Here is a 288,358-nt window from a genome sequence, read left to right on the forward strand (position 1 = left end):
GCTGGAAGCATTCCTCAGAGATTTTGGACCATATTGACATGATGGCATCACACAGTTGGCGCAGATTTGTCGGCTGCACATCCCTGATGCGAATCTCCCGTTCCACCACATCCCAAAGATGCTCTATTGGATTGAGATCTGGTGACTGAGGAGGCCATTTGAGTACAGTGAACTCATTGTCATGTTCAAGAAACCAATCTGAGATGATTCGAGCTTTATGACATGGCGCATTATCCTGCTGAAAGTAGCCATCAGATGCCTGTTCTTAGCTGAGAGGAGTGGTACCCAGTGTGGTCTTCTGCTGCTGTAGCCCATCTGCCTCAAAGTTCGACGCACTGTGCGTTCAGAGATGCTCTTCTGCCTACCTTGGTTGTAACGGGTGGCAATTTGAGTCACTGTTGCCTTTCTATCAGCTCGAACCAGTATGCCCATTCTCCTCTGACCTCTGGCATCAACAAGGCATTTCCGGCCACAGAACTGCCGCTCACTGGATTTTTTTTCTTTTTCGGACCATTCTCTGTAAACCCTAGAGATGGTTGTGCGTGAAAATCCCAGTAGATCAGCAGTTTCTGAAATACTCAGACCAGCCCTTCTGGCACCAACAAGCTTGCCACGTTCAAAGGCACTCAAATCACCTTTCTTCCCCATACTGATGCTCGGTTTGAACTGCAGGAGATTGTCTTGACCATGTCTACATGCCTAAATGCACTGAGTTGCCGCCATGTGATTGGCTGATTAGAAATTAAGTCTTAACACACAGTTGGACAGGTGTACCTAATAAAGTGGCCAGTGAGTGTATGTTGTATGTATGTTGTATGTATGTAGCATGTTGTATGTATGTTGTATGAATGTAGTATATATGTAGTATGTATGTAGTATGTATGTAGTATGTAGTATGTATGTATGTATGTTGTATGAATGTAGTATACAGTATATGTAGTATGTATGTATGGTGTATGAATGTAGTATATATGTAGTATGTATGTAGTATGTAGTATGTATGTATGTATGTATGAATGTAGTATGTATGTAGTATGTATGTGTGTTGTATGAATGTAGTATATATGAAGTATGTATGTAGTATGTATGTTGTATGAATGCAGTATATATGTAGTATGTATGTATGTTGTATGAATGTAGTATATATGAAGTATGTATGTAGCATGTAGTATGTATGTATGTTGTATGAATGTAGTATATATGTAGTATGTACGTATGTTGTATGAATGTAGTATGTATGTAGTATGTATGTATGTATGTTGTATGAATGTAGTATATATGAAGTATGCATGTAGTATGTAGTATGTATGTTGTATGAATGTAGTATATATGTAGTATGTATGTATGTTGTATGAATGTAGTATATATGAAGTATGTATGTAGTATGTATGTATGTATGTATGTTGTATGAATGTAGTATATATGAAGTATGTACGTCGTATGTAGTATGTATGTATGTATGTTTTATGGATGTAGTATATATGTAGTATGTATGTAGTATGTAGTATGTATGTATGTTGTATGAATGTAGTATATATGAAGTATGTATGTAGTATGTATGTATGTTGTATGAATGTAGTATGTATGTAGTATGTATGTATGTTGTATGAATGTAGTATATATGAAGTATGTATGTAGTATGTAGTATGTATGTTGTATGAATGTAGTATATATGTAGTATGTATGTATGTTGTATGAATGTAGTATATACTGTATGTAGTATGTATGTAGTATGTAGTATGTATGTATGTATGTATGAATGTAGTATGTATGTAGTATGTATGTGTGTTGTATGAATGTAGTATATATGAAGTATGTATGTAGTATGTATGTTGTATGAATGCAGTATATATGTAGTATGTATGTATGTTGTATGAATGTAGTATATAAGAAGTATGTATGTAGCATGTAGTATGTATGTATGCTGTATGAATGTAGTATATATGAAGTATGTATGTAGTATGTATGTATGTTGTATGAATGTAGTATGTATGTAGTATGTATGTATGTTGTATGAATGTAGTATATATGAAGTATGTATGTAGTATGTATGTTGTATGAATGTAGTATATATGTAGTATGTATGTAGTATGTATGTATGTATGTTGTATGAATGTAGTATATATGAAGTATGTATGTAGTATGTATGTATGTATGTTGTATGAATGTAGTATATATGAAGTATGTACGTCATATGTGGTATGTATGTTTTATGAATGTAGCATATATGAAGTATGTATGTAGTATGTATGTATGTTGTATGAATGTAGTATATATGAAGTATGTATATAGTATGTATGTTGTATGAATGTAGTATGCATGTAGTATGTAGTATGTATGTAGTATGTATGTATGTAGTATGTATGTTTTTTTTTTTACATTCAACACATTAGCCGGATGATGGGACTACTACTGTCCCATCATTGGCTAATGTGTCAATCACTGTCATTGTAGCAGGCATCGCCCGATGGGACTTGTAGTCCCATCGGACGATGCCTGCACACACACAAGACCCCCGGCAGGCCCGCATAGACCCCTGAGAGGTCCGTACAGGCCCCGGCAGGCCCGCACAGGGCCCCAGCAGGCCCGCATAGACCCCCAAGAGGCCCGTACAGGCCCCCGACAGCCGGCACAGGCCCGTACAGACCCCCCCCGCAGTCGGCACAGACCGCGCATCATGATGCGCACAGACCGCGCATCATGATGTCATCATTTCATTTCAGTTATTTTTTTCCACAAGAGTGGCTCATTGCATTATGGGGACTTCCAATTCCGGTATCCGATATTGAAAAAATATCGGTACTCGGTATCGGAATTCCGATACAGCGAATATCGGCCGATACCCTATATTTGCAGTATCGGAATGCTCAATCATCACACATTCCTAGACTTGTTCACGACCCCTCCCATAATGACCTCTCACATAGACACTTCTCTTTATACTAAGGCATGAGCTTCCAGACTCCTGATGTGTGGCTTCCACTCGCCCCTCAGGGTCAGTTATCTTTTTCTTTTTATTCTCTTAATAATGATGGCTCTGTCTTGCACAGGTAAGCTGGTCTTCTCCACGTAGAACAGACCTGACATTTACAGCTCAGGATAAAGTTGTGTTTTGCTCCTCTGAGACCCTATTAGATGTTTGATTGTGCTCCATAATAGTAAGTAGTTCTTTTTACCCCCCAATACCTACCTGTGTTTTTCACCACAACATCCTACTGTACTTAAGCTAAGTACACATTTGTGTATGGATGCGTCTGCGTGCATCGTTTTGACGTGCCCGCTGACTTTAAGGGAACTCAACATTTTGCATTCCCGTGCGGTCGGCGAGCACGTCAAAACAACACATGCGGATGTATCTGCAGACAACGCATGTCCCTGTGTACTCAATGTTAAAGATAGGTACGCAGGACGCATGCGCAGCTGTGCGGATATAAACTGTGTTCCAAATTATTATGCAAAAAGAGTTTAGGAGTGATAAGGTTAGAATTTTTTTGTTTGTCATTTAAACTCATTGATGGTGATGTGTGTCAGGGCTCTTTATATCACTGAAAGCAATTGCAGATACCTGTGCAAATTAGTTTGGCAGGTGTGTCCAAATAAAGGCAAGACTACTTAAGAAGGCTGTTCCACATTATTAAGCAGCCTACATTTTTTGCCAAAATGGGAAAGAAAAAGGATGTGTCGGCTGCTGAGAAGCAACAAATTGTGGAGTATTTAGGTCAAGGCATGACTACAATCAACATTGCCAAGACACTTCATCGTGATCATCGCACAATCAAGAAGTATGTAGCTGATTCCCAGCACACACGTGTGCGTGCTGATAAGGAAAAATTGAGGACTCTTTCCAACAGGCAATTGCGTCAGGTTAAATGAGCAGCTGCAAAAATGCCTTGTCATAGCAGCAGACAAGTTTTTGAAGCTGCTGGTGCCTCCAACGTCCCCCGAACAACAAGATGCAGGGTCCTTCAGAGGTTTGCAGCTGTGGGTAAGCCATCCTGTCGACCACCTCTATCCACTGCACACAAGCAGAAACACATCCAGTGGGCCAAACGATACATGAAGACTGACTTCCGAACTGTTTTGTTCACCGATGAGTAGAGTTGAGCGACTTTTGGTTTTTTAGTGTCGCGTTTCGTTTCGTGAAACCCGACTTTTCCAAAAGTCGGGTCGAGCAAGATTGTCCGATTATAGGGAAAAGTCGGGGTCGTCCCGAAACACGAAACCCAATGTAAGTCAATGGGGAATAAAAGTCGGCAGTGAGAGGAGGACAGGAAACACACCTACAGTGCCCATTTGAATGCCAAAAGCATCAATTCTTCTTACTTAAGCTTGTCAACCTTAATTAACTTCATAATACAAGTTACGCACTGAAAAATGGGGGTTATTTCGCTAAAGTTGTGGGGGGGGAAGGCTGGCTGCAGGTTTTCATGTGCCCTGGGCGAAAGAGCGCCCCTTTAACACATGCCACAACTCATCATGCTCCGATACGGCAGAGAAATAGCGGTATAGTACAATGAAAAATACCTCACTTTTTACATCTCATGACGAGGCCCATCTATTTCTCCATACAGAATCATTGGTCCCATATAATGTTTGAAACAGTATATGATGAGCTCCACATAATGCTACAGTATATGTTGGTCCCCATGGATGAAGCTCCACTGTCTTATGGGCCCAAATAATGCTCCAAACATAATGGGCCCCATTTCTAATGCTCTAGTGTATAATGGGCCCTGTAAATGCTGCTCCAGTGTCTGATGTCCACCTTTGGAATGTTCCAGTGTATGGTGGGCCCCATCTATCATTCTCCAGAGTATAGTGCTCCCCAAAAATTGCTGTCCCAACATTGAAAACAATCAAATAAGTCTCCTCGCTAGGGAATCCCTGTACTTGTCTGGATTCCTCGTCGTCCCCATCTTCCATCTCACTGCACAGTATTTCAACTTTGCAAGTGCTGTGATCCTGAGCAAGCAGGGGGGGCCCACTCATTGGCGACGGCACTGGCACAGGGCCCCTGATAGTACGGTGGTGTGTCTGATGGCGGGTGGGCCGAACCTGCACTTTCATCTGCAGCTTCCTCTTTGTCACTGTGTAAGATGGAACTGTATATGGGAAGGGTAACCTGAGTTTCATCAGGGTCAGATTCAGGTCGTGTAGTGTGCGAGGGGAATGTAGTGGTCTGGGTCAATGTACCAGCAGATTCATCGAGCAGTGGCTGGGCATCAGTGCACTTGTGTCGCCCCCAGGAGTACGGTCCCCACAGTGGCATTACCTTCTTCCTAGGGAGTGTGATGTCATGCTTGGGAGCAACGAACGATCTCTCTAGCAGGTTAACTGATTGGGCGGCGTTATTCCCACGAGTCATGACCCTCCAAACAGCGTTCATGAAGTCAAAGTGTTTGTTTTACGTGGGCAGTATGGTTGCAAAGCTGAACCTTAAAGGAATGTCCAGAAGGGCACCACCAGGAGTGGAGCCTACGGTTAAATTCGACTCCACCTGGGAAACCTCAACCATGCCAGCTACAGAACAGATGCACACATTGCAAGCTTAATTCCGTTAACGAACGAGACTCCGTCATGCCCCGCGGTCCGAGTCCGGCTTACTAGAGGGACACGTGAGGCTCTGGCACATGAGATTGGCCAATAACTGGTGTGTCATGCCCTTACATGTCCGTGGCTGCATGTGCGCTACACTGAAAAGGCCAGCGTTTGTCGCTTACAGGTGCAGATAACCCGCTGAACAACGTTAGTGATGGGGATCACTGATTACAATTATTACCCGCGAACAATGATTTCCCAGTAAGTGCAGGTCAACCGCAGTTCCGGAATTAGGCCTAACCGTCATTCCTGAAAAAATGAAAAACTTACGTGTGCAAACCACAGGTGCTGTAGCTTGCTTAACAGCTCGCCAGCCGTTCTCACGCCCAGTATGGATTACACGTGATTGCACAAAGGTGAGAAAGGGTACCGTATCCACAGATAACATGTATGGATAGCGTACACATTCAAAATATATGTCTATACATCAGGAGGCAGGCTCAGATGGTGTTAGGCCCAGTATGGATTGCACGTGATTGCACAAAGGTTAGAAAGGGTACCATATCCCCGGATAACATGTATGGATAGCGTACACATTCAAAATATATGTCTATACATCAGGAGGCAGGCTCAGACGGTGTTAGGCCCAGTATGGATTGCACGTGATTGCACAAAGGTTAGAAAGGGTACCGTATCCCCGGATAACATGTATGGATAGCGTACACATTCAAAATATATGTCTATACATCAGGAGGCAGGCTCAGACGGTGTTAGGCCCAGTATGGATTGCACGTGATTGCACAAAGGTTAGAAAGGGTACCGTTTCCCCGGATAACATGTATGGATAGCGTACACATTCAAAATATATGTCTATACATCAGGAGGCAGGCTCAGACGGTGTTAGGCCCAGTATGGATTGCACGTGATTGCACAAAGGTTAGAAAGGGTACCGTATCCCCAGATAACATGTATGGATAGCGTACACATTCAAAATATATGTCTATACATCAGGAGGCAGACTCAGACGGTGTCAGGCACAGTATGGATTTGACGGCCCAGACTACACAGCGGAGGAGCAGGGAGAGGAAAAGATTGCAAATGCTGGGGCCCTGCCCAAGCAAGGGGGGCCCACTCGTGGGCGTCGGTACTGGCACTGGGCCCCTCATAGTACGGCGGTGTGTCTGACGGCGGGTGTGCACCACCACCGTCAGAGACACTTGATTGCACTATGAAGGACCCTGTACCAGTGCCCGCGCCCAAGAGTCGGCCTACCCACCTGTTCAGGGCAACGGCACTCGCACGGTGTCGTGCGCTAGGTGGTGACCCCGGCCATGGTGGGGGAGGCAGCACAGTTAGGGAGTTTTAGAAAGTGGCATATGTTGATGTTGGACATTCAGCTGATGCAAAAGGTGAAATAGGTCAAGTCCCAGGAAGAGGTGGACCAAAGCAAGCCATTTTTCTGTCACCCTATGTGTCATCAGGGGAAGGTGGGACAAAATCCTTGGAAACCCATGCGTGGTTCATTTTAATGAAGGTTAGATCATCCACATTTTGGGTTGACAGACGGGTCCTTTTTTCTGTCAGGATTGATCCAGCTGCACTGAAGACTCTTTCCGATAGCACACTTGCAGCAGGGCAAGCGAGCTCCTGTAAGGCATATTGTGCCAATTCAGGCCAGGTGTCCAGTTTAGCGGCCCAATAGTCAAAGGGGAATGACCTGTGTGGGAGAACATCGATATGGGAGGAAAAGTAGTTTGTAACCATAGTTGACAACTGCTGTCTCCTGTCACTTTCCATCGATGCAGTATTACCAGTTGTGTGAGCGGTACTTGAAAAATCAGTCCACAACATTGTCATGAAACCCCTGTCTCCAACGCCACTTCTGCTGTGTGCACCACGAACACCTCTGCCAAGCTGCCCCCGGCCCATACGGCTCGTGTGAGAACCATCACCGCTGCTGTGTGCTGGGAATGCCTCAAGCAACCGATTTACCAGAGTTGCTTGTTTATTAGCCAATATTAGGTCAAGGTTCTCCTGTGGCATGATGTTTTGTAATTTGCCTTTATAGCGTGGATCCAGGATGCTGGCCAACCAGTAGTCGTCATTGTTCATCATTTTGGCAATGCGTGGGTCCCTTTTTAGGATCTGCAAGGCATAATCTGACATGTGGGCCAATGTTCCCGGTGTCAATGATGCACTGCGAGTGCTGGTTGGAGGAGCACTTTCTGGCAAATCCACATCCCTCCAGTCACGCACAAACCCTGTACCAGACCTTGCCACGCCAACATTTTCACTTGCCCCACGAGATGCATCCTCCTCCCCTAAGTAATCATCCCCATCATCCTCCTCCTCCTCCTCCTCTTCTTCCTCCACCTCGTCCAGGAGAGGTCCCTGAGCAGACAATGGCTGAATGTCATCAAGGATTCCCTCCTCCTCTTCCTCCTCATCAACATTGGCTGCAGACGCCTGCTCCTTAAGGTGCGTCAAAGTTTGCATGAGCAGACGCATAAGTGGGATGCTCATGCTTAGGATGGCGTCGTCTGCGCTTACCAGCCGTGTGCATTCCTCAAAACACTGAAGGACTTTACAGAGGTCTTTCAGCTTCGACCACTGCACACCTGTCAACTCCATGTCTGCTCTCAAAGTGCCTGGCCGTGTATCCTCCCACAAATGCATTATGGCCTGCCTCTGCTCGCACAGCCGCTCCACCATGTGCAAGGTGGAGTTCCACCTTGTTGCAATGTCGATAATGAGGCGGTGGTTGGGAAGCTGGAGCAATCGCTGCAGCTTCTGCATATGAACGGAGTGAACAGGCGACCGGCGGATGTGCGCGCACAGTCTTCGCACCTTCTGGAGCAGGGCTGTTAACTCCGGATAATTTTTGAGGAAGCACTGCACCACCAGGTTCAAGGTGTGAGCCAAGCAAGGTATATGGCTGAGTTTTGAAAGGGCTATGGCTGCCACAAAATTACGGCCGTTATCACTAACTACCTTGCCTGCCTCAAGATGTACACTGCCCAGCCATGACTCAGTTTGTCGCTTCAAGTACTCGGCCAGCACCTCGGCGGTGTGTCTGTTGCCCAAACACATCATCTGCAACACAGCCTGCTGACGCTTTCCACTAGCTGCTCGATAGGGGGACACATCGTGTGCAACAGTGGCAGCTGCAGATGGAGTGCTCGTACGACTGCGCTCTGTGGACGAGCTTTCGCTTCTGGAGGAGGAGGAGGAGGGTCGAACGCCTACAGCCAACTGTTTCCTATACCGTGGGCTAGGCAGCACTGTCCCACCACCGCTGTCCCCTGTGGACCCTGCATCCACCACATTAACCCAGTGCGCATTGATGGACACGTAACGGCCCTGGCCATGCCGACTGGACCATGCATCAGTTGTGAGGTGCACCTTTCTGCTCACTGACTGCTTGAGTGCATGGACAATGCGGTCTTTCACATGATGGTGGAGGGCTGGGATGGCTTTGCGAGAGAAGAAGTGGCGACTGGGTAGGTCATAGCGTGGTATTGCATAGGCCATGAGTTCGCGGAAAGCTGTGCTTTCCACCAACCGAAAGGGCATCATCTCAAACAAGATTAGTTTGGCAATGTGGGCGTTCAAACCCAGTGCACGCGGATGAGAGACTGAGTACTTTCTTGACCTACTCATAGTGTCTGGGAGGGTGAGCTGGACTTGAGAGCTGCATATGGTGGAAGTAGCGGTGGACAGGGCGGACTGAGAGAGGGTTGATGATGGTGATGGAGTTGGTGTTCTTTCTGATGGCCTAGAATCAGTCTTTCGTTGATATAACAGTGGGATTCCCTGACTGCTGTGGCCTTGCAACGACACCTCAACATTTGCTGCTGTGCTAACCGGTGGGCTTACAGTGGGGGAAACAATGTAGCGTTGCTGACTACCTTCGTTGTGATCAGTTGCACATGTGGCACTTGAGGTTTGGTGTTGTGTCCACGCTTGCAAGTGCATGCTGGTTAAATGTCTAAGCATGCAACTGGTATTCAAATTTTTCAGATTTTTCCCTCGGCTAAAGGTCTTTGCGCACTTCTTACAGATAACCTTAGCCTGATCATGAGGATTTTGGTCAAAAAAGTGCCACACTGCACTCTTCCTACTTTGGCAGACATTTTGCGGCCTAGCACGCTGTGATCTTTTGACCCTCTGGACAAGCTGTCCAGCAACTCTTTTGATGTTTGGAACCTGTCTTTGGAGTGCACGGGCCTGCCAGATAACAGCTGTTGCGATGTCGATGTCTGCTGTGGATGCTCCTCATCTGAGCTATTGGAAGCAGCACCCTCTTCCCCCAATGGATGCCAATCTGGGTCAACAACTGGGTCATCCATCACCTCCTCTTCTATGTCATGTGCACCTTCCTCTGTGTCACCGTGTATGGTGGTATAGTGTGCGGGAAGGGGCACCTGAGTCTCATCAGGGTCAGAATCTGGCTCTGTACACTGCGAGGACAATGTAGTGCTCTGAGTGAATGTACCAGCAGAATCATCCATCAGCGGCTGTGCATCAGTGCACTCCATGTCAGATTCATCTTGGCCTGGGTAATTCACCATTTGACTTGATAATCCAGGCATGGTATGTGAAAACAGCTCCATGGAGTAATCAGTAGTATGGCCTGCGTCATCCTTCAATATTGGTTGGGGTGAAGGACACAAGGAAAGGTGTGGTTCATGAACATGAGCCTCCAATGACGACTGAGTGCTTTTACTTTTTACAACTGAAGAAGAGGAGGCGATAGAGCTGGAGGCTGAGTCAGCAATGTAAGACAAAACTTTTTCCTGATGCTCTGGCTTTAAAAGCGGTTTGCCAACTCCTAGAAAACTAAGCGTTCGAGGCCTTATGTAGCCAGACGATGACGCAGGCTCAACACCTCCTACATTCGGTCCTATTTTGCTCTTGCCACTACCATCAGATCCACCACCAACACCATCATTACCAGCTGCCAACCCCCGCCCAATTCCACGGCCTCTTCCACCAGCCTTCCTCATTTTTGGTAGAAATGTAGACAAAATCCAACAAACTATATAGTAATGTAAAACAAGGTACAAGGTGTCTATAGGACAGGGGAGATTTTGAATTTCTGCAGACACTTGTGGACACTGGACACTTTTGGATTGTGTGAGGCCCACTGATATCTGAGCGCTATGTCACAGGCTCGATGGCACAGCTGTGACAAAAGTGACGAGAGGATAAGGGAGATTTTGAATTTCTGCAGACACTTGTGGACACTGGACACTTTTGGATTGTGTGAGGGCCACTGATATCTGAGCGCTATGTCACAGGCTCGATGGCACAGCTGTGACAAAAGTGACGAGAGGATAAGGGAGATTTTGAATTTCTGCACACACTTGTGGACACTGGACACTTTTGGATTGTGTGAGACCCAATGAATATCTGAGCACTATGTGACAGGCTCGATGGCACAGCTGTGACCAAAGTGACTAGAGGATAAGGGAGATTTTGAATTTCTGCACACACTTGTGGACACTGGACACTTTTGGATTGTGTGAGGCCCAATGAATATCTGAGCGCTATGTGACAGGCTCGATGGCACAGCTGTGACCAAAGTGACTAGAGGATAAGGGAGATTTTGAATTTCGGCACACACTTGTGGACACTGGACACTTTTGGATTGTGTGAGGCCCAATGAATATCTGAGCGCTATGTGACAGGCTCGATGGCACAGCTGTGACCAAAGTGACTAGAGGATAAGGGAGATTTTGAATTTCTGCACACACTTGTGGACACTGGACACTTTTGGATTGTGTGAGGCCCAATGAATATCTGAGCGCTATGTGACAGGCTCGATGGCACAGCTGTGACCAAAGTGACTAGAGGATAAGGGAGATTTTGAATTTCTGCACACACTTGTGGACACTGGACACTTTTGGATTGTGTGAGGCCCAATGAATATCTGAGTGCTATGTGACAGGCTCGATGGCACAGCTGTGACCAAAGCGATGAGAGTATAAGGGAGATTTTGAATTTCTGCAGACACTTGTGGACACTGGACACTTTTGGATTGTGTGAGGCCCACTGATATCTGAGCGCTATGTCACAGGCTCGATGGCACAGCTGTGACAAAAGTGACGAGAGGATAAGGGAGATTTTGAATTTCTGCACACACTTGTGGACACTGGACACTTTTGGATTGTGTGAGACCCAATGAATATCTGAGCGCTATGTGACAGGCTCGATGGCACAGCTGTGACCAAAGTGACTAGAGGATAAGGGAGATTTTGAATTTCTACACACACTTGTGGACACTGGACACTTTTGGATTGTGTGAGGCCCAATGAATATCTGAGCGCTATGTGACAGGCTCGATGGCACAGCTGTGACCAAAGTGACTAGAGGATAAGGGAGATTTTGAATTTCTGCACACACTTGTGGACACTGGACACTTTTGGATTGTGTGAGGCCCAATGAATATCTGAGCGCTATGTGACAGGCTCGATGGCACAGCTGTGACCAAAGTGACTAGAGGATAAGGGAGATTTTGAATTTCTGCAGACACTTGTGGACACTGGACACTTTTGGATTGTGTGAGGGCCACTGATATCTGAGCGCTATGTCACAGGCTCGATGGCACAGCTGTGACAAAAGTGACGAGAGGATAAGGGAGATTTTGAATTTCTGCAGACACTTGTGGACACTGGACACTTTTGGATTGTGTGTGGCCCACTGATATCTGAGCGCTATGTCACAGGCTCGATGGCACAGCTGTGACAAAAGTGACTAGAGGATAAGGGAGATTGGATTGCTTTTAAAAAAGCAGTTTGCAGAGCAGTGGGTAAACAGCAATGCCAGCCTGTCAGGAAGCCTTAAAAGGCAGCCCAACAACCAACACCACTGATACACCACAATATAGCCTCCCCTTGCACTGCACACACAGTGACTGGTGTGTTGTGCAGGCCAAATCGCTAGCAGCAGAAGCAGTTTTTTTTTCTTCTCAGCAGGACAAAAAAAAAAATTGGGATTGCTTTTAAAAAAGCAGTTTGCGGAGCAGTGGGTAAACAGCAATGCAGGAATGTCAGGAAGCCTTAGAAGGCAGCCCAACAACCAACACCACTGATACACCACTATATAGCCTCCCCTTGCACTGCACACACAGTGACTGGTGTGTTGTACAGGCCAAATCGCTAGCAGCAGAAGCAGTTTTTTTTTCTTCTCAGCAGGACAAAAAAAAAAATTGGGATTGCTTTTAAAAAAGCAGTTTGCGGAGCAGTGGGTAAACAGCAATGCAGGAATGTCAGGAAGCCTTAGAAGGCAGCCCAACAACCAACACCACTGATACACCACTATATAGCCTCCCCTTGCACTGCACACAGAGTGACTGGTGTGTTGTGCAGGCCAAATCGCTAGCAGCAGAAGCAGTTTTTTTGTCTTCTTCCCTGCCTAACGCTCTCCCTACAGAATCAGCAGCAACCTCTCCCTATACTGAGATCGGCAGATGTAAGATGGCGGTCGGTGTGCACGCCCTTTTATACCCCCTGTGACGCCCACCAAAGCAAGCCAATCACTTGCATGCCCTTCTGAAAGATGCTGGTGACCCCTGCCTATGTCATCACGTTGCCCACAGTGTCCGTGGATCCTGATTGGCTGAAAAAGAGCGCAAAACAAACTTTTGAAACGCGACTTTGGCGCGTAAGTCGCCGACCTCGTGGCCGACCTCATCCTAGGGTCGGGTTTCGTTTCATGAAACCCGACTTTGCCAAAAGTCGGCGACTTTTGAAATTTTTCGACCCGTTTCGCTCAACTCTACCGATGAGTGCCGTGCAATGCTCGATGGTCCAGATGGATGGAGTGGAGGATGGCTGGTTGATGGACACCCCATGAAAACACGGCTAAGGCGCCTACAAGGAGGAAGAGGAGTAATGTTTTGGGCTGGAATCATGGGGAGAGAGATTGCCGACCCTTTAGGATCCCTGACGGGGTAATGATGAACTCCATAATCTATGTGGAGTTTCTAAAACAGCACTTCCTGCCATGGTTCAAGAGGAAGAACCGTGCTTTCCGCAGCAAGATCATTTTCATGCATGATAATGCACCGTCTCTTGCTGCAAATAACACATCTGCATCTCTGGCTGCTATGGGCATAAAAGAGGACAAACTTATGGTGTGGCCACCATCTTCCCCTGACCTCAACCCCATTGAGAACCTCTGGAGCATCATCAAAAGGAGTGTCTATGATGGCGGGAGGCAGTTCACATCTAAGCAACAGCTCTGGGAGGGTATTCTGTCCACATGCAAAACAATTGAAGCACAAACTATCCAAAAACTGACAAATTCAATGGACGAGAGAGTTCAGAAGCTTCTTTCGAACAAGGGGTCCTATGTGCAAATGTAACATCACCTAGAATAAAGTTTTGACTTGAAAACTGTTTGATTTTATTTTGTAATAAGCTGATAATGCTTATAATTTCACAATTGACCATTTTTTTGTTCAAAATAAAAATAAAAAGGTTGAAAATTCTACTGTGCATAATAATTTGGAACATGCATTTTGAGTGTTTATTATTTTTAAAAATATACTGTTTTCATAGGCAGTTTGTTCAAAAACATTGCAATTATACTAGAATAGTAGATGACTGGAAAATAACAATATAGTATAATGAAAACCTGGCACTCAACTTAACCCCTTAGCGACAGAGCCAGTTTGCAGCTTAATGACCAGGCCAATTTTTACAATTCTGACCACTGTCCCTTTATGAGGTTATAACTCTGGAACGCTTTAATGAATCCTGCTGATTCTGAGACTGTTTTTTCGTGACATATTGTACTTCATGTTAGTGGTAAAATTTCTTCGATAAGTCTTGTGTTCATTTATGAAAAAAACAGAAATATGGCAAAAAATTTTAAAATTTTGCAATTTTAAAACTTTAAATTTTTATGCCCTTAAATCAGAGAGATGTGTCACATAAATTTCTTAATAAATAACATTTCCCACATGTCTACTTTACATCAGCACAATTTTGGATGCAAAATTTTTTTTTGTTAGGAAGTTATAAGGGTTAAAAGTTGACCAGCGATTTCTCATTTTTACAACAAAATTTACAAAGCCATTTTTTTTAGGGACCACATCATATTTAAAGTCATTTTGAGGGGTGTACATGACAGAAAATACCAAAAAGTGGCACCATTCTAAAAACTAGACCCCTCAAGGTGCTCAAAACCACATTCAAGAAGTTTATTAACCCTTTAAGTGCTTCACAGGAACGAAAGCAATGTGGATGGAAAAAATTAACATTTAACTTTTTTTTGGAAAAAAATTACTTCAGAACCAATTTTTTTTATTTTCACAAGTGTTAAAAGAGAAAATCAACCACAAAATTTGTTGTACAATTTCTCCTGAATATGCCGATACCCCATATGTGGGGGTAAACCCCTTTTTCAGCACACAGCAGAGCTCGCAAGGGATGGAGCACCGTTTGACTTTTTCAACGCAGAATTGGCTGGAATTAAGATCGGATGCCATGTTGCGTTCGGAGAGCCCTTAATGTGCCTAAACAGTGGAAAACTCCAACAAGTGACCCCATTTTGGAAACTAGACCCATTAAGGAACTTATCTAGATGTGTGGTGAGCACTTTGAACCTTCAAGTGCTTCACAGAAGTTTATAACGTAGAGCCGTGAAAATAAGAAATCCATTTTTTTTTCCACAAAAATGATCTTTTCGCGCCCAAATTTTTATTTTTACAAGGGTAACAGGAGAAATCATACCCCCACAGTTATTATGCGATTTGTCCTGAGTACGCTGATACCCCATATGTGGGGAGGAACCACTGTTTGGGTGCATGGGAGAGCTTGGAAGGGAAGGAGTGCCATTTTGGAATGCAGACTTTGATGGAATGGTCTGCGGGCATCATGTTGCGTTTGCAGAGCCCCTGATGGGCCTAAACAGTGGAAACCCCCAACAAGTGACTCCATTTTGGAAACTAGACCCATGAAGGAGCTTATCTAGATGTGTGGTGAGCACTTTGAACCCCCCAGTGCTTCACAGAAGTTTATAACGTAGAGCCGTGAAAATAAGAAATCCATTTTTTTTCCACAAAAATGATCTTTTCACCCCCAAATTTTTATTTTTACAAGGGTAACAGGAGAAATCATACCCCCACAGTTATTATGCGATTTGTCCTGAGTACGCTGATACCCCAAATGTGGGGAGGAACCACTGTTTGGGTGCATGGGAGAGCTTGGAAGGGAAGGAGTGCCATTTTGGAATGCAGACTTTGATGGAATGGTCTGCGGGCATCATGTTGCGTTTGCAGAGCCCCTGATGGGCCTAAACAGTGGAAACCCCCAACAAGTGACTCCATTTTGGAAACTAGACCCATGAAGGAGCTTATCTAGATGTGTGGTGAGCACTTTGAACCTTCAAGTGCTTCAAAGAAGTTTATAACGTAGAGCCGTGAAAATAAGAAATCCATTTTTTTTTCCACAAAAATGATCTTTTCACCCCCAAATTTTTATTTTTACAAGGGTAACAGGAGAAATCATACCCCCACAGTTATTATGTGATTTGTCCTGAGTACGCTGATACCCCAAATGTGGGGAGGAACCACTGTTTGGGTGCATGGGAGAGCTTGGAAGGGAAGGAGTGCCATTTTGGAATGCAGACTTTGATGGAATGGTCTGCGGGCATCATGTTGCGTTTGCAGAGCCCCTGATGGGCCTAAACAGTGGAAACCCCCAACAAGTGACTCCATTTTGGAAACTAGACCCATGAAGGAACTTATCTAGATGTGTGGTGAGCACTTTGAACCTTCAAGTGCTTCACAGAAGTTTATAACGTAGAGCCGTGGAAATAAGAAATCCATTTTTTTTTCCACAAAAATGATCTTTTCACCCCCAAATTTTTATTTTTATAAGGGTAACAGGAGAAATCATACCCCCACAGTTATTATGCGATTTGTCCTGAGTACGCTGATACCCGATATGTGGGGAGGAACCACTGTTTGGGCGCATGGGAGAGCTCGGAAGGGAAGGAGTGCCATTTTGGAATGCAGACTTTGATGGAATGGTCTGCGGGCATCATGTTGCGTTTGCAGAGCCCCTGATGGGCCTAAACAGTGGAAACCCCCCACAAGTGACCCCATTTTGGAAATTAGACCCCCTAAGGAACTTATCTAGATGTGTGGTGAGCACTTTGAACTCCCAAGCGCGTCACAGAAGTTTATAAACGCAGAGCTGTGAAAATAAAAAGTCTTTTTTATTTCCGCAAAAGTGATTTTTTAGACCCCAATTTTTAGACCCCCAAAGTTGGTAAATAGTGGAAACCCCTCAATTCTTGCTCCAACCCTAACCCCAACACACCCCTAACCCTAATCCCAACCCTAATCCTAGTTCGCCCTAACCCTAGCCCAACTCTAGCCCAACCCTAGCCCTAACCCTAGCCCAACCCTAACCCTTAACCCTAGCCCAACCCTAACCCTAGCCTAACCCTAACCCTAGCCTAACCCTAACCCTAGCCTAACCCTAACCCTAGCCTAACCCTAACCCTAGCCTAACCCTAGCCTAACCCTAACCCTAGCCTAACCCTAGCCTAACCCTAGCCTAACCCTAGCCTAACCCTAGCCTAACCCTAACCCTAGCCTAACCCTAACCCTAGCCTAACCCTAACCCTAACCCTAGCCTAACCCTAACCCTAGCCTAACCCTAACCCTAACCCTAGCCTAACCCTAACCCTAGCCTAACCCTAACCCTAACCCTTATGGAAAACTGAAAAAAAAACATTTTTTTTATTTCATTATGTGTGCCTATATAAGGGGGTGATAAACGGGGGGGTTATGTACTATTTTTATTATATTGATCACTATGATCGTTTATCATAGTGATCAAAATAATGAATGGAATCTGCCAGCCGGAGCCAGCAGATTCCCGGCGGGCGCATTTTGGAAATTAGACCCCCTAAGGAACTTATCTAGATGTGTGGTGAGCACTTTGAACCCCCAAGCACGTCACAGAAGTTTATAAACGCAGAGCTGTGAAAATAAAAAGTCTTTTTTATTTCCACAAAAGTGATTTTTTAGACCCCAATTTTTAGACCCCCAAAGTTGGTAAATAGTGGAAACCCCTCAATCCTTGCTCCAACCCTAACCCCAACACACCCCTAACCCTAATACCAACCCTAATCCTAGTTTGCCCTAACCCTAGCCCAACCCTAGCCCAACCCTAGCCCTAACCCTAGCCCAACACTAACCCTTAACCCTAGCCCAACCCTAACCCTAGCCCAACCCTAACCCTTAACCCTAGCCCAACCCTAACCCTAGCCCTAACCCTAGCCTAACCCTAACCCTAGCCTAACCCTAACCCTAGCCTAACCCTAACCCTAGTCTAACCCTAGCCTAACCCTAACCCTAGCCTAACCCTAACCCTAGCCTAACCCTAGCCTAACCCTAGCCTAACCCTAACCCTAGCCTAACCCTAACCCTAGCCTAACCCTAACCCTAGCCTAACCCTAACCCTAACCCTAGCCTAACCCTAACCCTAACCCTAGCCTAACCCTAACCCTAGCCTAACCCTAACCCTAACCCTTATGGAAAACTGAAAAAAAAAAAAAAATTTTTATTTCATTATGTGTGCCTATATAAGGGGGTGATAAACGGGGGGGTTATGTACTATTTTTATTATTTTGATCACTATGATCGTTTATCATAGTGATCAAAATAATGAATGGAATCTGCCAGCCGGAGCCAGCAGATTCCCGGCGGGCGCACTACGCATGCGCCCGCCATTTTCAAGATGGCGGCGCCCATCGGATGACGCCGGCGGGCGCAGGACCACCGGGAGGGGACGGAGGACAAGGGAGAGGTACCGGGAGGGGACCGGGGGGATCGGGGACCCTATTTCTCTATCCTCTGATGTGCGATCACATCAGAGGAAAGAGAAATTAAATGTAAAATCGCTGCTTTTTTTTTTTTGCGGTCGCCGTTATAGGGTTAATAACGGCGATCGCAAAAGCGGGGGTCGGTAAAAACCGACCGATTCATGTTCTCTGGGGTCTCGGCTACCCCTGGCAGCCGAGACCCCGGAGAAAATCCGACACTGGGGGGCGCTATTCACTTAAATCGCAGCGCCGTGAATTAACGGCGCTGTGGTTTAAGTACCCTTAATTACCGCCGTTAAAAGGCGTATCGGCGGTCGTTAAGGGGTTAAATGCTTAAATGGAACAGTTTATTTGTAGTACTAAACGAAACGTTTCGGTCAGTGCAGACCTTCATCAGTTACGTGCTCAAAGATTGTCTGTACTTAGATTGGAGGGCGCTTTTTGTATGTCCCTGTAAAGCCAAATGTCAGTGTGCTGCTGGAGCGCAGTTATGTCTTATCTGTCTGGCAGGGAAAGCGCAAGCATGGTCCTCCTGGACGCTGTGTTCCACAAGCTGACATACAAAAAGTGCCCTCCAATCTAAGTACAGACAATCTTTGAGCACGTAACTGATGAAGGTCTGCACTGACTGAAACAATTTGTTTGGTATTACAAATAAACTGTTCCATTTAAGCATTTAAGTTGAGTGCCAGGTTTTCATTATACTATATATGGTTTGGGAACCTACCTCGGCTCCACCACAGTTGTGCACACGGTGTTTTTTCCTGGAAAATAACAATGACTGCAATTCATATAGGTAATTTAGAGAAAATATGAGGAAATATTTTTTGCATAATACTTTGGAACACAGTGTAAAGGGAAAAAGTATGCAGCCCTACACAGGGCTGCCAAATGCAAATGTGTACTTAGCCTAAAGGGGGCTTTACACATAGCGATATCGCTAGCAATATCGTTAAAGCGTAACCGATTTTGTGACGCATCAGCGATGTTGCTAGCGATATGGCTACATGTGATACTTACCTCCGACCGGCTCCCCCGCTGGCTATCGCTGATCACGCGAGATTGTCCAGGTCCATTTCTCATCGGCTGCTTCCTGCTGGCGCCGACGAGTGATGCGTGGACGCGGGCGGAGGATGTCATCATCGCTGCGTCTGAAAGGTAAGTGTGGCACCCCTGAGGCTCAGTCGCCACAGAGGTACTGCACCTCCTCCTGAGGTGTGGTGCCCCACCTTCCTGGTAAGGTGGAGACACCTAACCACACTCCAACACCTGCACCCCACATCATAAAGTAGTGTAGCAAAGAACCTTCGGCGGCTCCCTGCTTGGAGTATAGCAAAGCACCCATTGGTAGCTCCCTGCTTGGAACACGAAACGTGCTGGGAGGTGGGTGGAGTTAGTTTACATTACAAAGAGAGGGAAGAGATGAGGAGAGAAGTCAGTAGTTGTTGGAGAGAGAAGAAGATCCCCGGAGAGAGGGATAGATGGTTGGAAGTGCTACAGAGGATCCCAGTGACCTGGGTCTGCTGGCACAGGAAAGGGAGAGAGAGCAACATAGACTGAAAGCCTGACTCTCCATAGAGAGGAAGATCAGTACAGAACGTGAGGAGTAAAAGAGAACAGAGGTTGTGGGTTAGAATAGAACCCTTCCTAGAAGTTCTAAGCGCAAGGCTGGGGCCCGGTCCCCTAGGTTGTAGGGATACTAATGGTTCTGCAGCAGACACCAGAGGAATAGAAGTAGTGACCACTTTATTCCCACACAAGACTTGGGGGCACAACAGCAACTGGATAGTGAGCTGGGACTTAGTGGCAAGGAGTCCCCGAAGCAGGCTACAGCTGTCTGCCATACAAGTAGAGTTCATAGGAACATCGGACAGGAGTACTTCATTTAAAGGCGCTATAAGAGGAGACGTTCAGAAAGGCACATGTTGGCGGAGTGTTGGAAAGGAGTATTCTATCTGGCCTGGAGGTTGACTGAGTCCCTGACCCGGAGGACATGGCACGGAGGCAGGCACCTGTTTGTACAACAGACTGTGAGTAAAGCTTTAGAACTACATGCCCTGGTGTCCTCCACTTATTCCCTGCGCCAACCTGCCCAGCACTGCTACCCCCTTTGCACCTGACACTACACCATCTACGGGTCACTTCACCTACACTGCCCTGGGACTACAGCCCTGCCTGTGGAGGGCTATAACATCATTGCTGCACCACACCATCTGTCCCAGAGGATCTGTCTGCAGCGTCAGCTTACATCTCTATTGCCGAACACCACAGGTGGCGTCACGAATCACTTATAAACTTTTACCACCACAAGCATACTGAAACAACTCCCTTTTACAATGGGCGCCCAGGGCCACGGGTCCCAGCTCCCGTGACATCTCCCATTGAAGCTCACTGGGCCCGGTACCGAGTACCCCACAGCCCTGGGAGGGCGACCCAACTTGGCGTCACGAACAGGATGACGAGACTCGATGCCATCGGGTTCTGTGTGCCTAAGACTCAAATCTTTTGAAAATGTGCGGAAGACCCAATTTAATAGACTGTAAAATGAACGCTAAAATGGCTGCTGGTGCGGTGAAGAAGGGCGTGACAACAGGGGTGGTCCTAAGAAAAGACCGCGAACTGTCCTGGGCCTCCCCTGTCTGAACTTCTATGTGACAGCAACATGGCCCACCCCCCGAGGGGTTCGTATACTGGCTTGGTATGGAGGAGTGGGAAGAAGACACCACCCCCGGAAGGAGGAGCAAAAGCCGGTGGTGGGAAAAGAGCCCAGGAAGGAGGAAGAATGCCATGATGGAAGGGAGGAGGCCTGCGGAGCGCGAGGAGGTCGAGCTGAATCTCCTCAGCGCAATGGCTGAAGGCTCCGACCCCACTTCCGAGATGAACTGCCAACAGCTGGAGGAGGAGATTACCCGGCTAACACACCAGCTGCGGCTGAGGCAGGAGGCATTATGGAGGATGAACTGGCAGCATGCCCCGGAGGGGCCTACACCTGCGGTACCTGCAGTCACTATACCGGGTCCTCTCCAGGCAGACCCTGTGGAGCCTGCGGCCACTGCCGTACCATCGGCAGCATCTATAGTCCCCTCTCTGCCGTCACCACCGGAGGAGTTGTCTGAGACCATGGGAGCTGAAGCGGGGGAAGAGGAGCTCCCGCCTGGACCTGACGTGGCCGCGTAGGTCCCACCGGAGGCCCCCGCGGGCCTGGAGCCGCTATCCATTCCACTGCCGCCTCCGATATTCACCCGGTCAGTCGCAACCACCACCGCTGCCGCCAAGCCCGCACCAGAGCCGGGACTGCACCACCGGGAGGCACCAGGTATAGATGCGGGCCCTCCTAATGGGCTACCCCCTGAATTCTCACTGTCGGAGGCTGGCCTGCTAGAGCTTGAAATAGGGGTGTTGGACGAGTCATCCACGGGCCCTAGGCTGATGGAGATGGGGAAATAGAAGAAATCCCTGCTGAGGAGGGTGCGATTGGAACAGGCGTGCACCATACGACACCTGCAGGGCTTGGAAGAGTCTAGGCCGCTTTGGGACATTGAAACGCATCATGGGATCCCTTGGCCACAAAGCCCCCGCGTGGCCTCCTACCAACGCCAACAGGCCGCGGCCTCACCAGATGTTAGACCAAGGATCAGAGCGACAGCACCACCCACTAATGAGGAACGGTATCCCTTAGTACCAGCTACTACTCCTACTGAATTATTGGTAGCCGAGACACCACCAGCAACTGTTGAAGTCACCGCCCCTGCTGTACCTCAGGCAGCATCTTCAACCACTGCAATCGCATCTGGTGGACACCCAGAGCATCTCCCCTGGAAGCAGCCCAAGAAACCAGCTTCCAGTAACCCAGAAGGGGATCACTAGCCATACCCTTGATTTAAACTAACTTTTGTTGCCCAGGAGGGTATTAGCAAGTTTCCAGTTTTTTTATTTTTTCTATTTTTGATTATGATGATTATTTGTTGATCCAGTTGTTGCCCAGTTTGATTGGCAGCGTTTTTCATACTTGAACTGTGGAGATCACGGACGCTGAGTGATCCAGAACTGTCAATGTAAATAGTTTGCACCTCTTTAGGTGCTTTCTCTTGGTTTTAGATAGGAACCTCACCTTGGAACAAGGACTACCTCATTATAAGGACATTTTCAGACATGATGGCTAGTCCAATGGCTACTCTTTGCACTTATGAATAATGCTTAGTATTTTTGAACAAGAAACTAGAAAGTGATAATGTGTAGTAAAAGTATTAATGACAGGTTTTATAGGGTCCAATTGAGAAAGAAGTATAGCAAATGTTTTACCGTATTTGAATAACGATGTGAGAATTGAGTAAAAATATGCAGATGATGAATATGACACCAGCAGTTGTCACTTAATGGTAAGAAGAAGAAAAGTAGAAAATGTGAAAGATAACAGAAAAGCAATGTGTTGCTAGAAAATGTGTTCTGATAGTGAATTTGCTTCCATAGCACTTTGAATTAGATAGCATAACTTTAAATATAAATAGACAGTTAAATTGTTTATAATGTTCAAGAAACAGTGCCTCCCACATTGGGACATTTAGTATAGGACATGTTTATTATGCAATATAAAAATTTTGTATGTTCCTGTATTGTCAACTGTGTTTATCTTGCAGCCCGAGGACTTGCTGTGTTTAACAGTGGGGTATGTGGCACCCCTGAGGCTCAGTCGCCACAGAGGTACTGCACATCCTCCTGAGGTGTGGTGCACCACTGTCCAGGTAAGGTGGAGACTCCTGACCACACTCCAACACCTGCACCCCACACCACAAAGAAGTGTAGCAAAGCACCTTCGGCAGCTCCCTGCTTGGAGTATAGCAAAGCACCCATTGGTAGCTCCCTGCTTGGAACACAAAACATGCTGGGAGGTGGGTGGAGTTAGTTTACATTAGAAAGAGAGGGAAGAGTTGAGGAGAGAAGTCAGTAGTTGTTGGAGAGAGAAGAAGATCCCCGGAGAGAGAGATAAATGGATGGAAGTGCTGCAGCAGATCCCAGTGACCTGGGTCTGCTGGCACAGGAAAGGGAGAGAGAGCAACATAGACTGAAAGCCTGACTCTCCATAGAGAGGAAGATCAATACGGAACGTGAGGAGTAAAAGAGAACAGAGGACGTGGGTTAGAGGAGAACCCTTCCTAGAAGTTCTAAGCGCAAGGCCGGGACCCGGTCCCCGAGGTTGTATGGATACTAATGGTCCTGCAGCAGACACCGGAGGAATAGAAGTAGTGACCACTTTATTCCCACACAAGACTTGGGGGCACAACAGCAACTGGATAGTGAGCCGGGACTTAGTGGCAAGGAGTCCCCGAAACAGGCTACAGCTGTCTGCCGTACAAGTAGAGTTCATAGGAGCATCGGACAGGAGGAACTCCAGTGTAACTCAGTACTAGGAGTACTTCATTTAAAGGCGCTATAAGAGGAGACGTTCAGAAAGGCACATGTTGGCGGATTGTTGGAAAGGAGTATTCTATCTGGCCTGGAGGTTGACTGAGTCCCTGACCCGGAGGACACGGCACGGAGGCAGGCACCTGTTTGTACAACAGACTGTGAGTAAAGCTTTGGAACTACATGCCCTGGTGTCCTCTACTTATTCCCTGCGCCAACCTGCCCAGCACTGCTACCCCCTTTGCGCCTGACACTACACCATCTACGGGTCACTTCACCTACACTGCCCTGGGACTACAGCCCTGCCTGTGGAAGGCTATAACATCATTGCTGCACCACACCATCTGTCCCAGAGGATCTGTCTGCAGTGTCGGCTTACATCTCTATTGCCGAACACCACAGGTGGCATCATGAATCACTTATAAACTTTCACCACCACAAGCACACTGAAACAACTCCCTTTTACAATGGGCGCCCAGGGCCACGGGCCGGGTCCCAGCTGCCGTGACATCTCCCATTGAAGCTGATTGGGCCCGGTACCGAGTACCCCACTGCCCTGGGAGGGCGACTCAACTGTAACGACCGCTGCTGCGTTGCTGCATCGCTGGTGAGATCTGCCTGTTTGGCCGCTCACTAGCGACCATTTAGCGATGCACCAGCGATCGCTGGTACATCGCTAAATGTAAAGGGGCCTAAGGGCCCCGTCATACTTAGCGATTTTGTGACACAACAGCGATCTCACCAGCGAGATCGCTGCGTGTGACAGCGATCAGCGACCGGCCCCCCTGCCGATATCGCTGATCGCTCTTGGAAAGCCCTGGACATTTCTTTGATCGCTGGTCTCCCGCTGGCCAGCACGCATCGCTGCGTGTGACAGGCGGGAGACCAGCGATCAGCTGGTAACTTACGTACACATCGGGTATCTACGGGACGTGCGTCCCTTAGATACCCGATGTGTACCTTAGTTTCCAGCGCGCTGATGCAGGGAGCTGGTAACTAAGGTACACATCGGGTTTCTAAGTGACGCACGTCCCTTAGATACGCGATGTGTACCTTAGTTACCAGCTCCCTGCATCAGCGCGCTGGTAACTAAGGTACACAGCGACACCGCGCGCTTGGCGTCGCTGGTGCTGATCGCTGGTGAAGCTGCCTGTTTGACAGCTCGCCAGCGATCATGTAGTGACTCACCAGCAATCCTGACATGTTGATATCGTTGTCAGGATCGCTGGTGAGTCGCTATGTGTGACAGGGCTTTAAGTCTCACTGTGAGTCTGACCTCCACTATTGGGAAAGACCCTCCTTTTGTGCTCTCTGAGATGTTTCAAGGACTTGATGCCTTCTGTGCTGACTCATGACCTAGCTACCTCACCTGCAGACCTGTTCACAATAACTCAACACATACATTTGCATCCAGAAACCCAGCATGACGGACTCCTTGGTCCAAAGGGTTGATAAATGGCATCAGTGATAAACACACCAGACTACAAGCGCTACCTACCTATGAACCTTACTTGCTTTGTACAGCACATTATAGCGTGGAATAGCATCACATGACATAATATTCTTAGGCATATATATAACATTATAATGACATTTGCACAGCAATAATATTGTCTCAGAAACATGACCCCTTTCAGTGAATGGGATCCCATGATGCAGCTGTGGTATGCACCCATCAGTCATCCAAATCTACGGTCACCAATGATGGCATGAGCTTGCAGTAACACTAAGGCATTTCCTGCAAATTTGTTATTTTATTTGCCCCCACAGGCTAGAGTGACTATACTAGCGCGTATGGTAGTTCAGTGTGTGAGCACAGGCTTAGGGGAAACTGTCAGTAGGACTGTCCCTCACATAAGCCATCTATATGGGCATGTAGGTCACAGGAAGCTGAGTACAATGATCCCTTGATAGCTGAGATCCAATGTCTTATTCCAGAGATATCAGCATTTTTCTTAATATGTAAATGATCTGTAAAGATCTATGGGCAGGACATAGATCTCCCTGAGTATCTGTCTCTGTGCATAGAGAGCGGCGGCTGTAACCGATCCCCTGGTACTGACTGACAGTAAGTTCATCATTAGGTTTAACTGTCAGTGGCGGGACATGGTTACAGCCGCCCGTCTCTATGCACAGAGCGGTGACCGAAACAGCTCCGGTGCCACCCCTGTGACTGAGCACTGAACGCTGCTGGGAGAAATAATGTTCATTTCCTTCTGGAAGCAGGGGCCGACCGGTGACAGAACTCTATTAGCCTGCAGATTAACCCCATATCTGCAGGTTAATAGTGTTATTTTGCATGACAGTTTCCTTTAAGTATTTTTCCAGCATTTTGGCTTGCAAAAACACAGGCGGTTTTTTAATTGTTGAATGAAGTTAAAAAATAGTCTGGAAAATGGCAGTAAAAAAGACACCACAAAAAAAACTGTAAAGATGTTAAATATTGTTTCCTCCTGAAAAGTTTGTGTGATTCATCCTCAGGAAAAAAGGCATCGTGTGCACATAGCCTAAAGACTACATAAATAGCACAAATGCACTTGGCCATATGATGGTGCTCGGTGGGACAATATGCACCTTGGCATTGTCATGTACATAGTAAGGCCAAGTACACAAAGTCTCAGTGATTAAAGGAACACGAACAGCAAGCTATATCTAAGCATGAATTAATCATGTCCCAGCATAGTCTTCACCATGAGCAGAATATTTACCATTCATTTTACCATTTTTGTCCTGGAGGAGCTCACAGATTGACATGGTCTACACCTGATAAGTCCCCATCTGTCATTTTTGCACGGAGTCATTGTTTCAGTTGCTACGGCAATCGGTTGATGACTTGTTCATTGTGACCTTGAGAAAGTCATTATATCCCATCTATTTGTGGCGTAAAGCTGTAAATGGAGGTTGGCTTCTTTTTCCATACTACGCTTGTTATATGATGCAGCAGTTTTAATACACCATGACGCTAAATCATTCAACAATGGAGTAACAAAGCATCACACAGGACGCTACAGCACCAGATCCCAAACAGAAGCAGATTCCAGCTCCCCTACTGAAAATCAATGCCATGTGTGAATGCGGCTGTTTCTGCAGCATGTGCATGGCTCCCTGTCATCCCCATTCAGATGAAGGGGACTATCGAAGAAATATCTGCCACGAATCTTGTAAACAGTCTCAAAAGGTGCCGAGACACATCGAAGGCAATCTGTCCGCATGCTTTTACATAGCAATCTGGTGATGTGATTGTATAGGTTTTTGCCCCCCAATAAAATGCAACTTTTTTGTAGAGATCTGATTTGTCAGTCATGAGAAATCTAGTGTATAAACCATATGCAAATCAGGCTGGGAGAGCAAAGGGGCGTGTCAATGCACTGACACACCCACAGCACACTGCCAGCCTGATTTCATATGCATTATACACTAGATTTCTCATGACTGACACATCGGATAGCTACCAAAAATATAGCAGTTTTATTGGTGGACACAGCCATACCGCTTCTTCCTTATGTAAAAGCAGGTTCACTTTAAAGTCAAATAAAATTGACAATTTTGGGCAGAAATAGACTAAACTCTAAAAGACACATGCACATTTGTCATTAGTGCAGAACGTTGAGAGGAATAGGTTTATGTGACTGAACATTTTTACAACAGCTAGAGAAAAGTGTATGAGCGCCTTTAGGGTTCACTCACTTTTGCGTCTAAAAAAACGGTCCCATTCTCGTCCAGGAGAGGGGAACGATTTTTTCCTCACTTGTCATACATGTGCTGCCCATGTGCTCTCCGTGTGCTGCTCATGTGAAGTGCTGTCCGTTTGCTGTTTGTGTGCTGTCCGTGTGCTGTCTGTGTGCTGTCCGTGTGCTGTCCGAGTGTTGTTCGTGTGCTGTCCGTGTGCTGTCTGTGTGCTTTCCTTCTGCTGTCCGAATGCTGTCTGTGTGCTGTCCGTGTGCGGTCCAAGTGCTGTTCGTGTGCTGTCCGTGTGCTGTCTGAGTGCCGCCGTGTGCTGTCCGTGTGCTGTTCCTGTGCTGTCCATGTGCTGTCCAAGTGCTGTTCGTGTGCTGTCCGTGTGCTGTTTGTGTGCTGTCTGTGGGCAGTCCATGTGCTGTTGTAAGGAGGTCAAGGGCCTCGCCCTGTAAATGGTATCATTATTGGGTATTATCTGGGTGTTGCATGTTTGTTGTGTGTGTGTGTTTGCGTCCACACATTAGCTAGTTAGTTGTAGTACTAGAAAAGGGCCACTAGATGGGGGCACTAAGCTCAACTAGTGAGAAGGCTGTTAGGAGGGAACCAGAGAGGAGTGGCTAGTGAGAGACAAAAAAGGAGATGTTTTTTCCCTCATGAGTTAGTTGAGCCGGGGGTAGCTATACTGGACAGAAGTGAAGAACAGCGAATGCCTACAGCAGTAGCCAGTACTCTGTGGTACTGGAGGTCCTGCAGTTAGAGACTGGGAACTGTAGGACTAAGGAGTCGTAAGAAGGAGTCTCAGTGGTCAAGTCAGCTAGCAAGGAAGAGCTGAAGTGACAATCCAAGCCAGTCTATTGAGTCCATGTCACGATCCATGTTGGATTGTGACAGATTTAGAACAGATAACCTTTTTTTTCCTTTAAGCCTTTGGCTTAAGGTTAGTTTTGCCCCCAGTGGCCGCTGGGGTTATTGCACTGTAGTTGCTTTAGTTCTGGTTTTGCCCCCGGTGGCCGCTGGAGTTATTACATGTAAATTACCAAGCAGGTGTGATTACCCTGGCTCCTACCTATAAAGGAGTATCAGGTGTTCTCAATCACTGTTGGTGATATTGTTCACTCCCAACCAACCATGGTGGAGAAAGGAGCTATTGAGGGGAGTTCCTTGCAGCTCAGCCAGAGCTTGGAACTAACAGCTATTCGGGTGAAGCTGTATCCGGGTGCCGTAATCTGTTGCTGGGAGCAATTGCAGCAGAGCAAAGCTAAGTTGTGTGTTTTTCCTGTTTTGTTGCATTTTCCTTGTGTGTATTAGTACAGTGGTGGGACTAGTGTCTGCACCATCCAGTTCACTAGTAAGGGTTAGGTGCAGGGCGAGTTAGGAATTGAGGTATCCTGCTCGGCGACAGGTGAGGAGCCTGTATAGGGAACATTATGAGTGTTCAGGGACACAGCCTCAGGGGAGTGCAGGAGGTCTCAACGTCCCAGTTCCGTATTGCAGGGCCCACCGCTGTAACTGTTTCCCCGGTGTTCAGCTTGTTTGTCCTGGTTTTACAGTCGTCCTGCGGGTAGCGGCACAGAGGACAAGTCACTCCGTGACATTATCACCAACCCTTACCAAATTTTTCTGGTGAGCCATGACCCACATACAGGTCTCTGCCCAGCTGCTTCAGCCCCTCATTGATGAGATTAGGGTGCTGCGTGGCGAGGTAGTGCATCAGCTGCAGCAGTTGGTGGGGTTTGGGGCCTTGGTTCATGTGCAGGTTCAGCCAGAACCCAAGATATCCCTCCCTGACAGGTTTTCTGGAGGGAGAGATAAATTCTTGGTGTTTCAGCAAGCCTGCAAGTTATACTTCAGGCTTCGCCCTCGTTCATCAGGGAGTGAAGAGCAAGGGTGGGAATCATTATGTCCCTTCTTAAGGGGGATCCCCAATCCTGGGCCTTCTCCCTGCCGGTCGATTCACCATCCTTACGATCTGTGGACGAGTTCTTTGCGGCATTGGCGCTAGTGTATAGGGATCCTGATGGCGTCTCCCTGGCGGAAACCCGACTCCGTAGGATTATACAGGGAGCCCGGCTTGCTGAGGAGTACTGCTGAGAGTTCAGGAGGTGGGCCACTGACACGCAGTGGAATGACCCTGCACTTAGGAGTCATTTTGTGCAGGGCCTGTCTCCAAAGTTGCAGGATTCTCTGGTGCAGTACGCCGCCCCCAGGTCGCTGGAGGCCGCCATATCCCTTGCCATCTGGGTGGATCGACGCCTCAGGGAGAGACATACACCTAATGTGCCCTCCCTGGAGAGGAGGACACACCAGTGCGGACTGGGGAACCAAGGCAGCTTGGAGTTGTTGGTACTAAAAAGGGGTTGCCTGTGGGTCACCGCGGTGTGGGGGTATGTTTTTCCTGTGTGAAGCCTGGCCATTTCATAAGAGCCTGCCCAGTGCGTGCCAAACCTCCAGACGAACCCATGCAAGTAGGAGGAATTAGTTTTCTTACAGTGTTGCCTATGGTTCGTGGAGTGGTGGGGGCATGTTTTCACTGTGGGCAGACTGATCATGTCCTAAAGGCTTGCCCAATGCGCACCAAATTATCTGTTGCAGCTAAGAAGCCGCATCCCCCTGGTCGTGTGGAGGAAGACGACCTGGGAGTGTATATTTCCTCCATTTTGCCCTCTCAAGGTACTATGTCAGTAGAAGTGGTGGTTGGCGGGGTACCTGAGGGCATACCGGTGCTTGTGGACAGTGGAGCAGAAGTCAGTCTGGTGGATGCTCATTTTGTCCAGACTCATGGCCTAAGGTGTAAGACGCTGAGCAAACCCCTAAGTGTCCAGGCCATTAAGTCTGTCCCACTTAGCCAGGGGAGGTTGACCAAAGTCGTAAAAGACATTTAGCTGCGTATAGGACGTCATGAGGAGTCCCTGTCATGCTACGTCTTGGAGGGAATGCCAGTACCTATCGTTTTAGGCCTACCTTGGTTGAAAAAACACAACCCGGTCTTAGATTGGCGGACTAGGGAAGTTGTCAGCTGGGGGCAGTAGTGTGAGGGCTGCTGCCTGGGGGATACTGTCTCTGCCGTCTCTCTACAACCATCCCCTTCCTCCCCAGTGGGGGCAGCAGAGGTGCTGCCGGGGAGTAGGGGCAAGTCTCAACCCTCGCCTTTAGTCAACCCAAAGAGGCGCAGGCTACGTAATAGGAGGGGTCAGAGGGTGGTGGTTCCCTCTGTGAATTGCGAGGTTGTGAGTGTGTTGACACAAAGGGATGCCTCTGTTGTCAGTTCCATAAAGAGTTCACCGACTTGTGGCAAACGAATGTGTGGCAATAAACGTTCAGGTCCGGACCTGTGTGTGAATGAGTATGTATGGGTGGCCACCAAAAACATCCAGTGGAATTGTGTTGCGGGGGCCTGGAGTTCTCAGGTGATCGAGCCGTATAGGGTATCGGCCATCCTCGGCCCGGAGACTTACCAGCTGGAGTTACCCCCTAATATGCCCATACACAACTCATTCCCTAGGTCGGCGCTTTGGAGATTTGTGGTGCCTCCGGAGCATACATTGCCACTAACAGCTGTGCACATTTGTCATAAACCTGAGAATCAGGTAGTTGCTGGGGTGAACTCTGGACCTGGGCATTCCCACTGTAGGTGGTTTTCTGGTGAGGAGCGGTCTTGCCGTGCTCTGTTGCTGGGAGCAATTTCAGCAGAGCAAAGCTAAGTTGTGTGTTTTCCCTATTTTGTTGTATTTTCCTTGTGTGTATTAGTACAGCGGTGGGACTAGTATCTGCACCATCCAGTTCACTAGTAAGGGTTAGGTGCAGGGTGAGTTAGGGATTGAGGTATCCTGCTCGGCGACAGGTGAGGAGCCTGTATACGGAATCTTAGGAGTGTTCAGGGACACAGCCTCAGTTGAGTGCAGGAGGTCTCCACGTCCCCGTTCCTTATTGCAGGGCCCACTGCTGTAACTGTTTCCCCGGTGTTCCCCTTGTTTGTCCTAGTGTTAGTGCTGTCCTGCGGGTCGTGGCACAGAGGGCAAGTCACTCCGTGACAGTCCAGCCCGTGACTGGAGTATTGCAAGCCAGGGAGGTCCGTGGGTGAGCCCCCTGTGGAAGTAGCAGCTGGAGTACGGGAGCTTTGTGGAGAGTCTAGTGAGCTGTGAACCTAGGACATGAACAGGAGCAGCAGTGCCGTAAAGGGGTGAGCTGTAAAGGATAAGTCAGGTACCTTCATGGGCTGAAGTCGGGCTCTGGAAGAAGGGAAGTGTTTCGTATTCATCGTGCTCTGTGTGATGTGTCAGCTTGTCTGTGTGGTTCATATTTTGAAGTGAAGGAAGAAGTGACGTACTGCTGTAGATGAAGATGTATTGCTGTTACCGAGTAGAGTCCTGTAGCCGTTGTAGACGTGCTGTGCCCTGAAGAGAATAAAGCTGAGTTGTTAAAGTTGTTTCCAGACTCTGTCTGCAGTCAATTGTGTCCCCAAAGTGAACAGCATATGGGTGATGAAACAGCCTCCAGCACAGTGAGTACTGGAACGACCGCAGAAGCTACCCCCCGGCGGCCGTGGTATTACATTTGGAGTAGTCGGCAGGATCTCACTGCCCAAAATGGTGGCGAGACCGCAGCGGAAGTGAAGAAAGTGACAGTGACTGCAGTGCCCTGTAAAGTGCAAATTGAAGAGAGCAGTGATGGGCAAGTGAAGATGTTAAAGATACCGATTGTGACTGAAAAAATGCTAAAAAGTGAGGCAAGGAGACTGATTGTGACCAAAGAAGAAGATCTGCAAAGTGACCCTGTGAAATCTAAAACGGCGGCCACCAAGATGGAGAATTCTGGAGCCAAAATGGACTGTCCTTGTCAACAAGCTGCGCTTTGTGGGCGTGACAGCGTCTGGATGGTGCCAAATGTGAGCTGTCAGCCATGTCGGGTCTGCCCCTGGAAGGAGAGGTATGTGCAGCGCCCTTTCCCCCTGAATGCTGAGAAGTGGGTGGAGAGGCTGGAGAGAGATCCACCCTGGAACGAGAGTGGCCCTGCAGAATGTGCAGAGTGGCGATGGCGACGGGAGGAGGAGGCCAGATGTGTCATCCAGAGCTGGGAGCAACTACGAGAATGCCGAGTTCTTACCTGTTCCGAAGCCCCGCTGTCAGTGGAGCCCCCGACACCTGGAATCGCTGCACCGGAGATGCATCCGCACTCACTGCAGGCCGCGACTCAGGAGACAATGCGAGAGGAGGAACCCGCTCCTCATCCTGAGGAACTAGAAGACCCGGAGGATGTTGCTGCAGGACGGCAGGAGGAGGAAGGACCCTGGTACACCGCGGAGGACCAGTCTGGCAGCGACGTTGCGATAGAGGAGATAACAGAGCCGGAAAAGACCCCGGTTTCCCACTGGCACAAGTACATGAAGGAGCTGCGAGCTGGCCTGAGCGGAGCTGCGGCATAGAAACAGGTGAGTGCTACTCAGCCTCCACCAGTGGCGGCTTACTTGGCCCCAACACTGTCCCACTGCGGGGACACACGGCCCAAGTTCCACCCCACTGAGCACCCACACTCTCGCCAGGCACTCCCCGAGGCCCCAGAGCCTCCATTTTTTGGCCAGCCCTCCCGTGGAGGCACCGGTCCCCTGCCACCTGCGTGCCCGTCCGTGTGGATCACGGACATCATAGCCAGGAAGAAGGCTAAGGAGAGGGAGATCTGGGCCCTTTTGCGCCATGGAGACTCTGCGGTTGGAGAGTCCTTTTTAGCCCGCGTCCGGGGCCGGGCAACAAGTGGAAAAATTGTGCAGAATGCGTGCTGCTGAACTTACTGTGCTTAACCCTTTAAGTGCCTGTTGCACAATTTGGGACTGTTCCGCGTCCCCTCAGGGTAAAGGGAACCCCACAACGCTCTTATGGAGAGGCTATGACGGTCTACAGGACCTTTTTTGTGAAAATTTTTTTTTGCTTTGTTTGTGTTTTTCTATGGCGCCTGCTGCACTCACGTTATAGGATTTGCCTTTTGTGGGGCCATAGGACTTTTGGACCAAGTGCGGCTGAAGCAACAGACTGCATTTTATTACCTAGCAGCCCGCACATGTAGCACCGGACTGTGCTGTACACCAGGAAGGGGGTGTACCCCTTTAAGGTTTGCTAAAGTGAAGATATTTTGTAAAGAAGGACTGACGGTGTGCTTAGGAGGACTGTTTCAGCACACCAGTGTGTGGTAAGAAAATAAGTGGTGCTCCCCTCACAGGAAGGGGGGGAAAGGACACTTTTGTTTTTCTCTGAAGAAGTTTTATATATGGACACGTGCGTCATCGTGTTACAAAGAAAAATAGACATTAATGTTTTTTCTCGTGTGACATACTTTTGTAGAAGTGATAAGAGTTTTGATGTGAAAAACTGTATACTGCATTTTTACAAGACGTGATGAGAATTTTGATAGTTGTAACATGTACGGTGTAGCTGTGTTCTCTAAAAGAAAAGAAGTTTGATATATTTTATGGGGAAAAATACATAGAAACATATATATATATATATATATATATATATGCTAGGAAAAGTGTTTATGCTGGAGCAAGTTCAGAAAAGAGCGACCAGAATGGTGACCGGTCTGCAAACCCTGTCTTATAAGGAGAGGTTGCAGGATTTGGGAAAGTTTAGCTTGCAGAAGAGAAGACTAAGAGGAGACTTAATAGCTGTCTACAAATATCTCAAGGGCTGTCACATTGTAGAAGGATCATCTTTATTCTCATTTGCAAAAGGAAAGACTAGAAGCAATAGGATGAAACTGAATAGGAGGAGACACAGATTAGATATTAGAAAAAACCTTTTGACAGGTAGAGTGATCAATGAGTGGAACAGGCTGCCATGAGAGCTGGTGAGTTCTCCTTCAATAGAAGTCTTCAAACAGAGGCTGGACAGACATCTGTTTGGGATGATTTAGCGAATCCTGCTTTGAGCAGTGGGTTGGACCAGATGGCCCAGGAGGTCCCTTCCAACTCTACAATTCTATGATTCTAGTGGGAGCGTTTAAGAAAAAATGTGTAAAAAAAACAAAAAGAGAGAGAAAAAAAATTCTTAAGAAAGGTATAGAAGTGTACATATTGTATAGTTTAAAATGTGTGATTTGTTTTGGTAAACTTCTGCCTTGCCGGGGACGGCAAAGATTACAGGAAGGGGGAGTGTAAGGAGGTCAAGGGCCTCACCCTGTAAATGGTAACATTATTGGGTATTATCTGTGTGTTGTATGTTGTGTGTGTGTGTTTGCGTACACACAACATTAGTTAGTTAGTTGTAGTACTAGAAAAGGGCCACTAGATGGGGGCACTGAGCTTAACTAGTGAGAAGGCTGTTAGGAGGGAAGCAGAGAGGAGTTGCTAGTGAGAGACAAAAAAGGAGATGTTTTTCCCTCATGATTTAGTTGAGCTGTGGGTAGCTATACTGGACAGAAGTGAAGAACAGTGAATGCCTACAGCAGTAGCCAGTATGTTGTGATACTGGAGGTCCTGCAGTCAGAGACTGGGAACTGTAGGACTAAGGAGACGTAAGAAGGAGACTCAGTGGTCAAGTCAGCTAGCAAGGAAGAGCTGAAGTGACAATCCAAGGCATTCTATTGAATACAGCCCGTGTCTGGAGTAGTGCAAGCCAGGGAGGTCCATGGGTGAGCCCCCTGTGGAAGCAGCAGCTGGAGTACGGGAGCTTTGTGGAGAGTCTAGTGAGCTGCGAATCAAGGACACGAACAGGAGCAACGTTGCCGTAAAGGGGTGAGCTGTAACGGATAAGTCAGGTAGGTACCTTCATGGGCTGAAGTCCGGCTCTGGAAGAAGGGAAGTGTTCCGTGTTCATCGTGCTCCGTGTGACTTGTCAGCTTGTCTGTGTGGTTCATACATGTGAAGTGAAGGAAGAAGTGACGTACTGCTGTAGGTGAAAATGTATTGCTGTTACCGAGTAAAGAGTCCTGTAGCCGTTGTGGACATGCTGTGCCTTGAAGAGAATAAAGCTGAGTTGTTAAAGTTGTTTCCAGACTCTGTCTGCAGTCATTTGGGTCCCCAAAGTGAACAGCATATGGGTGATGAAACAGCCTTCAGCACAGTGAGTACTGGAACGACCACAGAAGCTACCCCACGGCGGCCGTGGTATTACACTGTCCGAGTGCTGTCCATGTGCTGTCCGTGTGCTGTTCGTGTGCTGTCCGAGTGCTGTTCATGTGCCGTCCATGTGCTGTCCGTGTGCTGTTCATGCGGTGTCCGTGTGCTGTTCATCTGCTGTCCTTATGCTGTTCATGTACTGTCCATGTGCTGTCCGAGTGCTGTTCGTGTGCTGTCCATGTGCAGTCCGTGTGCTGTTCGTGTGCTGTCCGTGTGCTATCCGTGTGCTGTTTATGTGCTGTCCGTGTGTTGTCCATGAGCTGTCAGTGTGCTGTCTGTGAGCTGTTCGTGTGCTGTCCATGTGCTGTTCATGTGCTGTCGTTGTGCTGTTTGTGTGCTGTCCGTATAATGTTCATATGCTGTACATATGCTGTCCGTGTGCTGTCTGTGTGCTGTCCATGTATAATCTATTTTTTTTACTCACCAGCTATTAATCTTTTACAGAACCATTCACAGTTTCCTATATTACAGAACTGTAATGTACAGTTGTGGCCAAAAGTATTGACACCCCTGCAATTTTGTCAGATAATACTGAGTTTCTTCCTGAAAATGATTGCAAACACAAATTCTTTGGTATTATTATCTTCTTTTAATTTGTCTTAAATGAAAAAACACAAAAGAGAATGAAGCAAAAAGCAAAGCATTGACCATTTCACACATAACTCCAAAAATGGGCCAGACAAAAGTATTGGCACCCTCAGCCTAATACTTGGTTGCACAACCTTTAGCCAAAATAACTGCGACCAACCGCTTCCGGTAACCATCAATGAGTTTCTTACAATGCTCTGCTGGAATTTTAGACCATTCTTCTTTGGCAAACTGCTCCAGGTCCCTGATATTTGAAGGGTGCCTTCTCCAAACTGCCATTTTTAGATCTCTCCACAGGTGTTCTATGGGATTCAGGTCTGGACTCATTGCTGGCCACCTTAGAAGTCTCCAGTTCTTTCTCTCAAACCATTTTCTAGTGCTTTTTGAAGTGTGTTTTGGGTCATTGTCCTGCTGGAAGACCCATGACCTCTGAGGGAGACCCAGCTTTCTCACACTGGGCCCTACATTATGCTGCAAAATTTGTTGGTAGTCTTCAGACTTCACAATGCCATGCACACGGTCAAGCAGTCCAGTGCCAGAGGCAGCAAAGCAACCCCAAAACATCAGGGAACCTCCGCCATGTTTGACTCTAGGGGCCGTGCTTTTTTCTTTAAATGCCTCTTTTTTTCTCCTGTAAACTCTATGTTGATGTCTTTGCCCAAAAAGCTCTACTTTTGTCTCATGTGACCAGGACAGTGTCCATTTTAGGACATGATCATATATCAAAATCTAAAATGGACACTGTAGACCAGAGAACATTCTTCCCAAAAACGTTTTAGGCTTTTTCAGGTAAGTTTTGGCAAACTCCAGCCTGGCTTTTTTATGTCTCGGGGTAAGAAGTGGGGTCTTCCTGGGTCTCCTACCATACAGTCCCTTTTCATTCAGACGCCGACGGATAGTACGGGTTGACACTGTTGTACCCTCGGACTGCAGGGCAGCTTGAACTTGTTTGGATGTTAGTCGAGGTTCTTTATCCAACATCCGCACAATCTTGTGTTGAAATCTCTTGTCAATTTTTTTTTTCTGTCCACATCTAGGGAGGTTAGCCACAGTGCCATGGGCTTTAAACTTCTTGATGACACTGCGCATGGTAGACACAGGAACATTCAGGTCTTTGGAGATGGACTTGTAGCCTTGAGATTGCTCATGCTTCCTCACAATTTGGTTGCTCAAGTCCTCAGACAGTTCTTTGGTCTTCTTTCTTTTCTCCATGCTCAATGTGGTACACACAAGGAAACAGGACAGCGGTTGAGTCAACTTTAATCCATGTCAACTGGCTGCAAGTGTGATTTACTTATTGCCAACACCTGTTAGGTGCCACAGGTAAGTTACAGGTGCTGTTAATTACACAAATTAGAGAAGCATCACATGATTTTTCGAACAGTGCCAATACTTTTGTCCACCCTCTTTGTTATGTTTGGTGTGGAATTATATCCAATTTTGCTTTAGGACAATTCTTTTTGTGTTTTTTCATTTAAGACAAATTAAATGAAGATAATAATACCAAAGAATTTGTGTTTGCAATCATTTTCAGGAAGAAACTGAGTATTATCGGACAAAATTGCAGGGGTGTCAATACTTTTGGCCACAACTGTATTTGTAAAAATCAGATGCCACTGATGGCCTGTGCGGCATGCGATTTTCTTTCTTGCACTGATTTTGGAGTGATATTGCAGCATTCTACATTTTTTCATGCCAAATACAGCTGAGAAAAAATGCTCAGATCTGCACTGCCTCGTTGAATAATATTGGTCCAAGTGCAATCCGATTTTTTTATTGCACTCCTCCAATTTATACGCTGGTGTGAGCGTATCCTTAGGTCGGGTCTCTCGAGCATATGTTTTCTCGTGCAAGAGAATTGCAAATGCAAATGATACTCAGCTCAAACTCTTCTGTGAGCAAAAGCCTAGTGTCAGTGCACTAGTAATTTTTCCATCTCCTCCATTGCCGATGTCTTTGGTAATCGGACCGCACTCAGAGGACATCTGAGTGCAGTCCGATGTTTTACACACACCCATAGGCTTGTATGGGTGTGCAAGGTCTGATTCTCTGATGCACTCGCACCATGCTGTGATTGTTTTCTCATGCCGAAACGGCACTTAGAAACCCGATGTTTACCTTGGTTACCAGCTCCCTGCACCAGCACGCTGGTATCTTAATGTACACTGCGGGTAACTAAGCGATGTGCGTCGCTTGTTACCCGCGTGTCGCTGTCCTGATCGCTGCTGAGATCTGCCTGTTTGGCAGCTCACCAGTGATCATGTAGCAACACACCAGCGATCCTGACAAGGTCATATCGTTGTCAGGATCGATGGTGAGTCGCTATGTGTGACGGGGCCCTAATGTGATATGCAAACGTATTCTGATCTGGCAAAGTAAAAAAACACTCTTTTGGCCTCTGTTGGTTGAATGTAGCCATGTTGGTCCTCCTAATGTATACTCCTGGAGCTTCTCTGCCATACATAATAGGAGGAAGACCATAGCGAGATGTCTAACCACCAGAATTCCTCTACTGTCCTCCTAATTACCCGACGACGGCGAGGTCCAGTAATATTTAGTGAGGCGGGGGGATGTGTTGTGAATTCTCTTGCTCTGAGTTCTGAGCCGAAGCTCCCTCTGCTCCCTCTGGTGGTTGCTCAGAGTAGTGGAACTGGCCAGGTGGATGAAAGTTCTCCACCTGACGACGATAATTGGAAACCTGAGATTACTGGCTGGGAGCATATAATTGAGCTGGCTGCTCTTGGAGGTTTCTGGTGATTTCCTCAGTGTGCATTTGGAGCTCTTTTGTCCCCTGCCTGATCTGCGTGGTTCAGCTAAGTGATTCTTTTGCTAATCCTTTGCATCTAATCTGGCTGTGTCTTTTTGGGCCCTGCTTCATATGTTGCAACTCGTTCAGTCCCCTGTTATATTGGTATCTTTTTGCTTGCTGCCAGTTTATACCAGAGTGCTGATCTAACGGGGGTGAGATTGTGTGATCTCAGGTTTTTGTATATCAGTAGTGTTGGACTTTTTCAGGGTTTTGTGCATGATTGCAGACAGTATTTTTTCTATCCTGTCCTGTCTAGACAGCTTGGGCCCCACCATTTGCTCAGTCTGTTCTCTGCCTTTGTTTGTGTCTCATCTTGTCTCACCGACAATATATGTTTGGGGGCTGTCTATTCCTTTTGGGGATCTGCTGCGGGGCAGTTTAGATTTCATGTTTATATCTTTAGGCTTAGTTAGTCCTTCGGCTGTGACGAGGCATCTAGGGCATCATAGGAACGCTCAACGGCTTCTGCTAGTTGTGCGGATAGGATCAGGGGTCTGCAATCCGCTTAGTTACCAACCTCTCTGGTCTTCTGGTGGCTTAGCCTGTTCCTGCCATCCTCCTCGGTGACCCATTCATAACAGAATCCCCAGCCTAACCACAGACTCGAGGGTACTCAAAAGAAGGAAAGAATTGTAAAAAAAAAAAAAAAAAGGTGTGAGAATTTTTTTATATGTTTTTTCCTCTTTTTCTCTGGGGCCGTAGGAGGATTTTTTCTTTAATGGAGACTAAGCAATTATCCGATCGTGTTGAGCAGCTCACTGCTGAAGTGCGGGGAATTTCTGCCTATCTCGCTCAATCATCTGCTGTAGAACCACGGATCCCTACTCCTGATGTGTTTTCTGGGGATCGGTCTAAATTTTTGAATTTCAAGAATACCTGTAAACTATTTCTTGCCATGAAGCCCAATTCATCGGGGAGCTCGGTGCAGCAGGTTAAAATTGTTATCTCCCTGCTGCCCGGTGATCCCCAGGATTGGGCTTTTTCTCTGACACCTGGAGATCTTATTCTGGCTAATGTGGATGCATTTTTTCAGGTCCTGGGGTTGTTGTATGATGAACCTAATGCTATTGATCAAGCTGAGAAGACCTTATTGGCGTTGAACCAGGGTCAGGATGCTGCTGAGTTATACTGCCACAAGTTCCAAAAGTGGGCGGTCCTTACTAAATGGAATGATGATGCCCTAGCAGCTCTCTTTCGGAAAGGTCTGGCAGAAACTGTAAAAGATGTTATGGTGGGATTTCCTGTCCCCTCTGGTCTTAACGACTCTATGTCATTAGCCATTCAAATTGATCGACGTTTACGTGAATGTAAAAGTACGCGAGAGGCGGTGCTGCCTTTTGAACAAACTTCGGAACCCATGCAATGTGATAGGGCTTTATCTAGGATGCAACGTCAAGAGTTTAGAAGGCATAATAAGTTATGCTTCTTTTGTGGGGATGCCTCTCATGTTATTTCTGGCTGCCCTAAACGAGAAAAACGTTTTGCTCACGCATTTGCGGTGGGCAGTGTACAGCCTAAGTTCCTGTTGGCAGTTACCTTGATCTGCTCCTTGGCTACTTTTTCTGCTAAGGCATTTGTTGATTTAGGAGCAGTTTTGAATCTGATGGATCTTGACTTTGCCAAGAGTTGTGGTTTCCCCATGGTGCCCCTGAGTACCCCTATTCCCTTGAGGGGGATTGATGCTACCCCTTTGGCGGAGAATAAACCCCAGTTTTGGACCCAGGTGGTAATGCGGGTCACCCCGGACCATCAAGAGAATTGTAAATTTTTGGTGTTGCACAATTTACATGATACTATTGTACTGGGTTTTCCTCAGTTGCAAACCCATAATCCGGTTTTAGATTGGAAATCTGTGTCTGTGGTGAGTTGGGGTTGTCAGTGTGTTCTTGGCGACACTCCTGTTTTCTCCACCTCTCCCCAGTATCAAGATGTTCCTGACTATTTGGCTGATTTTTCTGATGTACTTAGTGAGAGTTAGTCCGCGTCTTTGCCTCCTCATAAGAGTTATGACTGCGCAATTGAGTTAATGCCCGGTTGTAAATTTCCCAAGGGTCAGCTTTTCAACTTATCTATACCTGAACATGATGCTATGCGATCTTATATCAAGGAATCATTGGAGAAGGGTTATATCAGACCATCCTCTTCGCCTTTGGGTGCTGGTTTTTTCTTTGTGGCCAAAAAAGATGGCTCATTAAGGCCTTGTATTGACTATCGTTCCCTTAACAAAATCACTGTTAAATATCAGTACCCGTTACCCCTGATTTCTGATTTATTTTCCAGAGTTAAAAGTGCTTGTTGGTTTACCAAGCTTGACCTCAGGGGGGCATATAATCTAATTCGCATCAAGCACGGGGATGAATGGAAGACGGCGTTTAATACTCCGGAGGGACATTTTGAATACCTGGTGATGCCTTTTGGGCTCACTAATGCCCCTTCCGTCTTCCAATCTTTTATGAACTATATTTTCCAGCACCTTGTGGATAAGGTTTTGATCATTTATCTGGATGATATTTTGATTTTTTCCAGTGATTGGGATTCTCATGTGGAACATGTCCGGACTGTGTTCTGGATTTTGAGGGAAAAATACTCTGTATGTTAAGGGATCGAAATGTCTTTTTGGTGTACAGAGGATTTCGTTTTTGGGATTCATTTTGTCCCCATCTGCTATTGAAATGGACCCGGCCAAGGTACAGGCCATTTATGATTGGGTTCAGCCCACTTCTCTGAAGGCTCTTCAGAAGTTTTTGGGTTTTGCTAATTTCTACCGTAAATTTATAAGTAATTTTTCTGGTATTGTTAAACCTCTGACCGATTTGACCAAAAAGGGCACTGATGTGGTAAATTGGTCTCCAGAGGCAGTTTCAGCATTTCAGGAGCTTAAGCAGAGATTCACTTCTGCTCCGGTTCTATGGCAACCTGATGTTTCACTCCCATTTCAGGTGGAGATTGATGCTTCTGAGATTGGTGCAGGAGCCGTTTTGTCTCAAAGAGATCCGGCAACCTCTAAGATGAATCCCTGTGCCTTCTTTTCTCAAAAATTTTCTCCATCTGAACATAACTATGACGTGGGGAATCGGGAATTATTGGCCATGAAGTGGGCATTTGAAGAGTGGAGACATTGGTTGGAGGGAGCTAGACATCGAGTTTTGGTCCTCACCGATCACCAGAATTTGATTTATCTTGAATCAGCCAAACGCTTGAATCCTAGATAGGCTAGGTGAGCCTTGTTTTTCACGCGTTTTAGTTTTGTAGTCTCCTTTCTTCCGGGCACTAAGAATGTTAAGGCGGACGCCCTTTCTATGAGTTTCTTTGCGGATTCTCTTGACGTGACCGAGCCTAAGACCATTCTAAATGAGGGTGTAGTTCTTTCTGCCATCTCTCCTGAATTGAGACATGCACTGGAGGAATTTCAGGAGGATAAACCTGAACAATGCCCTATGGGAAAATTGTATGTCCCTGACCAGTGGAGGAAAAGAGTAATGTCTGAGATTCATTGCCCCATGTTGGCTGGTCATCCAGGTATCTTTGGTACCAGAGATTTGATGAGTCTGTCTTTTTGGTGGCCTGCCTTTTCTCGTGATGTCAGGAATTTTGTGCAGTCCTGTGGGACGTGTTCTCGGTCTAAGTCCTGTTCTCGTGCTAGTGGTTTGTTGATGCCTCTGCCAGTGCCCAGGAGGCCATGGATCCATATCTCATTGGATTTTATCTCTGGTCTCCCTGTCTCTCAGAGAATGACTGTTATTTGGGTGATCTGTGATAGATTTTCTAAGATGGTCCATCTTGTACCACTCCCAAAGTTGCCATCTTCTTCTGAGTTGGTGCCCTTGTTTTTACAACAAGTGGTTCGTTTGCACGGGATTCCTGAGAACATTGTGTCGGACAGAGGGGTCCAGTTTGTTTCCAGATTTTGGAGGGCTTTTTGTTCCAAACTGGGAATTCAGTTGTCTTTCTCCTCTGCATTTCATCCTCAGATCAATGGGCAGACTGAGAGAACAAACCAGACGTTGGAGTCCTATTTGAGATGTTTGATATCTGCTGATCAGGATGATTGGGTCTCATTTTTGCACTTGGCCAAATTTGAGCTAAACAATAGGACTAGCTCTGCAACTTTGATGTCTCCTTTCTTTTGTAACTTTGGGTTTCATCCTCGATTTTCTTCGGGGCAGGTAGAAGCTTCTGCCTGCCCAGGTGTGGATTCTGTGGTAGAGAGAATGCAGCAGATTTGGGACCAAGTAGTGGATAAGTTGTCCCACTCTCAGGAAAAGGCCCAACGGTTTTCCAACCGGCATAGGACCATTGGTTCCCGGTTTAAAGTGGGGGATATGGTTTGGTTGTCATCAAAAAATATTCCCATGAAGGTTGCATCTCCAAAATATAAGCCAAGGTTTATTGGACCTTATAAGATTTTGGAAATCCTTAACCCTGTTTCTTTTTGTTTGGCTCTTGCAGCTATGTTTAAGAGTCATAACGTCTTTCATAAATCTTTGCGGAAAAGGTTTGTGGAGCCAGTCGTTCCCATGGCAGCGCCCCCTGACCCTGTACTGGTTAAGGGTAATTTGAAGTATGAGGTAGAGAAGATATTGGATTCTCGTCTGGCTAGACAGAGGCTTCAGTACTTGGTCAAGTGGAAGGGTTATGGCCAGGAGGATAATTCTTGGGTCTCTGCTTCTGACATCCATGTCAAGAGATTGATTTGTGCCTTTCATAGGGCCCATCCTGATCAGCCTGGTGGTGTGGATGAGGGTTCGGTGACCCCTCCTCAAGGGGGGGTACTGTTGTGAACTTTCTTAATCCGACTTTTGAGGCAAGACTCCCTCTGGTGGATACTGCTGGTAGTGGAGCTGGTCAACATGATGTTAACCCAACAGCTGCAGAAGATAATTGGAGGAGTGTGGGTAGTGACTGGGACTACATAAGCTAGCAGACTTCTCTCAGTGGCTGCCGGTGATACTCCTTTCTTTTCTTATTGTCCTGGTGGCGTGAACGAGGGTTTGGTGACCCCTCCTCAAGGGGGGGTACTGTTGTGAATTCTCTTGCTCGGAGTTCTGAGCCGAAGCTCCCTCTGCTCCCTCTGGTGGTTGCTCAGAGTAGTGGAGCTGGCCATGTGGATGAAAGTTCCCCACCTGATGATGATAAATGGAAACCTGGGATTACTGGCTGGGAGCATATAATTGAGCTGGCTGCTCTTGGAGGTTGCTGGTGGTTTCCTCAGTGTGCATTTGGAGCTCTTTTGTCCCCTGCCTGATCTGCATGGTTCAGCTAAGTGATTCTTTTGCTAATCCTTTGCATCTAATCTGGTTGTGTCTTTTTTTTGCTTTCTGTTATGCTGCTAAGGTTCAGCGTGCTCCCTGCTGGGGGCAGCGCTGGGCCCTGCTTCATATGTTGCAGCTTGTTCTGTCCCCTGTTATGTTGGTATCTTTTGCTTGCTGCCAGTTTATACCAGAGTGCTGATCTAGCGCAGGTGAGGTCGTGTGATCGCAGGTTTTTTGTACATCAGTCGTGATGGACTTTTTCAGGGTTTTGTGCGTGATTGCAGACAGTATCTTTTCTATCCTGTCCTGTCTAGACAGCTTGGGCCCCACCATTAGGCTCAGTCTGTTCTCTGCCTTTGTTTGTGTCTCATCTTGTCTCGCCGACAATATACAGTTGTGGCCAAAAGTATTGACACCCCTGCAATTCTGTCAGATAATACTCAGTTTCTTCCTGAAAATGATTGCAAACACAAATTCTTTGGTATTATTATCTTCATTTAATTTGTCTTAAATGAAAAAACACAAAAAGAGTTATCCTAAAACCAAATTGGATATAATTCCACACCAAACATAAAAAAGAGGGTGGAAAAAAGTATTGGCACTGTTCAAAAAATCATGTGATGCTTCTCTAATTTGTGTAATTAACAGCACCTGTAACTTACCTGTGGCACCTAACAGGTGTTGGCAATAAGTAAATCACGCTTGCAGCCAGTTGACATGGATTAAAGTTGACTCAACCTCTGTCCTGTGTCCTTGTGTGTACCACATTGAGCATGGAGAAAAGAAAAAAGACCAAAGAACTGTCTGAGGACTTGATCAACCAAATTGTGAGGAAGCATGAGCAATCTCAAGGCTAAAAGTCCATCTCCAAAGACCTGAATGCTCCTGTGTCTATCGTGCACAGTGTCATCAAGAAGTTTAAAGCCCATGGCACTGTGGCTAGCCTCCCTAGATGTGGACGGAAAAGAAAAATTGACAAGAGATTTCAACACAAGATTGTGCGGATGTTGGATAAAGAACCTCGACTAACATCCAAACAAGTTCAAGCTGCCCTGCAGTCCGAGGGTACAACAGTGTCAACCCGTACTATCCGTCGGCATCTGAATGAAAAGGGACTGTATGGTAGGAGACCCAGGAAGACCCCACTTCTTACCCCGAAACATAAAAAAGCCAGGCTGGAGTTTGCCAAAACTTACCTGAAAAAGTCTAAAACGTTTTGGAAGAATGTTCTCTGGTCAGATGAGACAAAAGTAGAGCTTTTTGGGCAAAGACATCAACATAGAGTTTACAGGAGAAAAAAAGAGGCATTCAAAGAAAAGAACACTGTCCCTACAGTCAAACATGGAGGAGGTTTCCTGATGTTTTGGGGTTGCTTTGCTGCCTCTGGCACTGGACTGCTTGACCGTGTGCATGGCATTATGAAGTCAGAAGACTACCAACAAATTTTGCAGCATAATGTAGGGTCTAGTGTGAGAAAGCTGGGTTTCCCTCAGAGGTCATGGGTCTTCCAGCAAGACAATGACCCAAAACACACTTCAAAAAGCACTAGAAAATGGTTTGAGAGAAAGCACTGGAAACTTCTAAGGTGGCCAGCAATGAGTCCAGACCTGAATCCCATAGAACACCTGTAGAGAGATCTAAAAATGGCAGTTTGGAGAAGGCACCCTTCAAATACCAGGGACCTGGAGCAGTTTGCCAAAGAAGAATGGTCTAAAATTCCAGCAGAGCATTGTAAGAAACTCATTGATGGTTACCGGAAGCGGTTGGTCGCAGTTATTTTGGCTAAAGGTTGTGCAACCAAGTATTAGGCTGAGGGTGCCAATACTTTTGTATGGCCCATTTTTGGAGTTTTGTGTGAAATGATCAATGTTTTGCTTTTTGCTTCATTCTCTTTTGTGTTTTTTCATTTAAGACAAATTAAATGAAGATAATAATACCAAAGAATTTGTGTTTGCAATCATTTTCAGGAAGAAACTGAGTATTATCTGACAGAATTGCAGGGGTGACAATACTTTTGGCCACAACTGTATGTTTGGAGGCTGTCTATTCCTTTGGGGATCTGCTCTGGGGCAGTTTAGATTTCATCTTTCTGTCTTTAGGGTTAGTTAGTCCTCTGGCTGTGACAAAGCATCTAGGGCATCGTAGGTACGCTCCACGGCTACTGCTAGTTGTGCGGTTAGGATTAGGGGTCTGCAGTCCGCTTAGTTACCAACCTCTCTGGTCTTCTGGTGGCTTAGCATGTTCCTGCCATCCTCCTCGGTGACCCATTCATAACAAGCATGTATCTGCCATACCAGGCTTCATCAAATATCTTAACTGTAATAGTCTGAATCTTAGAATCACGCATGTAATCAATAACTACCAAATTTCCTTTTTGGATGTAAAACTTGTCGGTGTACACGATCAAAAGATTTTGGCACAAACCAATTCTAAACCAATATTTGGTAACACGATTCTGCATGCTAGTAGCAGTCACCCCAAGCACACAGTCAGGTCAATACCCATAGGGGAATTTACTAGAATCAAAAGAAATTGCAGTGACAATACAGATATGGATGAGGAATTGAAACAATCATGCAGAAAACATAAAAACAGAAATGATTTCAATTGGAAGTTGAGGGCGTTAAATATGGTGTCATTAAAAAATCACGAAGAATTGATCTCTCCCCAGTGTGATCACCGTTCTAGAAAAAAGGGAATTCCTTGAATAACAAACCCTTTTTGTGTCTCCAATATAGCCCTGAAGTTTATCAAATCAGGCGTGTTATTAATGAATTTTTACCAATACTTCATGTAGATCCCATCCTGGCTTCTATATTGGAATCTGGGGAATGTGCCGTCTCCTAGCATGTTCCTATCTAAAACTTCACAGGAAACATGGCTGGATATTAAAAGCAGCTACAAACGCGGCACTACAAATTGTAAACCTGTACACAAACTACTAATACTAAGTTCTTGAATAATCATGATAATAATACTCACAAATTCAATATAAAAGAATTCATTAACTGTAACACAAATCAGGTTATTTACAGAATTGACTGTATTGCATGTAATTTAGCATATTTATTTATTTATTTTACTCATTTATATGGCGCCATTAATTCCACAGCATTTACAGACATTATCATCACTGTCCCCGATGGGGCTAACAATCTAGATTCCCTATCAGTATGTCTTTGAAGTGTGGGAGGAATCCGGCGTACCCGGAGGCTATATAGGATGCACATCGAGGAAATTCAAACCTCGCATTGCTGAATACCTAAATGACATATGCAATACCGCAAGTACTAACAGTAATTGGAAGATTTCTTCAGTGGCCAAACATTTTATATACCAACAGTCATGTAGCATTTTTTACAGGTTTGTGGATTAGAACGGCTTAATAAACCATGGTGATCTTAGACTCGTGAATAGAGTTGAGCGAAACGAGTCAGTCAAATTCAAAAGCCGGCGACTTTCGCAAAAGTTGGGTTTCATGAAATGAAACCAGACCATAGCGTGAGGTCAGCCAGGATGTCGGCGACCAGAGCGCCAAAGTTGCGTTTCAAAAGATGCTTCCAGCGCCCTTTTTCAGCCAGTGATGGAGGACGCACACTGTGGCCAACGCGATGACATAGGCAGCGGTCACCACCATCTTTGAGAAGGGCATGCAAGTGATTGGCTTGCTTTGTGTGGCGTCACTGGGGCTATAAAAGGGCGTGCACGCCAACCGCCATCTTACTTCTGCTGATCTCAGAATAGGGAGAGCTGCTGCTGATTCTGTAGGGAGAGCGTTAGGCAGGGAAGAAGATACAAAAAACTGCTTCTGCTGCTAGCGATTTTGCCTGTACAACACACCAGTTAGTGTGCAGTGCAAGGGGAGGCTATATTTTGGTGCATTCAGCTCTGTTGGTGATTAGGCTGCCTTATAAGGCTCCCTGATAGCTGCATTGCTGTTTTCACACTGCTGTGCAAACTGCTTTTTTAAAAGCAAAAATACTTTTCATCCTCTTTTTTGTGCAGTTACCAAGCGTTCATTTTTCCACACTTTTGTGTGCAGCAGTCCTGCTTATTAGGCTGCCTGCTGCCATACTTGGGACTGAGAGCATCGTTGTCAGCTTGCTAAAATCTCTAGGAAGATTCAAATTCTCCCCAGTCCTATATAGACATTTTATGCACCATCCAATTTCAGCCTGTTATATTGAGGTGTAATCTACACTGGACCTGAGATATTAGTTCAGTGTCCTCAAGTCTGTAGGGAGATTCAAATTCTCCCCAGTCCTATATAGACATTTTATACACTGTCCAATTTCAGCCCGTTATATTGAGGTGCAATCTGCACTGGGCCTGAGATATTAGTTCAGTGTCCTCAAGTCTGTAGGGAGATTCAAATTCTCCCCAGTCCTATACAGACATTTTATACACCATCCAATTTCAGCCTGTTATATTGAGGTGTAATCTACACTGGGCCTGAGATATTAGTTCAGTGTCCTCAAGTCTGTAGGGAGATTCAAATTCTCCCCAGTCCTATATAGACATTTTATACACCATCCAATTTCAGCCTGTTATATTGAGGTGTAATCTACACTGGGCCTGAGATAATAGTTCAGTGTCCTCAAGTCTGTAGGGAGATTCAAATTCTTCCCAGTCCTATATAAACATTTTATACACTATCCAATTTCAGCATGTTATACTGATGTGTAATCTACACTGGGCCTGAGATATTAGTTCAGTGTCCTCAAGTCTGTAGGGAGATTCAAATTCTCCCCAGTCCTATATAGACATTATATACACCATCCAATTTCAGCCTGTTATATTGAGGTGTAATCTACACTGGGCCTGAGATAATAGTTCAGTGTCCTCAAGTCTGTAGGGAGATTCAAATTCTCCCCAGTCCTATATAGACATTTTTTACACCATCCAATTTCAGCCTGTTATATTGAGGTGTAATCTACACTGGGCCTGAGATAATAGTTCAGTGTCCTCAAGTCTGTAGGGAGATTCAAGTTCTCCCCAGTCCTATATAGACATTATATACACCATCCAATTTCAGCCTGTTATATTGAGGTGTAATCTACACTGGGCCTGAGATAATAGTTCAGTGTCCTCAAGTCTGTAGGGAGATTCAAATTCTCCCCAGTCCTATATAGACATTTTTTACACCATCCAATTTCAGCCTGTTATATTGAGGTGTAATCTACACTGGGCCTGAGATAATAGTTCAGTGTCCTCAAGTCTGTAGGGAGATTCAAGTTCTCCCCAGTCCTATATAGACATTATATACACCATCCAATTTCAGCCTGTTATATTGAGGTGTAATCTACACTGGGCCTGAGATAATAGTTCAGTGTCCTCAAGTCTGTAGGGAGATTCAAATTCTCCCCAGTCCTATATAGACATTTTTTACACCATCCAATTTCAGTCTGTTATATTGAGGTGTAATCTACACTGGGCCTGAGATATTAGTTCAGTGTCCTCAAGTCTGTAGGGAGATTCAAATTCTCTCCAATACTATATACACCTTGTACCTTGTTTTACAGTACCATATTGCTGGTGGTATTTTGGGTACATTTTCCCAAAAATGAGGAAGTGTGTTGGAAAAGGCCGTAGAAGTGGGCGGGGGTTGCCAGCTGGTAATGATGTTGGTGGTGGTGGTGGATCTGCTGGTAGTGGCAAAAGCACAATAGCACCTAAAGCAGGAGGTGTTGAGCCTGCGTCATCGTCTGGCTCCACAAGGCCTCGAAGGCTCCCTTTTCTGGGAGTAGGTAAACCGCTTTTAAAGCCGGAGCTTCAGGAACAAGTTTTGGCTTACATTGCTGACACAGCCTCCAGCTCTATCGCCTCCTCTTCTGAACTTTCAAAAAATAAAAGCACTGAGTCGTCATTGGAGGCTCATAGTCAGGAATCACACCTTTCCTTGTGTCCTTCACCCCTACCAAAAGTAAAGGATGCGGCAGGCCACACTGCAGATTACTCCATGGAGCTCTTTTCACAAACCATGCCAGGGTTATCAAGTCAAATCGTGAATTACCCAGTCCAAGAAGAACCTGACATAGAGTGCACTGATGCACAGCCACTGCTAGATTTATCTGCTGGTACATTTACTCAGAGCACTACATTGTCCTCGCAGTGTACTGAGCCAGAATCTGACCCTGATGAAACTCAGGTGCCCCTTCCCGCATACTATACCACCTTACATGGTGACACAGAGTAAGGTGCACATGGCATTGAAGAGGAGGTGATGGATGACCCAGTTGTTGACCCAGATTGGCATCTATTGGGGGAAGAGGGTGCCGCTGCCAATAGCTCAGAAGAGGAGGAGGAGCATCTGCAACAGGCATCGACATCGCAACAGCTGTTATCTGGCTGGCCCGGAGCTGTCCAAAAATGGGTTACAAAAACCAAAAGAGTTGCAGGACAGCTAGGCCAGACGGTCAATTTAGCACAGCGTGCAAGGCCTCAAAATGTCTTCCATAGTAGGAAGAGTGCAGTGTGGCACTTTTTTGAACAAAATCCTAATGATCAGGCAAAGGTTATCTGTAAGAAGTGCGCAAAGACCTTTAGCCAAGGGAAAATCTGAGAAATTTGAATACCAGTTGCATGCTTAGACATTTAACCACCATGCACTTGCAAGCATGGACAGACTACCAAACCTCACGTACTACATGTGCAACTGCTCCCAATGAAGGTAGTCAGCAACGCTACATCATTTCCCCCACTGTAAGCCCACCGGTTAGCACACCACCAGCAGCAAATGTTGAGGTGTCGTCGCAAGGCCAAAGCAGTCAGGGAATCACAATGTTATTGCTATGAAAGACTGAATCTAGGACATCAGAAAGAACACCAACTCCATCACCATCATCAACCGTCTCTCAGTCCGCCATGTCCACCGCTAGTTCCACCATATGCAGCTCTCAAGTCCAGCTCACCCTACCAGAGACTATGAGTAGGACAAGAAAGTACTCATCCTCTCATCCGCGTACACTGGTTTGAACGCCCACATTGCCAAACTAATCTCGTTAGAGATGATGCCCTACCGGTTGGTTGAATGCGAAGCTTTCCGTGAACTCATGGCCTACGCAGTACCATGCTATGACCTACCCAGTCGGCACTTCTTTTCTCGCAAAGCCATCCCAGCCCTCCACCTTCATGTGAAAGACCGCATTGTCCATGCACTCAAGCAATCAGTGAGTGGAAAGGTGCACCTCACAACAGATGCATGGTCCAGTAGGCATGGCCAGGGCCATTACATGTCCATCACTGCGCACTGGGTTAATGTGGTGGATGCAGGGTCCACAGGGGACAGCGGCGGTGGAAAAAACATAGGAAACAGTTGGAAACAGTTGGCTGTAGGCGTTCAACCCTCCTCCTCCAGAAGTGAAAGCTCGTCCACAGAGCGCAGTCGCACGAGCACTCCATCCGCAACTGCCAGTGTTGCACACTCGGCGTCCCAGTATCGAACAGCTAGTGGTAAGCGTCAGCAGGCTGTGTTGAAGATGATGTGTTTGGGCGACGGACACACCGCGGAGGTACTGGCCGACTACTTGCAGCGACAAACTGAGTCATGGCTGGGCAGTCTACATCTTGAGGCAGGCAAGGTAGTTAGTGATAACAGCCGGAATTTTGTGGCAGCCATAGCCCTTTCAAAACTCCGACACATACCTTGCCTGGCTCACACCTTGAACCTGGTGGTGCAGTGCTTCCTCAATAATTATCCGGAGTTAACAGGCCTGCTCCAGAAGGTTCGAAGACTGTGCTCGCACATCCGCCGGTCGCCCGTACACTCCAGTCGTATGCAGAAGCTACAGCGATTGCTCCAACTTCCCAAGCACCGCCTAATTATCGACGTTGCAACAAGGTGGATCTCCACCCTGCACATGGTTGAGAGGCTGTGCGAACAGAGGCAGGCTGTAATGCATTTGTGGGAGGATATACGTCCAGGCACTTTGAGGGCAGACATGGAGCTGTCGGGTGTGCAGTGGTCGAAGATGAAAGACCTCTGTAAAGTCCTTCAGTGTTTTGAGGAATGCACACGACTGGTAAGCGCAGACGAAGCCATCATAAGCATGAGCATCCCACTTATGCGTCTGCTCATGCAAACTTTGACGCACATCAAGGAGCAGGTGTCTGCAGCAGAGGAAGAAGAGGAGAAGGGAAGCCTTGATGACAGTCAGCCATTGTCTGCTCCGGGACCTCTCCTGGACGCGGTGGAGGAAGAAGAGGAAGAGGAGGATGATGATGGGGATGATTATTTAGGGGAGGAGGATGCTTCTCATGGGGCAAGAGAAAATGTTGGCGTGGCAAGGTCTGGTACAGGGTTTGTGCGTGACTGGAGGGATGTGAATTTGCCAGAAAGTGCTCCTCCACCCAACACTCGCAGTGCATCATTGACACCTGGCACATTTGCCCTCATGTCAGATTATGCCTTGCAGATCCTAAAAAGGGACCCCCGCATTGCCAAAATGATGAACGATGACGACTACTGGTTGGCCAGCATCCTGGATGTACGCTATAAAGGCAAATTCCAAAACATCATGCCACAGGAGAACTTTGACCTAATATTGGCTAGCAAGCAAGCAACTCTGGTAAACCATTTGTTTGAGGCATTCCCAGCACACAGCAGCGGTGATGGTTCTCCAACGTGCCGGAGGGGGCAACATGGAAGAGGTGTTCGTGGTGCACACATCAGAAGTGGCGTTGGAGACAGGGGTTTCATGGCCATGTTGTGGACTGATTTTTCAAGTCCCGCTTACACGACTGGTAATACTGCATCGATTGAAAGTGACAGGAGACAGCAGTTGTCAACTATGGTTACAAACTACTTCTCGTCCCATATCGATGTTCTCCCTCACAGGTCATTCCTCTTTGACTATTGGGCCTCTAAACTGGACGCCTGGCCTGAATTGGCACAATATGCCTTACAGGAGCTCGCTTGCCCTGCTGCTAGTGTGCTATCAGAAAGAGTCTTCAGTGCTGCTGGCTCAATACTGACAGAAAAAAGGACCCGTCTTTCGACCCAAAATGTTGATGATCTAACCTTCATTAAAATGAACCATTGTAGAGCCAGGAGAAACAAAAGAGCATGCAATATTTTAGATATAAAAATATCAAAATTCTTTATTAAATCACAATATTACAACATAGATAATAATGAGGTGCTCATAAAAAGTGTGGGCAATAAATCCCAGGAATCTCCCAAACCTCCCCGAGATGGAAAACCTGGTAAGTAGAAAAATGGGAGTATAGCACAAGTCTTGTCACATATAGAGATACCATTACAACATCCAGGAACTAAATCACTAAAGCTCAGTGGCTAAGTACAATTCCAGTGCTGCCTGCTAAAGGGGTATGGTGAAGTGCAACCATAAAAAAAAATTCTCACAGAAGATTGCAGGAAACCCATGTGACGTCTTGCCAGGGAGGAGAGGAAGGGGAGCGCCCAGCTGTGGAACCCCCGACGCGCATTTTGCGACGTCCCCAGCCGCTTTATCAGGGAGGAGATAGCTCAGGATGTCCCGATAGGGCCTTAAAATAGCCCTTGACTGCAAGCCATGTTCCCGGGTCCCTGAGTGATACTGAAAGGGAGGCAACCCGTGACTTGGAGGATTTGCTCGCCGAACAGAATGGCCCGCCTGTAAGTAAGTTTCCATCTTCAATTTGGCCCAAATCCACTAGATTCCCACCCTTGGCTATCAGTCCCTCTGTAGACATTTTTACTAAATTAGTAAGTGAGGACTTTAAGAAATTGTTCGGATAACCTAACTCATAAACAACGTCTGGCGATCTCCCAATTACAGTCTATGGAGGATGTGGTGTTTAAGCCAGCTGACAAGGGGGGAATATAGTGGTATGGCCCAATTGTAAATATGAGAGGGAAGCGTTTCGCCAACTGAGGGACCCGGCAACATATCAAAAATTATCCTCAGACCCTAGGGTCAGCTTTGCACATGAACTTCGAGTTATTTTGGAGAGGGCTTTTGAAAACGATACCATCACCAAAAAGGTCTTGGATGGGCTGGTGGTTAAATCCCCCAGAACCCCCACATTCTATCTCCTACCCAAGGTCCACAAAGATGCCCTCGACCCCCCGGGGCGCCCTATTGTGTCGGGGATTGGAGGTATATGTGAGCCTGTATGTCGATTTATCGACTTCTACTTAAAACCATTGGTGGAGACACTCCCATCCTATATCCGTGACACAACGGACGTCCTGGCGCGGGTCGACGGCATCTTTGTGGAACCCTCCACCCTTCTTGTTACTGCCGACGTAGAAAGTCTCTACACCTGCATCGACCATCGGTTGGGAGCAGATGCTGTTCGCTTGTTTTTGGGGACCTCCGACTTGGATGGCCCTCTGTGTGGACTGGCCCTAGAGCTGGTCGACTTTATCTTAATCCACAACTTTTTTGTATTTAAGGACCATTTTTATCTACAGAAGCGGGGCACAGTCATGGGGGCGGCCTGTGCGCCTTCGTACACCATCCTCTTCCTGGGCGCGTGGGAGAGGAGGTTGTTTGGTGACGAGGGCCCGCGGGAGGCTTCCCATGTGCTGTGCTGGTACCGCTTCATAGATGATATTTTGTTTTTGTGGGACGGTACTGTCGACCAGCTCGGGGATTTCATGAGGTCTCTGAACGATAATAGCCATAACATTCGCTTGACATATAAGTATGATGATAGGAGTGTGGATTTCCTGGACGTTCGTCTGGAGGTCGATTCTCGTCGGCACATCCAGACGGACGTTTTCAGGAAACCCACCTCCGTAAACTCTTTATTACAGGCATCATCGGCCCCTGATCCGGCCACGGTGAGGGCCATCCCTGTCGGACAATTCCTCCGCATGCGGCGCATCGGCTCCACTGATGACCGATTTGAGAGACAAGCCCACGATCTAAGTGACCGTTTTCTGAAGAGAGGTTATAGTCGCAGGTGTGTTAAGATGGGCTATAATATGGCAAGACACACCCCGCGTAGTGGTCTTTTACAATCTACCAAGAAAAGTGTTATGCCGAATGGAGATGGACCTATACGATTCATCTCTACATTCAATCACGAATGGCGCAATATGCGCGCCATCTTACAAAAACATTGGCTCATTTTGGAGACGGATTCATCCCTGAGGTCTGTCCTGGGGCATTTCCCATCCATGTCGCCACGTCGCTCTAAGAATTTGGGCGACTTTTTGGTACGAAGCCATTATGTACCTACCCCTAAAAATTTCTTTGGATCCAGTGGTCCGTTATGTGGATCCTTCTCATGTGGACATTGCCTGGCTTGCGCCAATGTCCTACGCTGCTCCACCTTCAGCTCCTCGGTTGGTGGGAGGGAATTTAAGATCAAGAAACGGATATTGTGTGGCACGACAAATGTTATATATTATGCCACATGTCCGTGTCCTAAAATTTATATTGGACTTACAACCAGGGAGCTGAGGGTGCGAGTACGGGAACATGTGCGGGACATTGGCGCAGCCAGGACTGTATCTGACCCCTCAGAGCTTAAAACTATCCCGCGACATTTTCGGGCACATCACAACTGTGATGCGGGATTGTTGAAGGTTAGGGGGATTGATGTCCTACACATGGGAATAAGGGGAGGTGATTACAAAAAGGTCCTCGGGCAAATGGAGGTCAAGTGGATTGTCCAGCTTGACACCATGAGCCTGAGGAAGGAGCAGCACGCTCCGAAACGCGCGTCGGGGTCCGGTCGCTGTATGGTTCACCCTCACTCTGTCCAGGTAACATTGTAGACCCCTCTTAGGTCTAGTCATTATGAACATTTGTTCCAGATTAGATATTTTTTACTATCAGTAAGTTCTTTGAGTCCCGGTTCACTATGTAGATGTACATCATATTTACCAAATTATGTGTGACTCTTATATGAACTTTTTTGCGATATGACCATATGGGGTTGTTTTCCTGGTAGATGTGGGTGACATACTAGGCCTCTTTTTTCAGCCATGTGTGAGTCCACTCCCCCCTTTTTCATGTACCTATGTCTCATTATATATTATTAATAAAGTATTGAATTTTCTGTGACATTTTGACTGCTGGCCTTCCTTTTCCTTTATTTTGATCGTTGTGATTGCAGTTGTCTTTACCAATTGTCCTTCATGTATATGTGCACTGGCTCATTCTATCTGCCATGTGACTAATTGAGGCCTTTGTTTGGTCCCATGCACATTATGTATACCACAATTTCTATTTATTTTTATAATTATTATGCCAATTGATATCTGACCCATGCTTCCCTCTCCCCTGTTTTTCGCAAAATTTCTTCCTTGATATGTTTGGAATTGATATGAGGGGATACATGCTTACATACTAGTATGTCCCCTCTTCTTTTCCTTTTTTCCTTGGTGTATTCGCATGACTGTATATCTCCCATGCTGCTTGGCAGTGGTTGTTTTTATTTCTTTGTTTTTATTCTGTATTTACTGGTTTTTATTTTTCTTTATTTCTTTAGTTATCACACAGTGTGTCCCTGTATGGCCTTGGATTTGCATTACATTGGGGACCCGAGATACCCTCTACTACAATCAAGCGTCTTATGGAACTTATTATATATTCCATTAATGGCCATTATGCTTTATTGATGTTTTATATATATATGTGGGGATATAGTCTCCTCTATTATTGGTGTACTTTGATTAGCATGCTTCATTGAACTAATTATACGCTCATTTGATGTACTCATTGTTGTTTATACCTATTGTATTGCTACTTATTGAGGTGATTTATACTATACCTCTGACTTTATTGCATATATATATATGTATTCTCTATTGAGATGGGTTTTTTTTACCCATGCATTGTTCCACATGATGTTAGAAGGGTTAATTTATACATTTGCATTACTCCTATTAAGGTGGTCCTCTATTTTTATTTTTATGCATATTCATATATGACCTCAGAGAGCTATTATACATATTGCCCTGGCCCGTAGTTTAGAACTTTGGCTTTATGTTGATGCTACTTTGATCCACTGCTTTACGGCCGTGCACATCGCCTTGCCATCTGTGGCTCCAAGCTGCGGTCGACGTCTGTATGCATGGTGCGCTCTGCCCCAGGTTTCCAGGCGCGTGCGCACTGTGTTAGACGCCTTTCTGCGGTGAAGGACCTGCAGATGCCATGGCGCATGCGCCACAAGTGCCGATGCCATTGGTGGATATCGGTCACATGACCGGGGTCAAGGGCTATTTTAAGGCCCTATCGGGACATCCTGAGCTATCTCCTCCTTGACAAAGCGGCGGGGGACGTCGCGAAATGCGCGTCGGGGGTTCCACAGCTGGGCGCTCCCCTTCCTCTCCTCCCTGGTAAGTCGTCACATGGGTTTCCTGCAATCTTCTGTGGGCATTTTTTTTTTTTTTTTTTTTTTATGGCTGCACTTCACCATACCCCTTTAGCAGGCAGCACTGGAATTGTACTTAGCCACTGAGCCTTAGTGATTTAGTTCCTGGATGTTGTAATGGTATCTCTATATGTGACAAGACATGTGCTATACTCCCATTTTTCTACTTACCGGGTTTTCCATCTCGGGGAGGTTTGGGAGATTCCTGGAATTTATTGGCCACACTTTTTATGAGCACCTCATTATTATCTATGTTGTAATATTGTGATTTAATAAAGAATTTTAATATTTTTATATCTAAAATATTGCATGCTCTTTTGTTTCTCCTGGCTCTACATTAGTTTTTTGAGCTTTTGCATTTGGTGTTGGAGCAGGGTTCTCCCCTGTCTCCATTTCACCTTTAATTTATGGGACCTTTGTTGTCATTAAAATGAACCATGCCTGGGTTTCAAAGGATTTTGTCCCACCTTCCCCTGATGACACACAGGTTGCCAGAAAAATGGCTCACTTTTGTCCTCCTCTTCCTCGGACGTCTCCATCTCCTCCATTTGCAGCTGCTGAATGTCCAACATCAACATATGCCATTTTTTAAACCTCCATAACTGTGCTGCCTCCTCCCCCCCATGGCCAGGGTCACCACCTAGCGCATGCAACCGTGTGAGTGCCATTGCCCTGGACAGGTGTGTGGGCCGACTCTTGGGCGCCGGCACTGGCACAGGGTCCCTCATAGTGCAATCAAGTGTCTCTGACGGTGGGGGTGCACACCCGCCGTCAGACACACCGGCGTACTATGAGGGGCCCAGTGCCAGTACCGACGCCCACGAGTGGGCCCCCCTTGCTTGGGCAGGGCCCCAGCATTTGCAATATTTACCTCTCCCTGCTCCTCCGCTGTGTAGTCTGGGCTGTCAAATCCTTCCCTGGGACTGCCACTACAAATTTGGTTAACTGATAGATGATGGTTAAGGCCTCTTTCACACTTCCGTTTTTTACAATCAGTCACAATCCGCCAGATTTTGAAAAAAAACGGATCCTCAATTTTTTTTTTGAGGATCCGTTTTTTTCCCCATTGACTTGCATTAATGGCGGATTGTGACGGATTGCTGTCTGTTGAATCCGTTTTTTGTGAAGATCCGCCAAAAGTTGCTGTCCGTCACCATCCTCAAAAATTTCAAAACGGAGCTTGTAACGTTTTTTTCTCTGGCGGATCCTGCAAACACTGATTTAACCCGAATTTCTTTCTGGGTGCCGGACAAAACAAGAAAAAAATTCTCTCTCTCTCTCTCTCTCTCTCTCTCTCCCCGGCCAGCGATTCCTTTAAATTTCTTCATTTTCAGGATCCGTCTGAAAACGGATCCTGTGACATCCGTTCACATCAGTTGAGAACGGATCCGCTTGTCCGCCTTTTTGGCGGATTATAACTGATGCAAAAAAACTGAAGTGTGAAAGAGGCCTAAGACGTAGCTATGCTCTGTCCTGCTGGCCGGGCTCTAGCTTCAGATGATCAATGGCTTCCATTTCTTATGGACGTCGATTCACAATGAGATGCAGTGGTGGTTTATCATCAGCCTTCACAGTTTTCCTACCCACAGACGTGTGACATTCCTGCCCACATTTTTAAATGTGCCCTCTCATGCCAATCCAATAGAATCGCCTACAGCCTGTGGCTTCTGTCTTTTGCACTCCAAAGTTACCTGACAGATCATGATAGGCAGTGAGGGCCATGTCTACATCTCTCCCTGTGATCACAATTTGATGGAGATGAGTAACGGTGATGGAATCAACGGTACTGCGATACAGCAACCCTTTCTTCACAAAGAACTGTTTTCGCTGTCTCCACACACAAAGTAATTGAGGGTCAGCATCGCCTCTGAGAATTCTCCAGGGAGTTTTTCCCCTGATTAGTAATTCCTAAATTTCTGCAATCACTGGACTTTATGTCTGTACTTTTATCCATCTGTTTCCTCCTGCGGAGAGTCTGGACTGTCTTACTGAGACAGAAATAAATATGAAGATTTAAAAATACCCCAACAGTGTATACTGGTGTACCTTCAAAAACATTTCCTTTTTTCTACTTTTTAGATTGTTGTCTAATCCATACTGAGGCTGTGAGTGTCTTTGTCGGACTCTGGAAATAAACACGGAGATTTTAAATGTTTAAACTATGCTATATATACCTGTTACCCGGTGATACTGTACCCTTTCTCAACTTTCTGCAATCTTGTCGAATCCATATGGTGCCTGAGACCGTCTGAGTCTGCCTCCTGATTACAGATGTGTGGTGTTTGAGTGAAACTGTTGGTCAAGTTCAAATTCTAGCTGTTTTGGGCGGTGTTAGATCCGTTCGTCGAACTACAACACTTTGATTAAAATTCGGCTGTTCGAGTTTCCGTTCGAGAACGTTTCGTTAAACAAAAGCGTATCTTTTTATTCACATTAATAATGGTTTTCAATGATAATAGACAGTTTTAGGCCATAGTAGCGGTGTCTGGTAGCCAGCGGTGTAGTACACCTGTGAAGGAGCTACACCGTGTGTGTTTCTAATAATTTTTTACCGCATATTGTCCTGAAAATCCTTTTGGGCCTAGTAACTGTGTCTGCTACTCAGAAGACGAGCCCACCCGTAAACCGAGCTATGCCGCCTGTTTATGAAAGAACCAGTTTTTGACTGCATTTACACCACTTAATACTTTGGGCCTAGTAACTGTGTATGCTGCTCAGCAGAGTTGGCCACCCGTGAACCAAGCTATGCCGCCTGTTTATGTAAGAACTGTGTGCTACTCAGCAGAGGAGCCCAGCTGTTAAGCAAGCTACAGTAACTGTGGTTTGGACACTTAATTTTTGCACATTCTTTCTGGAATGCCGTTTAGGCCTAATTCCGGAATTACGGTTGACCTGCACTTACTGAGAAATGCTTATTTGCGGGGAAGAATTGTAATCCCAGATCCCCATCACTAACGGGGTTCAGCGTGTTATCTGCACCTGTAAGCGATACACGCTGGTCCTTTCATTGTAGCACGCGTGCAGCCCCGGACATGTAAGGGCATGACAGAGCTGTTATTGGCCGATCTCGCGTGCCAGAGCCTCACGTGTCCCTCTAGTAAGCTGGACGCGGACCGCGGGGGCATGCCAGAGTCTCGTTCGTTAACGGAATTAAGCTTGCAATCTGTGCAACTTTTTTGTGGATGGCATGGTTGAGGTTGCCCGTGTTGAGTCCAATTAAGCTGCAGGCTGCACTCCTGGTGGTGCCCTTCTGGACATTCCTTTAAGGTTCAGCTTTGCAACCATACTGCCTCCGGAAACCAAATACTTTTCCTAACGGTGACATTCTGGTAAAAGAGCGCGATGACATCATGTCTGTACGCCCTCTGCCTAAACAGTCCAAGTGCAGAGAGATGGAAGATGGGGATCAGGAGGAGTCCAGAGTACAGGGATTCCCTAGCGAGGAGACTTATTTAATTGTTTTAATGGTTGGGAGCAATTTTTGGGGAGCACTATACGCTGGTGAATCATATCTGGGGCCCACCATACACTGGAGCAGTCCAAAGGTGGACATCAGACACTGGAGCAGCATTTACAGGGCCCATTATACACTGGAGCATTAGAAATGGGGCCCATTATATATAGAGCATTATTTGGGCCCATAAGACAGTGGAGCTTCATCCATGGGGACCAACATATACTGTAGCATTATGTGGAGCTCATCATATACTGTATCAAACATTATATGGGACCAATGATTCTGTATGGAGAAATATATGGGCCTCATTACTCTGTATAGCGCACTATGCGGTGGCCATAATACTGTATGGAGTAATATACAGTCCGTTTTTGGAGCTATTGGAGAATTTAAAATGGATATCAGTCATGAGATGTAAGAAGTGAAGTATTTTTCATTGTACTATACCGCTATTTCTCTGCCGTATCAGAGGATCATGAATTGTGATTGTGTTAAAGGAGCCCATTGACACTCTTTCGCCCAGGGCACATGAAAACCTGCAGCCAGCCCTCCCCCCCCCACTACTTTAGCCAAATAACCCCCAGTTTTCAATGCCTAACTATTATTATAAAGTAAATTATGGTTGACAAGCTTATGTAATAAGAATTGATGTTGTTGGCATTGAAATGGGCACTGTAGGTGTGTTTCCTGTCCTCCGCTCACTGCCGGCTTTGCTTCCCCATTGACTTGCATTGGGTTTCGTGTTTCAGTCGGCCTTCGACTTTTAACGATATTCGGCCGATTTCGTTCGACCCGACTTTTGCGAAAGCGGGTTTCATGAAACCCAACTCGACCCGAAAAAAGGCAAAGTCACTCATCTCTACTCGTGAAGCCTATTGGATTTCCAACTTAGGCACCAGGTATCCAAATGGGCTGAGCAGACGCAATGAAATGGTGTTTCACTATTAATAGCGTGGGACCATTATGTTTTAGTAATAGTATCACGCACATATATTGGTTTGTTAGATTCTTACCCATTGATGGGTTTTTCTGTTTTTATGTCTGTTTTTCATGAACGTCACTGTCGGGACCTTCATACATTGGGTGACATTTCAGTTGTTTAATTTTAGTTTTCCTATAAAAATGTGTGTGTGTCCTAAGGATAGCAGCTTTGATAAAAATCGCCCTTGCGATGGAAACGCGTCGCTGCGTCCCAGTGTGCACCACGGTGCGGTCCAGGAGCATGTCATGTTTTAAATTGTTTGAATAAATTTGAAGACATTTTTATTCAGTAGGAGCTGGAACAAAAGTTTTTCTTTCTTCTCAGTAATATTTAGTACATAGTTATTATCATTATTTTATAATAAATCTGATTATATGTGTATGGTGTGTAGCGTAGTGTTGGTATACTCCACTACACCCTCCTTCTCTGGGATCCGGCCCCGTTGTGCTCCACCTCTCAGCGCACTTCAGCCTGTCCGGATCACTCTTTGCGCCATGCGTGAGTCGGAATATCTTTTACAATATAAGATATAGATTGAGTCTCGTTCTGACGTTCCATAAGCTTATACTGTAAATGCCACTACCGGGTCACGCAGAGCGCGGCTTGGGCCGGAGCATCTGCAGAGCAGTGACGTCACTGGGAAGTAGAGCCGAGTGACGCCGGATCCCAGAGAACACGGCGGTAGGTGAATATATTAACACGTATACAGTACACTACATACACATATAGGCTAGGGTCACACGAGCATATATTCTCTCATCCAAGAGAATCGGGTCAATTACGCAAGTGATCATATAGTGTGAATTGATTCTCTTGGATAAGAGAAAATACAGAAAAAAATGTCTACATCTTCTCCATTCTGTCAATCCCTGGAAATCTGACTGCCCTCAGATGTCACCTGAGTGCAGTCCGATGATTTCCTCATTGACTTGCATGGCTGGGTGTGATCCATATATGAGAACAAACTTTGACATACAGCGATTTTTTTTCCCAGATGGGCTCTGTATAAGGAAAAAATCGGACGTGTGCAGGGTCCAGTAGATAACAATGGTCTGGGTGAGATCCAATGTATTGTCGGATCGCACTTGGACCAATAATATGGCCATGTACACGAGCCCAGACACAGATACATTTACAAAATCTTCATGGGGGGCTTCTTTAATGACACGTGCCTCTACCGCCCAATCCCTCTAATCCACAGTGACATTTCGTTCAAGCTTGTAGTGGCACGTAGGGGAACCGGTGAATCCCCCGGTGGGCCCCTGTGACGGAGTGGGCGACCCACACCTGCATGAGCCGTGCGTCTAATCCCGCATCAGGCAACCCCCGTGTGTACTAGGGTCAAGAACAATATTGGGGCCCAGTCCCGTGCTGACTTCGACCACAGTGACGTAGCATCCCAGTGCAGCAGCTGAATGGAAAGGCATGTGTCTCATCGGTGACAGCTGTGACATTGTGGAGAGCGGGGGTTATAGCCCGTGGACCACACCGATCCCACAAATGAGCCGCCGGACCCTCAGTGTCACAGTCGCCCCACACATCCCACCGAACGTCAGACATCTGCTGAGGAGAGGAGCCAGACCTCAGGGGTCTGCACAGGTGCACGTGCCCCCAAGATGTAAGGTGGTCTATCCGGGGACCCCACAATCGGTGCTGTGAATAATGTATGAGGGCAGCACCGATCAGTGACGCTCTAGTGAGCGCGGACTGTCTCATCAGCACCAGCTGCCAGGCTGTCACTGTGGGTGACGTGTGGCCATCAGCCTGCAGATCCGCAGTTAGAAAACTGGGTCAGCAGAAGAAGCAATGGAGTCCGTGCTCATCTCTGCAAGGCAGCGCCAGGCTGGAAGGTGTAACCTGTTCGGTGCCGCTCCAGCCCCCCCATGATGCAGAGTAGCTGCAGACCCTGCGATTTAGGATGCAGCGCAGGTAACAGAGCCCGTGGGCGGGGCTTGGTGACGTGCGGGGGGAGTGGGCGGGGCCAGTGCAGGACTAATGCTGCGGCAGCCAGTGGCCTCCATGTGAGCTGCAGCGCTCCGGCCCCTCCCCCAGAGCCGCCCTCCCCCCTCTTTGTGAGGGCTGCAGATAAGAGACAGGAGCGTAGGACCGGACGGCAGGCGATCAGTGCGATATCACTGCACCACAAGGAGGGAGGACGCGGCATGCACGGACGGGGGCTGCCAGGAAGGATGCCCGTGCACATCTGTAGGGGGCGCCAGGGAGCGATGCCCGTGTAATTCAGGGGAAGGGGCTGTGTGTCAGCTATGCCAGCTGGGATCTGAGCCGGTGACTGAGTGCTCCGTCTCCGCGCACAGCCATCAGCAGTCTCACATTGTGCAGCATTGGAAAATGGCCACACTGCTGCGGAAAATAGGACTGATCCGTCTTCACGACAGAGATACGGAGGACCCCAAGCATCACCACCATCATCATCACCACCGCAGCCAGCAGGGATCGCTGAAGAAGGGCAAGAACAGCAGCAACAAACAGCAGGGAGGCTCCGCGGGGGGCGGTGGCGGCGGCGCGGGGTGCTGCAGCGCGGAGGGCATCCTCAGCCAGGCCGACCTCAAGGGCAAGAAGAATGAGCAGTGCCATAAGGACAAGCACGACAAGAACAGTGCCAAAGAGACCAGCACCCCCACTATCACCAAGGAACCCAAGCAGCAAGGGGGTGGCAGTGCAGGAGGGGGCAACAAGCCCAACGGGGGCTCCTCACTGCAACCCCTCCTGCCCCCCAACCGGCAGCACTGCACCCAGGTGAGGAGCAGGCGGCTGATGAAGGAACTCCAAGACATCCGCAAACTCAGCGACCACTTCATCTCGGTGGAGCTGGTGGATGACAGCCTGTTTGACTGGAACGTCAAGCTGCACCAGGTGGACAAGGACTCCACCCTGTGGCAGGACATGAAGGAGACCAACACAGAGTTCATCCTGCTCAACCTGACCTTCCCGGACAACTTTCCCTTCTCCCCACCTTTCATGAGGGTGCTGAGCCCCAGGTTGGAGAATGGCTATGTTCTGGATGGTGGCGCTATATGCATGGAGCTTCTCACCCCCAGGGGATGGTCCAGTGCCTACACGGTTGAAGCAGTTATGAGACAGTTTGCAGCCAGCCTAGTTAAAGGGCAGGTAAGTTTTGAGGATCACGTCTTCCACAATCTGTCATGGGCAATGGTGGTGCAAGCCTTCTCCTAAGTCTTCCCGAAATGTTCCACCATTGCTTATCCATATGTTTCATATTCTGTCCTGGGCAGATCAGATTTAGGGAACTGGTAATGTAGTAGTAGCCTCATGATCCTACACAGGTCCAGCTCTACCAGACCTACAGTGAGGTGTCATCCCTAGTGCAGCTCATTGTACAATCTGGCACCCTTGACAGGTGAGATCTGAGCCTGTAGAGCAATGACCACCTATCTGCTGCATATCTAGTAAGGTTTTATCATCATCCTCCTTTATGTTTTATTGTGCCCGATCTGCCAGTGCAAGCCGGTGGGACCACATGGAGAACAATTCCCGAGCCCTAGGTGCTAATGTGATATTGGGCCCGGGGCATTGTTCTCAGCTCATCAGTGAGCTTCACAAGATTGGAATGAGCCAGTGACCATTTGCTGGCCTCAGATTTTAATTCATTGTCTAGCCTTTGTCACTTATTTTCACATCACATCTGCTTGTGAGATTGAGGTTACGGCGCCCAGAGGAATATTATGTAGAGCGAGGTTTGAGGTTTGCTTTCCTCAGGCGCTTCCACCACCGGTGATTGCAGAATCCAAAGTGCTGGTTTAACCCATACTGGTTTTGTGTCACATATGTCATATTTGCATGGTGTTCAGAAAATGGAAGTTTTGTTTTTGTGATGATGAGATAGACCAAGAACCGCTGATCGTAAAGTCCATGCTTGTTATCACCATTGATACATGTCTTCCTTGCTACACGACTGGTGATTTAGGGCTGGTGATGCTATGTCTAGTGGAATTGATACATTTTAATGGCCTTTTCTTCATTGAGCAGACAGTCCATGTAATGGGTGGTGTTACAAAGGACGCAGCCGAAAGAAAGAGCACTCGACCGTAATTGATGGTCTCTGCGTTACGGAGACATTTCCAGGGGCTAACCCTCATTTTCTTCCCTAGTGCTTCCGAAATTGCTCCAAATCTCTAACTTTGCCTATAGCCGATCCAAATGTTTGATACTAAACCTAAGCTGGAATGGTAAAATATCTTAGGAATTACATTTTTTTTTTTCAATGGGTCATTGTGTTCCAGTATAATACTTTATTATATATCTGCACATATTCCAATAGGTAGTAGCCACGTCACCTAACGCCATAGTCGGGTGTACAGAATACGTCGTGTTTGTATGTACTGCCCTATCACACCACCGTCAGCTCTTCTGTTCCTGCAGATCGATTTCCGAGTTACATGACATCGCCCAGAATTATCTCTAGAAAGGTGATTTTTTTTTTTAGATCAGGACAGAGTTGAGATGACATTTCTAGGTTGATAAATTGGAAATATAAATATTGGCTTGGGGTTCTTAGATGATGAGTGTAGTGAATGGAGAAGCTTTTATGATAAAGGTTATATTCAGTGTAAAAATGTCTGATGGAAAACGCATAGAGGAACATACGGTCATATATGGGAAAATGACCCAAAGTCCATATTGGGAGCCAAGCAATAAATGATGAATCTGTGCACTGAGCGTACTCTGTCTTCCGCCTGGGCACCCTAGAATCACTCTGAAGACGTTCTAGAATGTATAGGAAAGTATCAGATACATAATATACAGTGGTATGGAAATGCACAGGGAAATCCTATCCCAACATCCCTATTTTGCATAAGGAGCCCCCTAAATGGACAGCTGTTATTACCGGGGGGCTCCAATGTGTGTGTGCTAATGCTGCAGTAAAAAAGAAGCGTATGACAAAGCAATGAAATCAATAGATGTGCATGGTTATCTATGACTGGTGACCTCTCCTAGGCAAGAGCTGAGGAAGGGGATCGTTCCTGATGGCAGAAGCCGCCTCAATGACCCACCAAGAACACATCCGATTATCTTAATAAAAAGGATCTTGTACAGAAAGAAAGGGTTAGGCTGTGTACACCCTGCATCACCGACCCCCAGTAGTCACTGAGCTATGCCCTTGTCGTTAACGTCGTGCTCTGCCTACAGGGCCGCTAGCCGATCCCATTGGCGTTTATTTTCTTGGCATCCATCATTAGCTCTTTATACATGATGCCATTCTTGGTCTACCAGGACCGTAAGGGAAGTCATCTGTCACAGTCTCCATTGTCTTTTAGGGGAGGGGGGGTTACTAAATTAGTGCTGGAGGCTGCACCTTTTATATGTTTATTTCCCATCCTTCAGATTTGCCCTATTTTTTGGTTGTTGTCAAAATGCTTCTTTACATAGGAGAATTGAAAGGTCTGCGCTACGTTTCATTACGGATGCGTCTTTTGTCAGCGCAAAGGGGGGAGTGGTTTCGGGCTATGTGCACATGTAGATTTTGGTCCTGCGGATTTTTCCACGCGGATTTGTAATAATCCGCAGGTAAATTCTCAGGTCAAGATACCTGCGGTTTGCCTGCGGTTTCACACCTCTACAATGGAGAAGGTGTGAAACCGCAACGGATTTCGCACAAAGAATTGACATGCTGCCGATTTGAACCCGCAGCAAATCCGCGCGGAATAATCCGCAGCATGTGCACAGCGTTTTTCAGATTACCATTGAAAACAATGGTACTGTACAACGCACCTAAATCTGCTGCAGACTCGCAGGGCCTGAAACGCTGCTGATCCGCAGCAGAATCCGCAACCTGTGCACATAGCCTCAGTGTAAGAAAGATTCTGACATTTGCATATTAGCGGGGTATCTAAAAGGAAACTGTCCATTTTTTATTTTACACCACAAGCACGCTTTTATAGAACTGAAAAAAACTCCTTCAAGATGTAAGTGAGCCTTAAAGGGGCGCCCACCCCAGGGAAAACCTTCCGCAAGCTTACTGAATACCAACCGTGTGTACCATGCACAGTGTTGGGATTTGGCTCTCCTGGCCGGTTTTAGTGGCCGTCACGTGTCCACAAGTGTGCGATTTTCTTGCTTGCGGTCACGTGCGCTTCTCGCCCTCTCCATTCCTTGTGAGATCTTTTGAATGGAGCAGATGAGAAGCTAGTTGGCATGTGACTGCAAGTATGCGAATCGGCACTGCTCACCAAAAAGATTCCCCTGCTGTGGCCTTTGAAGCAATTTTCGGTAACAAAAGTATAGCAAGTAGTTGCACAAATTGCAATTCCATAAAATGCATGCATATATTGAATGAATCAAAAAGTGACTTTATTATGAGTGTTCTCATATTTCCTGTGTGTGTTTCCATATAAATATATCTAATAATCAAGTGACTTCTTCCCTAACATGTAATAGAGCCGGGATTTTGAGGTGTTTATTTCTTCATTGTTGGCAGATCCCAGTGTCTTTCGATTTCCAGCAATTATCGGTTACGGTTTGGCTCTGGTCCTGGTGCTCTGTTACAATCACTGGAGCATGTTACCCCAATTTCTCATCAGTCTGAGATCAGGTTAAACATCTGATCTCCAGCAACGTTCCCCTTCATAATTGCGATCATTTGCACAATAGTTGTGATAAAATAGCATTTCTACATTAGGGTAAAGCTTCATTGTCAATGTCCTGAAATCCTGATAAAGTGGAAATGGGCCTCTGGTTTCTATTGGCCTTTGTGAAGCTTTTATGCCCGTGTTTTAGGTATTCATGGCTATGTATGAGGGCTGTCGTGTGGGTGTTCAGCAGAAATGAAAAATAATTATTTTCCAGAGACTAGTCATACTGGTAAAAGAGGTCTTTGAAGGCATGCCGGCTTTTATAGATGCATTCTTCAGTAGAAAATAGAAAGCTAAAAAACAACATATTTTTCTATATTTTGTGCCATCCCTCTTAAAGGATACATACAGCCAGAAATCTGGATTACTCCAGCCTTGAAGTTCAGCCTTCGGATTCTAGAGGAAGCAGTTGTTCGTCATTGTAGCTCTCATGGGGCTAATTTTGTTGTCACCCGGTCACATAGAGGGTCACCCACCTTCCATATCTGCTCACCCGAGCTGGAGATCTCCAAACTCTTACTCGATACCTGCTGTATGGACTCTCTGCCTATGGGGCGTGATCTGGTATTAGAGACCACCGTCACCCGGTCACATAGAGGGTCACCCACCTTCCATATCCGCTCGCCCGAGCTGGAGATCTCAAACTCTTTACTCGATACCTGCTGTATGGACTCTCTGACTATGGGGCGTGATCTGGTATTAGAGACCACCATCACCCGGTCACATAGAGGGTCACCCACCTTCCATATCTGCTCACCCGAGCTGGAGATCTCCAAACTTTTACTCGATTCCTGCTGTATGGACTCTCTGACTATGGGGCGTGATCTGGTATTAGAGACCACCATCACCCGGTCACATAGAGGGTCACCCACCTTCCATATCTGCTCACCCGAGCTGGAGATCTCCAAACTTTTACTCGATTCCTGCTGTATGGACTCTCTGCCTATGGGGCTTGATCTGGTATTAGAGACCACCGTCACCCGGTCACATAGAGGGTCACCCACCTTCCATATCTGCTCACCCGAGCTGGAGATCTCAAACTCTTTACTCGATACCTGCTGTATGGACTCTCTGCCTATGGGGCGTGATCTGGTATTAGAGACCACCGTCACCCACCTTCCGTATCTGCTCCCCTGAGATGTAAATCTCCAAACTCTTACTCAATACCTGCTGTATTATTGAGTGATTGTGCATTTGTCTACTAGGGATGTCTCCAACAAACCAAAACCTTTAACCTTATTTATTGCCTCTAAGGTTACAAGAAAAAGTAGTAAAAGTATAAAATGCAAATAGGATGCACCATTAAAACCTTATGTCGATAATACAGGTTCGCTCGTTTACTAAGTAAAAGTTACCAAGAACAAAAAACATAGTAAAATAAAAAACTATTTTACTGAAACTTTAATAACCCCTTACCACCATTTTGAGTTTTGACCTTTAATTTTTTTAATCGATCTTTTGACCATAACTTTAATTCTTCCATTGAGCCACATGAGGGCTTGTGTTTTTTAACAAGACGAAGTTGTATTTTTTAATGGCGCCAGTTTTGTATTGCTAAAACACTACTATTTTTTTTAAAGAGGGGTAAAGGGTAATAGAAGAAGTCAGCACTTCCTCAGTTCTTTGAGATTTGTCTTTTGGGTTCTGTTTTTTCGTCAGTCGCATATTTTGACAAGCAAAATAGTAACAAATATGGAAATACCACAATAAAACTATTTTTGTTTTATTTTTTGTTGTTTTTTTTTACAAAATAACTTTTTTTGAGTTGTCAGACTTGCCTCATTGAGGGATTAGATATTGTTTTCATTTTGGAGTGTGACCTTTTAATCTATGTTTATTCCATGTTTTTTGGGAGGAGGTACGAACAAAAAAAAGTTGTTTTTTTTGTTCTTCACAAGGTCTTGATCCCCAATGTTAAAAAAAAACATACGTTTATAGTTTAGATCAGCATGAACTCAACAATAATAATTATGTGTACATTTTTAACGTAATAATGCATTTTTTAATGTTTTCTGTTGATTTTTGTAAAACAATTTATTAAGCATTTTTTGTTTTTTAGCAGCGCCAGGAGCGGATGGTTATGTGACCCCCAAATAAGGGATCTGCTTGCTTCCAGTCACATTCAGACTAGACTGTCACTTCTATTGAGTGAGTCCGCCCCTTCTAGTCGGCATGTGACCGTATGTATGCAAATCGCATACTTGCTGTCTCTCGCCTGCTGCTCCTGGCCCTGGCACCAGAGAATTCTCACAGCCCACAGTCCGTGCGATGTGAGAATTCACAAGTCTGCAGTAACATAAAGTGACAATGGACTTGTAGCCTAAGACAGGACTACCCCTCTAACATACATGTAACGTCTGCAGCAAAGGGGAAGGGCAGCCATCGTATCACTGTACATGTATGACCAATGTCAATAGGAGATTGAAAAAAATTCATATCATTGTATACATTTAATGTACTGTAAAATTGCTTTTTCCAGGCATGTGGAAATCCGTGAGTAATCTGCACCATTTTTTTTCCAACTTCAGTATAATGAGGAAATTTCACAAAACTAAAAGCAAAAAACTGAGCAGATAGAACAAAATAGGAAATGACTTTGAAGATAAAGTCGTTTCATTCTGGGATGTCTTTCTGAAGGTTTTCCATTCCTGAAAGTGAGTTTTATCTACTTGTCAATAACTATCCAATAATCCAAAATATCCAATAAGCTGTCACCTGCCATGCCCCTTTTCTGTTTTCCTGTTTAGATGCTGGAATTGTCTTTCCTCCACACATAATGAATGTCCACTGATCCTTTGTAAAGTCATTCGAAGGAATAATTCATGCCCCAGTCCTTGGATATTGACCACACATGTATAAATACATATAAATGAGATTGCATCTGAGACGAAGCCCAACGTTTTCAACTTCTCATTATAGGAGAGGCTTTCCATCCGATGTAATAATTTACTTGCCCGCATTTGAACCATTCATAACTTTGGAATTTCCTTTTAAAAACCTGGCACCTAGATCACATATTCTAGATGTGGCCTTGCAAGTGATTTACAGAGGGATTATATTGGCATCACAAGATTTTATCTCTTTTTAAACACTGTAAAATTTTATTTGCTCTTGCAGCTGCTGCCTGACATTGAGTACTCCTGCTCAGCTTACTTGTAATCAGAATACCCAAGTCCTTCTCCTGTTCTGTAGTCCCAAGTATATTTTAATTTCATGTAAATTCAGCATATTACTCCATCCTAGGTGCATTACTTTACATTTACCAACATAAAAGATCATCTGCTATTTTTGTACCATGATTCCAGCTTATCTAGGCCTTTCTCTACTCTTTTACGTTTAATTCCATACATAAGGTCACTATTATAGATATTAAAAATGATTTTGGCATAAAACAGATCCTTTAGGTCCCCTCTGCTGACTTTATCCTATTTAAAGAATGTGTACCGTTTACAACTCTTTTTATTTATTTATTTTTTCCTGTCCCTTAACCATTTTTGTACCTACCGTTTATACTTGAGTATAAGCCGACCCGAGTATAAGCAGAGGCACCTAATTTTGCCACAAAAAACTGCGTAAGTTTATTGACTTGAGTATGAGCCGAGTATGCATTGTCCCCTCATCCTTGTCCTGGTACGCATGGCTCCCCTGTCCCTGTCCTTGTATGCGTGGCTCCTTATCCCCTATCCTTGTTTGCATGGGTCCCCCATCGCTGTTCTGGTATGCATGGCTACCCTGTCCTTGTATGCATGGCTCCTGTCATGGGGCAGTAGGGAAAAACAGGAGACTTGGAACCTGGGCCCCTGAACTGCCCCTCAGGCTAAGGGGCTACCCTGACTTTCCTTAACTTTGGGGTACACTGGATGGTAGTGAGGCCCAAGTCCCCGACCTGTCCCTATCTCCTGTTTAGCCCTGAGCTAAACCCCAAACCACCTCCCCAGGAGGTGAGACAGGGAATAAAGTAAACTGCACCAATAACATGAAAGGAAAGATAAAACAGACACCACAGGGTTAAAGCAACTAAAAAACAAAACATAGCTTTTGCTCTGCTGCAATGCTCCTGGACAACAGAGTTAGCTACTTGACAACATACAGCTGAAGCACCACTGCTCCTGATAGCGCCTCTCTTCAGCAGCAACATCACTGCTCCAGATAAGCTGAACTGTTATGAACTCCTTTGCTCGGATTTCTGAGCCGAAGCTCCCTCTGCTCTCTCATGTGGTTACTGAGAGTAGTGGAGCTGGCCAGGTGTATGGAGGTTCTCCACCTGACAATGATAACTGGGAATCTGGGATTGCTGGCTGGGAGCATATAATGGAGCTGGCTGCTCTTGAAGGTTGGTGATTTTTTTCCTCTGTGTGCAGTTGGAGCTCTTTTTTGTCCCCTGCCTGATCTGCATGTTCAGCTATGTGATTCTTTTGCTAATCCTTTGCATCTAATCTGGTTGTGTCTTTTTTTTGCTTCGCTACTAGGTTTCAGCGTGCTCCCTGCTGGGGGCAGCTCTGGGCCCTGCTTCATATGTTGCAGCTTGTTCAGTCCCCTGTTATGTTAGTATCTTTTTGCTTGCTGCCAGTTTATACCAGAGTGCTGATCTAGCGGGGGTGAGATCGTGTGATCTCAGGTTTTTTTGTATATCAGAAGTGTTGGAGTTTTTCAGGGTTTTGTGCGTGATTGCAGACAGTATCTTTTTATGTCCTGTCCTGTCTAGACAGCTTGGGCTCCACAGTTTGCTCAGTCTGTTCTCTGCCTGTGTTTGTATCTCATCTTGTCTCACCGACAATATATGTTTGGGAGCTGTCTATTCCTTTGGGGATCTGCTCCGGGGCAGTTTAGATTTCATCTTTCTGTCTTTAGGCTTAGTTAGTCCTCCGGCTGTGACGAAGCGTCTAGGGCATCGTAGGAATGCTCCACGGCTACTGCTAGTTGTGCGGATAGGATCAGGGGTCTGCAATCCACTTAGTTACCAACCTCTCTGGTCTTCTGGTGGCTTAGCCTGTTCCTGCCATCCTCCTCGGTGACCCATTCATAACACTGAACCCCCTCTGCACCAGGTAGGTCCAGTCTTCACCACGGTTGGTTCCAAATGAACAGTATTACCAAAAGCTAGCTGGTGAACCAGGTGACCTTATATAGGAAGGTGGGAGTGGTCTCCAGCAGACTAATTAAACATGCAGTAACACATTCGGCCACCGGAGGGGGGAACCCAGCAGCTGACCAACTACAGTTGTAGTAACACCAGCGGCCACCGGGGGCAAAAACCCATATTAACCCCCGACGGCCAGAAAGGAAAAAGGTTTATATAAGAGAGTCCAGACTCTGACACAGATCCAAAAATGGATCGTGACAGTAACCCTCTTTCAATGAGGGGCCTTTGGACCCTCAACACTGCACCTCACCAGAAAAACACCTACGGTGAGGACGCCTAGGTCCACCAGAGTTCACCTCAGCGACCACCTGACTCTCTGGTTCATGGCAAACGTGGGCTGATGGAGGTGACAAAGTATGCTCCGGAGGCGCCACGAATCTCCAGAGCACCGACCTGGGGAATGAGTTGTGTATGGACATTACTGGGGCAACTCCAGCTGGTAAGTCCCTGGGCCGGGAATAGCCGACACCCAATACGGCCCAATCACCCGAGAACTCCAGACCCTTGCAGCACACTTCCACCGGATATTTTTGGTGGACACCCATACGTACTCGTTCACACACAGGTCCGGACCTGAATGTTTATTGCCACACACACGTTTGCCACAAGACAGTGAACTCTTCCAGGAACTGACAACAAAGGCGTCCCCCTGTGTCACCACACTCACACGCCCGCAATTCACAGAGGGAACCACCACCCTCCTTCGACCCCTCCTGCTGCGAGGACTCCACCTCCTCTCAGGGTTGGCTAATGGTGAGGGTTGAGACTTGCCCCTACTCCCTGGCAGCACCTCTGCTGCCCCCACTGGAGAAGAAGGGGACGGTTGTAGTATGACGGCAGAGACAGTAGCCCCCAGGCAGCAGCCCTCACACGACTGATCCCAGCTGACTACTTCCCTGGACCGCCAATCTATGAGCGGGTTGTGTTTTTCCAACCAAGGGAGGCCTAAAACGATAGGTGATGGCATTCCCCCCAAGTCATAGCATGACAGGGACTGTACATGATGAGTCCGTTAACGCAGATGTATATTTTCCGCAACTTGGGTCAACCTCCCCTGGTTTAGTGGGACAGAGGCAATGGCCTGGACGCTTAGGGGTTTGGCCAGCGTTCTACACCTCAGGCCATGGGTCTGGACAAAGTGAGCGTCCACCAGATTGACTCCCGCTCCACTGTCCACAAACACTAGCATGCCCTCAGGTACCCCACCAACCACCACTTCTGCTGACCAAGTACACAGAGAGGACAAAATGGAGGAAATATACACTCCCTGGTCGCCTCCCTCCACACGACCAGGGGGACGTGGCTTCTTGGGTGGTACAGAAGTTTTGGCGCGAGCCGGGCAGACCCTGATAAAATGACTAGTCTGCCCACAGCGAAAACATGCCCCCAAACAATGACGAACCGCAGGCAACACTATTGGGGAACCAACTCCTCCCACCTGCCTGGGCTCGTCTGACTGCACCAATGAGTCTTCTTCCCTAGCAAGGACTACAGAGGGGGCATATTCGCCAAAGCCGCAAAAAACTTGTCCACCGACCGTAGAGATGGTGAATCGGCCGGCAGGGAGAAGGCCCAGAATTGGGGATCACCATTAAGGAGGGATATGATGAATCCCACCCACTCTTCCTCGCTCCCTAATGAACGAGGGCGGAGCCTGAAGTGTAGCTTGCAGGCCTCCTGAAAAACCAAAAAAATTATCTCTCCCTCCAAAAAATCTGTCTGGAAGAGATAACTCGGGTTCTGGTTGAGCCTGCAACTGAGCTGAGGCCCTGAACCCCACCAACTGCTGCAGGTGCTGCTCCATCACACCACGCAGCACCCCATGCTCCTCAGTGAGGGTCTGCAGCAATTGGACAAAGGTCTGCATTTGGGCCATGGCTCACAAGAAAAAAAAAATGGGTGGTTGGTAATAATGTCACAGGGCAGTAGGGAAAAACAGGAGACTTGGAACCTGGGCCCCTGAACTGCCCCTTGGGCTAAGGGGGTGCCCTGACTTTCCTTAACTTGGGGGTACACTTGATGGTAGTGAGGCCCAAGTCCCCAACCTGTCCCTATCTCCTGTTTAGCCCTGAGCTAAACCCCAAACCCCCTCCCCAGGAGGCGAGACAGGGAATAAAGTAAACTGCACCAATAACACAAAAGGAAAGATAAAACAGACACCACAGGGTTGAAGCAACTAAAAAACAAAACTTAGCTTTGGCTCTGCTGCAATGCTCCTGGACAGCAGAGTTAGCCACTTGACAACATTCAGCTGAAGTACCACTGCTCCTGATAGCTCCTCTCTTCAGCAGCAACACCACTGCTCCAGATAAGCTGAACCCCCTCTGCACCAGGTAGGTCCAGTCTTCACCACTGTTGGTTTCCAAATGAACAGTATTACCAACAGCTAGCTGGTGAACCAGGTGACCTTATACAGGAAGGTGGGAGTGGTTTCCAGCAGACTAATTAAACATGCAGTAACACCAGCGGCCACCGGGGGGGGATGCCCAGCAGCCGACCAACTACAGTTGTAGTAACACCAGCGGCCACCGGGGGGCAAAAACCCATATTAAACCCCAAGGGCCAGAAAGGAAAGAGGTTTATATAAGATAGTCCAGACTCTGACACAGATCCAAAAATGGATCGTGACAGCTCCCCCATCGCTGTCCTTGTATGCATGGCTCCTTCTCCCCTATCCTGGTATGCATGGCTCCCAGGTCCCTTTCCTTGTATGCATGGCTCCCCCATCACTGTCCTGGTATGCAAGGCACCTTATCCCCTATCCTTGTATGCATGTCTCCTATTAAAAAAAAACACCTTCCAGCTCACCCGATCTGCATCTCGTTCCTGCACCAGCAGCTCGTCCTGCAGCGCGACTCCTGGCCCCATTCATTAAGGTAATGAATATTCACTCCACGTCTATAGGAGTGGAGAAACGTGTATATTCATTACCTTGAGCGGGGCCACTTGATCGCATGGCCAGAAGTGCTGCTGATGCCAGAACCAACGAGATTCAGCGAGGGCGCGCAGGAAGTTGAATAGGATGTCTTCTGGAAGCCGGCAGGCTGCGGGTGTCACTATGCGCGCTATAAGAGAAATGAATATTAATTTCTTGTTAGCAGCGGGCACAGTTACAGCTGCAACTGCCGGCTCCTGCGACCTGCTGCTTCGCCGCTCCCCCTGCCCCGCCGGCCCTCTGGGACAATGACTCGTGTATTAGCCGAAGGCGCGTGTTTTCAGCAAAAAAAATGTGCTGAAATACTTGGCTTATACACAAGTATATACGTTATGCGCATATAGTGTCCCCAAGACCCTGCTTTTAACTTCAGTATAAGGCTGTTGTGTGGTACAGTATCAAATGCCTTTCCAAACTTCAGATACATTTCAGGTGTATGACCAACATCCAGATTTGCAGTTACCTTCTCATAGCAACCAAGCATGTTGGTTAAAAAATTATCTTTGAAGAAACCATGCCGGTTAGTATATATTCTCTTCTATATCTTTGTTAGGTCATCTCTTTTAATACCTTCAAAAATTCTGTACACCCCTCATGTCAAACTTACTGAATGGTAGTAACCTGGAACCACCTTCTTGCCACATCAGCCATCCTTCCATTCATGTGGCACTGACTGCGTTACAAGAAAGTCTAAAGATGAGATACAGTGGTCTGTCAATTACTAAGCTCAACTCCCCCAATATCCGTGAATGAATGCCTTCTTGCCGGAGGATTTGTCAATATTTCATTTACTCAGATGCAGGCAAAATCCTTGTGGTGCTCAACCTTGATTCCACCTTTGATGAATAATACAGTGCCTTGCGAAAGTATTCGGCTCCCTGGAACTTTTCAACCTTTTCCCACATATCATGCTTCAAACATAAAGATACCAAATGTAAATTTTTGGTGAAGAATGGGACCATAATTGTGAAGGTGAACGAAATTTATTGGCTATTTTAAATTTTTGTGGAAATTCAAAAACTGAAAAGTGGGGCGTGCAATATTATTCGGCCCCTTTACTTTCAGTGCAGCAAACTCACTCCAGAAGTTCATTGTGGATCTCTGAATGATCCAATGTTGTCCTAAATGACTAATGATGATAATTATAATCCACCTGTGTGTAATCAAGTCTCCGTATAAATACACCTGCTCTGTGATAGTCTCAGGGATCTGTTTGAAGCACAGAGAGCATCATGAAGACCAAGAAACACAACAGGCATGTCAGTGATACTGTTGTGGAAAAGTTTAAAACTGGATTTGGATACAAAATGATTTCCAAAACTTTAAACATCCCAAGGAGCACTGTACAAGCGATCATAGTGAAATGGAATGAGGATCATACCACTGCCAATCTACCAAGACCCAGCCGTCCCTCTAAACTTTCATCTCAAACAAGGAGAAAACTGATCAGAGATGCATCCAAGAGGCCCATGATCACTCTGGATGAACTGCAGAGATCTACAGCTGAGGTGGGACAGTCTGTCCATAGGACAACAATCAGTTGTACACTGCACAAATCTGGCCTTTATGGAAGAGTGGCAAGAAGAAAGCCATTTCTCAAAGATATCCATAAAAAGTGTTGTTTAAAGTTTGCAACAAGCCACCTGGCATACACACCAAACATGTGAAAGAAGGTGCTTTGGTCAGATGAAACCAAAATCAAACTTTTTGGCAACAATGCCAAACAATATGTTTGGCGTAAAGGCAACACAGCTCATCACCCTGAACACGCCATCCCTACTGTCAAACATGGGGGTGGCAGCATCATGGTTTGGGCCTGCTTTTCTTCAGCAGGGACAGGGAAGATGGTTAAAATTGATAGGAAGATGGAAGGAGCCAAATACAGGACCATTCTTGAAGAAAACCTGTTGGAGTCTGCAAAAGACCTGTGACTGGGACGGAGATTTTTCTTCCAGCAAGATAATGATCCCAAATATAAAGCAGAATCTACAATGGAATGGTTCACAAATAAATGTATCCAGGTGTTAGAATGGCCAAGTCAAAGTCCCAGACCTGAATCCAATCGAGAATCTGTGGAAAGAGCTGAAAACTGCTGTTCACAAACGATCTCCATCAAACCTCATTGAGCTCGAGCTGTTTGCCAAGGAAGAATGGGCAAGAATTTCAGTCTCTCGATGTATAAAACTGATAGAGACATACCCCAAGCGACTTGCAGCTGTAATCACAGCAAAAGGTGGTGCAACAAAGTATTACATTAAAGGGGCCGAATAATATTGCATGCCTCACTTTTCAGTTTTTGAATTTCCACAAAATTGTAAAATAACCAATACATTTCGTTCAATTTCACAATTGTGTCCCACTTGTTGTTGATTCTTCACCAAAAATTTAGTTGGTATCTTTGTTTGAAGCATGATATGTGGGAAAAGGTTGAAAGGTTCCAGGGAGCCGAATACTTTTGCAGCACACTGTATATGCCACTGTCTGCTCATTGGCCAGTACAGATGTGAAGTACACGTTTAACCCCTTCATTAAAGGGCGGCTTTTCATTTTAGTGCTTTGATATTTTTCCTATATTTCCTCCCCTTTATCAAGAGCCATATTTTTTTTATTTTTCCAATGTCATAGCCAAATGAGCGCTTGTTTTTTACTGGATGAGTTGTAGTTTTGAATGATCATTGAATTGACATTGACAATTTGAAGTGTGTTGAAATGGTAAAAACAAAAATATTCAACCATTGTTTTTTGGGGTTTTGTTATTATGATTTTCATTTTTCATCAAAAAACAGGCAACATGGTGCTCAATGTCCGCACCATTACGGTGAAACCAAACATCTAGAGTTTTACTTTTTTATTATGCTTTTTCAAGTGGTGAAAAAAATTCAGAAATTTTTAAAAATAATAAAAAAAAAGAGGGTGCTTGTGTTATCGTTCTCTGAGACCCATAACTTTGCTAATTTTCCATTGATGGAACTACCGCTATGGAAATATACTGGCTGTGTATCAGCCAGCCAGCATCTCCCAGATATGTATGGTTCAGGCTCAGGACCTGAACACGCTTCATACACTTATTACTTTCCATTACATGTGACATGTCGGGAATGAGTTAATACTATCAGACTTGTCTTTGTTCTCTAGAATTATATTCCTGTGGTTATCTTTTAGTGGGCTTATATGGTCTTTTTTTTTCTTTCTGACATTTATGCAATTATATAGTCAGTACAGTTGAAAAAAGACAAATATCTATTGCGTTCAACCGAGGGATGTTAAAGTACATAGGGAAAGGGGTATAAGTGCATCCATAATGCATGACCTAGTCTGCACTAAAGAGCACATTCTTTCCTCCTGATCCCAAGTGTTTTTCAACATTCAGAACAAGAATTGTATTCATTTACATATTCATTTAAAACTATTGATGGCTGCTGCTGTGACTAAATTTTTGCCAGAGCTGTATATATAAAGAGACCACCACATCAAAACCCTGTCATGGGCAGCCCTTTCTCCAGACCTGAACCCCATTGAAAACCTCTGGAATGTAATCAAGAGGATGATGGATAGTCACAAGCCATCAAACAAAGAAGATCTGCTTACATTTTTGCACCAGAAGCAATGTGAAAGACTGGTGGCAAGCAAGATTTATGAAAGCTGTTTTTAAAAATCATGGTTATGCCACAAAATATTGAATTCTGAACTCTTCCTGAGTTAAAACATTAGTATTGTTTCTAAATGATTATGAACTTGTCTTCTTTGCATTATTTGAGGTCTGAAAGCACTGTTTCGTTTTGTTTTTAATTTTGACCATTTCTCCCTTTCAGAAAAAAACTAAATTTATTGCTTGGAAAGTCAGAGGCATGTTGTCAGAAGTTTGTAGACTAAAAGAACAATTTATATTTTACTCAAAAATATACCTATAAAGAGAAAAATCAGACAAACAACATTTGGAAGTGGTCTCTTAATTTTTGTCAGATCTGTGTGTGTGTGTATATATATATATATATATATACACACACACAGATCTGACAAAAATTGAGACCACTGCACAGTTCTATAAAAATCAGGCTCTCTATATATCTTGACAGCTCCGATAGCCATTCCATTCCAGTGTCAGTTAAATTCCAACCAGATTATACCTCATTCTACTTAATGTGCTTCTGATTAGGTGATCACCTGAACCAAATCTTATTTAGCTAAAGAAAGTATAAAAAACCCTGCTGCGGTGTTAACAATTCTCTTACAATAGGACAAGCTGGATGGCAAAACAAGTGCTAGTAATATCCCAAAAGTAATAGGAATGAAAACATAACTTTCAACCATGCCAAAGGAGTTGAATAGAAAAGTCTTGAGACTTTGGGGACAACAAAGCTATAGACCAGCAGAGGGCGAAAATGACTCTCCACTGACCGAGATGACCATCATCTTATTCGAATGTCACTCAGAAACCGCAGGATGACATCAAGTGACCTACAAAAAGAATGGCAAATGACAGCTGAGGTGAAGTTCACGGCAAGAACAGTTCATAACAGGCTCCAAGAGACAGGGATCAAGTCATGTAAAGGTAGAAAAAAGCCTTTCATCAATAAGAAGCAAAGGAGAGCCAGGCTGAAGATTGCCAAAGACCATAAAGATTGGACCATAGAGGACTGGAGTAAAGTAATCTTCTCTGATGAGTCTATTTTTCAGCTTTGCCCAACACCTGGTCGTCTGATGGTTAGACTGAGACCTGTAGAGGCGTACAAGCCACAGTGTTGTGCACCCACAGTGAAATTTGGTGGAGGATCGGTGATGATCTGGGGATGCTTCAGCAAGGCTGGAATTGGGCAGGTTAATCTTTGCGAAGGATGTATGAATCATGCTGCATACAAGGTTATCCTGGAAAAACAGTTGATTCCTTCTGCTCAGGCAATGTTCCCCAACTGTGAGGACTGTTTTTTTCCAGCAGGACAATGAGTCATGCCACACAGCTAGGTCAATCAATGTGTGGATGTAGGTCCACCACATCAAATCCCTGTCATGGTCAGTCCAATCTCCAGACCTGAACCCCTTTGAAAACCATGGAATGTAATCAAGAGGAAGATGGATAGTCACAAGCAATCAAAGAAGAACTGCTTAAATATTTGTACCAGGAGTGGCATAAGGTCACCCAAAAGCAGTGTGAAATACTGATGGAAAGCATGCCAAGATGCATGAAAGCTATGATTAAAAATCATGGTTATTACAGAAAATATTGATTTCTGAACTTTTCCTGAGTTAAAACATTAGTATTGTTGTTTCTAAGTGAATATGAACTTGTTTTCTTAGCATTATTTGAGGTCTGTAAGCACTGCATTTTTTTGTTACTTTGACCATTTCTCATTTTTTGAAAATAAATACAAAATTTAGTGCTTGGAAATTCGAAGACATGTTGTCAGTAGTTTATAGAATAAAAGAGCAATTTACATTTTACTCAAATATACGGTACCTATAAAGAGAAAAACCAGACAAACTGAAAATTATGTAGTGGTCTCTCAATTTTTGCCAGAGCTGTGTGTGTATGTAAATATATATATATATATATATATATGTAAAATCTGTAAAGCGCTGTAGAATTGTCAGGATCCTGTCAGCGCCGATGTGCAGCCTCCGCTGAGCAGGGACTCACCGGCACTGCAGGGGGGACCGGGGTCAGGTACAGCCGGAAAGTACAGATACACAGGACCTGTGGACGCTGAAGTTTAGCAAGCAGTCACAGGACCTACGGTCCTGTGACTGCAAGGGGGCGGGGCTTAGTGTCCTGCTATCAGAGATGGCAGGGCACTATACAGAAATAGTCAGAGTCAGGCAAAACGGAGGTCATACACAGAGATATCAGTAAAGTACCAGGGATGAGACAGGACGGATAGTCAGGGCCAAGCAGAAGTCAAAACCAAACAGACATAGAAGATACCAAGCAGAATCCAAAGCAATATCCAGAGAACAGACCGAGTCGTACACAGAGAATCAAGCAACCAGAACACAGCACAAACACACTCAGGGGTCACCACACAATGCCAAGGGCGAAAGTATAACTGACGGGGATGGCAGCGTCCTGAGGCTATAAGAAGCCTCTCCCAGAACCAGGGAGAGACCACAATCATATCCCCCAGGTGTGCAGGTAAGCCTGCACTGGGATCACAAACTTTAACCCCAGAAATGCCAGTCATCAGCACTGGTTCCAGACATTAACCCCACGTGTGCGAGTCAAACCCGCACTGAGATCATGACAGTACCCCCCTCTCCACGGGGGACCTCTGGACCCCCAGGCTTGCCCGGGTACTTAGCATGGAAAGCCCGCACCAGGCGATCAGCATGCATCTGCAGGGCCGGTACCCAGGACCTGTCTTCCGGTCCATACCCCTTCCAATGAACCAGGTACTGTACCGACCGCCGTACCAACCAGGAATCTACGATATGACCCACCTCGTACTCCACCTGCCCCTCGACCAAAACAGGAGGAGCAGCGGACTCGGAGTCTCCCCGGACTGCTTCAAAAGGTTTCAGTAGAGATTTGGGGAAGACGTTAGGGATCTTGAAAGAGGGTGGAAGGCACAGCCTATACGCCACTGGATTGATTTTTTCCACAATCTTGTATGGGCCAATGAATTTGGGCCCCAACTTGGCTGAAGGAACCTTCAACTTAATATTTTGCGTGGAGAGCCAAACCTTATCTCCAACCTGAAACGTGGGCCCTGGTGTTCGTTTCCTGTCCGCGAAAAACTTATACCTGCCCTGAGACCTAGATATACCCCGCTGAACTTCTGCCCACATATTCTGTAATCGCTGAACAGAGCCCTCAGCCCCGGGACACCCCGAGTCCAGACGAGAAAACTCACCAAAATGAGGACTGAACCCATAATTGATCGAAAAAGGAGTCATACCCGTGGATTGACTCACCCGACTATTGAAGGCAAATTCAGCCAACGGCAGTGCATCGCACCAGTCATTCTGTCTAGCAGAGGTTAGACACCTGGGGATCTGTTCCAGGGACTGGTTAGTGCGCTCCGTCTGACCATTGCTCTCAGGATGATATGCAGACGAAAAGGACAGAGACTTCCCTAATTTTTTGCAGAAAGCACGCCAAAACTTTGCCACAAACTGCACACCACGATCAGACACCACATTCAGGGGTACCCCATGCAACCGGACCACATGCTGCACAAACAACCTGGACAACGTCTCAGCTGACGGTAGTGTGGACAGGGCTACAAAATGAGCCTGCTTAGAAAACCTGTCCACCACTACCCATACCCTTAGATGGAGGGAGATTGGTAACAAAATCCATGGATAAGTGAGTCCATGGTCTTTCGGGCACTGCCAAGGGCATCAGCTCCCCTGCCGGCCGGCTATGAGAGCTTTTAGGACGAGCGCAGACCCCACAACCAGCAATTAATTTTTTTATGTCCGAACCAAGGGTAGGCCACCAAAAGATCCTAGCCACCGCCAGACGCGTGGCTGAAATACCAGGGTGAGCACTCAGCTTGGATTCATGGAACTCCTGCAAGAGTTTCAGGCGAAGTTGCTCTGGGACAAACAACTTCCCCTCCGGCTTGTCCGCCGGGGCCCGCGACTGGGCCCCCTGAATCTCACGTTCCAATTCAGACGAGACCTCTGCTATCACAACCCCAGGGTGAAGAATGGAGGACGGTGGCTCAGGGAGCGACACCGGCTGAAAACTGTGCGATAAGGCATCAGCCTTGACATTCTTACACCCTGGACGAATTGTAATCGTAAACTGAAAATGGGAAAAAAAAAGTGACCAACGGGCCTGTCTGGGCATTAGTCTTTTAGCAGACTCAATGTATGACAAATTTTTGTGATCCGTGATCACCGTAACCGGGTGACTGGCCCCCTCCAAAAAGTGCCTCCATTCTTCAAATGCCAATTTGACCGCAAGAAGCTCTCTATTGCCTACGTTGTAATTTCTTTCCGCAGCAGAGAACTTCTTGGAAAAGAAAGCACATGGCTTGAGGTTGGTTAGAGTGGCAGGCCCTTGGGACAACACCGCCCCCACCCCCACCTCAGAGGCGTCCACTTCCACTACAAATGGATTGGACGGACCTGGCTGTACTAACACGGGAGCAGACATAAAGCTTCTTTTCAGGGTCGCAAAGGCTTTGTTATAACTTTATATACTCTGTGTAATGGAGGTCAGTGACGTGGATCAGAAAAGAGGCCTGAGCTCATAGGTTTTCAGTTCTGTAGTATTTATCAGAATCAAGCAGGTTTACAGATAAGACACAGCAGGGTAAAAGCAGATGAAGATAATAACGCAGTGAGCAAACGTACAGACCGTGGAGACGTATGAAGTCCAAGTTGCCAGATCCAGAGACCTGGAGAGCAGGCCAGGCCTGCTAGCATGAAACAGTCCTTGAAGTGGAGGTGGGTGCAGAGCTGATCCTGAAGAAACAAGTCTTTACAATGAGACCAAGATTCACAGGCAGGCGGGGTATCCCGAGGTAACGAAGAGACGAGCTAGGTAGCAGTCCTTCCAGCTTGATAACAAGTCCAAGAACAAGTATACTCAAGCAATGAGTAATCATACAGAGCCTCCTTATATACAGAGCAGACAGGAACAAGAGAGATCAATACAGGAAATAAGATGGCCCCCGTTGAGGCTCGTGACTCCATCTTGGATGAGGGCAAAAATGAACTAAACTAAGGGCAAAGCAGAAACTGAGCGACAGACATAAGGCAAGGATTTCAGAGAAACGGATATGCAGGCCAAGTCCTTACAGGCTTCTTTTGCGAGCGAGGACCAGTTTCTCACATCCGCACCTTTACAAGTAAGATCTGTGAGTGGTTTGACCACCTGTGAAAACCCCCGAATAAATTTGCGGTAATAATTGGCGAACCCCAAGAAGCACTGAAGACCCTTAAGGTCTCGGAGTTGCACCCAATCCGCAATGGCCTGCACCTTCTTGGGGTCCATGCAAAAACCCTCACAGGACACAATCCCAAAAAAGACAATTCTTGAACAAAAAACACACATTTCTCCAATTTGGCATACAGATGATTTTCCCTCAGTCTTTGGAGAACGGTTCGTGCATGATTCAGATGAGATTGACTGTCGGGAGAGTATATCAGAATATCGTCTAAGTAAATAACAACAAAACGACCAATGAGATCTGAGAGTACCACGTTGATGAAATTCTGAAATATGGCTGGGGCATTGGTAAGACCAAACGGCATGACTAAATTTTCAAACAGTCCCTCGGTCGTGAGGAACGCGGTTTTCCATTCATCCCCCTCCCGGAGCCTTATCAAATTATATGCCCCCCGAAGATCCAGTTTGGAGAACCATTTTGCCCCTGAAAGTTGGTTACACAAATCGGGAATCAACGGAAGGGGGTACGTATTCCGTACAATAATCTTGTTGAGCTCTCGACAATCAAGGCAGGGACGTAAACCACCATCTTTTTTCTTTACAAATAAAAACCCTGCCGCCACAGGTGAGACTGAGGGACGTACAGTGGGGCAAAAAAGTATTTAGTCAGTCAGCAATAGTGCAAGTTCCACCACTTAAAAAGATGAGAGGCGTCTGTAATTTACATCATAGGTAGACCTCAACTATGGGAGACAAACTGAGAAAAAAAAATCCAGAAAATCACATTGTCTGTTTTTTTTTCCTTTTATTTGCATATTATGGTGGAAAATAAGTATTTGGTCAGAAACAAAATTTCATCTCAATACTTTGTGATATATCCTTTGTTGGCAATGACAGAGGTCAAACGTTTTCTGTAAGTCTTCACAAGGTTGCCACACACTGTTGTTGGTATGTTGGCCCATTCCTCCATGCAGATCTCCTCTAGAGCAGTGATGTTTTTGGCTTTTCGCTTGGCAACACGGACTTTCAACTCCCTCCAAAGGTTTTCTATAGGGTTGAGATCTGGAGACTGGCTAGGCCACTCCAGGACCTTGAAATGCTTCTTACGAAGCCACTCCTTCGTTGCCCTGGCGGTGTGCTTTGGATCATTGTCATGTTGAAAGACCCAGCCACGTTTCATCATCAATGCCCTTGCTGATGGAAGGAGGTTTGCACTCAAAATCTCACGATACATGGCCCCATTCATTCTTTCATGTACCCGGATCAGTCGTCCTGGCCCCTTTGCAGAGAAACAGCCCCAAAGCATGATGTTTCCACCACCATGCTTTACAGTAGGTATGGTGTTTGATGGATGCAACTCAGTATTCGTTTTCCTCCAAACACGACAAGTTGTGTTTCTACCAAACAGTTCCAGTTTGGTTTCATCAGACCATAGGACATTCTCCCAAAACTCCTCTGGATCATCCAAATGCTCTCTAGCAAACTTCAGACGGGCCCGGACATGTACAGGCTTAAGCAGTGGGACACGACTGGCACTGCAGGATCTGAGTCCATGGTGGCGTAGTGTGTTACTTATGGTAGGCCTTGTTACATTGGTCCCAGCTCTCTGCAGTTCATTCACTAGGTCCCCCCGCGTGGTTCTGGGATTTTTGCTCACCGTTCTTGTGATCTTTCTGACCCCACGGGGTGGGATTTTGCGTGGAGCACCAGATCGAGGGAGATTATCAGTGGTCTTGTATGTCTTCCATTTTCTAATTATTGCTCCCACAGTTGATTTCTTCACTCCAAGCTGGTTGGCTATTGCAGATTCAGTCTTCCCAGCCTGGTGCAGGGCTACAATTTTGTTTCTGGTGTCCTTTGACAGCTCTTTGGTCTTCACCATAGTGGAGTTTGGAGTCAGACTGTTTGAGGGTGTGCACAGGTGTCTTTTTATACTGATAACAAGTTTAAACAGGTGCCATTACTACAGGTAATGAGTGGAGGAAAGAGGAGACTCTTAAAGAAGAAGTTACAGGTCTGTGAGAGCCAGAAATCTTGATTGCTTGTTTCTGACCAAATACTTATTTTCCACCATAATATGCAAATAAAATGAAAAAAAAACAGACAATGTGATTTTTCTGGATTTTTTTTTAGCAGTTTGTCTCCCATAGTTGAGGTCTACCTATGATGTAAATTACAGACGCCTCTCATCTTTTTAAGTGGTGGAACTTGCACTATTGCTGACTGACTAAATACTTTTTTGCCCCACTGTATGTGTCCTTTGCGAAGACTCTCAGCAATGTAATCTTTCATGGCCAAGCGCTCAGGGCCAGACAGGCTTTAGGCAATTTAGCCCCCGGGACTAACTCGATAGCGCAGTCAAAGGGTCTATGTGGCGGCAACGTCTCGGCCTCGCTTTCAGAGAACACATCTTCGAATTCTTTCAGGTACTCCGGAATACCTTCCAGCTCGACAGATGACACAAATACAGATTTAACAGGTTCAACCAATAGTGCAGACTTATCACATAACATCGAATCATTAAACCCCCACTGAACAATCTCCCCCGTTTTCCAGTTAATGACTGGGTTATGGCGTTGTAACCAGGGCATGCCCAACACCAATCCTGCTGGTAGATTGTCCAGAACCAAACAACTTAAGTTTTCCACATGGGTAGCGCCCACTTTGAGCAAAAACAAGTCAGAAATAAACAGAATTCCCTCTTTAGTGGGGGGGAGGAGTCAATGGCCACCACTTTGATTGGAACCTTAAGTCTAACTGTCCCTATCTTACAGCGTGTGACCAATTGGGAGTCAATGAGATTGATGGATGATCTGCAGTCCATGAAAGCTGTAGAGGGAAAACAATCGTCCACTAACAGTTCCACATGAAGCAACACCTTAGAAAACGAGGAAAAGGGTACCTGAGGGTCTGAGTAGTCTCCCCGCTGACTACCCAGACCTAGTCATTTCCCGTCGACCGGGTTGAGGATGGACAGTCAGGACACTCCCTTTTCCAATGTCCCGTTTTACCACAGTAGAAGCATAACTGCTTTTCTCTCCGGCGTTGTCTCTCCTTTTCCTTCAGGGAGAGAGCCCCTATGTCCATGGGCACAGAAACAGTCTCTTTTCCACTAGGGAACAATGGAGTCTCCGCCTGCATCACCCCCTGGCCCGCAGCCTGCGGTCCATCCGGACGGCCTGGGTCATGGCCTCCTCGAGTGAGTTAGGTGGGGGATGTAATGCCAAGGCATCCTGTAACCGCTCGGACAAGCCTCTGCGAAAGAGTCTTCGGAGTGCGGCATCGTCCCAAGAGACCTCTGCGGCCCAGCGGCGGAATTCTGTACAAAAGCACTCATCCGAGTGTTTCCCCTGACAGACACTCATCACCATGTCCTCTGCCAATCGCACTCGGTCCGGCTCATCATATATGTGTCAGAGGGCCTCAAAAAATGCATTCACAGACACTCTCAGGGGCAGTGGGAGGAAGGGAGAAAGCCCAAGCTTGTGGGGACCCTCTTAACAGAGACATAATGACCCCAACCTTCTGACTTATGTCCCCAGACGAACGTGGCCTCAAACTAAAGAAGAGTTTGCACCCCTCCATGAAGACCCTGAACTCCTTTTTGTTCCCAGAAAAGAAATAAGGCAGTTTAACAGGTGGTTCTGGAGACACCAAAACAACATCACTCGCCCCAGCCCCCAGAGACCCAGCAGCTAAAGCCCCACGCACTGTCTCAGAAACCTGCTGCTGAGAACGAGCCAGAGCTTGCTGCTCCAGAGATTAACCCTGAAACATCTGACTCAGATTTTTCATTTGCTCAGCAAGAGATTGTATGGGGTCCATATTTCTCAGAGAAAGAAAAAAAAAAAAAACCCAAAAACGTTACGGTCAGTCATAATGTCAGGATCCTGTCAGTGCCGGCGTGCAGCCTCCGCTGAGCAGGGATTCACCCGCACTGTAGGGGGGCCCGGGGTCAGGTACAGACGGAAAGTACAGATACACAGGACCTGTGGACGCTGAAGTTTAGCAAGCTGTCACAGGACCTACGGTCATGTGACTGCAAGGGGGCAGGACTTAGCGTCCTGCTTTCAGAGATGGCAGGACACTATACAGAAATACTCAGAGTCAGGCAAAATGGAGGTCATGCACAGAGATATCAGTAAAGTACCAGGGATGAGACAGGACGGATAGTCAGGGCCAAGCAGAAGTCAAAACCAAACAGACATAGAAGGTACCAAGCAGAATCCAAAGCAATATCCAGAGAACAGACCGAGTCGTACACAGAGAATCAAGAAACCAGAACACAGCACAAACACACTCAGGGGTCACCACACAATGCCAAGGGCGAAAGTATAACTGACGGGGATGGGAGCGTCCTGAGGCTATAAGAAGCCTCTCCCAGAACCAGGGAGAGACCACAATCATATCCCCAGGTGTGCAGGTAAGCCTGCACTAGGATCACAACCATCCCAGAAATGCCAGTCATCAGCACTGGTTCCAGACATTAACCCCACGTGTGCGAGTCAAACCCGCACTGAGATCATGACAGGAATTAATAGTGTTGTATAAGTGAGTAAAATAAATAAGTAAAATATATATATATATATATATATACAGGTGCATCTCACAAAATTAGAATATCATCAAAAGCTTAATTTATTTCAGTTCTTCAATACAAAAAGTGAAACTAATATATTATATAGAGTCATTACAAACAGAGTGATCTATTTCAAGTGTTTATTTCTGTTAATGATTATAGCATGCAGTCAATGAAAACCCAAAAGTCATTATCTAAGTAAATTACAATACTTTATAACACCAGCTTGAAAAAATGATTTTAAAATCCGAAATGTTGGCCTACTGAAATGCATGATCAGTAAATGCACTCAATACTTGGTCGGGGCTTCTTTGGCATCAATTACAGCCTCCATGCGGCGTGGCATGGAGGCGATCAGTCTGTGGCACTGCTGAGGTGTTATGGAAGCCCAGGTTGCTTTGATTGCAGTCTTCAGCTCGTCTGCATTGTTGGGTCTGGTGTCTCATTTTCCTCTTGACAATACCCCATAAATTCTCTATGGGGTTAAGGTCAGGCGAGCTTGATGGCCAATCAAGCTCAGTGATACTGTTGTTTTTAAAACAGGAATTGGTACTTTTGGCAGTGTGGACAGGTGCCAAGTCCTGCTGGAGAATGAAATTTCCATCTCCAAAAAGCTTGTCGTCAGAGGTAAGCATGAAGTGCTCTAAAATTTCCTGGTAGACTTTGGCCTTGATAAAACTCAGTGAACCTACACCAGCAGATGATATGGCTCCCGAAACCATCACTGATTGTGGATACGTCACACTAGACCTTGGTAATCAAGGTCCGAGTTTCTGGGGGAAGAGTGGAGAGGCACACAAGCCAAGCTGCTTGAGGTCTAGTGTGAAGTTTCCACAATCAGTGATGGTTTCGGGAGTCATGTCATCTGCTGGTGTAGGTCCACTGTGTTTTATCAAGACCAAAGTCAGCGCATCCATCTACCAAGAAATTTTAGAGCACTTCATGCTTCCTTCCTTCAGCTTGAAAATATTTTTTTCAAGCTGGTTTCATAAAGTATTCTAATTTATTGAGATAATGACTTTTGGGTTTTCATTAGCTGTAAGCCATAATCATCAACATTAACAGAAATAAACACATGAAATAGATCACTCTGTTATTAATGACTCTATGTAATATGAGTTTCACTTTTTGTATTGAAGAACTGAAATAAATTAACTTTTTGATGATATTCTAATTTTGTGAGGTGCACCTGTATATACCTTATATATAACTTTTTTTCACTTGAGTAAGTTTCATACTTCAGTACCAAAACATTGCCAATACTTCCTGCTCTTGCTTTTCCACATACAGTATGTATTATTTTTTTTCCATCAATTTATTTTAATGTATTAGCGATTTGTTTTACTATGACTAAACTTTGCTACCTTAATTTCTTTTTTTTTTTCACTTTTCCTGTTGAGGTTTTTGAAAACCTAGAATGCTGTTTCTGGACCCTCAGGTCTCTGATTTGCTCTTGCTTGACCTGTAAATCTTTAATTTGATCTGGTCTGTTTTGACAAGACCAGATTCAGCAAATTATCTCCTCTGGTTCTTTCATCGACCACCTGAGAGAAATTGTGGTTTTGAATTTTGGATAAAAACAGCTTTTAGCACAGCTAGCAGGCTCATGTCTAAGTAAAGGGAGAATTAAAACGCCTCATAATTAGGACTTATTGTTTGCCATCTTTTCCATTTCTTTCAGAATTTCATGCTTTACCTGTTCAGCTATGTCTGGAGGCTTATATTAAACCAGTAGCTTTCCAATAATGTCAGCCCCATGGATATCTACTCGTAACGACTGCACACTGTCACAGCTCTTTGATGATATTGGCAATCAGCACAGATTTTTAGTTGGATTTTACAAAAAAAGACCTCCATCTTTTCATTTTTTTCCTAACTTGTCCTCAAGCTACCCCATTCTTTCCAAAGAAGGTTCTCTCACTGGCAGTATTTCTGAAAACAGCACCTTGGAGTTCCTGGACTTCAGAGTCTCTTATGGTTTCTTAAAATCATTTTAAAGTGCAATTCATCTCCCTGTAGCCTTATCATTAGTACTAGAGATGAATACACAAGACTGCAGTTCATCCAGTAGTCTCTTGCTGCTGGACAGAAGTCTCGCAAATATCTTTCCCTGGCTAGCTTATCATAAGACGTTCGTTGGGATCCGCAAAGCTTCCATCCAGCGGTCACAGAGCATGGACCAGAGTCGCATCTCTATTTGGTGCCAATGTGTACCATTACTGCTGGGTCCTCATTAGCCTCAATTAGCAATCTTCCTATACAATCCCCAATAAGTCGATCCCAAGCACCCATTTTTTTTGAACTGACAGGTACTGTATCATTATACTAACAAAATGAATTCTGCAACTTGAGATTTATACATACAGTCATGGCCAAAAGTATTGACACCCCTGCAATTCTGTCAGATAATACTCAGTTTCTTCCTGAAAATGATTGCAAACACAAATTCTTTGGTATTATTATCTTCATTTAATTTGTCTTAAATGAAAAAACACAAAAGAGAATGAAGCAAAAAGCAAAACATTGATCATTTCACACAAAACTCCCAAAATGGGCCAGACAAAAGTATTGGCACCCTCAACCTAATACTTGGTTGCACAACCTTTAGCCAAAATAACTGTGTCCAACCGCTTCCATTAACCATCAATGAGTTTCTTACAATGCTCTGCTGGAATTTTAGACCATTCTTCTTTGGCAAACTACTCCAGGTCCCTGATATTTGAAGGGTGCCTTCTCCAAACTGCCATTTTTAGATCTCTCCACAGGTGTTCTATGGGATTCAGGTCTGGACTCATTGCTGGCCACCTTAGAAGTCTCCAGTGCTTTCTCTCAAACCATTTTCTAGTGCTTTTTGAAGTGTGTTTTGGGTCATTGTCCTGCTGGAAGACCCATGACCTCTGAGGGAGACCCAGCTTTCTCACACTGGGCCCTACATTAAGATGCAAAATTTGTTGGTAGTCTTCAGACTTCATAATGCCATGCACACGGTCAAGCAGTCCAGTGTCAGAGGCAGCAAAGCAACCCCAAAACATCAGGGAACCTCTGCCATGTTTGACTGTAGGGACCGTGTTCTTTTCTTTGAATGCCTCTTTTTTCTCCTGTAAACTCTATGTTGATGCCTTTGCCCAAAAAGCTCTACTTTTGTCTCATCTGACCAGAGAACATTCTTCCAAAATGTTTTAGGCTTTTCCAGGTAAGTTTTGGCAAACTCCAGCCTGGCTTTTTTATGTCTCGGGATAAGAAGTGGGATCTTCCTGGGTCTCCTACCATACAGTCCCTTTTCAGTCAGACACCGACGGATAGTACGGGTTGACACTGTTGTACCCTCGGACTGCAGGGCAGCTTGAACTTGTTCGGATGTTAGTCGAGGTTCTTTATCCAACATCTGCACAATCTTGCATTGAAATCTCTTGTCAATTTTTCTTTTCCGTCCACATCTAGGGAGGTTAGCCACAGTGCCATGGGCTTTAAATTCTTGATGACACTGCACACGGTAGACACAGGAACATTCTGGTCTTTGGAGATGGACTTGTAGCCTTGAGATTGCTCATGCTTCCTCACAATTTGGTTTCTCAAGACCTCAGACAGTTCTTTGGTCTTCTTTCTTTTCTCCATGCTCAATGTGGTACACACAAGGACACAGGACAGAAGTTGAGTCAACTTTAATCCATGTCAACTGGCTGCAAGTGTGATTTAGTTATTGCCAACACCTGTTAGGTGCCACAGGTAAGTTACAGGTGCTGTTAATTACACAAATTAGAGAAGTATCACATGATTTTTCGAACAGTGCCAATACTTTTGTCCACCCTCTTTTTTATGTTTGGTGTGGAATTATATCCAATTTGGCTTTAGGACAATTCTTTTTGTGTTTTTTCATTTAAGACAAATTAAATGAAGATAATAATACCAAAGAATTTGTGATTGCAATCATTTTCAGGAAGAAACTGAGTATTATCTGACAGAATTGCAGGGGTGTCAATACTTTTGGCCATGACTGTATGTACAGGGTGGGCCATTTATATGGATACACCTGGGTGGGCCATTTATATGGACACACCAGGGTGGGCCGACTTCAAAATGGCTGCCATGGTCACCACCCATCTTGAAAAGTTTTCCCCTTCCATATACTAATGTGCCACAAACAGGAAGTTGATATCAACAACCATTCCCATTTTATTTAGGTGTATCCATATATATGACCCACCCAGTTCTAACCTTATAAATGGCCCACCCTGTATTAATAGATCATCAATCTAATAATCAGAAATTTATCCGTTATGCTTTGTTAACATCATATCATGATTTTATTGGAACTACAGCTACTGTATTAGAATCTTACAAAGAAATTATAGGTCTCCACAAATAATTTTTGTATATGTGATGTACTTGAATTTGGCTGATTTTTTCTACTGATTTCTAATAATACATTTTCCATGTAAAAAAAATGGCTGAAGAGCTTTACAAATATGGCATTCTGCCTAAACATCATATTTCTCTATGTATTTTCTTTGGAAAACAGCATAAATACAGATGACTCTTTCCTAATTGCATACTTCTGTTCACACTGTAAATAAGAAAGCTGTTTCTGACTCTAAAATAAACTAGGGTGAGCTTAATGCATATACAAAAGATACATTATTTATAGCTACTATTGAGCTGTAAAAATCTGTATGACATTGTAGTGACCCCGTCCAGACTGTGTATGACCCTTTAAGTAACCCTGGGCCGTGAGTAGCTTCTGTACACTGCAACTCACCCCTAAGTTATCCTCTTTCTGTTATGTGGCTTGAATGAATCAAAAACTCACTAATCTCATATATTCCTCAGGTAGTTGTTTCAGTATTCTATTAAGTGCACTTTTCATTTGGTCTCTTCCAGCACTATATGCTGGTGAAATGCACGATTTATAAATTATTCTCACAATGTGAAGTCTGACACAAGAATTGAGTTATCCTATTGGTCAGTGACCCTGTCACCAAGGTTCAATGGGAGGAGCTACCTCCAGTCTCTGTCTAGACAGGACAGGGTTCTGGAAAATTCCCCGAGAAGGTCTGGTACAAGATGTGACCCAGATCAGACCTCATGTTAGGGGTCTCCTGACCTCCTCCAGGCTCCAAGCCTGGAGGTTCATCCTTCTCTTCATCTCAAGACTTACAGCCAGGCCTAATTCCCTGGATCTTCCTCTGACTTCTACAGCCAAGAGGGTTAAAGACTTTTAAACCTTTTTAAATTTGATCCCCGCTATCCGGTTTAAGGTGATCTTCTCCAGCATTAGGTCACACTAATTGTGTACAGAAAAACCTATTGCTCTGCGTGTTGAGGAAATCGAGGGTCCCCCGCCTCGCCGCAAATTATACGTTATTTACTTCAGGTATATTTCTGCACGTACCGTGACCAACTGAGGAAATGAATATGGGATTTCAGGCCTGTACATATTGCCATATATTCCCTCTTCTGCCTTTATGCCACTAAGAGACTTTGAACTCTCTTATAATTACCTGCAAGTACTGCTCCTAACTAATACAGGTTCTTAAAGCTCCAGAACCTCAATTTTGTGTCAGAATCCAATACTGAACTGTATTGGCCATGGATTTCCCATGTGAACTGTTAGGGCCCCGTCACGCATCGGTGCGTGTGGCAGCGAGGGACCAGCGATCAGCGGTGCTGGACGCTGGTTTCTAATGTAAATGTCGGGTATCCAGGAGCCGCGGCTCCTGGATACCCGCTGTTTACCCTGGAAACCGGTGTACATGCTGGTTTCCAAGGTAAACAGCGGGTATCCAGGAGTCGTGCGGCTCCTAGATACCCGATGTTTACCTTGGAAACCAGTGTGTACGCCGGTTTCCAAGGAAAACCACAGGGTATCCAGGAGCCGCAGCTCCTGGATACCCGACGTTTACATTAGAAACCAGCGTCCAGCATCGCTGGTCCTGATCGCTGGGGCTGTCTATGTGACAGCACACCAGGGATCAGCCTAACGATGTCCCAGCGATCCCATCCATGTCGGATCTTTGGTGGGATCGCTGGGACATCGTTATGTGTGACGGGGGGCTTTACCATTTCTCCATGTCATATCTCCTCGTTCTGCTGAAGAAAAGCAGCTGTTATCTCCGAGACCAGTTGTCTGTGGTTATTCAATCGGCTGTGGACACTGCCTGAGGGTGGATAACAGTTAATGGAAATATCCCCATACCAGGGCTATTACACTATGATAAATGTTTGATTTGGGTTTCTGCCATTGGGAGCGAGAGTCTCCTGCCCTCTCTTTTGAACAGGTGGGTGGTCACACATGCAGTATTCTTTCATCCATTTGCCTACAGGACCGACCTAGATAGTTGAGTTCACAGCTCGGTTTTCTCCATCAGTCACATACTGCTTAATGCCTCATCAAATGTGCCTGATCTTTCACGTCTACAAAAAAATGTGGCGACACATGGTCAATTGGTGCTCTCCTCCATTGGCCTGGCTGTCTTTATAATGACTGCACGGGCGAGGGCTCGTCATTCTGAACACCCATACTCCTTCCCCATGGGCAGAAAACTACTCAGACAACACAGGGTGAGGGTAACACACAGCGGTAATACTTTATTGGATCACCAACAGTCAATAACATATAGTACATTCCCAGCAAGTACACAAGCTGGTGCAAATGACAGTCTCACCCTTCCGCTAGCTCACTGAGGATTAGAACTTCTTTGACTTCAGGGCATCCAGGGCCAAATACCTCAACCAGTAGCACCCCACTTTTGATGGGTACCCACAGAGAGGAGGGAGCTGCAAGCTTAGGAAGCTCATCAAGCCAAATGAGGTATGTGGCCAGGTGACCTGATTTTCCCAACCTTCATTCTCCAAACTTCTTCATGGGTTCAGAGATGAGCAGTGGAGCAGATCTGTATTTCACCAACTCCACAAACGGTCCAAGAGTCTAAACTAAATAAATAAACTGTAAACAGAAATAACTATACCTGTAAGCTTTCAGAGCACAGAGTTAATAGCACAATATTTAAGAGATGTTACAACAGGGCATCTGTGCATGGGTTGGGTGGGGTGATGCCTCCTAAACATAAGCCAAGATAATCAAATGAAGATTTTTTTTTTACAAATGGAGAGGTACTGGGAGTGATGGCTAAGGAGTTTGGTGTGAAGTGTGTCTTATCTACTGAGTCATAAATCCAGGTGTGGATTGAGTCCTATTGTAAAGGGCCTGAACATCCTTATCAGCTTGAATTCTCAAGATTTTTCTTTCTGCATTTCTTAAAACAAGATTTCAGGGTTGTGACTTTTAAATTTGTCATATTGTGTCAGGTCCAGAAAAATGTTTCCAGCTCATTCCTGCTTGTGTGCCTGTGGAGATTAATCCTCATTTGTAGTTTTTGCATAGTTTCCCCAATCTAGGTTGGTTCAGGGCAGCCTCTACATGGTAACACAAAACCCATAAATATATATGAAATAGAACACAGAATTGTGGAAGAATAAAGGCCGTGGTGTTTATTTAGGGTAATCAGAATATACTTTATGACATTTTAATAAATTAATACCCAAAATAGCAATATACTAATAAGTTAATCCTATAATAAACCGATCCACCCAGAGAGCTAAGCGATTTTGTCTCAAATAAAACATCACAACAAAAAAGGAAACATTAAAAAAGGGGAGGGTGGGACCTTCTTTCTTCTGATGAGATGAATGGAATAAATGGCAAAAAGTGGGCTTTTTATACCTAAAATCTTCCCGGTCTTTTATGAAACAGCCAATCACATTCCACAAAAAGTGCACCAAAAATAGCTGGACAAAACTGGAATGAACCTCTCGTGACTCCACAGCTTACCAGAATGACCTTTTGACCTCAGTTTGAACACAAGGAAACCAGTTTAAACGCATATTAAAAATAACCCAAAATGGCGGAATAATTAGAATAGGCTCTGTGCTCCCATGACACCCCCCCTACTTTTATATTTCGGGGGGGGGGGTTGCTACCATTGTATCATGAACACCACTTTGGAGAATGTTCATGAGAAGACATCTAGGATTTTATAGTCCAGTTTTGTGTTGACTATGTGGACTGTGTTGGAAAAATGTAGGCACTGGTCCAGGGGAATATGCCAAGCTCTGGTGGTGATTAGGGAACACTCCTGACAAGGAGATTCCTTAAGTTTGGTTGTTAGTAGGGAAGAAGTGGTAGATCTTGGAATATTTATTTCAGTCTGCAGTCTGTGGAATAAGGGTTGAAGATCAGTACCAATTTTCCTTAGGATGCTCATGTGGAGTTGTATATGACCACCAGATCCCTAGCAATGTTAAAGGGAACCTGTCAGCAGGATTGGGCTCAGTAACCTACAGATAGTGTCAGGTCAGCTCCGTTATACTGATTACAATGATACCTTGGTTTATGAAATCCCTCTTGTGGTTGTTGTGCAATCTTTATTTTCCGTTTTTAGCTAATGATATTCTCGTGCTCTGGGGCGGCCTGTGGGGGGTCTTCATGTGGAGCTCTGATTAGGTACTGACCAGTATGGCTTCAGACAGGTTACTGATCCCTCATTGACCTTCACTCCTGCGCTGCAGCATGATCGCATTTATAATGTATATTTAATTCTTTTCTTTGGTATCCATAAATTAATTTTAGAAAATCAAATGCCTGCACAGTAGCAGGCACCGATGGCGCCATCCTGCGAGAAAAAAAAAATTGCCTCCTCCAAGATGGCGGCACCTGCAAAGTAGCATTTTTCAGATTGCTGATAGATGCTACTGCTAGCAAGTTGGAGGGGCCTGTGCAGTAGCATCTGTATATGATCCGATAGATGCTACTGTGCAGGCGCCGACAGCGCCATCTTGGAGGAGGCAATTTTTTTTCCTATAGCAGCTACTGTGCTGGAGCAGCCGACGCTTTTTTAAAACTGATTTTTTTTGTTTTTTATGAATTTATGGGATGTCATCCAAGTAAAGAATTCAATACACATTATAGATGTGATCATGCTGCAGTGCAGGCGCCGTCGCCTGCTTGCAGAAGGGAATTTTTTTCCAATATATATAATATTCATTATGTAAACTAGGGGGGAAGTCACTGAGAGAAGCCATACAGATAAATACCTAATCAGAGCACCATATGGAAACCCCTCCACAGGCCGCCCCAGAGCACGAGCGTATCATTCACTCAAAACTGAAAATAAAGATTAAACAACAACCACAAGACGGATTTCATCACCCAAGGTATCATTGTAATCAGTATAACGGCGCCGCCCTGACACTGTCTGAAGGTTAGTGTGCACAATCAAGCTGACGGGTTCACTTTAACCATGGGCAGCACACTGACTACACAGTAATGCTATCCATGTGATGTCCACGATCCATAGACTTGAATGGGTGATTTTTATCCGTGACACTAATAAAAAAATGTCTCTATGATTAATTTTTTTTATTTGCGGAAACACGGTGTATGAAACACATGGACGTGTCCATTACCATATATTATAAGGGATATGTGTTATGTCGATGAAATCACTGATGGAACATGTATGTAGAAATTGGAATGGGGCCTAATTGAAGTGTTAATACACATGCATGCCCCATTTAACGGAGTGGCCTCGGATCTTCTAATCATATATTTATCGCTATTTTGTAGCGCTTCTTCTCTAGTGCCTCACCAGCTAGTGCAGGAAGGGACATAGTCTGACACAATATTGTGGCTGATGGCTTCCGTGCAGTACTAAACCCATGAACAACACTGATAATGTTTATGAGAATAATTTAGTAAAACGCCTTTAAGTAAAACTTTCTTAAAAAATATATATTTTTTTTATTTTTCTTGGCACTATGTAATATTTATATATCATGTGATATTAATAAAAAGATCAGCACATTTGAGCATTGTACTGTACACACCCAGACATACCTCAGACATATTTTGTTAAAATCCCTGTCAATCTGTTTTAAATGAGACCTTTCATTGATTTCACACCACCCAAATAGCTTGTTAGCACTTGATAAATTTTGACTTAGTATTTGTTCAGTTTGCCAAGCTGCTATAGGGTGAAATTGGAATAAACATTTCAGTCCGCTTTGGCTTTGCCAAGACATGGTGCTAATCTCTGGAAACAGAATTTTGTATATGTCAACGTATTAAATCGTTGGCTGTCACTCTTTGATGCTGGTTAGTACTAGACCTTTAAGTTTAGCTCCACTTAGTTTTGAAAGTATTGACATATTTTCAGTTGTAAAAAATGTTCCATTGCGTAAAATGGCGGTACTAACGATGTTTGCATCCTGTAGAGGCATCGTACTTTTTCTGACTCCTGTTTGCTATTGACAGAAGTCTTTTGTGATGAAAAAATGGGCAGCCGAGGAATATTGAGAACTTTTATGGACAGGTCAACATAGTCCGGGCATCACGTGACAATTTCAGCTGAAGCTAACTAATGGCACTAGTAAAATATAATTCTTTAAAGAGTAACCATTTTTTTAATTTGTATTTCATAAATGTATAGTACACATGAAAATCAGCAACTTTGTAATAGAGTGCTAAGCATAAATGAGTACACCCCCTTTGAAAAGTAAGATTTTAAGCAATACCTCACTGAATACAGAACCATTTCCAAATTTTTGTACAATACAAAAGATTCATAGAACATTTTTAACCTATAATATGAAAGTAATGTTAATAATATAACTTTCTTAACAGAATCTTCAGTTAAACACAAATTAGGTAATGCGAAAATGAATATATTCTACATCAAAAACAATTACAGCTAGTATTTTGTATGACCTCCATGATTTTTAAGGACAGCACCAAGTCTTCTAGGCATGCAGTGAACAAGTTGGTGACATGTTGCAACATGAATCTTTTTCCATTCTCCAAGAACAGCCTGTTATATAGCCTGGATGCTGGATGGAGAGTGATGCTCAACTTGTCTCTTCAGGATTCCCCATAGGTGTCTGCCTCCCAAAAATCGGAAAATAAAGTGATCGAAAGATGTTGTGTCGAAAGATGTTGTGTCGAAAAATGTGTCTGAAAATGGCACCAATAAAAACATCAACTCGTCTCTCCAAAAACAAGCAATCATATGACTCTGACGGCAGAAATATAAAAAAAATTATAGCTTTCAAAATATGGCGATGCAAAAGTTTGTTTTTGCAAAAAAAGTGTCTTTTTGTGTGTGACAGCAGCCAGACAAAAAATCGCGATATAAATCTGCTATTGCTGTAATCTCACCAACCTGAAAAATAGTCATCTAATCACGTTACCGCACGAGGAACGGTGTAAAAATAAACAAAACTAATTCTTCACCTATTGTTGATTTGTTCATTCTGCCTCCGAAAGATCGCAGTAAGGCTCACATTTATCCTGCACTCTACGCTGAACTCTTACACCGGAGTTTCCATGTAAATCCCTGAAATACGTGATTCAAACGCAATCCCTGAAGGAAGATTCCGTATAATGAGGCAGATTGAGACACTGTGGACGCCGTTTGAACTGTGATCCGGCAGTGTTCATCTTTTTAAGCATACTGTCGGCCACGGTTTTGCGCATTTCTGAAAAGAAGGACACTGCTGAACAGAGGCGAGACAGAGTCCAATTTAACTGCTGCCTCATTATAGTAAATGGATCTTTTGGGGGTTTCATCTGAATCGCATCACTTGGAAGATTTAGATGGAAAACCTATAGTAAGTGCTCAGCATAGAGAGCTGGATAAATGTGATCATAAATGTTACATAAAATGTTGCTCAGCGTAGAGCGCTGGATAAATGTGATCATAACTGTTAAGTAAAATGTAAAAAAGATGCTGTTAACTGTGTGATTTTTGTTTTTATTAAAAAACAATGCAATGAAAAAATACGTTCGTAACCTCATTTACAGAATTGGAACAAAAATACTACAAAAGCTCTATCAAAAACTCACGGTGAGAACGTAACCTTAATATCACCGTTGGTCACATGTAAATCATAAGCAGATGCACATGTTGTTTGTTGCAATTTGTTGTGTTTGCTGTGTACCTGCTGATCACATATTCCACTGTAGATGTTCAATGATTCACCTTCAGGCCACCTTCGTTGAATGCATTATTAATCTTACTGCCTACCTCCTGTGTTCAGTAAGGCAGCTCATTTTCATGTCTTCCGACAGAGTATAAACAAATTCACTGCATTGTAAAAATACTACACTGGTAGGTGAACCAGAAATCCAAGGAGAGGAGGGTTTTTTTTAAGGTAAAACATAAAAGCGTGGCCAGGCATTTATAATAGAAGTGGAAAAGCCACAGAACCGTAACGGCAGGGTTGTACGATTATTTTACTGAAATGAAGGTGATATATTTGTGCAGCTCTAGCTATTGAAAAAGTGAAAATATAAAGCTCTAATTTTAGTTTTCTAAGCATTTCTGCATCACAAATATTTGTTGCAATCTTTATGGATATAATCTTCCACAGCTTTCATCTATCTATGTAGGAAAATCCAGACGGCTTAGATTTATTTACCCTCGTGTGTAATGGCAATATTTTGGCTCATATAAGTAACTAGCTGAAGAGCCCGGCGCTGCTCGGGCATAGTAACTAACTACAGTTATAACAAATTATAATGAATTTATATATATATATATATATATATATATATATATATATATATATAAAGCAGAGTGTATAGCCCTGCCCACTCCGCATAGCCACATTCACTATAATATCCCACATCATCTCGTCAGCCAGAGCTACCGGACTACTACTCCTAATATCCAACTTTATCCCGTCAGCCAGAGCCACTGGACAACTACCACTAATATCCCACATCATCTCGTCACAGCCGCCGGGCTGCTACCCCTAATATCCCACATCATCCCGTCAGCCAGAGCCATCGGACTACTACCCCTAATATCCCACATCATCCCATCAGCCTGGGGACAGAACCAGAGCGCTGAGTGGAACGGTCCTAACTTCCATACCGGGGATCCCTTTAATAGAAGCCTGGGGTGAGAATCAGAGCGCAGAATGGATTTGCCCTAACTTCCATACCGGAGATCCCTTTAAGAGAGGCCTGGGGTCAGTACCAAAGCGCAGAGTGGATTTGCTCTCACTTCCATACCAATGATCCCTTTAAGAGGGGCCTTGGGTCAGAACCAGAGCGCTGAGTGGATTTGCCCTGACTTGCGTACCAATGATCCCTTAAATAGAACCCTGGGGTCAGAATCAAAGCGCTGAGGGATTTGCCCTAACTTCCATGCAGGAGATCCCTTTAAGAGAGCCTGGGGTCAGTACCACAGCGCAGAGTGGATTTTCCCTAACTTCCATACCAATGATCCCTTTAAGAGACCCTGGGGTCAGAACCACAGATCTGAGTGGAACAGTCCTAACTTCCATACCGGGGATCCCTTTAAGAGAGTCCTAGGGTCAAAACCAAAGCGCTGGATGGATTTGTTCTGACTTCCATACCAATGATCCCTTTAAGAGGGAAGATGTGCCTATAGGATAGAGGATGTGTACATGGGCATGGGAGGGGGGATTCATTTCTGTCATGTCCTCTCTGCTCCTTTCTGGGGGGCAGACAATGGCTGGGAGCTTATGTTCCCAGGGATGCTAGATTTCTCCCACCATGTCAGTGTCTGCTGAGGTGTTGTCAAGTGGGAAAACTTGCTCATAGCAACCAATCACAGCTCAGCTTCTTTTAACCAGCTCTGGTGAAATGAGAGATGCTTAATGATTGGTTGCAAGGAAAACTGTTGCTCATCGCAATCAATCACAGCTCAGCTTCTTTTGAACAGCTCTGGTGAAATGGAAGATGCTTCGTGATTGGTTGGTGATACACACATACATACATTCAGTTTTATATATATAGATTGAGCTTTTGTCAAGGTGCAGTGCCATATAATGGGAAGTGCTGCTGAGTCATAACCTCCTCCCAATTATTTTTTTATTATTTATTTTGATTTCAAGGTTCTGTACATGAGAAGGGGTTACATACAAAATACAGATAGAAATAAGAGTAAACTGTCATGTTCGCCATGTTTGTCATGTCTGCCATGTCTGTTTTGTCTCAAGAACTCCTGGAGCGATGTGCATGCGCATATCTTGTCTGCTGTCCTGCATGTTCACTAGAGCAGTGTGCACACTCACCTCATGTCTGAGCTGCAGGATGCCTGCGTTTCTGCTCTGCCTTCTGTGATCTTCTCGTCTTGTCTAGAGTCCCTGATCATGTGTCCCTGCCTGGATCCTGCACTGTCTGGTTCTGCAATCATCTCGTCATGTCTGGAACGCTGATCATGTGACGTTTCCTAAAGATCCTGCACTGTCTGGTTCGGTAATCATCTCGTCATGTCTGGAACTCTGATCATGTGACCTGTCTAGGTTTCAGCACTGGATCTGCAGTCGTCTCGTCATGTCTGGAACTCTGATCATGTGACTGTGCTCTGTTATCCTGTGGATCTGAACCCGGAAGTGCTCCCCCTGGTCCTGACCTGGAAGAGGAGGTGCTATGCCCTATATCAGGCCGCCCCTTCCTTTGCTCAGGGCCTGAGTATTGTGTGGTGTCCCTGCATGGCTGCTTGGTCTGTGGGGCGCTCCCTCTATTCTGTGCCCTTGCACTCTGCCCTTTCGTGCGTCTCTGCACACGCTCCGTGCTCGTACTCCATCTCTTGTCCCGTGCCTTGTCTTATGTTTGTCTCTTGTGCCATGTTCGTCTTTGTCCTGCTTGGACTTGTAGTCCTTCTGTTTCTCTGCCTTGCCTGTTTTTGCTATGCCTTGTTTCGTACCTTGCCTTGCTCTGCCTTGTTCCTCCCTATGGTCTTTGCTTGCTCTGCCTCGCTCTCTCCTATGGTGCTCTGTTGTGCTCCCTGGCACACGCACCCTTCCTCCTCTCTTTTCCATGTCTAGTCCCAAGGTGCTCCCTTGGCCCGGCTCTGGGCTTCGCCTACGCTCCGCTGCTAGACTCTTTCCTATTATGCTCTCTTGCACGTTTCTAGGCTAGTCCCAAGGTTCTCCCTTGGCCCGGCTCTGGGCTTCGGCCTACGCTCCGCTGCTAACTCTGTTCTTGCTCTGATCTGATTCCGTGTTTCTGCCTATGCTTCCGTTCCTGGTTCTTTACTCTGCATAAGCTCTGCCTTGTTTCTCATCTTGTCTTCCCTTGCTCTTTCTTCGTATGCTCTTGCATGCTCCTGGCCTTCCTAGCCTCCTGTCTGTGCCTCAGCCGTGCCCGCCCTAGTCGTGCCCGCCTGCTTGTGCCTCAGCCATGCTCGTCGGTCAGTGACAGCTGTGTCGCCTGCCATGCCTCAGCCGGGTTCGCTGGAGTCTTGCCCGTCTGTCAGTGCCGCAGCCCGATCAGCTAGCCAGTGCCCCAGCCGTGCTCTCTGTGCTCCCTTGCACCTCACGCTGTTTCCACACTGTGCTCTGCGTGCTCTCTAAAGCACGCGCAGGCCCTTGCCTGCTCATGGCATACCTCCCCGTGCTTCTATTATAGTACGCGCAGGTTTGGCCATGTACCCTGTCGTGCCCTCTTGCACGCACAGGTCCTAACCTGGTCCTTGAACCCTGTCCCTGGCGTGCCTCTCTGCACGCGCAGGCCTCTGTCTCGCCTGACCCTGGCGTGCCCTTTGCACGCTCAGGACTCTGTCTCGTACCTTGTGCCTTGGCGTGTCTCTACACACGCACTCTGTCTCGTGCCTTGGCGTGTCTCTACACACGCACTCTGTCTCATACCTTGTGCCTTGGCGTGTGTCTTCACTCACGCTCTGTCTTATGCTTTGGCGTGGCTCTACACACGCACCCTGTCTCGTTTGTGAACCCTGGCGTGTCCCATACACACGCACCTAGCCTTGGACCCTGGCGTGTCCCCTACACACGCACCTAGCCTTGGACCTTGGCGTGTTCCCTAAACACGCACCCTGCTTGGATATCTGTCGTGCCTCCTTGCCTGAACCCTGGTTTGCCTGCCGGATGCCCGGAACCTGCCGACCGTTGCCAGAGGTCCGGAACCAGATGACTGCGGCCTGATGTCCGGAGCTGACGTCCGCAGCCTGATCTCTGGACCCTGTCGGTTTGCCAGCAGTCCGGAGTCCGATGCCATCATGCCATTACCTGTGCCTAGGCGTGCCATCTGGCACGTACCATGTTATGGACCTTGGCGTGCCCACGCGCGCACCTTGCACGTTTTGCTTGTTTACTCTGTATGTGATCCTGTGTTATTCTAATGAAGATACCTTGCACCTACGTCTAGTCTCGTCTTGCTTCCTGCTCGTCCTTGTCGTCAGACACTCGTCTAGTGTCCCCTGAGCCGGCCGTCTGGTCCCAGCAGTCGTGGTGGCTCACCCCCTTGGTCTTGCCCCTGACACTCCCTGTATAGGGGGTGGATTCTCACAAGGTCAGCTCGCCCTCGGTGGGTGGGTGCCACAACCCAGAGGGTCCACTCAAAAAATGGGCTCAGCAGGAGCTGAGTCCGTCACATAACCAAACTAACAATGACAGCCTGGTACAGAGGAGAGAGGGACCTGCCCTTGCGGGCTTATAATCTACAAATAGTCACAATCTCCTCCCACCTAAATTAGTGATCATTGGCAAAATTGGAAAAGGGGGGGAATGTCCAGGGAGTCCAGAAGGCAGACTTTCATGTCAAGGGGATGTGGCTTCAGAAATAAAGTAATACATAACTTGTGGAGACTACATTACTAGGTTGACTATATCCCATTATCAACTCTTCTGTACTGATTAAATGTTGTCAACCTCTAAATGATATATTACGTACATATCAGTTATGATGACCCTAGTTTGTGCTTTGTGATGGGTGTGTACTTTATATTGATCATATGGCAAAGCTTCAGAGATGGTGCAATCAGCTGCAGGATCTGATATACAGAGCCAGGCTTGCTCATAACTGATATGCGATATCTAGCAATTTAACCTCTCATTCGCAACTGTGAATAGCTGCACATGAGTTTGACAGTTGGAAAACTCTCTGCCAACCCATTTATACCCCCGCAGTGTGATTAATGGGATACAATGAGTTTCTATGGAAACAGGAGGCTTCGCAATGGCCTCCGGGTTTGCCACACACCACAGCATATGATCCTTCTGACAGTGGGGTCTTCTAGGTTACCTGTCAGTCAAGTACTTAGACTAGGTAATGCACTGCACTACAAAAAAGGGCAGTGTATTACATATACAATGTCTTGTCAAAGTTTGGGCACCCCTAGTCAAAATAACCGTTATTGTGAACAGTTTAGCAAATTGAAGATGAAATGATCTCTAAAAGGCCTAACGTTAAAGATGGCACGTTTCATTTGATTTATATTTTAGGCAATCAAATAGATTGTCATTTTTTGCATTTTTAAAATTACAAAAAGGAACATGGCCCCCTTGGAGTTTTGTGTGCTCAGATAACGTTTACCAAAGTTTCAGACCTTAATTAGCCTGTTAGGGTTATGGCTTGTTCGCTATCATCATTAGGAAAGGCCAGGTGATACAAATTTCCCAGCTTTATAAAAACCCAGCCTCCTCTAACCTTGTGCCAAAAAACAGCAGTCATCAGTTCTTCTTAGCAGCTTCATAGCACTCTGAAAATTAAAAGTGGTGGATGCTCACAAAGCAGGAGAAGGGTATATGAAGATGGCAAAGTGTTTTCAAGTTGTCCTTTCATCACATCGAATTGTAATTAAAAAATGGCAGTTAACAGGAACAGTGGAGATCAAGATAAGGTCTGGAAGACCAAGCAAAAATTTAGTGAGAACTGCTCATAGGATTGCTAGAGAGGCAAGTCAGTACCCACGCTTGACTGAAAAAGACCTTCAGAAAGATTAAGCAGACTCTGGTGTTGTGGTACATTGTTTTACTGTTCAGAGTCACCTGCACAAATATGGCCTTCATGGAACAGTCATCAGAAGACAACCTCTCCCCATAGAATTCAACATCAGAAGTATGCAAAGGAACATCTAAACAAGCCTGATGAATTTTGGAAACAAGTCCCATCGACCGATGAGGTTAAATTAGAACTCTTTGACCACAATGATCAAAAGTATGTCTGGAGAAAAAAGGGCACATAATTTTTAGGTAAAAAACATCTCGCCACCCATTAAGCATGGTGGATAAATCATGCTTTGGAGTTGTGTTGCAGCCAATGGCACGGGGAACATTTCACGGGTAGAGGGAAGAATGGAATCAATGAAATTTCAACAAATTGTTGATTCAAACAAAAAGCAGAAGTTGAAAAGAGGATGGCTTCTACAAATGGACAATGATCCTAAACACAGTACCCTGATCTTAACCTTATTCAAAATCTGTGGCTAGGACTCAAAATAGCAGTGCATGCAAGACGACACAGGAATCTTCTATGGAAGTACATATTAAAATCCATCAAACAAGAATTGAAAGACACTTGGCTGGCTACAAAAAGGATTTACAAGCTGTGATATTTTCAAAAGGGGGTGCTACAAGGTACTAACCATGCAGGGAGCCCAAACTTTTGCACCAGCCCATTTTAATTTTTGTATTTTTTTTAAATGTAAAAGGTGAAAAAACATATATATAATTTTTTATTTCCCTAGAATACAGGGGAAATGTGTCATCTTTAACTTTAGGCCTTTCAGAGATCATTTCATCTTCAACTTGCTTGACTGTTCACAAAATTACAGTAATTTTGACATGTGGTACACAAACTTTTACATGGGAAACAGACTCCCCCCAAAAAAAATAATAACATAAAAAGTTCTATGTAACCAAAATGGCATCAATTAAAAGTACAGTTTGTGCTGCACAAAATAAAAACTGATACAACTGTGGTGTTTAAAGAAAAATACAAAGTGTTTTGGATCTTGAACCTCAAAGTGATTTAAAAAAAGTGTAAATGTAGTAAAACACACAAAACTTCATAATTTGACATTATCATGTTGAAGTTCAGAATAAGACATGACGATAATCAGAGTGTCCCACAGAATTTAGTTCACTATTTAGTTCTGCCGCACATGTAAAGCGTAAAATTTGCAAAACAGCTTTTTTTTCTATCTTTTTCCTAGAAAGAGTTAATAAGTTATGTATTAGGTTACATGTCAACCAGAATAGTGCTAATTACAGATACAACTGATCCCGCAAAAAAAAGGCATAAAATGTAACCTGTCATAAAACATCAGCAGAATTGCTATTTATTTTCTAGTTTTCCCAATAAAGAGTTAACAAATATTTGGTAATAAGTCATATGTTCCTCAATATGGTGCCACTAATAAATACAACTCATAACTAAAAAGTAAGCCATCCTACAACTACGACAACGAGAAAAATTAAACTATTATGGCTCATGGAATGCGATGATGAAAAATACGAAAAAAATAGGTGGTACTTAAAGAGTTAAAGGAGGTGTAAAAAGTTCTGAAAAAAAATCATAATACACTAATAAGTAAACATTGCCACTATAGACAGAAAGATCGGACAATTTCTACATATAGCTGCTTATGGAATACCGGATTATATGTATATATACCATATGGGAGTATTCTCTTTTAGGCTGTGCTATACGTTATATATCTCTCCTGAGATGGTTTAATTATTTTGTATGCCATTTGTGAGGGAAACATGGGAATTAACACCTTAGCTCATTAGCAGTTGTTATATTACCAAAGGTAACAATTAGGCTACCATTGTGGGACTGTATTAACAGAAAACTAATTGTTTCCAATTATGGATACAATATCACATATGTGACATAATATAAATGTGTACTCTATGGCAAACAGAGCTTTACCAGTTTCTCTTTTCGGCACACTGTATCGTTTTGCTGCTTTACCTTGCTCAAGTTCCTTCATTTTTTTAACTTTATGATTGTGAGGGTCTCAAAGTATCTGCACCAATATTCACTTTAACAATATATACTCCGGTTTCAGTATCTCGTTATATAGCTGGCTTCTGGAATACAAATAATGAGTTACAATAGTCATGGCAAGTTATTTAGGTTTCATTGTATTATGTGATAATTTTATGATGAATTGGAAACTCCATGTAACAGTGGCAGCAGAATGGTATCAAACATTTTCTTTTCTCCTTTTGCTTTTTTTTTTTTTTTGAGGGAAGGGGTAGTTTTTTTTTTTTGTTTGTTTTTTTTAATTATTATTATTATTAATTTCATATCCGATGTGGAGATAATGGCAATTCAACATTTGTTACTTAATGAGTTAAAAATGTTCACTACCCTGATTCAGTTACTGATTTCACTTAAATGCTTGTTGATAAATCCATTAAATTAACCCACTTACCTTTTCTGGCAAGTTTTAAGTTGTTTTATGCCATTCTGTTTCACTACCTGTGCCCTGGCACCAGCTCTGTTTTCATAGTGATCACTTCCTTTTCAGATTCCTCTGCTCCCATTTCCCGTTATTCCTTGTGTTGGGCTGCAAGCCAGCAGTGAGCACAGAGCTGTAACTCTGCCTACATCCCTCTTACTCCTCCCTGATGGCTACACGCAGGCACAGGTCAATCTTCTATTCCCTTCTGTGAATAGAAGTAATGAAACGGCATCATTACACCAGCCCTGACAATAAAAATTTGTATTGAGGCTTGTCTATACAGGTAATCATCTTTGCCTGTTTTTGTTTTTTTCCAAGCCCCCAACCACCAGTTTCTGGAGCACAGAACTGAGGGAGAATCTGATGTGACATCACAGGAAGCCAGGAGATTCTCAGCCAGAGATCATGTGACCAGAAGAGCAGCCTAAGTTACAGCAGGATTTAGCAAAGCGGGGTATTTGGTGAAAAGCTGTTCTATGGCAGTTACTTTAAATGAAAAGAACATATAAAATAGTGCACCACCCGTTTAACTTTAACTATTCTCATGTTATCTCTTGAGCATATAAAAGCAGTGCAATTTCCTTACTTCCTGGTCTTTAGCAGGGCAGGCTCTCCTTGAGTGACAGATAAGGTAAAGAGTAAAACCATAGTATTAGTAAAGCTATAAAGCCCAGCACAAGGTAGGCTGTAACACAATCAGCTACCAGTTCTAAGTCCACATTGCTATGTTTAAAGGAAACCTGTCACCTCTTTTTTCCGCAATAAGCTGCGGCCAATGCCTTTCGGGGCTTATCTACAGTTTTATTATACTCACCGGCGGGCGGTCCTATGGGCGTCGCAGGTCTGGGTGCGGCGCCTCCCATCTTCATGCGATGATGTCCTCTTCCTTGCTTCCTATCGTGACTTCTTCGTAGGCCTACTGATTTGACCTGTTGAAGGCAGAGTCAAGTACTGCAGTGCGCAGGCACTGGGCCTCTCTGACCTTTCCCGGTGCTTGCGCACTGCAGTGCTTGGCTCTTCCCTCAACAGGGCAGATCAGTACACCTGCGCAGGAGCCATGACAGGAAGCAAGGAAGATGACGGTATCGCATGAAGATGGGAGGCACCAGACTTCCGACGCCCATCGGACCGGGCCGCCCCCAGGTGAGTATAATAAAACTTGTGTTTCTTCTTTCAGGTTAAATCGGGGGCTTATCTACAGCATTCTAGAATGCTGTAGATAAGTCCCAAAAGGCAGTGCCCACAGCTTATTGCGGAAAAACGAGGTGACAGATTCCCTTTTAAACATAGAGATAACAAGGCAATTGAACAAACACACAGCTCCATAGGAGAACAGAGAGCCATGTTTAGACCTGCTCTGCAAACAGTGGTCTCTGCAATGGTGATGTTGCAAGAGAGGGAGAGGAAGGAGGGTTGGTGAACTGATAAATCCTGTATAGAAATAAATGAACTGGAGATAAATGGCTGGTATGTTAAGAGTTTACCCCTCTCTTGTAATGCAGCTACTATGCACACTCGGCTTGGCTCTACAGGACAACCTCCATGGATTAAGATCTGCAATATGAAAGATAAAAGGTCTCATTGCAGAATAACAGCAGGTAGAAAAAAGCAAGTCGATAGCATGAACATAACAAAGTTTGCCATCTAACTAGTTTAAGAACTTGAGAACACCCCTTTAAGCCACTTGGGTCAATAGATAGTTTTTCACTGGAGACCATGCAGTTCTGTCCTATGTACTATATCTTCAGTGCTTATTTAGGCTACACACTCCAGTTGGCAGGACCTGTGGACTCGGGTCTTGTGACCCTGATTACATTATCACAGGTCTTTTTGCACATCTGGGTTGCTGCCTGATTATGATTGGTTAAAGTTTTCACTGGGGGCATCTTGAAAGAAAATCAGATATCACCAACTTGACCTTAACTAAAGTTAACTCATTAGGGGACAAATGTTTGATTGCTAATATTTCCACAGCTGAGAGGCAAAAAAAAAAAAACCTTTTTCTATCTCTCTGCAGCCCCTATTGTACTGGGTGACCAGTTCAACATTAATAATTTGGTGAAAGGTCCGCTTTAATATAAGATGTTGTAAGTGGGTGAATGCAACAAAATATGGTAAAAGTAGTAAAGTAAGATGAGAAAAGTGAAAATCAACAACAAATCAGCACACTGGCGCTCCCAAATATATAATAATTAAAGCAGCTGGGAGTTAGGTTCCGGTTCCCTGTAAGCAGCTGTACGGATGTGGATCGCCCTCGCACCCAGGGCAGCGGGGTACTCGGTACCGGGCCCGTGGAGTTCAATGGGAGATGTCACGGTAGCTGTGACCCAGTCCGTGGCCCTGGGCGTCCATTGTAAAAGGGGAATAGAGTGGATGATGATTAAAGTTTATAAGTGAATGATTCGTGACGCCACCTGTGGTGTTCGGCAATGAAGATGTTAAGCCGACGCTGCAGACAGATCCTCTGGGACAGATGGTGTAGTGCAGCAATGATGTTGTGGCCCTCCACAGGTAGGGAAGTAGTCCCAGGGCAGTGTAGGTGAAGAGATAGGGAGGAGACGTAGATGGTGCAGTGTCAGGCACAGCGATGTAGCAGTGCTGAGAGTGTTGGCGCAGGAATAAGTGGAGGACACCAGGGCATGGAGTTCCAAAGCTTTACTCACAGTCTGTTGTGCATACAGGTGCCCGCCTCAGTGCTGTGTCCTCCAGGTCAGGGGCTCAGCCAACCTCCAGGCAAGATGAAGTACTCCGTTCCACCACTCCGCCAACATATGTGCCTTTTCTGAACGTCTCCCTCCTTAGCGCTTGTAGTGAAGTACTCACAGTACTGAGTTACACTGGAGTTCCTCATTTCAGATGTTCTTAGAACTCTACTTGTACGGCAGACAGCTGTAGCCTGCTTCGGGGACTCCTTGCTGCTAAATCCCGGCTCACTCTCGTTGCTGTTGTGCCCCCAAGTCTTGTGTGGGAATAAAGTGGTGACAACTTCTATTCCTCCGATGTCTGTTGCAGGACCATTAGTATCCATACAACCTCGGGGACCGGACCCCGGCCTTGCGCTGAGGAAGGGCTCTGCTCTAACCCTAATCCTTAGTTCACTTCTTCTCCTTACGTTCCGTACAAAACTATCTTTCTTATGGAGAATTAGGCTTTCTAAATATCTCTTTCCTGTGCCAGCAGACCCAAGTCACTGAGGTCTGCTGCAGCACTTCCTTCAATCCATCCCACTCAGGGGATCGTCTCTCACAGACTGACCTAGTCAGACTGACCTAGTCCTAAAGAACTCCCGCTCTCTTTTGCAGACTAAGCTCCACCCACCTCCCAGCACTCTTCGTGTTCCAAGCAGGGAGCCACCAAAGGTGCTTTGCTACACTACTATGTTGTGTGGGATGCAGGTGTTGGAGTGTGGTCAGGTGTCTCTGTGGCGCCCCCAGGGGTATGGTCGCCACAGTGGCATTGCCTTCCTCCAGGGAGGGTGATGTCATGCTTGGCAGCAAGGAAGGCTCTCTCTAGCAGTTAACCATGTCATGCAACACAGTTCCCACTCCAGGCCAGCAGAGGGAGCTCTGAACCAGGATTGGGGGAGGAGCGCGCTCTGAGGGCCAGGAAGGGAAATAGTCAGTTAGTGTGATTTTGGGAAGGCAAAAGGTTGTTCAACATCATATCCCCACTGGAGATCATCCACCCATAAAAGAAAGATACCGGCCTATACCCCCAACATAATACCAATGTGCCAAAGGGATGTTGAGAGAGATGAAGGAAGCAGGGGTCATCAGAGACAGTTGTAGCCCCTGGGCAGCCCCAATAGTTTTTGTAAAGAAAAAGGATGGTACCATGAGAATGTGTGTTGATTACAGAAAAATTAACAGCATTACACATAAAGATGCCTACCCATTACCTAGGATTGAGGAATCATTAGCTGCACTTAAAACTGCTAACTACTTTTCCACCTTGGATCTCACTAGTGGGTATTGGCAGGTTCCCGTGGCAGAGGCAGACAAGGAGAAGACAGCATTTACCACCCCAATGGGTCTTTGTGAGTTCAACTATATGCCATTTGGGCTCTGCACTGACCCAGGAACATTTCAACGGCTGATGGAGTGCTGCCTGGGACACATGAACTTTGAGACAGTCCTGTTGTACCTTGATGATGTCATTGTTTTCTCCAAGACTTATGAAGACCATCTGGAACACCTGGCTGAGGTGTTTGAAGCCTTGTCCAACTTTGGCCTGAAGGTGAAGCCCTCCAAATGCCACCTCCTGAAGCCAAAGGTACAGTACCTCGGACATGTGGTGAGTGCAGCAGGTGTGGCACCAGATCCTGACAAAGTCACAGTCATCCGGGACTGGCCGAAGCCCAGCAACCTCCATGAAGTACGCCAATTCCTCCGGTTGGTAGGCTTCTACTGAAGGTTCATCATAGGCTTCACTGAAATAGCCACTCCTATGCAAAATCTTCTGGTGGGGCAGTCCAAGAAAGCCAAACAGAAGAATTCCACATTTGAATGGACTGAGGAGTTGGAGAGATCCTTCACCCGACTGATGATGGCTCTCACAGGAGATGACGTTCTGGCCTACCCAGATTATGACAAGCCCTTTGTGTTGTATACAGATGCCAGCAACGTGGGACTGGGAGCAGTACTGTCACAGGTACAGAATGGCAAAGAAAGCGTGATCTCCTACGCCAGCAGGAAGCTTCGTCCCACTGAAAGGAACACTGACAACAACAGTTCCTTCAAGCTGGAGTTCCTCGCCATAGTCAGGGCTGTGACTGAAAGATTCAAGCATTACCTAGCTTCAGCCACGTTTACCATCTTCACGGACAACAACCCGTTGACTCACTTGGAAACTGCAAAACTAGGTGCACTGGAGCAGTGATGGATGGCTCGGCTGTCTAACTATGAATTTACCATCAAGTACCGAGCAGGGCACAAGAATGCCAATGCTGATGCGCTGTCCAGAATGCCTAATCTGCCAGATGCAGGAGAAGACCCTGAGGCTCTTGAAGAAATAGTTACCTCCCTTCCACCGGCCACTTGCAGCCCAGCGTGCTCAAGGAGTGAGAAACAGACGGTCTGGCTTCAAAGAGGTCACCCTAAATATAATGACCCCGCAGTCCGCCTGGTGAAGGCAAGCTGACTCATGCCCAGAGTCGGATGCTCCTGAAGAAACCCAGCAGTTGTGGAAGGAAAGAGGTCGGCTGTTCATTTATGAAGGAAAGCTGTGTCAGAGGAGTATCAATGCCCGCACTCATGAGCTGGTCTGGCAGGTGGTAGTCCCAAAAAGAGAGGCATCAATGGTCTTGGAAGCATACCACAATGGAGCTGGACACTTCGGATGGAAGAAGTTGGAAGCATTGCTCCGGGAGAGATTCTACTGGGCTAGTATGAGGAAAGCCATTGAAAAGTGGTGCCGGGAGTGTGGACAATGTAACCTGCGCAGAAAGGATCGAAACAGCCAGAGAGCCCCTCTACAGTCAATAATAACCAAACAGCCACTTGAGTTGGTTGCCCTGGACCATGTGAAGTTGGTCCCAAGCCGGTCAGGCTGCATCTATGCTCTTACCATCGTTGACCACTACTCAAGATTCCTGGTAGTTGTGCCTGTCAAAGATCAAACAGCCAGGACAGCAGCCAGAGCATTCCAACAGCACTTCTGTAGACCACATGGATATCCTGAGCAAGTGCTTACAGATCAAGCTCCCGCCTTTGAGGCAGAAGTGTTCCAGGAATTCTGTAACTTGTATGGTTGTAAGAAGATCCGGACAACACCATACCACCCACAGACCAATGGCATGTGTGAGAAGATGAACCAGGTGGTGATCGACCTGCTGAAGACCTTGCCTTTGGAGGAGAGGAATCTGTGGCCAGAAAAGTTGCCAGATCTGGTAGACCTCTACAACCACATTCCTGTGAATTCCACCAACTGCACTCCAGCCTACCTAATGAGAGCGAGGCCTGGTAAACTGCCTATTGATTTGGACATGGGAGTCCTTACACCTGAGGTGACGTCACCAGATGCTGACTGGGATACAGAGAGGCAGCAAGAGTACAGAAGAGTACAAGAGTGTGTGGAGAAGAGTCTAGCTCAGGCAAGACAAAAACAAGAAAGGCACTAAAATCAGCATGCACCTGCAGTCCCCTTGTCACCAGGAGAACAAGTCCTCAAGAGGAAAAGAATACTGCATAAATTGGATGACCAATGGGAAGCTGAACCCTACACCATTCTACCCTCAAATTTTGACAATACCAAGGTGTGCCTTATTAGTAAAGACAGAGGAGAAACCTCAGCAGCAATATTCAGGGATCATCTGAAACTGTGCTCTGACCAGTTAAAAGAAAGAATGGAAGAACAAGATAACATCCAACCCATAGAAGAAGCAAAGGTCAGCACTATACGTGGAGAATTCCCGGCAAATTGGACTAAAGTAAATGATGCCATAGTGGTGCCAGTGTTGACATTTCCCCAACTGGTAGTACAAGAAGAAGTGACTCATGAGAACTCTGAAAATCAGGAAGTTCAGGTAGCAGATGCCATACCAGCAGTGGAGCCAGAGAACCCTCGCCCTGCCAGTGGTGAATCTGTCATACCCATGGTGAGACTAAGAGTTCATAGGAGAATACTACCTAGTTTACCCACACCAGAGTTACGCAGATCTACCCATACTACACAAGGTATACCGCCCATCAGATATCGTGTATAAGCAAGTAAATGTAAATGTTGAAATATATATATGTAACTGTTTTCAAGTTTGTGCCTACAGATAATCTGTAAGTTTCCTTTGAATTTTCCGGTTTTGTTTTTATGGACATTGAACCATAGGACTTGTGTGGTCAAAATCAACTTGTAAATAATTCACCATTTGCCCAGGAATGGACCATGGACATTGATGCTTGGACTTATCATCATAGGACTATTTTTGGAGCTTTTGGTTTTTGTAAATTTTTCCTTTTTCAAATCTTGTAAACTTCATATTGTTTATTTGTCATTTGTTATATGTGTTTTATGTTTTTCATCAGCCCAGGAGTGCTGACTTGCACTAAGGGGGAATGTGGCACCTCCAGGAGTATGGTCGCCACAGTGGCATTGCCTTCCTCCAGGGAGGGTGATGTCATGCTTGGAAGCAAGGAAGGGTCTCTCTAGCAGTTAACCATGTCATGCAACACAGTTCCCACTCCAGGCCAGCAGAGGGAGCTCTGAACCAGGATTGTGGGAGGAGCACGCTCTGAGAGCCATTAAGGGAAATAGTCAGTTAGTGTGAGGAGGGCAACGTGTGTAGACGCGTGGAGAGAATCTGGAGGTTGAGCTGAGGAAAGAGAGCTCCCTCCCGGTGAAAGCGCATGATCTGGAGCCTGGTCTCCACGGTTGTATGGATACTGAAGGTCCTGCAACAGAAACCAGAGGAATAGGAAGCTGTAAATGCTCAATTCCCAACTAAGACTCGGAGGCACAACTGTGACCGGTGAGCCAAGAGAGATAGAGGGCTACAGCTGTCTGCCATACGAGGTAGTTCTAAGAGAAGATAAGAAGGAGGAACTTCAGTGTAACATAGTACTGGATGTGCCTCAAGCCAGCGCTAGGAAGGAGACTACACAACCCATCTGATAGAGAGATCTCTGAGTTGCTTCCAGGCTAGCCTGCTCCTGTGCCATCTGTAATCAGGACCCTGGACTGCGTTTGCCAAGTAAAGGTAAAGAAACTGCACCCTGTTGTGTCCTTGCCTCCTTCCTGCAACATCCTCCGCACTGCTACATCTCTGTGCCAAATGCTGCACCTTCTCCCTAAACATTACGCTACACTGCCCAGGGACTACAGCCCTGCCTGTGGAGGGCTATAACATAACTGCTGCACCCCACCATCTGTCCCTGAGGATCTGACTGCAGCGTCAGCTTAACATCTTCATTGCCGAACACCACAGGTGGCGTCACAAATCATTCATAAACTTTATTCCCATCACTCAATCCCCTTTTTCATGGGCGCCCAGGGCCACGGACCGGGTCACCGTTGCTGTGACAATCCCCTCTGAGAGACCGGCCCGTACCAAGTACCCCACAGCCCTGGGAGGGCGACCCATCTCCACCTTACCTGAATGGTGGGGCACCACACCTCAGGAGGAGGTGCAGTACCTCTGTGGCGACTGAACCCTCAGGGGCGCCACAGATGCAGTAACGCAGGGAATGCAGAACAAGGTCTAACACAGTGCGATTTAATTTATAACAATAGTGAGATCCTCGCAGGGAGATAACAGTTAATCAACAGAAAAATTATGATATAACACAACAGTCTTATTATTAAACTTCACTTATCTTGACTTCTCTGTCCTTAACTGCATTCAGTCCGATAAGAGTTGTAATACCGGCAACGGCCGGCATGGCGTACTCAACTTGCCAACAAACGGTCCAGCTTCTGGCGGCAACAGGCGGTCACCGGTTTTGCCCATTGAGCCCATAGTTCATCAATCTGTAATGCCGAGATGAGAGGTACCGTAGAAGTCTCTGCCCGGTTCGTGCTCCGCTGCACACCTGCCAAGGAAGAGGAACACACCTCACTATCCTCACCTGGCACTCGTTTCTCAATGTGAGCACAGCATACTGTTTGGCTGAGCGCCCAGCACTCCACGCTCTCACTGACTTTTGGGGGTCCTCACATAACCTGTCTCGAGGAACGGCTCCGCACTCTCTCTCTCTCGATGCGGAGCGCGGTATACCTCTGCTTCCTCTCCCTGCCGGCAGGAATCTGAACCCTTTTCCTGTGCTTCCTGCTCTCTCCCTGGTCTCATCACGCCCCTTCTTACCAGGTCGTGGGCCCTGTCCAGTTCCCCATTCTTTCCCCTTGACAACACTGGACGCAGTCTCGACAGTTCCGGACCTGGCATTGCACAGGTACCCACAGCCCGATCTTCCTCCTTGCATGCCGACCTATCAGAATACTGAAAATAACATGTAAACTGCCACACTTAGCTCCTGATAGTAGCACAAGCACTTTATGTGAAAGCAAAAACATCCTAGAAATGCAGTCCAGTGAGATCAGTGTAAAGAGTAGCACAATATAAAGAATTGCACTATATAAAGATTGTATAAAACATTGTGATTGCTGTTCGTGGACACAGTCAAGTGAGACATAGCAAGTGAAATTAGACTAACCAAGAGTCTCACACCGGATACTAGTTGTAATTAGTGTAGTACCTGCACATATACTCATTTACAGGTACTACATACTCCACGAACAGCAATCACAATGTTTTATACGATCTTTATATTGTGCTATGCTTTACGCTGATTGTTGCTGGACTGCATTTCTAGGATGTTTTAGCTTTCACATATAGGGCTTGTGCTACTATCATTAGCTATAGCGTGGGCGTTTACACGTTATTTCCATATTAAAATTGAAAATCAGTCAATTATAACTGGTGAATCAGTGCACAGCACAATAATAAGTCTTCAGTGTTCAAACCATCAACCCATAAAGAGTTAAGCCCCCGTCTCACATAGCGAGATCGCTAGCGAGATCGCTAAAGCGTCACCGATTTTGTGACGCCTGCAATCTCGCTACATGTGACACATAGCGGCGACCGGCCCCCTCGCTGGATATCGCTGATCGTGCTGGAATGTCCTGGGCCATTTTTTCATCGTTAGCGTCCCGCTGGCCAGCATGCATTGCTGCGTTTGACGCCGACGAGCGACCTAGTTGGCGATGTAGAACTCAGGGATGCAGGCTGGAATCGTTCAGAACAGCTGCTGTGTGACAACGCAACAGCGATCCTTACCAGGTCGTATCGTTGTCGGGATCGCTGGTGCGTGGTTGAGTAGATCTGCCTGTTTGACAGCTTACTAGAGACCATGTAGCGACGCACCAGTGATCCCTACCAGGTCGTATCGTTGTCGGGATCGTTGCTGCGTTGTTGAGTAGATCTGCCTGTTTGACAGCTTACTAGAGACCATGTAGCGACGCACCAGTGATCCCTACCAGGTCGTATCGTTGTCGGGATCGTTGCTGCGTTGTTGAGTAGATCTGCCTGTTTGACAGCTTACTAGCGACCATGTAGTGACGCACCAGCGTTTCCTACCAGGTCGTATCGTTGTCGGGATCGCTATGTGAAACGAGACCTTTACTGTATAACTGCAAAAATATAGATTTATCTTTAAACACAGTGGAGATGTGAATAAAAACATAAAAGAAGGGGAGAAGTCCAGAGCTGTCAAAATACATATATTAGGCTGGTTTCACATTTGCGTTTTTTAGCGCTGGAAAAAAACGCATATGTGCGCATGCGTTTTTTCCCCTATATTTAACATGGGTGCGCATACCTGCGCGCTGGTAAGCGCATGTATGCGATTTTCATGCGCTGCGTTTTTTTGGGGTGTGCGTTTGTATTTTCCAGACGCAGCATGTTGCATTTTTTGGCCCTGCAAAAAAGCGCATGCGCACATATGCGCACGTTTTGCGCTAAAAATGGCCATTATAGCCTATGGATGCGCATATGTGCGCACTGGCATGCTCATGTATGCGTTTTTTTGCACATGCGTTTTTTTTTGTTAACCATGGAATTTAGGGGTTTGGGTTAGAGTTAGGGTTAGTTAAGGGGGTTTAGGGTTAGGGTTAGGGTCAGGGTTAGGGTTGGGGTTTGGGTCAGGGTTAGGGTTAAGTATGGTTTGGTTAAGGGTTAGGGTCAGGGTTAGGGTTAGGGTCAGGGTTAGGGTTAGGGTCAGGGTTAGGGTTAGGGTCAGGGTTAGGGTTAAGTATGGTTTGGTTAAGGGTTAGGGTCAGGGTTAGGGTCAGGGTTAGGGTTAAGTATGGTTTGGTTAAGGGTTAGGGTCAGGGTTAGGGTTAGGGTTAGGGTTAGTAAAGTCATGGTTTGGGTTAGTGTGAGGGGCCACCTAATGTTGGAAAAAAACGCAAACGCGGTAAAAACGCACTAAAAACGCATACAAACGCATAAAAACGCTGCGTTTTTTTCATGCATGCTCATAAAAATGCTTGAAAAAAACGCAGCAGTTGTATGCTTTTGTATGCGTTTTTTCAATGCGTTTTTTTGCGGGAAAAACGCGCTGCAAAAAAAAGCAAGTGTGAAACTAGCCTAACATTGGCAATTAAATTTTCATATTACTGCCTGCATATAGAAAAATACCCAGTAAACATTTTCATTCTTGGAAAAGCATTTATATTCAAAAGACAGATTTTTTTTTTTATTTTGTAAAAGCAGAAAACCGATACATCTACTGTCGGGGTTTACAAGAAGCTACTAGTTTAAATTACAGAGAAATCAGTTGCATAAGAAGTGTAGGTATAGCTGATGCAAAGGTAGCAGTCGCCCCAAACGCTGGCATCTAGGGGACCCAAAGTTGGCATAAATTATAGAAGATAAGTACTCTAGCTCCTAGATCACATGTACAGTGCTGTGCAAATTAATTGGGACAAAGCATTTTTTAAGTAAAATCGTAAGTCGGTTACCAGTCAGTGATTCAAACCAGTTTTAACTGCTTTGAACAGGCACTCACACCTGTTCAAAGCAGTTAAAACTGGTTTGAATCACTGACTGGTAACCAACTTACGATTTTACTTAAAAAAATGCTTTGTCCCAATTAATTTGCACAGCACTGTATGTAACGGTTAATAAATTTGGCTCATGTTAGTCTTACACGTCTCTATAAGACTGGCGGGAGAAATGCTGCTCTTATTAGTACTTTATTCCACTGACGTCTATAGGACAGCGTTGTAGCCATTGACTGCGATCCGTGCAGAAGTCTGGGAAAGAGAGTGTAAGGAGAGCTGTGACATCATGGATGGTAATATCACCTGTGCTTTTAATCAGTCTGTGACGGTAATCAAATGCCTGATGAGAGTGATCTATGCAGAACAGAACGTGTTATGTCTCGTTCAGATGAACACATTAATTGTCCGTGTTCTGCTCATTTGCAGAACTGAGAGGATGCGGATATTGCACTGACGAATGCAAGTCAATGGTTCACATGAACGGTTTTACACGCAGACACATACGGATTACCAACCATATGTCATGTCATGCATTTTTCATTGACATATTACAATTAGAAAGATAAAAAAAATTGAATTTTTTCCTTTTATTAAATTGTTCATGATAAAAACAAATGCCATATGGATGGAAAGAAATAGATTGAATATGAACGCCAAAAAATGGGCACACAGATGGCGATACAGATAAGAAAAATAATCCTATTTTCCAGACATAAAACAGATGATTTTGCATACACTTGTTAGAGCCCAGCTTTAGCCTAAAGGGCCTGTCACACTAAGCGATATCGCTAGCAATATCGCTATAACATCACTGGTTTTGTGACGCAGCAGCGATATTGCTAGCGATATCGCTATGTCTGATACTTACCTCCGACCGCTCCCCCGCTGATTATCGCTGATCGCGCGAGAACGTCATGGACCGTTTCTCGTCGTCAGCTTCCTGTTGGGCTTCCTGTGGCGCCGACGAGCGGACGCGGGAGGGAGGACGTCTTCATCGCCTTGTCTGACAGGTAAGTAGCGACCCCCGAATGCTGCGATGTCGCTGGTGAGATCTGCCTGTTTGGCAGCTCACTAGCGACCACTTAGCGATGCACCAGCGATCCTGACCGCGTCATATCGCTGGTCTGGATCTCTTGTGCATCGCTAAGTGTGACAGTACCTTAACATGAGGATCTGTGTCCGGAGTGAAGGCTGCAAGATTGTATTTCTTTGTAATGTAGATAGGAACATGTAAAAGTTAAATAAAAAATATGGAAATTTCTTAATAGAAAATGTTAACCTAATAATTTAACTTATGCAGGAGCAGCCAGGGCAGATGCCAGCAGTATCATTGGTGGTATAACCCTCTAGATGCCTCCATCAATAGCGACTGCAACATTTAGATGGTTGTGAGAGGGCTGCATGCCTCGTGCGATTGCGTGATGACGATTGTTGTCATGGCAATTGGAGGTCAATACTGACCTCCAGATCTCCCAGGTATGGTGGCCTGTTAGGCTCTGCCAAGAACAGGGGTCCTGTAAGTGTAACATTGGCAGATCTAATACCTTGTAATATACAAATATTAGATCAGAGATTAGACTTTTCAATGTTCATGTAAAAAGACTAAATAAAAAATTATATAAAATTCTTCGTCCTACTTTACAACAATTGGAATAGAAAATGCTCAAAAGATACTCGGAATATGCTCCAAAATGGTTCCAACTAAAACTAGAAGAGTTAGAGGGCAGGAAATGTTGCCATGCAAAAAAATGTTGCTTTTGTTTGTTTTTTCTTCTTAAGTGGTTTTAGGCCACATTCACCAGTATTTGGTCGTCAGTATTTTCCATCAGTATTTGTAGCCAAAACCAGGAGAGGAACAATCAGAGGAAAAGTAGAATAGAAGCACGTCACCACTTCTGGATTTATCACCCACTCCTGGTTTGGCTTTCAGATACTGATGTGAAATGCTGACCAAATTCCGATATAGTGTGACCGTGGACTTAGGGAGTAAAAGTATCAAAACATAAAAATAACTCAATAAATTTGTGTAATCGTACTGACCTGAGGAATAACGTAAAAAAATGATGAAAGCAATTCTTGAATTGCTGCTGTTTGGGACTCCCAAGAATTGCAATAGTCCTAGGTTCACATATCTCCTGTGCTCTACACTGAGAACTTCTATTGGGGTTTCTATATAATTCTAAAAAGAAAAACAGGATTCAGACAAAACCACAGACAGAGCCATTCACTATAGTGGGGCAGATGGAGTCACTGCAGACTCCGAGCTGGCCTCTCGCCAGCAGTGTCTCATTTTAGGCATGTTAAAAAGCATAGTGAACTACATTTTTGTGCTCCTCTATAAAGATTGGATAGAACCAGACAGAAGCATAGGGGGTAATGAAATTTCCATATATCCCGTTCCCTTTGCTGTAACTGGACACTGCGTTTTTTCGAGCATCAAAAATATGCAACCTAAAAAATACTCATTGTGGGAAAATAGCCTAAATCTAATGAGTTGTACTTATGGATATGTATTGAGTTCACTAATGTTGTGAGTGTACATATTTATGTGACTGTATAATGTGTACATGTATGCATGACTGCATTTAGCAAGAGTACATGTGTGTGTCCATGTATATAGCCTGTGCAAATTTTTTTCAGCTTTTGGCAATTTCACTCCATATTCACCCATTTCTAACATAGTGGGGAGAGCTGGGGTGGGTCATGGTCACGGCGACCCCTGCTTGTCAAATTAATGACATGAATTCATAACTCTTGTTGATGAGTAAGATTTGTGGCAAGGCACACGCCACTTTGCCTTTGCACCGCTTAGTGAGTCAGTTCCCTTGTATTGCATTCCGCCCCCTCATCAAGACCGGTGTGAAATATGCCGGTCCTAATAAATTAGGGCTAATGCATTGAACATTAGCTGGCATATTTGCAATTTTCACTCTAACACCAGCTACTTCTTTATTTCTGGAAAATACTTGTGGGATCAAAATAGTCATTACACCTGAAGATTACGGTGATTCTGACAGGAGTGTAATTTCCACTTGAGAAGTTTCTACTATTTTGCCACCTCAGGGGCTCTGCAGATCTAACATGAAACCTGAAAACAATTCCAGCAAAATCTGCACTCTAAAACAGCACTCTTTCCCTTCTGAGTTTTGCAGTGTGTCCTAAATGTAGTTTGTGGACACATAATTGGGGTTTTGGCGTACTCGGGTGAAATTACACATTATGTGGTCCATTTTCTCCTATAACATCTTGTGACAATGAAAAAATTGGAGCATTATTTTAGTGGAAAAAACTTGTAATTTTTTGTTTTCACATTCCTATTTTATAAAAGTCTGAAGCAACTATGGTTCAAAAGGTTCACTACATTTGAGGGATATAGTATCCAAAATGGAGTCTCTTGTGGGGTTGGTGATGTTGTTTTGGCAGCTTAGAGGGACTGCAAAAGTGAATGTGCCCACAATCTATTGCATCCAAAATTTCACTCTAAAAGACAAATAGCGCACCTCCCCTCCCCCTGACGTGCCACATGCCCAAACAGTAATTTCCAACCACATATGGGGTATTGGCATATTTCGGAGAAATTGAATAACAAATTATTTGGGTCATTTTTTTTTCTACTTGCTTTTGTGAAAAATAAAACTTTGGGGCTAAAGCAAGATTTAGTTGAAAAAATAATTTTTCATTTTCACTGCCCACTGCTAAAAACATTTCATGTGAGTTCAAAATGCTTATCACATCTTTAAGATAAGTTGCTTGATGGGTGTAGTTTCTAAAATTTGATTAGTTGTGGGCGTTGATGCTGCTTTGGCTCTTCATGGGTTCTGAAAATGCAGCATGGTGCTGGCAGTTTATTCAAGGCCAGTGTTCCCCAACTCCGGTCCTTAAGAGCCACCAACAAGTCATGTTTTCAGGATTTCCTTAGTATTGCACAAGTGATAATTGCATCACCTGGACAAGCAAGAATTCAAACACCTGTGGAAAACTGAGGAAATCCTGAAAACATGATCTGTTGGTGGCTCTTGAGGACCGGAGTTGGGGAACACTGTTCAAGGCAAATTTGCGCTCCACAAGTCAAATAGTGCTCCTTCTATTCCATACCCTGCTGTGTGCCCACAGATGTTTCCAATCACATTTGGGGTATTGGTGTACTCCAGAGAGATTGCAAAATTAATTTGAGATTCATATTCTCTTGTTACCATTGAAAATTGGGGGCTAAAGCAACATTTTAGTAAAAAAAAAAACATGATTTTTTTGTCATTATTGCATTCCACATTGCATCAATTCATGTGAAGCACCTTCATCATTGACAATTTTCCTCATTGTGTTTTTGAACACCTTGGTGGGTGCGTTTTTGAAATGGGGTCTTGTTTGGGAGTTGTCCAGTATCTTTTTTTCCTCAGTCGCTTTCAAACTGAAGTGGATTATGAAAAAATCCAGGTTTTTTTTCAAATTTCATTGAAAAAAAATGAAAAATTGATGCTAATCTTTTAAAGAGGTTGTCCAGTTCTTTAGCTTTGATGACCTGTCATTAGGATAGGTCATCAATGTCCGATTGGTCAGGGTCGGACACCTGCCGCCCCCACTGATCAGCTGTTATTGGTGTTGATGGCGGACGCCGACCGAAAATACTCCCTTGCGAAGCTACTCCGTCTTCTGATAGTGGCCACTGCAGGGTACTACTATTGATTTGAATAGGAGGTGGGTGTGCAATGCCCCACCTCTGTCATTGTCAGAAGACGGACAGCTCTGCAAGTGAGTATTTCCAGCCGGCGACCGCCGATACCAATAACAGCTGAGCAGCAGAGGTGCCGGGTGTAGGACCCGGGCCGATCAGACATTGATGACCTATCCTAAGCATAGGTCAGCAATGCTAAAGTAGTGGATAACCTCTTTAAGCCTTCGATCATCTTAACAAACAAAAAAAATGTTTCAATAATGATTCTGACATAAAGTAGACAATTGTTATTTATTAACTATTTTGTACTGGATCTGTTTTAAGGGCATAAAAATTCAAAAGTTAGAAAATTGCACATTTTTCTACATTTTCATTACCTTTCTGATATTTTCAGCAATTGTTACAAATCCTATTAGCCTAAATGTACCATTAATAGAATACACACAATGTCATGAAATAACATTCTCAGAATTACTGGGATCCATTGAAGCGCTCCAGATTTATTATCACATAAAGTGACAGTGGTCAGATTTGAAAAAGGTGAAAGCAATCTTTAGCAGGAAGGGGATAAGCAATAGGTAATTTTTGGATGACACATTTTTCTATCATTGTAATTGGTAAGTTTGAGCTTTTTGGTTGTGGGAATGGGCTCCAGGCGATCTGTAATAGAGGTGTGTGTTTTTTTATGCTGCTGTAGATAACATAAAGAAGCTCTGTGTAAACTTGTGAAATAGCATTTCTCCTTTATTCCCCAGTATGAAATTGCTTATGACAAGATTGTGTGTATTAGGCTGGAGTCACACTAACCTGCGCAAAATACGCTCCGTATTTTACATGCGTAATACGGATCAATGACCACTAAATAGTGGTCCGTAGGTCATCCGTAAGCAAGGTGAGGTCGCGTATTTTGCGCATGTGTGTCTCCGTATGCAATCCGTATGCAATCCGTATGGCGAGATTTTCTCGCAGCCTTGCAAAATGGACATTTAACGGTTTTGAGGCCTGCAAACAATTTAAATCATTAGCCTGCACCCTATTTAGACACTCAGAAACAGGTGGCTGCCTACATTCTGTACATTTCTCACCTTGCTTTCACGAGGTGTGTTGGTGTTCTTTGTGCAGCATGTCAGAGGGTCTGACATTCAATACAACCGAGCAGGTTCTCTTTACCTGGCTTTTGTCACGGCGCTTTGGCCAACCATATCCTGTGATAGTGGATCCGCGGAGGAGGAGACGCATGTGGGTACATCCACTTTTGAGGCAACGACTCACAAGAGGGCATTTTCACCGCCTCTATTCGTCTCTGCGGGAGCATCCGGAAAAATTTTACCAGTACTGTCGAATGAGCATTTCCACATTTGATCGCCTCTTGGAGACAGTGCGCCCTGGGATCACATTTCAGGACACTAGGATGCGCCAAGCCATATCTGCAGAGGAGCGACTTCTACTCACAATACGGTATGTACTCCACAACCACATTCTCTATGTTCATAATGTGTGTGTTAATTTATGTTTTTTGGCCTTCTTGGACAATGTTTAATACCCTCATCTTACTCAAAATATGTTTCACCTGACACAGCACAATGTTACATCTAATATGTACTGCATATCACTTAGTCATTGTGCCACCAAATATGTGTGTGTTGTTCTCTCTCATTTCCTATCAAGTTTGGTCGGCATGTAACTGATTTTTTTTTACTTTAGCCATTCTAACCTGGACTATTTCTGTTGTTCTACAGCTTCCTGTCCACTGGCCTGTCTTATGCCGCCCTCCACCATGAGTTTCTCATTGGAAAGTCCACCATTTCAGGCATAGTGAGGTCTACATGTGCACAAATCTGGACAAGACTCCATCAGGTGGTCCTACCTGAGCCCAGGATGTAAGACTGGTTAAGGATTTCAAGGGACTTTGAGGAGGACTGCCAGTTTCCAAATTGTATTGGGGCCCTGGATGGCAAACATATCAGGGTGCGTAAGCCGCCGAACTCAGGGTCCCAATTCTTCAATTATAAGCAATACTTTTCTGTTGTATTGTTGGCTCTGGTAGACCCTCAATACAAGTTTATAATTGTGGACATTGGGGCCTGTGGAAGGACGGGAGACTCTAGAGTCTTCAATACTTCCATAATGGGTCGGCGGCTACGCACCAACCAGTTGGATCTACCACCACCACGCCAGCTACCAGGCTCCCCCGAACAATCAGTCCCTTATGTCCTTGTGGCAGATGAGGCCTTTCAGTTATCACGTAATGTCATGAGGCCATATCCCCGGCGCAACCTTGACCACAGGCGCAGAATTTTTAACTTGCGCCTATCACGTGCTAGGCGACTGGTGGAGTGTTCCTTTGGGATTCTTTGTGCCAAATGGCGGGTACTCCTGTCTGCCATTCAGTTGAGTGAGCAAAATGTGAATGAAGTTGTGAAAGCCTGTGTTGTTCTGCATAACTTCACCAGGATACATGATTGCTCCTCCTCTGATGGTGTTGTGCGTAGGCCGGACAATGTGCGCAGGGTGAGACCACCTATCATCCCTCAACGTAGACCGCTCTCTGGCCTCAAAGTGCGTGATATATTCACTAATTACTTTATCTCACCTGAGGGGGCTACTTCTTGGCAAGAGAATGCTGTGTCTATGTTCTAATTTTTTTTGGTTCAAAGTGTGTCTAAATATATATTACTCAAGCCTTTTTATGATTCTATGAGTGTTTCTTTGCATTGGTTGGTGTCTGTTAGTATGTTGTGAGGGATAGTGAGAAATCACACAGAGACGTTAACTAGAGTAGACAAATTTTTAGTTTTGCCTTTTTGTTTTTTGGGTTTTGATTAAAGGCAAACATTATTTTGCCATAACACAAATTTGGCAATGGCCAAAATGACCCTTTGGGCCTTCGTTAACTTGATGTAACATTAACATAACAGAAAAAAACTGCAACAAACATTATGCAATAACAACATTGCTGCATGCCTACATTAACTTGGATTAGGCAACAAAGGGTGAGCTCCATCACCAAAATAAAGTCAATAAGATAACACTCACATTTCCTCATAATGTTTTCCAAACATAGAAAGATTCCACCATGACAGGCAAGGCTACCTCACATCTTTCACACAGATATTACCTGTCTGTAGAACAGACAATATTTAAGCATGCTATACTGGAAAGGATGAAAATACAAAACTCACTTGTTAAGACATAGAGAATGCTGGTCGCCTCAAATTGGTTTACTAGAGAATGCTAATAACAAAGTTGACTACTTAACTAAAGGCAAGCACACCTTTCCTATGCATTAACAAGTGATTAGTGTATTTTCATCCTTTCAGGTAACAGTATAGCGCATTTAAATATTCTCTTTTATACACACATGTAATATCTGTGTGAAAGGCGTGAGGTAGCGTTGCCTGTCATGATGGATTGTTTCATATGTTTGGAAAACATTGTTTACAAATGTGAGTGTTAAATTATGTTCTAAATGTTGGTGAAGGAGAACACCTGTTTTTTTGACTAGATTAGAAGCACCAGTTACCTGTCACTGGACATCTCCAAAGTTTGGATTCATAAATCCTCATATGTAGGGGAAGGGGAACGGGGAGGAACAGCCTGTGGGTGCTGCTGGACATTGTGGCCAACATCGCCCTGTGTGGGGCCATACTGTTGCCCATGATGCTGTTGTTGTCCAGCCTCCTGGGCCTGTTGGTGATACTGCCCAGAGTAATAATGATGATGGTGAGGGGCTTCTTGTTGGCTATGGTAGGCCCGTGGCTCATACCCACCAAGATAGCCAGATCGTCCCCAACCAGGTTGGGACCAGCCTCCAACACTGGGTGGGTACAAGTGGCCATATTGGTGGGGTTGGCTTGATGAAGACATTTGGGGCTGCGGAATAGAAGGATGGGTAGGGGGAGGAAGGGGTTGAGGTGTTGGCCCACGTATTATGGGCTGTTCAGACCCTGCTTGAGCAAGCATCTGTGTGGATGGTCTCATGCGCATTAAATTTCTTGGTGAGAGCTGCCACCTCTCCAGAAATTCAAACACCTCATATGGGGTATTGGGGGGGGTGCTTGCATCAAGCAGGATCTGAATACACCCCCTAATACGGAGCCTGACCTCACGGGTAAGGGCACGGAGATAAAGGGTGAGGCTACGTGCATAGCGTGCATCCATCGTCTGTAGTGACTCTGGACAAGTAAGTCAGCACCCCAGTGTCCACATTGGTCCTGCTCTCTTGAATGGCGACCTGGCGCCTTCTTCTTATTCGCCGTGTTGCTAGAGCAGCCTGTGGGGAGGGCCTGATCTGGGCAGTTGGGCTGCTGCTCAAGTTGCCCATCTCTTCCAGGATGGGTGAGGTTGCAGCTGCAGACCGTCCTGGTGGTGTGTTGTGTCGGGCAGCCATTGTGTGCTCTTGTGATGCCTCCTCTTCAGACATCCTTCTTGTAGGGGGAGAAGATGGGCCAGCCACCTCATCCCCTACAGGATCAATAACGGGCTCTGCCTCTGAGGCCGTTCCTCGATCCGTAAGGTTGGATTGAGTTCTGTTATGAAATAGAACAGAGGCAAAAATACATCAATATTTTTGTCCCTGTAAAGTATTTGTGTAATGTTTTTGTGTCATGTGGTGTGAGGTATGTACTTACGGTCTCAGAGCCAGAATTGGGGCGAGGAAGTTCAGCCGGTCATAATATATATATTTCCGCTTGACATGGCCAGCATCCCCACTCCTGGACCGCTGCTGGCGTTCCCGGCGGTATTGGTCCCGGATGCTTCTCCACCGTTTCATCACATCTTCCACTGCAATGTGACAGGAAAGATTGTCAAAATCACATATTGGAGAGGTCACATTTTCAAACAGTAGTCTAGGCATGGGGCCTTATGGGGTGTGCGTTCTACCCATGGTGGCATATGTAATTGGGCCGATACCCAGGGTCTCATTAGCTCCCCTGAAACTAATTTTTGTGGCTAGGAGGATGAGGAGCTTGTGGCCTAACCCCTAATTATGGCTGTGTGAAGCCACGTGTCACATCCTAATGTAACGGCCTCATGAGGCTAAAATTACATGCCCAGGAAGGGGGGGGGGCTGATTGTAGAGTCATTTTATAGCGCGCGCTAACGTTAATTATATTTTTATGGTTGCACTTACGAATTTTCTGCTGCTCCTCACGTGGTCTGTCACCGAAGTCATGGTACATCTGGCGACAGATGCGCCTCCATGACGCCTCCTTTCTTGTGCGGTTCGCATAGTTTGCGTCGCGTGGGTCCCATATTTCTGGACGCTCCTGCACCAGCACAATTAGCATCTCCACATTTATGGAAGTGGACGCCATGCTGCTGCTGTACTCCGTGGAGGCGTACTTCCTGGATGTCTGGAGCGCTTTTTGAGCTCATTTGCATGTCTACGCTTCCTGATGATGGATTGGCCCATTTCCTGTTCACCAGCCAAAAGACCTGCGTATTGCTCGCAGGTCACACGTGTGTTCAGTGTGTAATCCGTATTTTTTGCGCACCCATTGACTTGCATTGGCGTGCTACGGGCGTAGTACGCTGACAATCGCAGCATGCTGCGAGTGGCACGGAGCGGAGGATACAGAGGAGAAATATACGCCTGGTGCGAGTGACCCCATAGAGAATCATTGGTCCGTGTCTAATGCGTGCTTTTTGCGCCTCTCACGCACCCGTATTCCTCGCCAGTGTGACTCCGGCCTTACATGGGATACATTAGGAATGCACTAAGCTAGCATTGCTTATGTGTAATTATGGCCTGTTTAAGCTAGGATTTACAAATGTTTGATCCACTCACACTGGGATTGACCTGTACCCACCATTCACCTCTCCGCTAAGTTCACCACTGACTGTGCATAGCATGGTTACACAATTGCCGTTTATAATTCTTGTCACTGGAGGAGGGTGCCGCTCTGCAAAATTTTACCTTTTAACATATTTCCTATGCAGACTGGATCAGTACTTTTAGCGTAGCCCATGATATTTGGAAATGTCTTCATGTTATTTTTGCATTATATAGTGAAATCTCTTTCAGATGAAAAGCCAAAACAAAATATTAACATAAATGAAAATAATTGAAGGGGTTGTCCAGTACGAAGGCAACCCCTTCTTAAACTTAATGTTATGCCCGATAATATCATAAAGCCTATGCTCCCCTACCGTGCTGGCACCATTTTCACGGTGTCGGCACTTGCGGTCCTGGGACTGTAATGCGGTGGAATGACACATAATGGCACCCAATCAGCACTGGCTTCATTGACTCCGCCTTTGGACAAACTGAACATGAAGAGAAAGCCAGGTCTACAGCTGATCCCGGACTTCCTCTTCATGTTCATTTTGTGCGAAGGTGGAGACATTGAAGCCAGTTCTGATTGGACGTCACGTGTCATTCAACCGCATCACAGCCTCAGGACTGCGGGAACTGAGGTGGCACAGGAGGTGAGTATAGGCTTTATTATGTTGTTGACACATAACATTTGGTTTAAGAAGGGGTTGTCCTAGTAGTAGGCAACCCCTTTAATAAATTAAAAAAATGAGTGAGTCAGAAAAATAATTTGCAAAGTGGTGTCAACTTCTCAAAATAGTAGTCCAGGTTTAAAATAGGTTATAGCAAGGTGTAACTAAGATTTTCCAGGGCAAAAAGTCGCGCGCTTGGTTACCTGCTATTTACCCTGGATACCAGCTCCCAGCGTGAGCACGCTGGTATCCAGGGTACACAGTGGGTAACTAAGGGATGCGCGCTTAGTTACCCGCTATTTACCCTGGATACCAGTGTCCTCGCTGGTCCTGATTGCTGGTGAGTCTGCCTGTTTGAAAGCTCACCAGCGATCACGTAGCGACGCACCAGCGATCCTGACCAGGTCGTATCGTTGTCGGGATCGCTGGTGCATCGTTTAGTGTGACGGGACTCTAAGCAGGGGAAGACGAGATGGCTATATCTTATGTATAGCTAAGGCCAGACAATAGACTGCTAAAGGTAAATGTAAAGCAATCATCCTATCATTCCATTGTTCTACCAGCCCTAGACCCATTGTGTGGATGTGGATTGTAGACCCAGGGGAGCCGTCACCACAGGGGGTCTCACATACAGTCCCAGGTGATGGAATATGCTTTGTTCTGTGAGCTAAAGAAAGATGTTTAAGGGGGAGGGAGAAAAAGACACTGGTTGAATCAGGCAGTTGTTGGAGTGACTTCGATGGGAGAGGATCCAAGCTGGGATGACCTATGGAGTTTTGGAGATTGATTGTTGGCTGGGGTGTTATTCTTGAGCTAAGGTCGTGATATCCCCATCACCTGGAGGAACATAGGCAGTGACTGCACACTGTACCGGCTGGAGATATTAAAAGCTGTGGGCCAACCAAAAGTTGGGAGACAGTGGTTATTGCCTAGTATGGAGCCAGTGGAACTACCAATCCAAGATTGGGAACTTGTGGACTGAGGACAGTGTATGTTGGCCATCTACATAGATTTGTTGTACAACTGTAGGGGATGAAGTAAGACGTCCCCTTAAGATCACCCTTTTAAGAAGTTCTATGTATATATGATTATTTGATTTGTACAATGCTATCGGTACTGCTACACGAGTACGTGTATTACCGCCTGACTCATTGGTACTGCCACATTATATATGTGTTACCATGCTGTAAAGATTGTAATATATTGTGTTGTATTATGTTTTGTATATTAATGTATTGATTAGGGTAAGTCAGTGCATTCTTTGAGGTCATTAGAGGAGTGCACTATTAGTGTAGAGTTCTTAGAGACGGGTAAGTGTAGTTCTGTTGTGGGCCACTAGATAGGGGCATTCAAGAGGGCCTTGTAGGTATATCTTGTAGGAAGTTTATAGAGGGTTAATTGTAGGAGGAGCTGCTATGGGTTAAGTAATTGTAGTCGATAGGAACAGGTTAGAAGGGTGAGCAAGCCCGAAGTGTCCACAAGGGCTTTAAGCCCAGGATGCCATAGCAGTTATGCAATGTTTTGAAGAAGAAAAGCACGGGCACAGTCAGACAGGTGCTGGATAATACCGGAGCACTCGGGAAATTGCAGTTCATGACAGCAGCAGGAACGGGAAGTAATACATGGTCCAAAAGTTGTGCAGGACGCAGAATATTCACCATTTGGCAGATCTTAAATAGGGCTGAAGCTTGCAAATCCGGGCCAAAACGGATGAACGGGATCCCCTATGTCCTGAGGTCCTACAGGAGTGATGCTGCGGTACAGCCAATGGCGCTACTACCCCGTAATGTGCGTGAGGACAAAAAAATCAGGAAAGGGAAAGTTCATGAGGAATGCTGTGTGGACTGTAATGTACCTGATTTGTCCAGCACCGTTGAAGAGCAAAGTAAAATCGTTTGTTTAGCATCTGAACCGGTATCTGTGTCCTTTCTTTCTACCCTGCGCACAGAAGCTGAGTGTGCAGGAGCTGTGTCGCACCGCAGTGAAATTCCTGATGGTGAACCAGAACCCTGAACAGGTACGCCGGTAGAAGCCGACATGTTTTTCTGTAGGAAGAGACGGGGACACCAAGGCCCTGGTGTCCTCGGCCACGACTACCATCCTGGCCCCTTCTTACATAACCATGGATGTATGGAAAAGTGGAGAGAACTGAATCTGTAGATGGGAGGTAGGCTGGTGAGATGGGGTGGAGAGTGATAAAAAAGTCTGATATCATTTTGATGATCTTCCCCATATTCAAGTGTTTATTAAGGATTTCTTTTATTATTGTCTTGTATGAGGTATTGGATAAAAGTTAAAGTTAGGTATGTAGAGGAATCTTTAAAGGGAATCTGTCGCCACTTTTTTCGCATATCAAGTAAAGATATGATTGCATTCAGTGTCAACTATCCATTATACCAGTACTTTTCATTCCCCTTGACTCCCCACCTTTGATCAATATTACCTTTTATATTCCTCCCGCGGTGTATGTAAATCTCCTTGGTCTGATGGGCGGGGCTTATTGTTCCTCTCTCCCCCTCTCCTGGTTTGCTCTACGCGTTTATTTGGTGTAATTCCTGCATTCACATAGATATAGCAAGTGTGCGCATTCAAATGTCCTCTCGCGCCATTAGGTTCTATGGCCCAGAAGTATGGATCTTAATGTATAGGATGGATGTTAATGTATGGGATGAGTTGTGATTATCAGGTTTGTTTTTTACCCGCCTTTGGCTCTTTGGAATGAATTGTCCCGGTCTGTGATGTTTTTATCCAGTGTGCTAAGCTGGTTTCCTCTTATTGCTCTTAAAAATGTTGGGTATGTCTTGGAGTAGAGATAATGGATCTCTGGCTGTCTGACGGTCATCCGTTAGAGTGTATTTCATAATTTATTCATGCTGAAGCTTCTTCCCATAGATGTTCTTCGTTGTTCAGGTAGTCCTTGGTGTCACGAAGGAACGTGCCTTGTAGGCCTCTTTTATATCACTTACGTTTACCCTGTGTTGGATTTCAGATAATGCCATTGCTTGGTTGGGTTGATGATAGTTATGCCTCATTGGCGTTTCTTTATGATCACTTTCTTTAATAGATTTGTGAAGACTTTCCATGATCAATAAGATCCAAGTAGCACTTGTTTAGGACACATTGGAATTTTATATTTGCAAATCTCCTGATTGTCACTAAAAGTGAAGGTCTCAGGTTGCTTCCCTGTAACTAATATCCTAGTTTTCCTTTTAATTCTCCACCCTAACATTTTACATTTCCTTTGGATGCTTGCCCATTCAAGAATGCTGAGCATGTGCAGATCGATCACACTAAGGCCTCTTTCACACATCAGGTTTTCGGCGTCAGGCGCGATCCGGCGCTTTTGACAGAAACCGGATCCGGCGAAATGCAATGCCGGATCCGGTTTCCCCCCCATTGACTTGGCCATGCGTTTCATCCGGTTTTCGCCGGATCCGGCAATGTGTCGCGATCCGGCGTCTGGAAAAAACGGCTACTGTAACGTTTTTTGTCTCCGGCGAAAAAGCCGGACACGCCGGATCCGGCGCGTCCGGCTTTTTCACACAATGAAAGCCTATGAGCGCCGCAATGCGCCGGATCCGGTTTTTTGGTCTGAGCATGCTCAGTAGCTCTGCCCACAAGACATATATAAAAGCAAGACAGTGGGACCCACAGCCACACCCAACATGCCACCCAAGAAAGCAACCAAGCGAAGCAGGAGAAGGCAGGAGACCACTGCAGCACCATCAGCACCACCACCACCCCAAATGGAGCAGCAAATAGAACATGCTGAGGAGGGGAGGCCAGCAGCAGATGAGAGACGGTAATTATCAAATCCCCCATTCCTCCAAACTAGGGCTATTGAATATCAAGATATTCATTGGCCCTTTGTTTCTCTTTATTCAACAGCCGCCCAATAGATGCAGCAGCAGCAGCAGCAGCAATGGCAGCAGCTGGAACACCACCCACAGGCATGGAGTGTGGCCACCAGGAAGACAGCACATCATCTTCTGGGAGCCCTCCCTCGCATCGTCAGCGTTTGACGGTAAGTTTTTATTTCCAAAATCCATCTTCTCTGTAATATATGTCTATTCATTGCCTTTTATTTCAAAACAGGAATCACAAGATGAAGAGGAGCACCCAGAAGAAGAAGGAAGGGGTGGACAGACACCTGGAGTGGGCTCACAATTGGTAAGTTTTTTGCATCAAACGCAGAAACACAACATCACACTACACACAACACATAGAAAACAATGTTCTGCAGACCACACACAGCAAACAAATGCCTACATCCAAAGACATAACATTTTTTGTTTTCTTCTCTAGTCTTCCCAATCTGGTGCTCGGCCAAGAGGTCCTCGTAGTGCCTCCCAGGGTCGTCGGCGACAGCAACGCGGCGGTCACCAGCGTGTAAGTATAAATATTTTTGCTTTGTTTTTTTGCACTTTTTATTTCTTTTCTTATGTGGAGGCTAATTATGTTATTTTTGTCTTTTTCTTTAACAGCCTTCACAGCGTGCTCCCGACTCTGACGGTGAGGATGGAGGACTCGATGTGGACCACCTCATCGATCTCGTCAGAGAAAGGGAGCCGCTCTGGAATATGGCTGACCGCCGCCACGCTGACCTTATCGTTACCCGACGACTCTGGGAGGAAATCTGTTCGCTCCTTGTGGGCCGCTGGGAGGACCTCGATGTTCGGGCCCAGATTACAGAGCGTAAGTATATACAGTACCGGTTGCTTGATGTAAACCAGTGTTTCCCGAACTCCAGTCCTCGTGGTCCCCACGGATCATGTGTTCAGGATTTCTATTTACTATGGAAATCCTGAAAACATGACCCCTGGGGACCATGAGGACTGGAGTTTGGGAAACACTGATGTTGTATACTAACCACTCCTTTCTCGTTTCAGGGAACAGAATTGTGAATCGGTGGCGGTCTGTGAGGGATCGTTTCAAGAAGGAGTTCAATAAAGAGATGCGGGCCCCGAGTGGATCTGGAGGACGCAGGAGCAAGTACAAGTACGCAGAAGCCCTGTCGTTCCTCTGGGAAACAATGGTCACCAGAAGGTAAATATTACACACCACATGTGAAAAAAAATGTTAGATGTAAAAATTTTTTTCAGCCAGGGCCATACCATGTCAGTATTTTAATTGTTTTTTTTTCTCTTTATTCCACAGCACGGTGAGCAGCACTCGGGAGCCTGCACGATTGGACCCTTCTGAGGCGATCCCTAAGGAGACCGGCACCGAGGGACACTTCGACCGCCCCGGTACATCTGCACCTTCCCAGCCTTCCCACACATTCGACCCATCTGTCCCATCCACCAGCACAGGAGCATCGTGGCCGCCTACATTACATGAAGCTGCTGGTGAGGAGATCGCTTTCCCTTTACCCCACCCTTCTGCCCCTGCCACCTCTAGTACACCTGCGGGTACTGGGCGGCAGCGGCAGAGGGGTCAGGAAAAGACTTATGCACCAGAGTTCTTGCATCTGAATGCATCTTTCCAGAACTGTCTAAAAGTCTTGTCAGAGCAAATCTCCGCAGGCTATCAGCAGATCAACTCCAGCATTCTGGAGGTGAAGACACTTCTGCAAACCATGCATTCAGAAGCAAGATCTTCGCCAAACCACACCTTTTTCAGGTCTGTTGTGGAGCGCATGGAAACGCTCTCTCCTGCCCAGCAGATGCATGTAATGCATTCATGCCACGCTGCTCTCCAGCAAGTTACCTCCCAACCTCCTCCTCCCACCACAGTAGTTCCTCCACCTGCACCCCCTCCAGCCACTTTCCATCCTCCCCCTCCTATTACATCTACACCCCCTCCAGCCACTTTCCATCCTCCCCCTCCTATTACATCTACACCCCCTCCAGCCACTTTCCATCCTCCCCCTCCTATTACATACCATCCACCTCCAGCCACTTTCCATCCTCTCCCTCCTATTACATACCATCCACCTCCCCAGCACCATCCACCTCCCCAGCACCATCCACCTCCCCAGCACCAGCAACCTCCCCAGCACCAGCAACCTCCCCAGTACCAGCAACCTCCACAGTACCTGCAAACTCCCCAGTACCAGCAACCTCCCCAGTACCAGACATCTCCCCACTTCCAGCAACCTGCCCCGTACCAGACATCTCCCCACTTCCAGCAACCTGCCCCGTACCAGACATCTCCCCACTTCCAGCAACCTGCCCCGTACCAGACATCTCCCCACTTCCAGCAATCTGCCCCGTACCAAACTCCTTCCCCATACAACTTGCCATCAACATCATCTGCTCCTACAGTCCCTGCCCAACCCTCCACTCCACCACCCACCACCTCTTCTGCTTCCCACATGTCCCCCCATTCTGTAGTTTTTTCCACACCTTCACCTCTAACTGTTCCTTCCCCACCACGATCCCAGTCCTCTCTCCACACTCCCAGTGTCGAAGTGTCCCGCAGCCCCTACAGCAGTATTTCCACCACACACTACACAGATTTATAATGTGTGTATTTAAATAAAAATGACCAGTTTTATGGTTTCAGTTTTATAGTTTCAAAGTTTTATTAAACAAGTTTATTAAAATTTTAAAAAAGTTTACTAAAAAAAACATTTTTCAATAAAAGTTAAATTATTTTACACTGGTTGTCTATCATTTCTTTCTGCGGCGAAAAAGGTTAAATACAGGGTATTTAAAAGGTGAAATGGTATTCAAAACTAGGTATATAACTGTGGGTAAATTTTAGCTTTTTGCCACAGTTGTGTTCCTGGTTGTGTTTGAAGCAAAGTATTTCAAATAAAAAGTTGTGTTTATTGTTGGTGATTTCCTAACAATGTACACAACTTTTGTTAAAAGGTGAAATACTTTGCATAAAACACAACCAGGTACACACCTGTGGCCTAAAGCTAAAAATAGAGACCATGACAAGATAGCCAACTTTGGTTGGCAAAGGTATATACTGTTGGTACAGAAGGTACACAAGTTTGGTTGGGCACAAATCTTTCACACTCTGTCATCCTGCCAGTGTACTCTGCCTTGAGGTGACATAAAGTATAGTGCAAAATTGTCCCTCATTACTGAAACCGTCACAGAACTTCTAGTGGTAATGTCATGGTAATCTTGCAAGGTGGTTTCTTCAGAGGTGTCCTCAATGGAAATGGGTTCCTTGCAGATAACAAAATTGTGGAGTACCACGCACGCTTTGATCACCTCGTCCACAGTTTCTGTCTTGAGGTTGATCGCAGTCAATAGGACCCGCCATTTGGCTGTCAGAATACCAAAGGTACATTCAACCATTCTTCTTGCTCTTGTGAGGCGGTAATTAAAAATGCGTTTTGGTCTTGTCAATCCTCTGCTAGAGTACGGTTTCAAAAGGTGTTCTGACAGCTGGAAGGCTTCATCCCCTACACAGACAAATGGCATAGGTGGACCAGATGTTTGCGGCAGCGGTCTAGGTGGTGGGAACTGGAAGGTGTTTCCATACAGTTTACGCCCCATGGCAGACAGTTTGAAAACTTGAGAGTCATTGGAGCGGCCATAGGCCCCAATATCAACCGCAATAAATTTGTATTCCGCGTCAGCGATGGCCATGAGGACAATTGAAAAATATTTCTTGTAATTGAAATATTCCAATCCCGATCCAGCTGGCTTTACAATGCGGATATGTTTCCCGTCCACAGCGCCCAAGCAGTTGGGAAACTGACATATCTGTTGAAACTTGTCAGCAATTTCAATCCACCTCTCTGTTGTGGGCTCTGGTAAAAACTCTTCAGCTAAGGAGTCCCACAGTGAACGGCATGTGTACTTCACAATTCCAGATATGGTGGAAATCCCGAGTCTGTACTGGAAATGCAGTGACGAAAGGGATTCTCCAGTTGCAAGAAATCTGTGGGGAATTAAAAAACAATAAATTAGTTTTAAATCACAGCATTACATACCAAAACTGACCTATAACACTTGGAGATACAAACTACCACCAACAAGATTGCAGTGAAAGTGTGCTCTGATGCGATCATATCCAATAAATGTGGCTTACCTTAAAGTCACCATCAGACGCTCTGCGGGTGAAACAGAGAAGTGGCAATAGGTGTCCGCTTTTCTTATGAGGTGTGCAATGCGCTCCACCAAGTAATCAAAATTCTCCATTTTCATCCTAACATATCCAAAAAATTTATCCGGGTTTCGTCGAAGGTCCATGCAGAGTGTAGAATAGACCCCACGCGTCATTCTCTTGGCTGTGATGGGGTGGATCCACAAACGTCGTCTACGATGCCTGATGCGCTGCTGTCTCGCTCTCTCCTTCTCCAGAACAATCACCCTCAAACGATTTGCCTCCGCTGTAAAATCCGCCAAATTCTTCAAAATATTTCCAATGACAACATCCATCTTCGCCAGTAACTTGCTCTTCTCTCCAACCTGCACTTTCTCCTCTACAACCTGTCAAAGAAGGGCTGTAGGAACATGCTATATATAGTTTTCCAGTAGCCAATCCCGTTCGGAAGGCCACAAGGGTCAATTTTAAAAACCGGATCCGGCGTAATCCGTCGAAAAACGGATAGAAAAACGGATGAACCGGATGAGACGGATCCGGTTTTGTCTGTCAAGAAAAAGACGGATCCGGCAGAAAACCGGATCCGTCACATCCGGTTTTACGAAACATTTGCCGGATCCGGCGTTCCGGCACGACGCCGGATCGCGCCTGACGCCGAAAACCTGATGTGTGAAAGTAGCCTAACACACATCACCAGAGACTGACATGCATCAGAATTAGGTGCTAACCACTTCTCCTACACGCCCCATATAGCCTGCTGCCTATATAATCTTGAACCTAAGTCCCATTATGGGATACATTTATATTTTTTACAGCCGATGGGAGTACACGCTCCTTAGGTCTGTATGGTGATATCAGATCACATTACATTGTTATATACAGTGTGTTTCTACCATAGGCATCAGTTTTTCTTTACTTAAATCTGTCACCAGATTTTTTTTACTACCGAATCTAAGAGAAGCATAATGTAGAGACAGAGATCCTGATTCTAGTGATTTGTAACTTACTGGACTTCTTGCTGTCGTTTTGCTAAAAATCATTGTTTTATCAGTAGGAGATTATCACTAGAGGACTAGTAAACCTGATGCCAGGTAGTCCTCCATATTCATGATCTCAGTAGAACCCCCCCACCACCACCACTGATTGGCAGCTATCTGTATACACCCTACATGGGCAGAGAATTCAGTAGTGGATGAGATCATACAGAGAACTGGTAGATCTGCAGCAGATCAAACAGGGATTGTATCTAAATGAGAGCAAGCAGCCTAGTAAGTGATACATTACTGAAATCAGGATCTCTATCCCTAGATTATGCCACTTTCAGGGTAGCAAAAACCTGGTGACAGATTCCCTTTAACATATAACATAGTAAGTACACCACGTACTGCATGTATTGACACGTTGTATATGACATCTTTTCAGCATATACTTTACCCCACTATGATTATTTCTAAGGCCTAATGAATACTGAAAACACCCTTCTGTAACGTCACAATGTATTTTTATTTCTATAGTTAGATCAGGAAAATCCCTTTGTGTTTTACTAGTAAAATCCTACTTGGTGTTTTACATGAAGCCCCCAACTGCAAAGTTCAAGTTGTAAAGTGTGCTATGATTTCTACAAATTCATACTTTGAGGTTCTTTCCCTTCTGAGGGTTATTGAGCCTCCTACACAGGGATTGCAGTCCACATCCTGGAATAATAACTAATAATGACTTATTAATCAGAACCTCATTTTATACACAGGTTGTATCTCTGTCTCGCATGATTGTATTATAATTTAATTAGAATAAGTAAGCACTTTGCATGTAATACACTATGTCATATGTAGCACAGCCTCCTGGATTACCACTGATAGGAAATGAAAACATGATCAGGCATGTTGGATTTCAGCATGCCTAATCTTTTCCCGCGGTGAAGATAAGCTGTTACACAAGGTGACTGCTATTTGGCGAGGAGTGATGAATAGCTGGCGGCGGACTGAGCGGATGGCCAGCTTACAAAACTGTTTACTCATGCATATACTGTACCATCTACTTTCATTTACAAGCAAGCCTTCAGATTTTCTCGTGCAGTATGTTTAGACCATAGATTTGACTTGAGGATGTCATTTACACACTTTAAAGAATAACTCGGTTAATGTAGTTTTTCTTTACACAGCTAGTAACAGATATGGATTCCTCCAGACCGGTGAACTGAAAGGAACTTGTTTTGGCTACATGTAGCCAGAAATGTGCTGGATAGCGATGAGCAGATCAGGCAAAATTCAAATTCACCTTTATGAGTTGATTTTCCCAAGAAAATCAGTTGGATAAAATGGAAAAATTCAATGTCAGGAAGGGGTTAATGTGAAGCTATCCTTATTTACGTCTTTATATGTTTATCTTATGTAAATTCACTCAGGATAGTTATTTCATAAGGAACAGATTAAAATACTTTGAATGATAACCTTTACTATGCAGAATAAAGCAGTAGGTTACTAAATTGTGAACTCTTTAGAGCAGGGGTGGGGAACCTCAGGCCGGCAAAGCTTAATTACCTTTTCTCCGCCTCCTGGGCAGATTTCTGGGTACCACAGAGCTCAATCTTGCAGTTGCATTTTGATGGCTGCTGGCCCTTTAATTTCTTCTTTCTCTGCAAGCACACGCACGCAATATTCACTACTGAACACCGCGGAGCGTGCAATGAAAGATTATATCATCACACTGGCCAGTGCCAGCATCAGTGCACACTTTCTGGGTGGAGTTAGCGCGTGATACGCTCCCCCTCCACAGTAGAAGACATCAGCATCAACGTCTCCTATGATGTCTATACCGCAGCCCCAAAGTGTCTCCTGTGTTGTGTATACCGCAGCCTCATATCTCTCTAATGATGTCTATACTGCAGCCCCATGTCTCCTGTGATATGTATACCGCAGCCTCATATCTCTCTAATGATGTCTATACTGCAGCCCCGTATCTCTTGTGATGTGTATACTGCAGCCTCAAATCTCTCTAATGATGTCTATACTGCAGCACCATGTCTCCTGTGATATGTATACCACAGCCTCATATCTCTAATGATGTCTATGCTGCAGCCCCATGTCTCCTGTGATGTGTATAAAGCAGCCTCAATATGTCTCCTGTGATGTACATATCGCAGCCCCATATCTTTCTAGTGATGTCTTCACCGCAGCTCCATGTTTCTGTTCTGTAATGTATATCCCATAGCCTCATGTCTACTTTGATGTACATGCCGCAGCCCAGTGTCTGTTTAGTGATGTACTCACTGCAGCCCCATTTCTTCTGTGATGTATATGCCACTCCCCCATGTCTCTCTTGTGATGAATATCCCACAGCCCCATGTCTCGTTTGACTTATATGCACAGCCCCATGTTTCCTGTGATATATATACCGCAGCCCCATGTCTCATGTGATGTAAATGTCGCAGCCCCATGTCTATCTGGTCATTTATATCCCACAGCCCCATGTCTCCTGTGATGTTTGTGCCGTAGCTCCATGTCTCTCTGGTGATGTATATACCGTAGCCCCATTTCTCCTGTTGTGTAAATGCCACAGCCCCATGTCTCTCTAGGGATGTCTTGTAGTGCAACCTCATGTCACCTGTGATGTATATACCACAGGCACTTGTCTCATGCTATGTATATGCTGCCTCCCCATGTCTTTCTAGTAATGCCAAAACCACAGAGCCATGTCTCCTGTGCTGTATATGCTGCAGCCTCATCTCTCTCTAGTGATATATATGCCGAAGCCCCATATATATTCCGCAGCCCCGTATCTCCTGTGATGTATGTGCTGCGGCCCCATTACTCCTGTGATGTATATGCTGCAGCCCCATGTCTCCTGTGATGTCTGCACCGCAGCCCCATGTCTCCTGTGATGTATATGCTGCCGCCCCATCGCTCTCTATTGATGTATATGCTGAAGCCCCATGTCTCCTGTGATGTATATCCCACAGCCCCATGTCTCCTGTGATGTATATGATGCAGCCCCATGTCTTTTGTGATGTATATGATGCAGCCCCATGTCTCTCTAGTGATGTCAATAATGCAGCCCCATATCTCCTGTGATGTCTGCGCCGCAGCCCCATGTCTCCTGTGATGTATATGCTGCAGGCTATCTCTCTCTAGTGATGTGTATGCCGAAGCCCCATGTCTCCTGTGATGTATATCCCACAGCCCCATGTCTCATGTGATGTATATCCTACAGCTCCATGTCTCCTGTGATGTATATGCTGCAGCCCCATGTCTCCTGTGATGTCTGCACTGCAGCCCCATGTCTCCTGTGATGTATATGCTGCAGCCCCATCTCTCTCTATTGATGTATATGCTGCAGCCCCATGTCTCCTGTGATGTCTGCGCCGCAGCCCCATGTCTCCTGTGAGGTATATTCCACAGCCTCATGTCTCATGTGATGTATATCCCACAGCCCCATGTCTCCTGTGATGTATATGCTGCAGCCCCATATCTTCTGTGATGTATATGATGCAGCCTCATGTCTCTCTAGTGATGTCTATAACGCAGCCACATATCTCCTGTGATGTCTGCGCTGCAGCCCCATGTCTCCTATGATGTATGTGCTGCAGCCCCATCTCTCTCTAGTGATGTATATGCCGAAGCCCCATGTCTCCTGTGATGTATATCACAGGAGACATTTGTCTTCTCCAAATCGCACCTCACAACCTGTGCACTCAAACCCATCCCATCCCACCTCCTCTCCAACCTCACCACCACACTTATCCCATCCCTAACCCACCTCTTCAACCTATCACTAATGTCCGGTACCTTCCCTTCTGCTTTCAAACATGCCACAATCACGCCTATTCTTAAAAAGCCAACCCTCGACCCAACCGCTATGTCCAGCTATCGCCCAATATCGTTGCTCCCATTCGCTTCCAAACTCCTGGAACAGCACGTCCATGCTGAACTTTCCTCCCACCTATCATCTAACTTGCTCTTTGACAATCTACAATCTGGTTTCCGCCCCCTTCACTCCACTGAGACAGCCCTGACCAAAATTACTAACGACCTACTTACAGCCAAATCAAATGGACAATACTCTATACTCCTGCTTCTAGACCTGTCCTCTGCATTTGACACAGTTGACCACTGCCTCCTACTACAGATCCTCTCCTCCTTTGGCATCAAAGGCCTTTCCCTATCCTGGATCTCCTCATACCTTTCCAATTGCACATTCAGTATCTCCCACTCCCACACCACCTCCTCATCCCATCCTCTCTCTGTTGGAGTCCCCCAAGGCTCTGTTTTAGGACCCCTACTCTTCTCAATCTATACACTTGGTCTGGGGCAACTCATAAAGTCCACGGATTCCACTACCACCTTTATGCTGATGACACCCAGTTCTACCTCTCTGACCCAGACGTCACCTCTCTGCTGTCCAGAATCCCAGAGTGTCTATCAGCCGTATCCTCCTTCTTCTCCTCTCACTTCCTCAATCTCAATGTGGACAAATCTGAACTCATCATCTTTCCTCCATCTCTCAGATCTTCCTTACCCGACCTAGCTATAAAAATTAATGACATCACACTTTCCCCAGTACCGGAAGTCCGCTGCCTCGGAATAACCTTTGACTCTGCCCTGTCCTTCAAACCGCACATCCAAGCTCTTTCTACCTCCTGTCGCCTCCAGCTCAAAAATATTTCCAGAATCCATCCTTTCCTCAACCCTTAGTCTACTAAAATGCTTGTGCATGCCCTCATCATATCCCGCCTCGACTACTGCAACATCCTTTCCTGTGGTCTCCCTGCTAACACCCTCGCACCTCTCCAGTCCATCCTTAACTCTGCCGCCCGACTAATTCATCTCTCTCCTCGCTACTCCTCCGCTTCTCCCCTCTGCAAATCTCTTCACTGGCTCCCATTCCCTCAGTGTATCCAGTTCAAATTACTAATACTGACCTACAAGGCCATCTATAACCTGTCTTCCCCATATGTCTCTGAACTAATCTCCCGATACCTTCCCTCACGTAATCTCCGGTCGTCCCAAGACCTCCTTCTCTCCTCCACACTTATTCGCTCCTCACCCAACCGCCTCCAAGACTTCTCCCGAATAGCCCCTATTCTCTGGAATTCTTTGCCCCAACAAGTCCGACTATCAACCACATTTGGATCCTTCAGACGGAACCTGAAAACCCACCTCTTCAAGAAAGCCTACAGCCTGCAATGACCCCGCTACCTCCTTCTCTCTCACCACCACCGGTGATCTCACCTCAACCAACACCGAAACTTCTGCAACCCACCAACCTACTGTCTCCTTCTCCACCTTCCTGTAGCATGTAAGCCCGAAAAGGCAGGGTCCTCTCTCCCCTCTGTATCAGTCTGTCATTGTTAGTTTGTTTACTGTAAGGGATATCTCTAATTTGTATGTAACCCCTTCAGATGTACAGCACCATGGAATCAATGGTGCTATATAAATAAATAATAATAATAATGTATATCCCACAGCCCCATGTCTCATGTGATGTATATCCCACAGCCCCATGTCTCCTGTGATGTATATGATGCAGCCTCGTGTCTCTCTAGTGATGTCTATAGCGCAGCCCCATGTCTCCTGTGATGTCTGTACCGCAGCCCCATGTCTCCTGTGATGTATGTGCTGCAGCCCCATGTCTCTTTAGTGATATATATCGCAGCCCATATCTTCTGTGATGTAGATGATGCAGCTCCGTGTCTCTCTAGTGATGTCTATAGCGCAGCCCCATGTCTCCTGTGATGTTTGTGATGCAGCCCCATGTAAGTAAGATATGTTGCATAAGTTATGCGACAGATCATCATGAATCAGAACAGTGGGTTTTGCCACGCTTCCTCCCTCCTCAACTCTGTCCATTTTGGCGGAGCTGGCCGAAACTTGTGTTGCGCAAGCAGTTTGCGTCTTTTCAAAGTGTTTTATTATAGATTTCTGGCGCAAACACTTTCATGAATCATACCTTAATCTTCTATTTATTGACTCCTACATCCCTTCTTCATTTCTAGTTTGTGTTATACTGAGCTTGATCAAGAGAACTGAGTAGCCTCAAAAGCTTGCTATTTGTTTCTATCTTTTTAGTTAGCCTTCAAAAAGTAGGTATCAACTACTGAGGACTCTCAAATTTTAATATTTTCAATGTCAGCTGGCAATTGAAATTCAATAATAACAATAATCTTTATTTATATAGCGCCAACATATTCCGCAGCGCTTTACAGTTTAACAGTTTCAAAACACAAGTCATAAGTAACAACGTTAACAATACAATAATTAAAGCAAAATAAGACGAAATAAGACGACCCTGCTCGTGAGAGCTTACAATCTACAATGAGGTGAGGGAGATACAAAGTACAGATGTGTATTTACAATTGTGTATTCAATAAATAATAGTTTATAGTGACCATGACATCCATCAGTAATTTAAAGCTCCCCATACACTTTAAACTGATGTCAGCCAAACTTGCCGATGATAACGGGTTCCACTGACAGTCTAAGGATCCAGCGTGTCCAGTTTTGGACTGCGTATCCTTTTGTTCTCCCTGAGGTAAGCTGCTACCAGACATGTTTGGCAGCGAATCTCTCATAGACAACACAAGAGTTTGACCGAGCAAGTTCTCCTGTGTATGGGGGAGACAGCCAAGATAGCTGCCGGTTGAGAATCAAGGTATGGTAGCATTTTGCATACATATACACAATATGGTGATCCAAGCTTATACTGTAGCTAAACCCATAGCTGTACCTAAATTTTATCCCTGTTTTAAGGGAACATTAGTGGTTTTTATCTCACATTTCTGCAAAAGCATTCCCATTCTTCTTTTTTTTTAAAATCTTCTTTTTTCCCAGGGGAGAGTTACAACTGCCTGTTTTGTCTTGACTGGAACTTATGAACATGCATGCTCAGCTAGTCCAAAATCTGGTAGAATCACAAGAAATAGCTATGTGTTGTATGTCTAGTTGCAATATCTACTGTATATACCTCATGGTTATTCCAAAATTTCTGATCCAGTATGTAGATAGGCTTGGAGACATAGAGACTACCTATTTTCCCATAGGCATAAATTCCCTTTTGTTTTTCATTGTTTGAGTATTTGGATTATTTTTAGTGTTATATATCCTGCTGAATAGTTGGGCATATACAGCGGGGAAAATAAGTATTTGATACGCTGCCGATTTTTGCATGTTTTCCCACCTACAAAATGGAGAGGTTTGTAATTTTTATCGTAGGTACACTTCAACTGTGAGAGACAGAATCTAACAATGGGAAAAAAAAGAAAATCACATTGTATGATTTTTAAATAATTAAATTGCATTTTATTGCATATGATACCTATTTGCACCTACCAACCAGCAAGGATTCTGGCTCTCACAGACCTGTTAGTCGCCCAGCCGTCCTACTCTGCACTTACTATCTGTATTAATTGCAATGTTTGAACTTCTTACCTATATAAAAGACACCTGTCTACACAGTCAATCACACTCCAACCTCCCCACTATGGCCAAGACCAAAGAGCTGTCTAAGAACATCAGGGACAAAATTGTCCCTGATGGGCTACATGACAATAGGCAAGCAGCTTGGTGAGAAGGCAACAACTGTTGGCACAATTATTAGAAAATGGGAAAAAAAACACAAGATGACCATCATTCTTCCTCAATCTGGGGCTCCATGCAAGATCTTGCCTCATGGGGTAAGGATGATAACGAGAAAGGTCAGGAATCAGCCCAGAACTACACAGGAGAACCTGGTCATTGGACTGAAGAGAGCTAGGACCACAGTTTCAAACATTACCGTTAGTATCACATAACGCCATCATGGATTAAAATCCTACAGGTCACGAAGGTCCCCCTGCTCATGCCTTCACATGTCCAGGCTCGTTTAAAGTTTTTCAGTGACCATCTGGCATGAGAGAAGGTCATGTGGTCAGATGACATCAGAATAGAACTTTTTGGTTTCAGCTCCCCTCGCCATGTTTGAAGGAAGAAGAAGGATTAGTGGTGGGGGAAACATCAGACTTTGAGGGAGCTTTTCTGCAAAAGGGACAGGACAACTGCACCGCATTAAAGGGAGGGGATGGCTGGGGTAATTTATCGCGAGATTTTGGCCAACAACCTCCTTCCCTTGGTAACAGCATTGAAGATGGGTATTGGCTGGGCTTGACAATGACCCGAAACACACAGCCAGGGCAACTAAGGAGTGGCTCTGTAAGAAGCATTTCAATGTCCTGGAGTTGCCTAGCCAGTCTCAAGACCTGAACCCAATAGAAAATCTTTGGAGCTACAGCCACGAAACCTGAAAGATCTGGAGAAGATCTGTATGGAGCAGTGAGCCAAAATATCATTTCAGCCATATAGGTTTCTCTCTGAAATGCTGCGACCTAATATATTGGCCATAATGTGTCTTCCATCACCAACAATACCCACGGAGTGAATAAAACAGTGGATGGAGACAGAAGCAGATGTCTCTGAAGAAGATCCATGTAGAGATGTAATGGGTTTCCTTTTCTGTGTGGACCACTTATTGCAATCACTGGGCTCTTTATAATGTTTGCAGCTTTATCTAAAACTATTATTAACTGACACACACTGATTTCAGCAGGAAGCTAAGCTTCACTTCATTACATCTTTGCGGTTAAGCAGATCAAGGTTACTCATTCTGTAGGTGAAGCAGGGAGGCTTTCTCTGCTACTTCTCTTCTAGTTAGAGACATTCAGGTATTGTAGTCTTGCTGATAGTGGCCTTGAAATACTGTATTCATGAATAATGGAACCCTGCTGAGTTGAAGACAATTAACCCCTTCATCAATATAAGGCTTCAGAACACACAATGATAAGTAGAGATGTTTTCTCACTGATTGATTTTCGGCCTTGATTTCTATCTCCTTTGTGTAGAATCTATTATTATTCATTCAGTGAAACAGTAAATTGTGTGAGACATTATCCTCCCAACTGAGACCCTGTTTAATACCAACCTTTTGTATGAGAGTTTTGACATATATGAATTACCTGCAACTGTAATGCACATTGACCTATTTTACCAGAAAGCTGGGGGATTCTATCTAAAAATAACAACTCTTTTATCTTGATCATGTGTTTTTGTAGAAAAAAATGTATGCTTTTACTGTTTTTCCATACAATATCTACTACTATTTATGAGAACTTATTTTACAAAACATTATGTTTACATATTGTCACAATTTTTCCTATTGGTGTGTCTGGACACAGTGAGTGACAGTTCTGGTTTCCAGTCTAGGGCAGGGGCGTGCTGAGCTGTCAGGATGGTGATGGATAGCTCAGCCGTCCAATAGGAGGCTGGGGCGTGCTGAGCTATCAGTGTTGTTGAGTGACAGCCCGGCTGCCCAAAGAACGTTCAGAGTGACTATCTATTTAGCTGGCTCTCTGCCTCCAACTAGTGTCAGTTGTAGCTAAGCTCAAGTGATGTGCATTTGCTCTGTGCTCTGAGTTCCTGATCTCTGATCTTTGCTGCCCAAAGTTGGATTTGCCCTTGAATACTCTTTTGCCTAGTCCCTTTGTCTTGATCCACTACCTTCTTGGAATTCTGACCCTGGACTGTGACCTGACTATGCCCTTGTCTCACCCCTCTGTTTATGATGAGCTTTCTTGGTAAGTGACCCCAGACTTCTTGATTACTCTGCCTCACAGCTTATCCATGAGTAGTGACTCAGCATCACACATATATAGTATAAGTATTTTTGGTTCTCGGATATGAAAGTAATGCGCAAGTGGCAATACTTGATTTTGGTGGCTGTTCCTTCTATATCTCACGTAACTGACAACATAATGGATAATAGAAATGTGTAGGTGACACCACGCTGTACTACATCCCCTGATGTTGCTGCAGTGTGGTGTACCCCAATATGTTAAAAAAGCATCCAGAAGAACAGAAGAGAAGCAGTTGTTTTAGCCAAAATCACACTTACTGGTCATGTGTATCAGATTCAATTGATAGTGGTGTACAGTTCATTTTTCTCCCAAGAGCAGGCTTTAGGCTCCTTATCTACATCCTTGGTATTCTCTTACCTCCTCTTTACTCCTACCCACTGCCTTTGCTGCTTCATCGGCTTAAATTATAGGACAGTTCTCTGTGGGCATTCTAGTTGTCTGCACTGTGGGCATTCTAGCAGTCTCCTATCTTGGGTTTTCCAGCAGTCCCCTTTTCCAGAGCGTATGCAGTCTGAGTTGAGGGAATTTAGGCCTCAAGGCTTTCAGACTTGGTGACTGCTATTATCAATTTCAGCATCTTAGATTAAATATGTAAATTTTCGTTTCAGAGATGAAGAGGACTAGAAATCTAAAGCCAGGACACCTATTGGAAGTAGCAATCCTAAAAGTAATTATCGACTCTTTAATGAGCCTTGTCACATGACTTAGGATAAAAGCCAAACCACTGAACAACTGAGATTCTGGTTTGGCTTTTATCATAAGTCACGTGGCAAGGCCCGTTAAAGGGTCGATATTGACTTTTAAGGTTGCTACTTCCAATAGGTGGCACTAAAGTTCTAGTCCTCTTCCTCTCTGAAGAGAAAATTTGCATATTTAATTTCCCAGAGGAGCATTGCAAGACTTAAAAGTCTCCTCACCTTGGCATGGCAGGCTTGACATGTCGCTCTCCACATTGAGAAACGTTACCCCTTGGATCCCAGCATCTCAGATTAAAATGCTCTCAGTTATGAGCTGCTTCTACTCATTCAGCTCTAACTAGTGGCTGGAGCCTATATATCATTTATCTGATCACATTAACCAGAATTCTCTGTGGTGTTTACATGTGAAATAGAGTAAATTCTTGTTATCTGTCCAAGTACCATTTATGTGTGTAAAACTACAAAGCCATGTACAATTAAAGTGAACAATACACTATTAGATCAAACAGAACACAGAACAGGGCATACATTAAAGAGGGGGTCCACTAATGAACAACCCCTGCTTAATCACTTCAGGCCCCAATTAAAAAAACAAAAGACTATACACTTACTTCTTGTAGTGGTGCCGTTCTAGCTATGTCGGTAGGTCATGTGACAGTGTTGTGTTATGGGGCCGCCAGTGAGCAGCTACTGACGGAATATTGATGAGCTACGGCCAATCAGCAGCAGCGATTGGCTACAGCAGATGAGTGACACAACAGTGTCACTTAGCCTGCCAAGAATAGTAGTGCCGAGTCTGCCGACATCACTGCAGGAGGTTACTGTCAATTGTTTTTATTTGTAAATGAGGCCCTAAACTGATTAAGCTGGGCCTATCTATTAGTGGACAACCCCTTTAAATGCCAGTAGTGCAAATCATTATAGAATCATAGAATCGTAGAGTTGGAAGGGACCTCCTGGGCCATCTGGTCCAACCCCCTGCTCAAAGCAGGATTCGCTAAATCATCCCAGTTAGATGTCTGTCCAGCCTCTGTTTGAAGACTTCCATTGAAGGAGAACTCACCACTTCTCGTGGCAGCCTGTTCCACTCATTGATCACTCTAACTGTCAAAAAGTTTTTTCAAATATCTAATCTGTGTCTCCTCCCATTCAGTTTCATCCCATTGCTTCTAGTCTTTCCTTGTGCAAATGAGAATAAAGTTGATCCTTCTACAATGTGACAGCCCTTTAGATATTTGTAGACAGCTATTAAGTCTCCTCTCAGTCTTCTCTTTTGCAAACTAAACATTCCCAAATCCTGCAACCTTTCCTCATAAGACAGGGTTTGCAGACCGGTCACCATTCTGGTCGCTCTTTTCTGAACTTGCTCCAGTTTGTTGATGTCTTTTTTAAAATGTGGTGCCCAAAACTGGACACAATATTCCAGATGAGGTCTGACCAAAGAGGAGTAGAGGGAAATAATGACTTCACGTGATCTAGACTGTATGCTTCTGTTAATACATCCTAGAATTGCATTTGCCTTTTTTGCTGCTGCATCACACTGTTGACTCATATTCAGTCTGTGATCTATTAGTATACCCAAGTCTTTTTCACATGTGCTGTCACTTAGCCCTATTCCTCCCATTCTATATATGCTTTTTCCATTTTTATTGCCCAGATGTAGTACTTTGCATTTCTCCCTGTTAAAAACCATTCTGTTAGTTGCTGCCCACTTCTCCAGTTTATTTAAATCTTTTTGAATCCGCTCTCTCTCTTCTCTAGTATTAGCTATCCCTCCTAGCTTTGTGTCATCAGCAAATTTAATCAGTTTACCCTCAATTCCTTCATCTAAATCGTTGATAAAGATGTTGAACAATACAGGGCCCAGGACAGAGCCCTGTGGTACCCCACTTGAGACATTCTTCCAACTGGATGTGCAGCCATTTACGACCACTCTTTGGGTCCGATCACTAAGCCAGTTATGAATCCACCTAACAGTTGCCTTGTCCATTCCATACTTAATCATTTTTTCAATAAGGATTGTATGAGAGACTTTGTCAAATGCTTTGCTGAAGTCAAGATATACTATATCTACAGCATTTCCTTGATCCACCCAATTAGTGATACCGTCATAGAAGGAAATTAAGTTAGTCTGACATGACTTATTAGTTACAAACCCATGCTGACTCTGTTTAATCACTTCATTCTTATCCAGGTATTGACATACATGTTGTTTAATAATTTGTTCAAAGATCTTTCCTGGTATAGAAGTCAGACTCACCGGCCTATAGTTACCTGGGTCCACCTTCTTCCCCTTTTTGAAGATAGGAACAACATTTGCTCTTCTCCAGTCTTCTGGCACTTCTCCTGTTCTCCAAGAATTTTCAAAGATTATAGAGAGGGGTTCAAAAATTTCTTCTGCTATCTCCTTCAGTACTTTGGGGTGTAATTCATCTGGACCTGGAGACTTGAATTCATTTAGGTTAGCTAAGTGTTTCCTCACTATCTTTCTGTTTATAGATATCCTGGATTCTTCTATTCCCTTAATAGGACAGTGAATAACAGTTGATGTTACATTTCCTTTCTGAGAGAAAACAGATGCAAAATAGGAATTTAAAAGTTCAGCCTTCTCAACATCCTGTCTTACCATTTCATCATTTTCATCCTGTAAAAATCCTATAGCATCTTTGATTTTTCTTTTACTTTTGACATATCCCCAAAATCCTTTATTATTGCTTTTGACATCTCTTGCAAGCCTCAATTCATTTTCAGCTTTAGAAAATCTGATTTGTGCCCTGCAGGTTCTGCAGACAGCATTATATTCTTCTTTAGATATGCCTCCCTCTTTCCATTTTATAAACATTTTTTTCTTCCTTTTTAGCATGTGCTTAAGTTCTGTGTTCATCCATCCTGGTTTCCTTAAATGCTTCCTATTCTTCCCTCTTTTCGGAATTGTTAACAACTGTGCTTTGAGAATTTCATTTTTCAAGATTTCCCATCCTTCCTGGACATTTTTGTCTTTAAGGATATCCAGCCATTGGATCCCTCCAATTCTCTTTCTGAATCCCTTAAAATCTGCCTTTCTGAAATCTAACCTTGACGTCGGAGTCTTCACAGGTCTTCCGCCTCTAGTTATCCAAAATTCTAAAATAGCATGGTCGCTACCTCCTAGGGTCCCAGCCACTTTTACCTCCTCAACCATTTCCTCCCTGTTTATAAGGATTAGATCCAAGGTAGCAGTTCCCCTTGTTTTCTCCCCTACCTTTTGGAAGATAAAGTTGTCAGCAAGAGAGGATAAGAATTTCCTTGACCTGTTAGTTTTGCCTGAGAAAGATTCCCAACAAATGTCTGGATAGTTGAAATCTCCCATGACAACTATGTCATATTTTTTGGAGAACTTGGCCATTTGATGCATAAAGAGTTCATCCATATCTTCAGTTTGCACAGGCAGCCTGTAGTAAATGCCTACAATGGTGTCCTTTCCATTGTTCTGTCCTTGTATTCTTACCCAAACAGTTTCCACAGAACTCCCAGTCTCTGAAGCTTCAATCTCTGTGCAGATATACGCGTTTCTAACATACAATGCGACACCCCCTCCTCGTTTATCAAGTCTGTTTCTTGCAAATAAGTTGTATCCTTCTAGTCTTGTATTCCAATCATGTGTATTGTCCCACCAAGTTTCAGTGATTCCAATGACATCATATTTCTTTTCCTGTGTTAGTAGTTCCAATTCTCCTTGTTTGTTGCCCATGCTTTGTGCATTAGTATAGAAACATTTTAGTTTGTGATTGGTTTCTCTTTCTCCAATATTTTTATTAATTAGATTCTTTCGTCTTTGTTCTTCCTTTCCACTTCTAATAGCAGAGTTCTCAATAGCATTTGTCAGGTGTATGGCTTTTTCTGGTCTTTTGCTTCCCTTCCCATGTTGTTCTAGTTTAAAGCTCTCCTTACAAGTGTAGCAAGGCGACTTCCAAATACATGCTTTCCAGTCTTCGTAAGGTGCACCCCATCTCTAGCAAGTAGTCCATCGTATAAGTAGTTCACTCCGTGATCCAGAAATCCAAATCGTTGCTGACGGCACCATCGACGTAGCCAGTTGTTCACCTGCAGAATCTTATTCCACCTCCTTGTTCCATGGCCATCCACTGGGAGGATGGAAGAGAAGACCACCTGCGCTCCCAGTTCTTTCACTTTCTTGCCTAAGTCTTCAAAGTCTCTGCAGATGGTTTCCAGGTCGTTTCTTGCGGTGTCATTTGTCCCCACATGTAGTAGCAGGAATGGGTAGTCATCTGTAGGTCTGAAGAGTCCTGATATCCTGTCAGACACATCTTTAATTTTTGCACCTGGAAGACAACACATTTCTCTTGAAGTTATATCCGGTCTGCAGATAGCGGCCTCAGTTCCTCTCAACAGGGAATCCCCCATGACCACCACTCTCCGTTTCTTCTTCACAACATTTTTCTTTCTCCATCCAGGAGGACTCTGAAGGCGTACAAGGTTGCTGCTTGTTGGCAAAGTCTTATCCTGATGTATTTCTTCATCGTTTTCCTGCGTGAGAGCCTGGTACTGGTTCCTGAGCAGTATGGGTGCTGACTGCCTCCTGATCCTCCTGCTTCTCTGGGTCACATGTCTCCATTCCTCTGTTTCTTCAGGTGCACTTCGAATTTCTTCTCTTTCTGTAACATGAAGAGATAATTCTGCTCTGTCCAAGAACTCTTCACCTTCCTTAATGATCTTCAACGTAGCTAACCTCTCTTCGAGATTTTGCAACTTTACCTCCAACAGGGACACAAGCTTGCATTTGTGGCATGTGAAGTTTGGCTTTTCCACTGGTAAATCTGTGAACATGTAGCAAGAAATGCAGCTCACCAAATGGCTCCTGGCCTCCTCCATCTTGAGATTTCTTAAAAACGATGAAAGATGAGCCCAAATCGCCCTATCGGCGCGCGGTTAATGTTTGACAAGTACTGCAATACACATATTTGGGATAATTCACATCTTTAGTTTGGCCCCGATATGATCGCCATATTATGGCCATCTCTACTTACTGCTCCAGCAATGACTGCTGGAACCAATCCCTTTTTGTACACAATTCAGGACAGTCCCTTTTAAATGTGGTTCAAAACTTCTAAAAATATTCAAATTTTTCTGACGCATTCATATAAATTAGATCCATATTTAGTAACCTTGTTATAACATTAGTTCCGATAACAACCAAGTAACAGATTGCTTTTTGGAAATGTACCGAGGTTTGTCCTAATCATAAGAAAGGCTCAGGTCACTGCCACCCACACATTTGCCGTCGCTCAATGCAATATTCTCTTTAAATAGTCATCCTGCTGGGAGCACTCTTTGTCTTGATTTGCCACTAAAAATAGATTAAAAGCTTGGAACCTGTGAGAAGTAAGAATAATACCAGCCGGAATTACATCTCTGGCCTCATTCCACTTTGTAAATGGGATAGTTTTCTATTTCGCACTCACAATAAAGCAATGAAGTCAGAAGTAGGATAGTAAAATATGAGGCATCAATTAAAGATACATCACACTAATGCGCTAAAGAACTTGTACTGAACCGTGACTTAATATCAGTTGTAATGCGCTTCTCTCATTACTTAAAGGGAATCTGTCAGAAGGTTTTTGCTAATTAATCAGAGAGCAGCATGGTGTAGGGGCTGAGACGCTGCTACTAGCAATGTGTCACTTGCTGGTTTGCATGCTGTCATTTTGATACAATCACAGTTTTCTCTGCTGCAGATCTAGAAGTGCTCAGAATGCTGAGCCCTGTATAACCCCGCCCACACCACTGATTGGCAGCTTTCTCTCTACATTGATAGAAAGCTGCCAATCAATGGTGGGGGCGGGTTTACACACAGCAGCTAACTAGGAGGCACGAGACACCTAGTCCTAACCTGATAATTTTCTGCTGAATAAAGCAATAATTTTATTGAAAAAGCAGCACACCGCCTATTATGTGACACATCGCTGGAATCAGGCTCTAAAGGGGGTTTTACACATAGCGATATCGCTAGCAATATTGCTAAAACGTCACTGATTTTGTGACGTTATAGCGATATCGCTAGCAATATCGCTATGTGTGATACTTACCTCCGACCGGCTCCCCCGCTGGTTATCTCTGATCGCGCGAGATCGGGCGGCTCCATTTCTCGTCGTCAGCTTCCTGCCGGGCTTCCTGCTGTGTGAGACGAGCGACGCTGGACGCGGGCGGGAGGACGCCAGGATCGCTGTGTGTGAAAGGTGAGTATCGTGCGCTGCGTCGCTGCTGCATCGCTGTGAGATCTTTCTGTGTGAAAGCTCACTAGCGATCATTTAGCGATGCACCAGCGATCCTGACCTGGTCGGATCGCTGGTCGGATCGCTGGTGCATCGCTAAATGTAAAGGGGCCTTAAGACCCTACATCATGATGCTCTCAAATTACAAAGCAAAAAACTGTCATGTTGAAAATGGTATCTGATTTGCACGCGGGAAGTTAAAAAGCAGGAGGAGTTGATCAGATTGATATACAGTTTTGTGTGGAAACGTTTCAGTAGAATTTGCTTTTTATTTATTTGATGTTTGCATGTATGCATGAGTCCAGTGGGCGGTCTCTTGATTGACAGCTCCCTCCACATTTGCAAGGAAGCTTGTCAATCAGTGGGTAGGACCACTTACTAGACTCTTAATCATGCAAACACCAGGGACTACAATGAATAAAATACAAGTTATACTGAAGATTTGATGGAGAGGTATATTTGTGCATATTCTGAAAAATACATCAATGTTCCCACACCTTTATTGGCTAATATTCATTGATGTGATTTGTCCCCTAAACCCAGGTAATCAAGTGTGTGATGAAGCTGGAATTGTTGGGTTTTCTATATATCACTAGTATCTGGACAATTCTTTTCTGCCTGAGCAGTATACAGCTAATGACAGAGAACAGTGACCAAAGGGATGAAATCTGATGCTATCATACAAAACGGTTTATCAATTAGTCAGGGGAAAAAACAATTGCTCCGACTCATCAAGGCTGGCATTTTTGTCGCTGATGTGGGGGTGTAGGAGTCAGACGCTCCTGGGTCATTAAGAGACACATGCCTTTTATTGAATCCAGCACTTGTGACGAGTGGCATGTGCCTCCGTGTGCCACTCGGGAAATCTTACCCCAGTTAATGACTGGCATAAGCTTTCTGGTGTAAAGTGCGCCACAGCTGCTCATAAGTTAGACATACTGTGGCGCCATACCCCTGTCCCGCACCAAGCTCCTCCCATTTAGGCAGAGCTGGTTGAAAAGGGTGTGAAAACACCAAAAGTTGCAAATATTTTGCTCACCTTCAAGTTGTGCAATATTTTGTGACTTTTCAAACCAATTTATGCCAGAATTCTGGCAAAATTGCTTTTGATGAATCTGGGCCAATGTGTGTACCATTAAATGTGTGAGTGGATCCTTACTATTAGGACATAGCAGTAGTGCAGTTGTCATCTTTAACTTGTTTTTGTGTACCAGAAAGAGATTTTGGGTTATAAGCCACCTCTATCATTAGATCCTGACATTTTGTCATATTAAAGGACGTTTTCACAATAAAGGCAGAGCGGTTGAAGCATACCCTATATGCATGATCATGGTGGTTACATGAACATAGAATCAAAGCTTAATTTTCCATTGCCTTGTGTCACATTAAGGGAGAAGATACAGATTAGATATTAGAGAAAAAACTTTTTGACAGTCAGAGGGTGATCAATGAGTGGAACAGGCTGCCACGAGAGGTAGTGAGTTCTCCTTCAATGGAAGCCTTCAAACAGAGGCTGGACATACTGTTTTTTTTTTTTTTAATCTTTTTTTTTTTTTAATTATTGAAACTTGAGGGGTGGTGATTGGGTCATAATCACTACTTGAGCTGTTCATATGATAGCATAGCTTGAAAAGAACATGTTAATAATACTCAAAGAAGAAAGTAGTAGGAAAATAATTTGCAGCACAACATTTGTTCCTGGAAGAATGACAGAGATGGGAGCTAATTCACAGTAAGGATTCATCTTTACTACACATATCTTCATTTCTCCAACCAAAATCAAATTTAATGTGACAGTTTTCTCTTAAGTAGGGGTGAGATGGGTTTTCTCTGTGGAATTATTCATTTGTATGTCACCGTTATAGATTTGGGTTGTAGGAGTTACATACTTTAAACCAACTCAAAATCCTAAATTACTTCCACTGATTTCTTGTAGTAAAGCTTACTTTAATTATATGTTTCACTTAATATATTCCAAGAGCATTTGGTTAAGCTAAGATTATGTAGATCATTTCATTGTCACACTTTTTTTTAATTATGCTTTAAATTACTCATGTGTTTTAATCTACTAAATTAACTCCTATAGATGCCTAGTCACAATGTCCTGATGATAAATATTTAGCATCTTGAATTATATTATTTGAAGGTTATTGATATTGTTCCATGTTTTTATTCCTTTTTAGGGTCGTATCTGCAGAAAAGCTGGAAAATCTAAAAAGGCCTTTAGCCGTAAAGAGGCAGAAGCAACGTTTAAGAGTTTGGTGAAGACCCATGAGAAATACGGTTGGGTGACTCCGCCAGTATCTGATGGTTGACGTCGATCACCGTGATAAATAGACTTCAAGACAGGCGAAAGAAAACCACCTCACCGAGAGAAAAATTAAATATATATATGGAAAAAAAATCACCATGCCATCTCCTCAGTGCTGTACATCATACATTATCCATCTGTCTTTTTCTACTTCAGCTTCAGTTTAAGAATGTGATTGACAGAAAGACTTAATTTATTTATGTTCAGAAGTGTTTACACTGGAAGGCATGGTGGAGGAAAGCGTGCGCGGCGCGGAATGTCGTGTTCCGTTCATGCTTCACGACTGATGACTGAACATCTTTAGGTCACTGTAGAGAGGAGTCTGAGATTGCTTCATTGTCCATCCTAGACGCATGGTTTTTCGGCTTCTTCCATTGACAGCAGCGCCAAAAAGCAACAGTGGGAGTCCTTAGTCACTGCTGCTCAATTTATGTAAATGTACATGAAGCCTTTAATATTTAATAGGCAAGCAGTGCATTGCAGGTACATGTTTGCTGTGCTGTTTATCTTTGTCTCTTTTCCTGGCAGGTCAACACAACATTGAAGATTTGTCTTTATGTGGAGTTGTGGTCCGCTGTGACTCAAACTTTAGACCTCATTTGTGTTCGATGTGATCTGTGTTGGATAACTGACGAAATATAACAGTGGAAAAAATAAAAAAATAAAGAGTTATAGTGTGGAACAATTGTAAAATAAAATCATTTCAAACGTGTTTCCAGATTTCTGCTGATTGTAGAGACCACTAATGAGCCGCAGCCTGGAGGTCAGTGGTCTAGGCTTTCATGCCATTAATAAAGGTCCCCCTGTCTTTTCAAATTGACTCATTAATACAGTAATTAGATGTACTCTGGCAGGAATCTTAGCCTGACCTTTCTCTTAGCTCATTATGGAATCTGCTAGCGTGTAATGTAAGGTGTATGTTTGTTTCTTTTCTGTCCCTGTGCGCTTCTGTTATCTTCGCTGATGGTAAAGTGTTATCTGCTTATAGCAAGGATCAATGCAGACTTTGGCTCCCATAGCAAAGTATGATATATTAAAAGTATAAGTAAAATACCGCATTGCAAATTATGTGCGATTTTACAATCATGTTACGGTTATTTTCCTTCAGCGTGGAGAAATTATAATCAGTTATCAGTTTGTGTCAACACTTTTGTTATTATTCTGCCACATATACAATGATGTCAAAATACAATCTCGCCATTTAATGGTGTTGTTTATCATCAATGTATTTGGTTCTTTTACATTCATGGTTAAAGGGAATCTATCAGCACAAAATGACTGCTTAACCAAGAAGGGTCACTCTTGTACCCTTGGCATGGCCAAACAGCTCAGTGCACCCTTGGCATGGCCAAACAGCTCAGTGCACCCTTGGCATGGCCAAACAGGTCAGTGCACCCTGCCCACCTACTTGCCTTGCGTCTATCTCCGTGCCGCTCTTCCTTCACGATAGCCAGAGAAGGATCGGAGAAGGTGCACTGAACTTTCTGGCTGTAATAAGGGCGCGCTGTGCACCTGTGATTGGTTTGAAACGTTATTTTGTTCTAACCGATCCCCTTTAATTCTAAAAGATAACCTTTTAGATATCTTGACAGATCTGAGTAGATACCTGTATCCACCATGAAATAATTATAGAATTTATTTTCTTTGAACTCTGTATACTGCCACTCTTCTGTGGTTTCACCTGAAAATGTATCTACATATTGAAAACTAAGGTGCCAATTCATGAATACTGGTATAGAAGACGCTTGTGCTATGCCAGTCTTGCTGGAGTAGAAGATACATAACTCATTAGGAGGCGCGCACCATTCAATGAATTCAGCTCTTCCTCTGAGTTGCGTGTGCCTCCATGCGCCACACCAGATATGCAACTCCAGTCACGGACTCGAGTAGCATTTCTGGTGTATAATACACCGTGACATTTGATTAATTTAACACTGGCCGATGGTCACACCTCGAACCACCCTGCTACTTCCCAGCTCCGTTATTTTATGAGAAATCCTACCATTTAGTAATATAATCATACGATGTACGATTAAAACATTCGGGCATTATTACATGTAAATCATTTCTCATAAAAGAGGGGTTCAAAAAGTTTTGGTAGATAATGCACATGCAGGTGTGACAGTCTCTTCCTAGACATATGTTCCTTCTCAAAATCAGTAGTTGGACCTCCACTGCACTCTTGTGTTGTCTTTAAGAGAGCCGCTGCCGGACATATCTGGAAGTGACTTATCTTTTATTAGACAAAAAAAAGGAATAATCTTCTGTAATTGGACTTGCCGGATTCCTATTTCCACAGACATCTTCTGGTTTGGGACAATAAGAAGGTCTCTATACACAGATGTCTCATGAAGAAGGGAATTGATTTGGCATGATCATGTAATTCAAATGGGAATCTTCTGTGTGAATACGGTCTGATATCCATAGTCTAAAGTGTATGGAGGTGGCCAGCTAACTAGTCTCAAAAAGTATTATAGTATATCCAGTGGGAAAAAAAAAGTTTCCGGCACTCACCAATGTCCATAAAAAGTTTTCCTTTATTTAAAGTCTTCATTATATCCATCTCTGTGGCAGAGGGAGCGGGAAAAGGGAGGGTGGTAGGTGCAGCATAACAGATACCGACCATTGGAGAGACCCATTGAAGCGCACTTCAGCATGAAACGGCCATTGTCTGTTCTCCAACACCTCCTGCCCTCCCCTTTTTCTCTCCTCTGCCACAGAGATGGTTGTAAGGAAGATTTGAAATAAAGAAAAATGTTTTATGGACATTGGTGAGTGCCAGGAACTTTCTTTTTCACTGGATACTCCATACACATTAGACTGTCTGCCAAACCAGTATACTGTATATCCGTGGATTCACACAACATTCGTCTAATGTTTATAGGGGCCGCTACTTAGGTTTCATAGTATGATTTCACAAACATCTGACTTGTTATTTACCTATTTCGATAAGTGAAAATATATCTTAGAACATTAATGACACTTTCCTATTTGAGGGACTGACAGCTGACACTCCTAGTTATGCAGAATTTGGCTGTCATGCTATTGCCATGCAGTATAGTGCAACCTCCACCATGCTGGTGAGGGAAGAGAGGTTGCACACACAGCGTAGCAACACTGAGCAGCAACACAAGCGCCACCAATTGGCGAAAGAGAGGTCAGACGAGCTGAGTCTGAAGCAATCAGGAGCATAAGTATCAGAGATCACAGCAGTACACGTGGTCAGAAACAAGCCAGGGGATCAGCAACGGTCGGAAGCGAATAAGACAAAGACAGAAAACGGAAGTAGGTCTGAATGCAAGCCAAGTCAAAACCAGGGAGTCAACAAACTTACAGGGAAACACTGAGTCAGGACAGAAAGAGGGAATAATCAGACACGGGGCAAGTCACGGATCACAGCAGGACAAATCAGGATATACCAGAGTCAGATACACACGCTGAAGGCAGAACTATAGCTGACACCGCCTGCAGGATACAGTGGAGCTAAATAGCAAACCTGAAATCAGACTGAGGCTGAGAAAAGTTAACCCCTGAAATGACCAGACCAGGAACATGGAAAGGACTCAAAACCCAGTCTGGATCATGACATTGGCCCATTTTTTTAGACAGAAATGGCTCCATTCCAATTTATGGGCTGTATGTTGCATTACAAAAGACATCATTGGAGCTGATCTGCAATAACAGTAACAAATCATGTACAGTAGCACTTTTCTTGGGAAGTATATGCTTACTTTAAAAAAAAATGGCTGCTAAATCTAAAAACATTAAGGAGCTGATTCATCAAGATTGGTGTAGCCAACGCTGGCACTATGACTGTCTTCCTGGAGTAGAAGGTTCTGCATTCATTAAGAGGCGCACACAACTTAAGAAATTTGGCACCTCTTTTGAGTGGCGTGCAGGGTGCCCTAAAGGCTACTCTTAGGCTAGTTTCACACTAGCCTTTTGAGGCACAGCGGATGCTCGCCATGAAGCGCCGCCCCCTGCCGCGCCTCCTCTGGTCAGCTCTGCCTATCGGCGCATGACGCTATCTTTAGCATTGGGTACGCAGGCCGTGCGCAGGCATGCTTTTGCCGGCGCATGCGTCCTTTTGACCTGCGCCAAATGCATCGTGTTGCACAATAAAAACAATTCCTGAATTGCTGGGTTTATTTTTTTCTGCATTCCAAAAATTGGAATAGAAAAAACCTATAGTTGTGATCAAAAGTTAACATACCCTGAGAGAATTTTTGCTTTCTTGGCCTTTTTTCAGAGAATATGAATGATAACACCAAAACTTTTTCTCCACTCATGGTCAGTGGTTGGGTGAAGCCATTTATTGTGAAACTATTGTGTTTTCTCTTTTTAAATCATAATGACAACCCCAAACATCCAAATGACCCTGATCAAAAGTTTACATACGCTGGTGATTTTGGCCTGATAACATGCACAGAAGTTAACACAAATTGGTTTGAATGGCTACTAAAGGTAATATCCTCACCTGTGACCAGTGACAAATGCCAGGAAAATTGTTCAGGATGCAAAAAAACCCCACAAATAACATCAGCTGAAATACTGGACTCTCTGAAAACTAGCGGTGTGGCTATTTCAAGATACAGTCATGGCCACAAGTTTAGAGAATGACACAAATATTAATTTTTACAAAGTCTACTGCTTCATTTTTTCTAATGGCAATTTGCATATACTCCAGAATGTTATAAAGAGTGATCAGCTTAACATCAATTAGTTGCAAAATCAATATTTGCCTAGAAAATTAACTTTATCCCCCAAAACACATTTCAACATCATTGCAGCCCTGCCTTAAAAGGACCAGCTAACATCGTTTCAGTGATTGCTGCATTAACACAGGTGTGGGTGTTGATGAGGACAGGGCTGGAGATCAATCTGTCATGATTAAGTAAGAATGACACCACTGGACACTTTAAAAGGAGGCTGGTGCTTGGCATCATTGTTTCTCTTCTGTTAACCATGGTTATCTTTAAAAAAACACATGCAGTCATCATTGCACTGCACAAAAATGGCCTAACAGGGAAGAGTATCGCAGCTAGAAAGATTGCACCTCAGTCAACAATCTATCGCATCATCAAGAACTTCAAGGAGAGAGGTTCCCTTGTTGCCAAAAAGGCTCCAGGGCGCCCAAGAAAGACCAGCAAGCGCCAGGACCGTCTCTTAAGTGTTTCAGCTGCGGGATCGGGCTTCCAGCAGTGCAGAGCTTGCTCAGGAATGGCAGCAGGCAGGTGTGAGTGCATCTGCACGCACTGTGAGGCGGAGACTCTTGGAGCAAGGCCTGGTCTCAAGGAGGGCAGCAAAGAAGCCACTTCTCTCCAGGAAAAACATCATGGACAGACTGATATTCTGCAAGAGGTACAGGGAGTGGACTGCTGAGGACTGGGGTAAAGTCATTTTCTCTGATGAATCCCCTTTTCGATTGTTTGGGACATCTGGAAAACGGCTTATTCGGAGAAGACCAGGTGAGCGCTACCACCAGTCTTGTCTCATGCCAACTGTCAAGCATCCTGAAACCATTCATGTGTGGGGTTGCTTCTCAGCCAAGGGAATGGGCTCTCTCTCAGTCTTGCCTAAAAACACAGCCATAAATAAAGAATGGTACCAGAATGTCCTCCAAGAGCAACTTCTCCCAACCGTCCAAGAGCAGTTTGGCGATCAACAATGCCTTTTTCAACATGATGGAGCACCTTGCCATAAAGCAAAGGTGATAACTAAATGGCTCAGGGAACAAAACAGAGAGATTTTGGGACCATGGCCTGGAAACTCCCCAGATCTTAATCCCATTAAGAACTTGTGGTCAATCATCAAGAGACGGGTGGACAAACAAAAACCTTCAAATTCAGACAAAATAAAAGCATTGATTTTGCAAGAATGGACTGCTATCAGTCAGGATTTGATCCAGAAGTTGATTGAGAGCATGCCAGGGAGAATTGCTGAGGTCCTGAAGATGAAGGGTCAACACTGCAAATATTGACTTGCTGCATTAACTCATTCTAACTGTCAATATAACCTTTTGTTACTCATAATATGATTGCAATTATATTTCTGTATGTGATAAAAAATCTGACAAACACATAAAAACCAGAGGGCAGCAGATTATGTGAAAATATAATATTTGTGTCATTCTCTAAACTTTTGGCCATGACTGTACACAATAAGGAGGTACTTGAAGAAAAATGAGCTGTGAGCACAGCATCATTGACCAGCGTTGACCTCATCGAGGTTACTGCGGATCACTGAGGCTGCGCTCCCAGCCGGCATGAACTGCGGAGAGCTCAGTGACTTTTTCGCACGGTGCTAAGGTCACCGCAGTTCAGCATGGCCTCAATAAGGTCACTGCTGCTCACTGATGCTGTGCTCACAGCAGCTCATTTATCAGTGTTTTTTAAAATTATTTAAATAATTCAAAAAAAGTGTGGGGACCCCTCTATTCTTGATAACCAGCCTTGCTGAAGATGACAGCTGAGGGTTGCAGCCCGCAGCAGTCAGTTTTGCCTGGCTGGTTATCCAAAATACAATGAAACCCAAGTTTTTTTTATGTATTTATGAAACAAATCCAAAGTGGAAAAAAGAGTCGGGCTGAATAAACCGCGCTGACCAGAAAAAAACGCACCTTCGGCAGTCCATATAATAAAAAACTTCTTTAATAAGCCTACGCGTTTCGTGGCAAAACCAGCCACTTCATCATGCCCTGATGAAGTGGCTGGTTTTGCCACGAAACGCGTAGGCTTATTAAAGAAGTTTTTTTATTATATGGACTGCCGAAGGTGTGTTTTTTTCTGGTCAGCGCGGTTTATTCAGCCCGGCTCTTTTTTCCACTTTGGAATTGTTTCATTTACTACCAGTGGGATACCAGCGACGATCGGACCTTTATGAGTGATTCCCAGTTTGTTGTGACTCACACAACTTCAGCAGGTGAGTCTAACTGATTGGGCTTGCTTGCTATTGTGGTTCTTCAAGACGATACACCCTATGTGCGCTTTCCATCTTTGTTTTTTTATGTATTTATAGCGCAGGCGGAGGCTGATGAATACTCTCATCAGCCGCTTACTCTCACTGTTCTTAGCGGCAGCAGGCATAGGCTTATGGGAGTAATAAACATACTAATGTTCTCCCGTGATAATTAGAATCTGGAACTTCCAAGATACACATTAACAAAACAATATTCCGGACTTACATTTTGACCCTTGTCGATAAAAGGTAAAGAGATCCAGAGAAGATAATCTTAAAATGACGTTTATTAAATACATATATAAAAACATGAAAACTGAAAAATGCCCAGTAAGAGGCGCAATATGCCCTAATAACAATAATTACATTGCAGGTAATATCAGTTGTAGTATAGAGAAATCCTAAACCACAATATACATCATAAATCTCATGTAGCTGAGAGAATCATGCCTATATTCAAATAACTAGATACAGCGGCAACATGACTAACAAGTCTAAGTCCCTTTATCAATCGTCATTAATAAACAGCCACAGCGTGGGTCAGAAAAAGTAGATGTAAATATAAATAAACCGTAAATAACAATACCTGAGTACAATGGCCACAGATAGTAATGGGCACCGCAGCCTCCTCCACCCCTCTTTTAACGCGCGATTCGCAACAAGCTTCTTCCAGGGGCGTGTCCCAATAACGGGCGGGCTGTGTTTAAATATCGCCGATAACCAATCACAAAGCGCCATATTATATCAAAGGAATACGTGGCTCATGAAGTCTCTGCCTGATTTAAGCAGCGCATGCGCTGTTGGACATCGCCGCATGAACGTCACTTCCGGTGACGCGCTCACTGGCATCGTAGGCTGAAAAGCCCAAGATACACCATGTAGAGCACTCACGGAAATGAACGGCCATGACACAACTGAGCAAGCGCACCATTAAGATAGAGATCAATAACCCAGTAATAAATTTAAGAAAATTATAATATATAACACCAAAATAAGTGAATGTGAAGATAATAAAATATTTTTTATTAAGTGCAATTAAATAACCATGCAAAATATAAAATATTTATATATGTGAGATCTGCCTGTTTGACAGCTCACCAGCGATCATGTAGCAACACACCAGGGATCCTGACAAGTTCATATCGTTGTCGGGTTTGCTGGTGAGTCACTATGTGTGACGGGGGCTTTAGTTATTAACATATAGTGTACAGATTGCTTGTAGACTTACAGCGGTGAAGTGAAATTGAACTTTTATATTCTTGAAATCAGGGTCCCCTCAAAACTCCCATACATTATAGTAATTTAGGATTTCCTAAAATGTTCGTGGATCCCTATCTCTTCCCCCATAAGAAATGTAAAATAAATCCTTGTTGAGCCTTACTTAAAGGGTTATTTCCATCACTGCCATTCATGGCTAAGATAGGAATAACTACTTTTTGGTCCTGGCGATCAGAGGTGGCGGTACAAAAAAATACCATGTTCAGCTGCACTGCCCTGATTGTGTAACTCATAAAAATTCATGGAGTTACATAAACCGTGCTGATCTATGCTGTTTGAGCAACTTGGGAAAGATAATCATGCAGTGTCACAAATTCTAAGAACTAGAGTTGAGCAAAGATTTGCAGGACCCTGGTCTGGCAACCATATAAGTGTGAACTTTTTCATTCGACACTCGAATGCCAGCATAATGGGTACCTCTTGTGACTTCAGTTCTTCCTTGATAGTTTATGACATTGGTTGCGACGCATGCATCACTTGGCATAAGGCCTTGTCGCTAGTCGCATGAGGACTACGTTTCACTGACACGAAGGCCTAGTAATCATAATTGAGGCCCAGAATGCTGACATTCAAGTGCTGACCTAAACAATTTACATTCTCCTGGTCTGGCTGCCACAGAGTACCATCATGCATGCTGAACCAGGGTCCTGCAAAGCATTTTGCTCAACTCGATTTGCTACCAATTTACCCTCTTTTGATGATGTTCTGTCTCATTTGACTTCCTACATACTTTTTGGCCCAACCTAAAAGTACAGCACCTCTACAATTACAATTTAACAGATGAGATGGGTAGTCCAGGGGTGGACATATCATTGGTGCAACCAAGGGCCCAAAACATAAAGATAGTTATTTCAACCTCCAAAACAGGTGGGATTGTGCATTATTATGAGCTAATGGATTGCAAAGAACCTGTATAGTGTTCTTGTGCAGGGGAGCTTTTTTGTCTATGCCCACCAGTGGAATAGTCATAGACACTTAGCCTAGAAACAGAAAAATAAAAGGTCTTGTTAAGAATAAAGTTAGCCAAACAAAGTTTACTATTCTATGGTCCCCTTGCCTGACAAATATTTTTCCTCTGGGCAATACGCTCAGCCTTCTCACACTAGAAGACAACTATGAAGCTATTCACCTCCTGGGAGTTCCTTCCTCTACCATATTTTCCCCCCTTTTTCTTTGTTAGCTTCAGCCATTACATATTGTAGTCTGTTGACTATCTTAGGCTGGGTTCAGATCTGTGATAGAACTTCTTCAGAATATGTCATATTCGACAGGAAGTAAAATGCCGCATGCATAGCTATTTTTTCCTTTCAAAATGGATGACTCCATTACTGAACTCAACAGGTCCCATTATATTTGGGTCCATTATGTGACACATTATTGGTTTCCTGCTCCTCAGATGGAAGAGAAAACTAGAAATAACAATGCAGATGTGAACTTCATCTTACATGGTTGATTCACTGGAAAACTCCAACTGCTGAATAGTGACCATGGGGAAAAAACAATATTCCAAACAACTTCATAACAAGGATTAGAAAAGCACTAGTCATGAAAGGATGTAAAAAAAGACACTGAATATGTGACATAATATGGTTGAGATAATCAATGTAAATTCAAGAAACTATTACACAGTATGATGCTACTTAATGCAGTGTAGATATAGGAAATAGTAATGAGTGAGTATGCTCGTTGCTCGGGTGATCTCCGAGTATTTTGGCGTGTGCTCGGAGATTTAGTTTCTATTGCTGCAGCTGCATGGTTTGCGGCTACTTGACAGCCTGAATACATGTGGGAATTCCCTAACAAACAGACACAGGCTCATGTATTCAGGCTGTCAAGTAGTTGCAAATCATGCAGCTGCGGCGAAACAAATTGAATCTCCGAGCACTTCTAAATACTCGGAGACCACCCAAGAATGCTCGGGAAAACCTGAGCAACGAGTATACTCGCTCATCACTAATAGGAACTCAAGGATGGTTGGTCAGCTCTACTGTCATAGAAATAGTTAAACTATATCAGTTTCTTTTCTGTAATGAGTTCCCTTCTCCAACATGTTTTATTTCTCCAAGGATCCCACTATAATTACCCTCACAGCAAGGAAGATGCACAGATCCCGGAAGGCACATGTGTGGAGCATGCCGATGAAAACTGAAAGCACTAGATTTAAGTGGACTGCCCTGTTGCCATTGCCAATTATTTCACTTCACTGTTTTTTCCAGCATGTTTGCTGCTGTAACTGAATTTGGCCAGAACTGTTGTGACATGTTCTGTAATTATTCCGAATTATTCTTGGCACTGCACACCCTCTCTGGCTGACCACGTTTAACTAAACCCAGGAATGTTTAACTACACCTAAGTCCTTACTGCATGGTACTGCCACCTTGGTTCTGCTGAAGGGGAATGAAGTAAGATGTCCCCTTTAATGTTACTCCCCTTTTAGAAGTCCTAATGTATATATGTAATTATTCTTTGGTACTGCTACGCTCATAGTGTATTACCATTTTATTGTCTGCTTTATTGGTACTGCCACATCATATATGTGTTACCATGCTGTAAAGATTGTAATATATTGTGTTGTATAATGTTCTGCATATTTATTTATAGATTCGGGTAAGTGTAGTTCTGTTATTGGCCACTAGATGGGGGCATACTAGTGGGCCTGGTAGGTGTATCTTGTAGGAAGTTCATAGAGGGTTAACTGTAGGAGGAGTTGCTGTGGATAAGTGAGGTGTAGGATGTAGTAAGAGGTGAGAAGGGCCCGCACGCTTGATGTGTCCACAAGGGCTCTAGGCCCAGGACGACATAGCAGGTACGTAATGTTCTGTTGGAAGAAAAGTGCACGGGCACAGTCAGACCTAAGCACCCCGGGAGTTATGGCGTTTCACAGCAGCAAGTGCAGGAGAGATTATGTGGTCAAAGAGTTGTGCAGGGCACAGAATATTCACAATATGGTAGATCTTAAATAGGGCTGAATCTTGTAAGTCCGGGGTGAAATGGATGAACGGGATCCCCTATGTCTTGAGGTACTACAGAAGTGATGCTGCGGTACCACCTAGGGCGCTACTACCCCGTGATGTGTGTGAGGACAAAGAAAGTAGGAAAGGGAAAGTGCAGGAGGAATGCTGTGTGAACTGTAACATTACTTATGTTTCCGGGACCAATGAAGAGAAAAGTAAAATCGTTTGTTTGGCTTCTGAACCGGTATCTCTGTCCGTTCTTTCCACCCTATGCACTGACACTGAGTGTACAGGAGCAGTGGAATCCCTGTCCGTGGACCAGAACCTCAAACAAATATGCTGGCAGAAGCTGATAATTTTTCTGTGGGAAAAGTCCAGGACACCAAGGCCCTGGTGTCCTCGGCCACAACTACCGTCCTGGCCGAATCCTACACTGCCTGATCTCAGTTGCCACCCTGACTTGCCCAGCAATGCCGTCAAAGTATCACAAACCAATTCTGTGTAACCTCTGCTCACTGTTTACATTTTTCCATGTACTATTTCTGCAAGCCTCTATTACCGGATGTTTGTCTTATTTACAGAGTACATTATTTCATAAATCAATAGTACAAAAGAAGGAAAGAAACTATGTAACACCATAGAGAAAAATGCCTCTGTGCCAAACTCATCCATTCAAACCTCATCCTGCCCCTACACTATTTGATCATTTACTCAGTATTCACATGTAAAATTTACCTTCCATGAAGTCAGGGCATCAGCTATCTGAGGGATTAGATTGCAAGATGTCTACAGAAGACTTTGGAGAGGAAATGGGATGGGACGTTAAAGGAGCTGAAGAGAGACAGAGGACAAGAAAACAGAGATGGCGATGCTTGTTTTAGTAAGTGTTTTATGCAATCTCAGAGCTGGATTGACAGATACACTGCTTAGTTCTGCTTTATAATGTCCTTTATTGTCTGTCAACTGCATATAGACATCTTCATAGTCTCTGATGTTATTGCCCGTACCAAACGTTACTGTACTTCCACCAATCCTCGTATATTCCGGTTCTACTTAACATCTAATCAGGCAGTATAAATTTTAACTATGTTAGTGCATCAAAGTTCTGGTGCCAAAGGAGTGACTAAATCCAAACCATAGTTCTGAGAATGGGGATTTCTATAGGGTAATTTTGCCTTGGTATCAATAAGGACCAGATGATTACAATTTTGAATAACATTTTTGAAATCTTGTGTAATAAAATATTTTGTATAATCATAGTGTTATGCTTTGAGTATTTTTATACAGTATTAATAAAGGACATCCACATTCTTTGGCACATTACCGTATATATGGCATCTGATCACCTTAACTCTGCTTTATCCTTTGACGGCCTAATACTCATTGAATTGAGCTCAAACAGAAAATGTGTGAAATGTATATTACATAAAATATAAATGATAACTCATTTTAATAGAGGAGATGAATTCTGCCTTTGAACTTTTATGTTTTGTCTCCCATTATGCAGCTCTCGATTTGTGAACATCTCTAATCAGTGATAACTGTGTAGCTTATATAGCGAATATAGATACTTATCGCACTATGAACATTTATATAAGAAAAGACGATCCAAGCAATTTTATGTAAAGTAAGCTACTATATGTGGACCTTTCTGGTAGAAGAATGATACTGCTGGAAGTCTGCTGTGGGGAAAATTACAATGTTTAGATCCCGTACACAAGCTTCATCATAAGGCACTGAACATACGGCACATACACTGCATGCAACTGTAAAAAATAGGAGGGATTTTATAGTACAGCAACTCATGCAGAATAATGAAACTATTATGATGCCTAACAAAATGGAGCCATTAAATGACTGGGTGCCTGGGTTCTAATGCTGAGAGCATTAAAGGGAATCTGACACCCCATTTTTCAACAGGGCAGAGCAGTGCGCCTGCGCAGGAACCATGACAGGCAGCAAAGAAGGGGGACATCACCGTTAGAAGATGGGAGGCGCCGGACCGCAACACCCATCGGACCAAGACCAGCCCTTTCCCCCGGTGAGTATAATCTAACTTATTTTTCTTATCTTTCAGGTTACATCGGGGGCTTATCTTCAGCATTACAGAATGCTGTAGATAAGCCCCTGATGGCGGTGCCGGCAGCTGATACTCGAAAAATGGGGTGACAGATTCCCTTTAATGGGTATACAGTCTTCATGGTCTTTTAGTCATTTTTTATCATCATGTCTTAAAACTCTTTCAGGCTTAAATTACTGCAGAAAAATACATAACAGCAGTCAGAACTTTGTTTTTTTTTATACAGAACTCTTAATTACTGTAGGAGCAATGATGTTTCCAATATTACGAGCCTTTCTATAGACAAATCGTGGACCTTGTGGGATTAATGATCCTATAGTTTTGTCCTCCTTCAGTATATCCCAGTGCTTTTTGACTATCTTTTGACTATCTTTGTCAAAATATGGCAGTTGAAATTGTATTCCGTAACAATGGGAATACAATCATCAGAAATGGTATTGTTGTTTTTACTTTTATTCTTAATTCTATTTCTTTTACTGGTATTTCTCTCCTTTAGAAGGGCAGTTGTGGATTTGTTCATTACCACAGTTTTTGCTTCCTCCAGGAGTGAGCTATTATAACCCTTCTCTAGAAACTGATTGGCAAGGGAAGAGGCTTCAGATTCATATTCCTGTATTTTTGAGCAGTTCCTCAAAATTCATGTGTATTGGCTCTTGGGTACATTCAATAGCCAGTTCGGCAAATGGCATGTTCTGTTTTCCATTTTAACCTGGCTGACCTTGCAATAAACATGCCCTCATACAATATGGTATGGTCAGGTGACATCAAGCCCAAGGTTAGTAATGGAGAGGCGTCAATAAGACCCCTATCCATTACTAATCCTATAGTTACAAGATAAATAAAGACAGAGCCAGAATAAAGTCCTTTAATTGAAAGAATGATACAGACTCCTTTAATAGTCTCAATTAAGCCATACTTACGACCTCACCTAATTCCACCAAAGCCCTCAATCTCCTGTAATGAAACTAAAATAAAAAAGCAACAATGTGCCATACCTGTTGTGAACTCATTTTCTGGTTTACCTCTGGCTTCTGGTGAGGGTGGTGGAGCTGGATGTGTTGACAGAGGAGTCGTGAGTTCTCCATCTGGACTCCCTCTAGTGGTAACAGTAGGTAATGAAGCTGATCTAAATGGCAGAGACCTGCCACCTGAGGAGGAGGACTGTGAGTGGACAACAGGAGTCTCTGACTGGATTTAAGACAGCCAACTCCCTAATTCTGTGCTGGTGATTTTCCTGCCCTGAGGTTCTGGTTTCCAGCTCTGTTCCTGCCTTCTCAAGCTAAGTGTGCTCTGCTATTTTTCACATGAGATTTGGTCTGGTTTTCTCAGTTTTTGTTGTCAGCCAGCCCCTGCAGGGGCTGTGCTGAATTTCCATCCTTATGTCTCTGTTTATGCCAGTTTGCTTTTTGTCCCTGATCAGATTGGTCTCTTTTTGCTCTGTCTTCAGAATATACCAGAGTGCTGATATAGGGAATTGAAGTCTAATGACTTCAGGGTTTTTGCTATCAGAAAGTGTTGGACATTTTTTGGCAGGGTTTTGTGCGTGATTGCAAACAGCATCTTTCCTTTCCTGTCCTTTCTAGTTAGTGTGGGCCCCATCGTTTGCTCAGCCTATTTTTCTATCTGTGTTTGTGTTTTCATCTTGTCTCACCGACAATACATGTTTGGGGGCTGTCTATTGCTTTGGGGTCTGCTCTGGGGCGGTTTAGATTTCCCCTTTTCTTGCTTAAGGTTTATTTAGTTCTCTGGTTTTCTGTGGCTTAGCTTGTTTTTGTTTTTCCTCCTCGGTTACTCATTCATAACACATACCTGTCCATCATTCTGTCCCACACCATAAACTATGTCTGGGGGAGAAATAGTTTTCAACCTGGATGGTGACAAGATGCGACCATCCAGGCTGACAACCACTGGTGAATGAGCTGCTGCGAGCGGAGCATCAGTGACTAGTGGTGACATCACTGAGGCTGCGTTCCCAGCCAGGCTGAACCACAGTGACCTCGAAGAGATCCCCACTAGCACTGTGAGAGAATCTCACTGTGCAGAGGCAAGCTCACTGCAGTGTAATTCTCCCTGTGAACTCGCCTCTGCACCATGTGACTTTCTCACGGTGCTAGCGGGGATCTCACCAAGGCCACCACAGTTCAGCCCGGCTGGGAATGCAGCCTCAGTGATGTCACCGCTAATCACTGATGCTGCCCTCACATCATCTCATTCACCAGTGGTTTTCAGCCTGGACGGCCACATCTTGGCACTGTCCAGGTTGAAAACTAATTCTCCCTCAAACAAGGATTATGGCGTGGAACAAAACAACGGATGGTTGAGGGATATTGTTGTTTTATTATTTTTGGTTTATTACAGGAGATCAATATACCACATACTTGGAATTACAAGTAACCCCTTAATATTCAATCATGGACACAGTCCGTCATTGGACGCCTCCCCCTCTTTGGTGCGAGCTCCGGGACATGACAGCTGATCTCATCACGATTCACCCATGGTTGTTAACATGTTGAATGCTACTGTCAAACTCACATTGCTTCCTGCTCCCATCAGCGCCTGTGTCACATGACCGCAGATTGCCGATGGGTTGGCATGACAACCCGGAGTCAGGAGAAGACCCCTGTGGTTGTCATTGCTGCATAGCTATGAGCACCACCTAGTGGTCGGCGCTCATAGCAAGTAAGCATTTCTGATAAATAGAGCAGGGCTTCAGCCCTGCTCTATGTATCAGAGGAGATCAGACAAGTTCAGCTTTAAGTTTCCCATGGAGGCTATTAAAGCAAGTTAAAAAAAACTTTTGAAAAATGCGAAAAAAAAAAAAAATATATGAAAGTTCAAATCACCCCCCTTTCGCCCCATTCAAAATAAAAAAATCAAATATACACGTATTTGGTATCGCCGCATTCAGAATCGCCCGATCTATCAATATAAAAAATAATTAATCGAATCTGTAAATGGCGTAGAGAGAAAAAAATCGAAACGCCAGAATTACGTTTTTTTGGTCGCTGCAGCATTGCAATAAAATGCAATTACGGGCAATCAAAAGAACGTATCTGCACCAAAATGGTATCAATAAAATCATCAGATAGGCATGCAAAAAATAAGCCCTCACCCAGCCCCAGATCCCAAAAAATGGAGACACCACGGGTCTCAAAAAATTGGAACTTTTATTTTTTACAAGCTCTGGAATTTTTTTCACCACTTAGATAAAAAAGAACCTAGGCATGTTTGGTGTCTATAAACTTGTAATGACGTGGAGAATCACAATGGCAGGTCAGTTTTAGCATTTAGTGAACCTAGCAAAAAAGCCAAACAAAAAACAAGTGTGGGATTGCACTTTTTTTGCAATTTCACCTCATTTGTAATTTTTTTCCCGTTTTCTGTGACACGACATGGTAAAACCAATAGTGTTGTTCAAAAGTACAACTCGTCCTGCAAAAAAGAAAGCCATCACATGGCCATTTGGACGAAAAAATAAAAAAGTTATGGCTCTGGGAAGTAGGGGAGTAAAAAATGAAAATGCAAAACCAAAAATATCCCTGGTCGTTAAGGGGTTAATGTAATGTCGTATTTTAAACTGTTTCTGATTTTGATGATCCCCAAAAAGTCAGTAACTGTCGCATGTGAACACGTCCTATATCGAGTGCCCCCACATTTGAATAAACCTGGACAGTTTAGCCACATAAGATTTTTTTTGTGGGATTAAAAAAACTTGGAGAGACAATATTACCCACTGTGGCAGCTCTCCTGGCAACAATATGACAACCAGGGGAAAAATTTGAGGACAAAGTGGGATCTTCAAATAAAATCGGAATTTTTTTTTGACAATTGTTTTAATCTGGTTAAACTTTAATATAGTTTAAAGGGGGTAGAAAAAAAAGGTTTGGACTTCAGAGATCTCTCAGCACCATGGCATGGTGTGATAAGAACCTGGCGCGATTTGCTCTGCACAATTTTACAGGCTCTGTTTAGGGTTTACAGAATGTTGAAGTCGCAATGGGCTGACCCACTACACCCTTTCATTGCAGATCTAAAAATGAAATGGAAGACGGATTAACCACATATGTAAAGCGCAAGTTAAATTGGTTGGAATTGAGATATTTGACATATTCCGGTATGAGAGATACATCGCCTTCCCATATGAGGAATGTATCATCAATGTATCTGCCATACCAGAAAACATGATAAAAAAGCTTTGTCTTCAGTATACAAGAACAACTCTTCCTAGTAAGGCCTCTTTCACACTTCAGTTTTTTGCCATCAGTCAAAATCCGCCAAAATTTGAAATTGGCGGATCCGCTTTTTCTTGTTGCGGATCCGCCATTTTCCCCATTGGGATACATTAGTGGCGGATCTTGACGGATGGTCGTCCGTTGCGTCCGCTATTCGGCGGATCCGCAAAATTCTTTGCGGATTCTGTCTGAGGGGGACGGAGCATGTAACGTTTTTTTTCGCCGTCAAAATGGCGGATGATGGCGGATCCGCCGTCATCCACCATGCGGTAGCATGGGCTCCTATGGACGGCGGATCCGCCGGGATCCGCGATTTTGCGGAATCCGCCAGCAGGATCCGCAAAATCGCACTGCGCATGCCCAGAAAAAAAGATACTTTTCCAGACAGTCCCAAAACTATATAAGATGGGCTAATTGGGCCCAGACATGCAGTAGCAGCCAGACAGCAAGCCAGCCAGACAGCAAGCAAGCCATCCAGCCTGCCAGACAACCCACCCAGCCTGCCAGACCACCCAGCCTGCCAGACACCCGCCAAGCCTGCAGCCACACAGCTATCAAGAGGCCTGCCAGTACCAGCTTTACCAAGTGTGAGTATACCTATGACATTTCTGTGTATGGCCTGCTAGTGTGTAGCCTGTGTGTGTGTGTGTGTGTGTGTGTGTGTGTGTGTGTGGTCTGCGAGTGTTGCATGTCTGTTTTTTTTTATATTTTTTTTTCTGTTGCTTGTGTACTGCTTTTTATTTTCATACAACTGTAATTATATTGTATTTTTTATGCTGTGATTGCTGCGATTGAGTGGTGTATGGTATGTGGTGTAATTGGGCCCAGACAATCCGGCACCAGCAACACTGAAGACTCCAAGCAAGATATCCGACTCCAGCCTGCCTGACAGAAGATTCAACTAGAGCTATAAAACCTGTCTGCCCAGCTGCAAGTCTACCACCTGCAAGACCCCTGGAGCGTGTGTGTGTGCGTGTGCGTGTGTATGTGTGTGGCCTGTGTGTGCATTTTTTTTTTTTTTTTCCATTTTTTTTTTTCTGTTGCATGTGTACTGCTTTTTATTTTCATACAACTGTAATTATATTGTATTTTTTATGCTGTAATTGCTGCGATTGAGTGGTGTATGGTATGTGGTGTAATTGGGCCCAGACAATCCGGCACCAGCAACACTGAAGACTCCAAGCAAGATATCCGACTCCAGCCTGCCTGACAGAAGATTCAACTAGAGCTATAAAACCTGTCTGCCCAGCTGCAAGTCTACCACCTGCAAGACCCCTGGAGCGTGTGTGTGTGCGTGTGTATGTGTGTGGCCTGTGTGTGCACTTTTATTTATTTTTTTTCTATTTTTTTTTTTTTCCATCTTTTTTTTTTTTCTGTTGCATGTGTACTGCATGTTATTTTCATACAACTTTAATGTATTTCTTGCTGTGATTGTGTGGTGTAAGGCCGGTTTCATATTTGCACTTTAAAGCGCAGTGATAACCTGCACACGTCCGCCACTAATCCCCGTCCCATCTGGTCATCACCGCCTACTAGCACACATGGACGCTTGCGATCTGCACACCCTATCTTTAGTATGGGGTGCGCAGATTGCAAGCGTTCATGTGCGCTAGTAGGTGGGGATTAGTGGCGGACGTGTGCAGGAAATAGCTGCGCTATAAAGTGCAAATGTGAAACCGGCCTAAATGGTATTGTATGTGGTGTTATTGGGCCCAGACATCTACATCAAACACCAGCCTGACTGTATCAGTAACACCACATTCAATACCATTTAGGCCGATTTCACATTTGCACTTTATAGCGCAGCGATGGCCTGCACACATCCGCCACTAATCCCCGCCTACTACCGCACATGAAGGCTTGCGATCTGCCCACCCTATCTTTATCATAGGGTGCGCAGATGGTGCGCTGGCAGGATTTTACCGTGTGCTGCGCACTTTTGAAGGTGTGCCCTTGTGCGCCAAACGCAGCATATTGCATTTTGGCGCGCACGGCACACCTTCAAAAGTGCGCAGCATACTGTAAAATCCTGCCAGCGCACCATCTGCGCACCCCATGATAAAGATAGGGTGGGCAGATCGCAAGCGTTCATGTGCGGTAGTAGGCGGGGATTAGTGGCGGATGTGTGCAGGCCATCGCTGCGCTATAAAGTGCAAATGTGAAACCGGCCTAAATGGTATTGTATGTGGTTTGGGCCCAGACATCTGACAACAGCCACACTGAAGACACCGAACCAGACATCAAACACCAGCCTGACTGATAGAATTTCAAACTCCGCTGCAAATCTTCCACCTGCAAGACACCTGGAGTGTGTAGCCTGGCTGTGTGTTATGCGTGTTTGTGGGTTTTTTTTTAAAATATTTTAATTTTGTAATGTATCTGTTGTAAATTTGCATTTTTTTATTTTTCATGTATTATGGTATTTAAAATAAAGAGCAGAGTAGCTCCTATTTTTTGGAAAAAAAAATAATAAAAAAAATAAATAAATTGTTTTGAAAAAAATCTCCTTTGTATCATTTTAAAAAAGGTAAAATTAAGTTACCATAAAGGTAATTAAAATTTTTTGGTATACAAGTGTGGTTAAAGGTGAGATTGCAACATACCATGAAAAAATGGGAATACACAGCTGAGTTTCAGGGAATTCAAAACCATGCAAACACAGTGGGTATACACAGAAATTAAACACCTCTGTTGAGAGTTTCAGGGAATGCAAACACTGGTATACACAGCAATTACACACTACATGCCTTCAATCACTGGTTACACTCGGTGAGACCTTTAATCACTGGTTACACTCTCGGTGAGAGTTTCAGGGAATGCAAACTGGTATACACAGCAATTACACACCTTCAATTACTGGTTACACTCAGTTACAAAACACAAAGAAAGTGGGTTTCCACAAAATATTACACACCTTCAATCACTGGTTACACTCTGAGATAAGGGAATGTAGACATGCAAACACTTAAAATTGCGTATAATTAGTTTCAGGGAATTACACATACAAAATTTTTTATTTATTTTTTTTTTTTAAACTTTCATATCATTTTCTTTCAGTTCACACAATGAAGCGCCACCATACAAGTAGACACGGCCAGCCCAACCGCAGCAGAGATTCAGACCGCAGCAGGGATCAACAACGCAGCAGACATGACCGGTCAGACCGCAGCAGAAACAACCCTGACCGCAGCAGAGAGGAACAGCCACACCGCAGCGTACAGGCAACCATTAGTTTCCCTGTAAGTATAAAGACCTGAAAGCTTATTATGATCCTTTGTATACTAGCTTAACAAGTGTCTTTATACTTGCAGATCACTTCAAGCACTAACAGCAATGCCGCAGCAGAAAGGGTCGCAGCAGAGAGAGCAGCAGCAGAGAGGGCCAGCCAGGCTGCAGCAGAGAGGGCCAGCCAGACCGCAACAGAGACTGCCAGCCAGGCCGAAGCAGAGACTGCCAGCCAAGCCGAAGCAGAGACTGCCAGCCAAACACTGTTTTCCCTGTAAGTATAAAAGCCTGAAAGCTTATTATGATACTTTGTATAGTAGCTTAACAAGTGTGTTTATACTTGCAGATCAGTTCAGGAAGCAACGCAGCTGCCCCAAGCCGTAATGTCTTCTCCTGAAAGCTCCCCCTCACATCATCAGCGAGCTGAGGTAAAAAAAAATTTGTTTTTTTTTATTTAACATAATTTTTTTGTGGTTAAAAACACTATCCTATTATGTTTTAACAGGAAGCTGATTCAGAGGAGCTTCCAGGAGGAGACGTGCAGGTTGGAGAGACACACGGAGGGGGTGCGCAGATTGTAAGTTTAGCACATACACAGATACATAATGCTACACCCAACACAAACATTCATCACAGTGCACACACCATAACTACGCATCCATCCAAACATTTTTTTTTTTTCCCACAGTCTTCAGAATCCGGTGCCCGCACTAGAGTGACTCCCAGGACATCCCAGGGTCGTCAAGGTGATGCCTCTGGTGGTCGGCAAACGGTAAGTAACCCTATTTTGATAATTGTTTAAATGAACATCATGTGTTTGAATATAATGTAATTTTTTGCTTTTTGTTTTGTTTTTTATCTTCACAGGTTTCACAGCGTGCTCCCCGCAGACATCAGGAGGAGGGTGTCATTATTGATAGTGATGACCTCATCCATGAGGTGGAAATCCGGGAGCCGCTGTGGAACATGGCAAACCGTCTTCATGCCGACCAACCAACCACCCGACGGCTCTGGGATGAAGTCTGTTCTTCAGTTATTGACAACTGGGAGGAACTCAATGCGAGGGCCAGGGATTTTGTGCGTAAGTATTACAACTTCAGTAACTTATATTTCCAGCATGTGAAGTGTGTTGAATACTAAACCTTTTTTTTTTTTTTTTTTGCTTCACAGGTGACAGGGTTATCACACGGTGGCGGTCGCTCCGGGATCGCTTCAAGAGGGACTACAACAAAGAGATTCAGACCCCGAGTGGATCGTCGGGAGGACGCCGGGGACCCCAGTACAAACACTACAAAGCCCTGGCGTTCCTGCGATCTACAATGGCGTGCAGAAGGTAAATATTCCCCAAACAATTCCTGTAGTAGAAATGTTTAACCAATTTTTTTTTCAGCAGACTTAAATTAAATATCAATATTTTTAATATACATTTTTTTTTTCTTTTTTTTTTAGCACCATCTGCAGCACTCGGGAGTCTGCATCAGAGTTGCGTCCCTCTGGAGTGATCCCTAGTGAGACCGCCCCCGGTGACCACATCGAGGTATCCGACCCCTCTGTACCTACCCTCTTGTCTGATCCCTCTATCCCCTCCACCAGCACTGGAGCAGCAGGGCAGACTTCATCACATGAAGCTGCTGGTGACGACTTGTTCCCTGTTCCCCACCCCTCAGACACTGCCGCAACATCTCGACCAACTTTTGGTTCTGGCCGGCAGCGTCTGAGGAGTCAGGAAAGGCTGACCTTGTCTGACTGTTTGAGTCTAAACTCAACTGTTCAACACAGTTTCCACACTTATGGACAACGGTTATCTTCTGGGTTGACCATGATCAATCAAAGTATCATGGAACTCAGAAGATACATGGAACAGATGAGTTTAGAATCAAACCAGACACCGAGACATACCTTTTTTCAATCTGTTGTCCGGCAAATGGAAGGTTTAAGTACTCACCAGCAGATGCGTGTGATGCAAGCCTGTCAGAATGCTCTAGTGGAAGTGCTTGCTGAAGCATCTCATCCTCCCCCTGTCCATCCTCCCCCTGTCTATCCTTCCACAGTCCATCCTCCCCCTGTCTATCCTTCCCCCGTCCATCCTTCCACCACCATCCATCACACAGCCGTCCCTCCTCCTACCACTCCCTCTCCTTTCTCTAGTTCCCCATTCCATTCTTCCCAGTACCTACCTTCCCCATTGCATTATACCCCAATGCCCTCGCCATACCCACCCCCACATACACCTTCAATGTACCCACAAACCTCGTCTGTCCATCCACTCCCGTCCCAACCACATGTGTTAAACCCCCCTTCCACTTCTGGTCCTCACCAACTCCCTCCCCAGTCCCCTACCCCCCCCTCGATGTGGTCAACCCTGTTAACCCCTCCAATACTGTCTCCACCCAACATTATCATAGTTTGTAATTTACCAAAAAAAAAATTAAAAAAAGGTAATATACCAAAAAAATTAAAAAAAGGTAATATACCAAAAAAAGTTACAAAAAAGTTAATAAAAAAAATTAAAAAAAAAAAAAAACAGTTAATACAAATTGTCAGAAATAAACTGTTTTTTTTCAAAAAACTTTATTGTGATGTTTATTTTTTGCTTCTTTATTCAAATTACACCAGTGGTGTAAAAGGTAAACACAACACTTGGTAACACAACACTTGTTAACACAACACTGGGTAATATTTCACAGTACACCGGTGGTGTACAAGGTACAAAAAAACACTTGGTAGCACAACATTTGATAACCAACACTTGTGAACATTTCAAAGTGTAAAACGCTTGGTACACAACACTTGGTAACTTTACGCTTGGTACCCAACAATTGGTAACACTCCAAAGTGTAAAACTAACCAAATCACATGGTAAAACACAATGCTTGTGCAAAGCAAACACTTGGTAAAATTTCAGATAAAAAAAAAAAAAAAAAAAAAAAAATTTACTCACAAATTGGTGTGAAGAAAATTATATCATGTCATCTTGCCAGTCCACTTGTCCCTCTGGTGTAACAAAATAATCTGCAAAGGTATCCCTAATTCTTTGCCACTGAACCAGTACTCCGAAAAGTTTGCTGCTCATAATCCCACAAGGTGGTTTCATACACATTTTCATCGATGGAAACTGGTTCCTTTGAAAGGACAAAATTGTGCAGGATTACACAGGCCTTTACCACCTCATCCACAGTCTCTGTTTTCATTTTCATGGCCGTTAACAGTACTCTCCATTTGGCAGTTAAAATTCCAAACGCGCACTCCACCACTCTGCGCGCTCTGGTTAACCGATAGTTATAGATTCTTTTCTGGTGTGTTAATCCACGACTACCATATGGCTTCAGTAGGTGTTTTGAAAGTTGAAAAGCATCGTCGCCAACGCACACAAAAGGCATTGGTGGGCCTGTTGTTCCAGGGAGTGGTCTTGGAGGTGGGAAGTTAAAATTGTCTCCATACAAGCGACGGCCCATGGTGGAAATCTTGAACACCTGAGAGTCATTAGAACGACCGTATGCACCAATGTCCACGGCAATGAATTTGCAGTTTGCATCCGAAATGGCCATAAGCACAATAGAAAAGTATTTTTTATAGTTGTAAAACTGTGAACCAGATCCCATGGGTTTCACAATCCTGATATGCTTGCCATCCCCGGCACCGATGCAGTTTGGAAACTGGCAGATTTCTTGAAACTTCTCTGCAATCTCCAGCCAACTCTCCTGTGTTGGCTCTGGGATGTATTCCTCCTGTAGAGAATCCCATAATGCCCGGCAGGTCTGTTGTACAATTCCAGCAATAGTGGAAATCCCAACCCGGAAATGGAAATGGAGGGAGGTGAAGGATTCTCCAGTTGCCAGGAATCTTAAAAAAGTGAAAAAAAGTAAAATTAATACAAACTACAAGCCATAACATAATAAAAGCCTGCAGAATCTGAAACATTTTAAAAGGTAGATAACTTACCGAAGGGTCACCATCAAACGCTCCGCCGGTGATATAGAAAACCGCATTTGTGTGTCCCTTCTCCGGATTTGTTCTCCAACACGATCCACCAATATCTCAAAGAATTCCATCCGCATGCGCACGTAGTTGAAGAACTTGTCCGGATTCTCCCTCAATTCCAGGTACAGTGTGGAAAAAACGCCACGGGTGAACCTCTGCGCATTAATGGGATGAATCCACTGGCGCCGTCTCCTCATACGCAGGATTCGCAGTCTTCTTTTCTCCCTCTCGATAGCAATAATTGCCAACCGATTCAAGTGAAGATCCAATTCCACACAGAAGCTGTCAATACTCGCAATAACTCCTTCCAGACTCGCACTAACTCCTTCCATCGCTGCCACTAGCTCTAAAACCTTTCAAAGAAATTGTATCACAACACCCTAGATATATTTCTCCCTAGTTTCCAGCATCCAATCACATTTGAGAGCATTTTCCAAGAGCCAATCATATTTGGGAGCATCCCATTTTGGAGGTGTGGAAAAACGGATCCGCAAGAAAACGGATCCAACAGATGACAAAAACGGATGCAAACTGATGGAACGGATCCGTTTTGTTGAGGATCCGCCGTAAAATCGGTATGGCGGATCCTCAACAAAACGGATCCGTTCCATCAGTTTGCATCCGTTTTGTTTTCATTTTTGCGGATCCGCCAATTTCAAATTTTGGCGGATTTTGACTGATGGCAAAAAACTGAAGTGTGAAAGAGGCCTAAGGCCTCTTTCACACATCAGTTTTTTGCCTTCAGGCGCGATCCGGCTTTTTTTTGTAAAACCGGATCCGGCAAAATGCAATGCCGGATCCGGTTTTTCCCCATTGACTTGCATTAGCGCCGGATCGTGCCGGATGGCATTGCGTTTCATCCGTTTTTTGCCGGATCCGGCAACTTGTCTCATTCCGGCGTCTGGAAAAAACGGCTACTGTAACGTTTTTTGTCTCCGGCGAAAAAGCCGGAAGCGCCGGATCCGGCGCTTCCAGCTTTTTGCTACAATGAAAGTCTATGGGCGCCGGAATGCGCCGGATCCAGAAAAAGACGGATCCAGCCACCGGATCCGGTTTTTTTAAGTCTGCGCATGCTCAGATCCAATTGGCCAGCCGCCAGGAACAGAGACGGATCCAGCAAAAAAACGGATCCGTTTCTACAGTTCTCCAAAATTTATGCCGGATCCGTTTTTTCTTAAAAAAGCCGGATCCTGCCTGACGGCAAAAAACTGATGTGTGAAAGTAGCCTAAGACATGACCAGATTTGCCAAGGATGGTGAATGTTTACCACTCATGGAGACACCTCTGCACTGAAGGTACTGAAGGTAATAACCATGATCAAAGCAAAAATAATTGCGCCCCATCAAATATTAGCTGAACCATTCATTGTTGAGGTAGACGCATCAGACGTGGGAGTGGGGGCAGTGTTGTCTCAGAGACCTGCCACTTTGACTAACTTGAGACCTTGTGCATTTTTCTCCAATAAATTTTCTCCTGCTGAGAGAAATTATGATGTCAGGTATCGGGAGTTATTAGCCATAAAAATGGCTTTTGAAGAATGGACGCACTTTTTGTAGATGGCTGTTCATTGGATTACAGTGATTACGGACCACAAGGACCTGTCCTACATTGAGTCGGATTAACTCCTAGGCAGGCGAGGTGGTCGCTTTTTTCACGGTTCCATTTTTCAATCACCTTTCTGCCTGGTTCCAAGAATGTCAAGGCTAATGCCTTGTCTCGCAGTTGGATCCGATATCACCTCCTGAACCTCCTTCCTCCATTCTTCAGCACGGAGTGGTCGTTGCTGGAGTGTCCTCTGAATTTTGTGAGGCTCAGTCTCTTGCTCCTCCGTCATTGTCTGAGAATAATCTCTTCGTCCCTGTTCAGTATCAGTTTAGGGTTCTCCGGGAGTTTCATGACTCTGCTCTCAGTGGGCATCCAGGGGTCTTGGCTACCCGGAGAGCTATGGCTAGACTATTCTGATGGTCCTCCATGTCTTCTGACATCGCCAGGTTTGTGTGTGCTTGTGATATGTGTGCCCGTGCTAAAAGCCCCCACAACAGGCCACCGGGGAATTGGTGCCATTGCCAATTCCGGATAGATCTTGCACTCATTTGTCCATGGATTTTATCACTGATCTCTCTCCTTCCAATGGCAAAACTGTGGTCAGGGTAGTGGTGGACATATTTAGTAAAGAGGCACATTTTATACTGTTGGCAGGATTACCTAACGCAGAAACTTTATCCAAGTTATTTATTGAGCATGATGTGCAGTTGCATGGTGTGCCTCTGAATTTGGTGTCTGATAGAGGGGTAAAATTTGTGTCCAAGTTCTGGAGGGTTTTCTGTAAGAGACTGGGTATTGATTTGACCTTCTCGGCCTACCATCCTGAAAACAACGGGCAGGCGGAGAGAACCAATCAGTCAGTTGAACAAATTTTCCGGTGTCTTGCCACATCTCGGCAAGATGATTGTTGCTCCTCACTGCCGGTTGAATTCGCATTCAATAATTGGGTTAATCAGTCCACTGGTACTTCTCCATTTTTCTATAATTACAGTTTTCACCCCCATTTGGTGAATTTTCCAGCCTGGATTCAGGGTGTCCAGGGGCTGATTCGGCAGTTCAACGGTTGGAGGAGGTGTGGAGGGAGATTCAGAAGAACATTGGGGTTGCTCAGGGCAAACAAAAACATTTTGCTGATAAGCGATGATCTGTGGGACCTAAGTTGCTGGTGGGAGACAAGGTGTGGTTGTCTACTAGGAACGTACATCTGAAGGTTCCTTCCGTTAAGCTGGGTACTAAGTTTATTGGTCCATACAAGATCATTGAGGGTGTTAATCCAGTTGCCTTCCGTTTATGCTTACCTCCATCACTTCAGATCCCCAATGTATTCCATAAGTCCCTTCTTAAGCAATGTGTACTTTCCTCTGCTAGGTCTCCACAACCTCCACCTCTTGTCTCGGTGGATGGTCCGATTGAGTATGAAGTTGAACGGATTGTCGATTTTCGGAGGGTTGGCAGTTCACTTCAGTACTTGGTCCATTGGCGGGGTTACCGTCCTGAGGAGCGATCTTGGGTTCTGGCGCGATCCGTCCATGCTGATCGTCTGGCTCAGGCGTTTCATGCACATTATCCTGGAAAACCTGGGGGTCCGATGGCCCCCCTTTGAGAGGAGGGTACTGTCATGATGCAGTCCAGGTTTTGAGCCCTGTCTGCCCCTTTCTCTGGCCTCATTTTGGGTTCAGGTCTGCTATTTCTTCCTGCTGCGTCCTGCAGGCCATGTCAGTTATATTTTCTGCCTACGGCGCGAGTATCTGACTCTTGTAGTACCCTGATTTGTCCTGCTGAGCTTTCTGACCTTGCCTGTGTCTGTTCCTCCCGCTCTTCCTGTCCCGTCTTAGTGTTTCCTGATTGCTTTTGGATTTCCCGGTGTTTGACTCAGCTTTGACCCTGACTTGACGTTGCCTCTGGCCCCAGGTACTTCTGACTTTTGTCTGGTAATGAGTAATGACCCTTTGGCTCTCCACTGACTCTGTGCTTGCTTTTTCCCTTTGTACTGCGTGACGGTCTAGGTTTTGACTCAGCTTGTTTGACTATTCTGCTGCCACCTGGCGGTAGCTTATCTGCAGCACTGCAGGTTTGCTCTTGCTGACTTGTTACCATCCTTCCACTCAATTGCCATCTAGTGGAGATTGCAGTTACCTGCATAGTTGCAGAGAGACAGTTACATCATGTCTATCATCATCTTCTTTTTTAATTTTGATAAATACAATTGAATTTTGTAAGAAGCTGGAACAACACCTACTTTTTTGATTACTGCATTTGAGACTACACTGGTTCCGTGCTTCTACACCAGCTGAGCTGGTTACTTTTTTACTTTTTGTAACTGTACTAATTGCATTTGTCACTGACATCTATATATCTATCTATTCTGCATGTATTTACTGTATGTAAACCATCTCTTCTATCCTGTCAGCTCCTGCAGTGATTTTACACTACTGGGGTTTTCCTTTATGTAATATATATATACATACAGTATATATGTGTGTGTCACTGACATCTATATATCTATGTATTTTATGTGTATATATCTATTCTATCTATTCTATTCTAACCTGTCAGTGTGATTTTACTGGACACGGCATATGAATAGCCGGCATTTCAAAGGATCTAGAGGAACGATTCTACAGGAAGTAGGGGCTCTCAACTTTATTAGCAAGCACAAAGAGACTGTCATGACTCTGGACAGGATGGTTCCACCTCCATCTTGGTCAGGTCATGGTTAATTCAGTCCACCTCTTTTTGGATTTGGGGTGGCTTTTTAATGTTGGCAGTACCTGGATTTAGTGTCGGTGATACCTCCAAATACTCGGTTAGTGGTTGCTGACCCAGGTGACTCATCCTTAAACATGTGCCTCTGTGCTTGTGTGCCTTGCTGTGTATGATTCGGTTTGTCCCCTGACTTCTGCCTCTGTGTCCTGCTTTTTGTACTGCTCTGCCTCTCCTGATTATCTGACCCCCTTGGATTGTCCCTGTTTTACTCTTTGTCTTGTCCCTAGGTATGGCGCGTTTGTCTGGCTTCTGACTCTCCACTCTCTATGACCATGATTACTGTCTTTGCCCTGTGTGTTTTCTATGGACCCACTGCGTGCTCTGTCAGATCAGGTATCTAACTTGAAACTTGACCAAGATGATGCAGAACCTATCTGTTGAGCAAAGAGTGCTGGTTGCTTCTCACCAACAGATACAGAGAGAATTAATGCTGTTTGGGGTGCCTCTTCCTTGTCTGGCAATGGGGAGGGTACCATGTCTGATGTGTCCTTATCCTTTCCTGAACCCTCTATCAAACTTCCGGATACTTTTTCTGGGGATAAGAAAAAAATTCCAGGTATTTAAAGAGAGTTGTAAATTACTTTTTTCTCTGCGTCCTCGGTCCTCGGTTGATGAGAGCCGGGTCATTGGATAAAGGACTGTCCTTCCTGCCCCCTGGATTCCAAGGTCTCGGGAAACAACTAGGTCTGGGTAACTGCTGAGCAGGTTATCCAGACCCACAGGTACTTTTTTCCTCAGCCTTCAAACTACTGTTAAAAGTGGAAATATGTGTGAACAATTGCTTTTTTTCCTCTTCTGCGTTTGTGGATTGCGGGTCTTCAGTGAACTTGATTGACTCGAGGTTGGTGGCCGATTGTGAGATAGGGACAGTCAGGTTGGACAAACCCATGAGAGTGGTGGCTATTGACTCAACCTTGTTCACCAAGGACGGGATCCGCTCTGTTACTAAAGAGTTCGTCCTTAAGGTGAGGTCTGTTCATTTGGAGCAGATAGCCTGTTTCATTCTGGACAACCTCCCTGCTGGTCTGGTCTTGGGGTTTCCTTGGCTGCAATGTCATAATCTAGTCATTGACTGGGAGGCCCAGAAAATTGTTAAATGGGGGTCCAACTGTGAAAGCAAATGTCTTATTTCTGTGTCTCTATCGCCCGTCGATCTGGAGGGTATTCCGGAGTACCTGAAGGACTTCGAGGACATGTTCTCCGAAAGTCAGGGCGAGGGGTTACCACCGTACTGCCCTTTTGATTGTGCCATTGACCTGATTCATGGGGCTAAATTGCCAAAAGCCCGATTGTTCAACCTTTCTGGTCCTGAGCGGGTCGCCATGAAGGAGTACATATCTGAGAGTCTCCACAAGGGGCATATCCGCCCCTCCGTATCTCCTGTTGCTGCAGGGTTTTTTTTTTTAAAAAAAAGAGGGTGGTCTCCGCCCATGCCTTTACTTTCGGGAACTAAATAAAATTACTGTAAGAAACAAATATCCCCTCCCACTCATTCCCAATTTGAGTAACAAATTGTCCAGGGCCAAATGATTTTCAAGACTAGATTGGGGGGGGCATACAACCTTATCTGGGTGTGGGAGGGGGATGAGTGGAAATCTGTGTTTCTTACCTCAGAAGGGCTGTTTGAAAATTTAGTTATGCCGTTTGATCTGACCAATGCCCCTGCGGTTTTCCAAAACTTCATCAATCATGTGTTCTCTGATTTTATTTGAAGGTTTGTGGTTTTATACTTGGATGACATTCTGGTTTATTCATTTGATAAGCAATCTCATATTGGTCACCTTCGGGTGGTTGTTCGGAGACTCAGGGAGAACCAACTTTTTGCCAGGCTAAAGAAATGCTCGTTTTTCACTCAGAAACTGCCTTTCTTGGAGTTCATTATTTCTAGTGAGGGGTTTCATATGGATCCCAAAAAAGTGCAGGCCATTGTTGATTGGGTTCAACCACGGAACTTGAAGGGCCTTCAGCGCTTCTTGGGATTCGCCAATTACTACCGGAGGTTTATTAAAGGGTTCTCTCAGGTGGTAAAGCCCCTCTCTGACTTGACACAGAAGGGGGTTGATGTTAAGAACTGGTCTGCCTCAGCGGTAGCGGCGTTTCTCCCTCTCAAAAAATGTTTTATTACTGACCCGATTGTGGTTCAACCGGATCCATCAGAACCTTTTGTGTTTGTGTGGTGGAGGTTGACACCTTGGAGATGGGGGTGGGTGCGGTGTTGTCCCAGGGGCCCGCCACCTTGACCAACCTGAGACCGTGCACCTTTTTCTCCAGGAAGTTCTCCCCGGCGGAAAGAAATTATGACGTGGGTAATCTGAAACTTCTTGTGGTTAAGTTGGCCTTTGAAGAATGGATGCATTTTTTGGAGGGGGCAGTTCATCTCATTACTGTAGTTACTGACCATAAGAACCTGGCGTATATTGAGTTTGCTAAAAGGTTGCCCCCAGGCAAGACAGATGGTCACTTTTTTCCCCTGTTCCGGTTCTCGATCACTTTTCGTCCGGGATCTAGGAATATGAAGGCTGATCCCTGGTCCCGGAGTCTGGATCCAGTTTCTTCCCCCGAGCCTCCATCCTCCATCCTTCAACCCGGGGTGGTGGTGGCTAATGTGTCTGTAGGTTTGAAATGGGAGATTCGGAAAGCCCAATCCGAGGCCCCCCGTCCAAGCCAGGTGGAAAATTGTTTGTTCTGGTCCAACTTCGACTCAAGGTCCTCCAGAAGTTCCATGATTTGGCGCTGAGTGGACATCCAGGGATTTCGGCCACTTGTGGGGCCATTGCAATGGTTTTTTGGTGGGTCTCGCTTACATCTAATGTTAGAAAGTTTGTGTCTGCCTGTCAAGTTTGTGCCTGCACTAAAAGCTCTCATAACTAGTTGGCAATGGAATTGGTGCCTTTGCCAGTTCCTGATAGACCATGGACACATCTGTCCATGGACTTTATCACCAATCTTCCTCCCTCCAAGGGTAATATTGTCATCTGGGTGGTGGGGGACAGGTTTACGAAGCAAGCACACTTTGTACCCTTAGTGGCACTACCCTCTGCCGAGACCTTGTCTAGGTTGTTCGTTCAACATGTGTTTCGTTTGCATGGTGTGCCCTTGAGTGTGGTGTCTGACCATGGCGTGCAGTTTGTGTACAGGTTTTTGAGGGCGTTTTGTAAAAGGTTGGGTATTGAGTTGCCTTTCTTGTCTGCTTAGCATCCAGAGACCAATGGTCAGACCAAATGGACCAATCAGTCATTAGAACAGATTTTAAACTGCTTTGCCACTTCCAGTCAAGAGGACTGGTCCGATGCCTTAACTTTAGCAGAACTTGCATTTAATAACCGTGTTAACCACTCCACAGGTAACTCCCCTTTCTTCTGTAACTGTGGGTTTAATCCACACTTTGGGGAGTTTTCACGCCTGGACTCCGGTTGCCCGGGGGCTGATATTGCTGTACAACTGTTGGGGAATTTATGACGGGAGGTCCAAAAGAATATTGTAGAGGCTTAGAGGAAATTTAAGGTTTTTGCGGACAGATGGACTGTGGGACCCACCCTTCGGGTTGGGGATAAAGGGTGGCTGTCCACTAGGAATATTAAATGTTGTGAGTTCATTTTCCCCTTCGTCACTGAGGTCTGGTGAACTCCCTATTCTGGTAAAGGAAGGTAATGAGCCTGATTATCAGGCACCTGAGCCTAATGATGATGACTGGCTGAGTGGAGTCACGGACTGGATATAAGGCTGCCGACGCCCTTCTGCCCTGCGGGTGATTTCTCTGTGGACTTCTAGGAGACCAGTCTGATTCCTGCTCCTCTAAAGCTAAGTTTTCTGCTTTGCCTGTTAGCATTTGTGCTTTGTTTTTGTTTGCCTTGCTTTTCTGGATTCTGCCATTCCCTGCTGGGGTGAGCTGAATCTCCTTTTGCCGGTTGCTCTGTCTTCAGAATATTCCTGAGTACTGACATAGCTTTTTTGAAGCCTAGCGTCTTCAGGGCCTTTTTCACTGTTACTTAGGAATAAATTCATGGACTTTGAGTGCGCTGCCAGACAAATTTCATGATCACACAAGGTTACAAAAGTTAACCCTTTAATCCCTACACATTTCGAAGTATAACACTTCTTCTTCAGGGGTTGACAGGTGTCATTCCCTGAAGAAGAAGTGTTATACTTCGAAACGCGTAGGGATTAAAGGGTTAACTTTTGTAACCTTGTGTGATCATGAAATTTGTCTGGCAGCGCACTCAAAGTCCATGAATTTATTCCTAAGTAACTTTGTTGCGGTTCCGCTGTTGGACGTGCAGCAGGCTGACATATTATACAGGCTTTACTTTTTTTCTTAAAAGGTGAGTATAATTACTCCTATTATTTATACATTTTACCCGGATAAGACCCTATTGCGCTCTTGTCTCAACCATCTAGTGTATACTATTACTGAATTTCTCTGGCGGTTCCTGGAAAGTACGGCCTTTTTCACTGTCAGTTTGTTGGCTCTTATTTTCATAGGGTTTTTCACGGATTGCAGACAGCAGCCTTCCTGTCCTTTCCTATCTAGTTAGCTTGAGCCCCGTCTTTGCTCAGTCTATCTTTCTGTCTGTGTTAGTGTTCTTTCTTCTTGCTTCACCGTCATTATATGTTGGGGGCTGCCTTTTGCTTTGGGGTCTGCTCTGGGGCAGTTTAGATTTCCCTTTCTGTCTTTAGGCTATATAGTCCTCCGGCTGTGATCGAGGGGTCTAGGGCATCGTAGGAACCCCCCACGGCTACTGCTAGTTGTGTTGATAGGTTCAGGGGTCTGCAATCCGATAGCTGCCAACTTTACTGGTTTTCTGGACTTAGCTAGCATTTCTGTTTTTGCCTCCTACGGTGACTCATTCATAACAGAATCACCCGCCATACCGCAGATCCTAGGGTACTCAATAGCAGGAAAGAATTGTGTTTAAAAAAAAAAGAGTGTGTATATTCTTTCCTCTAAATCTCTGAGGCCGTAGGGAGAATTTTTTTTTTCTCTCAATGGAGATAAAGCAATTGTCTGATCATGTGGAGCAGCTCGCTGCGGAAGTGCGGGGAATTTCCGCCTACCTTGCTCGTTCGCATGCTGTTGAACCAAAGATCCCTACACCTGATGTATTTTTTGGGGATCGATCTAAATTTTTGAGTTTCAAAAATAATTGTAAATTATTTTTTGCCTTGAAGCCTAACTCGTCAGGGAGCTCCGCGCAGCAGGTTAAAATTGTCATCTCTTTGCTGCGTGGCGATCCCCAGGATTGGGCGTTTTCTTTGAAACCAGATGATCCTATTCTGACTAATGTGAACGCATTCTTTCAAGCCTTGGGGTTGTTGTATGACGAACCTAATGCTATTGATCAGGCTGAAAAGACCCTGTTGGCATTGAACCAGGGTCGAAATTCTGCAGAGTTGTACTGTCAAAAGTTTCAAAAGTGGGCGGTCCTTACTACCTGGAATGATAATGCCTTGGCTGCTCTCTTTCGGAAGGGTTTGTCAGAAGCCGTAAAAGATACTATGGTGGGATTTCCTGTTCCCTCTGGTCTGGACGATTCTATGTCGTCATTAGCCATTCAGGTTGATCGGCGTTTACGTGAACGCAGGATTGCACGAGAGGTGTTGCCACCGGTTGAACAGACGTTTGAACCTATGCAATGTGATAGAGTTTTGTCTAAGGCGCAACGTCAGGAGTTCAGAAGGCGTAATAAGCTGTGTTTTTTTCTGTGGAGATGCCTCGCATATTATTTCTGTTTGTCCTAAACGAGAGAAACGCTTTTCACACACGTTTTCTGTTGGTGGTGTTCAACCTAAGTTTCTTCTGGCAATTACTCTGATCTGCTCCCTGTCCACATTTTCCGCCAAGGCTTTTGTGGATTCGGGAGCAGCGCTAAACCTAATGGACTTGGATTTTGCTAAACGTTGTGGATTTTCGATGACACCTCTGCAGACGCCTATCCCTTTGAGGGGGATTGTTGCTACTCCTTTGGCGAAAAATAAACCTCAGTTTTGGACCCAGGTGGTCATGCGGGTCGCCCCAGACCATCAAGAAAATTGCAGATTTTTGGTGTTGCATGGTCTGCATGATGCCATTGTTCTGGGGTTTCCCTGGTTGCAAATTCATAATCCAGTTTTGGATTGGAAATCTGTGTCTGTGGTGAGTTGGGGTTGTCGGTGTGCCTTTAGTGAGGCTCCGGTTTTTTCCACCTCTCCTCAGTCGCATAATGTTCCTGACTATTTGGCGGACTTTTATGATGTATTTAGTGAGAATGAGTCTGCATCTTTGCCTCCTCATAGGAGTTATGACTGTGCAATTGAACTGAGCCCGGGGTGTAAATTTCCCAAGGGTCGGCTCTTCAATTTATCTGTACCTGAGCACGAGGCTATGCGATCCTATATTAAGGAGGCATTGGAGAAGGGTCGTATTAGACCATCCTCTTCACCCTTAGGTGCCGGGTTTTTTTTTGTGGCCAAAAAGGATGGTTCTTTAAGGCCTTGTATTGATTATCGTGCCCTCAACAAAATTACTATTAAATATCAGTATCCGTTACCCCTGATTTCGGATCTATTCTCTAGAGTTAGAGGTGCTTGCTGGTTTACCAAGCTTGACCTCAGGGGGCGTATAACCTTATCCGCATTAAGCAGGGGGATGAATGGAAGACGGCGTTTAATACTCTGGAGGGACATTTTGAGTACCTGGTGATGCCTTTTGGGATCACTAATGCCCCTTCTGTCTTCCAGTGCTTCATGAACGATATTTTCCGAGACTTTGTCGATAAATTTTTGATTATCTATCTGGATGATATTTTGATCTTCTCCAAGGATTGGGATTCTCATGTGGAACATATTCGGACTGTGTTCCGGATCTTGAGGGAGAATTCCCTGTATGTCAAAGGATCTAAATGCCTTTTTGGAGTATAGAGGATTTCATTTTTGGGATTTATTTTGTCTCCGTCAACTATTGAAATGGACCCGGCCAAGGTACAGGCCATTTATGATTGGGTTCAGCCCACTTCTTTGAAGGCCCTCCAGAAGTTTTTGGGTTTTGCTAATTTTTATCGGAAATTTATAGCAAAATTTTCTAGTATTGCCAAGCCATTGACTGATCTGACTAAGAAGGGTGCTGATGTGTTGAATTGGTCTCCGGAGGCTGTTGCTTCCTTTCAGGAGCTGAAGCGAAGATTTACCTCCGCCTCGGTTTTGCGGCAACCTGATGTCTCACTCCCGTTCCAGGTAGAGGTGGATGCTTCTGAGATTGGTGCAGGAGCTGTTTTGTCCCAAAAGGATCCTGTAACATCTAAAATGAATCCCTGTGCTTTCTTTTCCCGAAAGTTCTCTCCATCTGAACGTAACTATGATGTGGGGAATCGGGAACTGTTGACCATGAAATGGGCATTTGAGGAGTGGAGACATTGGTTGGAGGGAGCTAAACATCAAGGTGTGGTCCTCACTGACCACAAGAATTTGATTTACCTAGAGTCGGCTAAACGCTTGAACCCTAGACAGGCTAGGTGGGCCTTGTTTTTTACACGTTTTGATTTTGTGGTCTCTTTTCTTCCTGGAACTAAGAATGTCAAGGCAGATGCCCTCTCTAGGAGCTTCTTTGCTGATTCTCCTGTGGTGACCAAGCCTGCTACCATCTTAGGCGAAGGGGTAGTTCTTTCTGCCATCTCACCCGATTTGAGACTTGCTCTGCAAAGAGTTCCAGGAGAACAAACCTGAGCATTGTCCCAGTGGAAAGTTGTATGTTCCTGACCAGTGGAAAAAGAGAGTGATGTCTGAAGTTCATTGCTCTGCATTGGCTGGTCATCCAGGTATTTTTGGTACTAGAGATCTGGTGAGTCGCTCTTTTTGGTGGCCCACCTTGTCTCATGATGTCAGGAATTTTGTCCAGTCCTGTGGGACTTGCTCCCGGTCTAAATCTTGTTCTCGCTCTAGTGGGTTGTTGATGCCTTTGCCGGTCCCCAGGAGGCCATGGACCCATATTTCAATGGATTTCATCTCTGATATGCCGGTCTCTCATAGAATGACTGTTATTTGGGTGATTTGTGATAGGTTCTCTAAGATGGTTCATCTTGTATCACTCCCTAAGTTGCCGTCTTCCTCTGAGTTGGTGCCCCTGTTTTTGCAACAGGTGGTTCGCTTGCAAGGGATTCCTGAGAACATTGTATCTGACAGAGGAGTTCAGTTTGTGTCTAGATTTTGGAGGACTTTCTGTTCCAAGCTGGGAATTCAGTTGTCCTTCTCCTCTGCTTTTCACCCTCAGACCAATGGGCAGACAGAGAGAACAAACCAGACCTTGGAGTCGTATTTGAGATGTTTTATTTCCGCTGATCAGGATGATTGGGTTTCATTTTTGCCCTTGGCCAAGTTTGCTTTAAATAATAGAGCTAGTTCTGCCACTTTGATGTCACCTTTTTTTTGTAACTTTGGGTTTCATCCTCGATTTTCTTCAGGGCAGGTGGAGCCTTCTGCCTGCCCAGGTGTTGACACTGTGGTGGAGAGAATGCACCAGATCTGGGACCAAGTGGTGGATAAGTTATCTCTCTCCCAGGAAAAGGCCCAGCGGTTTTCCAATCGACATAGGACCATTGGTCCCCAGTTTAAGATTGGTGATATGGTGTGGTTATCATCAAAAAATATTGCTGTGAAGGTGGCTTCTCCTAAGTTTAAGCCTAGATTTATTGGACCTTACAAGATTTTGGAGATTATTAATCCGGTCTCTTTTCGTTTGGCTCTTCCTGTCACATTTAAGATCCATAATGTGTTCCATAAGTCCTTGTTGAAGAGGTTTGTTGAACCAGTTGTTCCTGGGGTGGCACCTCCGGACCCTGTACTGGTTGAAGGTAACATGGAATATGAGGTAGAGAAAATACTGGAATCCCGTCTGGCTAGACGGAGACTCCAGTATTTGGTTAAGTGGAAGGGTTATGGTCAGGAGGATAATTCCTGAGTCTCTGCCTCTGATATTCATGCCAAAAGATTGGTGCGTGCCTTTCATCGGGCTCACCCTGACCGCCCTGGTGGCGTGGTTGTGGGTTCGGTGACCCCTCCTCAAGGGGGAGGTACTGTTGTGAGTTCATTTTCCCCTTTGTCACTGAGGTCTGGTGAACTCCCTATTCTGGTAAAGGAAGGTAATGAGCCTGATTATCAGGCACCTGAGCCTAATGATGATGACTGGCTGAGTGGAGTCACGGACTGGATATAAGGCTGCCGACGCCCTTCTGCCCTGCGGGTGATTTCTCTGTGGACTTCTAGGAGACCAGTCTGATTCCTGCTCCTCTAAAGCTAAGTTTTCTGCTTTGCCTGTTAGCATTTGTGCTTTGTTTTTGTTTGCCTTGCTTTTCTGGATTCTGCCATTCCCTGCTGGGGTGAGCTGAATCTCCTTTTGCCGGTTGCTCTGTCTTCAGAATATTCCTGAGTACTGACATAGCTTTTTTGAAGCCTAGCGTCTTCAGGGCCTTTTTCACTGTCAGTTTGTTGGCTCTTATTGTCATAGGGTTTTTCACGGATTGCAGACAGCAGCCTTCCTGTCCTTTCCTAACTAGTTAGCTTGAGCCCCGTCTTTGCTCAGTCTATCTTTCTGTCTGTGTTAGTGTTCTTTCTTCTTGCTTCACCATCATTATATGTTGAGGGCTGCCTTTTGCTTTGGGGTCTGCTCTGGGGCAGTTTAGATTTCCCTTTCTGTCTTTAGGCTATATAGTCCTCCGGCTGTGATCGAGGGGTCTAGGGCATCGTAGGAACCCCCCACGGCTACTGCTAGTTGTGTTGATAGGTTCAGGGGTCTGCAATCCGATAGCTGCCAACTTCTCTGGTTTTCTGGACTTAGCTAGCATTTCTGTTTTTGCCTCCTACGGTGACTCATTCATAACAATTAAACTTAAGGTTCTTTCGGCTAAATTGGGACCTAAGTTTATTGGCCCTTATGAGATCACGGAGGTGGTTAATCCAGTGGCGTTTGGTTTGCGCCTTCCAGCATCTTTTAAGATCCCCAATGTATTCCATAGGGCCATTCTGAAACCATTGGGGGCTGTGGAAGAAGCATCATTGGGTCCCTCGCCGCCTGTGTTGATGGATAGTCAGGAGGAGTTCGAGATGGAGCGCATCGTGGATTCCTGGTTTGTCCGCCATTCCCTCCAGTATCTTGTGCACTGGAAAGGGTATGCTCCTGAGGACCAATCCTGGGTTCCTGCCTGGGTTCATGCTAATTGTCTGGTGCGCTCCTTTCACGCCCGGTTTCCTGGGAAACCTGGGGTCCGGTGCCCCCCCCGTTGACAGGGCGGTACTGTCATGACTCTGGACAGGATGGTTCCACCTTAATCTTGGTCAGGGTTAATTCAGTCTGCCTCTCTTTGGTTTTGGGGCGGCTATTTACTGTTGGCAGTACCTGGATTTAGTGTTGGTGATACTTCCGTATACTTGATTAGTGGTTGCTGACCCAGGTGACTCGTCCTTAAACATGTGCCTCTGTGCTTGTGTGCCTTGCTGTGTATGATTCGGTTTGTCCCCTGACTTCTGCCTCTGTATCCTGCTTTTTGTACTGCTCTGTCTCTCCTGGTTATCTGACCCCCTTGGATTGTCCCCGTTTTACTCTTTGTCTTGTCCCTAGTTACTGCGCATTCATCTGGCTTTTGACTCTCAGCTCTCCTTGACCACGTTTACTGTCTTTGCCCTGTGCTCTGCGTGCTCAGTGTCCTTCCCTGCACTCGTGTGGTGGCTCCACCCCCCTGGTCACATATTCGCTTAGTGCCAGGTCCTGTCCTCACTACACTAGTCTCAGGTCCTTGTGCACTGCATGCCATCTGCCTGCACTCCCTGCACTCATTCACGTGCCCCCCTGATAGCACCCTCTAGGCAGCGCCAGTGACACCTTAGGTGTCATTACAGAGACACAAGTTAGGCTGGAGTTACACACAACGAATAAAAAATCAATCCCATTTTAACGGTACGAAATCGCACAAAGAATTCTTGTCCAGGGATCCGTCTGTCATCCCATTTTCCGGCGATGAACCAATTTTATTTGCATCTAAGCATCAAATTGACATCCAATGTCAATGCCTGATGCTCTTTCCTGTTGACCAGGAGAAGTCTTAAGATTTAATCGCAAGTCACACGTGTGGTGCGCTTTCAATGCGTTTTTTAATCGCATCCATAGACTTGCATTGTCGAATCCGATCCGAAAATCAGTGACAATCGCAGCATGCTGCGATTGTCTCGGTCCGAGGAACGGATGCGATAAAAAAATGCATGATGGGAGCAGCACCATAGAATAACACTGGGACGAATGCAATGCGATTTTTTATCGCATTGCATTCGTCCGATTTTATCGCTAGTGTGACTCCGGCCTTAGTCACAAAAACGCATGGAAAAAACACACCAAAACCACAACAAAAACGCACCAAAACATGTGGTTTTGCCGCAGCTTCTTTCTTGCCAAGAAATCAGGTTTTGCTGCAGAAAAAAAATGTAGCAAAAAGCACCCAGTGTGAACTTACCCTAAAAAATAGATAAAAGAGTTTTAAACATATTAAAATATACAAATATATATAGCTCTGGAAAAAATTAAGAGACCACCACATCAGAAGCCTGTCATGGGCAGCCCATTCTCCAGACCTGAACCCCATTGAAAACCTCTGGAATGTAATCAAGAGGATGATGCCATCAAACAAAGAACAACTGCTTAAATTTTTGTGCCAGAAGCAGTGTGAAAGACTGGTGGCAAGCATGCCAAGATACATGAAAACTGTTTTTAAAAATCATGGTTATTCCACAAAATACTGATTTCAGAACTCTTCCTGAGTTAAAACATTAGTATTGCTGTTTGTAAATGATTATGAACTTGTTTTCTTTGCATAATTTGAGGTCTGAAAGCACTGGGTTTTTTAAAAATTTTGACCATTTCTCCATTTCAGAAAAAGAAAAATGTATTGCTTGGAAATTCGGAAACATGTTGTCAGAGGTTTGTAGACTAAAAGCACAATTTACATTTTACTCAAAAATACACCTATAAAGAGAAAAATCAGACAAACTGATCATTTGAAAGTGGTCTCTTAGTTTTTGACAGAGCTGTATATTTAAAAATTCAAATGACCACTTTTCCTTTGTTAAAAAAAATGACCTTAAAAAAAATCATATTTGATATTGCTGCGTCCATAACTGTCTGATCTTTCGAAATATACAATGAATTAACTCATATAGTAAACTCTGTAAAGAGAAAAAATTAAAAATCACAGAATTGCTATTTTTTTATCACTGCACATCCCTAAAATAATATAATAACAACCATTAAAAACATCATATGTATTCCAAATTGATATCAATAAAATTGCTAGCTCGCCATACAAAAAGCAAGTCGTCACACAGCTCTATTGATGGAAAAATAATAATGTTACGTGTCTGAAAATATGGCAACAGAAACCAACAATTTTTTTTACAAATGAATTTGTAAATCTTGTAAAAATATTTTTTAATTCAGAATTTTTTTTAAACTACTGAAATTAAAAAAAATTATGCAACTTTGGTATCTTTGTAATCATACTGATCTGTAGAATCATGTTTCTAAGTCATTTTTATCATGCAATGGATGGAATTGTGATATTTTCACCATTTCAATCCACATGGAGTTTTTTTTTACATTCCTTAGTGTAATGTATGGTAAAATGGATGATGTGATTCAAAACTACAACTCATTATGCAAAAATCAAACGCACATACAACTACGTAGACAAAAAATTTTAAAAGTTATACCTCCTGGAAGAAGGGAAGGAAATGACAAAAGCGCAAAAGTGCAATAATTCTGGGTCTTTGAGACATCACTCCAGAATTTTGTTTTGATTCCACCGATGTAACATTTATCATGAAAATTAGAATATTAAAGTAGTGATCAAAACTATTTGCTCCTGTGATTGATTATTATTATAAATCTAGAATATTTTCAGAAATAAGTGGCTATGTACCAAATTTTTACCATTAGAATTTTTTTTATAAAACCTACCAAAACCACAAATTCCGATCTATATGGAAAATACAATATTAATGTTGCATTTACTGAATGTCAATATCAACCTATTTACCCCCAAGGGTGGTTTGTAAGTTAATAACCGGGCCAATTTTTACAATTCTGACCATTGTCCCTTTATGAGGTAATAATTTTGGAACGCTTCCATGGATCCAGGTAATTCTGTTTTCTCGCGACATATTGTACTTCATGTTAGTGGTAAAATTTCTTTGATATGACTTGCGTTTATTTGTAAAAAAAAAATGGAAATTTGGCAACAACTTTGAAAATTTCGCAATTTTCCAACTTTAAATTTTCATGCTCTTAAATCACAGAGATATGTCACACAAAATACTTAAAAAGTTACATTTCCCACATGTCTACTTTACATCAGCACAATTTTGGCACCCAAATTTTTTTTGTTAGTAAGTTATAAGGGTTAAAAGTTGACCAGTGATTTCTCATGTTTACAACTACATTTTTTTAAGGGACCACATCACATTTGAAGTCACTTTGAGGGATCTATATGACAGAAAATACCCAAAGGTGACAACATTCTAAAAACTGCACCCCTCAAGGTGCTCAAAACCACATTCAAGAAGTTTATTAACCCTTCAAGTGCTTCACAGGAATTTTTGGAATGTTTTAAAAAAATTAACATTTAACTTTTTTCACAAAAAATTTACTTGAGATCCAATTTGTTTTATTATACCGAGGATAGCAATAGAAATAGGACCCCAAAAGTTGCACAATTTGTCCTGAGTATGTTGATACCCCATATATGGGGGTAAACAACTGTTTGGGCGCATGGCAGAGCTCGGAAGGGAAGGAGCGCCGTTTGACTTTTTCAATGCAGAATTGGCTGGAATTGAAATCAGACTCCGTGTCGCATTTGGAGAGCCCCTGATGTGCCTAAACAGTGGAAACCCCCCAATTCTAACTCCAACCTTAACCCCAACAGACCCCTAACCCTAATCCCAACCCTAACCATAACTCTAACCACAAACCTAACCCTAACACTCCCCTAACTTTATTTCCAACCCTAATCCCAACCCTAACCCTAATTCCAACTGTAACCATAATGCTAACTTTAGCCCCGACCCTAACTTTAGCCCTAAACCTTACCCTAACTTTAGACCCAACCCTAACCCTAACTTTAGCCCTAACACTAATGCTAGCCCTAACCTTAACGCTAACTCTAACCCTAACCCTAACCTTAATGGGAAAATTGAAATAAATACTTTTTTTATTTTATTATTTATCCCTAACTAAAGGGGTGATAAAAGGGGTTTGATTTAATATTTATAGCGTGTTTTTATGTATGGCAGCAGTCACACACTAAAAGCCGCTTTTTATTGCAAAAAATAGTTTTTGCATCACCACTTTTTGAGAGCTATAATTTTTCCATATTTTGGCTCACAGAGTCAAGTGAAGTCTTGTTTTTTGCGGGACGAGTTGACATTTTTAATTGTACTATTTTTGGGAATATGGCATTTTTGATCGCTTTTTATTCAGATTTTTGGGAGACAGAATGAGCAAAAACCAGCAATTCATTAATTTCTTTTGGGGAGGCGTTTACACCATTCCTTGTGTGGTAAAATTGATAAGGCAGTTTTGTTCTTCGGGTCAGTATGATTACAGCGATACCTCATTTATATTTTTTTATGTTTTGGCTTTTTTATATAATAAAAACTATTTAATAGAAAAAAATAATTGTTTTTGCATCACTTAATTCTGACAGCTATAACTTTTTTATTTTTTCGCTGATGACACTTTATGGCAGCTCATTTATTGCAGGGCAAGATGACGTTTTCAGTGGTACCATGTTTATAGTATTTATATCTGTCTTTTTGATCACGTCTAATTCCACGTTTTGTTCGGCGGTATGATGATAAAGCATTGTTTTTTGCCTTGTTTTTTATGGAGTTCACTAATGGGGATAACTAGTGGGACAGTTTTATAGGACGGGTCATTACGGACACTGCGATACCAAATATGTGTACTTTTATTGTTTAGATTTTTTTTCATTCAAATATTTATTTAGTGATCAAATAAATTTTGATTATTATTATTATTATTATAAGTCTCTCAGGTCTGGAGACATCGGGTCTCCATGGTAGCGATCGGGACCTCGTGTCATGCCGCGGAGTCTCTGATTCAAAGGCAGAGGGGCTGTCAGTCCCTCTGCCGGCTTCGGAATGCTGCGATCCTGTTTAATCACAATGTGCCGGGGGTTAAAGTGCTGGGAGCGGTCTGTGACGGCTCCTGGCACTTAGTGCCGGGTGTCAGCTGTGAGAATCAGCTGACACCCAACCGAGATCAGCCGACCTCCACCCATGAGCACAGCTGATCGCCCATGACGTACTATCCCGTCCATGGGAATTAAGTCCCAGGGCACATGGATGGGATAGTACGTCTAATGGCAGAAAAGGGTTAAACTTATAAGAATGACTAAGTGTGCAAATGGTCATGGCATTATGACGTCATGGTATTGCACCATGACCTTGCATATGCAAGCGCAGAACCCTCCCAGACTCCATCAAAGCAAAAACTCCCAACCCAGGTTGAGAGATTTAGGGATTTCCACAGGCCTACGGCCATGTGAGGATACAATGAGAACCGGGTGAGTGATGTTGAGGACAGGAGAGGTGGGGTTTAGGTGAATATAAAGTTTTATTTTTTCTATATAACGTGTATTATGCTCTGGGGTCTAGAGATACTCCAGCACATAATAAGGGACATGGTATTCTATGAGAATAGCTTCTTTGCTAATTGAATTTCCTGGGAAAATCACACTAAACAGGTAAAATAGAATTTTGCCGGATCCGCTCATCTGTGGTAAACACATAATTCAAATTCATGTAGACATGCATAAATCAGGACTCTGCGACACATATGTTGCTTGCACCGGGTAGATGGTGAGCTAAATAATTAGCAAAATAAACCTACTATATTCTTAGGTATAAAACCCACCTAGATAGATCCAGCAAGCAACTAGAAATAATAAATTCATAAGTATAATCTTTTTTAGATAAAGTGGATATGATATGATTAAAATACGACACAACAAACAGTAAAACATAATGACAGAGGTGGAGCAGCATAAATAACAGCAATACAGTATGTGCAGAAGATAATAAAGAGATATGTTGCACAAAATGTCACAATAGCTCACAGTTGAGATATATAGTGGGGGAAATACACACATGGTCAAAATTGTTGGTACCTCTCGTTTAATGACAGAAAAACCCACAATGGTCACAGAAATAACTTGAATCTGACAAAAGTAATAATAAATAAAAAATCTGTGAAAATGAACAAATGAAAGTCAGACATTGCTTTTCAACCATGCTTCCACAGAAATTAAAAAAAAAATCAGACTCATAAAGTAGGCCTAGACAGAAATGATGGTATCCCTGAAAATATGACAAAAGGGACATGTTAAATCAGGGTGTGTCCACTAAATAGCATCACAGGTATCTACAATCTTGGAATCAGTGAGTGGGCCTGTGTAGAGGGCTACAGATGCTCACTGTGCTGTTTGGTGAAATGGTGTTGTCTCAGGAGATTAGAAAGAAAATTATAGACAAACATGTTAAAGGTAAAAGTTATAAGACCATCTCCAAGCAGCTTGATGTTCCTGTGACTGCAGTTGCACATATTATTCAGAAATTTATGCTCCATGGGACTGTAACCAACCTCCCTGGACATGGCCGCAGGAGGAAAATAGATGACAAATCAAAGAGACGGATAATACGAATGGTAACAAAAGATCCCAGAAAAACTTCTAAACAGATTAACGGGGAACTTCAAGCTCAAGGAACATCAGTGTCAGATCGCACCATCCATCATTGCATGAGCTAAAGTGAACTTCATGGGAAATGACCAAGGAAAACACCATTGTTGAAAAAAATCATAAAACGGCTAGACTGGAATTTGCCAAACTACATGTTAACAAGCTACCAAGCTTCTGGGAGAATGTCCTATGGACAGATGAGACACAAATGGAACTTTTTGGCAAGGCACATCAGCTCTATGTTCACAGACGGAAAAATGAAGCATATCAAGAAAAGAACACTGTCCCTACTGTGAAACATGGAGAAGGCTCTGTTATGTTCTGAGGCTGCTTTGCTGCATCTGGCACAGGGTGTCTAGAATCTGAGCAGGGTATAATGAAATCTCAAGACTGTCAAGGGATTCTAGAGAGAAATATGCTGCCCAGTGTCAGAAAGCTTGGTCTCAGTCGCAGGTCAAGGGTCTTGCAACAGGATAATGACCCAAAAAACACAGCTAAAAACACTCAAGTATGGCTAAAGCCCCCGTTACACACTGCGATATCGCTAGCAATATCGCTGTAAAGTCACCGATTTTGTGACGTTGCAGCGATATTGCTAGCGATATCGCTGCATGTGATACTTACCTCTGACCGGCTCCCCCGCTGGTTATCGCTGATCGCGCGAGAAGCTGCTGGACCATTCCTCGTCGTCCACTTCCTGCGGCGCTTCCTGCTGTGACGACGAGCGATGTGTGGAGCCGGGCGGGAGGACGCAGGATCACCGCATCTGACAGGTAAGTAGCGATCCCCGTCCCCTGCGATGTCGCTGGTGAGATCTGCCTGAGTGGCAGCTCACTAGCGACCACCCAGCGATTCACCAGCGATCCTGACCGCGTCATATCGCTGGTCGGGATCGCTGGTGAGTCGCTAGGTGTAACGGTACCCTAAGAGGAAAACATTGGACAATTCTGAAGTGCCCTTCTATGAGCCCTGACCTAAATCCACTTGAGCATCTTTGGAAATAGCTAAAGCATGCTGTCTGGAAAAGGCAACCTTCAAACATGAGACAACTGGAGCAGTTTGCTCTTGAGGAGTGGGCCAAAACACCTGTCGAGAGGTGCAGAAGTCTCATTGACAGTTACATTAATCATTTGATTGCAATGATTGCCTCAAAAGGTTGTGCAACATAATATTAAGTTAAGGGTACCATCATTTCTGTCCAGGCCTATTTTATGAGTTTTATTTTTTAAAAATTCTGTGGAAGCATGGTTGAAAAGCAATGTCTGACTTTCATTTATTCTTTTTCATAGATTTTTGATTTATTATTACTTATGTCAGATTCAATTTAATTCTGTGACCATCGTGGGGTTTTCTGTCATTAAACAACGGGTACCAACAATTTTGACCATGTGTGTATTTCCCCCACTTTGTATCGCAACTAGTGTTGAGCGATACCGTTCGATACCCAAAAATATCGTATCGGATGGTATCGCCCGATACGAAAAAAATATCGGGTATCGCCGATTCCGATACCGGAAGTCCCATTCAAGTCAATGGGACTTCCGGTATCGGAATTAAAAAAAGGCCTTTATTTCCTTGTTGGCTAATTCTACATAAATGAAAACAAATAAGAATCATGTAGAATGTATTGTGGGAGGTGGAGGAGACATTAAAAGCATAGTGGTTTATTCAAATCACATGGCATAGCATTAATTCCAATTTTTTTTTTCAAGACGTTCGGAGTTAAAAAGATATTGACTATGTTAACTTTTTTATATTTAGTCAGATATGTACTGTATGTTTCGCAACTTCCATGCTCTTCACCTTCTTTTGTACTTCTCCCACACTTTCTCCTTCATGATCCGCAGCAGTAGCATTTTTTTCATCAACTTTTTCTTCACCTTATTCATCTTCTTCTTCTTCACCTTCTTCCCATTAATTTTTTTTTTCCATTCTTCATATTCTTCTTATTCAGCTATTATTAATTTTCATATGCTATTTCTTCATCTTCTTCCTATTCTTCTTTTTCTTCATTTTCTTATGGTGACAGGCATTCCTGTAGTACTTATCTATAAAAGTTATAAGATTACACCTTACGTTCTGCCTGTCACAAAAGATTTACAACAGGATTTGTCCGCGTTCAGTTTGGCCTGCAGCAGCAGGCATTTTCCAGGGGCACCACGAGGAGGAACGGACTCACCCCCATTTACTGCTTAGTCTTCTTCTGCTTATAATTTTGATTTCTTCTATGCTGATTTTTTGTCTTATGCTTAATGTTCTTCTGCTTTCTGTTCTTCTGCTTTTGCTTCTTCTGCTTCTTGTTCTTCTGTCTTTTGTTCTGCAACTTGGTGGTTGTCTTCATGTTCTTTGTCCTCTTGGTCTTATTATTTAGGGTCATATTTCTGGTCTTCTTTGGTGTGGTCTTCAGGGTCGTCATCATCAGGGTCATCGTCATAGAGATCAATAAGGATTACCAAAGACAATTTCAAAAAGCTTGATCTTGGAAATGTAGCAGAAGGTACAAGAAGGCTGAGAAACTGGCGAGAACCAGCAGACAGTGCTGGCACCCGGATGGGTAACAGAAGGAACAAGAGCCAATGGCACTACCGAGGACCAACTGACGGTGCTGGACCACGGTTACTAAGCAGAAGGTACCTGTGCTAAAAAGCACTACCAAGGACCAGCTGACGGTGCTGGACCTCAGATACCGAGATGGAGGCACCTAGGCCAAAGGCTCTGGAGAGAACCAGCAGACAGTGCTGGAACCCGGGTGGGTAGCAGAAGGTACCCATTGAAAGCAAAGTAGACAGGCCGCAAGCCGGCCGCAGTTACCGAAACCCACAGTCCTACAGGGGGTCCATTTCCCATTGGCACTACGGATCCAGCCTTCAGTGCCAGTTCCCGCAGCCCACATAGGAGTCACCTAAACTGCAGGCACCGTAGAGTCGGCTAACCCGGCCGCAAGACGACAGGACAACGGATTGGTGGCATAGTGACCTTGACACTGCCCGGAAAGAGCAGGCGTGCTGGAGCCAGGCTGGGCAACAGGGAGTCCCCGTGCCAAAGACACTGCCGAGAACCAGCTGACGGTGCTGGAACCCAGATGGGTAGCAAAAGCTACAAGAGCCAATGGCACTACCGAGGAACAGCTGACGGTGCTGGACCACGGTTACTAGGCAGGAGGTACCTGTGCTAGAAAGCACTACCAAGGACCAGCTGACGGTGCTGGACCTCGGATACCGAGATGGAGGCACCTAGGCCAAAGGCTCTGGCGAGAACCAGCAGACAGTGCTGGAACCCGGGTGGGTAGCAGAAGGTACCCATTGAAAGCAAAGTAGCCAGGCCGCGAGCCGGCCGCAGTTACCGAAACCCACAGTCCTACAGGGGGTCCATGTCCCATTGGCACTACGGATACAGCCTTCAGTGCCAGTTCCCGCAGCCCACATAGGAGTCACCTAAACTGCAGGCACCGTAGAGTCGGCTAACCTGGCCGCAAGACGACAGGACAACGGATTGGTGGCATAGTGACCTTGACACTACCCGGAAACAGCAGGCGTGCTGGAACCAGGCTGGGCAACATGGAGTCCCCGTGCCAAAGACACTGCCGAGAACCAGCTGATGGTGCTGGAACCCAGATGGGTAGCAAAAGCTACAAGAGCCAATGGCACTACCGAGGAACAGCTGACGGTGCTGGACCACGTTTACTAGGCAGGAGGTACCTGTGCTAGAAAGCACTACCAAGGACCAGCTGACGGTGCTGGACCTCGGATACCGAGATGGAGGCACCTAGGCCAAAGGCTCTGGAGAGAACCAGCAGACAGTGCTGGAACCCGGGTGGGTAGCAGAAGGTACCCATTGAAAGCAAAGTAGCCAGGCCGCAAGCCGGCCGCAGTTACCGAAACCCACAGTCCTACAGGGGGTCCATGTCCCATTGGCACTACGGATCCAGCCTTCAGTGCCAGTTCCCGCAGCCCACATATGAGTCACCTAAACTGCAGGCACCGTAGAGTCGGCTAACCCGGCCGCAAGACGACAGGACAACGGATTGGTGGCATAGTGACCTTGACACTGCCCGGAAACAGCAGGCGTGCTGGAGCCAGGCTGGGCAACAGGGAGTCCCCATGCCAAAGACACTGCCGAGAACCAGCTGACGGTGCTGGAACCCAGATGGGTAGCAAAAGCTACAAGAGCCAATGGCACTACCGAGGAACAGCTGACGGTGCTGGACCACGGTTACTAGGCAGGAGGTACCTGTGCTAGAAAGCACTACCAAGGACCAGCTGACGGTGCTGGACCTCGGATACCGAGATGGAGGCACCTAGGCCAAAGGCTCTGGCGAGAACCAGCAGACAGTGCTGGAACCCGGGTGGGTAGCAGAAGGTACCCATTGAAAGCAAAGTAGCCAGGCCGCGAGCCGGCCGCAGTTACCGAAACCCACAGTCCTACAGGGGGTCCATGTCCCATTGGCACTACGGATCCAGCCTTCAGTGCCAGTTCCCGCAGCCCACATAGGAGTCACCTAAACTACAGGCACTGTAGAGTCGGCTAACCCGGCCGCAAGACGACAGGACAATGGATTGGTGGCATAGTGACCTTGACACTACCCGGAAACAGCAGGCGTGCTGGAACCAGGCTGGGCAACAGGGAGTCCCCGTGCCAAAGACACTGCCGAGAACCAGCTGACGGTGCTGGAACCCAGATGGGTAGCAAAAGCTACAAGAGCCAATGGCACTACCGAGGAACAGCTGACGGTGCTGGACCATGGTTACTAGGCAGGAGGTACCTGTGCTAGAAAGCACTACCAAGGACCAGCTGACGGTGCTGGACCTCGGATACCGAGATGGAGGCACCTAGGCCAAAGGCTCTGGCGAGAACCAGCAGACAGTGCTGGAACCCGGGTGGGTAGCAGAAGGTACCCATTGAAAGCAAAGTAGCCAGGCCGCAAGCCGGCCGCAGTTACCGAAACCCACAGTCCTACAGGGGGTCCATGTCCCATTGGCACTACGGATCCAGCCTTCAGTGCCAGTTCCCGCAGCCCACATAGGAGTCACCTAAACTGCAGGCACAGTAGAGTCGGCTAACCCGGCCGCAAGACAATAGGACAACGGATTGGTGGCATAGTGACCTTGACACTACCCGGAAACAGCAGGCGTGCTGGAACCAGGCTGGGCAACAGGGAGTCCCCGTGCCAAAGACACTGCCGAGAACCAGCTGACGGTGCTGGAACCCAGATGGGTAGCAAAAGCTACAAGAGCCAATGGCACTACCGAGGAACAGCTGACGGTGCTGGACCACGGTTACTAGGCAGGAGGTACCTGTGCTAGAAAGCACTACCAAGGACCAGTTGACGGTGCTGGACCTCGGATACCGAGATGGAGGCACCTAGGCCAAAGGCTCTGGCGAGAACCAGCAGACAGTGCTGGAACCCGGGTGGGTAGCAGAAGGTACCCATTGAACGCAAAGTAGCCAGGCCGCAAGCCGGCCGCAGTTACCGAAACCCACAGTCCTACAGGGGGTCCATGTCCCATTGGCACTACGGATCCAGCCTTCAGTGCCAATTCCCGCAGCCCACATAGGAGTCACCTAAACTGCAGGCACCGTAGAGTCGGCTAACCCGGCCGCAAAACGACAGGACAACGGATTGGTGGCATAGTGACCTTGACACTACCCGGAAACAGCAGGCATGCTGGAACCAGGCTGGGCAACAGGGAGTCCCCGTGCCAAAGACACTGCCGAGAACCAGCTGACGGTGCTGGAACCCAGATGGGTAGTAAAAGCTACAAGAGCCAATGGCACTACCGAGGAACAGCTGACGGTGCTGGACCACGGTTACTAGGCAGGAGGTACCTGTGCTAGAAAGCACTACCAAGGACCAACTGACGGTGCTGGACCACGGATACTAAGCAGAAGGTACCTGTGCTAAAAAGCACTACCAAGGACCAGCTGACGGTGCTGGACCTTGGATACCGAGATGGAGGCACCTAGGCCAAAGGCTCTGGCGAGAACCAGCAGACAGTGCTGGAACCCGGGTTGGTAGCAGAAGGTACCCATTGAAAGCAAAGTAGCCAGGCCGCAAGCCGGCCGCAGTTACCGAAACCCACAGTCCTACAGGGGGTCCATGTCCCATTGGCACTACGGATCCAGCCTTCAGTGCCAGTTCCCGCAGCCCACATAGGAGTCACCTAAACTGCAGGCACCGTAGAGTCGGCTAACCCGGCCGCAAGACGACAGGACAACGGATTGGTGGCATAGTGACCTTGACACTACCCGGAAACAGCAGGCGTGCTGGAACCAGGCTGGGCAACAGGGAGTCCCCGTGCCAAAGACACTGCCGAGCACCAACTGACGTTGTTGGAGCCCAGGGACAATCATGGTGTAGGCCGAGGCCTACTTGGTGGTAGTTTTAGATTGTTTGTAGGCTACAACAGACTGTCAACGTGCTCCAATTAGGCATCTGTCTCCACTCTGTTTCCAGGATTTCACGTGACCAACAACACCGCCAGTTTATGCGTACAGCAGCCGTCTGCCCAATCCACACGTGTTGCTGTGTTACTGGGATTCTGTAATGTCAGCAGATCCCCTGATGTGTGTCTGCCACTGTCTCCTGCTCTGTCCACATTCCCACCGCTTGCAGTGGGAAGGTGGACAGCGCAGGAGACAGTGGTGGACACATATTGAGGGATCTGCTGACGTTACAGAACCCCAGTAACACAGGAACACGTGTGTAATGCGTGGACGGCAACTGTGAGCAGGAACTGGCGGTGTTGGAGGTCAGGGGAAATACTAGAGACAGAGTGGAGACAGAGGCCAAATCAGAGAATGTTTAAATCTGAAGTAGCTAAAATTTGGAGGCAGCAGCAGTTTGCCCGCCACACAGCAGGGGATCAGCTGACGTTACCGAACCCCTTTCACATGAACGAGTGTGTTTTTCTGTGTGGACAGCACTTCCGAGCACCAACTGGCGGTGTCGGAACCCAGGGACAATCATGGTGCAGGCCGAGGCCTACTAGGAGCCAGGTGTAAATCTGAGGTTGTTTGACTGTGGAGGGAGCAGGACACTTTGCCATACACACAGCAGGGGATCAGCTGACGTTACCGAACCCCACTTACACATGAGCGAGTGTTTTGTCTGTGCGGACAGCACTTCTGAGCACCAACTGGCGGTGTCGGAGCCCAGGGAAAATCAGGTAGTAGGCCGAGGCCTACTTGGTGGCAGTTTGCGATTGTTTCTAGACTACTACTAACTGTCAATGTACTCCAATTAGGCCTCTGTCTTCACTCTGTTTCGAGTATTTCCGCTGGCTTCCAACCACGCCAGTTGCTGCTCTGAAATGCCGTCTGCACAACCCACACTTGTTCCTGTGTTACTGGGGTTCTGTAACAGCAGCTTCTCCCTAGAGGTGAGTCAGGCAATGTCTCCTGCTCTGTCCACATTTCCACTACAAGTAGTGGGAATGTAGACAAAGCAGGAGACATTGCCGTGCTCAACTCTGGAGATGAGCAGATGTTACAGGACCCAGGTACCACAGGATCAAGTGTGGATTGTGCAGACGGCACTTGAGAGCAGAAACAGGCGGTGTTGTAGGCCGGAGGAAATACTCAAAACAGAGTGGAGACAGAGGGCAAATCAGAGAACATATTAAATCAGAGGTAGTCAGAAGTTGTAGGCAGCAGGAGAGTTTGCCGTACACACAGCAGGGGATCAGCTGACGTTACCGAACCCCACTTACACATGAGCGAGTGTTTTGTCTGTGCGGACAGCACTTCTGAGCAACAACGGGCGTTGCTGTAGCCCAGGAAATAAAGTTCAGGTCATAGAAACATGAACACAACAGGAGACCTGGATCTCCACCTGCAGCACTAAAGACACGTTCCGATAATACACTGGCAGCAGGGCAAGCCAGCACCTCCAATGCATACTGGCTAAGCTCTGGCCATGTATCCAGCTTAGAGACCCAATACTTGAACGGGGAAGAGCCGTCTGGGAGAACACTAACAGGGCACGACAAGTAGTCTGTCACCATCTGACGGAAACGTTGCCTCCTGCTGACTGGAGCCGTCTGTGATGGTGTAGCCGTTTGTGGCGGTCCCACAAAACTTTTCCACATTTGGGCCATACTGGCCTTGCCTTGTCCTGTGGCACTGCCTCTGCTACCTCTTTGTGCAGAGCTTCCTCCACTGCCTCTACCCACATGGCTGCTTTGAAAAGCACTACCAGCAACACTTGTGGGGGGAATGGAGAACATGATAGCCTGCACAAGTGTTTCTTGGTACTCCCGCATTTTTCGCTCCCGGTTCAACCGTGGTATGAGGCTTTGTAAGTTGTCCCGGTAGCGAGGATCTAGGAGGGTGTACACCCAATAATCAGCCGTGTGGAGAATGTTGGCGATGCGGTGGTCATTTAACAAGCACTGCAGCATGAAATCAACCATGTGCTGCAGACTGCCAACTGGGCCGGAAACGCTGTCCCCAGCTTGAGGCAGCATCTCTGCCTGCTCAGCATCACCCCACCCTCGCTGTACACACTGACTACTAGAGCCTTGTGTACCTCCCTCCTCTGGAGAGATGTGTTCCTCCTCCTCCACTGACTCCTCGTCATCCTCCTCACTAAGTGTCCCCTGCCTGGGCCTTTGTGTGGAAGCACGTTGCGCAGACTTGCCAGAAGCAGATGGCATTTCTGACTGCTCATCCTCGACCTCTTCAAAAACCTCCTCACTTAGTGCTTGTAAGGTTTTTTGAAGCAGACAGATGAGGGGGACAGTCATGCTGATTAGTGCATCATCTGCACTGGCCATCCGCGTGGAGTCATCAAAGGCACACAAAACTTGGCAGATGTCCCTCATAGTGGCCCACTCAGTGGTGGTGAAGTGTGTCCGGCGCACAGTGCGACTTGTTTGCGCCTGATGCAGCTGGTACTCCATTACTGCTGCCTGCTGCTCACACAACCGCTCCAACATATGTAACGTTGAATTCCACCTGGTGGGGAGGTCACATATGATGCAATGTTCTGGCAGGCGGAATCGGCGTTGCAGAGATGCAATGCGCGATCTTGCCATGCTGGAACGCCGCAAGTGAGCACACTCTAGGCGAACCTTGTGCAGCAGTGCATCAAGATCCGGATAGTCCCTCAGAAAGCTCTGCACGACCAAATTGAGCACGTGTGCCAGACATGGTATGTGAGTGAGGTTGCCTAGGCCCAGAGCTGCCACTAGATTTCGGCCATTGTCACTCACTACCAAACCTGGCTGGAGATTCGCTGGCACAAACCACACATCGCTCTCCTGCTTGATGGCATTCCAGAGCTCCTGTGCTGTGTGGCTCAGATTCCCCAAAGAAATTAATTTAAGGATGGCCTGTTGACGTTTGGCCACACCTGTGCTCATATCTGGCCTAACAGGCTCACGCAGTGCTGATTCCGAGGAACTAGAGTAGGAGGAGGACTCAATATGTACAGACTGCATTCCTGCAATCCTTGGAGTTGGCAGAATACGTACAGAGCCACTCTCCAGATCTGTACCCGGCTCCACAACATTGACCCAATGGGCAGTGAGGGAAAGGTATCGTCCCTGTCCATGGCTACTGGTCCACGCATCGGTGGTCAGGTGGACCTTGCTACTGACGGCATTTAGTAGCGCATTTTTAATTTTTCCCTCCACATGCTTTTGCAGGGCAGGGACAGCTTGCCTGCTGAAATAAAAGCGGCTGGGCACATTGTATTGTGGAACTGCCAATGACATAAAGTTCCGGAATGTGTCAGTCTCCACCAGCCTGAATGACAGCATCTCAAGGGCCAGTAGTTTGGCAATGCCGGCATTCAGAGCCAGTGCTCGGGGATGGTTTGCCGAGTATGGCCGCTTTTTCTCCCATGCCTGTGCTACCGATTGCTGGTGAGTGGCCTGGGAGGGTGCTGATGACTGCGAACGTGGTTCAGTGGGTGGAATTTCACTGGGTCTCTGGACAACAGTGGCAGTGTTTCTTCCATGGCGTTCCAGTGAGGAAGCCGAACCAGCTGTGTGTGAGCTGGAGGAAGAGGCCTCAACACGAGCTGAAGAGGTGGTAGGTGCTGCTGAAGGTTGGCCTACATCTTCAGTGTGTCTGTGTAACTCCACCTCGTGCTTGGTATGCACATGTTTCCACATATTTGTGGTATTGAGGTTGGTCACATTTTTGCCTCATTTCACTTTCTGATGACACAGCTTGCATTTGACAAAGCAAATGTCATCTGCAACTGTGTCAAAAAAAGACCGCGCACTGCAAGTCCTGGGAGTGCCCGTTTTGTGTTTTGGAAGAGGATTGCTCCTCACGGGTGCCAAAGTGGAGGCTACAGGCAACCAAGTCTGCCCCCGCCCTCTCCCTCCTCTTTTGGCCGTTCGGGGAATCTCTTCCTCAGAGCTGCTCCCACCACCTTCCTGTGGCTGACGCCATGATGGGTCAAGGACCTCATCATCTCCACTCCCCTCTTCAAGCACCGGCTGGTCCTGGGTTGTCTCGCCAGCACCGTACGCACCAGAAATTGGCAACTGAGTCTCATCATCATCTGATGCATACTGAGGTGTGCTGACCATAGGCACTGGCCCACCCGCCTCTTCAGATTCAGAGGGACAAAGCAGTTGCGCATCACTGCATACTCCCTCTTCTTCACGCTCTAGAATGCTGCTTGGCTGGCCACCTCTTTCCAAGCCAACAGATTCTGAGAACAGAAGTAAAGATTGAGATGGCTCCTGTCCAGGGCTCTCAGACTGCCTGGGCAATTTGGCAGGTGGTGAAGAGACAGATGGTTGCTCTTCAGTGCTCTGGCCTTGGGAGGATGCGGAAGTCATTGAAGTGGATGCGTTAGCTGCCATCCATCCGACAACGGCTTTAATTTGTTCGTCACGCAGCAGTGGGGTACGGCGAGGTCCTACAAAGCTGCGCATGAAGGACTGTTGCCTGGTAAAAGTGGGGGATGCCGGGTCACTGGTGGCCGCAGCAGATACCGAATCCCCACGTCCTCTCCCTGCTGAATCCCCCCGTCCTCTCCCTGCTGAAACTCCACGGCCACGACCACGTGCCTTACTCCCTGCCTTCTTCATCTTGGTAGACTGATAAAGATAGGCAGAAAAGTAAAAAAGGGGTGACTTAGTGTTCTTATTCCTGAACACCTGCTAACCAGTATAAGAAACACTAATTTGGCTAAGAGTGTGTGTACTACACTTTAATATGATCTAATGTGGCCTAGACAACTGTAAAGTGGAGTGTTTGGTGAACTTTATTTCCTTTTTTTTTTTTGGGTGGGGGGAAAGGAAAGGATGTGACCAAAGTTTGAAAGCTATAGTATCACAAACTTTTTGGAGCGATTACAATGCAGGAAGCTAACCTACAATGCAATTGATGAGGCTCCAAAAAATAGGGTGATACTAGCCTGGCTGGCCCTGAAGGGCACAAGCCAGCAAAAAGGCTCCTCTATCTAATCCTATATAGTGTTTGCAACCAACCAATGACAATGGATGCGGTTGGAAGCACACTAATATAGGAGCAAAAATCTGGCTAAATTTGCTGCAAAAAAAGGACTATGTATGAGGCAGTGACGCACGCTGAGCGGACTACAGCTAGCAGTGGCTGTAGAACACACTGCAACGTGAGCTGCACTCACACACAGAGAGACCTATCAGACAGCCAAAAACAGTGCAGAGAAATGGGCTATAGCACTGAAAGGCTGCTGAAAGGCTCCGCTGTCCACTCCTTTAGTGTTTGCAACCAACGTATATGGATACGTATGGAAGCACACTATACAGGAGAAAAAAAAAGCAGCAATAAAAGAAAAATGTGTATGAGGCAGAGACACACGCTGGCCGGCCTACAAGCAGACGTGCCTGCAGGACACACTACACAGCGTGGGTCTGCACTCACACAGCCCTTGCAGACAGCTGTGAAAACAGCACTGCTAGGGAAAAGCAAGCTACAGTGGTGGTTTATGTAGCCTGGATAAAGCACAATATTGTTTTTAGAATCGCTATTTCTAACTGTCCCTCACAGTCTTCAACAGCAGCCTGTCCCTAACTGAATTCACAGCAGAGTGACCAGAAATGGCGGCTGCAGCGCTTTTTATAGTGCATCATGACATCATTTCAGCAGCCAATCACAGCCATGCCAGTAGTTAACATGCCTACATGCCTAACAGGATATGCCCACACTTCTGAGGATCCCCATTGGCTGAATCAAATCGAGCGGGCTCCTAGCATTATGGGAACTTCCGATTCTGGTATTCGATATGAAAAAAGTATCGGAACTAAGTATCGGAATTCCGATACAGCTAATATCGGCCGATACCCGATACTTGCGGTATCGGAATGCTCAACACTAATCGCAACTGTTTTGACCACGTGTGTAGGCATTTGATCCCTTGCTGATTTTGTAAGTTTGCCCACTGACAAAGACATGAGCAGACTATAATTTTAAGGGTAGGTTAATTTTAGCATTGAGAGATAAAATATCAAAAATAAAATCCAGAAAATCACATTGTATATATTATATAAATTCATTTGCATTTTGCAGTGAGAAATAAGTATTTGATCCCTCTGGCTAACAAGACTTAATACTTGGTGGCAAAACCCTTGTTGGCAAGCAGAGCAGTCAGACTTTTTTGTAGTTGATGATGAGGTTTGTGCACATGTCAGGAGGAATTTTGGTCCACTCCTCTTTACAGATCATCTCTAAATCATTAAGATTTTGAGGCTGTCGTTTAGCATCTTGGAGATTCAACTCCCTCCATAAGTTTTCTATGGGATTAGGGTCTTGAGACTGTCTAGGCCACTCCATGACCTTAATGTTGCCTTGGCTGTATGTTTTGGGTCATTATCTTGCTGGAAGACCCTTAAAATTATAGACTGTTCATGTCTTTGTCAGTGGGCAAACTTACAAAAGCAGCAAGAGATGAAATAATTATTTCCCCCACTGTATTATGTGAATCAGAATTAAATAGAATAACAATAAAGTACCTAGTGCAATGATTACATGATAAGAATATTATTTAAATGTATTAAAACATAATGACTACAAGAACCAATGTTAAATATATCACATAATAAACTACCAGTGCAAAACAAATAAATATTATAAAGATCAGTTCACAATGAAGCCTCCATATTAAAGTGCCACATGAAGAAAGTACCATATTCTTCAGGGTATAAGGCCATGTGCACATATTGAGTATTTGGTGAGTTTGCATCTTGGTATTTGTAAGCCAAAACCAGTAGTGGGACAATCAGAGGAAAATTATAATAGAAACACGTCACCACTTCTACATTTTTCACCCACTCCTATTTTTGACTTATAAATACAAGGTAAAAAAACTCACCAAATACTCAATGTGAGCAGATGGTCTAAGACACACCTTTTTTTCCAAGAAAAATCTTGCCAAAATGTGAATGCGTCACAAAATCTCTCTTAATATGCTTTGGGATCTCTCTAGACCCTAAAGCAGAGGTCCCAAACTTTATTACCTTGAGAGCCACATTTAGCTCTGATAGATGTTTGCGAACCACATCCATGGGGCCCCCTCACAAATGTTACACCATAGTGATGTCAAGAGCCCCACAGTCCTGCTATGACAGCTAAAGATTCCCTACAAAAAGCACATTGAAACTTTGTACTCCCTCCCTCATTGGCAGTATATGTATATCCACTTACATCCAAGGATTCCTACTTGACCCCCATTCTGTATTCTCACATCAAGCACATTCGCCACACAATTGTACCCAGTTTCAACCACCCCTCTAACTGGCAGTATCATACTATATTCCGTTTACTATATTTATCCTCCCCAACAGTACTCACGCATTGAGATCTGCTCTTATTTTGCAGAAATACTCACAAAAGTTCCCATCTGGAGACTTCCTCTTCATAGTTGTTTGCTAAACCTGACTCTAAGACACCAAGCTGTCAGACGGCCGTGAGCCACACAACATTGGTTGGGGACTTCTGCCGTAGAGTATAATAAACACAATTTGTGAAAACACAATTTGTGAAAAATAAAAATAATATATTCACCTTACCGCTCATCTACTACTCACTGTCACTTGTCCACTAAAATTCCCAGGCCTCCCATGCTGGCTAACTTTGAAGAAGCTTAGGGGGGTTCTGCGCATGTGCATATAAAGCCATGGTGCACACTGAGATGTTATAACGCGTGACCTTGCATAAAACCCTCCCGTGCCCTCATCAAAACAGGAAGGACCTGAGTGAAAGACCTGGGGATATCAGCCATCTTTGAGCTTCTTGCAGATTTCTGCAGGCAGTTTCCTCCCTCTCCCACTTCAATCATTTGAAGCTCTTGAAAGTTTGCAGGGTTTCTTTCCTGATTAGCAGATTTCCACACTCCATCGAAATTTACATTTTGGATTAAGATCAGAATTCATTGTTTATATTCAAAAGGCAATGTTCTATTCTCTTAATTTTTGAATCACTCTCTTGACAACCCAAGAATATTAGTAACTGGACACCATTGCTCATAATGATGAGGAATGAGATAAGATTCTTGAGGAACACTGCCACAAGCTTGTGTCTAATACAGTATATCACGTTTGCAGCAGGTCTTAACATCCAATGATGCTGAATTAAATAATAAAGATTAAATTGAAAAAACCCAGCTATAATTAAATAAGTAAAAAGCAAAAGTTCATTTAAATCATACAGAGTTCTTAGTAATACGGTATTTGATCAAACATAACATAAAAGCCGTCCCACCATCGACAAGGTGACTCTGTGGTCGGGGCGGTCCTACACTGTCTAGTATTAATAACCTTATCATGTGTCAAAGTTGACGTCTGGTGTCCAGTGGTTGGGACCCGATTCTTGTCTGCCCTTATTCACACAAACGTCAACTTTGACACATGATAAGGTTATTAATACTAGACAGTGTAGACAGTGTAGGACCGCCCCAACCACAGAGTCACCATGTGGATGGTGGGACGGCTTTTATGCTATGTTTGATCAAATACAGTATTATTAAGAACTCTGTATGATTTAAATGCACTTTTGCTTTTTACTTATTTAATTATAGCAGGGTTTTTTTCATTTTGTCTTTTGTAGGTTTTGTATGCTTTTTGGCCATGTGAACATGCATTTATATGCTGCATGTGTACCAACTTAAACCAAGCTCAATTTGTGTGTTTTTTCTTTGTATTTTTGCATTCTGTGCAAGCTGGGGTGTGGCCTCCCTCTCCTGAGCTGGAAATTGTATTTAAAGGCTTCCCCTGACTGGTGTCCAGTGGTTGGGACCCGGTCCTTGTCTGCCCTTATTCACACAGACGTCAACTTTGACACATGATAAGGTTATTAATACTAGACAGTGTAGGACCGCCCCAACCACAGAGTCACCTTGTTGATGGTGGGACGGCTTTTATGCTATGTTTGATCAAATACAGTATTACTAAGAACTCTGTATGATTTAAATGCACTTTTGCATTTTACTTTTGAAATTAAAGGGTTTGGTCACTATTTTGCAAGTTCTATTCATGTGAACTAATTTCCATAGATAAGCTATTTTGTAAATACCTTGTTTCCCAAATCCTTCTGCAATCTGAGATGCTCTACTAGTTTTACGGTCTCTGCTGAGAATCTTCTGACTTCCTATGACACCGTGTTAAAATCACCCTGACATCATAGCACTGGAAACTTATGGGTGGATTTGACTTGATGTGTTGGTAGTTGGATCTCCATTCAGGAAAGCTAACACTGCTCCAGTTCATGATGCTGCAGACAAAGTTCTCCTCCCTACAGGCATTGTATCTGTATTTATACAGCATACTTTGTATATTTGTATCATGCTGATAGTTTGTGAGAGTGATGCAGCGGGTGAAGCAAGAGGGGTTTAGGTGTAGATTCAGGGGGTATGCTCACTGCTGTCTTTCAGCCCAGAATAAGGCATGATAGAAAATGTAGTCAGAAGGTAGCAGAGGAATCTGAAGAGGAATTGTGTGTGATAGCAGAACTCATGCCAATGAACAGAAAGCAAAGCAGAAAGGTGAAAAACAACATGAAACTGTCAAAAAAGTATATAAGCACCTCTATAGACATTATCATTAAGCAAAGATCATATACTGCGCTCCGGTAGTGGACAGCTTCTTTAAAGTAATGTACAGAAAAAATGCTTGGAAATTATGGTAATAAAAGTAATATGCAATGGGGTTGAATAGTTTTGTTTGTGACCGCAGTGCATATTCTGTTTTTTTATTTTTAGATTCTGTCTCTCACAGTTTAATTATACCTATAATAAAAATTACAGACCTCTTCATTCTTTAGAACTCACACATTCCAAACTAGCAGTAATGATCCGCTTAAGGACACAAAGTGAGTCCAGCAATAAATATTAAAATCATGATTTATTAACAATGATTTAAAAACAATATAACAACACATAACAAACAGGGTGGGAATAAGAGGGGATGTGCAAAATAGGGCTGCGTCCACTATGGAGTTCAGGTTCTCAATTAAGAGGGAAGATAGTATATGTGCTGCACATTTAATATTATGTACACCTAAGCATACCAATTAGAGTTGAGCGAAACGGGTCGAAAAATTTCAAAAGTCGCCGACTTTTCGCAAAGTCGGGTTTCATGAAACGAAACCCGACCCTAGGATGAGGTCGGCCACGAGGTCGGCGACTTGAGCTCCAAAGTCGCGTTTCAAAAGTTTGTTTTGCGCTCTTTTTCAGCCAATCAGGATCCACGGACACTGTGGGCAACGTGATGACATAGGCAGGGGTCACCACCATCTTTCAGAAGGGCATGCAAGTGATTGGCTTGCTTTGGTGGGTGTCACAGGGGGTATAAAAGGGCGTGCACGCCGACCGCCATGTTACTCATGCTGATCTCAGAATAGGGAGAGCTGCTGCTGCTGCTGATTCTGTAGGGAGAGCGTTAGGCAGGGAAGAAGATACCAAAAACTGCTTCTGCTGCTAGCGATTTAGCCTGTACAACACACCAGTCACTGTGTGTGCAGTGCAAGTGGAGGCTATATTTTGCTGGATCAGCGGTGTTGGTTGTTAGGCTGCCTTCTAAGGCTTCCTGACGGCTGCATTGCTGTTTACCCACTGCTCTGCAAACTGCTTTTTTAAAAGCAATCCCATTTTTTTTTTTGTCCTGGTGAGGTACTGAGCGTGCATTTTTTCACACCATACAGCGGTGCACACTCCTCACACAGTACCGTGTAACGGCTGTTATCACAGCCACAGTGAAGCTATCTGTGTGTCACTCTGTAAGAATAAGTCGAGGACATGTTCCGTTCTTACAGACCTACACTCTAGGGAGATTCCTATTCTGCCCAATTCTATATACACCTTGTAGTTTGTCATAAACTAGCCAATTTCTGCCTGTGACATAGCGCTGTGATATTCAGTGGGCCTCACACAATCCAAAAGTGTCCAGTGTCCACAAGTGTGTGCAGAAATTCAAAATCTCCATTATCCTCTAGTGACATTTTTCACACCTGCGACATCGAGCCTGTCACATAGCGCAGTGATATTCAGTCGGCCTCACACAATCCAAAAGTGTCCAGTGTCCACAAGTGTGTGCAGAAATTCAAAATCTCCGTTATCCTCTAGTGACATTTTTCACACCTGCAACATTGAGCCTGTCACATAGCGCAGTGATATTCAGTGGGCCTCACACAATCCAAAAGTGTCCAGTGTCCACAGTGTGTGCAGAAATTCAAAATCTCCGTTATCCTCTAGTGACATTTTTCACACCTGCGACATCGAGCCTGTCACATAGCACAGTGATATTCAGTGGGCCTCACACAATCCAAAAGTGTCCAGTGTCCACAAGTGTGTGCAGAAATTCAAAATCTCCGTTATCCTCTAGTGACATTTTTCACACCTGCGACATCGAGCCTGCCACATAGCGCAGTGATATTCAGTGGGCCTCACACAATCCAAAAGTGTGCAGTGTCCACAAGTGTGTGCAGAAATTCAAAATCTCCGTTATCCTCTAGTGACATTTTTCACACCTGCGACATCGAGCCTGTCACATAGCGCTGTGATATTCAGTGGGCCTCACACAATCCAAAAGTGTCCAGTGTCCACAAGTGTGTGCAGAAATTCAAAATCTCCGTTATCCTCTAGTGACATTTTTCACACCTGCGACATAGAGCCTGTCACATAGCGCAGTGATATTCAGTGGGCCTCACACAATCCAAAAGTGTCCAGTGTCCACAAGTGTGTGCAGAAATTCAAAATCTCCGTTATCCTCTAGTGACATTTTTCACACCTGCGACATCGAGCCTGTCACATAGCGCTGTGATATTCAGTGGGCCTCACACAATCCAAAAGTGTCCAGTGTCCACAAGTGTGTGCAGAAATTCAAAATGTCCGTTATCCTCTAGTGACATTTTTCACACCTGCGACATCGAGCCTGTCACATAGCGCAGTGATATTCAGTGGGCCTCACACAATCCAAAAGTGTCCAGTGTCCACAAGTGTGTGCAGAAATTCAAAATCTCCGTTATCCTCTAGTGACATTTTTCACACCTGCGACATCGAGCCTGTCACATAGTGCAGTGATATTCAGTGGGCCTCACACAATCCAAAAGTGTCCAGTGTCCACAAGTTTGTGCAGAAATTCAAAATCTCCGTTATCCTCTAGTGACATTTTTCACACCTGCGACATCGAGCCTGTCACATAGTGCAGTGATATTCAGTGGGCCTCACACAATCCAAAAGTGTCCAGTGTCCACAAGTGTGTGTAGAAATTCAAAATCTCCGTTATCCTCTAGTGACATTTTTCACACCTGCGACATCGAGCCTGTCACATAGCGCTGTGATATTCAGTGGGCCTCATACAATCCAAAAGTGTCCAGTGTCCACAAGTGTCTGCAGAAATTCAAAATCTCCATTATCCTCTAGTGACATTTTTCACACCTGCGACATCGAGCCTGTCACATAGCGCTGTGATATTCAGTGGGCCTCACACAATCCAAAAGTGTCCAGTGTCCACAAGTTTGTGCAGAAATTCAAAATCTCCGTTATCCTCTAGTGACATTTTTCACACCTGCGACATCGAGCCCGTCACATAGCGGTGATATTCAGTGGGCCTCACACAATCCAAAAGTGTCCAGTGTCCACAAGTGTGTGCAGAAATTCAAAATCTCCGTTATCCTCTAGTGACATTTTTCACACCTGCGACATCGAGCCTGTCACATAGCGCTGTGATATTCAGTGGGCCTCACACAATCCAAAAGTGTCCAGTGTCCACAAGTGTCTGCAGAAATTCAATATCTCCCCTGTCCTATAGACACCTTGTACCTTGTTTTACATTACTATATAGTTTGTTGGATTTTGTCTACATTTCTACCAAAAATGAGGAAGGCTGGTGGAAGAGGCCGTGGAATTGGGCGGGGGTTGGCAGCTGGTAATGATGGTGTTGGTGGTGGATCTGATGGTAGTGGCAAAAGCAAAATAGGACCGAATGCAGGAGGTGTTGAGCCTGCGTCATCGTCTGGCTCCACAAGGCCTCGAAGGCTTAGTTTTCTAGGAGTTGGCAAATCGCTTTTAAAGCCAGAGCTTCAGGAAAAAGTTTTGTCTTACATTGCTGACTCAGCCTCCAGCTCTATCGCCTCCTCTTCTGAAGTTGTAAAAAATAAAAGCACTGAGTCGTCAATGGAGGCTCATGTTCATGAACCACACCTTTCCTTGTGTCCTTCACCCCAATCAAGATTGAAGGATGACGCAGGCCATACTACTGATTACTCCATGGTAAAAGATATTTTTTCCATTTATATTTTTTCCATAGCATTTTTATCCATTGTTTATCATTTATGATCTCTCCATTGTCCAATATTATCGATCTTTTGGATTTATATAGCTATGCACGTGTCTTATAACAGAGGTTTTCCATGTTTGTTTGTTTTTTACTATTTATCAATAAATTAATGTTTTTATTGTTTGTGCATAGTGCTTTTTCTGTCTTGGGGTAATTATTACTACCTATGGGACGGACGGGATTTGGTATTGTCAAAAGGCACTTGATTATTATTGGTTGGATTTCATGTTGATCTGATTACTCCATGGAGCTGTTTTCACATACCATGCCTGGATTATCAAGTGAAATGGTGATTTACCCAGGCCAAGATGAATCTAACATGGAGTGCACTGATGCACAGCCACTGATAGATGATTCTGCTGGTACATTCACTCAGAGCACTACATTGTCCTCGCAGTGTACAGAGCCAGATTCTGACCCTGATGAGACTCGGGTGCCCCTTCCCGCACACTATACCACCATACACGGTGACACAGAGGAAGGTGCACATGACATTGAAGAGGAGTTGATGGATGACCCAGTTGTTGACCCAGATTGGCATCCACTGGGGGAAGAGGGTGCTGCTTCCAATAGCTCAGATGAGGAGGAGGAGCATCCACAGCAGACATCGACATCGCAACAGCTGTTATCTGGCAGGCCCGGAGCACTCCAAAGACAGGTTCCAAAAATCAAAAGAGTTGCTGGACAGCTTGTCCAGAGGGTCAAAATATCACAGCGTGCTAGGCCGCAAAATGTCTGCCAAAGTAGGAAGAGTGCAGTGTGGCACTTTTTTGAACAAAATCCTCATGATCAGGCCAAGGTTATCTGTAAGAAGTGCGCAAAGACCTTTAGCCGAGGGAAAAATCTGAAAAATTTGAATAACAGTTGCATGCTTAGACATTTAACCAGCATGCACTTGCAAGCGTGGACACAACACCAAACCTCAAGTACCACATGTGCAACTGATCACAAAGGAGGTAGTCAGCAACGCTACATTGTTTTCCCCACTGAAAGCCCACCGATTAGCACAGCAGCAAATGTTGAGGTGTCATTGCAAGGCCACAGCAGTCAGGGAATCCCACTGTTATATCAACGGAAGACTGAATCTAGGCCATCAGAAAGAACACCAACTCCATCACCATCATCAACCCTCTCTCAGTCCGCCCTGTCCACCACTACTTACACCATATGCAGCTCTCAAGTCCAGCTCACCCTCCCAGACAATATGAGTAGGTCAAGAAAGTACTCAGTCTCTCATCCGCGTACACTGGGTTTGAACGCCCACATTGCCAAACTAATCTCGATAGAGATGATGCCCTATCGGTTGGTGGAAAGCGCAGCTTTCCGCGAACTCATGGCCTATGCAGTACCACGCTATGACCTACCCAGTCGCCACTTCTTCTCTCGCAAAGCCATCCCAGCCCTCCACCATCATGTGAAAGACCGCATTGTCCATGCACTCAAGCAGTCAGTGAGTGGAAAGGTGCACCTCACAACAGATGCATGGTCCAGTCGGCATGGCCAGGGCCGTTACGTGTCCATCACTGCGCACTGGGTTAATGTGGTGGATGCAGGGTCCACAGGGGACAGCGGTGGTGGGACAGTGCTGCCTAGCCCACGGTATAGGAAACAGTTGGCTGTAGGCGTTCGACCCTCCTCCTCCTCCTCGTCCAGAAGCGAAAGCTCGTCCACAGAGCGCAGTCGTACGAGCACTCCATCTGCAGCTGCCACTGTTGCACACGAGGTGTCCCCCTATCGAGCAGCTAATGGAAAGCGTCAGCAGGCTGTGTTGCAGATGATGTATTTGGGCGACAGACACACCGCCGAGGTGCTGGCCGAGTACTTTCAGCGACAAACTGAGTCATGGCTGGGCAGTGTACATCTTGAGGCAGGCAAGGTAGTTAGTGATAACAGCCGTAATTTTGTGGCAGCCATAGCCCTTTCAAAACTCAGCCACATACCTTGCTTGGCTCACACCTTGAACCTGGTGGTGCAGTGCTTCCTCAATAATTATCCGGAGTTAACAGCCCTGCTCCAGAAGGTGCGAAGACTGTGCGCGCACATCCGCCGGCCGCCTGTACACTCTATTCGTATGCAGAAGCTGCAGCGATTGCTCCACCCTTCCAACCACCGCCTCATTATCGACATTGCAACAAGGTGGAACTCCACCCTGCACATGGCTGAGCGGATGTGCGAGCAGGGGCAGGCCATAATGCATTTGTGGGAGGATACACGGCCAGGCACTTTGAGAGCAGACATGGAGTTGACAGGTGTGCAGTGGTCGAAGCTGAAAGACCTCTGTAAAGTCCTTCAGTGTTTTGAGGAATGCACACGGCTGGTAAGTGCAGACGACGCCATCCTAAGCATGAGCATCCCACTTATGTGTCTGCTCATGCAAACTTTGACGCACCTTAAGGAGCAGGCGTCTGCAGCCAATGTTGACGAGGAGGAAGAGGTGGAGGGAATCCTTGATGACATTCAGCTATTGTCTGCTCAGGGACCTCTCCTGGACGAGGTGGAGGAAGAAGAGGAGGAGGATGATGATGGGGATGATTACTTAGGGGAGGAGGATGCATCTCGTGGGGCAAGTGAAAATGTTGGCATGGCAAGGTCTGGTACAGGGTTTGTGCATGACTGGAGGGATGTGGATTTGCCAGAAAGTGCTCCTCCACCCAGCACTCGCAGTGCATCATTGACACCAGGAACATTGGCCCACATGTCAGATTATGCCTTGCAGATCCTAAAAAGGGACCCACGCATTGCCAAAATGATGAACGATGACGACTACTGGTTGGCAAGCATCCTGGATCCACGCTATAAAGGCAAATTACACAACATCATGCCATAGGAGAACCTTGACCTAATATTGGCTACTAAACAAGCAACTCTGGTTAACCGGTTGGTTGAGGCATTCCCAGCACACAGCAGCGGTGATGGTTCTCACACGAGCCGTACGGGCCAGGGGCAGCTTGGCAGAGGTGTTCGTGGTGCACACAGCAGAAGTGGCATTGGAGACAGGGGTTTCATGACAATGTTGTGGACTGATTTTTCACGGACCGCTCACACAACTGTTAATACAGCATCGATGGAAAGTGACAGGAGACAGCAGTTGTCAACTATGGTTAACAACTACTTTTCCTCCCATATCGATGTTCTCCCGCACAGGTCATTCCCCTTTGACTATTGGGCCGCTAAACTGGACACCTGGCCTGAATTGGCACAATATGCCTTACAGGAGCTCGCTTGCCCAGCTGCAAGTGTGCTATCGGAAAGAGTCTTCAGTGCAGCTGGATCAATCCTGACAGAAAAAAGGACCCGTCTGTCAACCCAAAATGTGGATGATCTAACCTTCATTAATATGAACCTTGCATGGGTTTCCAAGGATTTTGTCCCACCTTCCCTTGATGACACATAGGTTGCCAGAAAAATGGCTTGCTTTGGTCCTCCTATTCCGCGAACTTGACCTATTTCGCCTTTTGCAGCAGCTGAATGACCCACATCTACATATGCCACTTTGTAAACCTCCCTATGTGGGCGGCCCCCCCCATGGCCGGGGTCACCACCTAGCGCACAAAACCGTGCGAGTGCCGTTGCCCTGGACAGGTGGGTAGGCCGACTCTTGGGCGCGGGCACTGGCATAGGGTCCCTCATAGTGCAATCAAGTGTCTCTGTCAGAGGTGGTGCACACCCGCCGTCAGACACACCGCCGTACTATGAGGGGCCCAGTGCCAGTACCGACGCCCACGAGTGTGCCCCCCTTGCTTGGGCAGAGCCCCAGCATTTGCAATGTTTACCTCTCCCTGCTCCTCCACTGTGTAGTCTGTGCTGTCAAATCCTTCACTGGGACTGCCACTACAAATTGATTGAACTGAAAGATGATGGTTAAGATGTAGCTATGCCCTGTCCTGCTGGCCGGGCTCTAGCTCCGGATGATCAGTGGCTTCCATTTCTTATGGACGTCGACTCACAATTACATGCAGTGGTGGTTTATCATCAGCTTTCACAGTTTTCCTACTCACAAACGTGTGACATTCCGGCGCACATTTCAAAATGTGCCCTCTCATGCCAATCAAATAGAATCGCCTACGGCCTGGGGCTTCTGTCTTTTGCACTCCAAAGTTACGTGACAGATCATGATAGCCAGTGAGCACCATGTTTACATCGCTCCCTGTGATAAAAATTGGATTGAGATGAGTAACAGTGATGGAATCAACGCAAGTGCGATACAGCAACACTTTATTCACAAAAAAATGTTTTCACTGTCTCAACACACAAATTAATTGAGGGTCAGCATCGCCTATGAGAATTGTGACAGAAGTTTTTCCCATGAATAATAATTCCTAGATTTCTCTAAAAATATTCAGGATTGAGAGTCCTCAGTAGTTGATACCTTTTAATGGCTAACTGAAAAGATGGTAACACATTGCAAGCTTTCGAGACTACTCAGGTCTCTTCATCAGGCTAGACTAATACAAAATCTGAAGAGTCACATATTTATGCACAATACAGCCTAGAAAAAATGCAATAGATAAGACAAGTGGCGTGAAGCAGAACTATCAATATGGGAGAGGGAGAAACATAAATATAAACATTGGACCAGTTCATAGATAAGGAGTCCGGATGTTTTATGGTCCTCTGATTGGGGTCTAGTTCTGTGTTGTGATGCCCCCACACGGTTTTAAAAGGAAATTCCTTAATTGATGTAAAAAGACATAAATCCATGCGACACATTCATTCCAGCACTGAGAGTGTCAAAGTTCGTCATAAATTTGTACTCCCAAACTCGTCTCTCTCTCTGAGAATTGAAGTTACCTTTCAATACCAGTAATTTCATATCCACGCTGCTGTGATCAGGGATACAGAAATGTTTTGCCACAGGTAGATCCATTCTTTTTTCTCTTATTGTGTGACGATGAGCATTCATCCTTGTTCTAAGCTTTTGCCCTGTCTCCCCCACATACATACCCCCAGTTGGACATTTAGTACAAATAATTAAGTACACCACATTAGATGTAATGCAGCTGAAAGTACCTGCGATCTTGTAGTCCTGATGTGAGTTGGGGATCTTTATCTTGTCCGTGGTCATTATAAATGGACAGGTTTTACATTTTTTCTGGTTGCAAGGAAAGGTTCCTGCAGCTGTTGTAGAGGACAGGGAGCTTCTGACAATGATGCTTCTTAAATTTGGGGGCTGCCTAAAACACAGCAGTGAGGGGTCTGGAAAAATGGATTTCAATCGGGCATCTTTTTGTAGTAAAGGTTGTAATTTCCGTGCAGCTCCCCTTAGCACCTCCAGATTTGGGTTGTAGGTGACTACTAGAGGCACTCGGTTATTTTCTTCTTTAGCTTTGTAATTTAGCAGGTGATTCCTTGACAATCTGGTGGCTCTTGTAATTTGGTTTTCAATTGTTCTTGGATGGTAACCCTGATTCAAAAAGGTCTTTTTGAGGCGACCAAGGTGTTTGTCTCTGTCCATGGGGTTGGAACATATACGATTGTATCTGATGGCTTGGCTATAGATAATAGAGTTCTTTATGTGTTTTGGATGGAAACTGTCCCATTTAAGGTATGTTGGACGGTCGATTGGCTTCTGATACAGGGATGTCTCTATTTCATTGTTTTTTAGCTTAATGATGGTGTCCAAAAAATTAATCTCAGTACTGGAGTAGTTGAGTGTTAAATTGATGGTGGGATGAAATTGATTAAACTGTTCGTGGAACGTCTTTAGCTGTTGCTCAGACTCCGTCCAGATGATTAAAATATCATCAATGAAGCGGTAGTAGGCCAGGGGCCTGATGGGGCATGAGGACAAAAAGTCGCTTTCAAGCTTTAGATTTCTGCAATCACTAGCCTTTATGTCAGTAATTGTATGCATCTCATTTCCTATTGCGGACAGGCTGGACTGTATTACTGAGACAGAAATATATATGAAGATTTAAAAATAACACCAAAAGTATATAGTTGTGTACGCCTCAAATGCATTTCCTTTTTTCCACTTTTTAGATTGCTGTGTAATCCATACTGAGAACACGGAGATTTTACATGTTTAAACTATGCTATATATACCTGCTATCCAGTGATAAAGTACCCTTTCTGAACTTTGTACAATCTGGTCAAATCCATACTGGGCCTGAGAACATCTGAGTCTGCCTCCTGATCTATAGACATATATTTTTAATGTGTAAACTAGGCTACATATATACGTGTTATCCGGTGAAACTGTACCCTTTATCAACTTTCTACAATGTTGTTAAATCCATACTGGGCCTGAGAACGGCTGCCGAGCTGTTAAGCAAGCTACAGCACCTGTGGTTTGGACCCGTAATTTTTTCAGGAATGACGGTTAGGCCTAACTCCGGAATTGCAGTTCACCTGAACTTACTGGGAAATTATCGTTCGCGGGGAATAATCTGAATCCCAGATCCCCATCACTAACGGAGTTCAGCAGGTTATCTGCACCTGTAAGCGACAAAAGCTGGTCCTTTCAGTGTAGCGTGCATGCAGTCCCGGACATGTACTGGAATGCTAGACCAGTTATTGCTCGATCTCACGTGCCACAGCCTCGCGTATCCCTCTAGTAAGCTTGACGCGTACCGCGGGGCCATGCCGGAGTCTCGGTCGTTAACGGAATAAAGCTGAGAAATTGCTAGCACAACCACAAACGGACATACCACACCACACACAGAATCGACAAAGCTTGCAATCTGTCCATCTTTTCTGTAGCTTGTATGGTAGTGGTTTCCCGGGTGCAGTCCAATTAAGCCACAGGCTCCACTCCTGGTGGTGCCCTTTTGGACATTCCTTTAAGGTTCAGCTTTGCAATCATACTGCCCCTGGAAACCAAAAACTTTGCCTTCAGGGACACTGTTTGGAGGTTCGTGGGAATAACGCCGCCCGATCAGCAGTCGGTATATGGGTCGCCCTCCCAGGGCTGTGGGGTACTCGGTACCGGGCCGGTGTCAGTGGGATGTGTCACAGCAGCGGTGACCCGGATGGTGGCCCTGGGCGCCCATGTAAATGGCGTGGTATAATGGTAAAGAGTTTATATAGATAGTTTGACGCCACCTGTGGTGTTCGGCAACATAGATGTTAGGCCGACGCTGCATGCAGATCCCATGGGACTGATGTTGTTGTGCAGCAAAGATGGTGAAGCTCCCCACAGGTGGAGCTGGAGTCCCAGGGAAGTGTAGATGTAGTGATGGGGGAAAGGCACAGGTGGTGTAGGTGCTGGTACCCAGATGTAGCGGTGCTGGAATAACTGTAGGACACCAGAGCGTGCAGTTCCAAAGCTTTACTCACAGTCTGCAGGTTACACAGATGCCTGCCTCCATGCTGTGTCCTCCGGGTCAGGACCTCTGCCGACCTCCGGGACCAGAATGGAAAGCTCCCTTCCAACACTCCGCCAACATGTACCTTCCTGAACGTCTCCTTTCTAGCGCATGTGGGGGAAGCACTCACAGGACCGTGGTTCACTGAAACGCCTTCTTTATAACAGATGTTCCTCAGACTTTACTTGTATGGCAGACAGCTGTAGCCTTTTCCTTCTGCCTCGCACACGTCAATGCTGGGGCCTCTGAGCCTTAGTTGGGTACAGAGCATTTATAGCTGCTACTTCCCCCGGTTTCTGCTGCAGGAACGTCAGTGTCCCTACAAACTCGGAGACCGGAATCCAGACCATGCGCTCCAGCTAGGAGTGAGCCTTAACTCTGCTCATCCTCCAGCTCCCCTTCTCACGTCCACACACTTCCCCTTCCCTGCACAGAGTGCCCAAACTTACCTCCTCCCGACCACAGAGAGCAGCTCCTCAGCAGTCAGGTTCAGAGGTCTCCCTGCTGGCCTGGAGTGGGAAATGTGTTGTGTGTTGGTTTCACTGCTAGAGAGATCCTTCGTTGCTCCCAAGCTTGACAACACACTCCCTAGGAGGAAGGCAATGCCACAGTGGCGACCGTACTCTTGGGGACGCCACAAGTGCACTGAAGCCCAGCCACTGCTGGATGATGCTGCTGGTACATTGACCCAGACCACTACATTCCCCTCGCACTCTACACAGCCAGAATCTGACCCAGAGGAAACTCAGGTTCCCCTTCCCGCATACTATACCACCTTACACGGTGACAAAGAGGAAGGTGCAGATGAAAGTGCAGGTTCCTTGAGCAGGTGGGGGGGCATACTCATGGGCGATGGCACTGACACAGGGCACCGCATAGTACGCAAAAGTGTCTCTGCCGGTGGGAGGGCCTAAACAGCCAAGTGCAGCGAGATGGAAGATGGGGACGACAAGGAGTTCAGAGTAGTGCAGGGATTCCCTAGCAAGGAGACTTATGTAATTGTTTTCAATGTTGGGACAGCAATTTTTGGGGAGCACTATACTCTGGTGAATGATATATGGGGCCCACCATACACTGGAGCATTCCAAAGGTGGACATCAGACACTGGAGCAGCATTTACAGGGCCCATTATACACTAGAGCAGTAGAAATGGGGCCCATTATATATGGAGCATTATTTGGGCCCATAAGACAGTGGAGCTTCATCCATTGGGACCAACATACAGTATACTGTAACATTATGTGGAGCTCATCATATACGGTTTGAAACATTATATGGGAATAATGATTCCGTATGGAGAAATATATGGGCCTCATTACTCTGTATAGTGCACTAAGCGCTGGCCATAATACTGTATCTAGTTATATACTGTCCGTTTTTGGAGGTATTGGAGAATTTAAAATGGATATCAGTCACGAGATGTAAGAAGTGAAGTATTTTTCATTGTACTATACTGCTATTTCTCTGCTGTATCGGATCATCATGAGTTGTGGTATGTGTTAAAGGGGCGCTCTTTGGCCCTGGGCCCACGAAAACCTGGAGCCAGCCCTCCCCCCCCACAACTGTAGCCAAATAATCCCCATTTTTCAGTGTGTAACTAGTATTATGAAGTTAATTAAGGTTGACAAGCTTCAGTAACAAGAATTTATGCTTTTGGCATTCAAATGGGCACTGTTGGTGTGTTTCCTGTCCTCCTCTCACTGCCGACTTTAATTCTCCATTGACTTACATTGGGTTTCGTGTTTCGGGACGACCCCGACTTTTCCCTATAGTCGGCCGATTTTGCTCGACCCGACTTTTGGAAAAGTCGGGTTTCATGAAACGAAACTCGACCCTAAAAAAACAAAAGTCGCTCAACACTAATACCAATCAATGAACAATGATTATGAGTTATAATAGATCGGATGGTACAATCTGACACTGATGTTCCTTGAGCTTGAAGTTCACCTTTAATCTGTTTAGAAGTTTTTCTGGGCTCTTTTGTTACCATTCGTATTATCCGTCTCTTTGATTTGTCATCAATTTTCCTCCTGTAGCCACATCCAGGGAGGTTGGCTACAGTCCCACGGAGCTTAAATTTCTGAATAATATGTGCAACTGTAGTCACAGGAACATCAAGCTGCTTGGAGATGTGGGACGCCCTCCCAGGGCTGTGGAGTACTCGGTACCAGGCCGGTTTTTAGTGGGATGTGTCACAGCAGCGGTGACTCGGACCGTGGCCCTGGGCGCCCAAGTAATAGGGAGATGTGAATGGTGGAATGTAGTTAGATGAATAGTTTGTGATGCCACCTGTGGTGTTTGGCAAGGGAGGTGTTTAGCCGACGTTGCAGACAGATACTCTGGGACAGATGGTGTGGTGCAGCAAGGATGGTATAGCCCTCCACAGGCAGGGCTGTTGTCCCAGGGCAGTGTAGATGTGGAGACACTTAGATGGTGTAGTGTCCGGCGCAGGGGATGTAGCAGTGCCAGGCGGACGGAAGGAATGGAGGACACCAATGCATGTAGTTCCAACACTTTACTCACAGTCAATAGTGCCCACTTCTGTGCCGTGTCCTCCGGGTCAGGGACTCAGTCAACTCCCAGGCAAGATGGAATGCTCCCTTCCACGCTCCGCCAACTTATGTGCCTTTTCTGAACGTCTCCTCTATAGCGCCTTAAAGTGTGAAGATCTCCTAGTACTGAGTTAAACTGGAGTTCCTCCTGATAGATGTTCTCAAGAACTTTACTTGCACGGCAGACAGCTGTAGCCTGCTTCGGGGACTCTCAACTCCTAAGTCCCGGCTCTCTATCCATGTTGCTGTTGTGCCCTCAAGTCTTAGTTCGGAGTAGTGCATTTACAGCCTACTACTCCACCGGTGTCTGCTGCAGAACCATTAGTGTCCATACAACCTCGGGGACCGGGCCCCGGCCTTGCGCTTAGAACTTCTAGGCAGGGTTCTTCCTCTAACCCATGTCCTCTGTATTCCCTTTCACCTACTTTCCGTACTTGTCCATTCCCTTCAATGGAAGCTCAGGCTTCGGTTCAATGTCATTCTCCTTCTTTCCTTTCCCGTGCCAGCTGCTCAGGTCACTGAGGCAGCTGCAGCACTCCTTCCTCCATACCTTCTTCCAGGGATCCCCACTCCTCTCCGAGTGACTTCCTCTCTCTCACTCTCCCTCTGACTGAACCTCTATCCTGGAACTGTCCCACTCTTTTATATGTATTCTCAACTCCACCCACCTCCCAGCACATTTAGTGTTCCAAGCAGGGAACCACCAAAGGTGCTCTGCCTCTCACTAGGCAAAGAGCCGCAATGTGGTTGTGCTGAACTACTCTATTGTGTGGGGTGCGAGTGTTGGAGCGTGGTCAGAAGTTCCCAACTTACCTGGATGGTGGTGCACCACACCTTAGGAGAAGGTGCAGTACCTCTGTGGCGACTGAGCCTCAGGGGCGGCCACAGATGGTCTTATAACTTTTACCTTTAACATGTTTGTCTATAATTTTCCTTCTAATCTCCTGAGACAACTCTTTCTTTTGCTTCCTCTGGTCCATGTCGAGTGTGATACATACTATGTCACCAAACAGCACAGTGAGTATCTGTAGCCCACTATACAGGCCCATGCACTGATTCCAAGATTGTAGACACCTGTGATGTTAATTAGTGGACACACCTTGATTTAACATGTCCCTTTTGTCATATTATTTTCAAGGGTACCATCATTTCTGTCCAGGCCTATTTCATGAGTTTTATTTTTTAAAAATTCTGTGGAAGCATGGTTGAAAAGCAATGTCTGACTTTCATTTGTTCATTTTCATAGATTTTTGATTTATTATGACTTTTTTCAGATTCAAGTTATTTCTGTCACCATTGTGGGTTTTTCTGTCATTAAACAAGGGGTACCAACAATTTTGACCATGTGTTTATATGGAAAATAAGTAGAAAATAAACGTGTGCAAATTGGCCAATTCATATGAGCCCACATGCAGCGACAAGGCAAACTTTTTTTTGATGGGATCCTATTATTTATCAAACATGCCTCTCCCAGACTAAAAGCCTGCAAATTTAATAATTTAATGCTGCTGTATTATTTTGTTTGTATAATTGTCTATCTTAGTTGGTCGATTTATCACTTGGTGATTACTGTAATTTTTTATCAGGCAATATCAAACATCTTTTATTCCAGCGACATCTATTTGTACAATGGGAATACAGGTTTTGTGTGCAGCTTAAATTAGGCTTTTTACATAATTAGTGTCACTGTGCACTTATTGATCTTAAATTGCTGTTTGCAAGGACATATAAATAAAGATATGCCACTAGGAAGACGCTAAGTGACAGATTTCACATAAAAATTACAATTCTAAAGTAAGATTGTAGCATAGTTGTGGTTATTAGCAATCTGTATATCCTTCAAAACTGTCATACATTTTTAAAGACCCTTTTTAAATTGATTGCATACGTACAGAGAATGGGAACATTTTGATGAAAGATGTGCTCAGCTTTCCATGTCTGGGCAAAGGAAGTCAGGCAGGAAAGCTTTAAGGTTGTCGCCTTCTCATTTCTCTGCATAATACAAAAAATAATGAGAACTGCATAAAAATGTGTGTGCATTAGCATTTAAATATTAGCATGTACGATAAGCTATGCATGACGTTTCCTTGTTATCTCGGGCTCTATAGAAAAGTCTACTTAATATATCCATGGCTTAGTACTTACAAAGAGAAAATTGTAGACGCTTAATATAGATTAGACAGAGATAGATAAATAGACAGAAAAATAGATAGATACAGTGCATTGAAAAAGTATTCATACCCCATTAACTTTTCAACATGTTTTCATGTCGCATCAATGAACTTAAATGTGCTTTAAGTAGTAAGTATTTGTGAAGTGTAAAGGAAATGATACATGATTTTCTAATTATTTTAACATTATAAATCTGAAAACTGTGACGTGCATTTGTATTCAGCCCCCTGTGGTCTGACACCCCTAAATAAAATCCTGAGTGACCAATTGCCTCCAGAAGTCATTTAATAAATTGAGTGTAATTTATTCTCAGTATAATTAGAGCTGTTCTGTGAAGGCCTCATAGATTAATTTGAGAACATTAGGTCTCAAACATCATCATCAAAATCAAGGAACACACCAGACAGGGATAAAGTTGTGGAGAAGAGTAAATCCGGGTTAGGTTACGAAAAAATATCCCAAGCTCTGAACATCTCACAGAGCATTGCTAAATCCATGATCTAAAAATGGAAGCAGTATGGCACAACTGCAAACTTGCCAAATCATGGCTATTCACCTACACTGATAGCCCAAGCAAGGAGAGCACAATTTAGAGAAGCAGTCAAGAGGCCCATGGTCACTATGGAAGAGTTGTATAGGTCCAGAGCTTAGGTGGGAGAATCTGTCTACAGGACAATTAATTATTAGTCATGTTGTGATGCCAGCGAAGCATGGACCCACTGCTCCATTGGCCAGACTAAGCAGCTAAGGGTGTGGCTAAGCAGCTACCTGGTTTTCACTAGAACCCCTGATGATGGAGTTAGGCTTGGGCTGCAGGTTGCAGCCAAGTACCACTCCAAGGTAGTCCCTAGTACTGCGGCAGATGACCTCAAGGGTCAGGACACAGGACAGCAGTCACAGACTCGGAGTCAGTGGCAGGATAGGAATCAAAATCACGAGTACAATGGATATCAAATCAGGTATGGACAGCACAGGATGTTGTGAGGGAACAGACTCAGGTTCTGGAACACTAGACAAATTGGACACTTGTCCTGGTTCGATCAGTGCGGATCCTGAGACACTAGGCAGCAGTGGCGTAACTACCGGGGTAGCAGCCAAAGCGGTTGCTTTGGGGCCCGGCCCATATAGGGGCCCGGGTCCCCGGCTCCAATCGGCGCTACCCGGGTAGTGCAATTGACTACAACTCCTCCCCTAGCAATGCATGTCTCTTGCACTTGCAGCCCCCGGCCGGTGCTTATTCCATCTTCAGTTCTCCGATGTTCTTCCTGCTTTCAGCGTCCGCTCATTACCTATGCGCATACGTAATGAGCGGCTCATTACATATGCACATATGTAATGAGCGGCACCACGTGGAAGCTGAAAGCAGGAAGAACACTGCTGAGATGAGAAGATGGAACAAGCACCGGCCGGGGGCTGCAAGAGACAGAGAGAGAGGTGACTGAGTATAACAGAGGGAGGCTCAGGGGCAGACTCTGTCTGGCCTGGCGGGCTACCGGGTAAATATATACCATGTGGTGCTGGGTGCTATATACCATGTGGTGCTGGGCGCTATATACACCATGTGGTGCTGGGCACTATATACACCATGTGCTGGGCGCTATATACACCATGTGGTGCTGGGTGTTATATACCATGTGGTGCTGGGCGCTATATATATACCATGTGGTGCTGGGTGCTATATACCATGTGGTGCTGGGTGCTATATACCATGTGGTGCTGGGTGTTATATACCATGTGGTGCTGGGCGCTATATATACCATGTGGTGCTGGGCGCTATATACACCATGTGGTGCTGGGCGCTATATACACCATGTGGTGCTGGGTGTTATATACTGTACCATGTGGTGCTGGGCGCTATATACCATGTGGTGCTGGGCGCCATATATATACACACCATGTGGTGCTGGGCGCTATATATATATATACCATGTGGTGCTGGGTGCTATATACCATGTGGTGCTGGGTGTTATATACCATGTGGTGCTGGGCGCTATATATACCATGTGGTGCTGGGTGTTATATACCATGTGGTGCTGGGCGCTATATATATACCATGTGGTGCTGGGTGCTATATACCATGTGGTGCTGGGCGCTATATACTAGGTGGTGCTGGGCGCAATATACCATGTCTTGCTGGGCGCTGGGTGCTGTATACCATGTGGTGTTGGGTCAGCAACTTAAAATATAAAATTATCAATGCTTAACTAATTTGATTGTATTAACTGAGTTACAGGATTAGAAAAATTGTGTTACATTATTTCTAATTCTGTTACTTAATGTGACTCTAGTATGCATTATCAGTAAGGGGGTGTGTCTTGAAGGGGGTGTGGTTTTGAGGGGGTGTGTCTTGAAGGGGGCCCCATTTAAAAGTTTGCTATGGGGCCCAATCAGTTCTAGTTACGCCCCTGCTAGGCAGGATGGACACTGGTGCTGGTTCAAAGTTCCAAATATTCCAGCACATCTTCTTACTTAAAAATAGAATCTTTATTGAGAAATCTTCATTAAAAATCCAAAAGCAGGATACAGGGTAAAAAACAATGGTAAAGACAGGCATTTACGCGTTTCAACTCAACAGAGTCTTACTCATAATGACCACATACTAAAAATCCCCAACCATATATCCTGCGCTAGGAACTGAAGACAAATCAGTATGCACCTGATGAATTAACTCCATGTGAACCGCAAATAAACTCAAAGGGTCATATGATTGCAAAAAGTACCGTCAAACCATCTACATGTAAAGGCAACCAACCCAGTATATATTATAGACTTGAAAACGCATGAGACAAAAAAAAAACCACACGCAAAAAAAAACCCATGGGTCTCATGCGTTTACAATTCAATTCCCCTTTTCCCTTCAATATAAAAAACTCAGATCATTTTTCAAATTTAAACCACCAGGCGTTCTTGTCTGAAAACACAGAATCCACCTCACCTCACATTTTCGTAATTCATATACAGTATTATGTTACCTCCTCTGGATTTTAAATTTGGTTTGTCAATAGCCATAACTTTTAAGTTAGATACATCACCCCCATGCATTTGCAAAAAATGTACCCGAGGGAATACGTGTAGTATGATTTTGAGCATCATAAATATGCTTCGATAAACGTCTACGAAGCGAACGCGTGGTGTATCCCAAGTACTGCAGGCGTCATTGTTCGCAGTAAATGAGGTACACCAGATTAGTACTACTGCAATTCATGAGAAAGTTTATATCATAGGTCTTATTGGTCTGGAAGGAAGAAAAATTTTTGGAATTGACCATATATTTGCAGGCACCACATGTTTTATGGCCACACCGATATGAGCCCAGCGTGGCAAGCCATGTGGATTGGGCTTCCCTATGAAAATTCCTATAAGACGAGTGATCACTGGGTGAAAGATAGTTGCCAATAGTTACCCCGCGTTTTGATACAAATTTAACACCCTTTGAAAGAATTTTTTGTGTAGTGGGGTCAGTATTTAAAATGGGAAGGTACTTCTTTACAATTGCCACTATCTAGTTAAATTGACTATATGTAGTAGAAAAAAAACTATTTCAGAAACCAGAGAGATATCCAAATTCTGTGTGTATACACTATCCCTTAAATAATCCTCCCTACTCCCCATATTAGTTTCTCTCTTGGCGTTCTCCAATATTGGTTTTTTTATATCCTCTGCATAGAAAACGTTTATCAATAATTTGGCATTCAGCAGAATATAAAGCCTCTGTTGTACAGCAGCGTTTAGCTCTAATATATTCTCCAGTAGGGATATTATTAATGATATGCTTCGGATGATTACTTGCTGCATGTACGAGGGAATTTCCACACACTGGTTTCCTATATAGACCACAGCTGATATTTTTCTCATGGGAATTACCCTTGAGTTGAAGATCCAAAAAGGAAATAGTGTGTGGATTCTGTTCGTTCAAAGCTGAAAGTCATATTGCAGGGATTGTTATTGAGATATTCAATAAATGCACTAATTTCAGTTTTGTCACCCCTCCAGACCACCAGGACATCATCAATATAACATGTATAAATATAGATGCTATCCAAAAAAGGATTTAAATCACTATATATATACTGTTGTTCAAACCAATTCATAAAAATAATAGCCAGGGAGGGGCTAAATTTGGCCCCCATTGCACAACCTTGAATCTGTAAATAAAATTTCTTAAGAAACATAAAATAATTATTTTTCAAAAGAAAATTTGTAACACTGATGATAAAATCCTGGTGATCTGGCGTATAGCAAGAATATTTGTCAAGTTTGCCTCTTAAAGCCATAAGAGCCAAACTGTGAGTAATTGAAGAATATAGGGATGCAATGTCACATGTCAGCCATTGATAATTCTCAGACCATTCAAGATTATGTACCAGATTCAAAACATGCTTGGAGTCCCTGATATAACTAGGTGATCGGTACGAAATTGGTTTTAACCTGTCATCTAACCACTCGCCAAGATGCTCAGTCAACGAGTTAATACCCGACACTATTGGACGTAGTGGGGGTGGAAAAATGGACTTATGTGTTTTGGGAAATGCACGAAACAATGGTGTTTGTATATAATCAGGCTGAAAAAAATCACACTGCTTTTGATTAATAATCCCCCAAAAAAACACCTTTTGATAATAAAGACTTTAAAAAGCCCCTAATTCATTCTGTAGGATCATGATTTAAATGCATATAGATGTTAGTATCTTCCAGCATCATGTAAATCTCTCATTCATATAAACCCCTATCCAACACAACCACAGAACCCCCTTTGTCAGAATTTTTAATAATGATATTAGAATTAACCTGTAGTTTTTTCAATGAGTCTTGTTCAGCTTTAGAGAGATTAAAACTAGATTGTTTTTGTTCTCTCAACATATGAAGTTCAGACTCAACCAAATACTGGAAATCATCCATACTGGGGGTCCGTGATTGTGTAGGATAGAACTGAGGGTTAGGAACTCTAGTAGAAAAATTTTTTTCGTCCACCTTAAAGGGAAGGTGCCATCCAAAAAATTTTTTTTCAGCAATTGAAAAAATGTAAAGAATTAATGTTTACATTTTCTTAAAAAATATTATCGTTTGTTTTTAATTTTGCAAAATATGAAAAATAATTTTAAAAAGTTTGGCATTTCCACTTGTTAACACTAGGGGGAGCAGCTACTGAAATCTGGCACAAAAACCTATGACATCTATAGACACAGTGAGCAGCCATTTTGATGGGGCTTGCAAAGTTACTGACTGTCTTTGCATGTAAAGTCTGGATCAGAACAGGCCATCAATCAGCAGACATGTTTCCTGGATTTCTGTGGAGCAGACAAGCAGACGGTCCATCCATGTGAATAAAACACAGCGCTCTTTGTACAATCCCTGGCACCGAACAGGGCGCCCCCCACAGACCAGCACACTGCTCTCCTGAAATACTCTGTGCTGCTGTCGCCCTGCTCCTTCCACCATACATCAGGCCCCTGTCCCCTCGGTTTCACACATCGCCAGGACGGGATCTGAGGAGAGGAATGGGGTCTTCGGTCACCGAGGATGGCAGGCAGCAAGGATTCTGGGAGCAGGGTGACAGCAGCACAGAGTATTTCAGGAGAGCAGTATCACACGGGATAGGATTAGATACACGGCTCAGCAGGCAGCATCACACAGGAGAGGATTAGATACACGGCTCAGCAGTCAGCATCACACAGGAGAGGATTAGATACACGGCTCAGAATACAGTATCACACAGGAGAGGATTAGATACACGGCTCAGCAGACAGTAACACACAGGAGAGGATTAGATACACGGCTCAGCAGAAAGTAACACACAGGAGAGGATTAGATACACGGCTCAGTAGAAAGTAACACACAGGAGAGGATTAGATTGTGCATTGCATTGTGATTGCTAGAAGTGTGTGCTAGAAGTGTGAAGATTAATTTAAGAATTAAAACCAGAAGGATGAATACAGACTGTGCCCTGCTACCTGCCACCATCGCACTCTAACAAGCATCTCTATTCTTCCGACAGGTATGTCCATCCACCCAGCTCTCCTGCTGTCTGTCTATGAAGGACACACAGTGCGTCACCCAGCTTTGCACATAGACTTGCCTCTGCACCTAGCATTCACATGGTATGTCCATCCACCCAGCTCTCCTGCTCTCCTGCTGTCTGTCTATGAAGGACACACAGTGCGTCACCCAGCTTTGCACATAGACTTGCCTCTGCACCTAGCATTCACATGGTATGTCCATCCACCCAGCTCTCCTGCTCTCCTGCTGTCTGTCTATGAAGGACACACAGTGCGTCACCCAGCTTTGCACATAGACTTGCCTCTGCACCTAGCATTCACATGGTATGTCCATCCACCCAGCTCTCCTGCTCTCCTGCTGTCTGTCTATGAAGGACACACAGTGCGTCACCCAGCTTTGCACATAGACTTGCCTCTGCACCTAGCATTCACATGGTATGCCTTTCAGCTAACCCCAGCTTACCCCAGTGTTATTTATGACCTTGTTTACTCTGGCTTGATCATATACATCTGGTCCACTCTTAATTGTCTGGCCAAGATGAGCAGAGACCACTCCTCTCTGCTTCACACCTGACTGCACTTAGTTGTACATATATTGCAGAGTACAAGTCTGCATAGACTTCAGTCTGCATTGTGATTGCTATAAGTGTGTGCTAGAAGTGTGAAGATTAATTTAAGAATTAAAACCAGAATTGGAACTGAAGGTAACTGGACACAGTCACTGTAAACAATGTTTCTGTTTGTTTTCACTTTCACCCCAATAATCCTTCACTTTCTGCTAATTCCCCTAATCCCTACTCCTAGTAAGGAACTGTTCATCTCTTCTTCAATCCTCCCCATCCACCTCACCTCCGCCTCAAAACTGTTCCTTAACATACAATCCTCTGTCTCCAAACACAGACAGCCCCCTCATGCCCTCTCCTGCTCCCACCTGCTAACACTTTCTCTGCTCCTTCTCACTGCTGGTGATATCTCTCCAAATCCTGGTCCTCCTCACCACATTCCCACAGTCATTTCTACCTCCCATCCACGCTCTATCACAACCTTCCGTAACCTCTCCAACCTTATACCCATTCACCCAGCCCCCGCTTCCCCAGTCCCACTAACAGGAGCTCTGTGGAACGCTCGCTCTGTCTGCAACAAGCTTTCCTACATCCATGATCTTTTTGTCACTACCAAACTCTCCTTCCTCGCCATCACCGAAACCTGGCTCACCCCTTCTGACACAGCCTCTCCTGCTGCACTTTCGTATAGCGGCTTCCACCTTTCTCACACCCCCCGCCCCAGCAGCAAACATGGTGGAGGAGTTGGTTTTCTCCTGTCAGATACCTGCTCCTTCACCCCAATCCCACTGCCACCCTCTGTTACCCTCCCTTCCTTTGAGGTGCACTCTGTGCGCATCTACTCCCCCTCCAACCTCCAACTGGCTGTCATCTACCGCCCCCCAGGGCCAGCCACCACCTTCTTTGACCACTTCACCACCTGGTTACTTCATTTCCTTTCCGCGGACATCCCTACTATCATCATGGGCGACTTCAACATCCCCATTGACACTTCCCTCTCAGCTGCCACTAAACTTCTATCTCTCACTTCCTCCTTCGGCCTCACTCAATGGTCTTCTACAGCCACCCACAAAGATGGCCACACACTGGACCTCATCTTCACCCGCCTCTGCTCCCTATCTAACCTCTCTAACTCACCTCTTCCTCTCTCTGACCACAACCTGCTCACATTCTCTTCCCTCTTCACTCCATGTCTACAATCCCCACCCCACAAACTTTCACACCCTCGCAGGAATCTTAAACACCTTGACCTACACTCATTCTCCGAATCCCTCCTCCCTCTTACAGATATAAGTTCCTTACACAATGCGGATGACGCTGCCGCTCTATATAACACCACAATAGCTGTAGCTTTGGAATCCGCTGCCCCACTTACACATACCAAAACTCGCAAAATCAACAGACAGCCCTGGCACACCAGCCTGACCAAAGAGCTGAGGCGAGCTTCCAGGGCTGCTGAGCGCAGATGGAAAAGATCCCACTCCAACGAGCATTTCATCGCATTCAAACAGTCCCTCACTACTTTCAAGACCACACTCGCCACAGCTAAACAAACCTACTTCTCATCTCTCATATCCTCCCTGTCTCACAACCCTAAACAGTTATTCAACACCTTCAATTCTCTCCTCCGCCCCCCAGCACCTCCTCCCTCCCCACTCATCTCAGCTGAAGACTTTGCCTCATTTTTCAAGCAGAAAATTGATAACATCAGGGACAGTTTTGGTCAACAACCCCCAGAGCCCTTCCTCCCGACTTCCCAGCCCTCCACCTTCAAAACCAACTTCTCCACCATTACAGAAGATCGACTCTCCACTCTACTCTCAAGATCACATCTCACCACCTGTGCACTCGACCCGATCCCATCCCACTTCATCCCAAACCTCTCCACAGTCTTCATCCCAACCCTAACCCATCTCTTCAACCTATCACTAACAACTGGTGTTTTCCCCTCAAGCTTTAAACATGCCTCCATCACACCTATCCTCAAAAAGCCCTCTCTTGACCCATCCTCTGTATCTAGCTATCGCCCTATATCACTTCTCCCATACGCCTCCAAGCTACTGGAACAACACGTCTACCTTGAACTGTCCTCCCATCTCTCTTCTTGCTCCCTCTTCGACCGCTTACAATCTGGCTTCCGGTCACACCACTCCACTGAAACTGCCCTTACTAAGGTCACCAATGACCTCTTAACTGCCAAGAGCAAGCGACACTACTCTGTCCTCCTCCTCCTGGACCTGTCGGCTGCCTTTGACACAGTGGACCATTCCCTATTATTACAGACCCTCTCATCCCTCGGCATCACAGACTTGGCCCTCTCCTGGATCTCATCATACCTAACAGACCGGACATTCAGCGTCTCCCACTCACACACCACCTCCTCACCTCGCCCCCTATCTGTCGGAGTCCCACAAGGTTCAGTCCTAGGGCCCCTGCTGTTCTCTATTTACACCTTTGGCCTGGGACAGCTCATAGAATCTCATGGCTTTCAGTATCATCTTTATGCTGATGACACACAGATCTACATCTCTGGACCAGATATCACCTCCCTACTAACCAGAATCCCTCAATGTCTGTCCACTATTTCATCCTTCTTCTCCACTAGATATCTGAAACTCAACATGGACAAAACAGAATTCATCATCTTTCCCCCATCTCACGTGACCCCCCCTACGAACCTATCAATTACAGTAAATGACTGCCCACTCTCCCCAGTCCCACATGCTCGCTGCCTCGGAGTAATCCTTGATGCTGATCTCTCCTTCAAACCACATATCCAAACCCTTTCCACTTCCTGCCGACTTCAACTCAAAAATATTTCACGCATCCGTTCATTCCTTACCCAAGAATCTGCAAAAACCCTAGTCCATGCCCTCATCATCTCTCGCCTTGACTACTGCAACCTCATGCTCTGCGGCCTCCCCTCAAACACTCTCGCACCCCTCCAATCTATTCTAAACTCTGCTGCCCGACTAATCCACCTGTCCCCCCGCTATTCCCCAGCTTCTCCCCTCTGTCAATCCCTTCACTGGCTCCCAATTGCCCAGAGACTCCATTACAAAACCCTAACCATGACATACAAAGCCATCCACAACTTGTCTCCTCCATACATCTGTGACCTCGTCTCCCGGTACTTTCCTGCACGCAACCTCCGATCCTCACAAGATCTCCTTCTCTACTCCCCTTTTATCTCCTCTTCCCACAATCGCATACAAGATTTCTCTCGCGCATCACCCCTACTCTGGAACTCTCTACCACAACATATCAGACTCTCACCTACCATCGAAACCTTCAAAAAGAGCCTGAAGACCCACCTCTTCCGACAAGCCTATAACCTGCAGTAACCACCGATCGACCAAACCGCTGCACGACCAGCTCTACCCCTGCCTACTGTATTATCACCCATCCCTTGAAGATTGTGAGCCCTCGCGGGCAGGGTCCTCTCTCCTCCTGTACCAGTTATGACTTGTACTGTTTAAGATTATTGTACTTGTTTTTATGTATACCCCCCTCACATGTAAAGCGCCATGGAATAAATGGCGCTATAACAATAAATAATAATAATAATAATAATTAGATACACGGCTCAGCAGAAAGTATCACACAGGAGAGGATTAGATACCCGGCTCAGAATACAGTATCACACAGGATAGGATTAGATACACGGCTCAGCAGTCAGTATCACACAGGATAGGATTACATACACGGCTCAGCAGTCAGTATCACACAGGAGAGGATTAGATACACGGCTCAGCAGTCAGTATCACACAGGAGAGGATTAGATACACGGCTCAGCAGTCAGTATCACACAGGAGAGGATTAGATACACGGCTCAGCAGGCAGTATCACACAGAAGAGGATTAGATGCATGGCTCAGCAGGCAGTATCACACAGGATAGGATTACATACACGGCTCAGCAGTCAGTATCACACAGGATAGGGTTAGATACACGGTTCAGCAGGCAGTATCACACAGGAGAGGATTAGATACACGGCTCAGCAGGCAGTATCACACAGAAGAGGATTAGATGCACGGCTCAGCAGGCAGTATCACACAGAAGAGGATTAGATGCATGGCTCAGCAGGCAGTATCACACAGGATAGGATTAGATACACGGCTCAGCAGGCAGTATCACACAGAAGAGGATTAGATGCACGGCTCAGCAGGCAGTATCACACAGAAGAGGATTAGATGCACGGCTCAGCAGGCAGTATCACACAGGATAGGATTAGATACACGGCTCAGCAGACAGTATCACACAGGAGAGGATTAGATACACGGCTCAGCAGACAGTATTACAGATATGCCCACACTGGTGAAACTTCCAGCCCCCCCCAATTATACACTAGACTATGGGCTGTATAAGTCACTGTCCTCCTCAGACAGCCATAAAAGCAAAGGTGTCAGATTACCGGAGATCACTGGGGCTGTGTGTGAGGAGGCGGAGACAGAGCAGGAGGACGCTGGAGCAGGAAGCACAGGGCTGAGCCTGGAGTAAGCAGTACAGAGGAGCATAGATGAAAGTCACCCGCACTCACCACTCTCCATCCTCCGGCTCCAGTGAGCGCTTCTCTCCTCTGCTGACCACCTTCTCCATATCTACAGCCTCTCCTCACAACACAGGACCTGTTATGCCACAAGTGGTCCTGTGATAGAGGGTAAGTGGAGCTCAGCAGATAGCACTAGGCTACAGTAAAATGGTGCCCAGCCACACCTACAGCAGTGAATGGTGCAGCCCACAGGGGCGTGCCCAGCTCTCTGCTACTGAGGCTGCAATGTGCGGTCGGAAGCCGACCGCAGTTTCCTATGTGCAGGGACGGCCATATTTGCAGACTGTATGAGTCCTCCACAGATCTGCAAATCAAGATGTCAGCGCCCAGTGGCTATATGAAAACATTATTACAAACAAACCATAAATCCTGGTTAGTACAACATTTGCTGAAACAACATGTTTTGTAACTTACTATTTTTTTGCAAATTATATAAAATTGCGGCACCTTCCCTTTAAGCTCATTTTCTATACATGACTCCAAATTCATGACACTGATCTGTTCAGGAAACGTCAGCAAATCATTAGAAAAAAACTTAGTCCCATTACAGCTGGGAGACTTGTTAAGACTTTCTTCTTTATAATAATGTTTTTTAACAGTGATCTTATGGACAAATTTGTTAATATCCATCATGGTATGCAAATGGTCAAAGTCCTTTTTAGGCACAAAATTCAATCCTTTTTTTAAAAGTCTTATATCAGACTCCAGCAGAATGGTAGCCGAGAGATTCAAAACAGTATGTTCTTGTGAACAGTTATTTATTTGTTTTTCCGAGTCGGATATCCGTGAGTAGATTTTCTTATGTTTGCGTCCTGCCCATCTGGTTCTTTTGGACTTCTTTGTGGCAGTCCGTTTTTTGAAGATTGATTGTTAATAGAAACCACCTCTACCTCCCATTCTGACTCTGAGGTGTCAGAAAATCCTTCAGAGGAGATAGGTTCTATAGAACTGAAACTCACAGGGATCAAAACAGAGGGGCTGTGTGTGATGAGTGGCGAGAGTGGACCCTCTGGGTTATGGCACCGAAGCTCCCAGGGGAGAGCTGACCAGGTGGTGCCGACCCCTATACAGGGACCATTAGGAGCAGGCCAGAGGGAGTCGAATACCGCAACAGCTGATACCAAGAGGGACGGCTCCGTGTGAACGAGATTGCCTAACCGGGCCTGGGGAAATGAGGTTAGCAAGGCGGAGGCTAAGACAGGCTGAAAGGAATACAGATGTGGAGGTGCAGGGAACTAAGCTTGAGGTCACACCAAGCAGGGATCAGGGGCAACTAGAGGCAGGGCGACCGGAGTCAGGAGCGAACGGAGTCAGGAGTGACCAGAGTCAGGAGCGACCGGAGTCAGGAGCGACCGGAGTCAGGAGCGACCGGAGTCAGGAGCGACCGGAGTCAGGAGCGACCGGAGTCGGGAGTGACCGGAGTCAGGAGCGACCAAAGTCAGAGCGACCGGAGTCAGGATGACTGAAGTCAGAGAGCGTCAGGACGGGGCCAGAGTACCGTACAGGATGCACACGATAATCAGGCGCCTCCATGAGGGAGGAGCCGCCTGATATACCCTGTGCTAGAGCTTGATTGGAGATCGCTCCACCGGGATGGTGCAGAAGGAGTTAATGGGAGAGAGGAGTGTGTGCCCGCGGCCTAAGGCGCATGCCCAGGACAGGAGCAAGACAGGGAGGAGGATTAGCATGCTGGATCCCCCGGGCTGCTGGACAGAAGGCTGAGGACGCAGCGCGGTGGCAGGAACGGGGAGACGGGAGGAGATCCTGGGAGCAGCAGCAGGGGGAGTGGGGACCGGCATGACAGTGCGTGCCAGTACCGACCTGACAGCCGGCACTGGCGTGACAGGGAGCGCCGGCACTGGCCTGACAGGCGGCACCGGCATGACAGTACTCCCCCTTTACGTCTCCCCCTCCGGAGACTGGCCAAGAATCTGTCTATGATGCGTGGAGCATCAACATTCTCTCGAGGTTCTCAAGACCTCTCCTCAGGACCGAACCCCTTCCAATCGATGATGAAAAAGGTCTTTCCCCTAATCTTTTTCATGGCCAAAATATCTTTCACTTCAAAGACGTCATCTGCCCCTACTGGCTGAGGAGCACCGGGGGGAGCAGGGCAAAACTGGTTGAGGATAACTGCTTTCAGGAGCAAGACATGGAAGGTGTTATGGACCCGGAGTAAAGCAGGCAACCTCAATTTATAGGACACATTTTTAATGCGCCCCAGAATCTCAAAGGAGCCGATGTACCGGGGACCCAGCTTGTAGAAAGGGATTTTCAAGCGGATATGTTTGGTCGACAGCCAGACTTTGTCTCCAGGAGAGTATGGTGGAAGATCCCTTCGCCTCTTGTTGGCATGTCTCTTCATCCAGAGTGCGGCCTGTACGAGAGCCTCCTTGGTCTTCCTCCAAATTTGGGCAAATTCTTGGGAGAGTGCATCAGCAGCAGGAACGCCAGAGGATGAAGATATAGGAAGAGGTACACCTGGGTTCTGACCATAGACCACAAAAAACGGGGATCAGGTGGTAGATTCATTAGAATGGTTATTATGGGCGAATTCTGCCCAGGGAAGGAGATCTACCCAATTATCTTGATGTGTGTTAGCGAAGTTGCATAGGTAGGAGGTCAAAACTTCGTTGACTCAATCGACTTGCCCGTTGGTCTGTGGGTGATATGCAGAAGAGAAATCCAGAGATATGCCCAAGAGTTTACAGAGAGCTCTCCAGAAGCGGGAGGTAAACTGTACCCCATGATCAGACACGATCTGTTGAGGGAGCCCATGCAGTCTGAAAATTTGATGAATGAAGATCTTGGCCAATTCAGGGGCCGTGGGTAAGCCACGCAATGGAACGAAATGAGCCATCTTGGAAAATCTATCTACTACCACCAAAATAGTTGTGCATTCGGAGGAGCGAGGTAGATCAGTAACAAAATCCATGGCGATATGTTGCCACGGAGCTTCGGGGACAGGCAACGGATGTAAGAGGCCGGAGGGCAACCTTCTGGGAACCTTGTTTCTTGCACAGGTCGGACAGGAGGCTACAAAGTCCAACACATCTTGACGGAGGGAAGGCCACCAGGAATAGCGGGAAAGAAGAGCGAGAGTCCTCTTGGTGCCAACATGTCCTGCAATCTTGGAGGAGTGACCCCAGCGCAGCACTTCTACCCTTTTTTCTTGCGGGGCGATGGTCTTTCCCGGCATGACAGGGTGAAGGATCGATGATATAAGAAGGAGCTTGCCCTACTTCGGAAGACTGCAGGGACCGGGACAGCGCATCTGCCTTAGTATTTTTGTCACCAGGTCGGAAATGGAGCTCGAAGTGGAAGCGAGACAAGAACAATGACCACCTGGCTTGTCTGGAGTTAAGTCTTTGAGCCGACTGGAGGTAGGCTAAGTTTTTGTAGTCAGTAAATATCAAAAAGGGATAGACAGCCCCTTCCAAGAGATAGCGCCACTCCTCCAACATCATCTTGATGGCTAGCAGTTCTCGATCTCCAATCGTGTAATTGCATTCAGCCCCTGTGGAGGAGGCGTCCACCTCCAGGACGAAGGGCCTGCTGACCACTGGTCGATGCAAAACTGGAGCTGTGGCGAAGGCCTGCTTCAGGGCGAGAAAGGCGTCCTCAGCTTCCGATGGCCAGATGTTGGGTCTTGCTCCCTTCCGGGTAAGGGCAGCAATAAGCTTGGTTAAAGAGGAGACGCAAGGGACGAATTGCCTATAATAATTTGCAAAGCCCAAGAATTGCTGGATGGCTTTCACCCTGACAGGACGCGGCCATTTGAGCACAGCGGACAAGTTCTCTGGATCCATCCGCAGCCCAGAATCCATGATGATATACCCCAGGAAGGGTAAAGAGGTCTGCTCAAACAGGCATTTCTCTATTTTGGCATAGAGTCGATTCTCCCGTAGGCGTTGCAAGACTAGGCGTACACTCCTTCTGTGGGAAGGCAGGTTGGGTGAAAAGATGAGAATGTCATCTAGGTATACCACGAGACATGAGTAGAGAAGATCCCTGAAGACTTCATTAACAAATTCTTGGAAGACTGCCGGAGCGTTACAAAGTCCAAAGGGCATAACCAAATATTCATAATGGCCATCTCGCATGTTGAAGGCAGTCTTCCACGTCTCCGGCACGTATTCGGACCAAATTGTAGGCCCCCCGGAGATCCAGCTTAGTGAAGATCTGGGCCCCACGCAGGCGGTCAAAAAGCTCAGGAATGAGTGGCAGAGGATACCTGTTCTTGACCATGATGTTGTTTAGGCCTCGGTAGTCGATGCAAGGTCGAAGGGATCCATCCTTCTTCCGAACAAAGAAAACCCCTGCACCTGCTGGGGAAGATGATTTCCGGATGAAGCCCTTGGCCAAGTTCTCCCGGATGTACTCTGACATGGTTGAAGTTTCTGCCGGGGACATCGGATAGATTCTCCCCCTGGGAGGGGTGGCTCCAGGAACCAGCTCGATAGGGCAGTCGTAGGCCTGATGAGGAGGAAGGGTCTCAGCCTCCTTCTTGTCGAAGACATCCGCAAAGGAATGATAGGCATTGGGAAGCCCTCGTAGATCCACGGGTGCTTGGTGCAGACTAGAGCGGATGACTGACAGCAGACAGTGTTCGTGGCAAGAGTGACCCCAGCGAAGGACTTCCCACGAGCACCAATCCAGGACTGAGCCAGGGAAAACCCAGGAGCAGGGCATGGGACAGATTGGGCAAAACATAAAAAGCAATTTTCTCCCGGTGCAGGGTTCCGATCTGCATCTCCAACTCAAGAGTAACCGTGGTAATGGATGCAGGTAATGGTTTGCCATCCACAGAGGAGATCATACGCAGTTCTTCAAGGCTGAAAACTGGAATCCGGAACTTGAAAACATGGAAAAATGGAGCGAAACATCCATAAATATAGCAAAAGGTAAAACTTGCTTTTATTGATACAAAAGTAATAAAAAAGTCATTACGTAGTATTACAAACAGAGACAAAGTCATTCAACACAGGTCTGAAAGCACCAATATTAAAAAGATACGCTTGCACAATGAGCATCACAGAACCATGGTTAGGCCGACATGTTACCCTAAGGATCCCACACATATATCCAAGAAAAATTACAATATAGTGCATCATAAAGTGACAATGGTATCAGTAAACCAAATGAATAAGAGAGATATCATGGGGTCCCATCCCTCCTCCACCTTCTAACCCCCCACATATATTTAGCTAATAGTAGCAAAAGTTATTTCCTAACATCATCTGTCCATATCTGGTCCAAAAAGGGAAGGAAGAGGGAAATCCATAGTTAGCAAGAGGTTTCAGCCATTACCTGTACTAGTGTCCCCTAAGCACGTTTCGCGATAGCTTCCTCGGGGGGTGAACACTATGGATTTCCCTCTTCCTTCCCTTTTTTATTACTTTTGTATCAATAAAAGCAAGTTTTACCTTTTGCTATATTTACGGATGTTTCGCTCCATTTTTTCGTGTTTTCAAGTTGTTAGGGAGCTCCATAGGGAATTTTTCCCATTTATATTCTGGCGATACACTAGGATCTATTGCCATATGGAATATGTGTTCTGTACTTGAGATCAAGTTATTTATTGGAATCCGGAACTTGTCAACTTCTTCCAACCAAATGAAGTTGCCAGTCGCACCCGAGTCCACATACGCCTCCACAGATCTACGCTCCCGACCTAGGATAATTAATGCTGAGACAATAAGGAGTAGAGAGGAAACAAAGTTACCTAGGGAGGCCTCTCTTACCTGGCCTAGGCGGAGGAGTTTCCCAGTCTCTCCGGACAGGAACGTAGAAAGTGATTGGCTCCACCACAATAGAGGCATAACCCTTGCACAAGTCTCTCCCTGCGCCGCAGCTCAGACAACTTCACGCGGTCCACCTGCATGGGCTCCGGGGCAGCACTACTGGGAGGCTTGGTGGGACATGGACTAAAAACCGAATTAAACCTAGGTCGTAGGTCAATATGTGTGGCCAGGAATATAAGGTCCTCTAATGCAGTGGGGGTGTCCCTACCAGCAAGCTCGTCTTTGATTTTACTCGAAAGACCCCTCCAAAAGGCCCCTACCAAAGCCTCATTATTCCATCCCAGCTCCGAGGATAGTGTTCTGAAACGAATGGCATACTGTCCCATTGTATGAGTTCCCTGACGGAGGTTAAAAAGGGACTCAGTGGTGGAAGCCAAGCGCCCTGGTTCATCAAAAACCCAGCGGAAGGTGTCCATGAAGTTTTGTATGCTGGACACAACTGGGTCATCCCACTCCCATAGGGGATTCACCCACGCCAAGGCCTCCCCCCCGAGATAGGACACGATAAATGCCACCTTGGCACGATCAGACGGGTACTGCTGGGGCAAAAGCTCGAAATGTAAGCGGCATTGGTTGAGGAACCCCCGACACAATTTAGGCGGCGGGTGAGGGACTGAGTCACGAGACGGGGCAGAGGCCCCAGCAGAGGACTGAAGGGAAAGTAAATGATCATCAACAGAAGCCATATAACTAAGGATATGGGACTGAGTATCACGCTGCTGCGCGAGCTCCTGCTGGAGTCCCGCCAGCAGGGGGGCACTCCCGGGATCGGAGGTTTGCATGGTGGACAACAGAGTGTCCATGGATTTCATAAAGGCCATAATCCGGGTTTGGATTTCCCGCAAAAAGAGTAATTCTTTTTGGGTCGTGGCCGAGGCACCAGCGGGGTCCATGGCCTGATTATACTGTGATGAGTGGCGACAGTGGACCCTCTGGGTCACGGCACCGAAGCTCCCTGGGGCAAGCTGACCAGGTGGTGCCGACCCCTATACAGGGACAGTTAGGAGCAGGTCAGAGGGAGTCGAATACCGCGACAGCTGATACCAAGAGGGACGGCTCCGTGTGATCGAGATTGCCTAACCGGGCATGGGAAAATGAGGCTAGCAAGGCGGAGGCTAAGACAGGCTGAAAGGAATACGGATGTGGAGGTGCAAGGAACTAAGCTGGAGGTCACACCAAGCAGGGATCAGGGGCAACCAGAGGCAGGGTGACCGGAGTCAGGAGCGACCGGAGTCAGGAGCGACCGGAGTCAGGAGTGACCGGAGTCAGGAGCGACCAGAGTCAGAGCGACTAGAGTTAGGATGACTGAAGTCAGAGAGCGTCAGGACGGGGCCAGAGTACCGTACAGGATGCACACGATAATCAGGTGCCTCCATGAGGGAGGAGCCGCCTGATATACCCTGTGCTAGAGCTTGATTGGAGATCGCTCCACCGGGATGGTGCAGGAGGAGTTAAGGGGAGAGAGGAGTGTGCGCCCGTGGCCTAAGGCGCATGCCCAGGACAGGGGCAAGACAGGGAGGAGGATTAGCATGCTGGATCCCCGGGGTTGCTGGACGGAAGGCGGAGGACGCAGCGCGGCGGCAAGAGCCGTGAGCGGGGAGACGGGAGGAGATCCTGGGAGCAGCAGCAGGGGGAGCGGGGCCCGGCATGACAGTGCGTGCCGATACCGACCTGACAGCCGGCGCCGGCATGACAGGGAGCGCCGGCACCGGCCTGACAGGCGGCGCCGGCATGACACTGTGGCAGTGAGCATGTTGGTGTCCCTGCTGGGGGGAGGAAGAGGAGTCATGCAGGGACACTTGCATTACACTTATACTCCACAAATCTAGTCTTTATAAAACATGGCAAGAAGAAAGCCATCTTTGAAAGCAAGCCATAAGAAGTTCTATTTGCATTTTGCAAAAAGCTATGTGGGGGGCACAGCCAGCATGTGGAAAAAGGTGCTCTGGTCAGATGAGAACAAAGGAGAAAATTTTGTTCTAAATGCAAATCGCTTTGTGTGGCGGAAAACTATTGCTGTGGAGATGCTTTTTTACAGCAAGGTCAGGGAATATGGTAAGAGTTGATCGGAAGATGGATGGAGCTAAATACAGGGCAATCCTGGAGAAAATCTGATTGAGGCTGCAAAAAACTTTAGACTGGGGTGTAGATTTACTTTCCAGCTTTACAATGACCCTAAACATACTGCCAGAACAACAGTGGAATGGCTTAGATCAAAGCATATTCGTGTATGTGAATGGGCCGATCAACGTCCAGACCTAGATCCCATTGAAAATCAGAGACAAGGCTTAAAAATTGTTATTCACAGACACTCTCCATCCAATCTCCCTGAAGCTTGAGCTGGTGTGCAAAGAATAATGGGCAAAATTTCAACCTCTAGATGTGAAAAGCTGGTAGAGACATACCCCAAAAGACTTGCAGCAGTTATTGCAGCGAAAGGTCATCCTACAAAGTACTGACTCAGGAGGGCTGCATACAAATGAACGTCACTTTTTTAAATGAATATTTTAAAATGTTTAGAAAAACGTGTATTATTTCCTTTGCACTTCATAAACACTTGCTACTTGCTGTTGGTATATCACATAAAATCCCAATAAATTACAATTGAGTTTGTGGGTGTACGTGAAATAATGTTGAAAAGTTCATGGGGCATGAATACTTTTTCAAGGCACTGTAGATACCCTGTATAATATATGTGGGCAGCTGTAAATGCATATAATATCTGGCAAAATTATGGAATCACCACACTTAGAGGATGTCCACCAACTTTTCTACTTTGTAGCAAATATGCAAATCACAGATATGACATAGACAATGTCTAAAGGGGATATAATGTACTTAGTCAGAAAGGGGGATATACTTAGTCAGAAAGGGGATATACTTAGTCAGAAAGTTATCACTTATTCATAGCATAAATGATATCTTACTGATCTCAGGAACCTTCATCTATCCAGAGAATGGGTCTCTGCAGAGCCCACTCTGAATGAAGCTGAAGTCAAACATAGCCTCAGGAAAGACTCATTCTTTGAAAGAGTGAGGTCCCATTGGTCAGTTAGGGATTAGTAAGTTATCACTTTTCTTCTGTATGAGCTCGTTCACATGAGCATATGACTCGGACAAGTGCTATCTGATGTTTTATTTCTATAGCACTCAGACCAGTGTTATACCAATGTTACACTATGGAGAAGTGCAGATCTGCTATTTTTTTCTCATACCGATTTGGCATGAGAGAAATAAATTGCAGCATGCTACAAGTGACTCTGCAAATTGGACCATGTGCACCCATTAAAGTCTATGGGTGCAATGTCATCCAAATGTGGTCTGATTTACGTGCACACAAACAATGGACAAGATTACGAAATTTAATTATCCGTCTTCTCTGCACCTATGCTGCAATTCTCTCATATGTGAGAGAATCGGATCATGGTGCACTGACACGCCGATCAAACTTTGATTAGAGTTTGAGCCTAATTTCATTAGCATAATCGATCGGATTCTCTCACAGAGAGAACATATGCTCGTGTGACCCCGGCTTATAGGTGATCATTTATTAACTTGATACAAACTCTTTAATAAATTAACCTTCTGACTTTTGTGAAATGAAAGTAAAATAAAGAAAAAACATTGTGCAACAGTACAAATTATGTTACAAATGAAGCTGGATAAGTCAAAGGTTTGGAAAGAGGAGTGGCATTTGTGGTTTAACACTAATAAATATAAGGAAATGTGCATGGGAAAGGAAAATACATCTCATCATTACATACTAAATGGGAAAAAAGTAGGTAAAACTGACATGAAAATGAACTTTTAGTTGGCTGTAAATTTAAAGGGTTATTCCCACAATCGCATTATTTTTCACAATGCACAGTAAATTCATATGTATTGTTAATATACATATTAACAGTTATTCAAAACTTTTAACTCCCTCCTCCGCCCACCACTGCCTCCTCCAACCTCCCTAATCTCTGCCGAGGACTTTGCCACACACTTCAAAAACAAGATTGACCAAACAAGGCAAGTCTTCATCACTCAACCACCACAACCCCTTTGTATACCAGACCAATGCCAAACCCCATAACCTCACTCTCCAACATCACTGAAGGGGAGTTTAATCATCTCTTCTCCAAATTGCACCTCACTACCTGTGCACTCGACCCCATCCCATCCCACCTCCTCTCCAACCTCACCACCACACTTATCCCATCCCTAACCCACCTCTTCAACCTATCACTAGCGTCCGGTACCTTCCCTTCTGCTTTCAAACATGCCACAATCACGCCTATCCTTAAAAAGCCAACCCTTGACCCAACCGCTATGTCCAGCTATCGCCCAATATCTTTGCTCCCATTCGCTTCCAAACTCCTGGAACGCACGTCCACGCTGAACTTTCCTCCCACCTATCATCTAACTTGCTCTTTGACAATCTACAATCTGGTTTCCGCCCCCATCACTCCACTGAGACAGCCCTGCCCAAAATTACTAACGACCTACTTTCAGCCAAATCAAATGGACAATACTCTATACTCCTGCTTCTAGACCTGTCCTCTGCATTTGACACAGTTGACCACTGCCTCCTACTACAGATCCTCTCCTTCTTCGGCATCAAAGGCCTTGCCCTATCCTGGATCTCCTCATACCTTTCCAACCACACATTCAGCGTCTCCCACTCCCACACCACCTCCTCATCCCACCCTCTCTCTGTTGGAGTCCCCCAAGGCTCTGTTTTAGGACCCCTACTCTTCTCAATCTATACACTTGGTCTGGGGCAACTCATAAAGTCCCACAGATTCCACTACCACCTTTATGCTGATGACACTCAGATCTACCTCTCTGGCCCAGACGTCACCTCTCTGCTGTCCAGAATCCCAGAGTGTCTATCAGCCATATCCTCCTTCTTCTCCTCTCGCTTCCTCAAGCTCAATGTGGACAAATCTGAACTCATCATCTTTCCTCCATCTCTCAGATCTTCCTTACCTGACCTAGCTATAACAATTAATGACATCACACTTTCCCCAGTACCGGAAGTCCGCTGCCTCGGAGTAACCTTTGACTCTGCCATGTCCTTCAAACCGCACATCCAAGCCCTTTCTACCTACTGTCGCCTCCAGCTCAAAGATATATTTCCAGAATCCATCCTTTCCTCAACCCTCAATCTACTAAAATGCTTGTGCATGCCCTCATTATCTCCTGCCTCGACTAATGCAACATCCTTTTCTGTGGTCTCCCTGCTAACACCCTCGCACCTCTCCAGTCCATCCTTGACTCTGTCGCCCGACTAATTCATCTCTCTCCTCGCTACTCCTCCGCTTCTCCCCTCTGCAAATCTCTTCACTGGCTCCCATTCCCTCAGTGAATCCAGATCAAATTACTAATACTGACCTACAAGGCCATCTATAACCTGTCTCCCCCATATGTCTCTGAACTAATCTCCCGATACCTTCCCTCGCGTTATCTCCGGTCCTCTCAAGACCTCCTTCTATCCTCCACACTTATTCGCTCCTCACCCAACCGCCTCCAAGACTGCTCCCGAATAGCCCCTATTCTCTGGAATTCTTTGCCCCAACAAGTCCGACTATCAACCACATTTGGATCCTTCAGACGTAACCTGAAAACCCACCTCTTCAAGAAAGCCTACAGCCTGCAATGACCCCGCTACCTCCTTCTCTCTCACCACTATTGGTGATATCACCTTAACCAACACCGGAACTGCTGTAACCCACCAACCTACTGTCTCCTTCCCCACCATCCTGTAGCATGTAAGCCCGAAAGGGCAGGGTCCTCTCTCCTCTCTGTATCAGTCTGTCATTGTTAGTTTATTTACTGCAAGTGATATCTGTAATTTGTATGTCACCCCTTCTCATGTATAGCACCATGGAATCAATGGTGCTATATAAATAAATAATAATAATAATATACAAACTACGTGTTAGGCGTCGGATTCCTGCAGCAACACAACAGGAATCCAGAGCCTCACATGCTGCTGTGCAGCAAGCCATTCCTGAGGCTAAGTCCCTCTGCCGCTCCACTCAGCATGCTCACGAGACGATCTCCCATTGGAAATCGGGAGTCACGTGCTCAAGTCCTTCTCCAGATCTGATTGGTCCATCTCAGTGATCTGGAAGGTCCCGGCAACGCACGGCTATAAAAGGCCCGCATGGCCGCTCGGCCATGCGCTAGTATAGACTCTTCTTGCTTGATGTGTGAATGGTGATGGATGTAAGACTCTGGTGACTGACTTATTAAGATTCCCCTCCCTCTGATATTACGCATGTGGATAGGGAACTAGGGAAAGAGTCAGTGCCAGTCAGTGGCAAGCCATAGGCCACTGTGCACATCGCACCTCTACACTAGCGTCCGGTGGTGTCACGTCTCGGCACTATCGCATAGCGGCTGTGTTTGCCACAGCGCTGCATTCAGCAGCACTTACCTGCGTCCGCAGTAGCAACGCCGCATGCACGGTAGGTCTAGACAGACACCGACCCCAGTCTTGGGCCCGTGTCCTGTGACCGGATACCGTGCGTGCAATTTCGCTAAGGCTTGTGAGTCTAACAGGCTCTGCGTTTATGTTTATGTTACAGCGCCTCTGTGAGCTAACAGAGTCCACCCTGCACACTTCAGGTGACATTGAACCCATGCGCGTTATACCGCCCCACCATATAGCGCATCTGCCATTAATTAGCAGCAGTGTTAACACCTTCTGCACGATGGACCCCGAGCAGCAAACGCACTTTATTATTTATTTATTTAGTGCGTTCCGCCGTTCTTAACATTATACTAGCGCCAGGGTCTGGCTAATAATGGCGGACCAGCAGCAGCAACAGCAGTACATTCGGCAGCTGGAGGGCAGGTTTGCAGCCCTCGAGAGTTCCACCTCAGCTGCGGATGCTGCTGCGGTCGCTGCCCAAATAATTGCAGAGGCTGTCTCCCGGGTGTCCATGTCTGCGCCCATGCCGACAATTTCCCGCTTCCCATTGCCCGATAAATTTTCTGGTGACAGCGCCACCTGTAGGGGTTTTATTGAGCCAGTGCTCTATCCAGCTCGAGTTACTGACCGATTCCCTAGAGAGCGGGCTAAGGTGGGGGCTTATCGTTTCCCTCCTGTCGGGCAGGGCGTTGGAATGGGGCTACGCCACTATGGGAGCGTGATGACCCTGTGGTACTGAGCACTGCTCAATTTCTAAAATCTCTAAAGCAGGTCTTTTGGGGGCCCCGGGTCACTCACGACACCTCTCTCCAGTTACTTGCATTAACGCGGGGACCCCTGTCGGTCAGTCAGTACGCCGTCCGTTTCCAGACACTGGCTTCCGAGCTGGAGTGGCCTGATAAAGCACTCATCCCTGTGTTCTGGAGAGGGTTGGCTGAGCATGTCAAAGATGCTTTATCTACCAGAGAAGTCCCCATAAGTCTGGAGGAGTTGATTGCAATCTCCACCCGTATTGACCTCCGTTTTACGGAGCGCGGGCTGGAGCATACTCAATCCTGACAGAAGCTTAGGTTGGCACCTGACTTCTCTGAATTTCTTGAACCCCCTGATCTGGAAGTTTTACCTCCTGAGCCCATGGATGTGTCTCGTACCGGTCCTAAACCGCATCCGGCACAGGGCACCACATGTTGCTACCTGTGTCGACAGTCTGGCCACCTGGCTAACAGGTGTCCGCAGCGATCGAAAAAACGTTCACCTCCAGTAGTACTTGGTGGGGATCTACCTAATATGAAAACTTTCTCCTCCAAACCGTTATTCCGAGGGACATTAGACAGTGGAGCTTCTACCTGGGAGGTAGAGGTCACGGTGGACTCTGGGGCAGAAGGAAATTTTATGTCTTCAGCCTTCGCCCAAAAGCACGCTACTCCACTGGTGCCACTTCCTTACCCCGTGACCGTCAGGGTGGTCAACGGATCTACCTTACCATCTCAGATTACCCACCAGACAGCACCCCAGGGGTTCTCAATCTCCCTGTCTCATCACGAGATGTTGTCCCTGCTCATTATGCCAAAGGGCATCGACCAGGTGCTTCTCGGACTCCCCTGGCTCCGTTGCCATTCCCTTCATATAGAGTGGTCCTCGGGGAGTATACTGGGCTGGAGCAAGGACTGTGTGGGAAGGTGCATGGGGCAGTGTCCAAGTAGCCTCTGCGGAGGTGCCCACGGATCATTCCGTGCCCCTCACTGGGAATCTGAGGTCCATGGTTCCTGTCGTCCCTGAGCCAGTGCCGCCGGGCAAGACCTTTGTCCCGCCTCATCTGCGGTCCAAGGTTCTCGCGTGGGCACACGCGTCCAGGGTGGGTGGTCACTTTGGTTACAAGCAGACCACAAAACTCCTGGCTAGCTCTTATTGGTCGCCGCACAGGGCTCGGGAGTCGGGACACTAAAAAATACATTCAGGCATGCGCCTCTTGTGCTCGGAGTAGCTCCTCTAAACAGAGTCCAGCTGGGTTACTGTATCCCTTGCCGGTGGCAGACCGGCAATGGAGATCCGTGACAGTCTGGGTCGCACCCCGCATGTCACTGAAATCTCTAAAATGAGAATGAAGACGCCCGCCGGAACACATCGGTGCCCCGCTCCAACTTCTGCTCCTGGCGACCTAGCCATCCCTGACGTCTTCCATGTGTCCCTTCTCAAACCTGTTCACATGTCCCGGTTTTTCAAGTCATCTGCCGGGGCATCGGACTTGTCTTTGGATGAGCCTGAGGGCTACGCCTCTGTGGGACACAAGGTGGTACTTGGCAAAAAACTTTATTTTGTGGATTGGAAGGCTCAGGAGGGAGGCGGCCCTAGGAGGGGGGTAATGATAGCCGTCGGATTCCTGCAGTGACACAACAGGAATCCAGAGCCTCACATGCTGCTATGCAGCAAGCCATTCAAGAGGCTAAGTCCCTCTACCGCTCCACTGAGCATGCTCACGAGATGATCTCCCGTTGGAGATTGGGAGTCACGTGCTCAGGTCCTTCTCCAGATCTGATTGGTCCATCTCAGAGATCTGGAAGGTCCCGGCAGAGCACGGCTATAAAAGGCCCGCATGGCCACTCGGCCATGCGCTAGTATAGACTCTTCTTGCTTGATGTGTGAATGGTGATGGATGTATGACTCTGGTGACTGACTTATTAAGATTCCCCTCCCTCTGATGTTACGCTTGTGGATAGGGAACTAGGGAAAGAGTCAGCGCCAGTCAGTGGCAAGCCATAGGCCCCTGTGCACACCGCACCTCTACACTAGCGTCCGGTGGTGTCACGTCTCGGCACTATCGCATAGTGGCTGTGTCTGACGCCGCGCTGCATTCAGCAGCACTTACTGGCGTCTGCAGTAGCGACGCCGCATGCACGGTAGGTCTAGACGGACACCGACCCCAGTCTTGGGCCCGTGTCCTGTGACCAGATACCGTGCGTGCAATTTTACAGAGACCTGTGAGTCTAACAGGCTCGGCGCTTATGTTTATGTTACAGCGCCTCTGTGAGCTAACAGAGTCCACCCTGCGCACTTCGGGTGACGTTAAACCTGTGCGCATTATACCGCCATATAGCGCATCTGCCATTAATTAGCAGCAGTGTTAACACCTTCTGCACGGTGGACCCCGAGCGGCGAACGCACTTTATTATTTATTTATTTAGTGCTTTCCGCTGTTCCTAACACTTCGCTCAACATATTGTTTCTTTCTTGTACCTTTGTGTCCTTTTTTATTTCTTTTCAACCTTATGTGCATCCATTTTCACTTTGTAAAATCTTACCTGCTAAAATTCTGTTGCTTCTCCTCAGTGTGGCAGACCAATGCCTCCTTCTCATATGTGCTCCTGATCAGACCCGCCATGGATTATCATTATTCTAATGTAAGTGTAGAATTAGCCTTTTGCGTCTGTACACTCTCTGCTCCTGTACAGTAACTTGCCTTGTAACAAGGTGGCACGGGGTGGTTGTCGTGGGCGAGTCCACTAAGTCACAGTCAATTAGCAACCCGGCACCTTGTACTTGAAAAGATAAATAAAGTCCTGGTACTGCTATACAGTTGGTTACCTCTGTTACTCCAGCTTCTGGCTTTCAGGTTCCAGGAAACACCACAGAGTCACAGTTGATTTCCAACAGTTGAACTTTAATAAACAGTAAAGCATCCATAACATCAGCAACACAGTACACACAGGGCAACGTTTCCTGTACTTTCCCTTCCTCTGCCATACGTGCAGTCCCTTTAGACAGTCCATGTCCCATCTGTACCTTCAGCTTCACCAGCTCTTTGTCAGCCCATTGTCCGGTTCCAATAGGGAAAAGTACCGGGAACGCCATCTCAGCTGCTCTCACCCCGGTCTTAGACCCCAAATCCTTCCTGGGGATAATTCCTTTAAGCTGGTGCCCATTTACACAATTCTTCAGCTGGGGGCCCCTTACTGCCATCCGCAGACTTATCCCCACAGCTTGGTACTGTCCACTGCATATGTCCTGCCCTTGGGCTGACAGCTCGGGCATCTGACACAAATCAGAAAGTGCCTGTCCTATACCTCCCTGCTCTGTGCTGCTCTGCTCTAACTCCTCCCCTCTAAATAACCCCTTGCTGCCTGTGCCTAAACTAACACTATTGCCTATCCTATTCTCTATCTCCAATGTGTTCTCCTCTATCCTAACCCCACTATTACTCTATGCTAACTTCTATCCCTAATCCTAAATATATACACAGTACATGGCAGATACAAGACATCACAGTACATAAACATTGCACTGCACATTAATAACAATGAGGTGCCGCAGGTAATCGTGTGAACACTCTCCAGGGGAGAGGAGGCACGTGAGGTTTCCCGCCACCTCCTTACAGCCTCACCATTTTTATTGCCATTCACATTAATATAGCAGCCTGCTTGGTTTTACATTGTTAGCTAATTTCTAGCAGAGCTCATGTATGCTGCACTCCTCTATAACATGTAAAACTAGGCAGTAAATTGATATCCTACATTTCCCATCTGCTGCTGATAGATTAATGATGTGAAACTGCAAATGCCATTCTGTTGATGCATATGGCAGATATTATCCATGCATATGATTCATATGGCAAACCAAACAAGGTTACAGAGCAGGTGCACCAATGCTCCGCTGAATCAGTTCCACCCTCTTCTGGAATTCACGTCTGTACAAAAGTTGTGCAGATTGCTTCATAGAATGGGTCTCAATGGCTGAAAAACTGCTTACAAGACCTACATCACCAAACACAATGCCCAGTGGATAGAGTGGTGTAAAACATGTCACCACTGAATTCATAAGCTGTGGAAAATTGTTCTGAGGAAGAAGAAAGAAGTCCTCACTATTTGTCAGTCTAATGAATAACAAAGTCCCATACTGATGAATAACAAAGTGGCAAATATAATCTTTGGTGGAAGAATGATAAGGCTATGGGATAATTATTCAGTGGTTGACATAGGTCCCTTAATTCCATAGAAGGGCTGTCTCAATACTCCCGAATTCTAAGACATTTTGGATAATTGTATTCTTCGAACTTTATGCCAAAAGTATGGGGAAGATCCTTTTCTATTGCATCATGACTTTGCCCCAGTGCACAAAGCAAGACACATGAAGGCATGGTTGGGTGAGTTTGGAATGTAACCAACTGACTGGCCCACTCAAAGCCATGACCTTAACCATATCAAGCACCATTTGGATGCACTAAAATGGAGATTGTGAGCCAGACCCGCTCATCCAAATCAGGTTCTGATCTCACAAATGTTCTTCTCCATTATGCTAAAAATCCCAAAGACTCACTCCAAAATCTTGTAGAAGGTTTTCCCTCAAGAGAAGAATCAGTTATAACTGCAAAGGAGGGGATCCATTTCATATCAATGCCTATGGATTTGTAATGGGATATCATAAGAGCTCCTATAGATGTAATGTGTAGGTGTCCTGATACTTTTGTCCATATAGTGTGACTAAATGCAGTATAATTTTTTTTTAGCATTCAATCATTGTTGCACAACATATTCTACACTTTTGCTGATATATTTGGTGCAATAAATTGATGATTCCTAAACCTAAATCTACTAATGGTGGAAAAAAAGATAATTAACTTCTGCATTAGAATATGGTCTCACTTATCACGCTGGTTAGCAGACTGTACCTGACAGACAATCTCAGCATTGAATTATGACTTAATGTAGTCATACAGAATGCATGAAATGGACCAGTTAGTACAGAAATTAGTTATTGAAGTAACCTTGGAGAACTGTGTTATGAAGAAGCATTAATGTCATTTACAGGCATACATGAAAGCACGCTCACTTTCCAAGAGATTAATAGACATTTAACAAGGACAATCTGGTACCACAAGCGCCAAAAGAGAGAACAAGAATAGAGATTAATGTAAAGGAGTCCTATTGGATGGAAAGTATGCACTAATGTGCGTAAGCTGAAAAATATCCACTAACAGAACATTTATACTGTGCACACTGTCTGAAGAATATGCTTTTCTACAAGTTAAATAAATTTTTATATTTGTACATTAACATATGGCAATGTACAATATCTGAATTGTACAGGCATGCTTGGGCTCAAGTTGCGCTCTGTCCGGCCTGCTCGATTCGAGTACAGAGCACTTGAGCATTTTAGTGTTCAATCATCACTAGTCACCAGCACTGCTCTCCAAATTCTCATCCTGACAGTGCCAACCGGACAGTTCCCTCTTGCCCTTTCACTGCTTCCACCCATCTTTGGCCCTCTGGCTACTAAAGATTTAAAATCTTCTTTTCTTTCTCTGTTTATTGTACCTTTAGGTTTACATATGAGAGATACTGCAGATACCGAGAGTCTAAGGGTATGTGCACACTATCATGAATAGGCAGCACTTTGGACGCAGCACATGTCCGCCGCGTCCAAAGCCATTGAATGCACATGTGTTCACTGAACCTTGTGGATTCACCGCATCCAATACATTGTACAGATGAAATTTCTCTGGCGGGGACTAGCATCTTCACAAGATAAATAAACATGATGCCATGATGTGGCCTGGAAAGACACGGTGCATATACATCTTCATGAGTTAGTCGCGGACATCTATGGATGCATAGTGGGCATGGGATTTCTTGAAATCCCATCTACTATGCTGTAACATCTGTATGCTGTGGATTGGATGCTGTAGAAGTATGCAGCAGCCAATCCACAGCGTTTACTGATCGTCTGCACAAACCCTAACTCCTCGGACCCAATTTTACAGATCACCGAATTCTATGCCTAAGGCCGGTTTCACATTAGCGCTTTTTAAGCGCACGCACGGCCGGGGGTAGCTCCGCCCCCGAGCCGGCTCTCTGCCCGGCGTGCCCGCCCCTTGCTTGTATCGCCGCCTACTAGCGGACAGCGGCGCCTGCGATCGGCGCACCCTATCTTTAGCATAGGGTGCGCAGATCGTGCGCAGGCCGTGCGCTAGTTGCGCTTTGACCTGCGCTGCGCACTTTTGATGGTGCGCCGTGCGCGCCAAAATCAAACTTTTCGGATTTTGGCGCGCACGGCGCACCGTCAAAAGTGCGCAGCGCAGGTCAAAGCGCAACTAGCGCACGGCCTGCGCACGATCTGCGCACCCTATGCTAAAGATAGGGTGCGCCGATCGCAGGCGCCGCTGTCCGCTAGTAGGCGGCGATACAAGCAAGGGGCGGGCACGCCGGGCAGAGAGCCGGCTCGGGGCGGAGCTACCCCCGGCCGTGCGTGCGCTTAAAAAGCGCTAATGTGAAACCGGCCTAAGACACTTGCATAATAACATAGACTTGTCTCTACAGTGGTTCCATACTCCTTTTTATCAGATTTCATACAGCAACATAGCACCATTCCACAGTTTGTAGTGGCAACCTTTAAATATTCCCTCACAGTTTCAAAAATGGAGATTTAATGAAAAGCTTATGTAAGGAGGCTAATGGCTGTGTAATTAATGGGAGGTATGTGTTGCTCCCTGCGATGCAACCTGGAGTATTTTGCTTTAGTGCACATAAGCACTAAGATGTCATTTAGTGCACCTGGGTCCGGGTTGCAGGTAGCTATGAGAGATGGACATGTCTGGCTACCTACATGCCTCGCTGTGGGTGTGGTTACAGTCTACACAATGGAGACTGTCTTTTGGCACATGGTCTGTGTGTTGGGAGAGAGAAGGCCTCCTGTGTTCGTGTCTCCAGACCGAGCCTGAGTGCTGAACATTATTCCAGCCTGTGTGCCCACAAGCCTGAGGGAGCAGAGCTCCGCTATGGACATTGAGGTTTTGTCTGCCTGATGTAAAGACTGTTGCTCTTTTGTTGGTGTTTTGGTGGTTTGTGAAGCAAATAAACCTACATGGACTTTCAAGAGAACATGCCTCCTGTTTCCTCCTACGCACCTGAGTGAGTACAAAACTCCTACAATTGGTGCTAAACTGTGGGCATCAGTCCAGGAGGTACCTGGGAGGATTACAGCAGGTGTTGGCTGTGGATCGGCGGGTCCACAATCTCCAGGGTGCCTTGCTGTGGATCGGCATGTCCACGAACGCCGGGCAGCTTGCTGTGGATCGGCGGGTCCATGAACTCCAGGGCGGTTTACTGTGGATCGGCAAGTCCATGAAGTCCGGGGTGGTTTGCTGTGGATCGGCGAGTCCATGAACTCTGGGCAGCTGGTGTGCCATGCAGAGTGGAGTGGAGCCGTGCAGAGCGGTGTGGAGCCGTTCAGAGATGTGCAGAGAGGTGCAGAGCCTTGTGGAGCTGTGTAGAGAGGTGCAGAGCTTGGCGGGGCTGTGCAGAGAGGGGTGGAGCCATGCAGAGCATTGCAGAGCAGTGCAGAGCCTTGCTGTGAGGAACTGTTGGGGCAGATAGGCCCCTAACCGCCTGTGCATGGCAGTCTGAGAGGGCCATGTGGGGGCGCTTTGGTAGCCTTGTTGCTAGGGGCAATGGACGAGGCCTACAGCCTGATTGCTGGGGGCAATGATATAGCTGCAACAGCATGCAGTAGCAGGCATCTGGCTGTAACTCGGCGGGGTTACGAAGCTTGTCAACACCCCTCATTCCAGGTTTGCTGTGGCTCGGAGGAGCATGTCAGAACCGGGAGCGACCGCAGCAGGAGCTGTGCAGAATGCCTGGTGTGAATCAGTGTGCAGTGCCAGGAGGCCTATTGACAGTTGTGAGAGGCAAAGCAGCCATGTGTGAAGTGGCTTGCAGTGATACTATTAAGGAGTTCTATCACTCCGTGATCCGTGGGTATCTGTGAGTGTCCCAAAGGGGTGGAGTCCCAAAAAGGCAGTAACCCAAAAAAAGGCGGAATGTCAAAAGGGATGGAAACTCAAAAGGGTGGAGTCCCAAAAGGAGGCGGTGACCCAAATAGGGGTGGTGGCCCAAAAAGGGGCAGCAGCAAATGCGCCGAGGGACCGAAGTTTGCAGCTGCATGTATTTCTTTGCAGCTGAGCGCTCCAGTCCAAGTGCTGGTGGCAGTGCCGGGTATTGAGACACGAGACTTGTGTGAGTTTGTGACCCCGGGCTTTATCTGATTCCCAGAAGGAAGATGGAAGTCCACTGCATCCATGGGGTCCCTAGGGATTATTCGGTGTCCAGGGTAATCATTGAGATGCCCAAGATCATCACCAGCCATGACGTCCCTGTAGTCCTGGACTTGCCATACCCTATGTAAGAGGCCAGCACTTAAAATTATTTGGGACTTGTGGGAGGAAAGGGAAGTGTCTGATTGCTCAGAGGGTGTCATGATCTCAGTGCGGCTTTGACTCGCACACGTGGGGTTAATGTCTGGAACCAGTGCTGATGACTGGCATTTCTGGGGTTAAAGGTTGTGATCCCGGTGCAGGCTTACCTGCACACCTAGGGCTATGATTGTGGCCTCTCCCTGGTTCTGGGAGAGGCTTCTAATAGCCTCAGGATGCTCCCATCCCTGTCAGTTATACTCTTGCGCTTGGCATAGTGTGGTGACCCCTGAGTGTGTTTTTGCTGTGTTCTGGTTGCTTGATAATCTGTGTATGACTCGGTCTGTTCTCTGGATATTGCTTTGAATTCTGCTTGGTACCTTCTATGTCTGTTTGGTTTTGACTGCTGCTTGGCCCTGACTATCAGCTCTGTCTCATCCTTGGTACGTTACGGCTATCTCTGTGTATGAACCCCGTTTTGCCTGACTCTGAGTAATTCTGTATAGTGTCTTTCCATCTCACTAAACAGGACGCTAAGCCCCACCCCCTTGCAGTCACATGACCGTAGGTCCCATGTCTGCTTGCTAAACTTCAGCATCCACAGGTCCTGTGCATCGGTACTTTCTGGCTGTACCTGACCCTGGTACCCCTACAGTGCGGGTGAGTCCCTGCCAGCGCTGACAGGATCCTGACACTCAGGACACGCGCACTGGCTCAGTGAGCAAGTACAGTGCGGCGTTCCTGACATTATAACTGACCATTAAGGTTTTTTTGTTTTTTTTTTTTCTCTGCTGAGAAATATGGATCCCATACAATCTCTTGCTGAGCAAATGAAAAATCTGAGTCAGATGTTTCAGGGTTTATCTCTGGAGCAGCAAGCTCTGGCTCGTTCTCAGCAGCAGGTTTCTGAGACAGTGCGGGGGGCTTTAGCTGATGGGTCTCTGGGGACTGGGGCGAGGGATGTTGTTTTGGTGTCCCCAGAACCACCTGTTAAACTGCCTGATTTTTTTTCTGGGAGCAAAAAGGAGTTCAGGGTCTTCATGGAGGGGTGCAAACTCTTCTTTAGTTTGAGGCCACGTTCCTCTGGGGACGAAAGTCAGAAGGCAGGGGTCATTATGTCTCTGTTAAGAGGGTCCCCACAAGCTTGGGCTTTCTCCCTTCCTCCCACTGCCCCTGAGAGAGTGTCTGTGAATGCGTTTTTTGAGGCCCTCGGACTCTTTCGCAGAGGCTTGTCCGAGCGGTTACAGGATGCTTTGGCATTACATCCCCCACCTAACTCTCTCGAGGACGCCATGACCCAGGCCGTCCGGATGGACCGCAGGTTGCGGGCCAGGGGGGTGATGCAGGCGGAGACTCCATTGTTCCCTAGTGGAAACGAGACTGTTTCTGTACCCATGGACGTAGGGGCTCTCTCCCTGAAGGAAAAGGAGAGACAACGCCGGAGAGAAAAGCAGTTATGCTTCTACTGTGGTAAAACGGGACATTGGAAAAGGGAGTGTCCTGATTGTCCATCCTCAACCCGGTCGACGGGAAACGACTAGGTCTGGGTAGTCAGCGGGGAGACTACTCAGACCCTCAGGTACCCTTTTCCTCATTTTCTAAGGTGTTGCTTCATGTGGAACTGTTAGTGGACGATTGTTGTTTTCCCTCTACAGCTTTCGTGGACTGCGGATCATCCATCAATCTCATTGACTCCCAATTGGTCACACGCTGTAAGATAGGGACAGTTAGACTTAAGGTTCCGATCAAAGTGGTGGCCATTGACTCCTCCCCCTCACTAAAGAGGGAATTCTCTTTATGTCTGACTTGTTTTCACTCAAAGTGGGCGCTACCCATGTGGAAAAATTAAGTTGTTTGGTTCTGGACAATCTACCAGCAGGATTGGTGTTGGGCATGCCCTGGTTACAACGCCATAACCCAGTCATTAACTGGAAAACGGGGGAGATTGTTCAGTGGGGGTTTAATGATTCGATGTTATGTGATAAGTCTACACTATTGGTTAAACCTGTTAAATCTGTATCATCTGTCGAGCTGGAAGGTATTCCGGAGTACCTGAAAGAATTCGAAGATGTGTTCTCTGAAAGCGAGGCCGAGACGTTGCCGCCACATAAACCCTTTGACTGCGCTATCGAGTTAGTCCTGGGAGCTAAATTGCCTAAAGCCCATCTGTTTAATTTATCTGGCCCTGAGAGCTTGGCCATGAAAGATTACATTGCTGAGAGTCTTCGCAAAGGACACATACATCCCTCAGTCTCACCTGTGGCGGCAGGGTTTTTTTTTTGTTAAGAAAAAAGATGGTGGTTTACGTCCCTGCCTCGGTTTTCGTGAGCTGAACAAGATTACTGTACGAAATACGTACCCCTTTCCGTTGATTCCCGATTTGTGTAACCAACTTTCAGGGGCAAAATGGTTCTCCATACTGGATCTTCCGGGGCATATAATTTGATAAGGGTCCGGGAGGGGGATGTATGGAAAACCGCGTTCCTCACGACCGAGGGACTGTTTGAAAATATAGTCATGCCATTTGGTTTTACCAATGCCCCAGCCATATTTCAGAATTTCATCAATGTGCTATTCTCAGATCTCATTGGTCGTTTTGTTGTCATTTACTTAGACGATATTCTGATATACTCACACGACAGTCAATCTCATCTGAATCATGTACGAACCGTTCTCCAAAGACTGAGGGAAAATCATCTGTATGCCAAATTGGAGAAATGTTTGTTTTTTGTTCAAGAATTGTCTTTTTTGGGATTAATTGTGTCCTGTGAGGGTTTTCGCATGGACCCCAAGAAGGTGCAGGCCATTGCGGATTGGGTGCAACCCCGAGACATTAAGGGTCTTCAGCGCTTCTTGGGGTTCGCCAATTATTACCGCAAATTTATTCGGGGGTTTTCACAGGTGGTCAAACCACTCACAGATCTTAATTGTAAAGGTGTGGATGTGAGAAACTGGTCCTCGCTCGCAAAAGAGGCCTTTGCGACCCTGAAAAGAAGCTTTATGTCTGCTCCTGTGTTAGTACAGCCAGATCCGTCCAAACCATTCGTCGTGGTAGTGGACGCCTCTGAGGTGGGGGTGGGGACGGTGTTGTCCCAAGGGTCTGCCACTCTAACCAACCTCAGGCCATGTGTTTTCTTTTCCAAGAAGTTCTCTGCTGCGGAAAGAAATTACGACGTAGGCAATAGAGAGCTTCTTGCGGTCAAATTGGCGTTTGAAGAATGGAGGCACTTTTTGGAGGGGGCCAGTCACCCGGTTACGGTGATCACGGATCACAAAAATTTGTCATACATTGAGTCTGCTAAAAGACTAACGCCCAGACAGGCCCGTTGGTCACTTTTTTTTTCCCACTTTCAGTTTACGATTACATTTCGTCCAGGATCTAAGATTGTCAAGGCTGATGCCTTATCGCGCAGTTTTCAGCTGGTGTCGCCCCCTGAGTCACCGTCCTCCATTCTTCACCCTGGGGTTGTGATAGCAGAGGTCTCATCTGAATTGGAACGGGAGATTCAGGGGGCCCAGTCGCGGGCCCCGGCGGCCAAGCCGGAGGGGAAGTTGTTTGTCGTAGAGCAACTTCGCCTGAAACTCTTGCAGGAGTTCCATGAATCCAAGCTGAGTGCTCACCCTGGTATTTCAGCCACACGTCTGGTGGTGGCTAGGATCTTTTGGTGGCCTACCCTTGGTTCGGACATAAAAAAATTCATTGCTGGTTGTGGGGTTTGCGCTCGTTCTAAAAGCTCTCATAGCCGGCCGGCAGGGGAGATGATGCCCTTGGCAGTGGCCGAAAGACCATGTACTCACTTATCCATGGATTTTGTTACCAATCTCCCTCCATCTAAGGGTAATACAGTGGTATGGGTAGTGGTGGACAGGTTTTCTAAGCAGGCTCATTTTGTACCCCTGTCCGCACTACCGTCAGCTGAGACGTTGTCCAGGTTGTTTGTGCAGCATGTGATCCGATTGCATGGGGTACCCCTGAATGTGGTGTCTGATCGTGGTGTGCAGTTTGTGGCTAAGTTTTTGCGTGCTTTCTGCAAAAAATTAGGGATGTCTCTGTCCTTTTCGTCTACATACCATCCTGGGAGCAATGGTCAGACGGAGCGAACTAACCAGTCCCTGGAACAGATCCTCAGGTGTCTAACCTCTGCTAGACAGAATGACTGGTGCGATGCACTGCCGTTGGCTGAATTTGCCTTCAATAGTTGGGTGAGTCAATCATAGAATCATAGAATCGTAGAGCTGGAAGGGACCTCCTGGGCCATCTGGTCCAACCCCCTGCTCAAAGCAGGATTCGCTAAATCATCCCAGTCAGATGTCTGTCCAGCCTCTGTTTGAAGACTTCCATTGAAGGAGAACTCACCACTTCTCGTGGCAGCCTGTTCCACTCATTGATCACTCTAACTGTCAATCCACGGGTATGACTCCTTTTTTGATCAATTATGAGTTCAGTCCTCATTTTGGTGAGTTTTCTCCTCTGGACTTGGGGTGTCCCGGGGCTGAGGGCTCTGTTCAGCGATTACAGAATACGTGGGCAGAAGTTCAGCGGAGTATATCTAGGTCTCAGGGCAGGTATACGTTTTTCGCGGACAGGAAACGAACACTAGGGCCCACGTTTCAGGTTGGAGACAAGGTTTGGCTATCCACTCGAAATATTAAGTTGAAGTTTCCTTCAGCCAAGTTGGGGCCCAAATTCATTGGCCCATACAAGATTGTGGGAAAAATCAATTCAGTGGCGTATAGGCTGTGCCTTCCACCCTCTTTCAAGATCCCTAACGTCTTCCACAAATCTCTACTGAAACCTTTTGAAGCAGTCCGGGGAGACTCCGAGTCTGCTGCTTCTCCTGTTTTGGTCGAGGGGCAGGTGGAGTAGAGGTGGGTCATATCGTAGATTCCAGGTTGGTACGGCGGTCGGTACAGTACCTGGTTCATTGGAAGGGGTATGGACCGGAAGACAGGTCCTGGGTACCGGCCCGGTTGATGCATGCTGATCGCCTGGTGCGGGCTTTCCATGCTAAGTACCCGGGCAAGCCTGGGGGTCCAGAGGCCCCCCGTTGAGAGGGGGGTAATGTCATGATCTCAGTGCGGGTTTGACTCGCAAACGTGGGGTTAATGTCTGGAACCAGTGCTGATGACTGGCATTTCTGGGGTTAAAGGTTGTGATCCCGGTGCAGGCTTACCTGCACACCTGGGGCTATGATTGTGGCCTCTCCCTGGTTCTGGGAGAGGCTTCTTATAGCCTCAGGACACTCCCATCCCTGTCAGTTATACTCTTGCCCTTGGCATAGTGTGGTGACCCCCCAGTGTGTTTTTGCTGTGTTCTGGTTGCTTGATAATCTGTGTATGACTCGGTCTGTTCTCTGGATATTGCTTTGGATTCTGCTTGGTACCTTTTATGTCTGTTTGGTTTTGACTGCTGCTTGGCCCTGACTATCAGCTCTGTCTCATCCTTGGTACGTTACGGCTATCTCTGTGTATGAACCTCGTTTTGCCTGACTTGAGTAATTCTGTATAGTGTCTTTCCATCTCACTAAACAGGACGCTAAGCCCCACCCCCTTGCAGTCACATGACCGTAGGTCCCGTGTCTGCTTGCTAAACTTCAGCATCCACAGGTCCTGTGCATCGGTACTTTCTGGCTGTACCTGACCCTGGTACCCCTACAGTGCGGGTGAGTCCCTGCTCAACGGAGGCTGCACGCTGGCGCTGACAAGATCCTGACACTCAGGACACGCGCACTGGCTCAGTGAGCAAGTACAGTGCGGTGTTCCTGACAGAGGGAAGCCCGAATGACTCTAAGGGAGCTCCATCACAGCAGGTGGCTGTAGGGGTGCCTGGTGGTGTGATGCATAAAGAGGAGGAGGTAGCACACCCTAAGGTCGATAGTCCGGAGTTAGGGATGACCGGAAGGAAGTTGTAAGGATTCCGTATATTGTTATGGAGCCTGTTTTGCCCTTGTCCAAGATGGAGTCTGGTACTTCGCCCTGTCCTGGAACTTCCTGTCTGTCCTACTATTTAAGTCCAGGTTGGGAGATCCTCCTTACCTGAGTATTTTGTTGCTGTTTGCTTCTGAGCTTCCTCCTGGCTTGCCTCTGGAGTTCCTGCTGCTGCTCGTTAGTCTGTGCTGTGCCTCTCCACTTCCAGTTGCCTTCAGTCTTCTGAGCTTCTTCCGGATCCTGGCTGGGATTACCTTCTGTCCTGACTTCTGAGACTGTGTTCTGTTGCGGGCTGCTTTTCGGGACTTGAGCTGGACTTCTCAGACCTAAAGGTACATTTAAGGACCTTCTCCCGATTATGCTCCATCTATCTATTTCTGGACTTCCATGAAAGGTGTCATCTTCTCTATCTGTATACTTCTGGACTTCCACGTATAAGTGCCCATCACACTCTTGCTGCGTACTACTGCTGGACTTCCACGTATAAGTGCCGGTCGCACTCTTGCTGCAGCGTCACCTTGTTGACGGTTAGATGGCTTTTATGCTATTTTTGATCAACAACAGTATTACTATTAGTAGGTCCTTAAATGTACCTTTTGGGCTGAAAAGTCCCGCTCAAGTCTTGCAAAACAGCCCGCAACAGAACACAGTCTCAGAGGTCAGGACAGTAAGTTACCCCAGCAGGATCCAGAAAAAGCTTAGAGGACTGAAGGCAACTGGACTTGGTGAGGCAGAGCACCGAGTAACGAGCAGTAGCAGGAGCTCCAAAAGGAAGCTCAGAAGCAAATAGCAACAAAATACTCAGGCAAGCAGGACAGACAGGAAGTTCCAGGACAGGGCAAAGTGCCAGACTCCATCTTGGACAAGGGCAAAACAGGCTCCATGGAAACATCCGGAATCCTTATAGCATCACATATATGTGCGCTCAAAATTCTGCCATTTCTGGCCTCCATTTAAACTTTGTTGCAGTGTGTTAGCGAAGTTATTGACACCACTTTGCTGTTAAAAATAGTTACCTACAGGCCAGCTATTTAAAACTGGTTTGTCCATCACACGGATCACATATAAGTTTGCTCCAAATTCAGCCATTTGTAGTGAACATGGAAAACATTGTCCTCCATTTAAAATGGGCAAGGCATGTGACAAGGGACCGGGAAGTGGATGTGATGGTAATGGTGCATGTAGAGAGAGGCCGAGGCTGAGGCCATGGGCAAGCTGAAATTGTGCCACAACAAACACCATCTTCTCGCCCAACCTTCCTGTCCCAATTACTAGGGGACCACAGCACACCACTATTGAACCCAGAGCAGTGTCAAAAGGTTGTTGGTTGGATAGCGGATAATGCTTCCAGTCATTTTGTCACCACCACCCTGTCTTCCACATGGTCAAGCCTCAGTAGCCGTGAGTCTGGACCGCATATTCCTAACCATGATCCTCCTTCATCCCACCATGCTGAGAGCCCGGAGACCACTTATCCCACACTTGGACACTCAGAAAAGCTGTTCACTTTTCCATTTATAGATTTGAGCCTCTCATCTGGTCCACTTGAAAGCAGGGCAAGAGATCGCATGTAGCGATGCACAATTATTTGAGCAGCCATGGTCACACAAAGGCGATGGTAGGAAAGTGTCACAAGAGGTGGACGATGATGAGACACAATTGCCAGAAAGTCATGAGGAGGACCAGGGTGCGGAAGTGGAAGACAAAGTGGTGTATGATATAGTAGCTGACCCAAGCTGGCAGGAGGACATGCAGAGTGAGGACAGCAGCACAGAGGGGGAGGGAGGCGTAGAACCCCTTCAGGCAGGAAAAAGTAGTGTAGTGGCCACAGACAGAAGGCGAGCAATCGTTCTCCGTAACAACACCACGATGGAAGTTGCCAGCTCAACTGTTAACTCTTCCCGAGTCTGGTTGCTTTTTAAAGACTCTGCTGATAACCCCAAAAAGGCTATTTGTACCACCTGCCAGGCCAGCATCAGCAGGGGTAGCAAAACTACAGGCCTGACCACCACCAGCATGATGAGGCACATGATAGCAATGCACCTGACTGTCGTTGCACACACTCAACTATCACCATCAGCAAGCATGTCCACGTCCTTGTCCCAGTGCAGCATTCAGTTATCCATACCCCAGTCCTTGGAATGCAAGTGCAAATAAGCAGCCAACGCCCCACAGGCCACTCTACTAAATTTCCACATTTTGCAACTGCTTGCATTCAAAATGTTGCCTTTTTGGCTCGTGGAGATGGAAGCTTTCCGCAACCTGATGGCGGTAGCCGTCTCTCGGTACTCGGTCACAGCCGCCACTACTTCTCCTGGTGTGCCGTCCCCGCATTACAGAAGCACGTGTCCCACAACATTAGCCGTGCCCTCAACAATGCAGTTACTGGGAAAGTCCACCTATCCACAGACATGTGGACAAGTGCTTGTGGGCAGTGATGGTACATTTCACTGATGGCACACTGGGTTAACATAATGGAAGCCGGGACCCAGTCAGACTTTGGGTTGGAACACGTCCTCCCAATGCCAAGGATTGCAGGCCCTAAGTCAATCAAGGTTGCCCCCACATTCATGCTCCTGCACTTCATCCTCCTCTTCAGCTTCCATCTCTGAAATGACCACATCAGTCACAAGCTGGAAGCACTGCAGCACTGCCTTAGCCAAGTGGCAACAGGCTGTACTGAAGCTAATATGCTTAGGTGACAAATCGCACAATGCTGAAGAGTTGTGGACAGCTCTGAAAGAGCAGGCAGATCTGTGGCTGACACCGCTGAACCTACAGCCAGGCATGGTCATGTGTGCCAATGGCCGGAACCTGGTGGTGGCTCTGAGGCGAGATGAGCTCACAAATGTACCACGTCTTGCCCATATGCTTAACCTCGTGGCTCAGCAGTTTCTCAAAACCTACCCGGAGCTGCCGGATCTGCTTGTCAAAGTACACCGCCTGTGTGCTCATCGACTGGTGTGTGATGTCCCCAGTCATTGGAACTCTACACTGCAGATGTTGGGAAGGATTTGTGAGCAGAAGATGGCAGATGTTGACTACCAGAATCAACAAGACCATCGGCATTCAGTTCAGACTCCACACATAAGAGCTCAGGAGTGGACATGGATGTCAGACATATGTAACATTCTCCAAAATTTTGAGGACTCCACCAAGATGGAGAGCGTTGATGACGTCATAATTATTGTCACCATCCCCCTTCTCTGTGTTCTGAAATGCTCTCTGCTCACAATGAAATAGGATGCATTGCAGGCTGAGCACAATGAGATGGAGCAAGGAACCATACAGGGTCATTACACACAGCCCAGCCTCACCTCATCCCCATGTGGATTGGGTGACAATGAGGAAGAGGAGGATGAGGAAGAACAGCAGCTAGTTTTATGCACTATAGATGGTACTACATGCACAACTGTCATAGCATCTGTTCAGCGTGGATGGCCTGAGGACAGGGAGGAGGAGGAGGAGAGCATGGTCAGTCATCCTCTTGGTGAGGACATGGAAGTCTTGTCTGTTAGCAGTCTGGCACGCCTGGCTGAGTTTATGTTACACTGCCTTTCCCGTGACCCTCGCGTTCTCAAAATTTTGGGTGACAGTAATTACTGGTTGGTGACACTTCTTGACCCACGCTACAAGGAGAACTTTCTATCTCTTATTCCTGAGGCGGACAAGTCTACTAAAATGGGGCAGTACCAGAAGGCCCTTGTTGTGGAATTATTAAAAAAATTCCCATCTGAAAACGCTGGCGGCAGAGGTCACACTTCGCTGGACAACCAAGGAGTACAGGCGAGATAGACACAACTCCAATCCAGCAGAGGCAGTGGAATACTGGCAAAGTTCTGGGAGAGTTTTCTCTGACCCTCCCATCGCACAGGCCCTGAGGCGCGGGGAACTCTCACAAGGAGTACAAAGTTTGGGAAGATGCTGAGGGAGTACCTTGCTGACCGTACCAACGTCCTCAGTGATTCCTCTGTGCCTTATAATTATTGGGTATCCAAGCTGGACACGTGGCATGAACTGGCTCTCTAATCCTTGGAGGTCCTGGCCTGCCCTGCCTCTAATGTTTTGTCAGAGCTGGATTTTAGTGCCTCTGGTGGAATTATAACTGATAAGCGCATCCGCCTGTCAACTGAAAATGCTGACAGGCTGACTTATAAAAATGAATAAGGTCTGGATTGGGTCAGACTTCTCAACACCACCGAATGATAGCAGCGTGACATAAATCAAATCTAGTGTCTTTTTTGGGAGGTCTATTCCCTTGCACCTCTTCACACCCACACATGGGTATACGCTTCCTGATTTTGGCTATTTGCTGTTGTCCTCCTCCTTCTCCTCATCCTCATCCTCCATCATCACATCATGAGGGTGACCGTGGTCCGTGATGCAACACCCACATAATTTTTTTTAAAGTGTTCATGATGCCCGTAAAAAAATTTGTTATACAGTATGTTCATGTATACCCCCCCAGAGGTAAATGTTTGTCAGCACATACACTTAGTGCATGGGCATTACAAGTATAGGAAACCCGCTCCTTTGTAAAGGGAACATTTTTTATGAGGCCCTCCTCCACGTCTTTTCGAAGGGGTACTGGAGTGCCTCCAAATTTTTGGCAACCCTTGCATTCACTGCATAGGCAAACACTATGGGAGACCCACTTCCTAATAATGGGAACATTTTTTCATGAGGCCATCCTCTACGTCTCTTCAAAGGGGTATTGAGGTGCGTCCAAATTTTGGGCAGCCCTGCCACTCACTGCATGCGCAATAACAGTATAGGAGACCCACTCTCTATTAACCATCACAACAAAGCATAGCCAGCTGATGGCTCTCTAAGAATAGTGAGGGCTGATTGCTGACCCTTTAAGAATAGTAAAGGCCTGATGGCCCTATAAAAATAGGCTTTGTGACTTTCAGTGTCCCTCCTTCATAAATGAAACAGGATGTGTCTTATGATGTTTCACACACCACATGGCCAGAAGGTTGTAAAATGTTAACATGACATTTTCCCAGTGACTGCATTTGTCTTGGTTGAAAACAATGCTAAAATTCAAAAACGCATCAAAAACGCTATGTGTGAACATAGAACAAGGTGTGGAGCATTTTTGTTTTTGGCCATTTATTTTGCCTTATATATAAGTAATTAACCTGGAAAGGATGTTCCTTAACATATTTCTCAGGAAAATCCATTTTGGTTTCGTTTTTGTATGTTTTATTGTGAGTGTGTAAAATTGGCTAAGACTCTGACAACATTGTTCACAGAAGTGACCTGGGAGTCAAAAATGCTTCCAGGGGTCTTCCTCGTGCTGTTCCCATGTCATTTGAGCACTGTTCCCATCGATTTCCGCAATTTCTAGTTCCTCTGCAGACAACCGGGGGGCCGCCGTAAAAATGCTCAAGTTTCCCATAGACTTACATTGGGCTCATTGCTCGGATCGAGCTTGACCCAAACAACGAGCACCCAAGGATTTTAGTGCTCGCCCATCACTACTCATAACCTGTAGTGTCGGGGCAACATGCCCGGCTAGACATATGCTGGGATGTGTCAACAGGTACTGTATATTCTGTTTGGCACAGTTCAGCTGAGAAAAGTGTAATGTTCACAGAATATGTTCCACTTAAGGTGATAAGTGGCTTCTCAGGTGCTTATAGCATAGATTTAGAGACTACTAAAAAAAATTAAAGAAAGGGGTGTATTCACCTAATACAGTAGATGCAGTATGTGACCTACACTGAAATGTAAAGTGCTGCGGAATATGTCGGCGCTATAGAAATAGAATTTATTATTATTATTATTACAGTGTAATCGGACACAGTAATGCTTTATATAGTATAGTTGTGTAAAGTATATAATTATAACTAAGCATCTGGAAAACATCTTAATCTAATCTACAAGTATCCAGGGATTGTAGAGCAATTAGTATCAGGTCAGTCTCACGGGGGACATTATCCTTCTTCATATCATACACAAGGAGATGCTCATATTGTCATTTCCCAATGGTTTACGTAAACTTGATGATGTGATCTTTCAGGAACGTGTTCCTTTTGTGTTGGATATTTTTATTTTGTTTTGTGTAAAAGAAGAAATAAAAATAGTTTTATGCATTGTGTGTTTTAATAGAATTCTTTAAGGATTACACCATGCTTTAGAAGAGCATGTAAAGGGGTACTCCATATTCAAGAAGTTATAAATTATATCTTCAGGTACAGGATCGGTGAGATCGCCTAGATTATTGAGGGACTGTGAACTGAAACCCCCACTTATTTTCCGAAAGTAACACTGTTGTCCCCTGTCTTAATGGAGCAGTGGTGGACATGCAGTCACTCAGAGAATGAATTAAACAGCCCTAGAGCAAGCTCACTGCCTCTCCATTCACAAAGGTGCTCCAATCGGTGAAGGTGTCAGCAGTCAGGCCCTATCTAGAAGTCATCACTGATCCTGTGGAAAGGTTATAGCTTCTTGTATCTGGAATACCCTTATAAGTCTGCAAATCCATTATGATGTTTTGATCCACTATTCTTGTACTGTGCCATCATTATGCAAATTAAATCTGGAATGTGACATCAATTGTCCATTACATCACTGATGTGACATTACCATGTGAATAATCCTTGTTTGCTGACATGTCTGTGTGCATTATGCATTTACTGCAACATCAATGGATATACTATAGGTGTACTCTCATAGCTGCATTATATAGTAAGTGCATTATACATGACATTACTGTGCCAATTATCCGTGTACTATAAAATTCTATTTACATCATGTTTATTAGACAATGTCAGGTCATATATCTATATTATGTGTTTGTTTGCATTATTCTTGAGCAGCAATATGAGGGTGCTTAATATTCTCCTAACTTGGCATCAATGTGGACATTATTTCTGCGCTATGATATCACCTTGCGCATCATTCCTGTGCCATAGCAACACTTTCTGTATTATTTATATCCTAGGAAAATAGTGTATAGTTTATTCCTGCACAGTGCATATGATTATTCTGTGACGTAACGTATTACGCTGGGGCTACATGGTGACTTTGGATGATGACACAGGTTGATCTCTTTATGCCAATGCTACTTTCCAGTATAGTGCAAGTGAACCAGGTTGAAAGTCACAACAAAGTAGCCACAAAAAATCCAAATGATTCCAACTTTTTGCAGCTTGCTTGTTGTTTTCATTGCGGGTCACAATGTAATGACTGGAATGGAATTAGCACTACTGTAGAGATAAGAATAGGCTGTTCTTATTTTACAAGGGGAATATAGCATTTGAGAAGGGGTTGTCCAAGTAGTGGAAACCCCATTAAGATTTTAGCCTATTAAAGTCATGATTATTGTGACCATACACATGCCTACTTGGTTGAGGGCGAATGTGTTCTATATAGAGAGAGGAGAGTAAAGGCCCTCATTCACATTATACGGCTGTCGGACCAAATGATGCTTTTGCCAATCGTTCAGCCTACAGCCATCTCAGACGTCTCTCCTATACAGTGTCACGAAACCTAGAGTGGACCCACTGTATCGCGGTACCGACCGACCCTGGGCGAGCTATACAGGGACTGTTAGTGGCAGGCCCAGGAGGAAGGTATACCGCAATAGCTAGTGCCAGAGGATCGGCTCAAGGACAAGAAGAAGAATCATGGTACTCACCTTGAATGAGATGGAGCTGGGTAGCTGCAGAGAGACACGGTATCTGGGACAAGGCAGAGTACACAGAGGGTGCGAGATCCTGGGCAGAACAGAGCACGCCCTGGCAGGCGTACAGGAGCAGAGCAGAGCACACACTGGGAAGCGTACTGGGAAAAGCAGAGCAGAGCACGCACTGGAAGCGTACAGGGACAGAGCAGAGCAAAGCACACACTGGGAAGCATACCGGAAAAAAGCAGAACAGAGCAAGGCTGGGGGCACGGTGACAGCGTGGAGCACCCTGATCCCAGCAGCCCGTGGGGAGACTAAGTACGGGGGCGCGGGCGGACATGGCGGTAATACACAGTAGGGCTCTTTTGGTCCAGCGCTCATGTGTTCTTTGTAAGAAAGCTGCAAGCAGACATTTCTGTCACTGACTTATCTCCTGGAGAACAAAGCGGTTGGCAGTCTGAAATCAGACATGCCCGTTTGACATCTACCCCAACAATCAGTTAATATACCCATCAATATCAGTGAGTTGGGTCAACAGTAGTCTAGCTTAATGTACTTCCAGATACACGTGCCTCTGGGGGTGACATCGCCTCCGGATCAGAATTTAAAATTCAAAATGCCTGATTATTCTCACCTTGACATCATCTTTCACCAAAGACGTGGGAGGCCCAAAACACATTAAAATATTATTCTAGTGAATTGACAGGTTTAGCCGACTTTACCACCTGTACTCTAATACAGTATATATGGCTACCTTTACCCAGTGTAAGCAGTAATATTAATATTTACAATACTGCAGCACTGAGATATCAGGATTAAGGACTAAAACAAAGCCTTTATAAGTGCACCTTTATATGGTGTTTATCAACACAAAATGACTGTTCGAGACAAGCACTGACGCACGGGTCACTCTTGGTGTGGCCAGGCAGTTCAGTGTACCTTACCACCTAGTAGTTTAGCCTCCACCTCCTCTTCCTTGAATGACTGCTCTGGCCATACAGAAGGTAGAAAAGGGTGGAAATAAGTAAAAAAAAAACTGGCGGATGGGAAGATGCACTGAACTGTTTGACCAAGCGTACGCTGAGCGCTTGTGCTGGCTCGAAAAGTTATTTTGTGCTGACAGACTCCCTATAAATACACAGACACTGACATTAAATGTGGTTACCGTATTTTAATAAATTATTACTACCAACTACATAAATAACAGAACTTAGCTTGATATTTATTTTATTGCATCTGGTGGTTCAGAATTACATGATATGTTAGTTTGGGTGACTTAATCTAATTACAGAGAGATGATCATCCAATATTTGTACCTAAAGTTACCTCATCATAGTTAGTAAGAGGAAAAATGTTGTGATTAGAGTTGAGCGATACCGTCCGATACTTCAAAGTATCGTATCGGATGGTATCGGCCGATCTTTAAAAAAAGTATCGGTATCGCCGATTCCGATACCGGAAGTCCCATTCAAGTCTATGGGACTTCCGGTATCGGAATAAGAAAAACCCTTTCCTGCCCTTGTACAGCCTCTCTGGGGTCTGTACGGGCCTTTCGGGGGGCTGTGCCGGCCTGCCAGGGGGTCTGTGCAGGCTCCGGTGGTCTGTGCCGGCCTGCCGGTGGTCTGTGCAGGCTCCGGGGGGCTGTGCCGGCCTGCCGGGGGGCTGTGCCGGCCTGCCGGGGGGCTGTGCAGGCTCCGGGGGGCTGTGCCGGCCTGCCGGGGGGCTGTGCCGGCCTGCCGGGGGGCTGTGCAGGCTCCGGGGGTCTGTGCAGGCATCGTCCGATGGGACTACAAGTCCCATCGGGCGATGCCTGCTACCATGACAGTGATTGACACATTAGCCAATGATGGGACAGTAGTAGTCCCATCATCCGGCTAATGTGTTAAATGTAAAAAAAAAAAAAAAAATTACATGCTACATACATACAACATACATACTACATACATGCTACATTCATACTACATACTACATACATGCTACATTCATACTACATAAATACTACATGCAACATACATACTACATATATACTACATGCATGCTACATACATACTGCATGCTACATACATACCACATATATACTACATACATACTACATGCATGCTACATGCATGCTACATGCTACATACATAACACATATATACTACATGCATGCTACATACATACTACATGCTACATACTACATATATACTACATGCATGCTACATACATACTACATGCTACATACATACTACATATATACTACATGCATGCTACATACATACTACATGCTACATACATACTACATATATACTACATGCATGCTACATACATACTACATGCTACATACATACTACATATATACTACATGCATGCTACATACTACATACATACTACATATATACTACATGCATGCTACATACATACTACATGCATGCTACATACATACTACATGCTACATACATACCACATACATACTACATATATACTACATGCATGCTACATACATACTGCATGCTACATGCATGCTACATACATACTACATACATACTACATGCTACATACATACCACATATATACTACATACATACAATACATTCATACAATACATACATAGACATACAGTACATATAACATAGAGTAACATACTTACCAATACTTGTCACATTGTTCCCCAAAGCCATTGTCTTTTCCGGAATAAATATTAACATAACAAACCACAAAAATACTCACCCACGATCCGAAGCAGTCCACGAGTGTGTCCCACGACGATCTTGGGTAGAGAACTGCAGCATCAGCTGTTGCTGCCGTTCTCTACGGGCTGCAGGAATCCAATGACGGAAGGTAGGTATCCTTCCGCACTGTATTCCTCCGCCACTTAAAAAAAAAAAAGTCCCTAATCTCACTTTATGCCATTGCTGTGTGGGAATTTCCCACGCAGCAATGGCATAAAGTGAGACTAGGGACTTTTTTTTTTTTAAGTGGCGGAGGAATACAGTGCGGAAGGATACCTACCTTCCGTCATTGGATTCCTGCAGCCCGTAGAGAACGGCAGCATCATCTGATGCTGCCGTTCTCTACCCAAGATCGTCGTGGGACACACTCGTGGACTGCTTCGGATCGTGGGTGAGTATTTTTGTGGTTTGTTATGTTAATATTTATTCCGGAAAAGACAATGGCTTCGGGGAACAATGTGACAAGTATTGGTAAGTATGTTACTCTATGTTATATGTACTGTATGTCTATGTATGTATTGTATGAATGTATTGTATGTATGTAGTATATATGTGGTATGTATGTAGCATGTAGTATGTATGTAGTATGTATGTAGCATGCATGTAGCATGTAGTATGTATGTAGCATGCATGTAGTATATATGTAGTATGTATGTAGCATGCATGTAGTATATATGTAGCATGTATGTAGTATGTATGTGGTATGTATGTAGCATGTAGTATGTATGTAGCATGCATGTAGTATATATGTAGTATGTATGTAGCATGTATGTATGTAGTATGTATGTAGTATGTATGTGGTATGTATGTGGCATGTAGTATGTATGTAGCATGCATGTAGTATATATGTAGTATGTATGTAGTATGTATGTGGTATGTATGTAGCATGTAGTATGTATGTAGCATGCATGTAGTATGTATGTAGCATGCATGTAGTATGTATGTAGTATGTATGTGGTATGTATGTAGCATGTAGTATGTATGTAGCATGCATGTAGTATATATGTAGTATGTAGTATGTATGTAGTATGTATGTGGTATGTATGTAGCATGTAGTATGTATGTA

The 288,358-nt window shown here is 45.4% G+C and overlaps 1 protein-coding gene across 1 annotated transcript; it reads left to right on the forward strand.

Annotated features, from left to right (window-relative positions):
- Positions 1-63,965: 63,965 nt before the first annotated feature.
- UBE2QL1 (ubiquitin conjugating enzyme E2 QL1) lies at positions 63,966-161,617 on the forward strand. The gene is made up of 2 exons (XM_073587868.1): positions 63,966-65,121; positions 160,778-161,617. Exons 1-2 carry the CDS (start codon positions 64,342-64,344, stop codon positions 160,907-160,909), a joined length of 912 nt encoding a protein of 303 aa, XP_073443969.1. The 5' UTR covers positions 63,966-64,341; the 3' UTR covers positions 160,910-161,617.
- The last annotated feature ends 126,741 nt before the right edge of the window (positions 161,618-288,358 follow it).

This window comes from Dendrobates tinctorius, unplaced genomic scaffold, assembly GCF_039654945.1.
Source record: "Dendrobates tinctorius isolate UK_male_01 unplaced genomic scaffold, ASM3965494v1 ptg000102l, whole genome shotgun sequence".
Taxonomy (NCBI): domain Eukaryota; kingdom Metazoa; phylum Chordata; class Amphibia; order Anura; family Dendrobatidae; genus Dendrobates; species Dendrobates tinctorius.

What these genes read in the sequence shown, in the direction of transcription:
- UBE2QL1 (XM_073587868.1), top strand. Translation starts at nt 64,342, where the DNA reads ATGGCCACACTGCTGCGGAAAATAGGACTGATCCGTCTTCACGACAGA. An exon ending in CCAGCCTAGTTAAAGGGCAG is followed by an intron (nt 65,122 to 160,777) that starts GTAAGTTTTGAG and finishes ATTCCTTTTTAG; the next exon opens with GGTCGTATCTGCAGAAAAGC.